The sequence below is a fragment of the Pezoporus occidentalis genome, unplaced genomic scaffold (assembly GCF_034315485.1).
Source record: "Pezoporus occidentalis ecotype Australia unplaced genomic scaffold, CSIRO_AGI_Poc_V1 ctg22, whole genome shotgun sequence".
NCBI classification, from domain to species: Eukaryota; Metazoa; Chordata; class Aves; order Psittaciformes; family Psittacidae; genus Pezoporus; species Pezoporus occidentalis.
In genome coordinates, this window is record NW_026914072.1 from 1,688,011 (window position 1) to 1,976,368 (window position 288,358).

The 288,358-nt window shown below is 41.3% G+C and overlaps 2 protein-coding genes and 1 long non-coding RNA gene across 11 annotated transcripts; all 3 read left to right on the top strand.

Annotated features, from left to right (window-relative positions):
* Positions 1-5,072: 5,072 nt before the first annotated feature.
* TEAD1 (TEA domain transcription factor 1) lies at positions 5,073-170,150 on the top strand. Of its 9 annotated transcripts, XM_062620189.1 has the most exons (14): positions 5,073-5,367; positions 6,017-6,160; positions 60,873-61,126; positions 121,634-121,698; positions 124,486-124,548; positions 124,637-124,699; positions 134,389-134,523; positions 134,715-134,761; positions 135,677-135,738; positions 137,763-137,887; positions 148,473-148,646; positions 161,981-162,121; positions 163,154-163,306; positions 164,267-170,150. In XM_062620189.1, exons 3-14 carry the CDS (start codon positions 60,979-60,981, stop codon positions 164,378-164,380), a joined length of 1,290 nt encoding a protein of 429 aa, XP_062476173.1. In that variant the 5' UTR covers positions 5,073-5,367; positions 6,017-6,160; positions 60,873-60,978; the 3' UTR covers positions 164,381-170,150. The 9 variants fall into 9 exon arrangements, with proteins under 9 accessions (XP_062476173.1, XP_062476180.1, XP_062476177.1 ...); XM_062620196.1 differs by lacking the exon at positions 134,389-134,523; XM_062620193.1 differs by lacking the exon at positions 124,637-124,699 and having other exon boundaries at positions 5,074-5,367.
* A 26,464-nt stretch (positions 170,151-196,614) lies between these two features.
* On the top strand, positions 196,615-202,523 carry LOC134164508 (uncharacterized). The gene is made up of 3 exons (XR_009965172.1): positions 196,615-197,079; positions 201,937-202,048; positions 202,198-202,523. It is a non-coding gene; the product is annotated as an uncharacterized LOC134164508 (long non-coding RNA).
* Positions 202,524-213,807: 11,284 nt separating this feature from the next.
* Positions 213,808-215,395, top strand: RASSF10 (Ras association domain family member 10). The gene has a single exon (XM_062620173.1). The coding sequence runs from the start codon at positions 214,006-214,008 to the stop codon at positions 215,356-215,358; it is 1,353 nt and encodes a 450-aa protein (XP_062476157.1). The 5' UTR covers positions 213,808-214,005; the 3' UTR covers positions 215,359-215,395.
* Positions 215,396-288,358: the final 72,963 nt, after the last annotated feature.

Below are 288,358 nucleotides of genomic sequence, written 5' to 3' on the forward strand. Positions count from 1 at the left end.
CTGAAGCAACCCTTTAACTGTACTTAGGTAGTTAAGGTAAACATTAAGGCGTCTGTTGTTGTTGTTATTACTATTATTATTACTGCTTCTAGATAAGTATTGAGATTTACCAAAATAAGTACCCACCTAAAAACCACTGAAATAAAAAAAAAAACAAACAGGCACTTAGGTTCTGAAGAGAATTAAAAATGCCCACATCTAACTTCAAGCACCTGAATACTGTTAGTAATCTGGGCCAAAGTGAAGGGAGGGATCAAAATATGCCATTTGCTTATTAAGTGGACTGATAAGTGCTCAGAAACCTGAAATTTTGATGAATCAAGGAAAAGAGATTCTTAGGGAATTTGCATAGGAATTTTTTTCTCCTTTTTAACCCCAGCAGAAAATGATGGTAACACACCAGAATTTGTAGTGCAAAATATAGAAATATTTTAAGAATAAAATAATATTTTAAGAATAAAAGCCCAGCCACCCAAGTGGTTTCCACAGCAATTTGTTTCAGTGAGTGGTGCTAAGAATTATGGCTATCAGTAGAAGGAATAGGCTGCTGTGCTTATATTGTTTGCCCTAAAGCAGAACAAGAGCCACACCATTTTGATATTAGTGATTTCATCAGTGGGAGAAATACACAGCCCTGGACTCTGCTCTTGTAATTTTAAAAAGCTCTCTGTTCACCTTTAGAAATAAGCAACCAGAATTGTCTGAAATTATATATTTCCCCTCTGTGTACTATTTTAACTCAGCTGGGCTCTGAGGGCATGGTTTATGCCCTGGCTTCCTCTCGACTCAATTATTGTAATTCATTATTAAACTGTTATTTGTTTTCATTCTTTACACTATCTGCTGCTTTACGAAGCTCAGTAGCTACATTTATAATATGGAGAGCTCTGTTCCATTACATTACAGCTTCCCTGTAGTCTTTTTGTTGGCATGTTCAACAACACATTGATTTGGGTATTTAATTCTTCGCACACTATAGATTAACCCTAATTTGTGCACTGCTTTCAAGCGTTTCCTGAGATTAGCAGTTTTCCTAACCTGAACTGCAATCCAAATACAAAGTTTCAAAATTTTTTGATATTTGTAACCAGAACTCTCTATCCCAGTGCTGTTGAGCTTTGAGGTTCATTCCAAGTCCAAAGTGGGCTCTGGATCTGGAATTTATGAAGTCCACCTTGTCTTCATCTGACATGACTCTCTAGGCAGATGCGAGTTTATTTATTTCTAGAGTAAACTAGAAATTCTGTTAACCCTGTATCTTTGGGTACTGTTTCATCTCTTGGGGACTTAAAAGCTTGACTGGTTTTGGGTGGCTGGGATGAAATGTGTAAGTTATGTGCCTTGTACCTGGTATCGCTAGTGGCAAAGGGAACTACAGCTCTTCTGTTAGTCTCCCTAATGCCCCTGCTATCAGTGGTTTCATTAATGAAGACAAAAGTGGTTCCTATGTGTAAAACACAATCCAGCCTCCATCTTACATTTAAGTATGCTCATACTTGCCTCCACCACAGTCTCAATAGGACTTGCACTCAATATTTCACTGACAAATGCAAGACCTGATAGTACTACAGACCTTTATTTTATAATTGTATATTCTTCTGTTTGATCTTTCTATCCTTCCTTACCTTACTCCTTTCATTGTTAAGCTAATTTCCTTTCCTCACTGCCATCTCCTGTTTCTACTATCTCCTATTTTTCTTCTCAGTGTCCCTTGCTCTCCCAACTAGTTTCTATTCAGCTGTTCTTTCTGCTTCATCAGTTCTTTTTGGTTTTGAGGTTTTCCTTTCTCCATTTGTATCCCTATTCTTTAACTTTCTTTTTATTTTTCCTGCCTTCCTTCTAGAGTCGCAAATATTTTTTCTCACTTGCCCTTCTCCCCTCTTCTATGCCTCTTCTCTTCCCGCAGTCTCTCTCTCCCTGAAATCTTTTTACTGGTGTCCTTCTTGAATCTCATTCTTTCTCTTTCTTAATCTATTTTCCCATATTCCCCAGTTCTATGACTTCTTTCTAGCTGACATAAACATTTGTCCCCAGGAACACACCCCTGTCTGGGCTTGTCCCAATGTCCCTTTGTTTTCTTCAGCTTTTGTAATTCTCAGCATACCTGTGTGTCTGAAGGAGCCATTCATCAATAAACACATGGCAGGCAGTTCGTCAGAGAAAGTTCTCCATGTGTGAGTGTGCTTTCAATGTACCTTCCTTCTTCATCCACAGGGCCTCCAAAGAAGCCTACCCTTGTGTGAAGGCAGTGTCTGGACTAACAGGCTGAATGATACTGATGTTGTCTTTCCCCACCCTCACCTTCTGTCAGAAAGCACAGACCATCCTTTTCCCCAGTATACTTTTTTTTTTTCCTGTCAGCAATTCACTGGGATTCCAGGTATGTATTTTTTGAAGTGACTGCCAATATGGTACAGTATGATATGACATGACATGACAACCTTCAAGACATAGGAGCCGAGAGATAAGAATGATCAATACTCGACAGAGCTTCCCTACCTCAGTGTTCAGAAGCTATTGGTTTTATCTGGAGCTTGCTGGCACACAGACCTGTGCTCAGCAAGTGCCACGATTTAGTCACCATACTAGTCTGCTGTTCATCTTGGCCTCAGTTTTGATGGATTAATTGGTATAGTTGCCTGTGAGCAACAATATCTCATCAAGGCTCAGCCTTAAGTTGGAAAATGTGGATTGTAGATGAACTTTTACATTGTGCTAATGGAAGACCTCCAGTCTTCCCCAAGCATTTGTTTTGGAGACTTCAGTGCCCCTGAAGGAGACTAACATACAAAGTTTTAGAACCTGAGAAATAACCAGATTTTTTTGAGCTTTCCCTGCTGCTCACAGTTAACAGCAAAATGTGCAGACATCAGTTAAATTTTTCTTCTTGAAACAGTTCTGAATGGCAAAAGAGCTACTGAAGTGACTATCTGGAATATGGGCGAACAGCTGCTCGTTTGAGTTTGATTTGTGTTTATCCACAACCACAGGTGTAGAATCAACCCTCTTTTTTATTTTTCCACTAGGAAAGCATAATCCTGCTATTTTTTCATCACTTTCACTTGTGAAGTTTTTTGAACTCTATTTATCCGTTGTCCCAAAATTTGCTATTCTGCCTCCATGTGTATAGAGCTATGATATGTCTTGGGCCCTGTGCAGGCACAGAAGTTAGAGTCAGTACTTTTGGTACTTTCTCTGCAAGAAAAAAATGACATTCGTTTAAAGACATTTTACATGTCTGTGTGTGTGCAGTGAACCATAGCGGAGTGAGTTTAAGTTTAGTGACTAAAAAAATCTATGGTATAGGTATTAGGGTGCAATGTTTTTCCCCATTTTTCTGTTCCAGCTTTGGAAGAGGGTTGGTGAACTTTGGGTACACTCAGGAGACTATGGCTTTTGTATAGGCATCTGTGAAGTGACTGAATTTTATGAATTGTGCAGGCACTTAGACACTTATAAGACAATATTAGTAGAGCTATTTGGAAGGGAGGAGGGGAAGAGAAAAGAAATTCTCTGTATGTGTGAGGGGGTTCCTTTTAGCGTACTTTGGGGAAGAAATTTTTTAGCCGGAGTAGAATGGTGTAAGGAAAATATATCCTAAAATATGTTCATTTTTGCATTCTCCCAATCCTTTGACCAACACCTGCTCAAATTTTGCCTTCATTTGATGTTATTACTTGTTGCATGCCATTTCTATAGGGCTGGGCTTTAGTAATTTCAGCCAGTATCATCTGTGTGACCAGAGGGAACATTGCATCTTCTGCCTGCGCTGCCTGTCCCACACACTCTGCATGGTCCCTAAAGGTAAAAAACAGATGTGGCCTCTGCAAACTGCAGTGTGAGCTCTAAGTGACTTGTTTTCAGGAGGCTCCTGGTTTGGTCACTGGCTAAAATGGTGGCTGTTACCAGCATGGCTGTCTAACAGGACTGGTAGTGGGAAAGCACCAGGGCAAGAATGTTTTTAGTATTCACAGAGAGACATGCTGAGCATTTTAATGTCATACACAAGGAATATACATGGCATTTATTGTAGTTCCACCAGCGTGTCATGAACTTTCATGGGATGAGAGCATGTTAATGCTGCCTGGTGGCACCAACATATGGTTCTTCTGAGGTTGTAATGTGATTTTTCCTGACAACTCAAAAAGTGGTAGCCCTGCTGGGCAGACTTTCGAAGGTGGATAGAAATGTGTGTTTGCACATCAAAATAGGCAATTTATTTCACAAACAGGCACCAAGGTGTCCAGTTATCCATTTTGCTTATGCAAATACAAATTTTCACCAGCACAACAGCTGTGCCTACCCTGTGACTATTTCCATAAGGTAGCAGATTGTTAACAGAGGAGACATGCCTTATGATAATGCTTGGGGAGCATTTCTGGGGGATGGGTCGTGCCAGTACAAGAAGGGTAAAGATAGTATAATGGCACTTAGGCTCACAACTGGAGTGGTGCAAAACTTCCACTGTCAAATCTGAAGCTGAGGCCAATTTTGTGAGAAAGCTTGTGACCTGGATTCAAGATGAAGACACCGGACCCCTAGGACATGCTGTGGCCATGTGGATTTGGGGTGCGATGTATTCAAACCTTTCCCACTCACCCTTTGTTCTGGGACTCTGTTGGGCCCCAGGGTGCTACGGGCACCCTTCTGGGCAGGGATCTGCATTTCCTAGGGACCGTCAGGGTTTGCGTGCACAGGGAGGGTTCTGTGGTGCACCCAAGGGCTGGACGTGTGTGAATGAGCGGGGCTTCACGGGGTAGCCTGCCCACCCACCAGGGTCCAGAGCCCAGCTACCTCCTCTGGCCCACCGCAGACCCCCATTGCAACCCCATATTTTGGAACTCCGCTGCAGACCCTGATGCAGATCCCTTTTGCCCCGAGCGCTGCAAGCCTGTGCTCGGGAGCTGCAGCCCCGTTCGGGACCCCACTGCTCAGCACGGCTAGCGCCCCTTCCCTCTCCCCTCCCGCGGGCTCCCCTATGAGGTCAGCGCAGCGCGGAGGCCCCGCCCGCGGCCCCGCCCGCCCGCGGCCGCAGGGGGCGGCGGGCCGCGCTCCGCCCCGCGGCCGCCCCGCTCCCGCGTTCATTTCATTCCTCCCCTCATTCCGCGCATTCCTCGCATCGCTGGCGCCGCGCAGCCCGGCCGGGAGCCCGGCCCGCCCCGCCGCCGGCCGGGCAGCAACTCATCCTCCGAGGGCTCCGTCCGCCGGCCCGCGGCAACCTACCGCCGCGGTATAAATAGCCAAAGCGGCGGATTAAAAATAGGCGCGGGGCCATAAATAGCCGGGGCGGCCCGGGGGCGGCGGGCGAAGTTTGCCGTTGTGAGCGCGGCGCGCTGGCGGTGCGCGGAGGGGGGCCGCGGCGCGGAGGTAAGAGGGGGCCGCGGGCGCGCACGCTGTGCCGTGCCGTGCCGTGCCTTGCCGTGCTGGCCGCCGGCGCTTTGTGCGGCGGGGCGGGGGGTCGGTCCCGGCCGGGGTCGGCCCCGGGGGGGGGGGCCGGCGCCCCCGCAGGTGGCGGGGCAGGCGGGAGAGGGGCCGCAATAAGGGGGAGAAGTTGTTTCCCGCGGAGTTTGTGCCGCTGCGGGGCCGCGGCCGGAGCTGCAACAGGCGGCTGCTGCCCGCCCCGCGCCGCTCCGCTCCGCTCCCCCTCGCCGCTGCTCGCACTTAGTTGCCTGAGTCACCGCTCTGCGGCCGGGCGCGCACACACACGCACACACACACACACACTCACTCTCTCAGGCGCGCACACGCACACACGCATTCAAGCGTGCACCGATCCTTGGCATTTTTCACATATTTTTTCCACGAGAAAGAAGTTGGGAGCAGCCCCAGGCTCGGCGCAGCCACTCGCAGCTCTCAGGAGCCGTCCCCCGGCGGTGCGCGCTGCCGAGCGGCCCGGCCTGGCGCGGAGCTCCGCTCGGTGCGCTGCCCCGAGGTCTGCTTTTCTTCCCCCCCTTCGTTTTCCTCTAAAAGATGAAAGAAGGAATATCCTTTTTCGCTGCTGCTTGTCCTTCTCCAGAGCTGCTGCTGCCGCCGCCGCTGCTGGTTAATTGCACATTCAAGTGGAAAATTTTCGGGAGTCAGCAGAAACATTGTATCCAAAAAAGACAAAGTCGCAGTTACAACACCACCGAGGAGATTGTCTCTGGAAAACTTCCTTTCGGTAGGAACCGCAGGGTTTGGGGTTATTTTAATTATGTATCGGTAACGTTTTGGAAAGATCTAGTCTACAGATGTCCCCAGTGCTGATGCGGAGGGCCGGTGGCAGCCTTTGTTCGCAGAAGGAGCGTTTTCAAAGGAAGTACACTTCTAAGGGGGAGGGAAAAAGTTATACAGTACGGCTTTTGTAACAGAATTAAAACAAAGCGGCCCCCTCAAAGCAGCTAAACAGAAACCACGAGGTTTCCGAAATAAAGCGGGGGGGGGGGGAAGGGGGGGAATCTCAATTTTTACCGAGTAACCAAGTTTGCGCTCCTACCTCGCTTGAACGTAATCCTAGTCGTGATTTTTCTCCTCTTGAGATCTGTTTTAGTTTGAATGGTGTTACAGTATAAAAATATTTATGAAACAATGAAATACCAGCCACCCACGTTTCTCTGGAGAGTTGTGAACTTATTAGGAACAAGTGCCTGCCTTTGATAGGAAGAAATGAAAAGTGACCTCCAGAAGTGCTGCAGAGTTAGGAGCAGTTCTGTTCTATGCTTGCTGCATGTAAATGGCTCCCAGTATTTTTTAACTGTTGCTGAGCATCATCTGGAAAAGAAAGGCCAAGAAACATCAGATTGGACTGGCATTTTCTGTCCTAAAATAGTATATGTAAGAAACATAAGCTGAAATGGCAGAGCCTCTGGGGAAAAAAAAAAAGTACCTATACAGCTGTATTCCTGTTTAACAGAAGCATATTTGCTTTCCCTTAGTGCTAATAAAGTTTAGAAATACAGTATTGCCAGTTAGCAGTTTTACAGCGGTATCTAACCTAGATAACAGCAACGTTTTGGGCTGCATGGTTAAAATACTGTTTTCTCTAGCTGAATGTTCCGTTTTTATGCAGTACACCTAATTTGGAAATCTCTGTGGGAATGCCTCTTGCAGGAAAATTCATGTAAATAACTAAGTGCTACCTGCAATTGAATATGAAAACAAAAATGATTATAATGACATTAGGGCTTAATTTAAAATTATGTAGGATTCTTCTTCTAAACCTATATTGGGACTGCATGTCTGTAATGTGTGTTGTATTCTGTCTCTATAAATAGTTGGGGAATACCATTACAGGGATATTAGATTGTACTGATGGTAAGATGGTGCTATTAAAAATGACACAGACCTGTATATTAATTACTTCTGGGGGAGGGAGGGAAGCTTGCATGTTTGTTTGTATATATGTATATTTATACACACATATGCATACTTTATTTGGGAAAAGAAATATAGGAATCAATGTAATGAATGTTCTTAAAACACAGAACTGCAGATTTTTATATTTGGCTCGCATTTTGAACTTGCAAGTTTTTTTAAATCAACTTTTTGAAATTATTTTCATTCAGGGTAAACTTTTTTGAGTTACAATTATTTTTCACCTTCATGGTAACGCATCCTTTTGTACTGCACTGGTTTTTAATTAGGTCATAAAGTATTTTCTATGCCAATAGGGATAATTCTACATTTTATTTGCTGCAGGTTTCTATCAGCTGACCAAGTAGAAATTTTGGGTGCAAAAGACTTATTTCCATTTTTCCTCTCCATAATCTAGAAGTACCTTTGGAAAGAAAATACTTTATTGCTAAACATGTTACATGTATTTTGAGCATCAATTTTACATATGCTACTTTGGTGAAGTAAATATTATTAGCCTTTGCACCCAGGAGAGTGTAACAACAGCTCTTGAGATTCAAATTACAGTTTTATGTTCTGTACAGTTTTAATGCTGAGTGGGGTGTCCATGAGTGATGAAGCAGAGGGAAAACTCTGATTTGACCAGAGTCCTAGTAAAGACAGCATCCACACAGAGGAGTCTTAATTAAACACCTAAAAAAGAACAACAGAAACTTAATTATGAACTAGACCCACCGCGAGTTTCCAGCTGAGAAATGATAGTGTATTGTGATGTATGGAGATGTGTGAGCATATGTGTAACATGTTTGGTATAATTTGTAACTAGTGTTTTGTTGTTGTTGCTGGATGGTGTAGTGGTTTAGGATATTGTTAAAGTGGTTTTTAGGCTTTGTTTGTCCATGCCTGAAAAAGTTAAGGTCAGTGAAGTCACACGCAGCGGAAAAAAGATTTCTTCCTTCTTTCTTTTTAAGCTACCCTTGTAGATCATATTGTAAGCAAATTTTCAGGACATAGTATAGGCAAAAGGGTAATAATGACTTCTGGAGCTACAGAAAAATCCTTGTGTCTTCCACCTGAAAAAAAAAAAACAAAACAAAAAGGGAAAGATAAAAATATGCAATTATGTATTATGATATAACTGTTAGTTTTCAATCTATCAAGTAGGATCGTTACACCTGTTGGAACAATTTCCCTAGAAGTAATCCGATTTCATTGGAAAGTGCCTAAGATTGTTTCCAAAACACAAAGATTCTGTGTACAGTTCTGAATGTGTGTGTTTGGGAGAAGGTTAGCTTCAAACATTATGTTTAGGATACATGGTTTCTGACTGTATATTCACATGCATATGTCACTTTTTATTTGGTATTTCTTCATGACATTAATATTAATGATACATCCTTCAAAAGATGGTTCAAAAATTGCCTTTCTGAAATTATTCATTTAAGAAGAAAAAGTTTGCTAGATCCAGTTCTTAGTCAGGTTAAAGTGCCTGGGATGACTCATAGGAATAAGCATTTACGGGATCAAATACTAAGATATTTACAGCATATGCTTTATGTACATGGTTAGTATGATATTTGGTGTCTAAAGAAGGACATGGGCGCTATTCTGTGTCTTTGATTAAAAAGAATAACAGATTTGACACACATGCTCTTAAATTTCTTTTTTTTTTTTTTTTTTTTTCTTGGGATTTACATTCTGCTTTGCTTGTGACCTGTCTAAAACTTGCAGGCAGATTTCTGTCAAAAGTTGGTCACTAATTCCATTTGTGCAGGTGAGGTGAGGGCTGACTTAAAAATCTGGTCTAAATTCAGGTTAATTCCATTGACTTAATATGGCCTGTTGCTGTATTGCATTGGCTGTAATGAGGATGCAAACCAGCCCTTTAAAAAGGATTTCGAAGTCCCCAGTTCATCAGAAACCTACTTTTGCATGAGAGGTATAGTAGTTGCTTATTTCTGGGATTTGAGATTTAATTACTGTTTTGTCGCCATGCTGCACTTTGTCATTAATGCTTGCCTCAAGTAGGAATGTTTTATATTCCTGAACTACAGTAATTCACTCTTAAAAAAAAAAATAAAATACTTTAAGTGAGTCCCCACAAAATTTTAGAACCTGCAAGAGGTAAATCATCTCCCTTGAAAGAAACGGCTGTGAGAGGGTTTGTGGCAGTTTAAGCAAGTAGTGTACAATTTAAATTGTATCCTGTGATGTATGAAAGCATTAATGGCATTATTTATTGTAAAGCCAACCAACTCTAAGCCACACTGAAGACACATTTTTAGAAGAAAAATCTCTGCAATAAATTCCCACTTTATGACCATATCTTGCTTTCTGTTCTTGCACAAAAGTTCTTTTGACTTTTACAAGTGGAACAAGGATGGAATAATATTTCCTGGAATAATTTTGTGTTTGGTTTTAATGATTGCTCATTTCCAAAACATAAGAGAGTGGAAAGTTGAAGACTTCAATCCTTTGAGGCGCAAACTTCAAATCTGCTCCTTCGATTTGTCATATAAAATTCAGATAGGACTTTTCTGATTTAATAACCCTATTCTGATACCCTGAACCTTTCTTGTTTTTCTATGAAGTCCTGATCTCGCTGCAGTCACTGTGAGCTTTATCTTACTATTGGTAAAGCCCAAATTTCTCTCTGTGTTGATGCAGATTCAGCAACTTTTGTGCTCTATCAGGTTATTAAAGTTCCACCAGAATTACATTGATTTTAAAATACAGGGATTGAAGGAGTAGAGGAAAGAGAAAGAAAGCAATGAGCCTAGGTCAGATCTGGCTTCTAACAACTAATTTGAGATACTCTACACAGGAAGTCTGTGAATGACTTGGCATAACCCATCATGTACTATATGCCCTTATTGGTTAGATGATTTTTTGTACATATGTGAAGAGCGTGATGAAAATCCGCAGAGTATGTAAAGGCTTTATAGATGCTTCTCTGGCTGGTGCAGGGCTGCAACCCCATTTCCTAGTCCCTCCAGCTTGTGCCTGGGTTTTTCAGAGCCAGCCCGTTTTAGTTTGGCTGCTGTCCAGTTGAAGGTATCACCTACAACTTTTTGTTAATTGTCTGCTAGTCATTGTTTACTGGAGCAACGTGATTATTCCCTCTGCATTCTGGTGTACCTTTCCAAATAGCCATCTTAGCTTTCCAGCTGTTACTTGCTCTTCAGTAAACTTTCAAATCGGAGTTTGTCTGTGTGGCAGCAGAAGCATATGAGCACAAAACCCAAGTTTATTTGCTAGCAGGTCAGAAGGTAGACTGTGAAATCTCAGTGTGCTGGAAGGAAAATTTAGGATTATGTGTAAAACTATTAAAATGCTGTTGACTGGGAATCTAAAACAATGACGAGTGCTGTTGTTTTTACAGATACATGAACTGAAAACTGCTGCTAATGATGGGAAATGTTAATTATGTGAGAACATATTGAACTTATATTCTCCGGCATGAACTTTTTTAAATGCATCAACTGTGCTGCCTTTTATGCACACAGCTTTCTAATTATCATAATTCAGTTCAGCTCTGGCTTTTGGAAAGAGTTCAAGTGCAATCTCAACTTAACATGAAAGGAGGTATTTGGTTGGTTTCTTTTTTTTTACTGAGAATGTTCAAGAACAATTTGAAAAGATAATCTAAAAATGCTACATACTTAGCTAAGTCAGAAAATAAATATGTTCCTGTAACTGCCTATCAAAGCAGAACAGATTATTAGAACAGCAAATTATCTGTTTTTCTTAGTATGTCTTTCACACTACTAGAGAACACCACTAAAAGCACATTTCCGTAATTGAATACCGCAGACCATAATATATATTGGTTGATGGTAGTTTTTATTTTGTCAATTTTTTAAATGATTGAGTGGATTACCGTGTTGTTATTAACAGATTTTTCCTCAAATACTAAGTAAGTGGCAAAGATTTCATTTTCTTAAATTAAAAGACAATTTTTTATTTTTTTTAAGTATTAACCGACTGTGTCTATAACAAGTTAAAGTCTCGTAGCAAATCTTCCTTATCAGTCAGTATTCACACCTTGTCTTCATGAAGCTTGAGGCAGTTGTAAATATGAGGTTTTTCTAAAGCATTCAAACTTTTTTCCTTTTTTTTTTCTTTTTTTTTTTTTAATAAGGAAGAAATAAACTTCATTTAACTTGCACTCGAATTATCCTTTCACAGAGGTTTGGTTTTGTTTTTTTTTTTTTGCATGTGATCAAATGGTTGGTTTCTCCCCCCCCCCCCCCCCATTTTACCCAGCTTCTAGCTGAAAAAGAAGTTTTTTTCTTTTTCATACTTGTCTTTTCCTTTACTACAGTACATGCTACGTTTCTGAAATGCAAAGAAAGCCCCAGTGAAACAAAATGACTTCATTTGAGCTGGCACTTAAAAGCAGAATTCACTTCCATAGTGCTGAAATAAAAGAAGCCAAGTGTTTTAAATAGCCACTCCCCTAGGCCAGAATGTTTTTAGAAAAGCTCATTGTCTACATTTGAGCTGTAGCAGTATGCCTGCCTCTGTTAAATCTCCTGATCCAGACAGCTCGATTTCTAAAGTTGACATCTGGTTTACTCTTTGTTCACCTGTTTAAAAAAAAAAAAACAAAACAAAAGCAAATAGGCAAGTGTGCCATTGCCCTAGAGCTCTGCAAGAAATGAAAATGCTCTTGACAGTTTGTCAAATAGTGCTTCCAGTCTAAGGCTGCAGTAGCCTATTGTTATGCGAGCAACAGGCAACAGAAGTTGTGGCACCATATGGCTAGTATATGCTTCAGATAAGCTATCTGTTAATTTAGCTTATCAGTAGTGTTTTGATATGCTTCATGTTTGAATCACCAACCAGTATGGCTTTGGGTATTTTTGGTGCCAAATTATTCCTTAACGTTATAGACATCACAGTTATTCCCTTGGTGGAATCTCTTGCCATTCATTCACCTCACGGTGCTGTGAACAATGGTTTTTATTTTTGGAATTAGCTGGCTTTTTTTTCTTTCCATGGTTGTCTTTCTGTTGGGAGATTATAATTCAGGAATGACATTTTGGTTTTGAGGGGAGAACATGTCAGAACAGACTTTGGAAGGAAAGGTAAATTCATAGAGGTTTAGTGGATTAAAGCCTCTGTTACGTGTATCTCAATTAAAAAATATGCAGTGTTCGGAGACATTAATTAATGGGAGAAAGGAAATTTTATTCATATTTACTCTACCACCATCATGAGCACACGCTTCTTTGTCCTCAAGCTGGTTTACAGTTCAAAATAAAAGGAAAAACTGTGAACAGGTGCTTTTTCAGCATCTGATTTTACCTTTCTTCTTTAAAAAAAAATTACCTTTAAAATAAATTGTGTCCCAATATCTGCTCTCATCTGATCTTTGAAGATTATTTTATTTCTTCTTTCTCCACAATCAACTGAAAGCCTTGTAGAAGACTTGAAGTTTCAATGGAACTTCCTTCATCTTTCCCCTCTACTGGCCTTTCTTGGGCTGTAATTGTTTTGTTGCAGGAAAAGTATCAAACTATAGATACAGGCTTCCATTCAATGCTGAAGTGATATCCTTAGGGTTGGATCTGTCTCTGTTGCTCTCTGACCTTACAGCACATTCCTCTGTGTCTTTTGCCCTGGAGGCTCTGTCTTACTGTTCCTTACAGGGAACTGCATCTGTCTCTAGTTGCCCCGACCCTCCTTATTCCTTGGGTATGCACTTACTTGCTCTTGGGCACTGCTTGATCACGCTTTTTGTTTCCCACCTCTTGCTATCCACCTTGCCAGGTGCTCCTTATCCTCTCTCTTCTGCTGCTCAGGGATGTGTTCTTGCTGTTGGGTCCCTTTGCCCATCCCAGTCACCACACTGCTTCCGTTTCTTTCTTGCACTGGGTTTTGGAAAGAAAGAACTGCTTGTACTTGTACGATGGCTTTCATGTCCAGGATCCTTAATGACCAATAAAAGGACCAGATTCCTGGTCAAAGAAATTTACAATCACCTTCTAAATTTGTTTGCTGGTGCCACTTTTATAGTAATGAAAGGTCAAAGAGAAGAAAACTTTTCTCCTGTCCCTTTGGAACAGAGTAATATGACAGTCTGGAACAGTGGCCATTCTTTAACACCCCACTGATGTCCATGCAGATGAACTGCATGGAAAGATGCAGGAGCTGGCAGAGCACCTCGAGGACACCCAGGTGAGTATTGAAGTGAGGGGTGAGGCTTCCACCTTGCCTCTGTGCCCAAGCCAACATAGGCACCTGCATCAAAAAACAAAGGTTTTCTGCTCTTGGCTTGTCATCTAGGGCTGCTAACAGAGGCTTTTAGTTTCTCTGCAGGGACATGAAATGCTAGCATCTGTCCACTTAGAGCTGTTTGAGTGTCACCTTAATTTTGAAATCTGCTTTAAATTCAGATTTAGTGTTCAGGTCCTTGATGTGGCTCATGCAGTTGGACGATAATAGCATTTTTTTGTCTCCTGGCTCATTGCAAATTAGACCTGTGATCTCTCATTCTGGTGTGACTAGGGGGAAGGTAAGAGAAGAGGCTGGGAAAGGAGAATATTGAGGCTTCCAGTTCTCTGTGAGGCATGTGTACATCTTCTTTATAAGTAATTTCTTACAGCTTAACTGTGAGATGCAACTTCTAGTCCACTATTATGTCTAGTTATCACCATAATGAGTATGGTTGTCTTTGGACCAATGGGCCCATTAAAACATGACAAATGTATGCTTACTACACTAAGATGCAGCTTTCATATGGTCATGGGTTTTTTTTTTTTTTTGTGTTTTTTTTTTTTTTTTGGTGGGGGGGTGGTGTTTGAAGGTTAAACTTCAGAGCCTGTGAATTTTTAGTTGATTTGGTATCAGCTCAACTTATGTTTCATTGGTTCCAGTCATTGTTTTGGGATAGAAAATCCATAGCTCCATATAATGTGCATTTTGTTTTTGAAATTGGCTGTTATTTATGCATAGCAATTTATTGCTCTGCTTCTTGGCATATTTACTATATGCTTACTGACCAGCTGGAGATAAGCAGTTGAAGGGGGCACATTTGAAAGACAGTTTTAAAATACGCGGCTTCCTGTTCTAGTTCGCTTTAGAGTCTAGCTTTAGTAATATTCTTTGTTGGTGAAACAATGGTCCATAAGTAACTTTATCTTCCAAAATCTCTGAAAACAATACAGAGAAGTGTAAGGGGTAGTAGAATTATCATAGTTCTTGGTTGCTTGGAAAATTAACTAATATTTGGGCCCCTGAGATTTTGGAAACAAATTAAAGAACCCTTTCTGAGGTAGCAGGAGCAGGCTGTTTTTAATGGGCCTTCTGTATTAAGGAAAGTACAGTATTGTAGGTTATTTATTTCTGGGCATGCAGTGCAGGGTGAAGAGCCTGCAATTCAGCTAGCAGTGCTTCTGTGCCCTGAGGTAAACTCTATTTCACAAAGGGAATTTTGATTATGGTCTACTGCTCTGTAGCATAGTGGAGGCTTCAAGAGGCAAGTGGTAAATGCTACCAAAGAAAAGCTGGATTGGAGCCACTGACGTCATCTAAGTAAATCTCTTGTAGGACTATAGCCATAAAATGACTGCCAGCCACTGAGCGCACTTTGGCCTTTTCTTGTCAACTGTTTTAACTGCTGGGTTTTTTTTTCATTCTTTTTTTTTTTCCCCTTTCTCCAAGCAACATGCATTTTGTTTTCTCTTTTTCGTGCTTGTTGTGAACATGGTGAAATATAGAAATGCTAGCATCCTCCTCTCTCCCCACCACACTGTGCATAGCATGTGAGTAGCTGCAGCTTGCAGTTCAAAAATTAAAAAGTAAACCAGTACTTTTCCATACATGAGCCTAGCAGAATTAAGCTTCCACCACAAGCTACTTTTTAGGTGCAAGAGCCTTGGCAGTTCAAGTTACAGCATACTGATGAGATCTGTGTTGTGGGCAAAAAGCATTTTGATGCACTGGAGGGCATGCTTCCCTCTGGAAGAGCTAAACGCATAAAAATGGCTGGGTTTGAATTCTGAATTAGCACAAAATACATGTGCTTGTGTTAAAATCCAGGGTTAGTTCTTGCTTTAAGATTGATCTCTGCAGCTCCAGTCACTCCTGAAACAAAACTTTACTGTTCTTTCAAACACCCAAATCTATTGTTACCAGCTGTTTTTTGTTTTTTACATGACACTTTTAATGCACAGCTAAAGAAACCATATGCGTTAACAATAGGATTCTCTAGAATTCATTGATTAATATGTACCAGTACATATGTGTGTACTTAAGAGCACACCTAAAAATGTAATTGATATCCCACCTGTCCTCCACTTGAATTTCAGCTGTATCATGATTGCAACAGAAGTACTCAGGTTTTGACGGTGGATTTTGAATTCATTGTCAACATTGTCTCAAAATGAATTTCCAGGAAGTCTAACATGCTATTTTTTTAAAAACAGACTGCTCTGTACAACACATTTACAATTATTAGCCAGTGTCCCATGACAATATTTGTTTACTTGATCTATGTACTTTTTTACTTTGAAAATTAAGCATCACTGGTTTTGAAGTTTGAGTCTTATGATCAGAAATATATTAAAACCAGTATCTTATCCATGAATCATTAGATGAGTCAGTTCCTGAAACCACTACAAGCCTCACAGTTCTTGGCTACAACTGAAAGCAGGAAATCCAGGCTTCAATAACTTCCTTTCCCAGTATTGGCTATAGCAGTGTTAGTGGTTAGTATATGCTGCTTTTGTAAGCAATAGGAAGATGTATGTCTGAGGAACAAAGGCACTCAAGTCAATTTGCTGAAACTGTTTATAATTTGTGGTCTTGATCTGAATGTCAGGATATATTGCCATATACTACATTCTGTGCTGCAGTACATTTTCCAGCAGTGATATTCAGAATATAAAATAGAGGGGACGCATTAGGGCACAGTTCTTGGACAAAACCCACCTAATCAGTTTACCAGAAAATATGAAGATATTTTAGTGGTAACATCCAACTCTTGAAGAGGAATAGGAATAAGAACTGAAAACAAAGGAGTAAAATTGAAGTGTTTATTTAGCAGTTACTTTGTTTTATGCTTGTGCAACAAACTATTTTTATTCTGCTTCAGTGCTCCAAAAGGGCTTGAAAAAAAATCCAACCCAAACTTGGAACTTGTAAAATAAAAACACATGATTTGTTTTTCAGTCTCCTTTTTTTGTAGTGAAAACTGTTTGCCTCCTCATAATCAAGGACACATTGATTGTCTCTGTGTCAGTGGAGCATTGTTGGCTGCAGAATCTATCTCTTTAAGTGTGGAGTGCCTGTACACCATGACATCTGTGCAAGGGGATGCAGTATTTACACTTTTGAGCTAACTGGGCCAGATTCAGGTTTGGTACAATGTTGATCTTAATGTGTTTAAGCCTGGAAATTATTCAACACTTTGTATTTTCCTTAAATATTATGAAAGATAGTTTGTTATCTTGTACGTATTATTTGGTTAATTTAAGTCTCTAATTAATTAGCAGCACATAAAAGCCAAACCTACCTTCTTTAATTATTCTTTTTGTTCTTCCCTCCAAAAAATCGTTTGTTCATAACAAACTGGGGAGAACACAAGTATTGAGAGTAATAAATCAGATACTGTGTTAAAAAGCTACCTTTGACAGCATTGGGTAAACTGTATATGCAGTATTGATTAAAAACAGAGAGCTCTTAATTTAAACAGGCAGAATGGTGATTGCGCATTAGGCAACATCTTTTATATTGGATAATGTGTGAATTGCTTTAATAAAGCAAGCTACAAGTTGGATTCTTAGTTGGTGCAGTTCAGTGTTGGTAAATCGACCTCAGTGTAATGGCCATTTAGAGTTTTGGAGCCAAATGGCTGACACATGTCATCGCGTACTGGTGTTCAGTGTGGTGCTGCTTGAGTCTTGTGTTTGTCAGGCAGTGACACTGACACAAGACTCTCACAAGGTGAGATCCTTTGCACGTGGAGACCCATATCCATAATAGGCTTTTCCCACCTCCTCTCTCTGTCTACGTAGCTCTGTGCCCATGGGAAAGACCTAGAGAGGGTCAATCCTTTGCTCAGACAAGGACATTAGAGCTTTTGAAGGACTGTTTGAGTTATGGGGGAGGTTGTCCTTGAGGAAGAGACTCTTCTCTCCTAATTGACATGTTTGCATCAGCACAATTTTCATGGGCACTCTTATGATGCCCATGCCAACTGCTTTTTTTCCCCCACAGTGGGGCTGGTAGCATCGATTCAGGGACAGGCCACTTGGTGTGTTTTGTCATAATGGAGGTGTGCCTGAGGTGCCCAGTCTGTTGCTGGGACTTTTGGCATAGCAGCAAGCACCCAAGCGAGCTGCTTTGTAGACTGGGGAGGGATTGAGATTTGTCTTAGAATATTCAGTGGGATGCTTATTGAACCATGAAGGTGCAGATAGCATTCAGAAAAATGTAAACAGAGCAATTGCAATTCTCACAGCGCCAGCACCTCTGGTACGGGAAGTTTGTATTGCTCTCAGGTTTTGATACTATGTTTCTGCAAGTTCCTACTGTTCTGCTTCTGGAGGCAAGTGTATCAGGCAGGGGAGCTCAGAGCAGTCCGGCAGAGATCTGTGCCGTCCAGCTTGTGCCGTGCAGAGCATCATGTGAGCAGAGTGGCTTGGACTTAGCAGAGCATAGCTATATAAACACCTAGACTGTTTTGGAGGCAAGCTGGCTTGTCTCAGCCTACCTTCTCTGTCACATTTAAAGAAAAAGCAGCAGCCTTTGAAAGAAGGGCTAGATGCTTACATCCAGGAAGGAGGCTCCTGGCGAGGCATGGATCACTTCTTTCTTTCTTTCTCTTGCATAGTTTTAGTGGTGCTTTATGCAAAGATGCTGTGCTGAGCATCAGCTGTTTGTAGGAGAATCAGCCTCACTCAGGTGTGTCCCCTCTGCTGTTGGAACCAGATGCTGATGCTTTAGGGATTTCAGTGTTCAGCATCACACCACCTATTGTGGATTTAACTCACTGCATTGTAATTAACTTCTTGTAATAACAATAATGATAATAATTTACTTACTGAAATAACAAGGATGTTCTCTATGCTGCTTCTGCATGCTGCTTTTGGGACAGAAATATTTCTTCTTGTTTTCTGTTTAAGGGAAAACTTAAGCACTTTAGCAGTGAATTTCCACAGGATCAAAGTGTATGTAAAAGGCATTGTTCATGTTTATGACCATATGAAGTGCAATTTTCTATTAATTAATGTTAAACAACTGTTTAAGAACAAACAAAAGAAACCTTAAAGTGGAATAAGCATCTGAAAATTTAGAAGCCAGTTGTAGTTGTGCTTGATTTCATTTGTTTCACTTGCAAAGAAATGTAAATGATTTAATAACGTTTTCCTAGTTGAATAGTCCTGAATATGGGAACTGTAATGCATAAGATCTGGAGATACATTTTGATCAAGTTTATACACTTTAAATGTGTATGAACTGAACATCTTTGTATTACTCTTGATCAGAGAGATGTCCTGTTGCTCTAATGTGGATTTTGGTTTGGGATTAGAGGCCTGGGGCTTTGAATTGCTTGATGTCTGTAGACCTAGTCATCAGTGGCTAGTGATTGATTCATTAATTAAAATCAATTTAAATGGATTTGTAAGCCTCATGTAACAGATTATCTTATTAGCAGCATGAGAAAGGCACTGTGATCTGCAAGGAATGTGTCGCTTTAGACAAAATATAGCACAATCTTTATGGGAGAATTTAATGAATTGCTGTTGCTGTAAGTGATCTGTGCAAATGAAAGAACCTTGCTTAAATCCTGTGTTTAACAGACCCTTCTTGTCAAACATGGTTTTTTATTATTTTTTTTTTTTTGTGAGCCTCCTCCAAAAGACTTGAATTCAGTCTTGTTGTGTGCATGTATGCATGTGCGTGTGTTTGTGTACGTATTCATGGTCACAGAGACACATTAAGTATTGTTGAGCTTCTGATATATTCTGATTTTGGAGACTGTTATTTTTTTCTTTAACATTTGCTTTACCCCATCTAAAAATATCTGCAACAAGGAAAATAATTTTATAAATTACTGGGAACAAAATGAAAGAAAGAACATCTAATGCTGTTTAATCCATGCTCCGCCTGCTCAGCAGTACTGTCTGGAGGAGAGGCTTTGGACAGCTGGAGGGGGCCACGCAGGCAGAGGGGAGTTCTGGCAGAAGTGAAAGTGGTGAAGAGATGGCAATAAAAGCTTTCCTGGCTGGGAGAGGGGAGGCTTGCCTGTCATCTTTACATTTGTTTTGTGACTTCTTTTTACGTCGGAACGTAAAGGTAGTCATTCCAGGCATCTATGTATGTTATTAAGCTCTGTGATCAGGCCTCAAGAACATCTAAGCCAAGGTGTCAACAAAATCAATGGGAATTTTGCATTTAGTTTCCAGCAGAACAGGGTTGTTACCTCCAAATCGCAGCCTTGCCCACAACTTTTCAGTAACCTCAGTAATGTGTGTGCTCTCTATTCTGATTTGTAACCCATGCTTCCACAGGAAATGAGATTTTAAATTTTGCATGCTATGTTGTAGCATCACTTTACATATTTCTTCCCTAGTTTGTGCTCTCTGTGCATTTGTGATTAGGGAGCAAAGTGAATTATAAGATCCTTTTTTCATGACAGTGAAGCTAGTTTCACTTCATGTTCCCTCTGCTGTATTGTAGAAATAGAAAAATCTATGAAAACAGGCAGTAGTAAATGGTTGATATCAACTAGAAAATTTTAGCAATCATAAAATAACCCCACAAACCAAAGCCACTACTATCATACAGCTCTGAATTGCCTCAGATATTATCCATTCAATGTGTAGGCAATTCTTCACAGCAGAGCATTGTTGATGAGTTTTGTTTGTCAGATAATCTTAACATCATTGGCAGTATAGGTTACAAATCTTTAACCAAAAATGTTTGAAAATTGATTGAATTGGTAAACCCAATTGTAATGGAGTTCTGGTGAAATTAAATGCATTGCCTGAGCCATGCGGAATTTGCTATGGTAAAAAGCTTTCTCATTGCTTGTAGAACATTGAACAAGATGTCTGGAAAATGCAGTGCTTTAAAGTAAGTGTAATACCTTACTCATTTCAGTTGCAAGAAAGCTTGGTGGTGACCTCCAGTTTACTCCCTAGTTATCTCTTGATAGTCTTTGTGTGTTGTCTTTGGAGGATGGGTGATTCACCTCACCATGCATGTGGGTAGATTGCCAGCCTGCTGCCTACTAATGCCTCCAAGAAATTTGAAGAACAACTCACAAGTGCACAAGGACAGTGCAAACTATCAAAACAGCAGCTTTTGGGGCTCCTCAATGCACATGTACACGGTCCGAGAAGCCGATGCTACTTACTGCATCAGTCCCTTCTCTGAGTCTGCAGCTGGTGCAGATGTATTAGTTTGGAGGTTCGTGGCTCTGTCCTGCTAGGTCACTTGAGTCTGAGAACTTGGAAGCCAGCATTACAGTCTTGGGCATGACAAGTTATTTCATTTCATTTCAGCCTGTGAATCCAAGGAGAAAGTGCCCTGACTTACATTAGCTTTTATTAGCATGCCAATTTGAAATCAGAGTAGTCATGCAATAATTACTTTGTGAACCCTTTGGTTTGGAAAGGAGCAAGGAGACTTATACATAGAAGAAATGTGCTCAGTGGTAGCATTTTCTTAGAAATGAGAGGAAAATAAAGCAGATGTGGTAGTTTTGGCTGGAATAGAGTTAATTGCTTCATAGTAACTGGCATGTGCTATGTTTTGGATTTGCCAGCTGGGGTTAAACCACGACAGCAGGACATAAGCAGGATGTAGCCCCCTCAAAGTGGCAAACCTGCAGAGAGGTATAAAATGTAGGCCATGACTACTAGTCCTCTCTTCTAGTACTGAATAGTATATGGAAGTGTAGTCCTTTCCTTCAGCTGCTTCATTTTACACATTCAGTTCTTCAGATGTAGAACCACATTTTCAATTAATTGACCTTCTTCAGTTTATTTCTACCATAGGTTTCTGGCTGAAAGGAAAAGGACATCGGTGAATAGCTTGTAAATAGCATACTGCATAACCCTGCCATTATGATGACTTCAGGGAATATTTTCCATTCCACGTTTGTCTATAATGTGAATCTTAGTAACATTTGTCTTGTATTAAGGCTGCAAAGTAATTTTGTATACATGTTGCAAACCTTGCGAAATGTTTTTTTGTCCTTGCAAATTATAAATAGTTCAGTTGGCTCAACTATCCCTTTTGTAAGCACGTGTTTTTTTTTTTTTTTATAATAACACATAGTTATGGGGCAGTGTTGTGCGAAATGCAATTGAGTTGTACAGTAATGAGATTTCCATGGTGTTCTATGAAGGTCAATGGTATGCAATTAATTGCTGGACTGGTGATGGGTGCTGGGTAGGAAGTGTTGCTGCGCAGACACTAAATATAATAATTAAGCTCAGGAGTTAGTATTAAAAGCATGGAAGATACATGACTCTGTCATTAACGCAGAATTTGTGCTGATATTTGTTTTAACAATACTATGGTAGATGTAGGCTCATGCCTTAAAGGTATGCTTGCAATTTATAGTTTGCATCTTCAAAGAAAGTGTCTGTTCCCAAGCTTGGAGTATGAGGTCCAAATTAAGAGGACTGGGTACTTAATCTGTTGCTAAACTTTGGCGCTTGGTAAGTCGGTCTTACCAAAGAAAGTTTCTAGTTCTTGCTATGTTCAGAGGAAAGCTGTGTGCCTTTGAAGGCTTTCAGAGGGGGATCCTGGCCATCACCCTCTGTGGCTAAATAGAGGTGGATGGCATCTCCCTTGTCTGAACAGGGAAAAGTAGGAGTTTACTCAGGCGGGGATAAAGTGTCATTAGGTATGGAAATTTGGGTGTGGATTTGAGCATGTCTTTCAAATGCCTAGGTTATCTCTGCCTGGTTTACACTGTAACTGCCCTTTCATGGCCTAATGGAAGTATTGCTGGACAATGTAGGGAAAATTTTGCAGAATGAGGAAAAAAATGTATTTGAAAGCTGCCTAATTTAACTGCACCTGCAAACTCTTTGGTTTTTCAGGCTCAGCAAGGTATTTCTGGTTTTTACTGAAGAGTCCTTAGAAAAATTGTAAGAAACAGTCAAAATGTTAATGTTTATTTTCTTCCTTTTTACAACACAGTCCCGATCCCATTGTGTTTAATTCTGCTGCTGTGCCGTGAGGCTGACTTAGACAACTGGAAAGTGTTTAAAAAATACTGTGTGGTAGATTCCAGTGCGTGAAACTCTTGTAGCACACTTGTTATGGTGTGATGCAAACAAGACATAATTGCGAGGAGCACAGACTGACTATTCTGCTGGAATAGGCCAGATTGAACACAAAATGTCATAACTGTGAAGACTGGGGTGAAATCTTGGCTCCAAAAAAGTCTGTTAGAAATCAGTGGAGTCTTCTCCACTTACATTTACATCTTTATTCACAGAATCTTTTACTCACTGGAAAACAGAGGAAAGAATTAAAGGAAAATTCAGATTAAAATTTGTCAGTTCATTGTCTGTCCCCAGTTTTAATCAAATAGATTTACTTGAACTCATAGCCCTCTTTAGACACACTGCGGAAGATGAGAATTGCTCTTGTTTCTCCTCTGATTTTAATGGAGGATCAGTTAATATAAAAAGGACAGTTTTCCTTGGCTTAGTCCATCTTTGTAAAAGCCATGACTTGGAAATAGGAGAATGGCTCCCCATGGAATCCTGCTGCCGCTGAAGGCACTGAAATGTGTTGTGAATCCCTTCGGCTAAGTGCTGTGGGAAATCATGAATTAATGTTTCAACATAAGGTGCAGAAATGTTCATAGATACTTCAGTGGAACAAGAACTTTTTAAAGTGATGTTTTCAAGGATCTACCATTCCCCTTGTGGGCTAAACCTCAGTGTATAAAATTGCTGTAGATTTAAAATAAATAGAAAGCTTAAAAATATTTTGCAATGTATGTACATCACATATACAAATTCTCACCAACCCACGTTTGAAGTCATTGGATTAGAGCTTTTCTAATCTGGTGATTTTAACGTGCCTGGGGATTTTTTTTTACTGCTTCTGGGAAGAAAGGTGATCATATGATTAAGGCATAAGTCAGGGGGCAGAGATTTGCATTTGGTTTCTGGGGCAGAGTTGAGTGAGGAGGCTGGGAGAAGTATTCATTGCTCAGATTTCTAGTGTAGGGGCAGATGTGAAAAAAAAATTCAAAGAAAAATCTATTCAATGCATAGGTTGTGTGAGTTAATATTTGCAAAGTCTTTTTATATACCTATGTGGAAAGTGCTGTCAGTGTAAGTGATTGTCTCTGAGACAGTGATTTCCCTACTTCTTTGCTTTACACAATTTTCCGTAATTGGCTTGGAGTGGTGCGATTGAGTGTAATTAAGTCTCATAATTAATTAATATGTGAAAGCCTACGCAAAAGCAGAATAAGTATTTCACATTTCATGATTTGTTCTCTTCTGTAAAATTAGAGTAATAATACCTTGTTACTTAATGCTGTAAGCAATAATTAGGTAATAGTTATAAAGTGCTTTATTATGAAAATGTATGTAAAGAACCATTTTTAAGTGGGGAAACTAATGCATAGGTCTCAGTCTTTGCAGAAAAGCTGATTCTCCTCTGAAGTAACATGCTGAAACTGGTGTATCCCAGGACCAGAAGAAATACTGAGTCAGTATTTAAGTCTGCTCGCAGAATGATCACAGCTTTTTGAAATACTCTTGCTGAGGACTTGTCTTTTTTCTTTTCGTCTTAATTAATAGTTTAAAAATCCTTAGTTACAGGTGTAATAACAGTGATTTTTGACTTCCCATTACACTAACAGCCATTAAACAGGCGAAACAATCACACATAATTTAGGACATAAAATCTCTGAGTTTATTTTGTGATGAACTATTAATAAACTGCTTTCATCACATGCAGCAATTCCAGATCTGTGAGGGTAAGGCAAGTTACAGAGCCCCCTTAATCCCTTTCTGAAAATGACCTGCCAGCAGCTTTTCTTTCTTTTCATTTGTAAAATTGAGTACAGGTATTGACCTGGGCGTTCACTCCACTGATTAAATACCAAGTGTAAACCAAGGGCTGGCTGCAAATGTCTGTCCAGCAGCCTGTGTGGAGGAAAAATCACATGTGCTGCCTGTTTGGCAGATGCATCCACAGGTGAACAAAATGAGGAATGAGTCAAAACCAGCTGCCCTGATGACAGCAAAGGTCAATAGGTCTCTCCTGGCTTGTATATTTCTGGGAATAATGCTTGGGCTAGGGATGGGCCATCAAAAATCTTGTTCTGACTGCTCCCTGGAAAGGCACTGAAAGCCATGAATCTTGGCCGGAGTAGTCAGAGCTGAAGCTTTTCAGTGAAACCACAAATGATATGGCCAATAAGCCAAGAAAAGGCAAGCAGTTCAAAGCCATGCCTAGACCATACTTTTATCAGCTCTTTGACTTTACTGTACCAGCTCTGCAAAACTGAAGAAGTGCAGGGAACAGCCCCAGAGAAGGAGCGATGAACCTTAAGTAATTAGCCTTCCAACTACACAGCAAACAGTATTTGTGCCTGGCAGGAGTCCAGGGCATCAATACTATGGGTGAGGATCTGGTGGATGATGCTTGCTTTAAGCAGTCAGTGGCAGCCTTGCCCGAGTGGCTCTTGGAGCTGCTCCCTCACAGATCACTCATGGAACTGGTCAGACAGTGGTGAAGCGGTTCACTTTGTAACTCCCAGAACTCTGGTGGTATCCTGAGTTAAGTGAAGTGGTGATACATTAGCCTACTGCTAACATCAAAACGGAACCTCCAGAACAGACTTACTACGGGGAATGTAGGAAGGCTATTTTAGCATATGTCTTCTGTAAATGTAGCACTACTGATATTTAACTGGTTTAGATGTAAGTTTTGGAAATGCATAATCTTGCATGATAAAGTTTGGCAGAGAAATGCAGTGTTCTCTTTTATTGTTAGCTACATCCTTTTCCTGTGAGAGCTTATGAGAATGTTTTCATACTTAACATGTTTCCTTTCTTCACTACAGTTCATCTGCCAATCTGACCCTCCCAAGAAAAGTAAGCTGGCTGTAATCATCAAATAGATGAGGGGAGTGTCATCAGGAAAAGAACAGGCAAATACAAGGTCTAACCCTTTCTGCAGAACTCGGTTTGGCTCTGTAATGCAGAAGGTGAGAGTCAAAGGCGACCTGTGTATCTCCACACCACTGTAACAGACATCAGAAAAATACACTGTCCCTTTTGTAAACTTCTTGAGAGAACTTCAGAGCAAACTGTTGTTTACAATGAAGCAGTGGCAGCTGCTGCATAGCTAAGTCTGCAGTTGAATTGCCATAGTATATGAGCCTCTTGCTGTGCCCCTCATAAAACTACCCTGAAAGAAAAGTCATATTTATCTCAAAAGTGGCAGGCTTGGCATGATGCCCTGGTAACTTTTTTTAGCCAACCTGAAATGAAACTAGCTCACCCTAACTCTGCTAGATTTGAGTTCACCTAACCTCCTTCTGAGGGAGGCTGAAAGAAAGGAGTGGGGAGAGAGGATTACGTACAGTTTTTTATGTTTCCCTGGCACATTTCCACTATCCCACATGAAAGATCTTTTTAAAATCACACTGAAGTTTGAAATATATTAAATAATTAAATTAAGATTGTACACATTCAATTTTGGCTTTGCTGAGTTCAATGCACGAATCAAATAACTACTGGAGACGTAAGAAAAACAAATGCTTGGCACTTTTCCCTACAAGGCTGAATGTGAGTCAGTATCGAAGAAGGCTTCTCAATGGAAAATGAGAAAATAATCTTAATAAAAAATTCAAATTATTCAGATGAGCTGCTTGTAAATTACATACATAAATATAGTAGTTGCCACAATGAGAAACTTCTCTAACACATTTTGGCAGACATTAACTTGAAAATAAAGACTGAAAGATAATTACTGTTATTATTCTTATTACTACTACTACTGTCGTTTTGTTTTGCGCTGCATTAGCATTAAGAGGCTATGAACACCCAAAATCCAGTGTTCCAGACTCTGCTCTACTGTAAAGACATACTCCCAGCTCGGGAAAGCTTAGTTTTTAAATGCACCAGACCACGCACAAGAGAAGGTCTCAGGCAAGGGAAGCTAGGGGTCTTGCTCAAGCCCCACAGGAGCTTACAGCAAGACCAGGGCTTAATCCTGATCTGCTAAATTCCAGTCCAGCCTTCTAACCAAAAGCTGCATCCCTCATGTAAGCCTTTCGAATTCTCCTAAGGGGGTGTGGCTTTGCATTTCTTCAATATCTAGATAAGGTATTGACATATTCTTAGGAAGGTTGTCCTGCAATCCAGATAAATAGATTTTTCAGGTCATGAGACATTAGGATGCTTCATGATTTTTTTTGAATCTCCTACGTCCCTCCTTTTTATCATAATAACGTCCACCGGTTTAATTTTTATTTCCTTTTCTGAGAGGCTACACCCCCTCTCACAACTTGTCACACATCATGCAGTGTGGAGGTGCAGCATCCAGAACCAAAAGAGGAAATGTGCTGATTTTGGCAGTTGACCAAAATTACCTCATTTCTTTGCTATTGGAAGTTTGTGCACTTTTCTGGCAGGCAGCACAGCTGAAAATATGATTGCCTAGTTCCTAGCATGTCTTCATTGAAGAAAATGCTTGCCAGGTACTTAAATGCTTTATACACGTCCCTTCTAGTAGCAGAACATTCCTGATAGACACAGGCAGCTGGACAGCCTGGTCAGAGGGAAGCAAGTATGGGACGATTGGATTTAGAGAGCAGAGGAAACGGGACAAGCTTTGCAGATGAGGTCTGGAGCTTTTAGGACTCCACAGGTGCATGTGAGAGAGGAGTAGTGACCTCACAGATGGGGCTCGGGTTCTATCGCTCTGCTCACCAGGCTGTAGAATGTTTCCTGCCTCCTCACAGTGCGTGGTCTGGCGTCCTAGCGGTTGGGCTTCTGGTGAGCCACCACCCAACATGAAATTGCGAGGAATCTTCTTTTGTCAGAGCATGGCTGCCTCCCTCTCCCTAAATGAAGCCTAAGATCGTGGAAACTTCTGGTGAGTGATGCAGGTGTGTCGCTAAATAAGATTATTGTAGCTTTATGTTTGTGCTTTGGCTTGCCCAGAGGCTCTGATGGGAACAGAGCCTGCCAGTGCAAAAGGACAAAGCAGCCTGATAGGCTGATTCAAAGGTGGCCTGCAAGAAAAATCGGAGTTATTCAGAATTTTAATTGAAGAGTCAGGTGAAAATTAAGTCTTTACTCTTTAAGTTTAAAAAAAAATAAAAAATCCTGGAAGTGGTTAATTATTCCAGGAAGAGAAAGTAATAAAAATATGCATAGAAAAGTAGCTATCCAGATTTGAATGGTGATTATGTGATTGTATCAGAGGTACAGATGTTTGTGTATGTTGTAGTCTCCTAGAAATATGTAAGCTTCCCAGAAGAACCTGCCTGCAAATCACCAAAATCTCCTTTTACTGCTTTCCACCTTTCTTGAAAATGTTTTGGGTGTGTCTTTTGCATCAGAAGGGGATGATACTGGTGTTTGAAGGTTTGGCCTTGGAGAATGTAAGGGCTGCAGAAATAATGTGGCGAAGGAGTTGAGCAACAGCAAATGACCTATTTGCCTTCACTTGGTTAATCACTTCTGTAACAGTCTTCTTTAGCCCAGCATGACTGACTCTCTTCTTTTGGTTTATTTTGTGAGGATACAACTTTTGGCAACTCACTAACTATTTTGATTATTTTTGGAGACTGAAAATAAAGTGACAAAAGCAAATCTGCAGCAGACCTGCAGATATATTGATGGACCAGTAACTTGTATGGAGCTCTTTATGGGTAGACTTCCAGAATCTAGTTAAAATACGTGAGAACTCCTGCATCACATTGAACAAGTCGTCTATAGTTGTCTGTAATTATATCAGGCTCTTTCTGGTGAAGACACTGCAATAAGACATTGTTGCTTTTGGGATGTGAAACTTTGGCATGATATTTGTTCCACTGTAGACCCATTTTTGAATTCCAATAACAGCTTCTTAAAGATTGGTTAGATTAGATGTTAGCTGTTTGATTATACAATCTTAGATGTAATTGTAAACAGATAAAAACCTCAGCCAGCATTTGAAATAACAATTAAAAAAGCCCTGCTCAAAACTGCTTTCAGATTAACTGCTAGTGACCGTGGATTTGTAAACTATATAGAAGCACCATATTTAAATAAGTAATTTCTCATATTGCATGCACCACATGATATAGCTATGTGATGTTTTTAAAAGAAAAAAATCAGATTATCTTTGGCTGTATTACCAGATGGTGTGTAATGGGCAACAGTATTACAGATTATGAGACATGACTTTCACTCCTAGGTAACCTGACTGACAAAACCTTTGTGCCTTATAAAAACAAGATACTCAGGGACTGAGTAGATGGCAGAATTGTGTTTTCCTACCCACAAAAAATCCCCGTTGACCAGGAAACAAGTTCATACGTGTAGTCAGAGGCAGAAGCATGCAATCAAATGAAAGTATTTCTACCTTGCTCTTATTACTGTTTGCATTTTTCAAACATTAAAAACAAAACTGTTGTACGGAAGGCACTCTCCCTGCTAATGTAGTTAAATTTCATTGTTGTAACTTGAACCTTGCTGATGCTGATCGTGTAAGTATACGCTAGAAATAAACCTGAAAAAAACCCTGTGATCTTAAAATGGAAGGCTAAGCTGTAAGCGGTTTGGAAAAGTCTCTGGTTACCTAGGTGTATTGGTGTAATTTTTGATTTGGTAGAAGCCCTTGCAAGGAAGGCATGAGCCCGAATCTGTATGCTGGGAACAGGGAAACAGAGTGGAAGGGCTGGGCCCGCCGGTGGTTCCTCCTCCTTCTCTGGGTCCACTCACAAAGTAGCCAGGTGCTCATTTGGAGTCAGGAGACTGCCAGTTTGAAATAGCAGTGTGCTGGATTTCAGTATCTGACACAGCCAGTTCCCTGGCAGCAACAGGAAAGGCAGGCTTGGGCCTTTGTTTTCTGACAGCCAAGGAACAGGCATAGTTTGGAAATGCGTGGAAATTTGAATTCTGAAAAGACACATTTGGTCACCAGAGAAGAGCTGCCTGCTTGGAACACTGGCAGCACTGTGCCTTTAAACAGATGCATTCACATTAAAGGGAGACATGTAAATAATGCAAAGGGGTAAACTAGCTTGAGTTATGTGTGGTTTTAGCTGAGTGACTCTTACTGCCTTTTATGGAAATCTCTCATCTAAAGTCCTTCACAATTATCCCCAAGGGCAAGTATTAACCCCATAAAAGAAAGAATATCTACAGTTACACATCAGGCATTGCGTATCTGTGTGATGGCTGTGGTTGACTTTGGCCAAAGATGGTGCTTTATTAGTGCCGACGCTGGCAGATGTATAACGGGAAGCTGGGCTGGCTTCCTTTACTTATGAAAGAGGAAAAGTCTTCAGGCAGAGTGATGAACCCATATTGCTAAGTAAGCATTTTGCAATTATGACGTGCTGTTCATAAAGAAATACATTTAAAAAAGGACCTATTGTGGCCTCAGCTTGGAAGGCCGTGAGCCTGGCTGTGCTCTAGCGAAATGAAGAGCACTCAGCAAGGCTCCTATGCATTCCACTGTGGAGTTGGGGCAAAGTCTGTTCTCAGGTCAGTGAAAGCAAAGTTGCAGTCCCAGGGCTCTGTCAACTGCCATCGCTACTGTGACGATAACATCACCGCCAACCTCCACATCCCTCTGGCTGGAGGGGGGCAGAAGTGGGAGCTCTGATGCCCCCACTGTGTCTGGCAGGGTTTGGTTTGTGCATTGGCAGGGCTTTCAGTGCTTACAGTAGGCGACAGTTAATACAGCAGGCTTGTGAGTAAGTTGTTGATTGATTGAAGTACTGTATAGAGCTATGAGTTAGCACTGCATTATCTGATGTGTGGCTGCTGTTCTGCCGCGGGCTGGCTGCCCATAGCCAGAGCTGCCAAACCTTCCTTGGATTTATTAATCAGGTGATGTCACGAGTCCAGACCAGTATGTCTGCACTGGTCTTGGTGCCTGTCAAAACTGATCTCTGGAAAAAAACAAAACCATGTGCAATGGGAGTAGTGAGCCACAGTCTGATTAAGGTGCATGTCTGCGTCTTTGGTCACGCCGCTGTACCTCGAGGAGAAATGCTGGCCTCTGCAAATGGAGTTCAGAGCTTGGTTGGGAGGCACTGAGGCTCTGTCTGCATGTGTAATACCACATAACAGCTACTAACATCAGATAGCAGCAGTGCGCTTACCTGAGGTAGGAAGAGAAGAACATTGTCTGTGGTTGAAGATACAAAGTGAAACTTAAGGAGAGACAAAGCTGGAAGGAAGCCCTGGCTGACAGCCAGAACATCGCAGCCCTTGCATTTGGGGAGGGATCTGAACAACAGCTTGACCAAAACACAGAGGGTAAAATTCTTTGTACAGGGATCACTGAGGCTTCGGACAGCTGGGAGCTGCTGGCCTTTGGGTGTCAATGGTACTGCTTAGCTTCCAGAGGACTCCTCTGAAATCAGTGCTTTGATTTTCTCTCTGGCATTTCTCAGCTCGGGGGTTGGAGGCTAGAAAGGTAGAGTAGCAGTAACACAGACTGCAGATCATTTCAAACCCTTGTATTTTATGTTAACTCACTCTCTGTTCTCATTAACTAAGAAGTTGCTGTCTATGATAGATTGAGCCAATATCTGTCTTCCATCCTTTTTTTTTTTTTTCTACTTTTGCTACAGCTTCATTTTTTTTCAGGAGGTAAAAACAGAAATATGTAATTAGAAAAGAAATTCTTTGAACTTATAAAATACAGGTTGCTTAAATTATGCAGTTAAAGGATAAAGAAAATCACAGAGCAATTTTAACAAATTGCCCTTAACTGGATTGCACAAACAAACCTCTCATAAGAAATCTTAGAAAGGTGTGTTTGAGGGTGTAATCTTAGCTTGTGGCTAAGTAGAGTTAAACTTGTTTTTCAAGTTGGTTGTGTATAACTTTCTCATGCTAAAGATTGTGAGCATTCCAGAAGGAAAACAGTTCATCTGTAGCAGGGGTTTGATGGGAAATTTTATTTCCAGTAATTCTGGCCTCTGGTCCCTGTACAGTACTTTATACAGTGACTTTCCTTTTAATCTGTATTCTCACTGGCGGTGTTGTAAAATGCACATGTGTATTATTTATATGAAATAGTCTTGATATTTGCAAGTAGTACAGTTTTTGAATGATCCTGAATATGCCAGGCCAGACACAGTGCACTTACACTTCCAAATATATGTGCCTTTCTTGTCAGATGCAAAAAGCTTGTAAATTTTGCATGTATGAAATAGCGTCATACTATCATACCCCAAATTCCCTGTTTGGTAAACATCAGTACCCAACTCTTTGTTTCCAAAAACCTATGCAGTTTCTGAATAGTTCTTTAGGATGGCAAATGGGTTTACTCCAACATTTATTCTTTTTTTTTCCCGGCATGGTATTTATACAGTGGATGCAAACTAATGTGGGTAGAATTACTATGTATGCATGTAAGAAAGCATGCTACCTGCAAAAGCTTTCCATACGACAGCCAAACTTATATACATAAGAGAACTGTTGATGCTTTATTACAGTTTAATTTGTTAATGAAAGAAGATGGACTGAGCTCCTACTACACCTCTTTGGATGTTTGAGGCTAGGCACAATTAATTTATTTGTACTGTCTGTGTAGGCGTATGCCAGCTAATGTACTGTAAGAGCTTTTATCTTTATATTCATAATGAAGAGGGGCAGGTTTTTGGCAACTAGACAAGGATTTTCTGATGACTCATCCTCTCTGGATTGTAATACACTTTCTTGTAAAATCAAAAAAAGAAAAGTAGTTCCTATTAGAAGTGGGCTCAACCAGAGCAGTTTGTCCTTCACAATCAAGCTGCAAAGCAGAAAATATAAAGGCTTACCCGCTTTCAATTATTTTAATTTTAATTGGACCTCTGCTGAAAAATAAATCTTGTTACTCGAGTGGATGTTCTCATATAAGGTATTAAAGGGCTCTTGCAGTAAATATGCTGTAGGTTGCATTGTCAAGTACTTTAGTTTGTGCTCCATTGTCATTATACTGGTATTTAGATCACCTTGGCAATACATTGGACTTTTAGTTAAGTTGGAGTAGATAGATCTCCTTCAACACAAAGTTGTACTGTTTGGCTTCTGCTATTCACCTTGCTACTATTCAGGAAGAAATGTGGAGTCCAGGATTTGGTAGAAACTGGAACGGGGTTTGGGTGTGAGTATCTGAGTGGAGAGCTAAATCTATTTCAGTAAAATATCTAGTATTGCTTTCTACTTAAATGACATAGTAGTTAATGCCAGTATCAGGTAAACAGGGAGTATGCTTCATGTTCCTGCTAATGGGGGAAAAGTATGAACATGGACTGTTCTACAGACTGATTAAAAGACCAGTAAGAATAAGTAGAATGCATGAGTAATCTATTTTGTTTAGCTTTGAGGAGAAAAATCTTGCTTTTAATGAAAAATTATCATCATTATTTTATCTCAGAGTACCTGTGCATGTTTTTATGCATGCACGCCTCCTGTGAGCACTTCCTCCTGCTCATGTGTTTGCTTTCTCTCTGTGGGACAAACCAGAAAGCTTGGGCAGCAGAGGGATATCTATTAATGAACTTCCTCAGTCTTTCTTTGTGCTCTGTCACAATGCTTTTCCTGAATGACTTCTTGGGTGATGAAGCTACTGCTTCCTCTTAGTAAGGCAATGTTTATGCAATCCAGAGTGGATTAATTTAAATCCCTGATTTTAATCACAATTTAAATCAACAAGCAGAGCACTTTGATTTAAATAATTAAGTGTAACTGTGTTTTGCATTTTTGCTTTCCAGTTACTTTTCTAAGCAAATGCTCAGTTTTATTGGTCAATATCATTTACTAACCAGAGCTGTTTGTTGTACACAATTGGGTTTCTCTAAATACATGTGTACTGCTTATGTAGATTTACTCGTGTTCTAAATTTTTACATTCCTCTTATACTTGAAAGTAGTGAATCACATTTCTTAATAGATATAATAGATCTTTTTAAACTCACGATTCATGTAGCAAAATGTTATAGCTTAAATTCAATTAAAATACACAGAAGTGACATTTCAAGACTGCTTTAGTGGTTTAACTGATGTTCTGGCATACAAGACAAAAAAAATATATTGGAACATGTGCTTTTAAACCGATCGGTTATGCAAACTAATTGTCTGCAGCTAGTGCTTTGTGCCAGTTGTTTCTGGACACAGAGTACTTCAAGGTTTTTTGAACTACTTAAGTAATCTATCATTGTGCATCTTAATTTTATTCATAAATGGAAAGAGGAAAACAAAATTTCTTACTTTCTGGATTCCCAATCATTTTCCTAACTTACAATGAACTAATGATAAACCAAACTAGCTGAAAATTAAGAAAACTGTTGCTGTAACTTGCAGGAAAAAATAGTGTTAAAAAAACCCAGGGTAATGTTTAAACAAATTGTTTTAGATGCCTAAACAGTGAAAGTTATCCATTCAGTGGTTTATCTTTCTCCAGAAAAATTATCAGCCTGAATAATAACATACATACAGCTTCAATATAACATAAAATCATGTGAACTATTTTGAAAAAAAGTTTAGAATTATGATCATAATTTAATGGTTTCTTTAGAGAGACAAAAAAGGCACTTCATAGAAGGATCTGTATTTTAAGCCTATATATTTCAACTTCTTTTTAATAGAGGCTTTTATGTTCCTGCTTGGAATACTCCTGTCACTTAAAAATTAAGATTCCTGTTGTACATATCTTCACATCTATCTAACTTTGATGAGACTTTTGCTGACTGTGACAGTCAATCTTACTTTAATATTTTGCTCATTAGAAGCATCATGGTCTGTGTTCTTAAATTAGCACCAGGGAGTTGTGTGTGGAGTCATAGAACAAAACGTTAAAAAATTACATTTTCTTAGCCACTATATTGGAATACATGAATTAGTGGGTCATAGCTACCACATAGATGTTAACTCCATTCACAAAATGAGAAGGGTGATTTAAGGGTTTGACAGAAAGTATTTAAATTGCAAATTTAGATTCATTTTGCTCTAGATGAGAGAACAACAACCAAATCTAGCTAATATGCACTCCAACATATTATTTAAATGTTCCCTTCCACTGATTATTTGTAAGAGGACTGTTAAGATGACAAGTGTGTAATATGGTACGTGGGAATTGCAGTCAGGGAAGTTTGCAGAGGTGTGATCTTGCTCAGTTTAAGATGTCTGAATTTCCTTCCATTTCTTTCCTAATTGTAGATTTTTCTCCTCTGATGGTGTAGCTAGGAAGTGGGAGGTTGATTAAATTTAATTCTGATTTACCTGGGTTCAGTCATATTATCTCTTAAAATGTGTCTCTAAAGGTTAACAGTCCGTTGGCATTTTCATCTTTGCTCTCCTACTCTGAAGAGCTTCGTGGCTTGAATGTCTAAGAAGTCAAAGATAGCTGGTTGTATTTTTCCATACCTGCAAAGTGATATATCTGGATTCACATCTGCTCCTGGAAAATTTTTAAGGCTTAATGTTTAATTTCCATATGCTTAAAAGGGAAAGTTGTTAAATCCCAAGGGTTTCATTTCACTTTGCCTCCAGGCAATTTAGCAGTCAAAGGGAAGGTCTAAAGTGCTGCACAACCCAGTTTTGTGTTTAGCTTCCTGCCCCACGCAGTGTGGAATAAAAACTCAAAACAAAAGGGAGCGTTGTGGGTGTGTGTGGTGCCTTTGTGGTGAGGTTGAGGGGGACTGTGATGGTTGCATGTGGGGATGCTGATGCTGCCTACACTGGCTCTGCCTGAGCGCCTGCAAGGTCCCTGCTGTGGCTCTGCCTGGGGTTTGCCGGACAAAGTCTCTTTCTGTTACTCTCTCCCACAGTCAAGGGTTAGGCCTCGGTAGTCCCACAAACTGTGAACTTCCAGTAAGTAAAATTAACCATTGAAACACTACCTGGGATTTGAAACCCCAGTATCCTTGTCAGAGGCAACCTGGGGCTTCACCCTGCAGTGGACTGTGCCTCCCAGTTTGCGAGTTTTGCAGAAATAGCAGATATCTGTAACATATTTTGAATAGATTCGTACCTGTAAGGAGGTTTTCTTCTGCCTGAAAAGGTAGATGAATTGAGTTTGGGAGGCATTTTTTTCTCTCCCAGATGAGAGGACCTGCTTTCTTTCATGGTGATTTTTTAATCTTTTTTTTTAAGTAGAAGTCCAGTCTTCTGTAAGAAGACAAAATATTTCTGGAATGCAACACCTGTGCAAAGAAGATGAATTGCCATGTGCCAGAATCGTTCAGTAAAGGCTGCGTTGTGTGGGTAACTTGACAACAGTTTTGCAGCAAACCATAAACATCTGCAAAACATTTGAAAATCTGGCCCTGAGTTGGGGCTGCTTGAATTCCATGGCATTTGTAATAATTTACTGTTCCATATCATGTAATTATTTGTGTGAACCTTAAGACTAATTTTCTTGGCAAGAGTAGAAAAAGATCTATTTTATTAAAGATACAAGAATGACTGATATTCTTTACTGGTACAACTCCAGGATTCATGAGTTTATCTTTTACTTCTGGAATGCATTTACTTGTCCCTATACATTTAACTGCGCAGCATGGTTAGAAATGGGAAGGGGGCAGCAAGTCCGGTCCAAACTGTAGACATATGCTGCTTTTTTTTTCCTATGGGGAAGCACTGAGAGGATTGAAGTCATTGAGCTAGCTTTGTTCAGCCGAGCTGAACTCTGAAAAAACACACCATGTGTGCTTTTAGTGAACTCTGGGCCTAATCCTAAATCTTTTGAGTTCAGTGACAGGTTAGAGTGTCCAAGAAGTGAATCATCGGCTGTAGCTAGCCGCAGCTATGACGCTGCGCGGGGCATTGTCTGCCTCAGCCCACTCGTGTGAATAAGGTACAGTCTCATGCAGGAGTTTCATCCCAGGCAGGCTCAGCAATCCAACAGTGCAAAAAGACCAAAAGAACTGACGCTTTTTTTCTCAGGAGAGCACACGGATAGGTGGTTTCGTTGCACAGTTCTTGCTCCAGCTTCCCAAAATGCCCAGCATCTATGATCGTTGCCAGATTTCTAAAGACTTCAGCTTCCTGGAAGGCACCTAAATAAGGGTCAGATTTTGAAAAGAGCTTAGCACACAGCCTGCCCAGCTTTTCAGAAAATCTGGCACTGATGTCAGTGCTGAGCCGCTGTGGAGATGCTGGGAAGAATGCTGCCTTCCCACGTGCTGCAGCGGGATAGTGCTGTTCGCTTTACAGGATTCGCAAAAACATTGTTAAAGAGAACAAATAGTAACAGGGAAAAGAAACCCCCCAAGTCTGTTTTAACAGATCCTGGGAGGGGAGAGCCTTTTCCCTTTTTAAAGATTCAGTTCAGGAATTGTCAAAAGAAGTAAACAAAGCAACATCATTTAAAAGCTTTTGGAACAATAGTCTCTTCCACTTCCCTCCCTCATTGTAGAGCCCTGGGCCCAGCTTTTGTTTATTTTGTACTGCCAGCCTCATGGTGCCTGATTGGTCGGTGTCTGATTTCATTCCTATGGGTGATGTCAAAAGCTGACCCAGAAGTTCTCGGCAAGTTTGCTTTTAGCTTTTAGTTGTTTTTGTGCATGTATCCGTGTGCACAAGAGTACTTTTCAGTCCTAGGAGGATTCTGTTACAGGCTGAATATTATTCAGCTGCAAAAGTAATAAGGAGTAATATCTGTGTCAGGAACTGCAGTGCTTGTTTTCTACAAACACTAGGAACAGCAAGCAATTCAAGCACTGTGAAGTTATGGAAGCTGTAATCAATGTTAACTGTATTTCTAGTATTATCATAAGGCACAACGGGAAATGAAAAATTGTAAAAAAAATAATAACCTAACTGAAAATTGAGGAGATTAGTTAGAAAAGCTGATTTCAAATTCATATGTAACGCTACTACCTATTTTCTTTTTATAGAGCTGTAATTCTAATCATCAGTTAATATAATTTTTATTGGTTGTCAAACTGACAATTTAAATATCAGGTTCTCAGAGGTGTGCATACAACTGACAACAACATTCGGTGATTCTTTCTATAGTCAAATAAGCAGTGTTTAAGGGTTGTTTTTTTGTGTGTGTGTGTGCTCTGTCTGCAAGTACTCCTATCTTTGTTTTCCATTTCTCTGGTCTTAACACTTGGGTATTTTTCCTTCAGCAGCCTCTGACCCTCTCCTGTGTTTCTTTTTGTTAGATAAGTAAAAGATGAGCATTACTTTATAAGGACATAGTTTTGTACCCTTGTCCTCTATTAGAGTACAGTCAAGTTGCTTGTATAAACATGAAGAGTTTTGCTTACTTTTCAATTTATTCAGATGCCAGTGTAAGGTTCTCAAGTCGTGCCACATCTCCATCCCCTTGCTTCTAGGGAACTCTGTTGTACAACGTCTTACACATGTTAGTGGGAGTGTGTTAACTAGTTCCATAGGGAGACTTAATACTGGTGCTGCGTATTACACAAGAAGGCGTGTTTAACCTCTCCCATTATAGAAAATACTATGTTACAGTCTGGAAGAACGGTGTAAAATACCTTCTCTGCTTCTCTCTTCCTATATATGTATATGGTTTTGGCAAAGGTTTGTTGCTGTGTCAGATTTCACAGCAAAATACTGTTGATCAGAATTTATTTAAAGGAAATGAAACATTCCCCCAGCTCTGCAACTCTGCATCCAGCAAAACATCCCTTGCTTTCCTGCCCATGGCTTTTTTTTGAATTGCTGAAGCAAACAGAATTCTTGCTCTGTGTCTCCTAGGAAGCAGGACACTTAGAGAAATTTGGATGCTTCAGAAATAGCGTAGTATAATGAGGAAATGCAAGGCTGAAGTGCTTTGCACCTAAGGATAACTCATTACCCAGATTCAAACGTGTTATTTCAATGCCTGTAGCTTCTGTTTGTGTTCATGAAGGATGCCGTTCATTTAGGGAAGTCTGTACAGAGCCCACCAAAGTGTCCAAGAGCTGAGACTCCAGAAGCTGGCCAGTGGATCTTGTTGTGCATTTGTTTGGTCTCCTTTCCCCTGGTTGGAAGCAGCTTGTGTACAGGGCCTCGGGCTGGCCTTACTGCTCACCCTGGTGCCGGCCCAGCCCTACTTTGCCTCCCAGGAGCTCTGCTGTTTTATGAGCAGCTACTTTGAGAGACGGCCTCCCTCATCTCCTTCAGCCAAAAGCAAGCACTACAGTACAAGTGACATAAGCCTTACAAAGAATTTGTTAGCTGATGGTGCCCCCAGCTCTGGTGGAAATGTTAAGAGGAAAAATAACTTTATCTGCATTCTGGATCTGTTTTAAATACTGTGCTTTTTATGATTTCCATATGATTCTTGGGGATTTTAACATCAAAAGACCCAGATTATCCTAATTGGTGTAGGAGTTTGGAAAGGTTTTCTTCATGCTGGACTTAAATAGGGTTCCTGCTTGGCTGCTTCTGCACTGGCTTAGTCCTTTAGTGACATGAAAGCCAGCTGCAGTTAAGCAGATTCCCCCTTTTTTTGTTTAATAAACTGAAATAACTACACTGTTCAGTATTAAAATGCAGAAACATCATGCATTTTTAAAGCTTCCAGAAATAGCCTACAATGCATTGCAGAAATTAGTGAAGCCATACCCATAATGAAAAACATTTGGTAATGGACTCTGGATTAGTTAGCAGGCTGATTTACTGCCTGTCCTGTGTTTTCCCCCCTCTCCATAAACTGGTATCACTTACAGACAGGAATAGCGAGGAGTTTTCAGAAACTTTTTTGAGGAGAGAGGAAACCCCCCAAATTTAAAAGCACAGTAAATAGCTTTGTACAGTTTTGCTCCCAATGATTACTTTCCCTGTTTAGCAGAAAACCACCCTTTTTATCTTGGGGGTAGTTTTCCTACAGAGAAAGATCATGCCTGGGTCGCTGCTCCTGTACAATGGGTGTATCTTCACCGCACAGATGGCTTGGCTCAGGACTGGTACCTGCTCTGCGCTCAGCCACCACCTGGTGCTGGGAGCATTTCCGCTGCAGATCCCTGCCAGCCCCTCGTCCTCATTCTGGGGTTGAGTGCCAGGCTCTGGAGGTGAACCCTGTCCTGTGGGATTTGCTGTGATGACAAAGCATTCCCTGCCTTGGGGCAGAATGGAATAGCCAGAGAAGAGTCCATACCTGCTGCATCTCTCCGTATTTCTGCTCCATGGCTTTGCACCTTGAACAACATCTGTATACTTCTCTACGAAATGGATTAGAAATCTTCCCTCCTCTGATATGAGGACTTTATGTCTGGGCATAAATGCCCACTTGAGAGGTCATAATTCTTATTTACTTCCTAGGAAATTATTGGGTAAATGCTTGAGGTAAAAGTAAGCTCTGCTGTTTCAGCAGTTGCTAAGAGTCTAAGATACAGATTTTTCCCTTTACCCCTTTTTTACACTCTACCATATGTGTTGAAGGCAGTTTGAGTCAACTACATTTAGCTTGCTCGCTACAAGCAACATCCTCTTGAAAAACTGGGTACCAGAACTTGTTTTGGGGCAGAAAACATTGCTTTGCTCCCAGTTCATTTCTTTGTGGTTTTGATAAAATTGCAAGCAAAAAAACTGGGGGGGGGGGGGGGGCAAGGGAGAGAAAGAAGATGGGGGAGTCAAGATGGGCATCTGTGCACATAGGTTAGATTTGCAGCATTTATATAACTACCTGTTTTGTTGTGCTGTAGCTTCTAAGCTATCTCTGTAAAACATTTACTTGTTTGGCTTTAATCACACCTTTCACTAAATGTTTGCTTTGCGCATGAAACAAAGCCATCCTTAAGACTGTAATGAAACCATTAGTTAGTGTTTATTTAGGAAAAAGCAACGCCAAAAATAAGTTGAACACTGAAACATCAATCAAGAATGAAAATAATAGCAGAGTTTCTAATGTGGAGATCTCAGTGAAAATCTTAAATAGAATTTACAACTTTCTCTGCAGGTTTTGGCTTCTGTGACCACAGGTCTGAGGTCACAGCAGTCTCCTGATGTGTCTAACAAGAGACAGTTTTTATTATCTGCATACTGTTCCTTTTATTTTTCATTTCCATCCTGTGTGGTATGTAGTTACTATTCCTACAGTTATTTACTTGCATATTTGAAACTTGCTTTTTCCTTCCCCTCCTTCGCAGGAAAGTAAATCATTAAAAGGAAAAGAGTAGGAGATAGAAATAGGTAATTTGTATAGCAGAAAAAATACATATAACCTAAAATAAAATAGAATCTTACAGTCCTTTATGCAACAACCATCTTCAAGAAGGGAAAAAAAGTGGGGTGGAAAAGCAATTGGAATTTACGTGAAACTCTCAGTGGGCTCATAGACACAGATAAAGATTCAGTGCTTAATGCCTGGAAACAACATTTCCTAATTTTTGCCTGAAGAATAGTTGTTTGCAGAACTTGAAACATTAAAATTGTGGGAGAAAGACACTAAAAAGATGAGAAAGGAGAAGGCACAGATATTCTGATTTTGGCATGTTTTTTTTTTCAGGAAAAATTTCCATTTAGTAGCAAGGTATTGTGTGCACAGTTCCAAGTCCCTGTGAAAGAAATCTCGAAAGTTGTACTGTGAGACAGAAAAGACTGACACAATTTCAGAAGTCTTAGTGAGTTCATAAAGCATGCCTGGGAAAGTCCCTCATGCAAATCCTTCATAATCACATCTGTCCAATTGTAAAAGCAAACTCCCTGAAAATCAGAGCAACTTTCTGGAATAGGATGTAGAAAGTAAATGTTCTGTGTTCCACAGTGAGTCTGAAGTCACTGACAAGATCTAACACTTTCTTCACTTTGCAGTATTAAGCTCATATTTTCCAGCTGTGCATGAATATGTTTATGTATTTGTTTTTCCTCTGTTCCTTCATATTCCTGTGAAATCAGTCCACACATTAAGGAAAACCTGTAGGGTTGCCAACTCTGTGTGACTCGATAGCTGTTTCCTGGGCTAAGTGGAGGTGTGGTGTGTCCAATAGGAAGGCCATTCATGAGGGCTATTGTGTGTGTCCTGGGCTGCTTTTCAAAAGTGTTGTATCGTCTGTTGAATTCACACTGAAATCAGTACGAATCATACGGGATTGACTCTCCCTGACCCACAATGCCTAGTGACAGACATTTCATGTCCAAATTCTTCCACTGTTGCACAGTTCATGCTGTTATCCCTGACTTGCTGCTGATAGCCCTTTAGAGGTTTCATTACCTGGGTGAGAAAAGAGAGGAGGCCAGGCATATGATACTGCAAGCAAAGGGGCCCTACCCTACTTGGAATATACTGAAAGCCAGAGGGGAAGGTTTCTTGCCAGCTCCTAAAAAGATATAGTGGAGGGTGCAGTGTAACAAGAAGCCACTTGTGGCTTCCTTAATCTGTATCACTAGGTCCCACTGCAGCTCTGCTTTATGGTTTTGGTGAGAAATCCCTTTTAGCTCACAGCTGCTAAAGTGAACTTACACTGCCTCCGGATCAGTCCTGGTGATGAGCTGGACCGCCATGAGCTGGGTTGCGTTACAGCAGAAGCAGGAGCCTCCCAGAAAATCTAGATCACAAATACGATGCGGAAGATAGAAAACATGCTTCTTGTCTTTGACATTTCACCCTCTTTTTTGGTGCCGACATGCTGTGCAGCGAACTCTGGTGTCACCAACACCCACGGTGTTGGAAATCATTTAAAGAATGGAATAGAAGATTCAAGGATGGCTTGAGGATTTTTTCAAAATTTACCGTAAACTGACTGTAGTAAAGCCTCAAGCCATTCTCAGATCTTCTGTTTCCTGCATCAGTTGTCTAACCCTGATGTTACCAGGGACCCATAATTCAAATTATAATTCCATCTTTCAAGGATATAAACTTTTTCTCTACAAAGTACCTGGGAAGGAATACATAATCTGGGCATTCAGCTGTTGTCCCCTCAGATTCCCTCTTTAGGTGATCCACGGTAGTTTCTCTGAGGAAGGATTGTCAGGGTACTCTGAGATACTGAGAGTTTCTGCAGGCCTTGTACATCATTTGTGTGTCTGGTTGGCACAAAAGCCCTTCTATAGAGTGCAGGAAGCTGGAGTGCTTCAGTGTGTGAGAGCACTGGGCTTGCCTATGTCTACAGTGCTGGAAGCAGGGCGCATGTAGACAGGGACTTCTGCAGTGATCTGCAAATCTTTCTATGTGAACCTTAATGTATTTGAGAGCATTAGAGAGTGAAATCCAGAAGGAATTTGATTTTTGCAGTATCCGTAGCTGGCATAGATGTGTTCCAGCTGTACTTCTGGAGAAAGAGATCTCTCCTGGCAACATGTGACATACAGTGCTCCTATTGCGTAGGGAAGGGTCAGAGTAGCCTTAGGTGTCTTAGCTGTGGAAAATGGGCAAAGGTAGCCTGGGAGGCCTTGGAAATGAGGGAGCCATAAAGACCTTTGCTCATGTCCGAGTTGTTTGTAAATTTACTAGCAGGGACAGAATGAATCTTAAGCCCAGGACTCTTAGATGATGTAGTCATCCCCACAGTGTGGTGAAATAAATAACCCTTCTTCTACATGGACATGGCTGGTAATCAGTAGCTTGCAAGGTACTTCTGTCTTCCTACAACAGCTGCATGCACTTGTGGGAATCTGAACTTTATATACCCATTTTCTGTCAAATCCAGGAAGTGACACTTGTGATTTTCTACCTCCTCTTGGCAAATTCAGTTCGTATGCTTGAGGGGTGGTGAGTCCCTTGTGATACTGGCTGGCTTCAGTGGAACATGTGGTGCTTGGCACCTCCTCCATTGTGGGTTAGTGGTTGTTTGTGAACAAAGGTGAGCATGACGGTCTGTGCAGAGGCCCTCCCAGGGCCCCAGGAGAGGGGCTCAGCAAGGCTCCAGTCCTACAGGACACTCTGCAAAGCTGAAGTCCAAATCTTCTTGTAAAGCAGCAGTTCCTGGTGAATGACCAGTAGAGTCCTCAGGTGGACAAACTTTATCAGTTATAGCTTCAAAATCCCCTTTTTTTTTTTGTGGAGGTCTATGACTTCCATGACCTCCCAGCTAGATTAATATGAAGTTACATAAGCAGCTAATTTATGGTGGACTTAAGAATGACACCTAAAAATGGAAGGAAGTGCAAAATGCTATCAGATGCTGTTGATGGGCTTACATATTAAGGCCTTGGGTGAGTAGACATGGACTTAAATACATGCTTACATGTAAGCGTGAGTATGACTGTATTGAACAAGGCTAAATTTCCCATTTGCTTCCTGCAGAATCTCCATACAGGAGGTTGCCTGTAAAGCCCTGAATCTTCTGGAATCTGGTTATATATCTTGGAACTGGCCACTGTCACTGCAGTGTATTAGATTGACTAGGATGTGCCTGTAGCGTAGCCTGTGGTATGCGATTTAATGTGTAATTGTCTCTATCTGGTTAAAAGTTGTTACCTGAGTTAAATTTTCTAATGAAAACCAGATGAGCTTTATTTTTTTTTTTTTTGCTTATCCTCCATCTGCTGTCATTTATAATTAGACTGCAAATTCCTCAGAGCAAGAACTTGCTGTCCTTCTGTGCCAAGCATACTGGGGTCTTGATATTAGTCGAGTTGCCATTAATAATAAATAGAGAGTAAAAGGAGAATGTGTAAATGCATTCAAACATGTAGTGACACTTTTAAGTGTAATTGTTATCACTGCAGATCTCTGTGTGGTTGGCAGCTGGGCAGTGCTGGAAGCGCAGAGTCCCTGTAATTGAATTTTTCACATTTTACTGGGCTATTGGAACCTGCCTTTGATGAGTAGTGCCTAGAGTAAAGAAAGGCCCAGGGACAGGGCTACTCGGAAGGAAAGACAAGTCAGATAATGTATCTTCAGCTCCCTTTCCCAGAGACTGGGGAATGCCCAAGCTCATTATATTAGGAAAAGTCCCAAGGTTAGGTAACTTTTCCGTAGTTAATACACAAACACAGGGCTTTGCCTTTTTGAATCCCTGTGTAACGCTGTGGACAGGAAGCTCTCTAAAGGACGGGGCACAGGGCTGAACAAGCCCACAGAGTTCAGTCGTGCCCTGTGCCTGTACCCAGGTCTCCTTTACATCTGTATGGCTGTGGAGAGGTCTTACAGGGGAAGGAGCTGAAAGTAGGCTCCCTCACGTTCCTTCATTATTTTACCTATTAATTTTGTCAACCCTCAGTGTTCTCTGCTTTCTTTTGATTTGGTTTTCATGATTTGTTTGGGTTGGTTTGTATTTTGGACCATATTTGTGCTACTGAGGATTTCTGGTGCTAGTTTTGACAGCAGCAATACTGATTTTGAGAGAAGAATATTTGGTGCTTGTGACTGTATATAACTCATGCAATTACTACTTATGGTGGTTAGTGCTGTAAATACTGGAGGTGGATACATTCTGGAGACTGTGGGAAAGTTATGGGTGTGCTGTAGCGACTACTGATGGTGTAATCTAATGATTCCTAATGATCCCTATGATCATTAGGAATAGAATCATGAGACCTAATGGTTCTCTAAAAAATGAGAATTCTTTAACTTTTCTAAATTTGAACACCTTAACTTCAGGGATTTTTTGGTGTCTCATTCCCATCCCAGGCAGATTGTTCCCTTAAGTATTGGGAATACTGGGCATCGTATTCTGCCGTAAGAGTTCTTTAATTTCACATACACAGAAAAACTGTGTTTTGCTTTGGATCAGCTGCAGGAAGAGGTGGGGTGAGAGTAAGAATTATTTGGTAGGCACAGCTGTGAAAGAGAAATAAATCAAGGTGACAGAAAGGTGCGCTAGAGAGTGAAAAAATAGTGAAGAGGTTTTTTTACTGTAAATCCATGTGGATAGTAAACCCAACTATCAAATTGCAGCTGCAGTGTCAGAAAATTTGAATTACATTCCATTTTAAAAAGAAAAGTGTAATAGTAAAACAGTGTGTAATGCAAATTATTCCATGCATAGCAGAAATAAAACAACTTTTGAACTCTGCCTACAAATGTATTCAGTGTTAATATAACATTTTTGTTGTTCTAACATCTCATACACTTATCTGCTATCATATCTATCTGCAGTACAGTGACACTGAGCCAGGAAATGCAGTTCAAAAAATAGTTCAGATGTGAAAAGTGAACGTCCTTGGCTCTAAGTCATAATGTTTCTCTACTAAGAGCCAAGCTTATTTCTATTGTAACGTTAATCAGCATTTTTTTTATTCATACTTTAAAATAAAATTTAAAAAATGTCATTTGAGGAAACCAACTGCTAGTCTGAGGAAGAAAGCCAAAATACTTTCTTTCTCTGGGTCATTTCCTGGCTCATTCCCTTTCTGGGTCATTCTTTTTTGCCTGAATCACTCTCCTCCATTTAATAATAATAACAAAAATATTCAAATGAAATACATTTGCCTAGGATTTCCAAGGATTTAACTGGTAGTAAGTAGGAAATGGCCTGCTTGGTTTTGAAGGCACTGGATCGGAGCCTGACTGAAGTTCTCAGCGAATATGATATGGCAAACAGTAAAGCACAGGAAAGTTTAAAGAATCGTATTAGCAAGCCAGTTGCTAAGTAGGAGAAGAATCAAGAGCACTCTAATCCTTTTACTGAAGTGCTAGATATGCTAGAAACACCACTAGATAGTTCAAGATTGATAGCCAGATCTCCCAGAGACTTGCCATTTTGACATTTGCTTGTTGTCCAAGTCCAGAAATTGCTCTAGCTTAAAGAGAATTCTCCCCTTCAAGGTCTGGGCAGCCTGGAACATTGAATTTAAGAAGTTCAGGGTTTTAATGGTGTTTTATGGTGGTGAATTAAATTGTGAAATTTGAAGTCTCAGTTTTCAACATGAAGCCACCCTTAGCCTCTAACACGTTGGAGAAGCCATGCTACAAGTGTTCAGTTTTCACTACAACAAAAGCATCCACTAAGTTAAAGGAACTTTTGTGTATAGACAGCATTATGAAAAACCAGAGATAATTTTGAAGAGCCAATGTAACTTAACATAATTTAAAAGTATAAAGAATTGATTGTTTGTCTTTTTCTGAGCTTGACAAAACATTTTTGCATAGAACTGTGTGCATGCATGAGCATTAACGATTCTTCTTTATCTATAATAAGATTGCATCTGTATCAAACAGATTTTGGTACTAACTTTCAGGTACTTAATAACGCTTGTGTTAGAAGCACTGTATTTATACCAGACTGTGCAACTATCAACTGGTTTTAGTGAGGTATTCTTGACCACTATGGGCAGAGACAATTTTCTTTTGTCACTGAAGGTATTGTAGCATTTTATTGCATAGTCTTCTTCCCCTGGGGAAGCAGTAAAATTTAATATGTTTTTATAGTACTACAAAAATAACTTCTGAAGACCCCAATTACGATGGTAAAACTATATTGAAAACATAGAGAAACAGCTGCCTGTCTCCATCAGAGACCTTGCAGTCCAAATAACAGCATTGTTCTGGGAAGGTGCTTCTGCCCATGTTGGTCAGAGAACAGAGGTGAATGCTGCTTTGCTTGAGCAATTTCAGGAGCATCATGTGCAATGTGTGGCAGACACAACCACTTCAGGTCTTCTTGACCCCAATCAGTTGGAGAAAGCATAGAGTATGATTAGTTACAGTAAGCAGTTTACATCTCCCTGGTGACAGCACCAGTTTTCCAGCTTAGATGTGACCATAGATCCCCTGCGAGCACCTCAGCTGGTTGCTACCCTTCTCTCTATGAAGCAGCAGGTGCTGAGGGGGGAGAGCTCTGTGTGCTCTGGCCACAGAAGCCTGACCAGGCACGTGGCCTTCATGAGTGAGTGACAGAGCAGCCCTGGGCTTGCAGCACACAGATGTCTGAGGGCACAGTGGCAGCTCTGGCTCTAGAAAAAGCAGAGAACGTGACCCAAGTGTTGAAACTCAAACAAGCTTTGCCAAGGGTAGGCTGTGCTTTTGTGTCCCTCCTGCCAAACAGAGGAGTACTGGTGGGGAGGGAGTGTGAGGTTCTGAGTGAAGAGCAGTAAAGGGGCAACACATGTCCATGTGTTTTCTTTCTGTTTCTCTGATATACTCTGTGGGCTTCTGTCTTTGCTTTGGACAGACTCCTTTCTGCAAGTCTTTCTGTTTGTGCTCATTTCCCACCCTGTCTTCCACATGTGGCAGGGACAGATGTTACTCCCAGGCATGAGCAAGCAGACAGCAGTGAAAATCCCCAAACCAGAGTGAGATGAGTCCAACACTTTGTTTCCAACACTCCTTTTCCAAGTAACAGCTCCAGTTGCAGTGCGGTAGAAGGGTGACTCAGGTTAGGAAAATGGCAAGGGTTTGCAGGGGTTAGGCATGGACAGCCAGGCAGCTCAGGAAGATCCTGGTGTTATGGTCTCTGCCTCACCAGAAGGCAGCACACCTGTATTGGAGTAGCTGGTGAAAGGCACTTGGGCCTACTGATGGAGCTGGAAATAAGAAGCGAGGCCTTGGATAGGCAAGCCATTCTTCAGGCAGACTGAGAGGCAGGTGATGATTGCCACGAAACTGTGAACAGCGAGTGCATTGGAGGAAGGGCTGCTGTGGCAGAAATGACAGTGTGCTGTGAAAACAGTATTTCTGTTAAATTCATGAGTTTTAAAGTCCAGTAGAATGATGGGGATTAGTTCCTAAGCTTGTACTTTTTGTTTGGGTTTTTATGTATGTTTTGCTTTCTGCTGCCTGGACCTCGCCATCTCTTCTTTAACTCCGTCGGTGTCCAGTGAATTCACAATTCTAATGGTTGCCAGCAAAGTTATTTTTGTGGAAAATTGACACCTCCTGAAGCAGCATTAAAATACAGTGAACAAGGAGTTGAAATAGACTTGAAACCTAAGTCAGAGCTTAAGACAGAAATTGCTTCCTCAACAGGTGATAACTACAAGAGAAGTGCAGAATAACTACGTAACTATTATACTGAGTTTTGAAAATGCTACAGCTAGTCATTGTGGCTTTTACTTATGTTTAGCAATTAAAGATTGCCACAGTTTGGGATTGTTTCAGTACCTCAGCAGGAGAGTGTTTTCTACTCCCTTGTAGAAGGTGTAAGTCCTGCAGCATAAAAGCATCCTTCCTTCTCAGGAGACTCTTATTTAAGATGTCAGAAATAAATTTTCCATTATGGAAAAAATGCATGCTATAGATCTGTTGCTATCTGTATGAGACAGTCATACTGACTAAGTAAAGATGATGCCAATGCATTCACCACCTCTGTAAGGATAGGTGTCGAGGCAAATGTTGAGATGGAAGAAAGAAGTTGGTGTGTAGAAGTGCTGTGTTAATAATGCTCATTTCCTTACATAGGAGGCTTCCTTTGTGCTACATAAACAACTCAGAATTTAATTTGGCAGGTAATTTGTCCATAACACTACTACTAGCAGTTGGAAATCAAAATGAGTTAAACTAGTTTTATTTGACGGCTACTGCACTTACAAACAGAATTATTGCTTTGTTTTTTCTCTATACACAAAAACACAAGGTTGGGTTTCCAGGGTTGGCTTGCGATGAAGACAAGCCACTAGACATGTTGTGACTGGTCGACATGCACCCCAAGTGCTATCTGATCTCACATGCTGGTTTCTGAAATGTCTTTCTGTTTAGAGTCAGAGAGAACAAGGTCAGAGACCTGGAATTAAGTCCAGCCCTGCAAAGGGCTGTGGTGCTGTGTTTTCACCCCTTCCTTTTTTTTTTCTTGCAATTCTACATCCTATCAGCAGAAAACCACAGCCTTTCCCAGAATGAGCCTCCCAGTATTATCACTTCTCTGTTTCCAGGCTCCTCCAGGGCTGATAGGCAGGGCCTTTTTCCAGCCAAAACAATTGCTAATGGAGATGTGAGGAGCTCCATTAAACTTGGAGTGATTATTCATATGTATAAAATGGTTCTGTGTTGGCAGAATCAGAGCCCAGGGCGGTAGCTCAAGTAGTAAAACCAAAGCAGAATAAAACTGTTTTCTCCAGATTTTGCCTGGTACAAAATCAGCACATTTGGGTAAGCACAAGGCATTCACAACTTTCTGTAGCAGCTGTAGAGGGATAGAGCTTATGGATGATGTTTGGCAAAGTTTCTTAACTTGCAAAATTAATTTTAGTTAAAATTTAGCTCTTTCAACAAACGTTTGAGAAAGTACCTGTGTATGTGTTTGCACTTAGGCAAAGGAGTGTTTGTATAACATCTGCAAAGCAGAGAACAAGTGGGCTTGAGGAATAAAAGGTGCTAGTGCTGGATTCCAAGGGTGGCTTTGGCCAACTGAATTTAGTAGTTGTTAGTCCCAAACTGGCCTTTATCCTGCTTCATAAAAGAAGGGTCCTTCTTCAGCTTGGAATAGGGAAAGGGTTAATCTTGTGGCTATTTCTTGTTTAAACAAATGCACCTGAGTAAATGAAAGAAACTTTTACTTTACTGTGCCTTTTTCGTACCTTTTTAACAGAATACTTAAATTATTATATAAAATATTTTTTATATAGGTGAAAGTTTTATGTTACATATGAACCAGTCAGACGTTGGACCACCCTTCAAATAGCCTTGGTTTTCCCTTTCCTGACCAAACTTACATAAAGTTGTACAAGCAGGTGGTTTTCTATCCCTTTTCCCGTCTCACTGAGAGCTGTTAGAGTGAACACTCATTTTTTTGCAGCCATTATGGAAAAAAACCCTTCATCCTGAAAACAAGTTAATAAAAAAAGCGGGGGGGGGGGGGGGTGGGGGAAATCTAGTGTTGGCGTAGAAAGCCGGTTAGTCATATGCAGGGAATAGAAAAAGAGAGCTATGAATGTGAAGGGTTGGATCTGATTTCACAAATGTCTCTCTGACATGGGAACTCCAATAAAACCGAGGAGGCTTAAGGAATGGGGGGGGAACAAATGGTTTCAGAGCTAGATCTAGACATAATGACTTGCTGTCAGGACCGTCATATGTGTGAGCAATGTGTCATATGTGGTCCCAGCAGGAAGCTAGTAACACAGCAGAGATCAAGGGCGTACTAAGTTCCAATATTTGTAATACTTGGTATTAATAGTTCTAGTTTGGCTTTTGGGGTACAAAATAAGTAGTCGTGCTCAGTGACGCTGTGGGAAGGCAGTTACAACAAACTACAAAGAAAAGATCCTGTTTGCACATATGAAAACTGCACATTGACTGCATTTACATCATTCACATACTTCCAGGTAGATGGGTCTGAAACAGTGGCAAAACCACCATTGCATGCATAAGATGCTTAATTACGAAGGTATTCAGGGTATTTGTGTCTGTATCCAGATCTGGGTGCCAAAGTTATGTGTATGCAGGGGTAGGGAGAGATCAACACCACTGGAGCTGAAGGAGGGCCAGCATCTGTTTCCTTTGGGCTTTTATACTGTAATTCAAAATTTGTGGAGTAATGGGGGAAGGCACTAAGCCTCTGTGCAGACTGAGCCCCCCTACCTTACCCTTCACTGGCTGACTGAACTTAAGGCGTTCAAAGAGTAGACGGTTGTTGCATGTAAGCAAGAAGTGTATCTATTTTTGTGTCACTTTTTCCAGTTTCATATATAAAAAAACCCCAAACTGTATGCTAGTTTTGTTTCTCTGTTTACATGTGTTGGCAACAGAATAAATTATAGTGAACTGCCAAACACAAGCTCCAATAAACATGCCCCAAGCAAAGCAGTGGCTGCAGACCTTACCCTGAGGGTCTATACCATGGCTTCTACTTTGAGTCTTGGGGCTGGGGAGTGTTTCTTGGAGAGCTGCATTGTAGTAGTTTGGAGGCTGGTGTTTTCAGTGCCAAAGAATTGTCATCTGGCCAGTCCAAGCCACTTCACTTGCCATAGAAGCAGAGCCACTTTGGTCACAGACCATTCTAAAAGCTGAATGGTTGGTGAATGGGTGAAATATCAATAATCCCTACTTCACAATATAGCAGCTCTTGCCATAGAACAGTCACAGCTGGAATGCAGCTGGGGTAAGCACGTTACAGCGTTACACTGGTAATAAATGTTGGCGTTGCCATTCGCAAGACATCCCTGTTGGGTGACAGTAGGTGCACGATCAGCTCCTGCTGTAGAGCACAGCAGCTGGGTTGTTGCACAGTCACCTCCTGCAGTTGCAGGAAGAATGGCTTTTCCATCTGAGAGGTGGTAAATATTTTATCCTTTGCTTTGCTTCATGTTAGTAATTAGCAAAAGCAAGTCAGACATGATGCTCGCTATTCTTCATTCCGCTGAGTGCCAAGTCATATTTAGAATAATCTTTGTTGGTTACCTCCACAATGCAGTATTTGAACTGGGTTAAATCCCAGGAACACTCTTATAACGGAAACCAACTGGGAGTAAATGAATGCTAGCACCTAGGATGAATGTGACTGCTTCGATATCACATGAGGAAGGAATTGTTTGTCAAACAGCTGTGACCGTAATGAGAGAGAGATTCATAATGGGTATGTTAAGATTTACCTACCCAGTGGTAACTTGGTAATCAGTGCAGAGCATGGACCATAAGTAATGTGTAGCCCCTTTCAAAGCACTGCACGCTGGATTGCTGGGCACTAGCTAGATTTTGTGGATGGTTTGAAGCTGTAGCTGCTTGCAGAAGGTGTCCTCATGAGCCAGCACAAAGCTGACAGTCTGTGAGTATGGTGTAGTCACAGTCAGAATATGGTTGTTTCCCCACTGAGAAGATGAACATTTTATTAGTTGTATGAAATTTAAATTAATGGAAAAGAAAATTGGGTTGGAGTCACTGACTCAGCATCCTTAACAATTATTATATACCATCAAAAGCAGCTTTTGGGGAAAAAAGAAAATGAATGAGGCCCTCAGAGTTGTACGAAATACACTTTTCAGTTGTACAAAGAATATGCTCTTTGCAAAGGGAAGAATTATCATGTATTAACATCAGCCCACTCTTTGCTGAGTAATCTCTTTCTATAAGCAAAAAATGAGCAATTCAGGGAGAATGCACTGTTTCTTTCTAGAAATAGTTCTTATCCTCATTTCATATTTAGGCCTATATGCAGCATACTCTTGCAGATCTAAGTCATTCTTTGTTCAATAAGTTTGTGAAAAATACATATATAAAACTTCAGATGAGCAGGGTACAGTGTGATTTATATTTGAAGGAACATATCACTTTACTGATGTTAAGTTACATGTTTTTGGTATTTTGCACACTAGCATGGCACTGTCTTCCTGCTACTTTTATGAATACCCTGAGTGTGGTAGTTGAGGGGAAATAACTAACGTCTGAATTTACTCACTGCATAATTCGCTCCAGAAAAAAACCCATGTGCTCCTTTCACACATCTCTGTAGATGTAGATGAACTGACCATGTTGTTTCCTCCACAGACCCCCAAAACAAATCTGAAGTAGGTAGCTGGCAGTTAGTAGGTAGGTTGAATGCCAAGTAAGAAAAGATAACTAAAATCCTAGGAAAACAGAGCTAGTTTATATGAATTACAGAAAGTACATGGAAGCATCATTACATGTAATCATCTGATTGCCAAAAAAGCAGAGCATCAGAATTTCTCCCTGAAGTGTTCCTACAGTGAGAGAAAAACTTTTTATTTCATTTCAATGGCAGCAGTGAATTGCTGAATTAGTCTGCGAGTTTTAAAGGAATACTTTACCCTAGAAATAGGCTGCTTCTCTCTCCTGGTGCTTTTTCTTCTTAGAGGCAATAATTGCTGATAAGTAGATCTTGTAACAAAACTACAATATAAAGTCATTTTAAGCTATGATTTTGCCATTGGATGCTCTGTAAATGATTTACATTTTTATTATTTGCACTGTGTTATATACTTACCTCCTAGAACTAAATTATATATATAAAATGGCTCTGGAAGGTATCAGAAGAACTGACTACCCTGGATTTGGAGAAGGCTGAGGTTCTTAATGACTTCTTTACCTCAGTCTTCACTGGCAAATGCTCTGACCACACCACCCAAGTCTTGGATTGCAGATGCAGACACTGTCAGAATGAAGACCTTGGACCCACTGTAGGAGAGGATCTGGTCTGAGGTGGCCTTAAGAACCTGAACGTGCACAAGTCCATGGGTCCTGATGAGATCCATCTGCGGGTCCTGAAGGAGCTGGCGAATGAAGTTGCTAAGCCGCTGTCCATCATATTTGAAAAATCATGGCAGTCAGGTGAAGTTCCCGACGACTGAAAAAGGGAAATATAACCCCCATGTTCAAGAAGGGGAAAATGGATGATCCAGGGAATTACAGACCAGTCAGTCTCACCTCTGTGCCTGGCAACATCTTGGAGCAGATTCCCCTGGAAGGCATGCTAAGGCACATGAAAATCAACAAGGTGCTTGGTGACAGCCAGCATGGCTTCACTAAGGGGAAATCCTGCCTGACCAATTTGGTGGCCTTCTATGATGGGGCTACAGAACTGATGGACAGGGGTAGAGCAGTTGTGCAACCTGGACTTGTGCAAAGCCTTCGACACTGTCCCACACAACATCCTTGTGACAGGGACGGTGGGATTGAGTGTGCCCTCAATAAGTTTGCCGATGACACCAAGCTGTGTGGTTCGGTTGATACGCTGGAGGGAAGGAATGCCATCCAGGGGGACCCTGACACGCTTGTGAGGTGGGCTGATGCCAACCTGATGTGGTTTAACCATGACAAGTGCAAGGTCCTACACCTGGGTGGTAGCAATCCCAGGCACAGCTCCAGGTTGGGCAGAGAAGAGATTCAGAGCAGCCCTGAGGAGAAGGACTTGGGGGTGTTGGTTGATGAGAAAATGAACATGAGCCGGCTTCAGTGTGCACTTGCAGCCCAGAAAGCCAACCGTATCCTGGGCTGTATCAAAAGGAGTGTGACCAGCAGGTCAAAGGAGGTGATCCTGCCCCTTTACTCTGCTCTCATGAGACCTCACTTGGAGTATTGTGTGCAGTTCTGGTGTCCTCAACATAAAAAGGACATGGAACTGTTGGAACAAGTCCAGAGGAGGGCCACGAGGATGATCAGGGGACTGGAGCACCTCCCATATGAAGACAGGCTGAGGAAGTTGGGGCTGTTCAGCCTGGAGAAGAGAAGGCTGCGTGGAGACCTCATAGCAGCCTTCCAGTATCTGAAGGGGGCCTATAGGGATGCTGGGGATGGACTCTTCATTAGGGACTGTAGCGACCGGACAAGGGGTAACGGGTTAAAACTTAAACAGGGGAAGTTTAGAATGGATATAAGGAGGAAATTCTTTCCTGTTAGGATGGCGAGGCACTGGAATTGGTTGCCCAGGGAGGTTGTGAATGCTCCATCCCTGGTGGTGTTGAAGGCCAGGCTGGCCAGAGCCTTGGGTGACATGGTTTAGTGTGAGGTGTCCATGCCCATGGCAGAGGAGGTTGGAACTAGATGATCTTAAGGTCCTTTCCAACCCTAACTACTCTATGATTCTATGAATATATATATATAGTATTTTCTGGAAATCATTGCCATTTTAATGCCTCAAAGAATCAGAAATATCCATACACCTACACATCACAGCAACAAAATCACAAAACAAAAAAAAAAGACACCCCCCGCCCCCCCCCAAAAAAAAAACAAAACAACACACAACCAAAAGAGAGTACTAATTTGTTCTTAAGTAAAATAATATTTTTTTTTTTTAATGCTTGAATGTATTACTTGACTTGCATGGACACTGAACAGAAACTTTTACTGGCAAAGTAGATGCATAAAATCCTAATAGAAGTCAAGCTTCTGACTAATTCCGTATTTACATCAATCAATGCAGAAAGAGCTTGAGAAATATAGATGTGATATGCGGGGTTGGGCAGTCTGAAAGATATCTAGGAGGAGAATGGGGTGGCTGGGGATGAGGCAGCTTCATCTCCCAAAACTCCCATGGAGAGTACCAGCAGGAGAAGGAGCCCTCTTCTCCCCAGTTTGCTGGTTTGCCTCTCCCTCCCCATCCTACCTGCCTTGACGGGCTCCTTCACAGGTGGCTTTTGCTATTGATGTTTATGCAGCAGACTGCCCCACAGCTATGCAAGGAAACAATGCAGAGTGAAGGATGTAAGTCCACAGGTGGCAGGAAGCCTGGTTTCCCCTGGATTTCTGCCCTGCAGCTGACAAAGCTGTCTGGTCACTAGGACCTCTGTGAAGTCTCTTGGGTATCTGGGTTCCTCCATGCCTAGTCAAGGATGTGCTCTCACTGCAGGTTTACTGTCTTTTGGGGCTTTTTACATTCTGTCTTGATTGCTGAGTCTCATGGTATCATCTAGGTCATTCCTCTACCTCAATAGGGCTAAGCATAGCTGCATCATACCTGAGAAATGTTGGTGTCACCTGTCCTTAACAACCTATCTTCCCCAGCAGGTTCTTTAGTACCCCAGGCTGATTGCTTCTGATGTGTGACTGTTGGTAGCGCCAGAATGGTCTTCCAAATGCCCAACCTATGGTTTTCTTGCTGCAGCTGAGGCTCTTTGCTTCTTGCCCTATCCTTGGTAGAAACAGCCAAGAACTGCTTCTCTGCTTTGCTCTTACCTTTTCCTTGTTTGAAAGTGGTTATCTTCTCACATCAGTCTTCTTCAAATTTAAACAAACCTAATTCCTTTCCTGGTAGGTCATGTTTTCTAGATCTGATAACTTTCTTCGCCTGGATTCTCTCCAGAGCCTTAGTGCTTCAGCTGTGGATTTGCACTGTTGAACAAAGCAGAAGGAAAATCCCGTGGTCCTGTAACTTTTCAAACCTTGAAAGAAAATCTGCCATCTGCAAATTTAGAATTAGTTGGGTTTGCTCATCTGCCCATTATCATCTTGATGTTCATAAAAAACTGGTTGGATTCTTGGTCACATTTGTTTTTTATATAACTGAAGGTAAGATGAAGTTGTTCATGAACTAAAAATAAAATGTTCTTAAAACTTCAGCACATGAAATTTTCACATCAAGAATCAAGATTTTTCCAAAAAGCCTGCTTCAGAAATTTTGGGCTGTTTGTAAGAATTATTTGGCAGCCTTCTGCAGCCATTCATAGCCAGAAGGTCAGCGTGGATACTAACATTGGTGCTTTATCACCTGCAAATTCTTGCAGATGCCACTGCAGATTATCTCAAAAATACTGCACTTGTTCCCCTTCAAGAAGATGCAGTTTAGAAGTCTGGGGACTTCTAAAATATTTTTTCTCAGACATGTGTCGGAATCAAGTCATGTTTTAGTCTTTCTTGTATTCCTGCACCACTACCTGCAGAGCATTAATCCTTCTGCAGTGGTTATGCGATACCTCAGTGAAGGCACCATTCAGCAGCTGTACACTGAAATTCAAGAAAGTAAATTAACTGAACAAACAGAGAAAACAGTTTAACTTTTTGCAAGGTGCTGTAAAATAGGATTCAGCTCTGATGAGCTTTGGAAGACACAGTTTCCAAGTTAATTCATTGTGCAAGTATTGAAGGATGCGAAGCATATCAAGGCCTTAAATCTGCACTTGTCCTGCACTTCTATGAAGAGCTATTGATCTTGGTAGTTGGTCTGTGAGAGCAGCTTTCTGGGCAAGTCCAGGTTTGCACTGCTCATAAAATGAAGGCATAAGAGAATGTTTTATGCAAGCAAAGAAATCATTCACTTGATAAGATGTTGCAGACTACCATTTGGTTTTAGTTGCATTCATTGGTGTGATCAGCTCTGACAATAGTTATCCTTTATGTGAGTTTTTAAAATAACTTTTGAAGTTACTCTGCCTGAGTGAACATAATGAAAATAAGTTGTATCTTGTACTTCATGAAGCTGTATTGAATGGATTGGCAATAAAACATATTTAGAAAATCCAGTATTGTCATAGAATCATAGAATCACCATTGCTAAATGTAACATTGCGTTATTTGAGGGGGGAACGTACCTCTGTTGTACACAGAAAAATTGTCTTAACTACAGGAGAAAACCAGATATACCTACAACTGGTTTAACTGGAGAGAGTAGAAAGCAGCTGGAAGAAAGATGCATTCATGCTTGTAACCAGAAGAGCTTTATGCACGGGGGAAGGTGTCTTCAACTATGTGAGAGGGGACTGGTGTTAAAAGGGAAACTGAAGAGAGTCCTAAACTGCAGCAGTGTGCTTTAAGCAATCTTAGAAACTACAAAAAGGATAGCAAAAATCTGGGTTTTGTGCTGTGTTTGTTTTTGTTTTGGTTTGGTTTTGGTGGGGTATTTCTGGGTGGCATAAAAGTGTTTTAATTTTGTTAACAGAAAGTACAAGCACAAATTGTTTCTCTAAAAGTTAATGTGATAAAAAGCAAATACAGAACTCTTCAACTTGATCTGTTGATCTTAAGAACTGTGTGCAAGCTCTGCTTTTGGGGAAGATGGGGGGGGGGGGTGTTAATTGCTTCCAGGAGATTAACTCTTCCTCCACTGAAAGTCGGGTATTGTAAGATTTGGAGTTCACATATGTCAGGAAGGCTTGCTTTGCAAAACGTTTTTATCAGTTTAAGTTGGACTGTAAGTTCACATTTTTCACCTGAGTTGCATAGCTCATTGGAAATGTGCAACAAAGCTCATCTGTTGACAGCTTATATTAGTTTTAATAATCACATTGAACTCCAGCGTAACAGGTCTGAAATTTTTCATCACTGTTGGGTCCATAGAATTCAAATGGAGGAGGAGGTGGAATTGCCTTTTGATATATAGAGCTGAGCTGGAAGTGATTAACCGAGTAGCTCATTATTTTCCTGAAATAAGAGGGAGACATTTAGTGGTTGTAATACAAGGTTTTTTGGTCCTCTAGCTTGTTCTGCAGTGTCAGCATTCACCAAAATGGAAATCGCTAAAAGCAACCTTTAGTATGAGAGGTTTGGTTTTTTTTCTAGCAGGTTGCTCCCTGCCCCTGTTGTACAGATATTCTGGAAGCAGCACTTGGTTGTCTTATAGAGGCTGGAATGGTAGCTACTAATGCCTCAAGATGGTATCCAAGTGGGTAAAAAGGAATGGGAAGGGAGATAACACATTAGTGAAAATTCACCAGTAAACACAATGCAAGATGTAACATGAATATCAAGTAACATTAATTACTTTAGAGCCTCTCTGTTTTCCTTGTGTGCATTTTAATTATTATTTCAGCATAATGTAATAACAGGGGCTGGTTTATAAGATGATAATAAGACTCGAGGCTATGACTGTGGCAGATTTTGTAAGCAGAGGGTGGTTGGGCTGAACGAAAGATGCCCATGGCTGTGCTGTGCACTGTGTGCCATTGTGCCTGGGATCAGGGAGGGGAAGGATTTCCTCCCTGAGTCACCTTTGAAGAACTGACCCAGTAAGCAGTCCCACTTGGTGCTGTCTTTGGTGAAATGCTAAACTGTGGGTTTTGGTCATGTGAGGCCAATAAAATCTCCAGTAGCCACTGCACTGTGGCAGTAAAACTGAAACCCCCCTAATTATCCCAGTCAACATTCAATTGCCTCTCATTTACCTAAAATTCCCCCTGTATGTGAAGGCTTAAGTGCACATGATTGTTTCTGTCAGTATTGCTGTGTTTATGTTTTGGCTTCAAATCTTGAAAGGGTTGAACCAACCCTTCAGCCTTCTGAGAATTATGAAGCATGGTGTTTCACTGTTTTACAAAGGTTTACATTTCCCTTTTTGTGATGAGACTTAAAAAAATGTTGTACGTTTTGGATTTCCCAGAAAATAAGTGGTGTGTTTGGCTAGACTTCCCACGCACTTATCAATTGTGTGTGGTTCCCTGTGAATCCATCTGCTCCTTCATTATCAGTTATTAAAAGGCATTCAAGACTCTGATTAGCCTTGAGATTACTGGTGGGTATGCACTAACATTTTCATAAATTGTACTGAAATATTCAAACCAATGCAAAATTAAGAAATGTTTCTGTAGAAACAGACATGTGAGCGAGGAAAACAAAGGTTTGGGGAGTTTATTTTGCAGGTACCAATTCCTCTGAGCTCCTGTGAGAGCCTGGGGAAGTGGAAATACCCCATACCTTGCCTATCAGACTGGTAACGTTGGTTAGTGAGTCTGAGAGACTACTCCCCGTTTCCTCAGTTCCAGGCCTGTTTTCTTTCGCAAGGCATTGTAGCCTCTGAGGGACCGGACTGTCAGGTTTTGGCTATCTCTAGTGATTGGTTGGTTGGTTAGTTCTGGTGAGGGCTGCTGGAAATATTTCTTCTTTCAGGGACTTCTCTAGCCCAAAGGTTTTTCATCAGAGCTGCCACTGCCTGTGCTGTACAGCACCCCCTTTCTCCTCTGTGGGGTGAAAGCCATTCTGCCACTTCTCACCTGTTATTTTATGACATACTGAGACCCCACTGAGAGGCGTATCGGTGTAAGGATGGAGATGGGCAGAAGGGGAAGAGCCTTTAATCTACTTTCATCTCCCCCAGCAGAATGAAAATGTTATAGGTTAGGGTTTTCTGAGTATTTAGCTAACTAACTGGATTTTTAAGTGCATGTGCAGCTCATGCATGCATGTTTGAACACTCCCATCCGCTTAGATCAGTTAAAGTCACCAAACTTCTTCATTTTTCAAAATAAAACTGCATTATGCCTAGACATGTTGAGCCAAATCTGTTCCTGGTGTTATTTCGCTTGCTTCCCAAAGAATTACACCAGAGGTGAATTTGGTCTGGTATAGCAGCTTTTTTGCCTGGAGCAAGTCTTTATAGCAGAGTTGTATTTCTCTCAAAAATATAAAAGGAACACTGACAGATCTGCAGCTCTGGTGGTGTGAGCAGGTGCAGCTATATTAAATTATTTCTTATTAAATTGATTCAGCAACTTGAAGCTTGTAATTTTTGTTCTGCTATGGTTCTGTGACAGAGACTTTTAAAAACAGGCAAAGTATTTATCTTTTCTTGTAATTCCTTTCCCTGGTATTAAAATCTTGAAGATTTCTGTTAGTATGTAGCCCAGATTCTGACTGTATTATTTATTTGGGTAAGATCTGAAACTTACAGCCTGTTCCAGTTAATCACATTGAGCTGTGTCATCGCTAGTGTAATTCCATTTGCTCCACTGATATCCGGATGAATGTGAACAATAGTTTTTGCTTTTGTTTTTAGGTTTAAGTGGTTTTAGGCTCTGGTGGTCGCTGCAGCATAAACTGGTGTGCTTCCTTTCCAGCCAGTGGAAGTATGCTGATTTCTCTCCGCCTGAGGATCTGGCTCGTTATTTTAAGGGTGCCAGTCTTCAGCTGGATGAAATGTGCCACGTGCTGCAGTTTGTCCCAGTATTAAGACCCACCTTGACTGTGAAAAACAACCTGATGCTCTGCACACAGCAAATGTGGTAGAGTTCCCCTTCAGACAACTTATCTTTCCATCTCTGCTGATTTGAGGTAGAATGGTTATTAATTTTTTACTTTTCCTGAGTGCTTCCCATGCTTGTGTAATTGCTGTTACTGCTCAGCTGCTGTTAAGTTAGCATCAGAAGTAGACAGAAATGCTTGCCTGAAGTTCCATTTCTTTAATGCCTTTTTGGGTTGTTTGTTTGTTTTTTTGTTTTGCAGGTTTATATCCTTTAAGACTCCAGGCTTAGGCTTGGAGACCCCAGCCATCACCATTGAGCCCAGCAGCTGGAGCGGCAGCGAGAGTCCTGCCGAAGATATTGAAAGAATGAGTGATTCTGCAGATAAACCTATTGACAATGATGCAGAAGGTGTCTGGAGCCCTGACATTGAACAGAGCTTTCAGGAGGCTCTAGCTATCTATCCACCATGTGGGAGGAGGAAAATCATCTTATCAGATGAAGGCAAAATGTATGGTAAGTGGTACCCATTTAGCTGTTGGAAATTATTGTCCCAGTGAGAACTGCAAAGCCCAGATTGTTTTTACACAAAATCCCTGGCTCTGATTTGGTATTTTTGGAGTAAATCTTGAAGGAAATTTGTGAAGTTGAGGGAGCTTAAGTGGGGTTGGTGCTTTGTTCAGGACTGTCCAAACCAGTCCTTTCACCATGGGCACTAGGAAGCAATATTGGTGTAGAATTGGGTCTTTAATGAATGCTATGATGTGGCTGAATAGGAATGTTTAAAGGAAGCTTTTAAGCGTGTCACTCCTCAAGCATTAGAAAAAGTAAGCATTTTTCTTTATTTTTCAATAATGGTGAAGAAGGGGAAACAGGGAAACAGAGTCTGCGTGGTCATGTGGCAGAACAGGCAATATTAAACTGCAAAGTGATGAAGTTCTTGTTTTCAAAAGCCTCTTGATGAACGAGGCAAGTTAGGGGTGCTTTGTGCCTTTTTTTTTCCTTCCTCTTCCCTCTGTGCAAACTGCTATAAATCAGATGACGTGCTGACAGCATTCCGTAAATACAGGCTGCGCGGAGGGATACTGACATCTGCACGCACCAGCTCTCCAGCTTTCGCCTGAGCCCTCTCGCTCCTTTTCCAAACTTTTCTTTGTGGGCGGCAGAGCCCTTGCTCCGGTTCCTCATTCCAGGGGGTCTGGCGGCCTTGCCCCTACCTGTCCGGGCAGTCCGAGGCAGAGGGGCCCGGGGTGCGCAGCTCCGAGCAGATGGTGCTGCAGCTGCCGCCAGCTGTGCCCCCGCGCCCCGCAGAGGTCATGGAAACGGGGACACTGCTGCTGCGGCTGCCCCGGCCTCCTCGCGCAGCTGCCATGTGGCCCTGGCCGCGGCCACACCAACCGGCGTGTCTGCAACAAGAGAGTTTTGATGAAGCATCTCAGCTGCCCCTGGCAGAACGTTTCTGGGCCCCGGCTTCCTGCCTGGTGTTTGCTTGCGTTTTTCCCCCTCTTATTTCTCCCCACCCCTCCCCTGCTCTCCCTGCACAGGGGAATATAACTTCTCTTGTCCTCTCCTTCCCGCCCGTTTCCTCCTTTTTGATTGCATTCCGGTGTTGTTATTTTCCTTTGGAAAGGGGAGATGATTTGCTTAATTAGAAGGTTGTGCTCTTTCTAGGAGGACATAAGCATGTATATGCAAACAAGCTCATTGTGTATTTCTGCTCAAAAGCTCTACTTAGGCTTGAGCAGCCTCATCAGCCAAAATAAGGGTGGCTGCATTTTTTAAAATCAGGATCCCTACAACCACGGTAATCACCCCTGAAATCTGATTTTTTAGTGTTTTGAACCATCCTTTGTGCCATTGCATAAATTAAATAAATTAACATATTTATCCATTTATTTTGACAAACACTGATTTAATTTAATGATTCTCTAATCCTGAATGTTAACATTTGTTAAATTATATATGTATAAATCTATTTATGCATATCTAATTGCCTACTAATACTGCTAGTTAGTAATACATAAGTATATATGCCCATCTAAATCAAATATTGCTTATTTGCAATCATAAAAAGAGGTATGTGTGTTTGATGCTGAAAACTTGACTCAGGGCATTGCCCTTTTTAGGAAGAAAAAGATTTGTTAAGAAGTGCAGGGTACTGTAAGAGCAGAATTTACATCCTGACTTTGCAGTGGATGAACTCATGTTTTCATTCTTCAAGCTGAGTAACTGCTTTGTAGTGTCTGAGGATTTATTGAAACCATGCTAGGTTTCTGAGGACTTTCTAATAGAGTCTTATGGCCCTGAGAGCATAATTGTTCTCCAAGGATTTTGAAATCAAAACAGTGTAAGTGTTTTAGATTCTGTGTGGCATAATGAAAATAATTTAATGCCTTTTAGTGGCATACCAAGTTTATTTCACTTACAAGAGAGACGTTGCAGTATCTCTAAGCTTTCATAGTGTTGGCGATATTGTAATATGTTAGTAATTCATGAACCATGTAAGACAAAAGGTCAAGAGAGCACCGTTTCATTTTCTGACTGAAATTACCTTTAGATACAGGCAGTAGAACAAATATGATCTTTACGGAGACAAATGTAATGATCACTCTGTGTGGATTAAGTTAAGCAATTGTAGTTTTTTCTCTTTGGAGGGAGACTTTGAAAAGAGCAGAGATTTTGCTTGAAGAAATATTTTAAGTCTCTGCCTTTGGTTTAATGAGAGCTTTGTGACATTCATGTAAGCAGAAGCCAGAGTTTCTTCACTTCTCTTTCTGGTGGCCTAAAGCTGTCCTTAAAAGTGTTGTTTCTCAGAGGCCTGTGTACAGGCTTCTAGTCAGTCAGCTTGGGGGGACCTGGAGGAGGACCAGGGGGCTTGTAATCTTGGGGACATGTAGGGTGGGTAGCTGAGGGGTGTCTGCCCATGGTGCCACCTGGGCAGCAGCAGTGTGGCCCCCTGGCAGGGAGGCCCCAGTGGTACCGAGGGACATCTGTGACCTCCTTGGGCAGCCTGTACTGCTTCAGCTGTTCCTCTACAGCTGTGATCTTGGGGAAGGAGGGTAGGGAAGGGAAGGGGAGGGGAGGGCATTTTCCTCTCCTCTTGCTTTCCCAAAGAAGTAATTTACAGCACCAGAGGACTGGGAGAACAAAAGACTTTCAATCCTGCCCCACAGAAGAGGGTTGCAAGGGCCTTGTGACTGGGGAGGGGGAAGGGGATGTGTGACTTTTTCGGCCCTGGGGCATCCTTGGGCAGTAAGGACAATGTCATGACCTGTGCAAGACCAGGAGCATTTCAGGCTGCTGCTGACCCTGCCACCAGTACAGGGTCATGGCTCCTTGAAGAAACCCTCAGAAAACAAAATAAAAACTTAATGCAACTCTTGTTTTTGATTTTATAGGCAGTGATTGGGTAAGAAGCAAAGATGCTTGTTTTGGTTCAGAGGGGCAAATTCCAGGAAATACAGTTTGGAATTTTTTGAGAAAAAGGGAGCACGCTGTAAGGCCAAGGGATCAGTGATAAGCTTTCTTCAAGAAAGTGCTCTTCATAACTCCTTTTCCCCCTTCCTCTGTGTGTGTGTGTGCTTGTGTGGTTCTGATGGTCTTACAGTTTTGATTTTACTGCTAGTACAGTGTTAGCTTGTAGCAAAGAAAATAAGGTGAGGAGGGAATAAATATGAAAGCTTGAAAGAGGATAGAGGAATACGACTATAAATAGATGCTCACTCTGTGGAAGCTCACACTCCTTTTTTTGTAGCCCACAGAGGAAAGAACTCTTAGACGCATTTTCATTTGTCTTGCAAGGTATTTGTAAGAATTATTTTCATCTGTATTGCTTCAAAAGAAGTATTTATAAAATATAAATATCATCCCAAAGTACAAAGTGGGACACCCTATAATTTGCCTCCCCTCTGGCATCAATTCTGATGAATTTCTATGTCCTGTTTTACCCAGCGCATAGTAAAACTGTAGCCCATTAGAGGCCACTGGCTGTCCTGTATTTGTACTTTGTTCCATTGTTGGTCTTCTGCTGCTGACAGTTTAGTTACTTGTAAGCAATTCCTGTGAACTCACTTACTGGCAGGATATTTGCCTGTGCTTGTCTTAGGGAGAGTGTTTTGGAAAAGATTACAAGAATGAAAGCTGCTGTGAAATGCAGCCCTACTTTTATCCCTGGTGTAACGCTGAAGTCACCGGAGTTACCACGGGAATGGATTTGGCCTGTGTGCATGTTTGTGTTTGAATCTTCTTCTCTTCTCTCTTCTCTCTTCTCTTCTCTTCTCTTCTCTTCTCTTCTCTTCTCTTCTCTTCTCTTCTCTTCTCTTCTCTTCTCTTCTCTTCTCTTCTCTTCTCTTCTTCTTCTCTTCTCTTCTCTTCTCTTCTCTTCTCTTCTCTTCTTCTCTTCTCTTCTCTTCTCTTCTCTTCTCTTCTCTTCTCTTCTCTCTCTTCTCTTCTCTCTCTCTTCTCTTCTCTTCTCTCTCTTCTCTTCTCTTCTCTCTTCTCTCTCTTCTCTCTCTCTCTCTCCTCTCCTCTCCTCTCCTCTCTCTCCTCTCCTCTCCTCTCCTCTCCTCTCCTCTCCTCCTCTCCTCTCCTCTCCTCTCCTCTCCTCTCCTCTCCTCTCCTCTCCTCTCCTCTCCTCTCCTCTCCTCTCCTCTCCTCTCCTCTCCTCTCCTCTCCTCTCCTCTCCTCTCCTCTCCTCTCCTCTCCTCTCTCTCTTTTTCCCCAAAATTTAGCTATAGCAGGGCATAGCTTTAGTGCCAGCTCTGGAGAGAATGTCACAGTAACTGAAGTTGGTAGCAAGTGTAGTAACGCCTGTAGACATGTTGCTATCAGTGTTAACTTCGCCTAAAGGTAGCAAAGGTGGCTTTTGCCTTTAAGGCAAGGAAGGAGTTTGATCTTCATTTTTGAGACCAGATTTTTTAAACAGCTCTTCCATTATGAATGAAATTAGTCACTGTGATTTGCATTGGGGGTATTCATCACTGCAACAAAACAACTTAAGAGTATATTAATGATTATGTGTAGAGGAAGTTTTGCAGAGTGTTTGGTTGTTTTACAGAGAAGAATGAGCACTAATTAACGTGAGAAGGTGCATAGCAGCCTTTCAAAACTGTTGTATATGTTTAATAGGTCATGCATAAAATCTCTTGGCCTGCATTGCCATGACAATAAAGGGAAAATGATACTTTCATTAAAATTTCTGCTCAGATGATAGAATTTTTGCCTGATGAGTAATAACAGTCTTCATTTCCAAAACACTTTGTATAAATTGAGTATGAAAATTGAGCTTTGAAGTAGTACATTTGCAAAGAAATTCTATTCTGTAGGCTTGTGTGATTCTGTAGCTAACTGCCATTACTGGGTGTCTTTCTGAGTTTCTGTTAGGAAAGTTCAAGGTGACTGGCTTTATAAACAATGCAGCAACATGTTACAAATTATTTTTACTATTGCTTTTAATTTTAAAAGTTCCATGCAAGTTACTGCCTCTATAAAGACATCACTACCTTATAAAGTTTTCACAGTATTAAATATATTTGAATGCAAATAAGGTATTTGGAGTGATGAAATACCAGATGTGGAGTATCAGGTTGCATGTTTATTCCTCTGTTATTGCAATCATTGTGCAAAGATACGCTCTTGTATTTTTTTCTTTTTTGTTTTTGGTCTCAAAGCAACATACACAAAGTGCACTGGAGATAGGACTCCTATTATGAAAGTTAGCATTTGGGTTTCTTAGACTGTAAACAAATCTGTCTAGAAACATTCTTGCAATTCTGTGATTGCTCACTGTATTACATCATTGCACAGCGCATGCATGAAGGCAGGCTGCAAACCTGTGCTGAGCAATCAGTTAAAAGTAAAGAAAATGAAGGTCCAAAGATACTTAAATTTCTCAAATTATGACCAAATCTGCCTATAAAGCATTTCTGCAATCTGGTGATGTTCATGTTGCATCGGCATGCTGTCCATATAAGAAAGCAATCTGGCTTTGTGAGCTGAGCAATAGACACTGCTGTCATTAGGAATTAAGGGTATTGGGCTTACTTGTTTTTGAGGATTTCTGAAATGTGGGGGAACAGGGTTTAATCTTTCTGTTTGTGCTTTCAAGGGTAAATCATCAGTGGTTTGGGTAAAGTGGCAGAATCCTTAGGAAATAGAGAATTTCAGTCCCTTTCCCCCACCAACCCCTGCCATAAGCTGCCATCCTCAAGAGAAAATCTATGTGAGACTGTAAGAGTTGAGCATGATAAGGGTATCAGCTCCTACCAGGGGAGCAGGCAAAAGAGAGCAGGCTGTGGGAAGCACCACATCTGAATGAGTGAGTAATGTTGTGCAAGGTCATACATGGCACAGTGATCAAGTACTCCATTTGGCTGTGTTGGGTCAGGAAAATGATGCATTCCAAAGGAAATGAAAAGTTGTACGAGAAGGTTTTGCTGAAAAATTATGCATTAAAGAGAGCAGGACATCCACTGCAAGTGCTTTTTAGCTCTCTGGCTTTTGTCCTCTCTACTCAGTATGTTCTCTTTGGTCATCCATATAAAGAAGAACTCACAGAAAGTTGTTAGTAGCTTGTTTGTGGGAAACAGTGTCAAGTAAACTGTATGGCTGCTGCCCAAGTTTCCCAGCATTTAGTAGGTATCCTTGTGTGGAGGACTAGCAACATTAGAGCTACTAGCAACTTCACTTCTTGTCTGGAACAAAGTGGAAGCTACAAGGGCAGGTTCAGATCAGGCATTTGCTGCTTAAGAGTAATTTAATGGCTAGTTCTATTCAAGTGGCTATACTTACCAGAGTAAGAGGATGTTTTTCCTTTATGACATTGCTCCTTTAGTAAAACTCTTCTTTAGGAATGACGCATGTTAGCATGAGAGCACTGAAGTGATGCAACCTCGCTAGAACATCCAGGATACGTTTCTGTGATTGTCTACTATGATTTATATTAGCTTATTTTTCCTCCAGCAATGATTTCACAAGATGAGCTTGTGATCCTGTAATTGCAGAAGGCATAGTTTTGCAGCCTTAAGAAATAGAGTTTTTGTGCTAGGAGGTAGTTAAAACAGCCTTGATCAAGCTGATGTAGTGTGTTAGCTGGTTGCACAGTACTGAGAGATGAAGATAACTGAAAATACTGCATGTAGATGGCATGAAAGAAAATGTACTTTTTAATTTGATCTCATTCCTTGCAGAACTGGGATCCCTCCTACCAGCATATTAGGGTGAACATCTTTTATTTAGTTCAGACAACCTGGGAGCAAGTTGAGTTTGACAAGTAAGGCCTTTGTGTTCTTGGGGGTTATGATACGCTGTTAGGTTTGGATTCTTCTTCATGAGATCAGTATGAGACTATGGTAAAACTGTCTTCTTTCTTAGCAGCTGAATTATCTCACACCATAGCAGTAGGCCATTGACCCACATCCCTAGTAAAGTGTTTATGTGTGGATGTGGAAGGTGAGTTATGTTAGGCACCCCTGTTCTGGGCAACCTTATGGAAGCAGAAGCCTTAAGAAAACATAGAAACTGTTGTTCTCATAAAGAGAGAGAGACTTGGACAGTGCAGAGAGCATGGCCAGTAACAGAAAAAAGTTGATCAAAAATTGACCCCTTAACTACCAGCTGCACAACTAACCATCACCACACTCAGCACCCTCACTATGGCTTGCATCGGCATCCAAGAGCTGCTGGAATCAGAGACTCCTAGCCCAGCTGTTCAAGCCAGGCAGAGCTGGGGCGAGTGAGAGGAGTGGTGAAAGCCAGGCATCTGAACCATGCCGGGAGGGAAACTTCATCCTGATGTTGCCCCTCTCCCCTGGTGGATTTGCTCTAGTGTGGGTGTGATCACAAATAACACTAAGGGAACAAGGAGCAATGGCAGCACAAAAAACTTCTTACACCACCTTTGGTTTTCTGGAGGCATGCAGTCTCCTGAGAAACAGGTTTATATTCCACCCCACAACTCACAGAAGTGAGCCCAGGCTAACTGTTGGAGAGTAAATGCTGTGGTGGTTGTGACATAAGTCTTGCACAATTCCCTGAGGGCCATGCTATTCAAAACTAATATGCATCTTAACTGTGTCTTACAGGGATTTCCTCACAGATGGATGCAGGATTTTTTTTCTTTGTGATGCCCTTGAGAAGTTGTAGTCATACCATTGTATGAATATTTTCCTATCCTACAAACAATTTAATGTGGGACATTTGGTTTGGAACATCAGAGAGAAACACTTCAGTGTCTGGGTTTCCAGATGATTTTAGTCTGACTGTATAGGACACTAATGGATTAAGAGTTTACAGACTTTCAGTAGAAATAGTGGTTTAGCTCATACAAAAAGGCTCCTCTGAAGCTTTTGTTCTAAGTCAACACAAAAATTTTTACATTGGATGATAAAAAGACATGTTTTTGTAAGCAAAAATACTAAGAATTGGGGAAGGAGAAGAGATATGAGATAATGTGCTAATTCAATCTCATAAATGCCCTTTTAAATACAGGGAGGTAGCATGGCTTGTTAGACCTATTGTAAAAGGGACTACAATGCATCCCAAATTCACGAGGAAACTGAAAACCTGAGGAAGCATTGCATACCATGGGAGTTGCTAGGATGTCAGTCAAGCATCATTACAATTTTACCTACAAAGGACTCAGACAAGCACTGTTAATAGAAACTGTGGTTTTCAGCCACTTGGATTCAGTATCAGTCTTAACCTCAGACTAGCAGGGATCCTATTGTCTTAGACACTGGGAAAAAGAAAATGTTAACCCAAATGGTTCAAAGTCCAGGTGCTCAGGGACAGCAGGCTTACTGTTGTTTATGGGTATCACTGACAACTGTAGATACGTAGTACAATAATTTTCCATAAAGTAGTCTTTGAATCATATTAACAGGTGCCTTCATGTGATCTGGTAGCTTTAGCATTGAATTTTTTGAACAAGAATTGCATTTTAATTTGTTTAGTTCTTCCTTGGATACACTGTCAGCCATAAGCATTTTAGGACAATTACTGGTGAAGTAAGTGCTTAGTAATATCTAAATACATATATGCGTGCACATACATGTACAAATATGTGTGTGTGAATACAATGTGTTCCCTTCTGGCCAATTAAAATGTATTTAAGAGATCACAATGAGGAGGTCTACACACACCAAACTGGCTGCTTCTTAGCTGGGACCTTCCTTTTTTGCTTTAGCAAGTGAATGCAATGTACTGTGAGAGCTGTCTGCAAAGAAATACTATTATTTGTATTTAAAGAAGTTATTAGGTACAGAAGCATATATTGCCTGTTACGTACATGGTGTATTTTTAGCTATAGAAGGTCTAATCACGAGAGGCTGTGAAAGTGCTGAGAAGAATTGCAGTAGGGGATAGCATATGGAGGAGCCACCAGCAGAATTTTCCATCCTGCAAGGTAGTGAAAAAAGACTACCGGAGCTATATAGCCAGAGGAGCGTCATTAACAGGTGGGACAGTTCAGAAAAACCTTTGCTTGGCTTGGCTTGGCCTGAATGTCCCAAAGGCTGTTCATCTCAGTCCCCATTTGGTAGCAGTTGTCCCAGGTTAGAGCCTCCCACTGACCTTTGCAAGAGTGGCATGCACAGAGCTGGTGGAGATGGCATGGACTCTGGCATAACAGATCAGCAAAGTGCAAAATAACAGGAAAGATGCATTAAAACTGGAAATACTGAGTGAAGATAAAAATGAGGTAGAGTAGCCATACACACTTCAATTAAGATTGTGAGACAGGAAGTTTCAAAAGCTGCCTTTACTCAAATGAAGAAGTCTAGAGAAATTAAAATAAGTTGTCTGATGTCGCCAAGAGTTTTATATCAGAGCTGGGAATTGAGCCCTCTTCCCTCCAGTGCCATCTAGGTTTTAATGCTGAAGGGGCCCCTTTTGCACTTTGTCCAGTGACCCTTGGGGAGCTTAGGGCTACTGTGGGAAAACCACGCTTCCTGCTCCACATCCTGTGTGCTGGGACAGCAGGCCACGTCTTCCAAACAGTTCAATCTCTGCATGTGACCACAGGATACCCAGGACAACCTCTAATAAGGGGGTTGGCTAAATGCCATTTTTTTATTATTAGATATTTGTTTAATATAATAGTTCCTTGAAACAAGAAAAGGTCTTTGAGGTACAGTATACCGTGTACAAATAATGGGTAGCTATAAGGAGTCTAACATTTCTGTGGAGAAGAGAGAAAGTGGATGGGGAAGTAAGGCAATATTTAGCCCCATGCTGATGCTCCATGAGAAGATGTGGTCTTTCTACAGAGTAATACAAATGCTGGTGAAAATAAGATGATTTAATTTGTTCATAACATCGTTATTCAAGGAACAAAAAAGTATGTAGTCTTATCTGAAGACATAATCTAAGAGGTCTTTACTCTGTGCCAAGCTAAAATTCTGCTATTTAATTACCGATTTAGAAAATATCTTGGGCTCAATTTCCTCCTCTGTTACACTTATAAATCTAATGGAGTTGTTTAAGATTTATGGCAGTGTAACTGAAAGCAGAATTAAGTCCTTTATGTTTAAAACTTAGTTTGCCACAAAAGTAATAATTTCTATTTTCTAGGCAAGAGTTTAAGAATCTTGCAGACCTCTGTTTCTGGAAAAGAAATATGAACTACAGTAGTGTGGGTGAGTGATTAATACTGGAGGGGACGTCTAGGGGCAATCTGAATTGGCTGGTGTGGAAAATCCGTGTGCAGTTCAGATTTAGGATCTGTTTGCAGATGCCTCATAATTTAAAATGTCAAAAAAACCCCAAACCTTAGGCCTTCATGTAGTAAATTAGTACCCTGCTTATTCGGTGTCCAACAAGCTTTGCTGAAGTAATACCCTCATATGGGGTGTGAACTCATCCCATTCCCTTTAGTGAGGACTTAACTTCAAAATTGATTGTGACCTTGTAAATCCTAACAGTATCTAAATCATTAAAAAATAAAAAAATCCTGGTTTTATTTAAATCATATATTTCATGACTTAAAGGGAAAGATGTTGCCTTATTTATCCAGACCTAAAGAGGTCTTGCGTTAGCACAGATGTATTTTATCTCTAATGGAAAGGGCTTTCTGTTGTGCAACCCGTTCTTTATTGGTTTTCTCAGCTTTCACTTAGGAGAAGAGGTCAACTTTTGAAGTCTGGGGCTGAAGCTTGAGTTAGGATCTGCCTGTTCACTGAACAGAGGTGCCTGGGCAGCTCTCGTCCACCAGTGAGGCTCATCAGGTCTCAGTGACTGCCCTGCCCGTGGGTTTGCAGGGGCTGCTGTGCACACAGGTAGTTTCGCTAGAAATGCATAGGGACTCCATAAGCTGGAACTATGCTGCTCTGCAGTTTTCATCACTTCTGACAAGTTTGCGTTGTTGTTTTTTTTTTTTTCTCTAGGGTACTAACAGTGCATTATAAAAATAGTAAAGAATCATAATATATAGCTATCCCCCCAGAAAAGACTTTAAAATAATGTAATTCAATGTCTGTTCAGAATAGACCATTTTAATGTAAATACAGCATTTAGGTCCAAGGTATATTTCTAAGAACTATGTTTAGGAAGGAATTGAAGAATTAATTATTCTAAGCTTTCCAAGCAGTGCAAGCTAAAAATTTTTAAGATGCAAGAGAGAATAATAATTAGGTACATTGTACTGTCTTAGAAGTGATTTTTCCAATGGCTTTTTTATTAGCTGTGTGTGATGGGTTGACCCTGGCTGGAGGCCAGGTGCCCACCAAAGCTATTCTATCATTCTCCCTCCTCAGCTGGACAGGGGAGGGAAAATGTAACAACTTGCGGGTTGAGATAAGGACAGGGAGAGATCATTCATCAATTACCATCATGGGTAAAACAGACTTGACTTGGAGAAATTACTTTGATATATTACCAATGAAATTGGAGTGGGATAATGAGAAATAAAGCCAAGTCTTATGCATCTTTCCCCCCACCCTTCCCTTCTTTCCAGGCTTAACTTGACTCCCTATCCCATCAGCAGCACAAGGGGATGGGGAGTGGGAGTTGCAGTCAGTTCATCACACATTCTCTGCTGTTCCTTCCTCCTCACACTCTTCCCCTGTTCCACCATGGGGTCCTTCCCATAGGCGACAGTCCTCCACAAACTTCTTCAACATAAGTCCTTCCCACAGGCTTCAGTGCTTCAGGAAGAGACTACTCCAGCATGGGTCCCCCACAGGGTCACAAGTCCTGCCAGCAAACCTGTCTAATGTGGGCACCTCTATCCATGGGGCCACAGGTCCTTCTGGGAGTTTCACACAGGGTCACAGCCTCCTTTGGGCATCCCCCTGTGTGGGGTCCTCCATGGGCTGCAGGTGGATATCTGCTCCACTGTGGATCTCCATGGGCAGCAAGGGCACAGCCAGCCTCACCATAGTCTTCACCACAGGCTGCAGGAGAATCTCTGCTATGGCACTTGGTGCACCTCCTCTCCTCCTTCTGCACTGACCTTGGTGTCTGCAGGGCTGTTTCTCTCTCATGTTCTCACTCCTTTTTCTGTCTGCTCCCACACAGTAACTTTATCCCCATTTTAAATATGTTATCCCAGGGGTGCTACCACTGTTGCTGATGGGCTCAGCTTTGGCCAATGGTGGGTCCACCTTGGAGTGGGCTGGCATTGGCTCTATCTAACACAGAAGAAGGTTCTAGAAGCTTCTCACAGAAACTACCTCTGTAGCCCACCCCCCACCAAAACCTTGCCATGCAAACTCCATACACTGTGAAAGCAGTGACTCTGAATGAACATTTTGATAATTAATACATTGATTCATGATACCTGTGACTTCTAAGTATGGATTTTTTCTGTTTTTAAAATACTGTTAGATCATTAATTACCTAAAAATTAGCTGAAATTTAAAGGAATAAACCACCCTGTTGTTATTTCTTGAGGTATTCTGCAACCTAAGCAAAGGCTCAGGTATTCCAGATATGATAGATGTGCAGATTGCTAAGACGTTATGCATTGCTCACTCTAAGATACAGAGTCCTGTCTGCCCTTAAACCCTTTGTTCTCTTGGCTGAATGCAGTTAATTAGCAACCGTCTCCATAGCAACTGCCTCATAGTCCAAAAACATTGTCTCGTTTTTGCAGTTTAGCTTATCACACTGTTTACCTGAAGGGCTTTTCACTGCGTTGAGTCTCATTTGAGTTGGCTACATGCCTGCTCACGGAAGTGAATTGTCAAGATAGAAAAACACCATGGCAGCCAGATGCTGAACAGGGCCCTGTGTGTGAAAGCAAAAAACATTAAAAAAGTTCTGTGGAAACAAAAGTTGAAGTTTGCAGTGATTTACATCCAGTTTTAAGGCATGTGACTTGCCAGGAATACTGTGCATTTTAAAATACTGCTTTACTTCTGAGCCTTTTTTTACAGCATCTTGCAGCCTAACCTCTTGTGGTGTTCCCTTGCCTGTAACACGCTTTCAAGCCTGTGGGCCTTGCTGGCACAGACCTTCAACCAGGTCCATGAGGGAACTCGCCTTCCTCCAAAGCTGGGCTGTTTCACACACTTCCAGCTTGTTTGTTAAGAGGACGTTGCTGTACACTCATCAGCTGTGTTGAGCACTGAACTATTTTTTTTCCTTTACATTAGCCTCATTTCAAGGGAAATCTGTGAGTGTTGGTTCCATATGATGAATTGATTGGGAAAGGAAGGAGAAGAGGTATTGTGGTCATATTATCAAAGTATGCTGGAGATTTAAGCTTATTTATATTAGCCATTAGAGTGGTGTTAAAATAGCTGCCACGTACTTCTATGACTCAGACAGTTACAATAGGCATGTATTTGTACTAATGCGACTATGTCAGTATAGGATGACATTTTAAATCTCGTTTGAAGCTTATACAGAGGTGTGTCCGCATATGCACACACCTTTACAGAGGCTTACTTGAAGGTGTGAGTGTGTCATTGAAATCACAGTGAAATACTACTACTGCCTTGAGCTGACATTATAGTTTGGCCTGAAACCAGGGCACTCCTGGCACGAAAGGTTATGTGAGAAGTAACATTTTCTTGCTTGTTGGACATTTTGCTTATATTGCTTGGTTTGTTGGGGTTTTGTTTTGCTTTATTTTTTCTAGAAGGCAGTAAAATGGATGAGAGGCTTATTTAGAGTAAGGTAATTTCGGTTTATCCTAGGCAGACTAGATGCCTGACTAGAGCTAGTTGTTCTGCCATTCTGGTACTCCCTGGCCTCTCTTCCCTTTTCCAGTGACAGTTTCGGCTGCAAAGGTAATTCTCCTTTTTAGCCCCAGATGGCATGTGGGGCTGCTGCATCTTGATAAAAAGGCTTCATTCAATATATGATATGTCTGAAATGGTCTTTCCATAGATTTGTGAAGATGTCTTGGGCTATTTCAGGGTAAAAAGCAGGATGTGTGCAAACCTTGCCAGTACTGCTGGTGTACTCTATTACTCCTATATAGAGCTTCTGGTTGATAGAAGGTTATTCTCTGTTCATGTTAATGTCTTGCTCAAACTATTCCTCATTCACTATCATTATTAGTGCTATTTGAATTATAGCGGTGCTGAAAGTCTGCAGGCAGGATAAAGGTTCCATTGTGGTAGGTCTTGTGCACACAAGATGGATGAGACAATCTCTGCTCTGGCTGTTTACAGTCTGTTTTAAGACCAGTAGCATAAGTGGGTTTATCTCATGAATACCAGAGAGGGGAAGAAAATGCTACAAATGATAGGAAATCCATGGTTACACCGAGCAACTGTTCATTTAGGTATCTCCCAGACATGCAATGTTTGTTACGTTTGTAACTGTAGAGTGGAAGGTAAATGAAATGCTTTCATTTTTCTTGGGAGCAGTTGCTGCTGTGTACCTTCACAGCCAGCATCATGGTTATAGGGTCCTGTGAGGAAGCTGGAGGGCTCTGGGTGTGAAGAGGCAACTGGGTAGAGCAACTTGTAGAAGTGCTGCACCAAGGAATAGGCAGGGCTGGCAAACGAGCACTGCTGAAGGGGGAAGCAATTCAATGTGATAAATAGCCTCACCCTTCAGTCTATCATGGGGCATTACACAGGCTTGTTTCCCATGCTATACAATTTATAGTGAGTGACTGAAACAACAGATGCTTGAAGGCAATCCCCCAGGAATTCCAAGTGTGTAAGATTCTTTGCCTACATTCGCTCATCTTACACAAACTCACCTTGGAGGAAAACTACAAAAGTGTCCAGACTGTTGGGATATTGTCCAGGTTTTAAAAAAGGTGTTTAGCATTGTCAGCACCTTTGAATCTATAGCCCAGTTCTCCTGAAACCAGACTTGCTAGTTACCTGTAGGGGTCCAGAAATGGAAAACCCTAATGGCCTGAAAATGCCTGTTCGAACTTGATGTTATTTAATTAGTTTAAAGTAGTGCCTGGCAGATGGCGAAACAGTGGAAAGGACCCACCTTTTTTAAAATCATGGGCCACATCCTCAGCCTGTATAAATTGGCAAAGCTCCACTGAAATAGGTGTTCAGCTTCTGACAATTAGCAGGATTGAGAAAAACTTGTGAAAACAGGAAAAAACATTTTTGGGCCACAGAAAGCATCAGTAATGTTCAGGTGCAGAAATTGTTTTTAACAGTTTTTTAAAGACTGATCCGTTTCCAAAGTAACTGTATCCTTTACAGTCTTGTTTTTGTTGATGTACAATTCGAAGAAAGAATTCATCTTGCTTTTCCAGAGCTGCATTAAGTCTGCAGAGCTTGCAGCAGTGAAGCATACTATATGCTGGTTTTTGCAAGTCATTCACTTATGAAAGTAAGACATCAATAATTCATTCTGGTAAAGCCAGTCTCTACGGTTGTGTAAATCCACCTATTATGTGATAACATTAACCAACCTTAACTAAGTTTTTTATAAAGAGAGAGAGCTTTGATTGAAAGTTGTGACCTCACCTCAGTCTTTTCCAGGGAAAATTCTTGCTCAGATGAAAGCTCCCATATGTTTAAAAGCTGTTGCATTCTTACATTTTAATGTTTCCCATTAATTGTTTGGGTTTTTTTTATTTTTAATTGGAAACATGAAAACAAAGCCTGAACAACAAAGCTGACTGCTCACTTATCCCTCTGCATGGTGTCAACCTGACAGACTCATTAATCTATAAAAATACCAGATTGGAATTGGAAGTGAATTGAACTTGCTGAAAGCAGTGCAATGTTTACAATCTGTTTTCAGACTGGCTTTTTTTCTACCTGCTCAGTTTTCCTTGAATTAAACCATCTATGTAATTTAAGGAGGTACTGTAGGTTAACTCCATACTACACTATATGTGTAAGGCTTCAGAGTTCACTGGCTGAAAGCTGCAGATTAACTGCAGAAATAAAAGCAGTTGCAAGTAAAGCTAACTTTAAATACAGCTGTAAGAGGGATCTGGGGTATTATTTCAGGTTGCTAAACTTGGGCCATGCTAACAGTTGGGAAGTCACATTTCTAGTCCGGGTGGTGAGCTATGCATGGGCAGCCTGTCTCCACTCCCACCCACTGGGGAATGGGGTGATTTAGCCAGTAGGTGAAGGAGGAGAAAATGAGACAGAAATGGTGCCTGGTGATGTGGGACAGTCAGCCATCATGGTGTGGGTGCAGGCAGGCCAGGCTGCTCCCTTATCTGCCACAGGTGGGTGGTTGCCTTTTTAATTTTTTATATTGATTTATGATTTATTTTATTATTCCACATAATCACATGACATTTTGTGAATTCTTCGCATTCCATAAATTAATAATATCATTTACTATCTGTTGCGATTTATGCTATTTATGATGCCACCACCTGCAGCTGCCAGGAGCCCTGGTCCCACCACAGGTACATAGGCACCCCATCCCAGTGGCTGGGCCGAGGTGCTTCCTCCCAATTCCTGGCAGGAACAGGGGCTTGCTGTGCTGCCATAGTGACTCATGCTCCAGCTATTGCTGCAGTTTCTGTCCCCTCCCACCTCATGGACCACGTCTGCCCTTGGGAAGTTATTTTCTCAGCAGAAGACAAGCACAAGACGTACTGTGGCCAGTCTGCTCATCAGGAGGTGGTGGCAAGTGCCCTAACTCCTGGCAAATGGTTGGAGTGGGTGGCTGGGGGTGGTAGCTTTCCAGCCTGCACCAGTGTTTGATTCCAGTATAACCAGGTAATGGGCAGGACCAAGGGGGAAAGACAGAACACCCCTCTCTGCTCACCTGCTAGTGGCAGAAGTTTTCCTGAGCAGAGTGTGGCTCCGTGCCTCTAGTGAGCTAAGCTGACCCAGGTTTCTTCTGTCTTTGCCATCAAGGAAGATTCACATATCCTCTATTAATAAATTACAAACTTTAGTAATGACTTAAGAGGACTATTTAGTGGCTGTAGGGCTCTGCTTTTTATGAAACCATTAAAAATAATGTCTTTTGCTTATGTATCCTGTGAATTAGGGAAGGTTTAATGAGAGTCTAAGAGTTGGCATGTGTGGAAGCTAGGAGACAGGTACATGACATTTTTCTGGTAAGAGTAATATGACAGGTTGGCCTATAGTATGCCTGTTACTGAAACATCTAAATTACCTGAAAATTCATGGTTAAATGAGTGGAATTGCATGCTCTGTGTAGTTCCAGGTCTCATTATTTTTGCAGCACTGGACTTCATAACATGCAGTGCAAAATACAATTGTCAAATTGCTTTGTGAGAATTGGAAGTTGTACTGGACAATCGAATGAATTGGTGGGCTGGCTACCACAGGCAAAACTTGATTTCTAAGCTTGTGTAGATTAAACTATAAAAGATAACCTAAGGTCACAGATATAAAGCTAGCAAGAGCTTTCTTTGAAGAAAATTGTCTTGCAGGTTGTTAAGAAGAATGATTCTAAAATACAGAACAAAATTCTCTGGACAAAAATGTGATACCAAGTTCCACAGAAAAACCCAAATTCACCCACGCAACTCCAATGGAGTTTCTTCAGCACAGATGAGGTGAGACTGGCCTGATCTCATCTGGGAAATTGCATCATGAAAAATCTGGCCCATAGCCACGGCAGTCAGGAAAGTGCTGACAAGGATTTTTTTTGCATTTATTCTTACTGTACTGTTTTGGGATGTTACAGGCCAAGATTTCACATTGCACTGAAAAGTGGCAGGGTAGTTACTTTACTTCACACATTGAATATAAGTAGAAGACCAGTCTCAGAACTAATTGTGTGGCCATGGAAGGTTAAATGAGGTTGTATGTTATTTTTACTGGCACTTCCTCCAAACCAGGGTTGTGAATATGAGGGTGCTGTATGCACGAGAAACCCAGCCCACTCTGCACGACTTGCTCAGTGATACTGTTGTCTGGGAATCTGCTGCTCTGCCAGGGGTCCCTTCAAGTGGCTGGGGCTGAACACGTGTGCCATGCAGAGCTTAGTCTGAATACCCCTGGAGAACACATGCAACATCAGTAACTTGTTGAAAACGAGGCTCAAACTTTTTTTGCCAAATGAATAATTGTTTAGTATACGAGTTAAAAATTCTGTTCAGGGATGTGATATACTACTTTAAATATAAAGCCATTATGCCTAATAAGTTGGGGGGTGTGAGGATGTGTGTGTTTCTGTCTATATGTGCCTGACCACTTTGTGTGTGTTTTAACCTAATGGGTTTCATAGGGAGCTCTGGGAGAAATCAGCAAGGAAGAGGCTTGAGTCTGGCGAGTTTATTTTACAGCATTGCCCTCTTGATTCATAATCTAAGATACCAAGACTGTGGTGGTGGCTGAAGTGGAGTGGTGTGGTGAGTAAAAAGCATATCCCCAGGTCTGTGAGTGTAGTGAGCCTGGGACAAGCAGGGCTGGTATTTGAAGGGAGAAATAAAAGCCCAGGGAGAAAAACAGCTTTTGTCTATGTTCTGGTGCCTCACTTAAAGGGAAATGCAAACCTGTATGTAGAAACGGAGTAAGGCTGTATATCATTTAGTACAAGTCCAGATGAAACTTGTAATACTGGTATCAGTTTAAGTACTGGAGTTCTCCACAGCATGAGCAACTTCGCAGATTTCTGATTCATCAGTGGGATTTTAGGCTTCGTGGTGGTTTTCTGAAAGGGCATTCAAAGAGAGGATTTTGCTCCTTCAGAGCAACACTGTCCTCTTCAGCTTCCTGGCATACCCATGGCAGGAGGGAGATCACCTCTTTCCAGAGCAGGGCATCAATGCTGGGCAGCTTGGTACATGAGCTCCTGCAGGAAGGTAACACAAGGGCCTGCAGAAAGTCCTGCAGTAGCTTATGTGTCACATCTCCTACTTATAACCAGTAGGAGTAGTCAGGGCAAAGGTTTGCAGATTTTGGATGGCAGGGCTTTAACAGAAGCAGTCAGAGCAGGTTGAACAGGAATGACTGCTTTGTCAGGTGTGGAACGTAAGAACAAACTGAAAAAAATCTGCTGTAGAAATAAAGAAATGGGAACAGAGGAGGAAATTTCAGAAACTGAGGTGAATTTGGAGTTTGGCCATGTTTCTGTGCTCTGAGTGGAAGACGGGGAATGAAGTGGCCAAGCAAGAAGCTTTTGGAGCTTAAGCAATGGAAATTTGGTGTTAGGATTGTTTACTAAACAGACAGAGAGAGATGTCCCTAACACACAAAGTTGCTAGGAAAAGAAACATAAGTGTATTGTAAGCAGTAAAGTCCTTCATATACAAAACCGTAAGATATAATAAAAATTTTTTTTTTGCACTTTAACACTTTAAGTCACAATGAATATTTGTGATAATTGCCAGATTGAGACCCAAAAGGCAAAATACACAAAACTGGTTACTTAAATCTAGACCTATAAATCCATAAACAGGCAAGAGCTAAAAAGGACCTACCTTTCAGAGATGCTCACAGCGAGTTGCTCTGCCACCTCAGTAACCAGAGCTTTACAAATAACTGCTACAGGGTTGTAGCTGAGGGCACTTCACATACCAAAAGCAAGCCAGAAAACTTCCAAGCAACTAATGCTAGACATGTTCTTGCATACTTTACTGAAGTGCAGTCTGTCAAAATTAAACACTGTTGGTGAACCGAGCTCCTGGTTTCACTGACATCTGTGGACTTTGAAGGAGGTTTCTTGTGTATGCTTGGTGTGTACCTGATGGATAACAAAATGTGGGGTTTGTTTTTGTAGATGAGATTAGTGGAAACTCATCAATGTCTTCAGTGAGACATGAACTTCTCCAACACCTCCTGACCCCACTTAATGCAAAAACTTCTCTTGACTTCTGAGCCTGTAATGGGTTGTCCTCATAGCAAAGCTTCTGAAAACTTACAGGATATTCTTTACTCTCATTTCTATTAAGGTAGCATGTAAGAAACACCAAGTAGAAAGCTTGAGAGTTTAGCATCAAAGTCTATTCAGCTGAATCATCTTTCAAATGGCAGCAGTGCAGCAGAAGCATCAGAAGCCCAGACCGCTGGCCTTGTTCAGGCCAGACTCCCCTTTCATGGGAGCTGCAGAAGGACTGACAGGAACAAGGGAATTCTTGCTTGTCTTGTGAAAGGAGAGCAAGCAACTTTATTAGAGCCACAGTGTTTGTTTTACAGATAATAGGTTTATATAATTACTTTGTTGCACAGGTGCTTTTTTTTTCCCCAAATCCCTCAACTGTGGTTTCTATAATTATGATTCTGAAGTTCAGTCAAGTTACTTTTGAATAGCTGCTCCCAAAGAAAATAAGTCTATTGCTGCTAGTGATGTTGACGAGGTAAAGTGTTCTGTCACTTCGCACATTTTTATTAAGCAATGGGGTGAAAGGCAGCGTAACTTGAAAGCCCTGTCATATCTTTGATAAATGCTTTCTAACATAGCTGCGTTTTGCCCAGTTATGACAGAACCCATTAGAATGACATATATTTCAGCTGTCATCAGTTTGGATCTGCATATGCTTCAGGAGAAAGAAACGTTTCCTCTCCTGCAGGAAAAGACCTGTGCTGCAGGAGGGGAAGACCCTTCGCTACAGGCTTTGGGTGGTGGGCCACACAGAACATACCCCAACAGGACTTTTTGCCTTGTTTTTGGGTGTGGACTTTTTTGTGCTATAGTTGTGGCGGAAGTAGGAGGCAATTCGTGCAGCTGGCTCTGCCAATTAGACCTGCTGCAGTGTATTTATGCGTTTATTTATTCACTTTATCTAGCACAGCAAGGTTCAGCTCTTGGATTTGAAATGGAGGGCACTACTCAATATAAATAATAATCAGATAGGTATGTACCAGGTTTCTTAACGCTAGCATTCAGTTTAATGCAGCGTTTTTAAAGAATAATTTCCACAGCTGCTCTACCAAGGAGAATTTATGTACCAGGTTTCTTTTGGCAAACAGAGAAGCTGACTGAATTTAAATATAGGCATTATTTGAAAGTACAGTGCCAGCTGCAAGACCCTATATTGCGTTTACTATTGTGTAAAAATTATAATGGTAGTTAAAAGGGCATTATTTTCTTCTCAAAATATTAATTTCAAAATTCTTAATAATGTCTTCTTGTCACTTTTGGGGGAAGACAGACAGAAACCCCACTGTTTCTCCCCTGTGTAGTCAGTTTCTTATGGTAAAGAGCTTTTCACATAAGAAGAAATAAATGCAGATACACTTACAAATAAAACTAGGGCAAGTTTAAAGTCTAAAACTAATTATTATCTGAAAACGGATTTAATAAATGAGAATGGTTGGTTAAAGAAGAAAATGGATATTACCCCTTTAATTATACAAAAAAAAATTACAATGTGAAATGCCATCATAAGTAGAGTTGACAGTACATTTAGCTCTGGATCAAACCTCACATTGCTTGAAGTAAAGCAGAAATATTACTCTGACTAATTTTGCATTGTAATTATTTAATGCTCATAATGAAGCCTTGTCCTTAGGGTTTTATGCTTTAGCTGTTTCTTACCCACGCCTTGTAGTTATTAAGTACAGACAAAGCTGCCATTTTTTCAAATGGCATAATGTATTATCAGTGTGTGTCAATGAAAAACATCAAAAATAGACATTTTCTGGTAATACATTAACTGTATGAACTATGGAACAGTTTCTCCATGTTTGGAAGTTTCTTAAAGCAGTGCATCAGCCATAAATAGATTTCTTTAAGTACCAGTGTCTTGTCATTTAAAAATTTGATATAACTTCATTTTTCGAGAAGAAGAATTGCCCTATTTGTGTTCTGTCCTTCCAGCTAATTCCAAGCTTGCTCTTCTCATATCTAGTACACTCATTTATTTCATCCTATTACCCAGCAAGCACTTTGGAACCATTGCCTTATTTTTTTAGAACTACTGAAAATGTGTATATTTTGCATTTTGGTACAAAAAAGTTTGCTTGATGCTGTGATGTTTGGTTTTAGACAGCTTTTACAAGTCTGTAATGGAGGTCTTAATACAGTATTGAAACTGAATTTTGGATGATTGGAGTGGTTTTTAATGGGAACACTGTAGGATTAGACCTAAACACTGTGTATGTTGGTGATCATGTAACAGGAGTAAATAGCAAGATTGGCCACAATAAATTTGTGGAGGTTCAGAAGTCGTAGTGCTCAAATTAGACATTGATGGTACAAGTAGTACTTTGTGCCCTACCTGGGAGCCTGAACATTTTATGGCCAAGGTAATTTTGGTGTGAATAACTTCATTTGAAGGCAAGGTGGGAATCTTTCCTTCTGAAGGGTGGGAGAAGCCACGTGGGAGTTATCTAGGAATAATGCAGGGAAAATTATGTGCCCATGTGAAATAACGTCACGGGCTGTTTCTTGCCCTTGGGTGGTAAGTCCTTGCCCTTGGAAAAGAGCCAGATGCTCACATTGTGTAAATCAGTGTGATTCTCACTGGCATGCATGGGCGCATGCTCTTTTACACCACGTGAGGATGTGAGATCTTTTTTTTTCTCAGGTTTCTTCTAGTTGTGTTTCTTGACATATACCTAGATATCATCTAAGTGCCGACACTGTCAAATATTGTATTGAATATCAAAAGGCTGCTCTGTCTCAGATGGCAACTGTGAGACTGAACGAGAGTAGTGTGAAGCTGTCCTTAGGCTGTTGCAAGCCCCGTGTGTGGGTGCAATTTATACATGCAGAACAAATACTTATGACCTTTTCTGTACTACTTTCTTGTAATTATGAAAGTTAGAAAGTTGAGCACTATGTTTGGCCAATATTTAGTAACTGAATTATAGCTGATAAAGCAGAAGAAGCACTACTTTGAGAGAAATAGTCTTGCTGCAAATGTATGTAAGGTAGCACTAATATGCAAAAAAAACCCAGTATGTAGCCTGTCAGTGACACATTCATTTTTGTAGCATTCGTATTAAAACTAGCTCAGTAAACTGGGCTGAAAGAGGAAAATCCACAGAAGTTATTTAAAACAGCAGTTCTGGGGACATGTGTGTTGCATGGCTTTTTTTATGTTGACAAAAGAAATCCATCCGTAGGTCTCTTCCCTGGGAGTTACCCATCTGCATGTTCTGTTTGAAATGTTTCTGTGTACTCATTTTTAATGTATTATTGCCACAAAGGTGAGTTCTTGATTTTAACTATTCGATTTTTGCATGAGATTAGCTATCGTTAGCTAATTATAAGGGCCCTTTGCTACTTTTCTGTGCAAGAAACTCCTAATAGGAATGGTTGCTCTGACACATTGTCATTAATCTCTTAATAATGAGAATTTTCCATTTTATGCTTAGATATAAGCTCTTTGGGGAAAGGATCATCTCTTTGCTCTGTATTTGTACAGTGCTTAGTACAGTGGGGTTTTGGTCTGTGGTGGGGCCCCATGGTCCCTCTGTCATGCACGTACCGCTCCTATAAATAATTGTGTTTGATGTGGAGTGGGATGAGAGGAATTCTTTGTGTGAGGAAGGTAGCTCATTAAAGCCTGAGCAGACACCTGAAATGATGGATTTTTGACTTCTTGAGAGCATTGGGCTTTTCTCCGCATGGAACAACAGGGCAGGGCAGAGCCTCATGCCCTGCGAGCACAGCCCCCGTGGGAGAGCGTGCAGAGCCCCAGCCAGCACTGTGACACCGCTGTGCTCTTTCGCAGGCTCGCAGGAGCCTGACGCCAACCAGCAGCCCTGGGAGTGGGATTATTTTCATGGCCGGGCGGGTGCTGGTTGACTCTCCCCTCCTCAGCATGCCAGGCAAGTTCATAACATTGACGCAGATTTTTCTGGCTGGCGGATGCCTGCCCAGAAAGGTGATCTCTGCACTAGGCAGCTGTTCACCAGTACCCCCCAACACCCCGACATGCTCTTCAGTGCTGCTGGGCAGAGACCCACTCACACAGCAATGTGCTGGGAAGCTGAGAATGGTGTTGCCTCCCACAGCCCCAGGAACTTGAAGATGCCTATGAAAGAGCAGCCAGCCTGGTGCACTGCAGCGAGGTAGAGCCCCATTTCTGAGTCCAGGAAGACACATGCTTTGAAAGGAGCTGGTTGTCTTATACAGAGCAGTGACTTTGGCTCAGCCTGGCAACACAGTCAGTTTGGTAGGCACGAGAGGGTCTGAGGGCACCCATGGAAATGGGGAGAGTTGACAGTCAGGGTTAGGTAGCCATTAACACCCAGCATTATGTCATGTTTGTGCTACTGCACGCAGCACAGGTTGCTGTTAGAGAAGAACTTAAAAGTTCTGAAAATTGGGGGAAAAAAAAAAAAAAGGAAAAAAAAACAAATCCCCCAAACCACAAAGAAAGCTCCCAACAGTTGGGCTCATTTGCAGTCACGGAGAAAGATGAATTTGCTTTAAATTAGTCAAAGATTAAAAGTGCTGATAATGGAAAAAATCTTACCTATGGCACTTTCAGTTAACTGAGAAAAGTTCAGCCAGCAATTAAACTGCTGAGGGAGGAGAGCATAGATTGCGTTTCAAAGGAAAATTCAAGCAACGCATTAACGATTATTAATGTGTGTTATTGTTAAAATAATCATATTTATTATGGTCTAGCCTAGGGAGAACCAGCAAAAATGGAAGCCTTGTTCCAGAGGCTGTAGAAACATGCACACAGTAGGTGGTCCCTGGCCTGAAGAGCCTGGAGTCTAAATAGTTGTAGATGGAGTGGATAAAGCACCAGCCTGGTTAAGGAAAGAACAGCAAGAAGCACTGTTGGTTTGCATCTGGTTTGGAAGGGCCTGGATAATATCTCTTGCCCAGTTCTCCTTCCAGTGTTTGCTATAGATATTTGAGGGCTTCTGTATGGTCCTCATTTAAAAACAAACACCCAGATGTGAAGAATAGAGAGTTATTGACTTATTGCTGGCATGCTCATAGATATCGTGGAGGCTGAGGGTGGGAGACAGGATAACATGATTGCCATTGCAGTGTGAGCCACAGGGTTAGTTCCCCACTTATTTGCCTTAATAACAGAAGAGATAACCCACTTGCAGAGATATAAACATTACCCATTATTAAAAGTAGCAGTTATTTGCCACTCATATTTTTGTATTCTGCCTATTTTAATCAGCTCATTCTGCTTAGATGCTCATGTCCATGAGTGCTTACTGTAGTAAACGGTTACAAATTTCATCAGTAAGGGATACCAGTTTCCTAGGTGGAATAATACATGCATGGTTTTGAAAAGCAACCAGGCAAGGCAAAGCCAAGCCAAACTGGTATTAGGGCAGTGGCAGGAGGGCTGGAACTAGGTGATCTTTAAGGTCATTTCCAACCCAAACCTTTCTATGATGATTCCTTGTCCATCTGTCCATGCCTGCCATTACAAGCAGCTGTTTTTTCCTTGTCTTACAAATTGATGTTTCTGAGTATGTATTCCCCCTGTGCTTTTTGTTATGCAATCACGATCAGTGACCCTTAGTACAGAATAAGTTTGGTGGAAGGTCCTTCAAAAAGCTTGGGCTAGAGATGTATCCCTGTGACTGTTCCAGGCTTGTGTACCCTAGGAGAGGTTTGCTAGTACAGCTGCTGCTGAGCCCTCCACAGGCAACACAGGTTGTTCTGGCAAAATAGGGCACTTGCCACGGCCTGATGCTTGTTCTTTAGACAGGAGGTATCCACTGTAGGGCTTTTCTTGTTTGTTTGTTTGTTTGTTTTGGTGGATAGTTATGGCTTCACTAGATCAAATTTTGTGTTCATAATTTAGTTATGCGAAGTTGAGGTTTCTCCCTCCTCTCCCCCCACAGCCGCTTCCCCAGCCTCACTTGGTCTGCTGGCAGGGCTTCATGGTGCTGGCCTAGGCACCTAGGAGCCAAGATACATGTCAGCATGGCACAAAAAATATATAATATTTATAAGGAGGGAGCTCCTTGCTCCAGGGTGTGTTCCTGTGGCAGCTCAGTTCCAGCAGACTGTTTCAGATGCTTTGTAAGCATGAGGCTAAGTAAGGAGCTAGTGATGGTGGCCATGCAGCAGAAGTGTAGCAGGAAGGTCTGGTCAGTCCTGCCTGAGGAATCAACACCAGTCACATATAGTCAGAGAGCTGTGGCTTAGGAAATGCTGTTCTTTGTTTTGCTTTGGTGATGAGGAGCTGCCTTTACCTGCAGAAAGGCACAGCTGTGCTGGCTGCGGAAATATAGGAGGCCCTTCCACCCTCCCCACCTGATGACAAGGGGAGGAAAAACAGCCCTGCAAGCAGCTCCTCCCTTCTGCTTTGTGCTTCGATTGCACTATAGATAGCAGAGGCCTCTTATCCTGCCTCTGTCTTCTTTGACTTACAATTCAGCCAGCTCCAATTATTAAAAAATAAACAAGCTTGTAACTGCTTAGGAGCTTGAAGTCCCCTAAATGACAGGGAAATAGCCCCCGAACACCACTGAAATAGTCTCTTCTATGTCCACCTATCCTGGCAGCAGATACAAATCATCATTAGTGGGTCACTATGACACAGATCCCTTAATGTAAGTGCTATGTTACATTAACAAGCAAGTCAACAATAATATTAGCAATAAATGAGAAATTAAGTTCCTAGCCATTCATCCCTCTGGGTTTCCCAGTGTGTCTCTTGTGTTTTTCTTGTTTTGATCCTAAGCATTTTGAAACAAGAAATGTTTGTGTTTTGTGTCTTGAGGTGTGATCCCAGCCCATTAAAATGGATGACAGTACCGCTGTTGACTTCAGTTAGCAATTATTGTAAGAAAGAGCACATGGTGTGATTCAGAAATTAGTAAGAACTATATATACTGATTTTATGGAGGAGATGTAAAACTGCAGTTTCTTGCGGAACAGATTTTAATTCAAACTGGTTTTTCTTCAACATTTTTTCCAGCAAAGCAGCTTAAAAAACTTTTTGCATCAAACTGGAATACTTTTACTTTTCTAGACCAAGACTGGTAGCGAGGGAGTTACTACTGCTGTGCAATAATAAAAGATGATGTTTTGTACGCACTAAGAAAACTCTAAATGTGTTTCAAAGAAGAACTGGAGGTTTTGGCTGCTAATTTTAATGGAAAATGTGGCTATGCCCTCAAATGGCTTGACAGCAAAATATTTAAATTGTTTTGCCTATACTTTCTGTTGATATATATGGACTGGAGGATTGTTTTGTTTGCTTTTTCAGATTACAGCAGTAGCTTATTTCCAGTATGTGCTGGAAAATTGCTTATTGGACTCTCCTCATCAGAAATCACAGATTATGGGATATTATCTGTAGTGCTTTTATGATGAAGACTATTAAAGACTGAACTGAAACCACAACCTCATTCCTTTTAGAATTAATGCTCAGAGTAAACCTGTCTCGTTCCTGAAAGGTTAGTCTCAGTGCACTAATTCCGTGTTTCTGCCTTGCAAAACGTATTCACTGAATTGCACTGGTGGCCTGAGCGTTTCTAATTTTACTGCCTCTACATCCAAAGTGAATCTGTAGTACCTTGCAGCTACAGCTGGTACAGATTGCAGGTAATCAATTATGGAACATTAAGTATGGCAAATATAACAAGGCAAGGAAGGGGGAAACTCTATACTGAACTCTCTCCTGGTACATGCCTATAATTAAACCTGCATAAATCTTCCTGAAGGGGATTTGAGGTCCTCAGCTGGGCTCAGATGTGCTGATGGAGAAGGCTGGGCTCAGATGTGCTGATGGAGAATCGAAGCACTACTGGAGCATAGGCTGGGTGCTCCTGCTCTCTGCACCTCTGGGGTTTGGCTTACTGGGAGCAAGTGGGGTCCACTCTCACCCTCTTGATCATATGTCCAGGAGCTCATGAGGATGGTTCTGTCCCCCCTGTCCCCAAAGACAATTCTGATGGTGGTGCACCTTCACCCATTTTCTCTTCTTGTGCCTCTGAGAGAGACAGAACAGAATAGCTCCATAGGAGTGATGCCATAGAATTTAATATGTGAAGTTAGGTAAATGGGAAGGGGGCAAGGGAGAGAGAGAGATAGCAGGAATTGGTTTTAATTACAACCAGGTCAATAAAACTGGATCTGTAGGTGCAAAATGGCACTGCAGAATGAAAACAAGTCATATGTGCACATCAATATGGGGGGACACCACCTCTTTCAGACTTAACTGCTGTACTGTAGAGCTGGAAGGAAGCAGATACTCTTTAATACGGATCCAGTGGTAATCTTTGGGAAATGCAGGTCCTTCTTCAGTACTGTGAAGATACAAGGGAAGATCAGATACTTATTTTGATAGTAAGAATGTACAGCTATGTAAGAGGAAATAAACTTTTTATAAAGAAATTAAATATTCTTCATGTTACAGCTGGGAATAAGCTGTGGGCAATTTATTCTGCCATGTTTTGAACCTTTTTTGGAACATCTAAATCTTGTAACTGGCAGAAACAGAGAATTAAACTATGTAAGCTACTGATCAAGGCAGAATAGTTCTTATGTTTCCAAGGGACTATGTGATATCAAATGCTAAAAATATTACTATATTCCTCCACTGTAGTTTTGAGAATAATGTTTGGATTGTTCCTTTTGCCAGACTTTCTCTGAGTATAAATTACTTCTTTGCAGCTTCCTTAGATCTACTGACAAGTCTTAAATAATATGAAATAAATATTTATAATCTTCAGATATATAGATTTTAAGTATCAGATTTAGTCTCTACAGCCCTTTTCCCAAGGAGCTGTTATCCCATGTATTTTTCCGCAGCATATGGACTCAGTCATTTTCTTTTCCACAGCTCCAGCATATACCTCTGAGTATCATGCTAACTTTTCAATGAGTTGAATTCATTGCCATTACTAAGATACTGGTAACTCTGTGTCTTTTAGGTTTTAGCATTGCTGTTGCAGTGAGATCAGCATAGCATTTTTGCTGGAGGTCAGAGCTTGCTAAGTAGTGTGGAAATTTATGAATTGCTGGAATTGTGATGTCAGTAATAAATGCAAGCTAATGTGAAATCTATATTCTCTAAATCAGAATTTTTCCAGTTCATGATCTACTGAGTTAGGCAGGGCTTGTTAGAAGCAATAAAATGGTTAAATCCATAGGAACATATTAGGAAAGCTAAGGCCCAGTTAGAATTAAAATTGGCTAGGGATGTTAAAGATAACAGGAAGGGATTCTGTAGGTACATGGCAAATAAAAGACAGACTAGGGACAACGTGGGCCCTCTCCAGAAGCTGTCAGAACTGGCTACCCCTCATTTGGAGAAGGCTGAGGTTCCTAATGACTTCTTTGCTTCAGTCTTCACTGGCAAAGGCTCTGACCACACCACCCAAGTCTTGGATTGCAGATGCAGGGACTGTCAGAATGAAGACCTTGGACCCACTGTAGGAGAGGATCTGGTCTGAGGTGGCCTTAAGAACCTGAACGTGCACAAGTCCATGGGTCCTGATGAGATCCACCCGTGGGTCCTGAAGGAGCTGGCGAATGAAGTTGCTAAGCCGCTGTCCATCATATTTGAGAAATCATGGCAGTCAGGTGAAGTTCCCGATGACTGAAAAAGGGAAATATAACCCTCATGTTCAAGAAGAGGAAAATGGATGAGCCAGGGCATTACAGACCAGTCAGTCTCACCTCTGTGCCTGGCAAAATCTTGGAGCAGATTCTCCTGGAAGGCATGCTAAGGCACATGAAAAACAACAAGGTGTTTGGTGACAGCCAGTATGGCTTCACTAAGGGGAAATCCTGCCTGACCAATTTGGTGGCCTTCTATGATGGGGCTACAGAACTGATGGACAGGGGTAGAGCAGCTGATGTCATCTACCTGGACTTGTGCAAAGCCTTCGACACTGTCCCACATGACATCCTTGTGACAGGGACGGTGGGATTGAGTGTGCCCTCAGCAAGTTTGCCGATGACACCAAGCTCTGTGGTTCGGTTGATACGCTGGAGGGAAGGAATGCCATCCAGAGGGACCTTGACACGCTTGTGAGGTGGGCTGATGCCAGCCTCATGAGGTTTAACCATGCCAAGTGCAAGGTCCTACACCTGGGTCGGAGCAATCCCAGGCACAGCTACAGGTTGGGCAGAGAAGAGATTCAGAGCAGCCCTGCAGAGAAGGACTTGGGGGTGTTGGTTGGTGAGAAAATGAACATGAACCGGCTTCAGTGTGTGCTCGCAGCCCAGAAAGCCAACCGTATCCTGGGCTGCATCAAAAGGATCGTGACCAGCAGGTCGAAGGAGGTGATCCTGTCCCTCTACTCTGCTCTCATGAGACCTCACCTGGAGTATTGTGTGCAGTTCTGGTGTCCTCAACATAAAAAGGACATGGAACTGTTGGAACAAGTCCAGAGAAGGGCCACGAGGATGATCAGGGGACTGGAGCACCTCCCGTATGAAGATAGGCTGAGAAAGTTGGGGCTGCTCAGCCTGGAGAAGAGAAGGCTGCTTGGAGACCTCATAGCAGCCTTCCAGTATCTGAAGGGGGCCTATAGGGATGCTGGGGAGGGACTCTTCATTAGGGACTGTAGTGATAGGACAAGGGGTAATGGGTTAAAACTTAAATAGGGGAAGTTTGGATTGGATATATGGAAGAAGTTCTTTACTGTGAGGGTGGTGAGGCACTAGAATGGGTTGCCCAGGGAGGCTGTGAATGCTCCATCCCTGGTGGTGTTGAAGGCCAGGTTGGCCAGAGCTGTGGGTGACATGGTTTAGTGTGAGGTGTCCCTGCCCCCCAAACCAGGGGGTTTGGAACTGGGTGATCTTAAGATCCTTTCCAACCCTAACTATTCTATGATTCTATATTGACTGTCTTTTGTCCAGTGATTCCATTTTCATGGGTGATCCTTTGCAACAGCAGCCTTAAGCCTTCCATTATGGGCATCTTATGCAGTTTATCACTCAGGTTTGTAATATTTTGTTTCAGTGCAATTGCTGATCCACTCTGGCCTTGCTTAAGTTTACTGACCATTCCTTACAGCTGTTCCAAGTTTTCAATGAGTCATAAAGAATTGCACTTAGCTTAGCTACTGTGAGAAAATAGTTGATGTTTGTTAGTATTTGACCTAAAAACACAGGCAGAAATCTCTCACAGGGTTTTGGCCATATTTTTTGTGCTGTGTCTGGGGGTTCATAGGTAGGTCAGCTGTGATCCCTGTGGTGCTTGGGTTTTCTGTATTAAGACACATCCTCACAAGAAAGTGTTAATCTTGAATGCCTCGGGTCCAAAACAGTGAACCCCACTCGAGCACACACGTGTGAATTTATAGCATGGCAAATGAGCATCAGATCATATAAAAGTGGTTTTGAATATATACAGAAAATTCCTGAGCAGTTAGTTGTACCGTAGAGGGCAGTTTGAGTCAAACTTGTTTTGTCCCCTTAACTCCCATTTGGCTGTGTGCTAAAGCACTGAACAGCAGCGTTACTCAGCATGTGGTCTGTGGATGTCTGGAGGTCCTTAAAGCATGAAAAGTTATTGTGAGAGGACTACAGGTTTCAAAAACTGAAACAATCGAGTCTGTGCTAGTGTTCCCATACTTGCAAGTAAGCAAAAAATGTGAGGAACTAGAAGTGGCAAGTGATTATTTGAATTCTTCTTTTAGCCTTAAATTTTATTACGTGCTAGAATTGAAGATCTCTGTGGCAGCGCTGCATGGAGCACTCCAGGATTTCCTTTTTTTTTTTTTTTTTTTTTTTTTTTGAGAAGTTTGGCTTTTCCATGGTGCTGCAGGATTAGGGAAGTTTGCTGTGTCTGGCACCCAGGACAGCCTTGTAGGCTGTGTACTTCAGATCCTCTTAGAAAGGAAAGCAGCAAGCCTGGATGAGATTCAAAGAGGTAACAAGGAGAATCGAAGAATTTTCCTATGAACAGCTTCAGCACAATCAGTGATGCTGTGGATGATACCTCTTCAGTCCAGAAGAGGTGACTCTAGGAGGGTAGGGTCGAAGTCTGTAAAATAGAGTTGCACAGAGAAGGTGAATGAGGAACAGCTGCTCACTGCTTCTTCCACAGCAGTTTAATATTTAGGTGAGAGGGTCAAAGCAAACAAACGACAGTAACTCTCGATACAAGATCTAGTTCAGCTATGAAACTCTGAAAGATACAGTGGAAGCTAAACGCTTATGTGAAGTCAGAAAACAAACAGGCGGAACAAAAATCTCATATCCGGAGGTTCTGCTTCTGGCTCAGGACACTGCTGAGCTTCTACGTATTTGAATTTAGGGAAATTTTCTTGAGCTGTCCCCACATTCACCCTTCTTTACTTAAAGGTGAGACGCTGGCCTCACTGGGCTTTGATCAGGCCTGACACCCCATCCTGTGCATCTGGGATAGTATTGTTCTTCAGCGTCTCCTTGCTGTTCTGCTCCTGATTGTCTACCTGCTTGTCTTTCCTTGGGATCCTCATGCTTCTCAGTGCTTTTATCCCAGCCGAGACTTTATCTCTTTGTTGGATATTAGAGAGGGTGATGCCGGGGCAAATTCCCAGTCCTTGGAGGTTGTGGAGTGTTTTAGAGGAAATCAGTTTTTTTCATAGAGAAGCATCACACTGTATAGATGTCAATAGGGCTCTGGCAGCATTTGAATTGCTTTGATTTGCCTGCCCCTATGTGTGCCAAAATTTATTTAAAAAGAAGAAAATACTGGTTACTTTATCTGGCACAGCTGTCAGGCTATTCTTACCTCTGCTGTGCCTTTCGCCTGCCCATTACATCTACCTGTTGTCTCTGATTTTCTGTGCTAAGCCAGCTCTTTGAGAAAGTGTGCTTTAAACAGTCAGCACCATGGAACTGAGACCCCAACGTAACTGAAAGTATTGCAAATAATATTATAGCTATGTAATTCAAATGCTATAATAATTCCTTTTAAGAGTGCTTTTTTTGTAAACCTGAGAGTATGCTGTGATTAGGGCAGTTCATTTTGTAACTGCTATGTCATCAGGAGCTTTTAAGTTGATGTTTACAATAGAAGGAAACACAACCATGAAACAAACCAGCAATTATTGCATATGCTAATTTTTGCCTTCTATTTACAGTAGACTGACTGCAGTATTGATCTTAGCATTTGCAAACCATTTGTTTTGGGGCTTGGTTTTGCCTTTTTTGCCCAGAGTACCCTCGATACCATTCGTATGAATGACAGTCTGTGCAAGCAAAGCTGAATTACCAGAGGCTTGTGAAGAGAGATGCCATATATTGCAAGGTCTGATGGCTTGTTCCCTAGCTGAAGCACTGAAAATGTGATTGTCTTGTAGTATTTTTCATTATACTAACCACTGCACAGTCACAAGGAGGAGGTGGTCTCAATCTGAAAGAACTCATGATTGCATAAAAAAGAAAGGGTTGATATTGCAGAAAAGATTAAGGGAAGCCAGAAGGTTTTGATGATCCAGAGTCACAACACATAAGCCATCTTCCTGTTGTGAGGGGCTTGTTATTCAGTAGAGATCCTGCAGAGCTGGGCTGACACTATAGCCTCCCCACCTCAGCAGTGGAAGTAGAACGAATGGTGGGAAAGTAATTTTGCTGAAGCAAGTATCTGAAGAAAGACTTTATTTCAGTCTCTGCTGCAGGTCTGTTAGAGTAAGCACAGTACGGTCTGGGGCAGGACTGCTTAGGAGCTATTTTGAGATGTCACCTGTTTCTATACGTAGAACATATAGAAACAGGTCTTACTCCCATGAATTAATAAAGAGGCTTTTGACAACTGGCCTGCTGCATTCCTGGGGCAAGAAAGGTTGATGGGGCCTGTCAAAAAAGGTATTGCTGCCTCCTCAGAAGGGTGATTGCTGCTCAGGAGAGGTTCAGCAAGATAAAACCAGCCTTAGCAAATCAGAGATCTGCAGAGAATGTCTCTACAAATGCAGTCATAAAATTTGCTGTAAGGTAGTGCTTGGAAAACATGCTTGTCTGGTTTATCTTACTTCTCACCTGATGTTGTCTCTCACAGCAGCTGAGAGGTGGTAAAATTTCATCTGTCTTGAAAATTAGAATGCTGTTTGCTGTGACTTGCAATTGATCCAATTAGCTAAGTACCTTTAGGATTTATAATTAAATTTGAAAAGCTGTGTTCTTCAGCAAATGATATTGCACCTATAATTATGGATTTTCCCCCCACCCCCAGGAATTTAACTTATGCAAAGTTTAGCTGAAGCAAAAAAGTCACCTTTTCAGAATAAACGTGAAATCTGCATGAGTCCAAAGTGATTGGACATATTTCTATGAATAAATCTAGGGAGGCAACTTCATTGGTTTAGGCAGCCTTAAGATTGATTTCACTGATTTACTCTGATCTAATATGAAAATGGTTTTATTATGTGAAGCCTAAATCATGCAGGCTTTCCACATCTGTCTTGCAGAACATCATCAACATGATGCAGCAATTCAACATCTTCGGTCAATAATTCGTAACACAGATTTTTTAACTCTGACACTGCCTTGTGAATGTAAGAAGTATTAACCAGCATTTGTATACTAAGTGCCTTTGTTCAGTGTATCTGCTTGGAAAAAAACGTGCAGGGTTCAGAATCAGTTATGCAGGAACATGAGTAACTTCTCAGCTGATTTTTCTTTAAGCAGAATTTAGGATGCACTAGGTTCCATTTTAACATTGCATGCTAGATTGAAATTGTGAATAAACAGATGCATGTTTATGATTATTCTAATGAAACATATGGCATAAAATGATCACAAAGTTATTGTGTTTAGTTTCACATTGTTATTTAGTTGTAATGGTTTTCCTGGTTCTGGTGTCTTTTGGGGATTAATGATGAGTCAGGATTATTGTGGCTCTCTGTTTTGGCTAACAGCAGCTCCACATCCAAGCAAAACGTTAACAGGGTAAAACGCTGTTCTCTCCTTCACAGCACTGTTGGAGAAAAACTGTAGTTGAATAAAGAATGTAGAGAGTTGTGATTCTGCTCTTCAAAGCATGTAATTTTGGAAAGAAAATATTTACATATTTTTGAGTTTATTTTTTACATGGCGGAAATATACTGCTAACACAATGGAAACTATAGTGATATAGTAAGTATGAGAAACAATAGGTTATGTGTAGTAAGAGACTTGGGAATCTTGCCTTTGTTTTCTTTTCAAACGTTCTTCGGTTGTTAATATGGAGATGTATTTGCTGGTTATTGTGATGAGAGGAGCTGCTCTCCCAGCTCACCTGAGGAGTGAGGGGTGATCACCTCATTCCCTCTAATGAGCATTTGAGGACACATCTGCCACGCTCTGGCCTTGAAGAGAAATCCTGTTTCCTGCCTTTTCTGTCCCCTAGACTTGTTATCCTATAAATACTCTACTAAGATGCTGTAGCAAGTTCAAGATGGATCCTCTTGATATGGATCATGTTGGTATCAGAGGAGCTGAAAAGGTGCTGGTCAGTAGGGCTGGCTGACAAGTAAGGAAAAGTCTCCTTATGGGTGTTCTGAGTCATTGCAAAGTTAGAGAGTCATGAAAAGGGGGATGGGAGGAGAGTCAGACCTTAGGTATGTTAAAGATCTTTAAATACCAAAGACAAGTTCAGGACAAGAGCATTTGTAGCAGATCAGATTTGAGTTCTTGTATCAAGTGCATGGCTGACTATGGGTGGTTATCTTTTGTTAGCGTAGGGCTTTGAGCTTGAGCAAGGAGGTGCGGAAAGCAAAAGCACAGGGTCACTCTGTGAGCAAACAGTCACCAAGTCCTTTGAATTCAGTGAACTTAAACCAGTGTGAAATCAGATGCAACATCTAAATATTTCTCCTGTGATATGATCCTGAAGCCTTGCCTTTATTCAACAAAAAATAAAAAAAAAAATAAAAATCTGAGTTTAATTGTGTGCAAGAATTTGACTGAATTGAATCATGGCATTGCTGGTGACTTCAGGAGAAGACACTCATTTGTGGGGCAGGGACACTGAGACCCTGAGGTGAAATCTTGTCGTGAAGTTCATGGGGACACCTGGCCAGATATTACTTGGTATCTGGTACTTGTTGGTTTTGTCAGAAAGCAGAGAGGATGACTTGTTATCACCTTTCTGATTTGCTCAATTTATCTAGCCAAGACCTGGAAAATAATTTCTAGCTTGAGCAAAATCACAGCTCCTGTTTACCTGGTAGAGAACTTCTGGTTTCCCACTAACTTGTTCTTGAAGTGACTATAAGCTGTGTGTCTAAAATCTGTGGAATCTGATAAATATTTTAGAACTGATTCTCCTCACACAGGCCCCAGTTTTACATCAGTTTGACTTTGTTGCCCTGTTTTGTGAAATTACTCCATATTTAAACCAGCACTGATATGAGAAGTTCAGTGACTGTGTGGAAAGTTGCTAGAATTATTTTCCTGCTGTATAGTTTTCCCTAGATTTTCAAAACTTTCAATGCAGTTTTTCATATAGAAAATAAGTATATATTCTATATATTTTTATATCATTATTTCTGGAGGAAAAAAAATAACATTTCAAAGATATCATGAGCCTTGTGGGTTTAGACTTATTTAACACCCAGTTTTATATAGCTCATTCTCAATTAATAGCTAGTTCTGTTACATTTGAGATACAAGGGCAGTGATTGAATTCAGAGTTTGCAGAATGGGCTCTGACATCAAATTTCTCCCCTTCATCATTAGTGGAATTGATTGATGCCTTTGCTTAGCAGAAAGATTGTCAAATGAATACAAAAACAGCACGTTTCTTTCTCTGCTGAAACGCTGCTCATGCCATTTTGCTTTTTGGCATACAGTTCAAAAGAATGTAAATGTTAGGGCCCTCACTTAGGCTGAGTACAGCAGAGGTATTCTCCATGTGTTTCTGTGGCAGATGACCCTCCTCTTACACTGCTGGGAGCTTTCATATAGATCCAGTGTCAGAGGGAGTTTCCCTCAGCCTGGTGAGTTTTACTGGATCAGAACCGGAAAGTCTGAAATAAATTATGCTGTAAAAGAAACCGAATGGCGGTGTTAAGAGGTATATCAGTTTCAGTCTGAAAAGATTGAGTCTCTTTTCTCTGGTTTCTGCCCCGCTGTGGAAACCCCAACTCAAAGATTGTTACAGAGGAAGCTAAATACAGTTTCTAGGTGGGATAAAAATGCCGCTTTCTGAAGGTGAAAGTCTGTTGCTGTGCATAGGGACAAGAGGTGTTCTGGCAGGTGTGTGAGCTGGTGGCAGAGAATGAACCAACCCTGCTTCCATACTGTCTTGGTAGTTCCATAGATAGCAGAGAAAAATGTTAACAGTAGCTGAACTTAAAGCTGGTTTGCTATTTTGCTGCCAACATATCCTACTGTTGGACACACTTGTACTGAAATTATGCATTCTTGGTCCTGTGGCGTCTGGCTGGAACAATCGCAGCGCTTGTTCTGTGATCAGCGCGTTGTCAGACAGCAGAGTCTTTTAATGCAGTCAGCTGAGCTGTATGTCCACGCTGTTCTTTGTGCACTTTATTTTATAGTTGCGCGTACAGAAGATGATTGAATCAATTAGCTCCTTGTCTTGAGAACAGGGCACGGCTTTCCAGAAGAGCTGCAAGGGTGTGTCTGAGAGTGAGGCAAGCTGGAGATTTCTCTTGGGCAGTGAGTGGGCTGGTTTCAAGTTTCTCTGTATTTATTGTCTCCTATTTGCTGAACCTCTGTTTCAAATGAAACAGAATTGCGCTTGTTTGCTGTGCTTCTTAAAGGTGTAGGTTCTTCGAGCTACCAGTCCAACACAAGGAAGTACATGTACGCTGTATCCTCGATAAAGAGAGCTAATGGTTTTCACCTGAGGGTGTCTACTACAGGGAGCCAAAAGCTGACGTTGTTACTGATACACAGTGCATAGATAGAGGGGTTAGGCAAGAAAAAAGCTGTATTGGCTGTGTATCTTGGAGTAAAGGGCTTATCTTCCCTGTGTTATTCTTCAAAGAATAACTATATCATTACTATAATGAGTTCTTTCTCTTTCTCTCTCTTTTTTTTTTTTTTTGTAATTAATAGGGGCCAATTTAGCAGAAAGTACTGCACTGTTTCATTCCCAGAGTTTTATTGTACTCTTACACAGTATAAGCACATCTGTCTACTTTGGACCTGATGTGCTGTGGTGTGGAGCACCCCTTGTATTGTTTTAAATGTACATTGAGTGAAAGGTCTTGACAAAGTCATTGTGCAAATCAGACAAGCTGCAGTTAGACACTGATAATAGAAATAGGGAAGTCCACTTTAATGATTATTTTATTTACTACTTCATTTGGCTCGGCACCCTCTTTTTCCCACAAAAAGGCTGAGAAGGAAGAAATATCTCCTATTTCATCTGCAGTGTCTTAACGTAAAACTTTTAAAGGGTTTGCAGTTTCTTGAAGTTCAAGCGCTTTTTGTTATTTTGGCCTGTGGAGGCTGCAACTATTTTTTAAAAACAGCATCTAGAGGGGTGTTGCTAACAACTTTCTGTAGCAGTGAATTCACAGATTGACTGTATGCTAAACAAGAAATCATTTCCCTGCTCTGGTGCTAAGAATGCTCTGAGATCCTTTGCATGCAAGGCACTCCAGTCATATGAACCAGTTTTCCAGTACTGTAATAATTGTTATCTTCACAACAAAAGAACAGCTAACAAAGAATATTTCTGTACCTGGCAACTGTAAAATAGGAGCTTCATTTACCTCTTCAATTGTCTGTGCCCATAAAATGAAGTCTAAAGAGTGAAGGCTATACAAAGAATTCCTATACTAACCAAGCATATAGCAAAGTGTATCTACGTTTGACGCATAGGTGCTTTCTTTAGGCATTGTGTTTGAAAATTGTGTTTTGGTGTGTTTCTTCTTTTTAATTAACCATTAGGGCTTCTTTTTTTTTTTTTTCTTTAATAAAAATTGCATTAGTTTTGTAACATGGAAAATGGCTTGGGTTTTTGATCTGTTTGAAATAATGGGCTTATAGAGTTGAGTGTGCATCATGGAAATAGCTTTCTCTGTCATCAGCTGCTTTTTCCCAGATGCAATAATGTTACTTGCTGGTTTTCTGCTTCCAATTCACAGGATTTGGTAGTGCCCTTTCTAGGGTGTCATTTTAAGGCTATGTTTCCCTAACTAAGATTTAAGTGTACTCTCCAAACCCTGTGTATCAGAGTAACTGGAGACGACGTCTTGAAAAACAATAATAAGATGCAAAGGTGCGTTTGATACCTTTGTGTTAAAACTAAAGAATGTGATGCCAGTGCTTTAGGTGCTGCTATAGGCATCTTTAAACCCAGCAGTGATAAATGAAATCAATTTGCAAGGCCACTTTTTCCTTTTTTGTTTAATTGATAAAGGATTACTTAATGATCCTAAGGTTCTTCCATATGAAACAGAATAAATGTGAAGTTGTACCAAAGATGTCAAGCTGCATTCCTGGTGAGACTTACCTGAAGCAATCAAGGTTTCTTCTGCTTCTTGCACTAATCATTAATAAGTATGCTGTTGTCACAGCTCGAAAACTTTCCTATTGACACTTCAATCATTTTTAAAGATCTTGAATGTTCAGCATGTATTAAAGTAACCTTTTGCACTCTATTAAAATTTAAGAACTGCTAGATTTTTAGTGAATGCCCAAGCAACTGGATCATGAAAGCATTACCTTGTGCCAAGGGCATGATGCAGAGCACTGATTCCTTTTTAACAAATAATAAGAAGTTTGACTTTTCATTTACACATTCTGCCAATTGCTAACAAGTTTCCATCTTGTTCGAACACTGGATTGATCCTAAGAAATTGAAAATATTGATTTAACCCTCTGCCTGATTTGTGCTGTGGGCACCTGCTAGTACAGTCTTAGCACATTACAATTGCTTGGCCGTAATTCCTCAGGGGACCACTAATAACTACCACATTTGTCTTTTCATCTTCTGAAATTATGCTAGCAGTTGTCCAAGTCAATTGTGATTCATTTGATACTGCTCTCCTTCAAGACATATTGCAACCAAATAGACTTGCTCACCAGTAATATATCTGATGACATAGTTAGTTCTAGTTAATTGACAGAATGATTCAGGCTTTTATGGATGGCATTAATTGGTCCCTGGTGTCCATGCAATAATTGACCAGACAGTGTAGGGTACATTAGCTTCTCATCCAGTCAGAACAGTGGTAAGATGAGGTAAATGTGGTACAAATGATAAAATGGCTATATTTTAAATCAAACATTTATAAACTATAGAAGTGGGAGATTGTGGCATCAAGAGGGTCTGAATAATGGGAATACATAAATGTCCACATTCAAGGGTTGAGTTTTCCTTTTTTTTTTTTTTCCCCCACCCAATTAACAGATGTGGTAAGTCACATTTAGATGCCTTAATGGACTCTGTTTGAATCGTGGTTTAATGTGTAAAGTGAAGTAGATAGATGGAAGGGCTGCTTGTGGTGTTTCAGCTTCTGTGTGTTTATAGGGTAAAATGTTAAGCCTGGTGTTAAGTGTTAGGAGGAAGTTAAAGGTGGGACAGCTGCTTGCATTTACAGTAGGTCCTTATTTTATTTTTCCCTCAAAGAAAAGGAGATGACTTGTGGAAGTATTTGGCATGTCCCAGTGTATAAGAAATGCAGAGTCTATGCTCAAATAAAGAGTGCGATTTGTTAGAAGAAGTGAGATGAACAAGAAGAGTGACATCAATACAACACTAACTAGCCACAGACATTCTTGAAGAGAAATCCAGTTATTTGTCACCTTGTTCTTTCCTTATCTCTGTAAGAAAACCAGAAAGACAAGCAAGGAGTGCCTTCTGGGTGTGGCTACTAAACTCTTCACATTTAGAGAAATGTAAATGAAAAAAGTCATAGAAACACAGAATATCTGGAGTTGGAAGGGACCCATAAGGATCTTGGAGTCCAACTCCCTGCTCCTTACTAAACCTTACTATACTGCTACTGTAGTTACCAAATACTGGTAACGTAGGGTTTTTTAAGTTTGAGCAGGTTCAGGGATATTTGTGTTGCAGGCCTGTTGTGTGGTTTATAGTGTGCCTATCACTGGGTACTCTGTTATAGATGTAGATTTTTAGGTCATACTGAAAGAAAATTGCCCAATTTAGTTTTTAGTGTCTCAACATGGAACATTTCTTTGGAGCTTTTTTTAAATCTTGAAGATATTTTCTTACTTAATATTTAAACTTCTGCTTTGTAAAGGTTATTCCTCTGTGTATATTCTCACATATCAGCTCAAAAAAAATCCCGCTTCTCTTCTGTGTTCATGCAACTCAGATGTCCTTTCTGCTTCTCTTCTGTCTTGATGCGACTCAGATGTCATCCTTCATGCTGCAGACTGCAGCACTCTTGACTGTGCCCACAAAGCAGCCCCCAGCTCAGTGTGCTGCTCTCTCCACCTGTGTTTAACAGCTTCTTTCACTCCCACTGCAGTGGGTATGTCCTACTTTGTGCTAACTTCATGAGTACAGTGTCGTGCTAGAGCTGGCCTGCTAACCTCTCCACATACAGTACTCACAGCCCTCTAGCTTACAGCCTTCTGAAGCACACGAGAAGCACTTTTACAGTGATTTGTAGGAAATTAGTCTGTCAATAACAGGTTGTGCTTGTTTGGGAATAGTCTCTACCCCTAACACAGAGGTTGCTGTATTAATAATGCCAGCCATCATCAGCTTTGATCACTTTATTCACTTGTTACACGCCTTTTCACTACTCTATCCTTTTTGCTTAAATCTGTCTAAATTGTTAAGTTGTCACAACATAGATCATGCATTCCTTCAGTGTCTAGCTCTCAGAGGGTACTGCCAAGAGCAAACAATAAAATCAGTCATTGCCCTGCTTTAATTTTTATGAATTGTTGAATGTCCTGAGCTCCCACTGATTTCAGTCTGCTAGTGGAAATTGAGGGCATTCAGAGACTGCTGGGAGACTCAGACTTTACACCATATTCACTCTGATTGCAATGTCTCCACTTTGTTGTAACTTTTTCACAAATCAATCTTTCCAATCTACTAGTAATTTACTGCTCTCTCAGATGCCTTCAGCATGCTGGTATTTTTTTATTTTTTATTTAACTGAAACCTGCATTTGTGTTTCAGGTTGAGCAGGTTGATAAAGGAAAAATGGGAAAGAAAGTCTTCTGGAACTTTTCTGTTCCTATCAACTGAACTACATTCAAATGAGACTTTTCCTAGGTGAGGTAGTGTAGTTTCTTTGTTGTGTGTTGTATGCTTATACTTGAGGCCCATTCCTACATAGGTATTTCTACCTTATCAGATGCAAGCATGTACCATCCTTTGGTTTAGAGGAATCTTCTTGGGAATACAAGAAGACCTGTATTTCCATAGGTCGTTTTAAGATTATGATCTTTCAAAATACCAGTTTTGTGCAGAGGATGTTATTTCTGGGTAGGGAACACTGCTTAGGTCAAACTTAATGTAATCTGTTATTGGATGTATTGGATTTTATGTTGTAGAAAGCAATGCTGAACTTTCAGGTGAACGATTTCTACTCAGGCCAATATTGAATGCTAAATGGTTTTACTTCCCACATTTTAGGAAAAGAAAAGAGATTTATATGAAAGAAAGTAGAACTTTTAAAAGTGTATTTTATTTTATGACAGCAGTTTAAAATCCCCTGTGTTTAAAATCAAGCTCTTCGTTATATAGAAACACCTTAAGATGCCACTGACAACAACCTTAATGAAACCTTTCAAATTCCAAGGAACACGATTGACCTTGAGGGGGTTTAAGCACAGGGATTAAGTTTGCCTAATTTGTATAAATTGCACTGGGTTTAAGATTCTCAAATTAGAATGAATTATATAGTTGCCATAACTTGGTGAAATTTACTTATCCCTAAAGCCAGACAAATATTTATTTAACGTTATAAGATCAACAGTTTTACTATCTCAGCCTCTTCACCCATAAACATTTTGGCATTGTAAAATATTAATAATTTCTACTTAATCCTAAACTGTCTTAAGACAAGTTTAGTAAGAGATATGTGTTGAGTATGTGAACCATCAACTACATACAAAAAAAAACCAAACAAAACAACAGATGTAGGAACTGGGATTGTAATTGTTATTTTTGTTCACTATTGTCTCTGCCATAAAGAGCTTTATTCCAAATTTCCGTTATCTTCCCTACTCAAGCACACCCATGAAACTAGAAGTTCAGAAGATAAAATCTTTTTGAAGGGGAAAACACCTTGATCGCTTTAGTCTCTTGGTCTTTTCCTGTGATCTTTACTGCCTGCTACCAGGATAGAGGATTAAGATGGCCGAGATGAGTTTTCTCTAACCATAGTTTGCAATTATGTTGCAAGCAGCTGAACTTCAAATTTGAATACAGTGAAACAAAACTCTCGAACTTTTCTTTCTTCCACATCTCCAAAACAGTCCACAAATGTCTGTCTGTCAATTCTCCCATCGCTTCTGCAAATTCTTTGCTCAGTGTTAACCAAAATGGAGGGTGATGCTCTTTAGGAAGCATAATCGAAGTTCCTTGAAAAACAAGGAGAGTGGGTAGGTGGGAGAGAGCATCTTGCTGGGGAAAGGCTGAGCATAGTCCCTGGGAGGTGAGGCACTGGTTCATTATTGGGACCCAGAGCCATAGGAAACCAAGGCTCCTTGATTCTGCTGCTCTCAGAAGTACATACCTGCTCAGACCTAATGTTGGCAGCAATGCAAGGACAACTCTTAATTTAAGAGCCATCACTGGCAGGATGGACTATGGGCAGAAGATGACAGTTGGCAGCTCTTCAGCAAAAGCAGAGACTCAGGTGAGAGATCTTAATCCTGCCAAAGCATGGTCCCATCCCTCCCCTGTGCATTGTGTGCACATACACCACCAAGGACCTGCCTAGTAGGCGTAGATGAGTCTGACTGCATTCTCTCTTGTGCAAATACCTGAATATTTACACCTGTCTTTTGGTAGACAGGCAGGAACCTTTAGAGGTCTTGCTCACGAAGGTACAGAAAGAAGATGAACTGAGGTCTGATTTCTGTGGAGATGCACTTTCTCAGATGCACGAGTCAAAGAATTTCCAGTGCTCAGAAGATCAGCAAACAATTCAGGCACGAAAGTTTGTGAACTAAGTTTTAGAGCTTAGCTACACTCTTGAAAGACTTACACACATAGAAAGGTCTGATATCTTCACTTTTTTTTTGTAATCTGGAGAATAAAAAAGAGCCCTTTGTCCAGGTAAGAATGGGCAAACAAAAGCCTGCTCTAAGGGCAGATGCTGCAATAGAAAATAAACATTAGGATGGAAAGATCTGAGTTACTGAATTTTAAAAACTTGTGCAAATTGGCTTACATTCTAATTGAAGTCTTTAATTAATCTAGTGGAAATGGAAAGATGAAGAAGCAGCCAAGGTTATAGTTTTCAAAACACTGTAATGACACTTGTTTTCAATAGATTTGGCTTTTAACAAGACTGGAGTATCAAGCACTGACAGGTGTGGTAGGCACCATGTATGAGTTTCTTCAGCTAGAAGTGAGTTTGCAAAGACTCAGGCAGTTCAGTTTCAGTCATGACACTACAGCAAGGCCCTGTATAGATTTGGAAAGGGGTTTGTCCGTATTGACTTAAGTTTATGGAAATAATTGCATTGGCTGTTTTCTGTTTCATCAAACATGTGCACTATGCACTTGAGTCTTCAGGTCTTTGCAGCAGTGGCTCTGGGGAAGTATTAATGTGAAGCATGAGAGTTTCTGAGGGACCATTTTTGTTACTCGCCTCTATGTTTCTTTCAGAAATGCTGCACCGTACCTGCAGGCCACATGTCTGATGTGATTAAGAGAACACAGTTTCAGGGATTTGCTTTAATGCTTTTAAGAGTGTCCTTTTGATATCTGAAGCTTATGTTGTATATACTTCTCTTCGGGATGACAATTAGAAAGATCTGAAGACATGGAAACCATTACTTCAGATAATGGACAAAAGCTGATGTGATAAAACTGGCATACAATAATTTTGGTTGGCATTGTTACAGTGCTCTCCTCAGCCTTCATTCTGCTAAGTATACCTCAGAAACGGGTGCCACTTTGTGCCTGTGGTCCTGTAGAAGTGCGGAAGTTCTCCATCTGGAGTGAGGGATGCCAGCATGTCCCCATTTCCTTAATTGATTTTCTGTTTCATTCTGGATTCTGAGCAAAACTGTTTTTCTTCCTCCCACTCAGGATCTTGTTTCTGGTGTGCTTCTAGATGTGAGCTGGAAGGGACAGCTCTGCTTTGGATTCAACATCTCCCATTTAGTTTTCATATTCAAAAAAGGATTCAAGTTAACACCATTTAACAAGACACGTACTTTGAGGCTGTGGCTTTCACTGTAAATAAAAAAAAATAAATGATGGGGACTATAGAGCATCCTGATGGTTCCACCTCTTTTAGCACCACTGTGCTGGACCTTTGCATAAATTCTGTGTTTCCCTTTTTTTTTACAACAAATGCAGTTGGGAACAGAAGTTCACTTGTAAGATTTTCTAGCTTTAATTCTCCTATTGAGAGTTGGAAAAAGTCATTAACTTCAAGGCATTCTTTTGCACCTGTTCCCACTTGAAATCCTCATGCCTGTGTGTACAGCAATCCGAGACGCCATAGGAGAGATAGTTCTGCTTCAGGCTTTCAGAAGCTGTCCTGAAAGTGGCCTTTTGCCTTTGAATGTCCTTCTGGCATGGGGTTGTCATCTCTGCAAACCCACTGCTAGATGTGGGGCTGGTCTCCTGTGCAGGAAGCTGTCTGCTGCTCACTGATGTCCATACAGCAGGACAGGTACCTCAGCTGTCTGCTGGTGGGGCAAGTTGTATTTACAGGTACAGGAGGAACTTGAACGTGGTTTTCCTTTTACCTTCTGTGTTCCTTTTAAATCTCTGTTTTCACATTCATATCTATTCCAAGAAATATTGTAGCAGCAATTCTTCCACTCCTCTGGTTGACTTTCAACAAGTGAAATGTTACTGTTTGGTAGAGCTGGGTTTTCTCATTGACATGGTGCAGTGTGCAGTAGGGGTGCAGCCTGAAGTATTGCTGTTGACATCAGTATGATCAGTGTTGGGCCCCTGGGGAATGCTGCAGCTCAGTCTCCCATCTGGCTTAGAAATCAAGGAAAAGAAAGGAAAAAAACCAAATGTCTTAAGTCCAGGCAAAGGGCCACATGTGTTTTAATGATAGATATTTTTTAAAGCTTGTTTGTGTTTGGGTGATAATGTACTTTAGTATAGTAGGGGAAATGAGAAACTTCACACATGGCATCTGGAAAACCTTGTGGCTCACTACCCTCCTTGACAGCAATAATGTGGCTATAAATTTCCCCCAACAGAAAACATGTAACTGCATTAGCCATACCAGGAATAACCTTTAATTTTGTTTTAAATGAATGTGTTGTTTTAAGTCTCAGCTTTTTAATAGCTTCATATAAACATTTGTGAGCCTCTGAGGTAAGTAAGTATATTTTTACTTCTTGTTCTTATGTCACAGAATCATAGAATCATTTAGATTGGAAAAGATCCTTAAGATCATTGAGTCCAACTGTTAACCTAAGGCTAACAATTCCACTACTTCTTATGGAAAATCAGCCTATGGCTCAATTTAGTGTCTGGAGGGCTGAGTACTGATACATTCATATTCATCTCACAGAAGATGAAAGGAATGTCTCTCTTTCAAGCACTCTGTATAAATCTCTGCAGCACTAACTTAATCTCTTTGTGCATATGTTACAGTGGTGCCTGATATCATGGAATTTCTTTGGAGGACCCAATGACCATTTCTGTATGCCTTTTAATAGCAAAAACCTAGCGTGTGCTAAAATGTTGATAGTGGTGTGATTGCCAGGTTGAGGATGGATTTGCCAGTTGACTCAGTGAAAATACCTTCATGATCAATACATATGCTATTAAAAGATGACAATATCACAGAGTGCTTGGAGGTTTGTAAAACTTAAGAAATTTGGTGCCAGGTGGACTTGGCAGAAGTTAGGTACAGTATAGTACTCTGTACACTGCCTGTGTTTTGGCAAAGCACGAGATGACTGTTTCTGTGCTTGCATAGGCAGAAACTTGTGGATTAGGAAGGGGGATGCTGATTGCATTGCCACTCATCTGAAATACCCTTTTGCCAAGGATCTCATCTGAATTCATACCAGTTGTCAGAAGGCTGAAACCAGCTATACAGTATTTAACACTTCAAAGCCCTTTTTCATTATTTGGTCTCAGTTGCGGGCCGGTGAGGCTCAGGACCACTCCCTCACTCAACACTGCAGTTCTCTATGTGTCAAGATGCATCCAGCCGGCCACTGGCCAAGTTAGAAATAAGACGCAGGAGTCTTGCTCAGGGTTTTGTCTATTAGGAAGTAACACCAGCAAAATAACCTTCCCATGGCATGTGACAGCCTGTTCATTAGGGTAGAGTCTGAGATGGATTGGGCAGAAGGGCAGTGATCTTTCAAGCTGATCCAGTGTGGGATGGAAGGTTATCCTGGAAACAACCGAGGAAGAGGAAGGATTGGTGTTACTTGCCCTTACTGTTTAAGAAGAGAGGATGGGGAGAGAGGTGAGAGGAGAGAGGTGGAAGGGGAGAGAATGCATCGAAAGAGGGGAGAGAAAAGTGCTTAAAGAGCCGTCATTCAAAGAAAAAAGAAATCATTTTAAGCACCAGAGACTACAGATTACCATATCAGCAGGTTAGACTGAACAGTTGATAAATTCAACTAGGAGCTTGGTAGGAGAAATCACAAAGTGACATAAATGAATGTTGAAAGCAATTCCAGATCTCTGTGTATTTAAACTTTCCTTCTTTGTTACATGAACTTGCCATACTCACAGCTCCTGCCAGTGTACCCGTCAAGGGTCTAGTGATGTTAGCTGGGGGGACTGTGCTGGAACATCTTCCCCCTGTCCTTGTCCTAATGCCAGCCCTGGGCCCACGGCACCCAGCAAGGTGTGCTGGAGCTGTGAAGCAAAGTCCTTCTGCTCCTCATGAAATGTCCATTGTTGCTGTCAGAACTAGAAGGCACTGTGGCTATTCAGTATAACTGTGCTGCATGGACACAGGCAGAGGGAAAGCACGTCAGGTACAAAGTGGAACTGATCTTTCACACACCTTTTTCTCACAGTTTTTAGAGAACTAGCCTCTATAACGAGCAAAAACTGAAGGGAGTTTAGGGGACTCAACAAGGAAACACAGGAGAGCTGCAGCTTGGAAGCCCAGCCTCCTCTTCCAGTCCCATGTCAACAGTGCTCAGCCACAAAACAACCCAACTGTAAAGTTTCTCTCCTACTGCATCAGGCCCAAATAAAGTGGGATTAAGAATTGCACATGAAATTGTGTCTGCACTCCATTACTCGTTTATCCAAAGCAAACAAAGAGAAGGTTTCCAAAGGTACGCTTTTTGCATAAATGTTAAGTAAAGTGAAGGCATGAGCTGGGAAGCAAAAGAAGGTATTGATTTACTCTAGAAACAAATAAGTGGTAAAAAGATTATAAATAACTAATTTTTCTTTTGGTTCTATGGCATGTCCTACCCCTTAAAAATTATTTTTAAAAGAGCCCTCCCATCATCCAGAGCAACTAATTTAGGTAAAATAGTTTATAACAAGAATTACAAATATTAGGACTCTGATGCATTTGGTGGATATGTGAAGCAAAATTTTCTTATGATTCTCTAAGACAATTCTGCAGATTTTTAAGGGCACAAATGGATGTTTTCAAGGATAACAAAATCAGCAACATTTTATTTACACTGCTTGGGAGGTACCATGGACTGCTGGAGTAGTTGGAGACTGCAGAGCCTGGGGCAGAGGGGCAGGGAAGAGTCAAACAGGCATTTTTCACTCTGATGAATAGGTTATGAGGAACACTTCCAAATTTTAACAAAATATCTTATGGTGCAGTATTACTTGGTTACTCAGCTCTTCATTGCTGTCTCTTGTAGCTAAGCTTCAAAATAAGCAGTGGTATCTTCTGTTCTTTATCAGCCTGTTGTGTTCTCATATCTGAGTTCAGGATGACATTTCAGGTTTCTTTTTCTCCTCATGGGCTGTTGTCCTTCACAAGTGCAGGGGTATTGTTCTCCACTTTAGCTGGGACATTGGAGACCCATATGGGGCCAGCAGGGGGGCAGGAACGGGTAACTGATCTGAACAGGTTCATGTCACATCTGGGAGTATGGACAAGTCTTTCTTTGGGTTGAAAAAAAAAAAAAAAACAGTGAAGAGTCCCAATTTTCAGCATGCTGTGAAACTGGGTTTGCAAGAAATGACTTCTCCTGTAGCTCAAGTGTGTTGTGGGTCTCTCTTGTGGGTTCGTAAATGGAGCAAAATACTTATTGTACTGTAGCTAGAATGACATTGTTAGCTATAAAATCTCCACAAAATGTTACTTTGTGCTTGTGAAATAACTTGGAAACCAAGGTTAGTGTTGGATGTATCCCAAGCTCTCTCATATGCTGGTCAAACGTTTCTCCACTTGGCCCATCTGCTGTCAGAAGCTGTCATCTAACACAAACCAAGTCCAAATACCCTGGACATAATGCAAATTTAAATACCTCTTTGCACCTGCTGTGAAAATAAAGCATCTTAACTGCATGGGACACAGACACCAAATAATTCATAAGCTAAATAAACAGTTTTTGCAAAGAGCTGTATGAAATGCCAGTGCAGGGTCTGTGGAGCTGAAAATGAAAGCAGCTGACGGGGTCCTCCCTCGCCTGCAGATGAATGCAATGCTCCCTCCCTGGGAGCTGTATGGTGGGACCCCATCCCTGGCTGCTGGCTCTGACATCCACCTGTTTTAAACAGCCTCTGGATCTGTCCAGAGGCCCCATCACTGAGCGAGAGAAGTGACCTGCTCTCTTAAAATCTCATTATAGTAAATGCTGAGCTGAGAAATCATGTCACAGCTTTTCCAGTTTGTAATGTCATCAGTGGAAGAAATTTACCTCCCCAGTGCCTCAGCTTTGCTTTCTATTAATGTTGCTATAGGGCATAGTGGAATATATCACCAGTCTGACTGCAGTCCACCCTTCAAACAAGCGAGGAGTTAAAAAACATTTGGCAGCACACACAGGTGTTTTAAAACGTGCTGGATTTCCTGGAGGTTGCTTGCTGTCTGCAAATTGGATGTGTGAGCCTTGCAAAGAGGGCAACCTCCATTACTTCTACAATTCCTGTTTGACAGACAAATCTTGGTTGCTCTCTGCAGGAGTGGGGGGAGATCATCCATGGATGGTTCTGGAGTTTCTACATCTGTTTGCCTACTTGTGTGCACATACGGATTTCTTTCAAAGTTATATTTTATAAACAATATTCTGTAAGGCGAGTCTTTCATTATGTTACTTTGTGCAGCCATTTCTGAGTCTTTTAAGTACAATCACTGTATGCAATATGAATCTAGTCAAAAGAAGCTTGCAGTATTTCAAGCACCTGCCTTTTACAGTTCCTGAGTCACAAGCTTGTACTCAGAACCTCTACATCTACACCCAATTTAAAGCAATTTTTGGGGCTTTTTGATCATCTTTTTCTGAACTCAGAACACTTTCTGGGGCATATGCAGCTTAGAAACAGGTAATACATACAGTCTAAAATGCCTAGAACATTGTAGTTTTGTACTGTTTTAATATTAAACATGGAGGAAAAAGGATACTGTTGTAGTGATAATTGAAGTGGATGCCTTAAGGAATAAACAACAGAACGCAAGTTAGTATCCAGAATTTCTCCTCTGCAAATAAGCGTTACTTAAACAATCGTAATTCCTTTAAAAATGAACTTCATTTTTCCTAAGAGAACAAACAGAACTGAAGCCACCTACTGAGAAATTCTATTTTGCTAATTTTTATCTATTCTAATGCAAATAGTGGTTTTAATCCCCTTAACTCATCCATCATGCATGGCAGGTCAGCCAGCCCATTGTCTGTGTATTTGAAGGATTCCTGTCCAAATCAGACTTCATCAGTAACACTGGGCAAGAGTCTTCTCCTTTCTGAACTGCTCATGTTGCTGAAAAATTGCAACTACCTTGGAAAACAACACAGCAATTACATATGCACGTGGAAGGCACACGGGGATCTTCACAGATAGGTTACTGAGAGTTCCGCTCCTAGCAGGGGGAAAAAAGAAGAATGTCAGATTAAGGACATCTAGGTATTTGTATAATCTATTAAACATCTGTAGCTGATCCAGAGAGATGGCAAAGGTCAAGTTTGGGGATTTTTTTTTTTTCCCTATGGGGATTTCTTTGTCTACTCTGAAGCCTAAAAATTGCTGTTTGTTTTGAAATGCATTTTTGGTTGCAGTAAAACACAGTTTAGAGTAAGTAGAAAAGAATACGATTACATGGCAGCAAAAAAAAATCCATATTTTTGTAACATTTAGATTTTAATTAAATTGAGCTTAAAGTAAATTGTAAAACCTTCTTTTGTTGAGACAACTGATACTGACAAAATATTAATTAATGAATATTCAGTGAGATCTCTGGATCACTTCTCTCTCTTTGAAATACGTTCTGCCTGTGTTTTTAAAAACTCAGAAGAAAATTAGTAAACATTGCTTATGTGGAATACTTCCCAGTATGAAGACCTGCCAAACACAACCCAATGCATTGCATTAGTGTCAATGAAGACTTTTGAACCAGATGTGTCTATGGGTCTTTTTTGTTGCTCTCTTTAAAAGTGAAGCAGGGATAAAACTGAAAGATTAAGACTTCACATGAGGAGAATATCTTTCCGTGCTATTATTCGGTCATTTCCCTTTTGCTGTGTAAATTAAATTGTGGTATTACTTCAATCTGGGATCATTTTATTGTTGTTGTTTTTAATACAACACACAAAACATTCTTTTCTTTGGAAGTATCATTATGATATAACTTCAATGAGTCATTGTAATTGTTTCCTTATTAGCATCCAAAGGGATTATTTCAGTTATTTTGTTTCTTGGATCTCTTCTCTGTCCTCTTGGGCAACCCAGTTACAGTATACTTTGCAGGCAGTTAATTTGTGTATAATAATACTTAAGTGGCTTATTGTAATCTTGTATGTGTGTCTGAATACACACACACACACACACACACACACACACACACACACACACACACCACTAGGGCAGTGCTTACAAACCATTTTAGGAACCCTCCAGTCTTTGTCTCTTCCTGGACCTGTCTTGGAATGGCCACTTTTGTGCATGTTTCCTACCCAAATTTAGAGGCAGAGCCTTAGCTCTGGAAAGATTTGATGCAGAGTCAAGCAACAAGCTCCCTAAGACACTCTGGTGTATTTTTTTGCCCCCTTCCCTTTCCCTGGGGAGCTGTGTGGGGACCTGTGCCCTTGGCTGTGGGTGAGCTAGGTGGCCCTGGCCCTCTGACAAGCGTCCATGCAGAGAGATGGGAATCCTGTGCTCGATGCAGGTTTGAGGCTGATTATTTTCATTACAGATCAAGTGAAAAGCAGCTCCCGTTCTCTTCCATGGGGCTGGAGGACTTATCTGCTGCCTTATATTTCCATTATTAAAGGCTGGCTAAAATGGAGTGCTTCCACACATTTGCAGATTTGGACTAGGGAATAGTAAATTCCCTAGGTAGGCTCTCCCCTCTTTACTTTAAGGCATTACATATATTCCTGCTTAAAGAGATTAAAAAAAAAAAAGAAGAAAAAAGTGGAGGGGGATCAAGGGATTGTTTGCACTGGCTCACTTGGCAATTAAAAATACGTAAGTGAAAGAATTGCCATGATCTTGCCCAAAGGGCTACAATAAATAACATCCTGCATAACTAGTGCATAAAGTGTGCTCTATGGTTTTGAATGAAATTACTGTATTTGTTTTTAGGGTTGTTGGTTGGGCTTGGTTTTGTTTCTGGGTTTGTTGAGGGTTTTTTTCAGGATTGTAACAGTGGGAATACAAATGGATTTATGTTTCTGTAATTGCGGTAAACATATTTTAAAAATCACTATTTGATTAACTGTAAATATTACCAGTTCAGAGGTTAAATGCTGTTGCTGAAGTCATTCAGGGAAATCCAGAAGAAGTGTAAATACGGTAGAAAAAGCTAAACAATACGGCAAAGGAATATTTGCTGACTTAAGAGTGCAGGATCAACACCAATATTTTTCCAGTGATGCTAAACCTCTTGTAACTGCTAAATTGGATTTGTAGTTGAATGAAGTATCAGCTGCTGTTGGACAAGCCCATAAAGGCTGGACGGCTGGCCTTTTGTAGGCAGGGCTTAAAGGACGATTGATATGTTTTAGCACTTTTGGGATTATTGTGATTAGGAGGAAGCCATTCTGAATGATAGAGAAAAGGGTGTAAAAAACACAGTCCACAGCTGGTAAGCAGCATGTGTTTGCTATAAGGAGAGGTCACGACTAGTTGATCCTGCTGGTTCTGGCGTTGATTGACAGTCAAGAAAACTTGATATTATGAAGCAGACCCTTCTCTCCCCCCCCCCCCCCCCCCCTCTTTTTTTTCTTAAGGAAATGATGCCTTTGTTGTGTAAAGCCAAAGTACTTTCAAAACCTGGAACACTCACCGGTTGCAAGCTAAATAAATGTTCAGAGACACAGCTGCAAATTTGGAGTTGTTAAAATATCATCTAGAAATTAGTATTCAACCCATATCTGTGCGAACACTAAATAGGAGTTGCAGAATTAGCTCTGGTGTTTCTGTGTTTGCCTTTTTCGTATGTGTTAGTCTTAACTAAAAGCGCTCTTTGTTATATAGTAGAAAAATATGTGCTGAGTATGTGGAGATTTTGAGTTTGCTGAACTTGTTAACTATTATACCTCTGGTACCTGTATGATATTTGGCGAGGAATAATATGTGTAAAAAACATTTTACCATCTGGAAAACAGTTTAACAATTTTATTTCTATTAAACACCTGCCCCAGCAAACATGTAGGCTACTGCATCTTATCTCCGCTACCCACTTGGAAACCTAGAGCTTCCTTTTTTCCCCCCCTTTTTCTTTTGTAAGCAGCCATCCAAAAGCTCGCAAATGCACATTTAAATAGTTGGATCTCTGACTCTTTTTTAGTGGGGCTGTACCTCTTTCAAAATTTGAGTTTAGCATACCACACAGGAAAGAACACAAGCTTGCCAACTCCCGCTGAGCGTTTTTTCAAGCCTGTGAAAAGAATGAATTATTCAGCAGTAAGCATGCTTACAGCTGGCCATTTGGGAGCTTTGATGTGCGAATCAGGCGGTTGCATGAATGCCCTTATTGTCATGTTATGTGTACACAGTGTGTGAATTATTGAAAATAGTGAGGCCTGAGCCTCATCTGGTAGAGATTACAGTGCAGGCATGCTGGGTGAAGGTCTGTAATTGAAAATCCCCAGATGCTGTTTATTTGGCCTCTGTCACGTGGCCTTCTGCAGAAAGCTTGTCTGAACAAAATGCTGCCCGCCTGGGAAGCGCCGCCCAGCCCCCTCGGCAGCCCTCGCAAGCCCAGTGTGCGCACGACTTAAACACCTGCCCATAATATTTTTAAAAGCTTAAATTAGATTTGCCTATAACGTTTAAATAGAGGATGCCTTACTTAGGGGTTTAAACTGCTTAGCCAGTTGTTGACTTGCAGAGCTCTTTTATCTACAAGAGGCTTTTTTGTTAGCCAATTTAGCTGTAAAGCAGCTTCGGAAACCGGCACTGGCAAATTTTAGGCGAACTCTCCCAAAGCCGGATATTCTGCTGGCAAAGCGCAGCAGAAGAGCACCAGGGCTGAGCGCTGCAGCACAGCAGCCCTTCCTCTGCAGACCGCGAGCCCAGCTGCCCAAGGGCCCCATGGCCACCTTCTGATGGACGAAAGTGTTCAAACCAAGCATGTCCCTGCAGACGATGGCCGCATGCGGACCCTGCAATGTCGGGTGGGATCTGGATCCGGCCCATGCTCAGCAGTGAGACAACGGGCTCAGTGCCACTCACAGGAGCTGTCTTGGGAGAGCCTGAGGTGCAGCGAGCTCATCAGCAGGCTCCTCACCAAGCAAAATTCCCCTTAGCTCTCCAAATTTGGCCCCTGGGCACACGTGCAACACTTTGCAATCACCAGGCTGTTGTAGCACCTTCAAGCAGAGGCAGCCAAGGATGGAGTTTACCATAACCAGCTGAAAAGCTTTGCCATGAGCAGGAGGTAAATAGTTTGGTGCTGGTCTGTCCCTAGGCTTTGCACTCAAGAGGCAAAATACCTGTGTCGAGCCAGAGTCTCTTAGAACTTGGGGGAATTCACAGTAAGCCACTATCTGAAAAGAGTGAACTTTTCTACTTGATCATTACTTGAATTATTTTGCGGAGTATGAAAACTTTTAAAAATCAGCTCTCCATTTTCAAATTGCTAACCAGCTTGGTTTCCCACACTCGCCTATTTTTATCACATTTAGACAGTGCCTATTACTAGGAGCTGGGAGGGCAGGGGTTTAAGTTGTGTCATTAATGTTCTAAATAAAGACACCCACCTGCCATGCAGCCAGTGGCTCCACAGGCTTGCGATGCACAGGCTTGCTGCCCTGTTGCCAGTGGGGACTGGGTTTGAGCAGCAATGCCTGTGGCTGAGACCAAGGGAAAGGGATCTGGCATGGCTGGGGATATGTCCACAGCTCATGTATGTCTTGGTAGAGCTGCCTGTGGTGGCCTGGTGGCTCCTGTGCAGAGGTGATGGTGCCATTTGTGGCATGTGAAGGGGTTGCCAGTTATGGCCTCCTCACTCAGGAGGTGATTTTCATACTGGGGGCCTTGCCTGTGCTGGGCAAGTGGGGCCAAACCCACCCTCAGCAGCAGCAGTGGCACCTGAGATCCTGTTGCAGACCTTCGTGGGGGCTGATGCTTGGATGCCTTAGGCTGTTTTTGGAAATAGCATTAGCGGGGGAGGCCTCCATGCACAAGGCCCCTCTGTAAGAGCAACAACTGCCTTCCCTGAGGAGAAGCGGGTGGGAGCAGCCTCTCTGCAGCTTTGCAGCTGCTTCTACTTATTTTGAACAAGGGCAGAAATGTCAGCCCTCCACGCTGCCTGCGAGGTGTCCAGGATCACCACACACCCCCTTGTTTAGGGTGATACTCCTCAAGGATATGGCAGTATTTTGGGAAGGTGAGGAAGCCTGTATCCCGTTGCTTGGCAGAAGCAGGGCTGCCCTTGGGGCCCAGTCAGATGTTTCCTAGCTGAACCCCCATTTTACTTTCTGCCACGATTAAAGATGTTCAAGGCCAGGTTGGACAAGGCCTTGGGTGATATGATTTAGTGTAAGGTGTCCCTGCCCACGGCAGGCGGGTTGGAACTAGATGATCTTAAGGTCCTTTCCAACCCTAACGATTCTATGATTCTATGTTCTGTTGTGTACAGTGCCTCTATGTCAGCACCAGTGGATGGAGAACTAGAGTTTGCAATTGCACTGGCAGTAAAGAAGAGCATGACAGATAGAAGGATTTAAAAGGGAAAAAAAACCAAACAGCAAAACACATAAACCCCCTCCAGCAAGCAAACAAAACACACAAGAAGAAGCCTATATAAAATATTTGTTGTGGTCCTCTCCAGATCTTTTCAAAACCCTTGGAAAATATTCTTGTGACGTGAAGATGTTTTATCTGATTGTGCCCTTCCCCATGCCTCTCTTTGGTACCTGAATTGAAACATTCAAAGTAGAGACTGTTGTAGTGGATGACAAGAAGGAGCTGAACATTATAGTTCATAAACCTGACCTCTTCTGCCAGGCAATTTCCCAGAGATATATGACAGGGAGGGAGAGAGAGGGAGGATGTGTATGGAAAGTATTTCCATAGCTGAGCTCTTCTTAGAGAAAAACAGATCCATTTATTAATGAGTGTTTTTTACCCTAAGGTTTCTAAAGGGCAATTAAAGAAGTTCCTTGAGCTTCATTTTGTATAAAGCTTTTCTCATTCCCAAGAACAGGAAAGGGTGTTTTAGCCTTTTTTTCTCTAAAATCTTCTCTGGGCCATAGCTGATTGGGAGATAAGATCTTTTCTGCTAGTATCTGTTGAGGTTGGTAAAGAAGAGCACCAGTTTCGGTAGATAACGGAAAGGCTGTAAACTTGTAGTCAGGGACATCTAGCTTGTATGTTAGGCAGTGCTTGTTTTTTGTGTTTATGGCTTTTGGTAGTCCAAAACCAGGATTTATTTCTTTTCAGATCACTGTGTCTGGGCAGAAGGTATCTAGTGAGCTTCATGAGACTACAGTATCTCCTGCTCTCGTTAAACCTGCTGCAAGTTTCTTTGCTGTGTTGAAAACTTGGCTGTAAGGAAAACATAAGGTTGTTGTCTCGGCCACTTTGCATGGTTTCTTATAGAGTTCCTCCTCCTTCTAGGTAAAGTCAGACTATTCCACCCTCTTGACTCTTCTCCAGGAAGGCTTCAGATAGACCTCACCTTAAGGGGAAGCGATCACTTTGCAAAACCACAATCTTGTTAGTCATACCCCTGCCAGGCTAGACAGTGACTAAAGAGCCCCACCTTGGTTTGAGCCAGAGCACTTCATGGGTGGACTGGGGCTCAACTAGAGATAGCACTTGGCCGGTATTTTGAATAATACAGTCTAGACTTTCAGTGCTTGATGTTCTTTATAAAGCTACTTTTCTTGTCAAGTGCCTACCAGGGAATCTGAGCTTTCCTTCAAAAATAGGTTTTTAGCTCTCATGACTGGGAAGAAAACTGTAGAACCTCAGCTACAGCTGAGGGATGCATGGGACTGGCTTAATTGGCAAGGGATGGCTGGAGTGACCTGTGCTTGACCATGTATCTGAAATATCTTCAGTGTAGACAGAGGGATGAGAGATGGAAACACATCTTTTACATTACCTTGTAGAGCAACTGGCTCCTAATGAAGACAGCCTGGCAATGCTTTTTGCACCAGAAAACCTACTCTGGGTGTTTAATGTATGCACATACTTTGAGATATGCAAAGAAGGAGGGGGGACATTCCCTAATTAAACCAAAATGTGCTTTCAGAAATAGGAAAATGTTCATACCAATTACTGTATTGAAGACAGCAGGAATATGGTTATCTATGAATCTGACCAGATCTCAGAGGCTTGCTGTTGCAGGCTAACGCCCCTTTGGGCTCCATGTTGGCAGGTGGTAAAATTCATCTTCCTGATTTTCTTTTAGTTTTTGTGCACCTCCACTTTCTGCTAGCCCGGTATTCATTAGGGGGACACTGCAGAAGCATAGAAAATATCAAACAAGAAGGTTTTGTAAAACTCTTGTGCAAACCACATTTAGTATCACGTACTTCATTGTATACCTTTCCTTTCCCTTCTCATTGCTGTGGCCTCAGGCTTCCAACCTCTCCTTGGTTCCTTTTCCCAAACTGTATAATGTTTTTCCACTGTAGAACTTTTCCATCTACTATAAATGAAGAGTAGAGCAGCTCTGTTTCTGTCCATGCCCAACACCTGCAAGTGAAGCTGCCATCCTGGCACTGTGAGGTAGCTGCTGTTGCTGCAGAAGGTGATAGAGGGTGTTGTGGTTTAAGCCCAGCCAGTAACTCAGAACCACGCAGCTGCTCACTCACTTCTCCCCCGCTCCCCCCTCCTTCCTTCCCCTGCTCCTGGAGGGATGGGGAGTAGAGTTGAAAGAATGTAACTCCCATGGGTTGAGATAAGAACAGTCCAGTAACTAAGGTATAACACAAACCACTGCTGCTACCACCGATAGCAATAATGATAAGGGAAATAACAAGGGAAGAGAATACAATCACTCACCACCTGCCAACCAATACCCAGCCCAACCCGAACAGCGATCTAGCCTTTCTAGGTAACTGCCCCCAGTTTATATAGTGGGCATGATGTGCTGTGGTATGGAATACCTCTTTGGTCAGTTTGGGTCAGGTGTCCTGTCTCTGCTTCCTCCTGGCTTCCCCTCCTCCCTGGCAGAGCATGAGACTCAGGAAGTCCTTGGTCAGAGTAAACATTACTGAGCAGCAACTAAAAACATTGGTGTTATCAGTGCTGTTCCCAGGCTGAAAGTCAAAAACACAGCACTGCACCAGCTACTAAGAAGGAGAAAAATGACTGCTACTGCTGAACCCAGGACAGGGACAGCCACCACAATGAAAACAATATCTCCATATTTGAAGTGAACAGTTGGATTATGAGAAAGAATATGAAAATAGCGAGATGCAGAAATCGAGTATTCCCTAGTTTCACCCCATGAACACAAGGCTTTTGTATTTATGGGGTGAATGCAAATTGCAATGGGCACGACAGGCTGCAGAACTTCTGTCCAGCCAAAAGACAAGGTCTTTGCGTGAAATTAGGTAATAACTAGCTGCTCCTCTGTTTGTGTATGGAAATCCCCCTTTGTGTGCAGAAATGTTGCTTGTTTGCATAAGTGCTCACACAAAATGTACCTCTCAAAGTTTTTCCTGGAGAGACCTGCTGAAGAGTTACAAACCTCACATTCCCATTATTGTGACATGTTGTGGGAAACCTGGCGCACAGTCCAGACCGAAACAGGGAATCTGAGAAAGCATGTTGATATTTCATATTCTAGTACTGTTTTAGCAAACAATCCACCTAAGAGACAGGAGCCATGAGACATTTGATAAAAAGGGTATAAAATAAGTCCCAAAGGGAGAGACAGAAGAAAAGAGGAAAATGAAGGTCTAGTTTGACTAACTGTGTTCAGTCTTCCAGTCAAGAAAATGCTGTTTAGACATAGGCAGGCTACTTCAAAACTTACCTGTCTCTCCCCCACAACATCAGACTGAAAGAGTTTGAGTCCCTGGCTGATATAATAACTTTCTGCATTCCACAGCTATGTACTCATCCATTTTAAAATAACCTGGTGGGTGACAAGTTATTTTCTTAACCTCCCCATTTTCAGCTTGCTGCTAAATCAGTTTTCTCATTTTCTACACACAGGCTGCTTATCCCCTGTACTGAATGCAAGTAATTCAATAACTTAGTACTTGTTGAACAAGTATATTTAAGTTATTACAGCTTATGGAGAAGTAACATAATATGAAGTGAAAATAAACAGGGTACCACATAAAACTATGTCATCTTCCATGTCAGCAATATTTAGGAAGGAAATTATTTGGAAAGAAAACATTAGTTTGTATTAGGTAGCATAATGTGTGACTGAAGAAGAGTCAAATAGCTGCTTTAGAAACTTGGAAATACTATACATTTCCAAGAGAAATAGAGCTCTGAATAACAAACCACAGTGTTGATCAGCCCCACTGCAGCAGGAACTTAGGCACACCGCAGGGTGACCACTCTTATGCGTAGAGTTTAAGGGTGTGATTGATAACCTGCTGAACTGAGGCAGTGATTTCTGTCAGTGGAGGAGGCAGAGGGCTTCCCAACAGTAAGGGCAGATTTTGCTGTCCTCCTCATAGAATTAAAACTTGGAGAAAAGCTGACGCAAAACCATAGCATCTGGGTGATTGGCGCTTTGGCTGAAGTGGCACACAACCTTCTTATGAGCAGCTGCTTCTCCCACCAGGGGTCCAGGTGGGCAAGGAAGGCAAACACCACCCCATGCAGTCGGGAGCAAAGCCACAGAAGCTCAGACCTTGTATGAGCTCCAGCATGGGGAGTTCTCCAGCAAGTGACCATCCTGGGCGCCAGCACTGGCCAAGGAGGTTTCCCTGTGCCTGCAAACAGCTGCAGGATTTCATCAGGAAAACACCGAACCCATAGTCCTCTACATAGTTTGTGTGGCACATACAATGTCTGTTAAGGAGAGGGAAAAGAGATACTGGTGAAAAATGAGAAATATTGAAAAAACAGTTTGCAATGGAAAAGTGGAGTAGGTGTGAGAAAACATAAGCCTCATATGCATGGAGCTCATGTTTAAATGTGGTGTTTTGATGGTGTTTATCTATGTGAAGCTGCTTGTCCCTTATCATTAATTTTCTTTGTTTCAGGTAGGAATGAATTGATAGCCAGATACATCAAACTTAGAACAGGGAAGACACGGACCAGGAAGCAGGTAAAATAACCCAGTGGGGAAGTATGCATGTCAGTGAATGACAAAACATGGCATTTTTGGCTGCAGTGGCTGTCTGTGCTTCAGCTCTGATGAGATGATGTATTGACTTCACTGTTCAGATTAAATACATGTTGTTTAGAAAATATTTAAAACTGTGGCTTCTTTATGTTGCACATCATTTCAGTGGCAATTTGAGGATGAATTTTTTTACTAACCTATGTATACATGAAGCTATTATCCCCTGTATTTGGGGGAAAAAGTGACAGAAATTGAAGCAGAAGCATGAAGCATTGTGCCTTATTTCTTCATAAGGACAATTGCAGAATATCATGGTTATTTTAAGATGGTGAATAACGTAACTTATAAAAGTCCAGATAATTTGCCTATATAATAGAGGTTATGATCCCTGGATATGAGAGGTAAATAAATAAATAGCTATCAGGACTGATCATAATCATGCTCTCAGTTCATGGGCAGTATTTGCTACGGGATGAAAAAATAACACAAAAAAATCCCCTAAGAGCCTTCAGGCACCTGGTCTGTGACCACCATAAGATTTCATTCATCAAAGAGTCGGAATAAACCTCTAACCAGTCATAAGGGTTTTTTTGAGATGATTACTACATGACCATTAACTTATACAACTAAATCCTTCATAATATCCATGGTGATCAGCAGCCTCACAGAAGGCACACACTCCGTGTAGTTCACGCAGTGGTTACTAAACCTTTGCACTGTTTAAAATGCTTCGCAAATCACAGAGTCCCATTGCTTTCTCTAACGTCAGGTGCAAAATTCCCCTTCACCCCATCCATGTACGTGACAAAGGGGAAGGCAGAAGCTCATACACTTGCATGCTCCGTGCATTTTGTAGTACAGGAAAAGGTGATGCTGAGTCGGCATGCACAAAGGTGGCCAGCTGCCAGCGCTTGGATTTAAAGCACTTTGAACTGGGTGATATTTTGCCGTGGGTGGTATCCTTTGTCAGTCAGGAAGAAAACAGATGTACAAGGGATGAAAAAATTATGAGAAAGGAAAGAAACTGCAGCAAGTGGAGAAGGAACAAATGAAAGATTGGCAAAGAAATCTGAAGCAAAAGACAAATTCCCAAGTTCTGCCCTGCTATGCCCATGCGAGCTCCAAGAGTCAGGAGTTACACTGGGATATTAAAGTTGCATCATGAGTCAAACTGCAGACCTTGGGGCTAGATTCTTGGCCAGCATGTGTTGGTAGAGCTGTGGTGAATCCAAGGAGGCTGTGGTGTCTTACATATGTTCTGCCTCCATACTTGTACAACCCTCCATAGCGATTCATAAATCACTTTAGATCAAGCGTTTAGAAAAGTTTGATCGTCATTACTTTTGAGTTTCAACTGAGCAATTTAATGTTACTATTGTGCTTCTTTGTATAACCTTTACCACCACTAATATCCTACTGAAAGCAAAACAAATGAACGAGTGTGAAAACTTCATCTACATGCTTGACTACAAAATTGCTTAGCAAGCAATAGTATAACTGAATTACTGCAAACCATTTCCTGTGTTGCTTCCTGAAGAAGTCTGAAGGTGGCCTTCAGGGGCTGTGTTCATTTATGCATTACTGTTTGTTTCCCTACTAAAATACAGGCTTTTTGTTACTATTGTCATGGAATAGTCTTCTAGAGGGAGGAAATCAAGCTTTGTTTCTCCTTTTCTTTTGCTTTGTTCTTTCCCAGACAGGACCTATAACTAACTTAGGAAAAATATGCAACATCTGATATGGTATGCCTTGGGTCAAACAGGAGTAAGAGATTTCTCTTTAGCAGTTGTTACCATAACTGCAGGTTTTAAACTTTCACGCACAGGGCTGTAGGATGCTGAGTGCTGCCGGGCAATGCTTGCAGCAGCATCATTAAAACCTCATCATCAACAGAATGGATTTCAGTATGTGCCTGAGTAATCAGAAATGTGAATTTGGGTCCAGACCCTTAGCTGCACAGACAACATGAGGCAATGGCCAATAACTGGTCTTGTGCAGGACTGGGTTTACACAGGTTTGTTACCAAAATGTAATGACAATGAGCCAAACCTGGACATCATTCAAGTTGATGTCAGTTACTGGTCCCCACTTACGTGTGTGTTTTGTGGGCAGACTTGATGCTGGGATTACTAAGGAAGCCAGCACGGGTTCAGGGACCTATGTTGTGTCAGTATTTTATCATTTGTACCAGAATTTAAAGCATTTCAAGTGGGGGCAAAATACAGCCTGAGGCTCCTCATTGGAGCTGCAGAACACGATAAATAATGAATAAAACTTCTTGGTGCCAAGTTATGTCTCAAGCCTAGTGGCAAATGGTCAGAGAGGGCATCTGCATCCCCTGCAGATGCGGTAGAAATCCTGTGAGCTCCCCGCATGAGATCGCAGAGCCTGACCACAGAGGGGATTGGTACCAAAGCACGTGGGCTGTGTCCAACTGTGAACTGTGTCTTCTGTCTCGTAGCTGAATGCACAACCTGGTGGAGTATACCTTTGTTTTTTTTTACTCTTTTTTTCCTCTTAATCAAGTCACTGCAGTGATGACCTGTATTGTTAAGCCTCAGTGCTAAGAGATTGGTATCTGGCTGGGAATGTGGTATCTTTAACAGCAGAGCTTACTGAAGATGCAAATAACTTCCTCCCTTCAGAAAAGTTTTGTGGGTTGTTTTTGTTTTGGTTTTTTTTTTTAAGTAGACGTTTTAAATTTGATTTGCTTTTTGTTTTTCTTTTGTTTGTTGTTTTTTTTCCCCCCTATAAACCTGAACAATGTAGGTGTCTAGTCACATACAGGTCTTAGCAAGAAAGAAAGTTCGAGAAATTCAAGCCGCCATTAAGGTACGTTTGGCTTGCCCAGTTGTAGGGGGCTTTTCATCTCCATGGTTACAGGCTTTTCCTTTGTTTCCTCCCTTCCCCTACCCTGCAGGTGTCTAGTCACATTCAGGTTCTTGCCAGAAGGAAATCTCGTGATTTTCATTCCAAGCTGAAGGTATGCGCTTTTCTGCTTTTGGGCTTGTGGTTGCTATGCCTGTCCCTTCCTCCTCCCCGCGGTGATGGGTGAGCGCCTGGTGCTGCTGTGCCTGTAACCTCGTTTTCCTGCATGTGGTAGCTGTCTGCGTCTCTTTGTGTTTAATCTCCAGTTTCTGCACTAGCATCCACATTAAAAACATTGTTTTAACACTGTCCAAATGCAAAGTGCACTACTCTTTGTAACAGCTCGGCACCTAAACCTGATTTTTAACCTATTAGTCTATTTCATTTATATTTTTAACAGTTGAGTGCTAGAAGTGTATTTAAATACATGGGGGTTTTATACAGTCGTGTAGGCACTTTTTCTTTTTTGCTTTTTCCAGAGGGGGAATTGGGGTAATTGTTTTCCATTCCCAAATGTTTTTTGTCTGTGCTTTTGAAATGCCATCAAGACTACTTAAAATAGATTGCTTATTCCAAGTGCCAGAGAGCACAGCTCATCAAGATTGCTCAAACTGTAAGGTGTTTCTAGAGTATAATCTAGTATCACCTCCAGTTACATGCTATTTACAAGATTCCCTGAAATTATTTTTTTTTTTAAGTAAAATATTGGCATTTAATCTTTGAAGAGCCTTAGTCAGAGTCCTGTTCAGGGAATATTAAGTATGTTTGCTTAATCTGACATGATGAATTGTACATGTCCCTGTTTTCCCTGCTTTCCGGAAAGAAAAATATATTCTAAGGCTAAAAAGAAACTCTTGGAAATGCTTAATAGGGGTTTCTTGGATTGCTTTTTTCAAGATTTCCAGCAGAGATTCTGGGACCTTTTTTGTTTTGTTTTCACATTATTTCAAAGTGGAAGAGGGGGTTTTGCAGATTTTGCTGTTGACTTTTTCCCCTTTTTAATAACAAGCAAAGGAACTTGTAAATCTTTTACTTCCCTCCCTTTTTCTTTTTTGTTGATTTCCCCACACTCCTCCCCCCGAGATGAGAACAAGTCACGTTTTTGTTCTAGCTTAAAAGCAAAATGTTTCAGAAAGTAATTTCACAATACTAAGCGGTGAGCACTGCAGATGCTTACCAGGATCCTGGAACTGCAGCATATAAATAACAGCCTGGCTTTGTAACAGGCCTCCTTGACAGAAGCACTGGGTTTTTCATCCGCAGTGGGCAGCATGCTGGCAAGCTTGTATGGCTGTTGGTGGCTGGCTTTTTAGCTGCACTGGCTGAGCAGTTGGGGTTCATAAAGAACAACTAAGACAACTTAAACGTACTGCTTTTTAACCGAGGGTGCAATAATACAGAGATATGTGGCATTTTAAGCTTAAGTTGTCAATTCTTGATGCCTAAAATTAAGTAAGTAAATAGGTGGTCTTGCTTTCAGAGATGCTCGGCACCAGCAGCTCTCAGAGAGTTTTATAGGACTGGTGAGCGCTCAAGGCTATGTAAATCAGGAAGCCAACTTTAATACCAAAAACCAGGCCTAAGAGCCTAACAGAAGTATTGGAGTTACAGTTCTAAAATATTTTCCTTTCTGGATGTCCAAAAGAGCTTAAAATATGAAGACACTTACAAAGCAAAAAAAAATTATTTTTAAATACTGCTCCTGCTATCTGATTTTTGTTGAAGCTTTCCAAAGAAAAAAGAAGTTAGCTAAACCCTAATAGTATTGGAGACCCCTAGCCAAAATGCCATTTGCAGTAAATAGAGATCCAGATGGATTTTTTTCATTTTAAGGAGTCACCTCAAGAAGGAAAGCTCTATTAGGGCAACACAACACCTTGTTAGGGCTTCAGACCTTGCTTCCTTTTCACACCTGTCAGCGGGGAGCTGCTGTTTTGGTGCAATGAATTGATTGCTTCAGGAAGAGTCTCCCATCTCCACAACCCTCGTACTCTGCAGGGGCATTTGATTTGACTCTACAACTACACGGTGAGCATGGAGTACACACTGGCGACAAGGTTTGCCAGCCGCTGGCCTTGCCACCTTCCAGGCATCGCTGATGGCAACAAATGTCCCAGCCCTTCCCCAACTTGTCTTGCTGGCCAGCTGCCAGGTACTCATGCTGACTCCAAGACTTAGCTCCCCAGGAACCCTGTCACAGCCCTGGTGACTCCTCCATGGACCCCAGCCTGAGGGGTGACCAGAAAGGGCAGGGGAGCCAGGCTTTCCCCATCCATCTCCCTCTTCCTTTTCTTGCCATTCTTAATGAAAGAGGTGCAATGGCATGACATCTGCCCTCCTGCACAGGACCCTTCCAGAGAAGTTGCAGCATCCCACAGACCTTGTTATCCCCACACAGAAGAGATGAAACTTTGATGCAAGAAGGTGCTGTAAGGGAGCTGCCTTTATGAGAAAGAGAGCCCTTGCTTTTCCTGCTGGGGAGCTGCAGTGTTACTCCCTGGAAGTGGGAAAAGCTGCTTAATTTGGACCCGAGATGGAACATCATTCCTCCAGACATTTTATTAGTGCTCTTGCCTGGTTTTCTTATTATTTCTGTGTTTAAACATCTGTATGGGCCAGTGTCCTTTGAAAACTGTCTGAGAGGGATATCACTGGTGTGAAAGGAAGACAAGGTGAAAATATCTATGACTGCTGACTGTTTCAGTGGGGGTCATTTTGGCAGCAGCCTGGACTCCCCCATCAGCCTCCTCAGGAAGATGATACAGCCTCATTTTTCTGGAGCTGGTGCAGTCCGTGCTTCCTCTTGAAGGATGACCAATACGAAGATACCCAAGGGAAGCACTGCTTCCAACCCAGGCCAATCTCATCCTTTTAACAATGAGCTGACACTTGCAATTACTCTCTAAAAGCTGTGATTGGTGGCATACAGGGGAGCAGTTGCTACTTAAAAAAACCCATGCATCTGATGTCCAGTTCCCTACCTACAGTGTGAGTTGCAAGCATTCTGTGGATTAATGAAGAGATCCTTCATGCCACTTCACAGCTGTATGTTCAGTCAGCTTGACCTGAGGACATCTCCCATGTTTCTTTCTCTTTGCCACCAGACATCCTCCCTGCGCACCTCCCATGCATTCCTGAGGCCAGGTATTGCAGAGAAGCTGATTGCTCCTTGTGTGCCAGTGGTGCTTTAGCTGAGCTAATCACAGGCAGGGTCTTGAGGATAGCAGGGGTATGGCATGGAGGCTCCTGTCCCCCAGCTGACATCTGTTGCTAGTGGTTTTCTTCATAATGCTTTTTCGTACCGATCTTTTGGGATGTGGCCAATCTGTCCTGTTGACAGATCCTTAGTTCCTGGTCTCTTAGTTTGAGGAAGAGTATAACAGTAACTCTTGTTTCCCAAGTATCTGCTGAGTTTATTTGATACCAAGAGATCTTTCTGTCTTGCCTTGGTCTGAATCCTGCTCATGGCAAGGGGAGTACTTGGGTGAATCTTCTTGTGTTTTCTTTGCAAAACCCAGATGGATGGAAGGATTTCAGAGCTATCTACACACATAGCATTAGATAGAATATTACTGAAGCTTACCCAGTAGATTGAAGTCTCACCTGCATGCCATAGAGTCTGCATGGTCCAACAAAGTCTGTTTTCTTTGATGCCTGCAGTCACTCTGGATGAACGGATCCGTAGCCTGCAAGAAAGTGAAGATTTGCCTGTAAATGCTATTGCAACATTTCAAGACCACCAGTAGAGAATGTCCCACAAGCCCTTCCAGGGATGTTGTACTTTCTATTTTTTTTTTTCTTATTTCAGGAAAATAAACTTGTTTTAGGGATTTTAATCTGATTTTCTGAAGTTGTTAAAATCTTCCTGAAGTTAGAGGAATTTCATCTTATGAAAATGGAGAAGCTGAGATAAAGCTGTCCTTGGAGACAGATCTGAAAGGCAGCTCCTCTTCATGACATTTCCTTTCATGCAGAGGCTGGAAGAAGCAAAGCAGAATTTTTACACTCTAATGTGTTTCTGTGTCAAATACACCAGTCCATAGTGTTAGGTTGCAACATTTCCCATCTTTGCACTGTCAGGGAGCCAAAGTCACCTCTGTCCATTCAGGAGAAAAGATGGATTGGAAGCTGAGCATAAATAGAGAGTAAAGGTCTTCACAGCAGGGTGTACATCTATCTTAGACTTTCATTTCAGATATTTTTTCATAGTGCAAGATTAATTAGACACAGACAAAAAGAAACATTAAAATACCTACAGTTCATATGTATTGCATGTTTTAAAATCCATTATTCTACATTCTGCATTGAGGGATAAAAAGAAAATATTGTCAATTATAAAATGCTAAAGATAGCTCTATACTTTTTAAATGAACAATGATAAAAGCCTTGAAATATTCCCTTTGATGTGAATGGAGTCTTCAGCATTTTGAAATACAATAAGATGGATTAATTGCTACTCATTAGGCAGCAAGTTGGGACAGCTTTGAATGCACATTCTCTTCTTGGCATTAGCTATTGCCTGGCTGAAATAGCCAGCTTTTGTATTTACTCCTGTCTTCTCTAATAATAAGCAAATTGGAGATCAGGGCTAGAAACACTGAAGTGCTCTCTATCTTTTGTCCAGAACAATTGTATATTGTCGTGATTTGTTTATCTTTTTTGAGCTACAGCTAATTATTGCAAAGTTTATTTGAATCAATACGAGATCTGAGCAGAAATAACATCTGCAAAATTGCTTATTAGGAACCTGGTTTATGTGTTAGTGTTACTGTAATATCCATTTTGTAAGCAAATTGTTGTTTCTTCTCTTATGTCTTTTTCTTATTATTTTATTTTTCCTTACAAGAAAAGTTTTGTATTTTAAATATTAGTACAGGTTTTAGGGTTTCTTGAATTAATACTGTGTTCTGTTTTGCTTACTTTTCCTCATACTCTGATTTTTTTTCTCCCAAAGCCATAGATAACATGGTATTCAAAGCCCCATTTATCATTCTAGGACAATAGTTTTTATTTTTTGCTGTAGAACTTGTTTGAACTGATTGAATTATTCATCTGTTTATGTTGGATTAAAAGAAAGTCAAGCACAAATCCTTTTGTGCTTGTCATGTAGAACTCTTGCTTCATGTGGGGCTTTTATAGATATTAATAATTGGATGATACTGGGGAATTGTGATTATCTAATATAGCTATGTATTTTGCATTCCAAAACTAATGGGTGAAAAGTAAACCTCAAGGGCCTGATTCATTAAAAGTTATATAGTCTCCTTGCATTAGATTCTTAGCACTTCCACTTTTCAAAAACGAAGTGCTTGCAACTGCAGCCAGAAGCAGTTGGCTAAACCATGAGGCAGATCCTGATCTCCATTACAGTGGTGGCATTTTAGGGGTTTAGTGGAACTAGACCAGATTTCCACTCATTATACTCTAAATCCACTTTGGTAATGTTCATTACTAATTATGTACCACAGTACAGAAGGACTGCTGCCTTCCCTTCCCCTTCTAAAAGAGAAGGCAGCAGCCTAAGAGTGCAGTCTGTTACTTAGCTGCAGTGTCATTCCTGGGCAGCAGCAATCCCTTCAGACCTCATAAATAAAGTAGCGTCAAGCCAGGCCAGGGCCAGATAGGACCTATCCAAGGAATACCTTAAGCTCCAGCAGCATTTAGTGATTCAGTAGGAGATAGTGTCCCCCCACGCCTCTGCCGAACCTCAGCATGGGACTGTGCATCACCCTGGGCCAAACTCTTATTTTGCAGACAGCAGCGTAAACCTCATTGACCCAAAAGTATTTATTCCAGCTTGACACAGCAGCACAAGTGAGAGCGAAACCAAACCCTTTTGTCTTGGACAAGATAGGAAACCAAAGTCTTAAATATTTGCAGTCATTAAAAATCCCACAACGTTCCTGTTTAGAGTAGGGGTGTTAACCCATTTGTCCTGGCAAAATTCCAACCTGGGTAATTACCGTAATCTGCCTGTTTAAATTACCCCTGCCGTTTTAATTGGATATATGACTTCTCTAGCTGCCTAAACTGTGATGTAATACCATTGTGTGTTATTAATCAGTTACCAAGTTTCATCCCAGAAGCAGCTGTATTGCAGTGATAGGTAGAAAGACTCATTCCCTCCTGGTTACAAGCGTTCTCCGTTACAGCATAAAAAACCTCCAACATATACTTGGGTTTTTAAGTGGCAGACAAGCTAGTATTTCAGTTTAAATAAACAGCTTTAAAATGTGGTTTTCCCATTTGTTTTTGAAGACTATGAAGTCTGCCTGGTTATACAAGCACAGGCCACCACCTTGCAGCTCTCCAAAATGTTCCTGCAGCAAAAGGTACTCTTTTGGCAGTGGAAGTCAGGGCCTCTTATGTATTTGTATTTGATTTTGAATTGCATTTCTTTCATGTTTGAATGTGAAGATGCAGTTACTTTGAGAAAAACTGATCTTCCAACCATGGAGAGGTTCCTAAGTCTACAAAAGGTGAAACTTCCTGTTGATGTGTGTTGGCCTGAGGCTGTTGATGTCCAGTGGAGCTGGTAGATTGCCACCATTGAGAAACTTTGTAGGAGTTGTTGAAATTCCTCAAGACTAGCCCTGCTGGAAGGGCTGTATTTCTGAGCTGGCATCCCAAACACTTTTGCTTTCTCTATATCCTCCTGCTAATGTAATTGGTCAAAGTGGATGAGATGAATAGCCACTGCAAAATGCAGAACGTTCTAGGGTGAAAGCAGCAGTCGGCAAGAAGGAAGGCATATCCCTTCTCATGTCATGAAGCAGAAGATGTTTTCTCCCTCCAAAAATCCCTGTCCCTTTTCCTAAAATTCTGGCTCATCAGGCTCAGTGCCAATGGCAGCTGAGGGCTCCACAAGACAGTCTCAGTGTCCTTCCTTCTGTGAACACAACGGGTCTTCTTGAAGGAAGTGTAAGTTTTGGAAAATTTTTCCATAGTTCATTTCTCCTTAGTTCATCAGGGATTTACCTGCCCTAACTGTTGTCATGGTGTGCTCAGGCTCCTGTTCTAGTCCTTGGACAGGGATAACATTACAGAAAGTAACACACTCCAGTTGGTTTTGATGCCTGGCAAGCAAGAAATACATTGTCTCCTCCTCCAGTAGGTGCTTACTGCACTAACAATAGCAGGGGGTTAGCCGGCTGCCTTAGATTGGAGACTTCAGATGCCTGAAGTGAGGCAAGACGAACTATGCCATAGACATCATTTACGCTGGGCTCATGCAGCTCCCAGGTGTGGGCTTTTATATCCCCAACAAAGCTTTTATTTTCCTGTTCTTCTTTAGTTTAGATCCACCTAATAGCAGCCATTATATCAGCAGAACAGTATGAGTCTGGGAACGTGGCAGGAGCACAGGAGCTGGGCTTTCCTTTGGTGGCACTGGCGTGGCTGGTGGCAGCCAGGAGGCAGTGCAGGAGGGGAGGCTGTAGTGCCACAACAGCTCTGGAGAAAGAAGGTAGTATGAATGCAGCACTCAGTTTTGGAGATTACTAGGGCCCAAAGGCACACGTCTCTTGAATCATACATTTCAAACACAGGGTATTGATCCCCTTTATGTTCGGTTTTGTTATGATTCAGTCAACTGCAGGTGAGACTTTCATGGTTTGGCATTTCCAAGCCAGCTCCCCTAAAAAAAGAAAGGGGGAAGAGGAACAAAAGTCCTCTAGTGTTGCTTAAGGACAACTTGTGTTCATGTTTTCATGGTGGATGGTCCTTCTCACTATGCAGGAGAGCAGAGGTGTTGGCTTTCTGGATAGCTGTGTGAATGTCAGGACGCTGCCACTTTTTCACACCCACCAAAGCATTTTATAGCCCAGTGATCTGCAGGCACCCAAAGGCAGCCAGTATAACGTGCCGTGCACAAACCTCCCAAATACACCTGGGGCAGTGGTAGGTGCCTGTAGCTGGCAGAGACAGAGCTGACTTCCAGCTCTTACCCAGTGAACTGCTTGTGTTTATATGGGAAAGCTACAAGTTGGAGAAACCAAGTTTTGTTCGTGCACTGATGGGTAATGTGTCCCCCTGCCCGCTGCACAGCCACAGGGCAGAAGCTGCTCTGTCGGTGCACTGTCAGCTGTAGCGAGGCAGTCCCCATGAGGCAGGTCATAAAGCAGTGCCCGGTGCTGCTGTGCTGGAGGCAGCGCGAGTGAGTCCGCAGGTGTTAATGCTTCTGCAGGCAGTGGGTTGCACTTCAGGCTCACATCCTGTGCAGTGCAGAGGGGGACTGTGCTGGAGCAGCTACTCCCCTGCTCCACCTGCCGCTCTCCCAGGCTGCATCCCACAGGGGCTCCTTGCAACGGCTTAGGGAAACAAGCTCAGCAAAAACCCCCTTCACCCGCTCTCTGCAGCTGTCACACAAGGAGGTGGTGTTATTTCTCCCCAGTGTTGTTAGGGGTTTCTAATCCTTTTTATTTGTTTTCCTTTTAATGAATCAGTCCCTAGGTGAAAATAATGCATTTGTTTAAAGCTAATATCAGATGTTGAGCAAAACGCTCTTCCTTTTGTCTCTTGCTATTTTGTTCATATTTTGCTAAGAGTCTGCTCTTCTACACAAGCATTTTAATAAACTGTTTGTTGTTGTATCCAGGTAACAAGCATGGTAAGTATTTTAACTAAACCAAGTATTATGTACCTTAGCTGTGCTTGGCAGAATTTTTGGCTAGCTTTTCCTATACTTTTAGCCTGTGCTGTTTCTAAAGGAGCTATTCAAAGGAAGAAACTGCTCACCTATAGTACTACTATAAACAAGCTTTAGAGGGAGCATATGTGCAAAGTCATATACCATATATAAGAGCATGCATCTCTTGCCAGCATGCTTGCTACTTTGCTTGAAAAATAAAAAAAATAAAAAATAAAACTCCCAAACAAAATCCTTGCCTAATACTGCTTGTGTTCCTTCATTCTAAGCCACATACTTAAATATTAGCACTTATTAATACGGTGTTTCTGGTTGAGGAGCCCCACTTTACCAGATAGTAACAGTCTCTTGTTTACTTATTTTACCTGACCTAAGATATCCACTTAGTTAACACTGTTGCATTAAGAGGCTTTCCTTTTCTATTCTGTGATCATACATATTTGGCAGTGGCTAGGACTCCAAGCGCTGCTCTAAAACAAGTAATCAATAACAACCCATCTTTTCCTAAACTTGTTTCTGTATTCTTGGAAACAGAAGTTTCATGGCTGATTGTTTTCTTTGGGAACACTGTAAATTAGTAAAATTCCACAATTGGAAGTTTAAAATATTAATTACATTTTTGTGATCTATCTTTTAAAATACTTGTTGTAAAACAGAATCCAAAATGTTTCTAAACCTGTAAGCACAAAGAAAGATCTGTCATTGCAAGTCAGTCGCAGTTCTGTGTTCTCATTTTACAGTGTAATACAAAAGGCAAACTTCTCTTAGATCTAAACGACAGGGCGCCAGTCTCGGTGCTCCCTGTCCTGCAGGCAGAGCCTTACCAGCATTCTGTGTTTAGTCCAGCCTGATTTAAAATCAGCAGAATTTGCCCAGATAAACAAGTGGTCAATAGTTTGCTCTCCCAGAGCTTCCTGCTTGTTGGCAGAGCAGACTGTGAGAATTCAGGTCCACCATGCATGTCTGAGAGGAGGTTTTGCCTTGAGGTAGTTTGAGTGTTAGCCTCTGTGCTGTATTTTTTTTTCCTGCATGGTTTGCTATTTTTGCATTTTCTGTGTGGCTTTTTAAGTTTTTAGTTATGTGCTTGTAGCTGCAGTTATTTAACATCATTTGTTGTGCCAAATGTTTTAAGACTCCATGTAATTGTCATATTAAAGGATCAGACAGCAAAGGACAAAGCACTCCAGCACATGGCAGCAATGTCATCAGCTCAGATAGTCTCAGCTACTGCTATTCACAACAAGCTGGGCCTGCCAGGAATTCCCCGTCCTACATTTCCTGGGGCACCTGGGGTAAGTTGTTAGCTGAGTCCCAAAAACTCCCTGTATTCTCTAACAATGTGCAGTAGAAAATTAAGGCTGAATGAATGGATTAATACTTTTCACTTGTGTTTGCAAAAGGAATCATGCTTTTTCAGAAATATCCAAAGTCTTTCAACAAAGAAAACAATTGTGGGTCTGTTTGTTTGTTTTTCCTCTTCCAGTTTTGGCCGGGTATGATTCAAACAGGGCAGCCTGGATCCTCACAAGAGTAAGTCTGAAAATTAAAATATCCTTCTATTTGCAGCATGGGGCTGGCTTGTGCACTTCGCTGCCAGGGGATATCAGTGAGGCAAGAGCTAGCAATTTTTTCCAAAGAGGAGGAAAAGATAGTTGTAGGGAAAGGAAGAACCCTTACAGTGATATGAACTCACATTCAGAAAGTTAGAAGGGATCCTAGATTTCAAAGCTGAAGCTGAATACCTAATGAGCACGCTTCTTTTTCTTCCATTCCATGCTGACATGTGATGATAATACCAGGGAAGCAGTTTTTTAGGTTTTGTCTGTGGATAAGTTTCCGGCACATATACTTCCACCCTTTTTTAAATGTATAAGCAATACTGGAGGCAGAGGGGCACATGCTTTTCTGCAGGGCAGGAGATGACTGTATGAGGCCCATTAGTGGGATTACTACCCTTTGGCATCATGGTAGCAGCACCATGTGGAGAAGGAAGCCTTTGCCACTCTGTCAGGTGTTATGTTTTCTGCCTTGAGGTGATCTCTGGAGCAGTGTTTCCCAGCCTTATTTTTCAGCTTCTCATCACATTATTCCTTTGAAGCCCATGGGAGTCTTTGTGCCCCTGTAGTTTAATGTCCTCTGGATTTATTAGGAGTCAAAACAATCATCATCCATGTCTGCTGCACACTTGCAACGGGTGGGTCAGGTTTCCTGCTGCGTGACTCAGTGCAGATGAACTCGTCGCTTTAAGATGTTGGGTGTAATTCTCCCCCTCCTCTCTCTCTCTTACCTTTTTACTCTCTGTCTGTTAAATAAGCTATGCAAGGAATTGATATATATGTTTGTGGGTAAAGGTCATTAATCATGTATTTTCTTATACAATGTGACTCTAATGGAGTTTACTGTGAATGGCATGGTGTATGATTTTTGTGTAACTCTTTATTCCAGCGTAAAGCCATTCGTTCAGCAGGCCTATCCTATACAGCCATCAGTCACAGCTCCCATTTCAGGTAATTCTTCCATTTATACTCTCCTTTAAAAAGACTTGATTGTGTACTGAATGCAATGTATTAATTTTTCCACTAATCCACATCTAACATTCCCTGTAGCCAGACCAAACACCAGTTCCAGTGTCCTATTAGCTGGTTATATCTGGGGGAAAATCACTGGGTTTTGGGTTTTGTTTTTTTTGTTTGGGGTTGGTTTTTTTTCTTTACATTTTGATAGGAAACACTAATACATATGCAAGGAGTTGTGATACATGGTCTTCAGTCAGCATTGTATGTGATAGGTAAATTGTATATGATAGGTAAATGCGTTGTGAAAAATGAGTAATAGGATGCATCTTTCTTTTTTTAATAACTAAATTTCATTTCCATCTGTAATGAAAATAACCCTTAATTTATTTTAAACTGAGGCTAAAAACTCTTCCAAAACTATATATGTTTAGACTTAAGTGTAAAACAACTTTTTGTATTTGGTCGTTGATAACTCTTCCCCCTCCTGAATGTTCTACTCTGTCTGGTATGACTTTGATAAGTACCTAATTCTGACTTCCATTGCTCAAATTGATCAAGCTCTTCCCATGGCTACTCCTTTTCCCAAGTTGGCTTCATGGCTAATTTCAGAACAGATCATTATTTCTTTGCAGACGATAACTAATTTTATGTCTCCCTTGCCAAATGACACCATGCTTCTGGCTCCTTGAACTGCAGTTTTCTGACTCTTACCCAGTGTTTTTATGATTTTCTAACTTGCTGCCATTTAATCTTTAAAACTAAGGCTATCTTTCTGCATCCTTGACTATTTCCTTTTTCCTGATGCTCCTAATTTATAACATTGATTTCTAAGGCAGACATTTTGAATAATCTTCTTTTACTCTTCCCTGTTGCCTCTCAGGATAGGATTATTAGTATTTCTAAATCAGTCAACACTTATGCATGAGCTTTTGCTTCATTTGAAGTTCTGTTCATGTCTAACCAGTCATGTTTGTAATTCCCTATTTTATACAAGCCTCACATCTTCATTGCCTGCATTTGAGGTTTGTGGTCAGGTACCATACCCTTATTGCAGGATATGGACACACATTATTTGTGACTTCTCCCTTGTTCTCAGCCTAGTTTGAGATTAACTTTGTTTTCTAACCTTTGGTGCCTCTCCCCTGCCATCCCTTGCGCCCACATCATTCATCCTTGCACCCGCATCAAACCCGCATCAGTTTTGCCTATGAGCTGCTGCTTTTCCCTTCTTCCTTTACTGTTTTGTTTCCTTCTCATCTAATTTTCCATGATAAGGAGCAAGAGATAGCACTTATTCCTTCTCTTGAGGTGAATGGAGATGGTGGTTAACAGCCCTTCTCTCTCTAGATCATGTCATTCTCTCTTTATTATCAATTTAAAACCTTCTTTTTCTTTTTAGGATATGATTCAGCTCTCTACAGTAATTATTTATTATTATCTGTAATAATGCTCCCTAAGAGCTCCAAAAGAAGTCAAAGACCCAATGTGCCAATACATAGTAAGAGACAGTCCCTATCTTGGAAACCTTATACTCTAAATAGAAGGGAATTGAGAGTGACAGAAGAAATAAGCAAAAAGAGAGGTGATTTACTTGTAACATGTGGCACATTAGGAGCCAGAGATGGAAGCCACTTCTCTTTACTCCCAAGGCAGCAACATCTCCTGTGAGTCTTGCTGCCAGTTTCCAAGGAAGGGTCAGCTGTAAGTCTACATGAAGTCTATATAAATCTTTATAATCTACTATATAATTCAAACAAAAATTTTGCAGTAGTTTTCAAGAAAACAAAGAAATAGATCTTTTACTTGCACCATTATTAGTTTGCTGGGTTGAGACCTCTTTTTCCACATTTTGTTCTGTGTTTTTCCAATTTTAACTCGTTCTGAATTCATTACTTGCTAAAATTAATATAAACATCCATAAATATAAACATGCAGAATTCCTGATTATATTTAATTCAGAAAATATAAACTGAGGAATTATCAAGTTCTTCATGAAAATGGTTCCTCTATTTTAGGATTTGAGCCTACGTCAGCTCCAGCTCCCTCAGTCCCTGCATGGCAGGGCCGATCAATTGGTACGACCAAGCTCAGGCTGGTGGAATTTTCGGCTTTCCTTGAACAGCAGAGGGATCCTGAATCAGTAAGTGGTGTCCGTGTGTCTGCTCATCTTCAGCTTTTCTCTACTGCTCCCCACCCTCTGAGGATGCTTTCCAGGGTTAAGCCAGATGGAATACTTTACTAACATCTTTTAGTTGAGGTTACCTATCTAAATGTTCAATCATTCAGTCTCCCTTGATCTTTCATTGTGTCTTAGTGTCCACTCCAAGGTCAGGATTTTATTATTTTTTTTATTTTTAGTAAGTTTTTGGTTTTGTTTCTATTTTCAGTCTGCATACTGTAGCTGCAAGGATAGTTTATGAAGTTGGTTGTAATTTACTCCAGTGAGCTTTGGACCTTCATATTAATCATTATATATTTGCCCAGAACATTTGTTAGTAGCACTGTTTCTACTCCATTGCAAATAAATCAAAAGAGCTTCTTTTGGCTCAAAGCTGAGAATTTTTACTGAGGTAATTTCTGAAAAGCAAATACTGTCATGAATGGAGATATTAATGGGCCATTCTTATTCAGATTCCTGGTAAAATGCAGTAGCTTGGAGCAGAGAGTGGCGATCACTTGTTCTTTATAATTCAGCTCTGGAAACCATAGCATTTATGGGCTCTGGCCAGGGGTGTTATCCAGGGAGTGTTTACTCTGTATAATGGAGGTTGGAGACATAGCCCAGAAACCTTACAACAGAGGTTGCATTCTGCTGGCAGAGAAACATCCCAGTGAAAACATACACTATTTCAGCTATTCATATACTAAGTATGTGGCAGTGTGTTGGTTTGCTAAATGTCACGTTTTGCCAGGTTGAATTAACTTTGAGGGAGGAAATATTTGGCAGCAGGTACAGTTATCTCAGCACTAACCTGGCTATTAGATTTTGCAGGGTTTCCCTGGAATCCCTTTGCTTTCCTCTGACCCTGATTCCCAGGCTTTCCAGCACTCATGGCTCTAGCGGGCTAAAGCTTCATCTTAAGTGTCCTCCAGACTAATCCACAGCTGGAATGCCTTCTCCAGCCCCAGCCCTGAGTTCATCCAGACAGTGGTTTGTATTTCCAACACAGAAACACAACATCCAGGGTTTCTCATCGGGCAGCTGCATCAATACACAACTTTTGGAGTCCTTGGCTTGCTGATCCAGTGTAATGTGTCCTGCTGATTTATGGGCTCTGCCATATCCAGATTGCTGCACACCAGGATGTTATGTGTATGCCTTGAGGTTACCGGGAAAACAGGATGTGGCCATGTAAAGCTCAGTGTTACTGTGCTGCTTTATGAATGAAATGGCATGTGAGTGTATTTTGATTTTCTGTTTTGTTAGTATGCCACCTAATTATCCTTGTTCAATAGGATTTTATAACACAAAACTATTTGCAAAACCCATGGGCTTATATGGTGCAGAGCCTTTGTGTATCTGCATGGCTTTGCATAAAAGAGAGTGAATGAGTTCAGCAACTAAGTAACTTCTATGCTTTTTCCTCTAAGAAAAGTCTCCCAAGAACGCGGGTAACAGACAACATGTGGTTGCCTGTCACACTGCGGGTGCCTGACATGAAACCAGCTGAGTGATGTGAATACATTTGCAACGTGACTGACAGAACAAAACTGAGAAGATGCGGCTTTGGCAGGATGCAGAGCTGCGGGTCCCGCTCTGCCGTGGTGGCAGGGCTTGGAGCCAGTTGCGCTCACACACGGCGTGTGGGCTCACAGCCTGAGGACGTGTTGGGGCTCTCATTTTTCAGGCAGGTGCAGGCTCTGGGGAATGCAACGCATCCACTTGCAGAGGAAGAGTGGAGGCCTGAACAGAAACACAGCTACTCAGGGCTGCCCCATAAAATACTGTCAGGACTCTTTCAGAGCAAACTAATATTATTTGGAATTCCTGAGGGTGCAGTGAGGCCCACCAGAGCTTGTCCCAGCTTGCAAGCATACTGCTGAGAAACCAGCCTTTTAGATACAGAGCATTTATGCAGGAGGTTTACTAGAGAAGCAAGAGCATCAAACTACCCAGACTTGTTTTTTAGAACAAGTTACTCATGTGCTATAACATTGCAAAAATGAGACACAAAGAAAAGTCAGTTCCCAGTCATGTGTTCATCCCAAATTAGATTGCTTTTTACACCCATGCTGCAAGTGCCATTGGGCAGCGCTGTGCGAGGGCTGTGCAGAGGCAGCCTGTATGCACCAGGCAGGTGCTGTGGGGAGCTGAGGAATGAGCCCCCATGGGCAGCGTGTCACCACCACTGCCCAGGAACGGGGAGTCAGGAGAAGGGGAAGCATTGCTTAGATCTAAGTAAGTAAATTTGATGATTTGGATCTTAAAGCAAGGGTGTAGAACAGTACGAAAAGTCCTCCTTGGTGAGGGCCAATCCCCAGCCTCATTTAGCGCTGTTGAAAATGTGAATTCTGCCCGTAGTTTTGTACACCTTTGTGTTGCTGCAATGTCTTTGTTGCAGATATGGCTTGTGCACGTAGAAAGGATAGAGTTCTATTACTTTTTAAATAACAAAATCAGCAAGCCAGGCAAGATAACATGTTTTGCACAGTGTGCACATGAAGTTACGTAGGCCTGTGATGTGATTGCAGTGTCTCCTGTATGCCAGGATAGGTATGTGCTGCTATGCAAGAGCCATGTAAGAGTTCTCAAGTATCTTCTGAAAAGAGATAGTTACATGTTCATGACACCTCTGACTTTTTACATAAAATGACATAAAGTATTATTTTGATCAAAGGTTTTTCCAACATTTTATTTAAAGAAAGATGACTCTTCCTCCCTCTTGCCCAGCCCTAAACCAAGCCAGAAAGCCTCATAGCAGTGGGGCAAATAGACCAATACCACCTTAAAATGCAACCTGGAGGTTTGCTGAGAAAGGCTTCTTTGACATGGCACCTGGGGCCAGGACTTGATGATCCTGGGAGGCCTCTTGAAGTCTGTATTCCTGTACAGCAATTAGAAATTTAGGTCTGCCTGCCCATGGTAACTCACAGCACCTTCAATGGGGCTGTGCACGGGCACAAAGGTGAATCCACAGGGAATTATTCACTGTTAAACATTTCTCGGGTTCTTCCAATGGCAGTTGGTTTGTAAAAGTACAAAAGCCACTCCGTGTCAGGCAGTTATGTTAATTCAGAGTGGGCATTCTAGTGAGTCGGAAATGTGCTCCTTAGAGCCCTTGTGGAGGGCTATTGACTTCTTTCCCCTGTCTAACCACAAACTTGTTCTCTTTACAAAAGAAAAAATTATAGCAAGGAAACAGTAAGCAGCCCGTACTGTGACTGAATGGCAGGAGATAGACCGGGAGACAAGATGGCACAGTTGCAAAACCTTGGAATACTGACTCTGCCGTTAAGGATGGATCAAATTGCTTCTCCTTTTACATGAAAATCAATTCAGTTTTCAAATGTCAAGCTGCATTTTCCTTTTGTGGCATTTTGTGGTCAAGTACAATTCCTAAATGGTGCAGAGAAGCTGTACACGTAGGTGCAAGCACCATCATTTCAGTTACCTTTTTGCTTACCCTATATGCCTATACTGTTGCTTTCAAGACAGGTTTTCCTTAATGAAGGCTTTCCAGTTTTACTGCAGTGGTTCTGTGAAAGCTCAGGACAAATGCTTAAACCAAGTAATCCCGTGTTCCCTAACAAATATAAACTGAGTATGCAAGCAGATGAGAAGGGATCTAGGCAATTGATTGTTACACAAGTAGCTATAAAATGCGAAGACTCTAACTCTGAAATGATGATAATTCCAGTTGTTTTATTGTATAGATGTTCAAGCTGCCTTTTCGATCAGGAAAAAACCCTGCACCACCCAACAAAAACAGCCATTTCTTCTCTTCCTCTTCGAGGTTTCTCACTCTTGCTGCCACATCCATTTTAAGTGCAAGCACTTCAGACAGCTTTTGTCTAAAATATCTGTATAGGGCTATAAAGACCATGTCTGATGGGCATTTTCAGTATTAATCCACCTATCTAAAGCATCAGATTGTGTTAGGTCCAGATTTCAAAATGTATTTTAGAAAGTGGTGAAGAAATAAAATATTCTTTATGTTTTAATTCAGGTTTTATTGTTGTTGTAAAAGGGCTTTGCGAGCCCAGGGAGAATTGTGCCTGAGAACCAGAAAGTGAAAGCAATTGCTCAAGGGCCATAAAACCAGGCTGCTGTCATTAGCCAAATGCAGTAAAATTCACCAAAGTTAATCAAACCACCTAAGTGATGAAAAATAGATGAGATCCTTTCAAAAGAAGCCCTCCATCTTTGAACAGTATCCATTGTTACAAACATCTTTTATCCTTTCTGTATTCCCTGTTAACAGTATAAAAAGCAGTTCAGCATTTTGGTCGTAAGGAAGCCTTCAGTTTAGCATCTTAGTAATGTGAAAGGACGAGGAAGCAAACCCACATTAGGATGAACATCTTGGAGTGGCAAACTGTCTGAATGCAAGGGTCATTTATTTTGCAGTGCTGAAGAGCAACTGGCCCTGGGAAGCGAATGTCCTCCTCTGTGAAGTGTTCATACTCAGGTGTCTGTAGTTACAGGTGCCAAGAAACGACTTCAAGGGGGTCCAGTACTGACACAGGCTCCAATCTTGGAATCGCAGCAGAGCTCTTGCCCAGCCACGTTCCTGGGGAACCCCATGGAGATGTGGCAGGAGGCCCCAGCCCAGATGTGGGGTCCAGGGCTTAGGTCCCAGGGTGAAAATATGGGCAGAGAGACTGAGACGAGTTTATTCCTTGAAGTTGGCCCATGTTGAGTGCTGATGTTGTGGGGAAAGACTTCTGGGGCCTCACTGCTCTTGCTGCTGCCTTCGCAGATGGTCTCTCCCTTTCTTCAAACCCCACCGTTGCTGCTTGAAGTCTCTCAGCAAAATTGAAAGTGCTGATTTTACATAACTGAAGGAGAGCGCTGGTGCCAGCAGCAATGAGGCCAGTACCGCAGCCCTGCCTATGTCCCAGCCTGTGCGCTCACACAGCCCAAGCACTGGAAGCAACCAGGGTAGGGGCAGGTTCCTCACCAGGGAGATGTGAAAACAAGGAGGAGGGAAGGAGCAAGCGTGTGAGGCTGTGGGGTTGCTGGTGCAGAGCCTGGGTGCACAGCCCCTGCAATGAGCCCAGGAGAGGTAAAATCAGGGGGTCACCACAGTGGGGGGCCAGCTACCTCCCACAGCCTTGCACTGTGCCATGTCCATAGGGAGGAGGAGCTGGGAGGTGTGTGGGTTGGGCTGGCACTGGCTGAGTGGGTGCTATGACTGTTCATCTCCCCTTCCCTGCCTGTGTACTGAACCCTTGTGTTCACCCCAGTGACTTTACACCTGGCAGTGCCACTGCCCCACATTGTCCATCTTGTTCCATTGCAGCCTCCCTGCTACACCCACCCTAGAACTGTTCAGCTGGGCTGCAAAGTCAAGCTCTCCAAAGTTGGGAGCTGTCCTCTACAATGCAGCAGTTAATTACATGCTCCCATTTATTTGTTTCTGCTTCATTCAGTGTAGATGGCCCTTCTTTGATAAGCAACGATTCAGTAGTTTGTTTTCTTCTGGTGTTGAAATGCGTGGCCCTGTGCCCTGCTCACTCTGCACTCTGTAACCTCTCCTCCAAACAGAATTTGTAATTCCCCCATTTGCATTTCACAGATGTATTAGTGCAGTCATTTTTTAGATGAAGGAGCATTATTACTCACATTTGACAAACCAAGAAGTTCAGGTGCAAAAGAATGAATGGGCCACTGATTTTGAGGGTCCCCTTTGATTTGTCATGAGCCTGATTTTGCAGAATACTTAGCATTATTGAGGACTTCCTATATTCAGGCATAATTTTCCCATCTGAGCACTCAGCAATTCTGGAATTGGGACTGCAGGGTCTCAAATCAGACAGGCCAGAACTGAAGGATTCCTCTTCACTGTTACAGGAAAGCTGATGAAAATGTTGTGCGAGCACCTTGCTCAACCAGCAAGTCCCAGCTTCATACTGGGACTCCTGTAGCATTAGCTGGGAAGTGTTGGGCAACATTAATTTGTCAGGGCTGAGAACTGCCCTCATTCATCACCTACCTCCCTGTTTCTGCAACCATAACATAGCCAAAGATCTTTTACTTCACATTCCTGATTCATTTCCTGAGCAGACCCAGGCAGGAGTCTGAATGGATGGAGATCCTCAAAAGAGTGGGCTGACCTTGCAGTTGTATCTTAGCATACAAGCACAGAAAGTTCAATTAACATTTCACATGAAAACATTAAAAATCTCACTGGCAGAAGTTGCTACAGGCTCCAGTTATAGCTTTGAAATGTTACAAATATAACTTCCAGTCTGGTTTAGTGGCAGATGACAGCAACAGGAATGGAATATTCACTTACCAGTGTTGTGGTAGAAATAGGAGAAATTGTTGTCAGACCAAGTGATTTTCTTGCATCAGCAGGAAATTAAAGACCTCCAGATTTACCAGATAGAGCGAGACAGCAGAGCTGAGGCTGGCCACAGGTCAGAGCCACACGCAGGCTGATGATACAGCAGTGATTGTTTGCAATCAGCCCACCCCACCTGGCTCCTGTTTCCCTCCAAAAGTGCAGTAGCTGCGCAGGCAGCAGTACCTACTTAAAAGATGGGTTGGACTGCTCTGTGGAGGTACAGATGGAATCACTGCCCAGTGCCAGGCACTTGAGCAGTGTGAAAGGGTTGGCTTCACATCTGCACTTTAGCCACCTCTGTTTAATAAAGAACTTGGTCCTATACAGGCTTGTCAAGGCTTGGTGTTAGCTCTACAAGCATGGGGAAGCACAGGAATGTGCAAAGGGAGCTGTAGCAATTCACAAACCTGCATTTCATGCACTGGAAAGGCTGTTGCCTTAGAATGTAAGTGCAAAATTGATGAGGAACTGTTACAAATACATATTCTGGCTGATAAAACAAATGTAGGTGGTTTGCCTTTGTTCTGCACCAGCTTAAATGCTTGCATCCCCTGCCATTGGCAATTTGTCTTGGTTCTTTTAAATTCCTAAATGGATTATAATTTTTTCTTGTGGTATTATTTGACAACAGTCATATTTCATGGCTTTACTGCATTCTTTGCATAGTTAGAATTTCTTTAAGGAAAGGAGCTCAGTAAGAGGTGGCCATCTCCAGGGCATGTCGTGTAATGCAGATGCTGAAGGCAGCTGAAAATGTTCTTTGTATTTTTCTGCAGTTTTTATCCTCAGGAAATACAGGATTTGACCTGTGATGGTTTGCAGCACCTAAAGCACATTAATACCCCAATGCCAGATGCAAATCCTTTAAATGCTGTCGTGTGAGTAAATTCCTCAGCACCTAATATACTTCAGTGGCTCTGGAATACTCAGTCTAAAATAACAGTGAATTCACAATATAATGAGGATTTTTTTAAGCTTTCAGGCACTAATTGGCTCAAAAATATGAGCATAAAACTTAGCTTCTTTGCTTTTATCTGTGCATTAATTCCTGTCATGGAATATGTTTGTATAAAACCAGTAGGGATCATTTCTGTATCGATTTACCCTGCTCTGAATATTAGATTATCATTTGTTAGTTCATAGAAATATGCCACATCTAATTAGGTTAGTAATGATTGTACTTAGCATAGGAATTGCAGCAACATAAGGAGAAAATAATCACACACTGCAGTATCAAAATAAACATTTCTGTCCTAAGAATGTTGTCAGGTGATGTCATACCATCTGTCCTGCTGTACCCGCTCGGAAATTTTGCTCCAGCAGCATCTGGTGCTTTGGCGAGCTTCACAGACAACTGTCGTAGCTTTACAGCTGCCTTTAACTTTGTTTTTACATTTAAACAGCATTAAGACTTCATGCTTCATGTTCCTATAAATGTGTTTGCTTTTACCAAAGTTCGGGATACTGAGTAATTTGTGTGTTTTCCTGGTTTGCAGAAAAGGTACATGAATTGTCTTGGGAATTTGCAGCGGCCAGATAGAGCTCTCCCTTTCTCCTTCACTCCCCAGCCACCTTTGGGAATGGGAGAGAAGCACCCTTCTGGGGAGGATACTTCCCAGGGTGCCAGAGAACATGAGCCCTCAGTTCTGTTCCTATAGAAATGTGGCTATTTTAACAACCTGGAACAACTCAGCAGAGAAGGCTGAGAGGAAACAATCCCAAATTAAATAATAACCTGGTCACTAATGGTTGGAATGTTTTTTCAAGCCCTTACTCTGAATGAGAGGCTTTGGGGCATCTTACATCCCTGGGGAGAGCACAGCTAGGCACTCCTAGGCAGGTTAGAAAGGTGCTGTGCGGGGGGGGTGGGGTGGTGGGTAATTTTTCAGAGGAGACTGAAGTGCTTATCTCTACTGGGGAATTCTCATCATTCTCCTTGAAAAATGGAGGTGTTTGCCTGCTCTCAGATAGGCTTCTGTCCATAGCCAAGTTCAGTGACCTGGTCTGTGCCCTGTCCTCCTGCACTTTGCCCCTGATTGTTAAGGAGAGTGACAGGAGCAGGTTTCTGAACTCCCTTTCTTGTGTTCCTGGCAGTTCCAGCTATAGGGGACCCTGATATATTTTACTAAGTTTTTCAGTTGTCAGTAAGAGACATAAGAAATGTTCAGCATGACTTCTAGCTCTTTACTCATAGTACTGCCAGCTGAATATGTGACAACAGGGTCCAGAACCCAAAAGCTGGAGCCGTGGTGCTTCCTCATATCACTTTTGCCACTACTGGGTAAAGTAACATGTTAAATCTGACCACAGACACTGTTATGGTAGGAGCTCATGGTTGCAACCAGTACTATTTCCTAATGGTGTCTAAGTGATCAGTGTGCTGCAAGCTAAAGCAGTGCTGGGTGAGGGCTAGCTGGCACACAGTCATGGGCACACTCCTGTATGCATGCATTCAGCTTGTCACTGCCCATTTATTTCTCTGCCATGCCTGTTTTCCTCTTCAAGGCAAAAACAGCTTCTTTGGATCATTTCTGCCCCTTTTGGGCTCTACCTGCACTAACTAAAGGCTGGGCAAGTTTTCCACTTATGCACAGGAGCAGCTTGGCTGGTACTCTTGTTGAAGAGGGCTACAAGGAAAATCTGTGGAACTGGCGCTGTCAGACTTGGGACTGGCTTGTGCAAACACCTTAGTAAAGTGTTACACTTCCCTTTTTCCTTCCACAGAATTAAAACAGAAATACAACCCTGTAAAAAAAGCACAGACTAGATCTCATTTTTGGCCCATACACAGATGAGTGATCTCTGATTCTAAATTCTGATTTCACTGTACTGGATGATTTTTAAATAGATTTCAGTTTTAATTTCCTAAGTGCAGAAATCTAGCCAGACCATTTCCTTTTCCCCAGAGTTTTGGACATCTGCTGGGGAAGACTCTGCTTACACCAAAAGAAGGCTTTGAGTGGTTGTCCAATTAATTTAGATTTGTCATTTCAATTTGTTCATTCAGCAGGTATATTGTAAACAAAACAGCTTAAATGAGGTCTGCTTGGGGCTTTTAAATATTTTATCTGTGCTTAGCTGTTGGGAATTGCCCCTTTATACAGCATCTGTTCAATATGACAGGGTTTTCTAGTGTTCAGTGACTATGTATCAGCTTTCCTTTAATTAAGTTAGCAAAATGTTTTGTGATCTGCATGGTTAAAAACACCAGTGTTCAATCCTGGCACTCTTGAGCTCCTTCACTCTGCTCACCTGACACTGTGAGCTGCTGACTGACTGCCGGAGGGTCTTTGGGGTTCGTCCTTCTGCTTCCGTTTCAGGTGCTGAGAGGTGCTCTCCTCTTGGAGAAACGGCAGCCCCTAAAAGTGCGTGTTGGGTTCAGCGAGGAGCTGCTGTGGATTGCACCAGGCCACGGATTTCCCCCAGGCAGGGAAGGGGTTGCTGAGGCGATTGCTGTGATTATAATGAGGTGTGATGGGATGAAGTTAGGAAATAGGAAATTGAAGCTGAATGTGTTTTGGCAGAGATGGTCATCCATGGAGCTAGCTCCCGAGGGAAGTGGTAAAAGTTTGGCTCTTTAATATTACATGGGTCAAAATACTGGAGAACACATAATGAGGACGACTTCTACATTAACGGCAACACAGGGTAGCTGACATTCTTGTTATTGTCATTCTGCAGTTAAAGGAAAATCCCTTCCATTTCTATTAGTTAAGTGGCATTAGCCTATGCTATAGTTTGAGGCTGGGCTTTTTTAATCGACAAACAGGAGGTGTGTATGTGTGGGCTCTGTGGCACTAGCAGAAATTCAGGCTCTGAGGAGATGGGACATTAAAAGGCATGGTTTAAAGAAGGAGAAAGAGGCTTTTCTGGTGAGCATATTCATCTTCTTATGCTTTGCAAAGGGCTCTTTATCACCATGCTGCCACTGGGTCTTTCTGCGTGCGCTACTCTCTTGAAGATGACCATGTTTTCTGGTTTTGCAGTGGAGACATGGGTTTTTGATGTTGATTCTTGTTCACAAGGGGCTAGGACACAGTCACTAAAGCTGCTCATGGAAATCATACTGCAGAAAAATCATAGTCCCAGGAGTAATGTCTGAGTCATTTAATCCCTCAAAGCACGCTACCCTCCACAGGAGCACAGACAGACCCATGCCAAAATCAACCTCTGTTCTTTTTGTACAGCACTGATTTTCCTGTTTCTTTCTTGCAGTACAATAAACACCTCTTCGTACACATTGGACACGCTAACCATTCTTACAGCGACCCGTTGCTTGAGTCAGTGGACATTCGTCAGATTTATGACAAATTCCCTGAGAAGAAGGGCGGTCTGAAGGAACTGTTTGGGAAGGGGCCCCAAAATGCTTTCTTCCTCGTAAAATTCTGGGTGAGTAACACATGACATGGAGAACCTGTCTCATTGCTAAGGCCTGTGTTAGCACCCTTCAGGGTGCCTGTGGAAATTTCTTTGGTTGTCATTTAAAAGTGCAAAGCTGTATATCATTCAGGTAGAACACTGGCCCAGAGCCACTCTTGTTGACAGCTCCACAAGAAGTCTGTGTTGCAGACAGCATGCAAAGGCAGATGCGTGCCTCAGCTGTGCTTGACGCAGCTGCTGGGCAGGAGCAAACAGGTACTGAGCGCCCTGGGCTGGAAATGGGGAACTGCCATCTAGTGGTCCAAGGAAAATGGGAAAGCTGCAGGAATTGAGACTGCTTTTTGGTGAATCAGATGTTAAATCCTTGCCAAATGCAGATAATACAAGCATCAGTCCTGCAATCAGTCCACGCTTATGCAGATAAGACTAAGCAGGATTTGATCTGAGTGAGCACCAGGACAACTGTGAGCCTGGAAGGGTTCCAGGATATTTCTTAAACAGTTTCTGGTTGCTAGAGCACACCTGCTTTACCGTTGCCTTTCTGTTAGTCAGCCGTGGGACTCTGCTCCAAATGTATCTGTTCATATCAGTTGTGAGTTAGAGTAAAAAAAGAAATTGAATGGAAGGCTGAGATGTTGTATATTGATCCAGTCGTGCTAAATTTCATTGACACATCAGATTCTTCTTATTATATGTACAAAATCTCATGTTAGTGATGATAAAGGTTCATCCAAAAGGTTCATCACATCTCCAGACTGGACCTTGTACTTATGTTAAAGCTTTTTCCAGTTGGAGTATTTTTGGTGGTATGCTCCTTTTCATAGCAACAGTTATCATCTAAGTATTTTAAATTTGTCTTTGAAAACCTGGGCATATTTAGGTTTAATTACAGGGTGGACAGGTCAAGGCTGAAACCAGGAAAGGTTGGTCTGGAGTCACTGCTTATGGTCAGGTTTCTTTGTGTTTATTGCTTTCAGTTAACGTTTCTCTGTGACCTGAAATACCCTCCACCTTGTACGTAGCCCAGACTTCATATTTGCCAAGAGTTTCTGTGGCTCCAGATTTTTTGGAACTGGGAACTGGGAATGAGGAGGGCTCTGTTTTCCCAAATATGGGTGTAGAAGGAGCTGTGCTGGACTGCGGAAGAAATCCTCTGAGAAAATCATGGGGCTTAAAACTGTGCATAGGAGCTGTAGACCAAGCATTTGAGGGCTGGCTGAGGAAGGGGGGCAGAAACAGAAGGTAGCGCAAAACTGAAGCTGAAATATAGCAGGTACCAGGAGCATGGTAAAAGCAGGTGAGCGTGTAGAGTCAGAAAGCAGGAGGAAGAGGGAGCATTTGGGATGAGGAGTCTGCAGGGATACATAGGGGTGGAAGCATGCAGCAGAAACAGGTATGAGAGGTGGGAACAGGACAAGCGTGAGGGCAGAAGAAACCTGTCTACAGAGGAATAGACTTTGGAGGACTAAATACATGCAAAACTTGGGCTTGAACTGAGGACCATCATTTCACCAATCCTCGTTGTGTAATAAATGTTTGCTAAACCCATGGGCAAAAATAAGTGTCACTTGTCTGTTCTCAGTTCCCACAGACAGTGATAAGCCTCACTTTATATTAGACATGGAAGCAGCAGAGATCTGCAGTACAGATGTGTACTGATGTTGTATAGTCTGCTTTTTCTCAATGTGGAAACTGATTTTCAGGCATGCTGAATGCTCAAAGATGTATCTAAAGACAGCAGGGATCTTCTTTGGATCGTTAAGGTCCATGTTGTACTCATGACTTTGAAAATTCATGCACAGCGTTCTCTGCTTGACCTCCTACAAGCAGTGCGCACCTTTAACACTCTTGCCTCAGTTCCACCTCTGTAATATGGGGGTGATACCATCCCTTCAGCTGAGGTGATCACTGACAAAAACACTTACAGCCGTTTATAAAAATCAAGGTAATGCCATGAAGAAAACCTTTATAAAATTAGTAATTCTCTGTTCAGCACAGGTTTTGAGTAGCATGCAAGGGAACAGGGACTGGGCCACGCTGCATAATAAGTATTTTATAGATGCTCAGAGGGTGAGTGTGCAGTCGTGTAGCTAAAGACTCTATCATGATGCAGTTCAGCAGTCAGGTTGGGAGGCAACTTCAACATTTCCTAACCTCACAGTGCCTTCCAATATAATGGTCTTTTAATTCTGTGTTGTATTAACTTAGAGACTAAAATCCATACAGTGCTAACATCCTTCTGAGTTACACATTAAAAATGTGGTGAGAATGTCTTCCTGATATATGACCTTAAAATAGGCCAGTGGATTTTCTCTTTCATTGAGTGAGCAAAGGGAAGGTGCCAGGGGCAGTGTTTGGGTGTCACAATGAATGCCCTTTTAGGAATAAACTTCACACCAGTGCTCCCCGTCTAGAAATACATATAGGAAAATCAGAGGAAGGTTGTGTAATGAGTCATGATAATGAGATCCTAAGCTGTCAGCTCACTGTCCTTCATTTCTTTTACCCCGATAGGGTATTTTTTTAGAAAAAAGGGTGTTGTTCCCATATTTATGGGGAGTGTTGAGAAACTATTCTAAACAGCCACCTATTTCCAGTGTAAAGCTGACAAAGGTTGCTGACAGTGGTGTTGACCCTATCAGCAACGTCAAGTTTATTAATATGGAAATAGATTTTTTTGTATTCTTGTCTTTTTGAATTAAGTATCTACTTCTGAGTCAGAATCCATCTCTCCTTATGATCCGCTACCTCCTCCTACTCTGAAAGTTCAATTTTTCCCATGTTCTGTTCATGTGGTGTGGTTGTTGCTTACTCACAACACCCTCTCTCACCCTTTATTTAACCATTTCCCCTTTCCCATCCTTTCTGTTGTTTTCTCCCTTCATTATCATTTAACCTTCTATAGTTTGCTCAGTGCTGTAAGCTAGTGCATCTCAGCATCAGTGTCCAGTGACAGCCTCCCATTTTGGTAAGGGAGTAAACAGGAGTAAAAGAAGAACATGAATTTGTGTCACATAAATTAAGTACAGGTGAGCAAGCACTGTAAAGAGAATTTACAAAAGAAAACCAGGGACTATGAGTGAAAGAAGTCAAGGGAAACCAGAGAAGGAAAGAAGGCAGGTGTTGCAGCATGTGTACGTTTGAAAGCAAAGGTGAGGATTTGGTGCCAGCAGGGCTGTAAGCCTGTAAATGGATATTAAGAGAAGTCAGAATGTTGCTGGAGGCAGCATGAAGGTTTTTTTTTTGTTTAGACATTAAGTCTAGTGTGGAAAGGAAAGATGGGAAACAATAAGACCAGAGACAAGCACTTGCATTGAGTTAACTAAGGCAGAAAGTGGCTTAGCTCTGGTAGCTGGAGAGTAGTCCTCTTGTTCTTTCCCCTTTAGCTCTGCTTGAGGCTTCTCAGCAGCATGCTTTTTCCTGTGATGAAGGTAATAAGGTTTGATTAAAAAAAAGTAAGAGGGAAAGGTCTGAGATCTTGCAATAAAACATTTGGCAATTGTAGAGTTGACTTTGCAAAGCATCACAGGTATGGAGTACAAAGCAAAGCATTGCTTTGGTTTGCAGAGGTTTATTGTTTCAGACAGATTGTATCTCTTGTGAAACGCAGCCTGGTACTAGGAATGGGTGAGCTTCTGGCCTCAGTCCTGGTGACACATCTGGACGTCACAATTTTGGGCCTCTTCCTACCTAACAGGGCAGGAGTTATAAAAGAAGAGAATTCTCCTTTTACAGCACCTCACCCAACTAACCCCACAGCCCTGCAAAGTAATTTCTGGTCCTTGTCTTGCACCTTGAATGCAGTGACTCTTCTGTTTATCCTGCGTAGTCACTGGGAACCAGAGTTTTCAAGGAAATCACCCCAGAGACAGGCTTTCACTGTAATAGACAGAAGGAGCTTTACTTGGTATGTTGTGCACTCAGTACAGTGAGTAAATAAGGAACAACGTACTAACGATATGGCACAGGAAATTTGTGTGACAGTGATATGAAACCAGAGATTACAGGGGTATAAAATGAGAACAGAAATAAATGTTCTTGAATGCAAAAGGTATTTCCTAGAACACTGACATGGAACTCAGACAAGGCTGCAGAGTATCTGCAGATGAAGCCTTTCCCTGGGCGCAGGCTGAGTGCACAGTCCTGCTCCTGTTACCTTTGTAGCTACCAAAATAAGCCCAATCTATGTAAAACATTTGGGTACGATTCATGCCATCTAATCTTAATCTTAGTAAAGTCAACATGCCTGTTGGTTAGTTTGTACTTTAAACTGTTTTTGTGACTTCAGAAATGCCCTAAAGTTTTCTGGTCCTTGAAGTTCTGATTAGCCTATCTAAAAGCTAAAGCAGCACATGTTGCCTCTTTTGGTTTCTTATATTGATTGAAGTTCTACCCATATCGATATCTAATGCAGTCTCCACTGATTGCTCACTACTATTCTTAACTTTTCTATTACTAAATAATACACTTAGGCCTCCTGAAAGACTTCAAACTAAATGATAGATTGCATCTCCAGCTTTACCTCTTAAACATTATTGCTGGCCTTGCCTTTTGGAATCACAGTGCTGATTGCCCAGCACTCTGCCTTCCCTGGCTCTCTGCTTTCTCTTGCAGGAGGTTTATGGCATGTCTGTCCCACTCACCCCACCTCCCTTCTGAATCCAGTATTTCTTAGCCACATCCCCAACAAGCGCCTTCATTTTGACCCTGCTGGTATGATCACATACATCTCCATTGACTCCAGCAAGGGAATTGCCCTAGGAAGGCATGACTCTCTGTCTACCTTTGGTCCCTGCTAGCTTTGGCAGCTCTGTAACTTGCCCTTGTTTAGCTCTAGTTCATCCAGCAAACACTTTTCACTATTAGGAGCACCTGCACCTTTAACATCAGTTCAGCAGTGTGTATCTGCCCACTGCAAATTATTCTGAGTTAGCTAGCTATTTCTCTCTCATGTTTTGCCTCAATCCCCAATTGCAAATTCCGAGGCAGGGACTCTCTTTTTGCATAACATTTCAATGTAACTCACAGTATCGAACAGTGGGTCTGTTACACAGTATCACAGTATGCTAGAGATTGGAAGGGACCTCCAAAGATCATCTAGTCCAATCCCCCTGCCGGAGCAGGAACACCTAGATAATGTTACACAGGAATGTGTCCAGGCGGGTTTTGAATGTCTCCAGGGAAGGAGACTCCATAACCTCCCTGGGCAGCCTGTTCCAGTGTTCCGTCACCCTCACTGAGAAGAAGTTTCTTCTCAAGTTTAAGTGGACCCTCTTGTGTTCCAGTTTGTACCCATTACCCCTTGTCCTATCTTTGTTTGCCACTGAGTAGAGCCTGGCTCCATCCTCCTGACACTCCCCCTTTATATATTTATAGACACTTATAAGGTCACCCCTCAGTCTCCTCTTCTCCAAACTATAGAGACCCAGCTCCCTCAGTCTTTCCTCATAAGGGAGATGCTCCACTCCCTTAATCATCTTCATTGCCCTGCGCTGGACTCTCTCCAGCAGCTCCCTGTCCTTCTTGAACTGAGGGGCCCAGAACTGGGCACAATAATCCAGATGGGGCCTCACCAGGGCAGAGTAGAGGGGAAGGAGGACCTCTCTCGACCTACTAACCACCCCCCTTCTAATACACCCCAGGATGCCATTGGCCTTCTTAGCCACAAGGGCACAGTGTTGGCTCATGGTCATCCTGTTGTCCACTAGGACCCCCAGGTCCCTCTCCCCTACACTGCTCTCTAACAGGTCGCTTCCCAACCTATACTGGAACCTGGGGTTGTTCCTGCCCAGATGCAGGACTCTACACTTCCCCTTGTTATATTTCATTAAGTTATTCCCTGCCCACCACTCCAGCCTGTCCAGGTCTCGCTGGATGGCAGCACAGCCTTCTGGCGTGTCAGCCACTCCTCCCAGCTTAGTGTCATCAGCAAACTTGCTGATAGTACACTCAATTCCCTCATCCAAATCATTGATGAATATATTAAATAATACTGGTCCCAGTACTGACCCTTGAGGCACTCCACTAGTTACAGGCCTCCAACTAGACTCAGCCCCATAGACTACAACTCTCTGGCTTCTCTCCTTCAGCCAGTTCACAGTCCACCTCACTACCTGATCATCCAGTCCACACTTCCTCAATTTAGCTGTGAGGATGCTGTGGGAGACTGTGTCAAATGCTTTGCTGAAGTCAAGGTAGACCACATCCACCGCTCTGCCATCATCCATCCACCGTGTTATTTCCTCATAAAAGGCTAAGAGATTGGTCAAACATGATTTCCCCTTGGTGAAGCCATGCTGACTGCCCCTCATAACCCTCTTATCCTTGATATGCCTTAAGATGGCACCAAGGACAAGGTGTTCCATCACTTTCCCAGGGATGGAGGTGAGGCTGACCGGTCTATAGTTACCCGGGTCCTCCTTCTTGCCCTTTTTGAAGACTGGAGTGACATTTGCTTTCCTCCAGTCCTCAGGCACCTCTCCCGTTTCCCAAGACTTGGTAAAGATGATGGAGAGTGGTCTAGCAATGACTTCCGCCAGTTCCCTCAGCACCCGCGGGTGCATCCCATCTGGACCCATGGATTTATGGATGTCCAGATTGCTCAACTGATCTCTAACCCATTCCTCATCGACTAAGGCAAACCGCTCCGTCGACCTGACTTCATCTAAGGTCTCAGGGGTACAGGGCTCTTCAGGACTGCCTGCAGCAGAGTAGACAGAGACAAATAAGGCATTCAGTAACTCCGCCATCTCTGTATCTTCTGTCACCAGGGCACCCATCCCGTTCATCAGTGGGCCTACGTTGCCTCTGGTGTTAGTTTTGTCTGCCGTGTATTTGAAAAAGCTCTTTTTGCTGTCCTTGACCCTTCTCGCCAGGTTTAATTCTAAGGAAGCCTTAGTCCTCCTAGCTGCCTTCCTACATCCTCTAGCAGCAGCCTTGCATTCCTCCCAAGTGGCCAGCCCCTCCTTCCATGACCTGTAAACTCTCCTCTTCCACTTGAGCATACCCAGCAATTCCCTGTTCTTCCATTAGGATTCTTAGTGTTAGTGTAAGCCCACCTTGCAATAATGTGGCCCATGGATTTTGTGTCTCTGACGCTGCCAAACACTCTGTGCCAACCTGAACGCTGACTTCTGCAGCTACAGGAACAGATAAAGGAGGAGGGGTATTTTGTAAGTAGTGACACAGGAAAAAAAACAGCTCACACAAATTAGCAGTGGGCTGTCAGGCTGTCTACAAAGCTGATCCGCTGGCTTAATTTTAAATGTCTGTAGTAGCTGCAACTATTTTTCAAAATGAGGAAAGCTTAGTCAGAGCTCAGTGCAACTCTGAAATAAAGACCCAAACTCATCTGAAGATTCATGGATGATATTAATTGATGTTTAAAATGAATGCCTCTATTTGCAGGAATCTGCAATGCAAACTAGGAGTTCCAGAAAGTAATGCATATTATAATTAGGGCAAGCTTTTAAAGATGCTTTGAAGTCTTAAACATTTTTTGAAATTCAAATGTGGGATGGAAATAAAGGAATCTACACAATAAAGGGGCATTAAATTATGTCCCCCAAAATTTCACTGTTTTATAGATGTAAATATATGCCATAATTAGTGGTAAGTAACATGAGGACGATAGTTAAGTTTATTCCTATTCTTATTCAAAACAGCTGTGGCATGAAAAATAATGCTCTTTCTCTTTGTGATACACTGGAACAAGCAATTTACCCATGTAATCGGTGTTCAGAAATGGCTTGCGCCTGTGGCCTCCTCCCACCCCCTCCTGAATTTATCCCCATGTGCCTCCAGCCGTCTTAAAAGGTACAGAGGAGAGTCTTTGTGCCCTTTGTGGCTATGGCCACAATTGTGGCTACTGCCTTTTTTCATTTCTGTCTATTTTTACATGTAATTTATATTGCATAATCTAGAATGTTGGATTTCCCTCCGCACACACAGACACACACGCACACTCGCCAGCTTTGACTGGCAAATGATCTGCAACTCACAAATGGGATCTGTAATGTGAACGGTTCTACGGCCAGCATGCAAATGTATGCAAAACAAATTAGATATGGAAGAAAGTCGACATCCATTTTCTTTTCCCCATCGCAACCCTCTCGGTGCAGGGAGCTCATGTGGTGCCTGTGGAGGAGCCCTTCACAAATTGATGCAGGGGCATTAGTGCTAGAGGCTGGATAATGAGTGGAAGGGCCCAGCAGCTGGGAAGCCAGAGCAGCTTGGCCTGCCCATCACAAGCACAACCATGTGGCAGACCTGGATGCGATTCCTGAGCTGCAGCGTAACGCGCGGCGAAACGTGCCAGCGACCCAGATGCTCCCGCTGGAAAAACTTGCTTCACATTTGGAATCTCTGCTCTTTGATCGCTCTTTGGAGAGGAGGGGGAAGGGAAGCATGATGTGGTCATATGAGTAACACACCTCTCTGCAGTCAGCAGTTGTTAAAGCCCATGTATTGTTAATAAGTGACCTTCTGTGCTTAATGTTAACTACTGAATGCCAGCATAGATTGCTCTGGCCCTCCCCAAATCCCACTGTTTCCAGTAGGTGCTGTTTTCCTTCTACTCAGCAGGAAGGATTTAGACTCGACTCAGCAATTTTTGCTGGAGTTGCTTTTTTGTAAGCCAAAGCTGTTATTATTGCACAAGTGCTCTACCCTCTGCCCCCCACCTTTAACACAGAGCCTGAGAGCTCTTCCAAAGACAATGTGAAGATCTTGGTTTAATTATTTATTTTTACTCTATTTTGGTTGCAGCTGGATCTGTTTTGGTGCTTGCTCTGGCAGAGACTTCTCCAAGCAGCATGTCAAACACTGGGTGCTCTTAATATTTGATATTTTCAGTGCTATCCATTGACAAGCTATGCTTTATTAATGAGTTAATCATGCTCTTTCACAACCACTGTGGATAGGGTGCCAGAAAGCTGAGTGCTTCTCCCACCTCCAAATGCATTCAGTTAATATAAATTTCAGCTCTTAGAAAGAGAGCAAAATTAGAGTTTTACTCTTGAAAGAATAAAAAAATAAATTCCAATTGTGGTTTTAAGTTCTTGGGGTTCTTTCCCTAAATTACATAGATCTTGTATTTTTAAATTCAATGAGTAAATGGACTCCTGTTCATCACATGTGATCGTGCCATTTTTGAAGTGCCATAATATTTGAAATCATGCAAATATATTTGGAATTCATAAGTTTATTTGTCTGTATGTGCTACAGCAGTGCTCACCAACCCTAAATCCTGGAGCCATGGGTCAGAGCGTAGTTGCATGTGAAGGTGTACAAAAGGGAAAGCTGGTTTAGAGCCCAGGAAGACACTCTGTTCAGATCCGAGTCTGAACTGCAAGAGAACAGATACAGAGAAAGTACCGAGGAAATAATGAGACAAAGGTTGTTGAAGCATGGGAGGCTGCCAACAGCACTGCAGAATCTTGACTGTTGTCACATTTTGCACAGGGTTCATTGGAAAAGAAAATTGTAAGGAAAGGGTTAATTGAGGTTAATAAGATAAATCACTATATTGCAGTTTCACTAGTATTACATTTATCTAGTCTTGCTACTTCTGTATTATTATAGGCACTGAACCTCACTAAGTAACATGGCTCTCTGGACAATAAGCCTACTTGAACTAGTGCGTGCCTGTTAGTTATATATTTAGCTTGGTTAAGAAAAAGACCCCAAGTAATTGCGATTCCACCACATCTGAAAATTCTGCCAATATTTCATTGCCATCAGGGTTACCTGCTTCTGCCTTGTTTCTCATTTAGCTTTAGCACAGCTTTAACTTTCTGTCTTCTAATGTCCTTTTCTGCAAGATCTAATCTATCAGAAGACTTCTTCCCCATGTAGCAACTTGTAGGCTATGACAAAGTCGTGGAAAAACTTCCCTTGGAAAAAGTAAGTAGATGGAGTTTCATTAGTCATTCACTACAAAGGATGTTTTCCAGACCTGAACTCATTCTTGTAACTCCTTTCTGAACACTTTCCAATTTTCCAATATCCTTTCAAAAATGTAGACACAAAAACTGGAATCAGTACTGTAGTAAGAAGCCTGCTAAATCTGAATGCTGGGGTAACGCATCACCTTATTCCTGCTCAAAGCTACATCTACAATTCCTGTAGCCAGAGCAATGACCGTTTTTAGCACAGCCTTTTTTAGCCTCATAACCTTGGGTGGAGGGAAGAAACTGAATTTTAGTTGTGACCCACTTTGGTCGGTTCAAGGAATGCAATTCTGCTTTCAGGTGTATGTGTTCAGACAACCCCCTTGCTGTGTGAGCCATGACAATATAGTTAGCAAGTCCCACACCATCGTGTTTTAACCCAAGTTTTGTGTTTTACCAGCAGTGAAAGTTTTTCCTCCTTTTCTAAAGCAATTCAGCATGGAACAAAGCTTTCAACACCTGGTTCAGAATGCTCCCTTTTAGCAACTATAGGCACTCCTCCCCAGTGTTCTTGTACTCAGCCTCTAGTGAAAATTTTGAACCCAGACTGAAGAGAAAGATTTGTTTTAGTATGTGAGAACAGACAAAATTCTTTCAGCATTGAAAGAGGCTTTGGTGAAGCCTTCATTTAAGAGTATTTGATGTTGCTAGCTCTTAGGATTTTTATGTTGGTGTTATGCTTTTTGGAGGAGTCTGAAAGCTTCAGCTCTCAGCAGTCAGTAATTCGTTTTACATGAAAACTGTTGTTTTCAAGGAAGGACAGAGTTTTCTTCTTAAACACCTTTGTTATGTGCTACACTCAAAATAAGCAAAGTGCAAATAAAGACAATTCACATCTAGATTATTATCATGGGACTTTTACAACAATGCCATGATTGCATAAAAGTAAATCATGACATTTGCGTTATAATTTCAAGTGTTCCTCATTCATACATCAGTGCCCCAGCCTGTGATTTTTGTGTACACGGGACTCCTGGTGATTTCAGCGCACAAGTTGGAAGATGTGGGAGTGATCAACAGGGTGCCAGATGGCCACATGTGTTACTTTTCAGGTTAAATGTCAGCATGTAAATACAACAATTGGGTTTCTTTCAGTGGGTTTCAAAATCAGAAGGCAGCGGATAAGAAGTTATTCCTTTTCTTAACTCTATAGTTGTTATTGAAGCTTGAAATGTAAGGTGTGTGCGGCTGCCTCTGGCAACATGAAATTGTGAGGTGTGTTTTAGTTACCATTTCTTAAATATTTTGCCTGTATCTGAAAGGAAAACAAAGGAAGAAAATGTGTTCCTAGTAAAACTGTATTTGTTTGAGCAGCAGGAATAACCACTTGTAAAGATGGTATTATTATTGTTTATTGTTGTTGGTTTTGTAGTTGCTGTTATTAACAGGGCAATTGTTTTATAAGAAATCCCCATTTTTCAGGCACTCCGGAGGAGCTGCTGTGGCATGGCTGATGGCTGCTACAGTTTGTCATGTTTAGATGTTTGTCATGTTTCAATTGCAAACCAGCTGTGCTGGCAAATTGCTTATTTACAATTAGCTCAGAACAATTTCTTACAGCTCCCTGTGAACACGCTGCTTTAGATGTACATTAAACATTAACTACTGACCACATGCAAAACGTGCAAGAAACAAGGTGTAACAGCGATAGGATTTCTTTCTGTTATGCAAAATACATGACTATAGGGCTGTTTGTTTGTGTTACTGTGTGTAAACCTCAGGAGACTTCTCCACTGATTAATTTACCAAAGCCAGCCTGAAGTAATCTTAGACCTGTGTCTTCTGTGTACCACAAACTCGCTCAGTCTGTGCTATTATCAGCATATTGCCTCAGAATATTGTACCACAAATAAGGACTGTAGACACTAAGTAGAATTAATGAGTTGTTGCCTAGTTAAAAATTAAATAGCAGTTACAAATGACCTGAGCTATAGTGAAGGCAGGATTATAAATGTTCCACACTAAGTAGCAAAAAGTCATAGACTCACGAAATGGTTTGGATTGGAAGGGACCTTAAAGCTCATCCTGTTTCAACCCCTTGCCACAGGCAGGGACAACTTCCACTATACCAGGTTACTCAAAGCCTTGTGCAACCTGGCCTTGAACACTGCCAGGGATGGGGCATACATAAAATTGGGTTTATAAAAAGTCTCAAGGCAGACACAAAGGTATCTGTCAAAGTTTTTATGTTTTGTGTAATTTTTATAGTAGCAATAAAACCAATCGGAGCTAGACTTGCAAGTGAAACAGCTGCCAAAGAGCATTTCCCTGCTAAAATGCTCATCTCGGAGTAAGATAAAAATTCAGGCACTTCTTAGATGTTACGCTGCAGTAGCTGATCAGCTATTTCCACATAAAATGAAAACCCTGCCCACTTTCTCCCTGGGCACCAATGATGTCAGCAGAGCTAATGCCTGAATCAACAAATCCAGCTGTGGATCTCCCTAGACTCTCCCTGTATCCATACTAGTGCTCTTTTAAGTTGAGGGCTTTTGAAAATGGATTCATGATTACAAAGAGCACAGTGGCAGAACAGCTTCAGTGCTGCTGCTGCAGGCCCAGGAGGCTGGGATCAGCATGTGACCTGTGCTGCTGCTTTGCAGCCAAATTAGTCATGCTGTGCACAGGACTTGGATTTGGATATAAATAATTAAAGGTAGCACTGTTCCTCACTTGATCCTGCAAGCCTCCGTCTCTGTTGCGAGATATCAGAGGCAGCTGTATAGCTGTTCAGGCTGCAGAGAAACACTGAAAGAAATGAAATACTTGCAGCAATATTTTATTGGCGCAGAGGCACGGCTCACTGTGCACACAGCTCCTGTGGAGCCTGAGTTGCATCATACAGCTCCCTGAAGTCAAGTATTTTGCTGAATCAGGGCGATATCATTTGACAGAGTCTTATCAGAGATCAATTCCCATGTTGTGCAGCTGCTTCCCTTTGCTGTGAGGATTTCATTGCTTTAAGAAAGGCAAAGGAGAAAGTGAGAGCTGTGTCCCCTCAGGAGCAGGATGGCTGGTTCAGCTGAGCCGGCAGGGCAGGTTTCCTCCAGAGGAGTTGGCTCTGGAGCCAGGTCCTCGCGGGCAATCATTCCCTTTGCTCCAGGGACTTCATCAGCTCTCTGCCAGAGAAGAACATCACCTGTAGCCCAGAGAAATACGGGGTTGTCTTTTGTTGTTTAAAGTTTGATGAAATTGTTACTTCCCTCGGGTTTCTGCTGCAACAATTAGGCAGGCACTTTCCTGACAGACTCTTTCCACTGTCATTGTTGCCACTGTAACACTCCCCCCTCTCTCCCTTATTTCTGAACAGTGAGCTGGTTGGTTACAGCTTATGCTACTGACACTGCCAAGTGAAAAGTAAGTTCTTCAACATCTATTATTCTTTCCCAACAGGCTGACTTAAACTGCAACATTCAAGATGATACAGGAGCATTTTACGGCGTCACTAGTCAGTACGAGAGCTCAGAAAACATGACAATCACCTGTTCCACCAAAGTCTGCTCATTCGGAAAGCAAGTAGTAGAAAAAGTAGAGGTGGGTGTTGTGATGTGTGGGATGATTCTCTGTTTCCATTTCATTCCACTGAGGCTTTTCTCTCTCTTTGCCTTTACTTTGGTTTTATCTGGATTTTATTTTCTTCCTCTAATCCTTCCTGAAAGAGTATTTTCCTTCCAGGCAGTGTTTGGGTTCATTTTAAGCACCGTGTGAATGGTGACACTACAGTTACCTGTACAGAACTGTATGGCATGGTCAGGTGGCTTACTGTATAACGGTACTGCAGCTGTCTAACTTGCCTTCTCTGTACTAAGCCTCACACCCCCATCTGTTACCTCCAATACAGTTTCTGCACAGGAATTTTAGCCTACAGCTGCAGGTCAAGCCTTTGGAGATGCCCTGGTTTATGCCCTTCTTATGCTAAATATATTTTCTGTGCATGGTGACCATATGTTTTCCACCATTTCCCTTATTCCAAGAGTAAAGAAGGCTCCAAATCCCCACAAGCCACAGAGTAGCTCACTGAGCAATTGGGCAGCAGCAGTCCAAGAGCCACAGCCTTCCCCTCCTTCAGTCCCTTGTGAGTCCCTGCAATCTAAATCAGGGACTCGGCTTTCTTCCAACTGTTGTCTTGCATCTTTTTGTAATGCATAAGTCACCTATTACATCATGCAATAACATAGCTATGTGTGTATATTTATGCATAAACATATAAGCTTATTTATTTTTGCTGTTCCCTTTGGAGACAGTTGCCTTGAAACTGCTATAAAATCATCTTAACATAAAGATTTCTGCCCAGTTCATTTTTACTTGACTTGGACTTAACCTCTCTGTAAGACTCAGCTGTTCAGTTTTTAATTTACAGGTTAGAGAACAAGTAGTGATACCATAACTTTACATAATTAAGGGCCCTTGATTTTTTAGAGGGAGTTAGCAAGCAGGTGCATGTGTGTCTGAGAGCCACTTTCTCATTTTCTCTGTCTAGACAAAGAAAGAAAAAACCCCAGATTTAGCATTTACTTTTTTGCTATTTTTGAATTATCATAGTCTAAACACTATTTTTTTCTTTAGACTGAATATGCAAGGTTTGAGAATGGCCGATTCGTGTACAGAATAAATCGCTCTCCAATGTGTGAATACATGATCAACTTCATACACAAGCTGAAGCATTTACCAGAGAAATACATGATGAACAGCGTGTTGGAAAATTTCACAATTTTATTGGTATGGACTCACTTTTTGGTTTTCCATCTCTAAAATTCTTTCAGGCTTTGCAAGGCTTGCTTAACTTGTAATATTTAGAACCAGTTTCCAAATCCCTTAGTCGTGTTGCTTACTAAACAAATCATCCCATTGAGTTCAGAGTAGTACTCTGGGAACGGTGAGCTATAGACACTGAGGATGAAAAGCTAAGCTGGCTGAGAACATGCACATCTTTGTTACTTTCAAAACAACTCAGCTTACTGCTCACTTTTTCTCATACCAGCCTCTATTTGGTGTTTGTAGAGAGACTGAGGCAGTGCCCTTGAACCAGCCCATTCATCTGGTGTCTTCTCACTGTCAGTTTAAAACTGCAAATGTCACTGGTGTTAATTAGTTCTTGGGCCAGGAAGGCATGCAGTAATGGCTACACCCAACAGGTAATCTAAAGCATGAAGAAAAGGCCACATGGTGGCCTTTAAGCCAGTTTCATCCAGCTACCCAGCTAGTTTTCACTGTGGCTTTGTGGTGGCATCTCAGCCATGTACTTGGAGCCATGCGCTGCTGCTGCCACCACAGGATTCAGGAAGGACTGAGGGTTGGTGGCACAGGAATAGCTAGGACAATGAGCACAGTGTCATGCGCTGGCCGATCAGCTGCCTTTGGCAAGCAAACACAAGGTGACAAGGGCATGCTGGTTTCTGTCTGCTGAAGTGGGGCTCAGGTGGAGGAAGGCTGAGCCAAGGCCACTTGGTGGTGGCTCATGGCCAAGCAGCCAGGATGGGGTGAGTGTCAGTGCCCTCTGCCAGGAACACCAGCACACAACCATGGAGATTGGTTTAAATTGCCAAAGAGAGCACAAGAGGACACATTTAAAACAGGCACATCTAAAGATTGTCTAAATTAAGCCACTCATCTCTTGTTTTGGCCTTGGTGTTTCCAAGTTTCTAATATATGATTTACCTCTTCCTTCCCCTCAAACAGGTTGTAACAAACAGGGATACACAAGAAACCCTGCTCTGCATGGCTTGTGTATTTGAAGTGTCAAACAGCGAACATGGAGCACAGCATCATATCTACAGGCTTGTAAAGGACTGAGCAGTTATTTATATATACACTTCATTTCACTTCTTTATCAAAACACAGACTGTAAACCTCAACACTAAGTGGCAGTGCCTCTGGCCCAACTTTCACCCACATTTTTCTAAAGCCTGTTTTCGTGAAGTCATTTTTAATGTGTTCATATATAATTGTAGCTGTGAAATTCTAGTACAGTTGTAAAAATTATTTCTAAAACTAAGTGTTCTTCAAATTTGTAACCACAGTTCCTTGGGAAGACTGTATTTAAGAACCTACCGCCTCTGTCTGTGGAGGCCTATTTTTAATTCTGATTGATAGAAAAATGTATGACAGAGCATTTGCCATGGGGAAAAACTGACAGCGCATGTAAGAATTTCTTTTGGTTTTTTTTCCAACATGAAATACTTGTTTTACAATGCAAGTGAAACTGAAATGGATCTTTAGCTATAACTGTAAATGAGTACACAAAGTTAATAATCTTTATAGAATTATCTTTGTAACTAATTAGGGTGGAAGATATGGACGAATGTAATTCACTAAATTATTTTGTAAACTGAAACATTTTTCTGTTTGAAACCAAATGAAAACTATAGCCTTAAGAAATGCCTGATAGAAACAAACCGGTCCTAAAATTAGGCAAATTTTGTATTTTTTTCTCAATGCTAAAACTAATCTTCTAATCCATTAAACTTTCAAACAGGTATTGCAGAGAAAGAAACGTCATCCCTTATCCCTAACATATCTAGTGTATTTTAAAAGAATATAAAGTTGTATTGTACTAATATGAAAATTTGATTATTTAATGAAAAAGATGGTTCATTTTGCAATAAGTAGGTAAATACTGAAGATTTAGACTTGCATTATATGTAGTCTTGTGTGTGTGGTTATATTTTATATGGACGACAATGTTTTCTAATAAGTTGAGCAAAAAACTTGCAACTCTGAAATTAACAGGAACGGAAATTGACATTGCGACAGCATCATGTAGTTTGTAAATGGAAAGCAAAACACTTATGTGTTTGAAAGAAGAGTATGTTCATCTCTGAAAGGATCAACAGCTTTAATATCTATGAGACGCTAGAAAAATCACAACCAACATCAGGCAAAGAAGACTGGAAAGTGGAGAGATTTCTTCTCCTTTTCCTCTTCGTCATGGTGCTCTTACACCTCTCCCAGTTGTCTCTCCAGTTCTGACTGGTGAAGACCTTTTATGAAACAAACAAACATACACATACGTACCACAGGGGGTCTGATGTCCTTTTGCATCCAGATGTGGTAATATTCATTCTTCTAATTGATGTATTCAGGGAAGACTCCAGGAAGTGAAGTACAGCTGGAGGTATTTTAATACTGTGAGGATTTGAACCATGGATGTCGGTGTGAGTGATTGTCTGAGGTATGCACACGTGAGAGAACTAGTCTCATTCCTCCTGGCTACACCAGAGAGTGTTGCTCAGTGTCTTTTCTGCTGCTGCACACCCAGCACTGCCCGTCAGTTCCCCAGGCAGTAGTTGATTCAGCAGGTGCTGGGCCAGCAGCAGGTTCTCACACAAAACATTGTCTGAAAGGCTGAGGACTGCCCGGCCAAGCACAAGCCACCTTAAAGATCAGTCCTGAGCTATCGGAAGAGTGTGTTCTTAGGAAGGTCTTTTGCAGTCCTGAATCAAAGTTAATATTTAGCAGGCCCCTTCTCCCTACCCTTCACCAGTATGTGCCCATGCACATTTAAGTCTAGAATTTACTCCCAGGCACAGTGCTGTAGTCTTCAAAAAGCCAGTCTATTTTTTATTATTATTATATTTCTGCATAGTGCTTTCTGTTACAATTGCCCTTAGTCAAATTATCTAGACTTAGAATATAGCAGGCTCAATAGTCAGATCATGTTCATACTTAACTCTGGTGAGGACCCTGGTTAGAGGACGATACAACCATCCCTAAGGAGAAGGGTGCCTGCTTAAATTCCTTAGCCTGCCACTGATCCCGCTCTCAACGGTGGATCTCTGCTGTGATGTCCAGCTGTTACCTGCTTGTGGATATTAGGGCTGATGATCTTTCAGTTTATATTCCATGAACTGAACAGAGAAATACGTCCATGGTAAGGTCTCTTTTAACACTCATTTTGAACACTAACAATCACATCAGGAAAAGCACTGCATTGTAACAGCCTAACGGTAGCCCTTTATTCTAAGCACTTGGTGTTACAAGTCAAAAACTACTTTTTTTCTTGTTTGTTTTATTTTGTTCTAAAGTTGTCTTTTATTTAGCGTTTGAATTATGGGTTTGGTGATCTTTTATTTTTTTTTATAAGAAGCAAACTTTTTGAGGCATATAAGATATGTAAGTCAATCTGCAAAACCAGGTACAGGTTTTTTAATAGGAGCTGGCACACTACATATGCCATAACATAGGGTATAAAGTCACACTGTTTATTGGTGTTCACATATGTAATATTAGGGAACCTACTTCCATTGTCTTTTCTTTACACTTCTGTAAATGATCCATACCCTGTATATGTTAATTCTTAAAAGCCTTAATCCTTCAACTGTTCAGTGTGGGGTGTGTAGTCCAACAGGCTGCCTGTAAACTGTGAGCTCTTTTGTAAGCTGGAAGTACTTATCTTGTTACTGTTACTTTTTTGTAGGAACCTTTTAATTGAGAGCTGCCAAAGCATTACAATATGCAGTGCCTTAGCATTATATTAGAAGTACCTTCAGCCTCTTAACGTAAATCCTATATATTGTTTTATTAATTGGTTCCATTTAAAAAAAGAAAGAAAATCTGTATTTTTTCCCACAGAAATGCTCTTTGACTGCTTGGTCTAAACCAACCTTCTGTACAAGTCAGTCCCATCACTACACAGTTAAATGCCTATACCAAAAGGAAAGGTTACAGATTCTTAGTTCTCCGTGCAAAATGAATTGTATTAATAAATGCTGCCTTTTTAAATTTCATGACCAAATAACTAATTGTGACTCTTCTGCACTCTAGCATGAAAGTGCCTTTGGTTTGAAATTCCAGCTTAGAAAAGTGCTGCCATAATAATGACAATTTGTAGAGAGACCAAAAATATTTAGTTATCACCGTAATGCCTTTGGTTTATTGGAATAAGTTGAATCTACAGGCCTCCATTCACAAAAGAGCACCATTTCTAGCAAAGTATTTTTGCTAATGATCAACCTGCTGAAGAATAACCTACTGTTTGCCATTTCTGACAGCATTGCAAACCAGCAACTGATTTGTCTGTGATACAAAAGTGAAAATGCTTCAATTTATATTCTTTTCATCCAGTTGTGCATCTGCATAATGAGAGATCCATACACTGCAGAATTTCAGACAGTGGACAAATGTGACTTTATTGTTCTCCTGTAATAATATTTTGGTATCTGTGAAGATTTTTTTGTTTAGACAGAAGATTTTGTTTACAAAGTTGTGCATGCTGAAAGTCAGATGCATAAAACAAAATGGAAACGGAGAACAGAGAACAGCTAGGGTAAATGCAATTGTGTGTTTCTAAGCATTGAGATGTTGAGTGTGAGCGTTGGGGATGAACGTGCTGTTACAGAAACTCTGGCCAGCACGTTTCAAAACACAGGGTTGTTTTGTTTTCGTCTTCTCCCAGATGATGTCTTGGAAAAAATAATTAGCTCCTCTTAATACTCATACCTTAATATTTCATACCTTCTGTGAACGGGGGCCATACTGTACAGCGCAACTAAAGGTGATGGGAAGAGGAGCAAGATTTAAGAAAACAATGTTAGAAAGAACAAATATCAGCAAAACCAAAAGCTGTCAGAAGGATTATGTAGTTGTGAATACAATTTTAACTTGATTTTTAAAGTATTTGATGAAAACTAAGATTAACTTTTTATATATAGAAATATTGTGACACTGTGTGGTAAATATTGTGATAATTCAAGTTCCCCATCTCTAAAATATTATTTTTATTATTCCTTCAAGGTCTAAATCTCACTTACCTCTATAAGACAAGTAATCCTGTTGAAGTCAATGAGACTGAGGTAGGTCAAAGACACTTTTGCCCCACAAGTAAAGCAGATGTATTACCAAACATTTCAGCTGTGGTAGTCAGTATTTGTGATAAACCACACTTCTGCCTCGTTAAAATATTAAAATAAACATAACGGTACCATTTTGTGCTGTTAAAAATTACTACTAACAAATGTAGTTTTACTTACTTGAATTCCAAAAGGATTTTATTTAGGTACTGCACCACTATTTTGAAGGAATTGCAGATCTAATGCCTGTTTCTCACTTTCCCTTTCACTGCAGCTACAGCTCATTAAGTAGGTCTGGCAGTAGCTTCCTCTCTTGCGACCTCCACAGGTTTCAACTGTGGAGCTATTTGAAATAATGAAGGGTGTACGTTAATGTTGAATGTAAGTAACTGTCCAGTTCAAGGCAGATACAGCATTTGACGTACTAATCTAGATCTATTTATTTCTCCACTGCAAGTCCTAGGGCGTACTTGTGTTCTGTAGCAGTTCCCCTAACACTTTTCCTGGATCACTCGCTCAGTCATACTGAGAAACCTTTTGTCAACCCTTTACTTGACCCATGCTGATACACGTACCCAGTCCCACAGCAGATGTGTATGACAGAGTCCAGTTTTGTACTTTTCTCAGGATGATCTCTTTTCCCCCTCTCATCTTTCATAACGAGACATTTAGCCCCCTGAAAAAGATTGAGGCTGGATAAGTCAAAGTACAAGAAACACTCTGGACATTGCCATCTTTTTAACTTTTCAGGTCATTCTTGCTGAGATCATGTAATTAGTTTTAGTGTGTAAATTAAATCTTAAATGCACTCAGTTGACTAAAAGGAGATGGATCCCTGTTACCTCCTTACAGAATATGTGGTTTTGGTTTTGTTTTGTTTTGTTTTTATGGGCCTCCTATTCAGGCTCATGACTGCAGACAAAAAATACAATATGTGCCTGAAAAAAAAAAAAAAAGACAAAAGAATTTTATAACATTGAAAACCTGAATAGCCTTTAATTCTTCAGTACATTTTATGTAAAACAGGTTGGGGTTTTGTTTTGTTTTGGGGTTTTTTTGCCATGTGCATTTGTTCACATTTGTAAATGACTTAATGGAATTCTCACTTTATGTTTATTTGTGTAATGTGTATAAAATGGGTTTGTGACTTAAGCATATTCATATATGGTCAGTGGTTACTTTAATATTGTACTGCTGCTGGTAACTTTTGATGTAGAACTTGCCTTTTGACGATAAAGTACCTCTAGGTTAGACAGTGAGGGAAGGCTCTTTGAAAAAAGTGAATGTTCTCCAATGTTTTCTTAACATATTTGCAGAAGCTTTCAAAAGGAGTTTCAGTCAAACCTCTTGGCAGTACAGTATTCTTGTATTTGTTATTGTCTGTGTGTAGGTACTGGTACCTTTTTTTGTTTAAAATGTTTTAAGTGTTGGCTTTAAAGTGACTTTATCTTTAGTATGATAGTAATATGAAAATTATAGGTTTTGTGTGCAGAGAATTTTTTTATAAAGTGCTTTGTAAAAAAAAAAATGTATTCTAGCTTTCGCGGTACATATGTGTGATAACTTTAATATCCATGACAGTTAAGTGCAATTATTTCATCACTCTAAAAATGCTATTTTTGTGTCGGTTACTGCAGGTGTTTTCATGTCTTTGCAAAGTGACACATTTTGATGCCTTCTTGATAAAGTGGTAGAATTTTTGTAGCTTTCTAGAAACTTTGTATTCATACAGTATCGATTGAAAATAAAGAAAATGAAAGTGTTTTGTGCATTTAGCTTAATCTCTCATATCAATCACTTTCTTAATGTGGGGTACACCTTCCATAGGCAATAGCTGTGTATCTCCCCTTTAGGGGCATGGGACACCCAGCGGGGTTTAGGGAGGACACTCAAGACTGGCGCATCTGGAAGCTGTGTTCAGCAATGAGTCCGTATGTGTTCTGGCATTTCATCAGCAGGAAAGGTGACTGCCTCCAGCTTGTGTGTCTTCCTAAAGAAACAGTGGTGGATTTTTTTTAAACATTAATTTCTTCCAGAAGGACACTGAGCTCTGTGGGAACTGAGGTCCTAAAAATGTGACATTTTTCAAGGGACTGATCTCTTGTTTTTCTCAAACCACTTGCCCCCAAGCTAGCAGCTGTACCTGCTATGATGAGAAGATGAAATGGGATCAACTTGCCTGACACATTCATGAAGTGAAACCACCTAGCTAGGGAAAAAAGAAAAAAGGAGAGGGGAATAAGAGGGATATTCTGGATCAAGTGAAGTCAATGGGAACAGGACCAGGACTTGGCAGAGAAAGAAAAAATAAAAGTACATCTGGCTCCTCTTCTGCTTCAAAAGGAGAGCGGTGGCTTTTGAATAAACCACACACCCCTCCCACACACCCCAATGCTCCTTTTGGGTGGCAGATGTTCCGCTGCCATTTTTTAAATGCCAGCAGAGCATCCCCCATGTGCAAGATGAATGAGGTGAGAACAACACACAGATTTGGTCTGTTTTGACCCTGTTTTTTCTTCTTTGTTCCCCATTAATTATTCAGCTCCAGCCCTTTGAAGTGGGTTAGCTGTTTCAGAAGTAACCTGATTCTTAATTAAGGTTCTGCTTCTTAATTAATTTAGGTTAAAAACTTTCCACCTTTGGGAAGAATGTCGTGCAGCATTTCAGGTTGGGTGTCCCCACATAACGCCATACCTTTACTTTATGAACAAACTGCCTTCAGCAGAAGCCACGGCCTCTCCCTGGCTCAACACAGGCTGGTTTACAGGGGCAGGGAACAAAGCAGCCAGCCCAGTGAGTCCATGACACTTTCTGAAGTGTAGAATGATGAGCTCTATGTAGACCATGGACTTTTTTATTTCAAGAGACAGCCTATTTGACGCTACAAATACAGAACACAGTGCTCACAAACCCAAGAGTAAAAGGAGGGTGCAGAGCTAAGCAGCATGTTAGCAGATGTCTACAGTCCTGTTCCCCCCCAGCTCTAGCTGTTCATCCCAACCCTGACCTTTCACAGCCTTACTATTATTGTCTGGGGCCCTGGGAGCAGAAGCAGCTCAACGATCTGTTACATCAAACAGCACTAACTTAGCAATGTTCTTAAAAACTCGCCTACCTTGTAGAGAGGTGTAACAATTAACTGGGTAATGGTTGGAAATCTCTATATGATTGCTGTTGGTTTGTGAGAGCTAGAGCTCTGCTGGCAACACTAGAAACTTGGGGAAGGTGGGAAGGGCAAGAGAGAGTGGGTAGAGTGACAGTACTAGGAGTGGAAGGAAGAGGGAAACTAGAAACCCAGAGTGCAAGTGACTGTGAAAAACTTAGTAGCAGGGTATCGCTTTCCAAAGAAAATCAAAAGCTGACAACAGGAGAAAATAGGAAGGAAGAAAGAAAGAAAAGGATCATTTGAAGCCCCCCCCAACACCACCACCAAGTCCATCAGAAGAAGCGGGGAGGACTAAGACTGAGAAAAAAGTTACAACAAATCAGACATTCACCTTCTAGGTCAGTGAACAGAGTTGTCTTCCCCACCCCTCACCCCCATGTTGCTTCTTATTAGCCCTTTCCAGTTTGGGGACTTCTTATGCTCTTTAAACTTAAGGGAAGAGGCTTCTTTCTTGGGCCTCACTGCAGAGAACTAATAAAGCCCAAAATACCTCAGCAGGAAGGCACCCTGTAGCGTCCCTGGTAGATGAAGAGCTATCAGTTTGGTTTCAGTTGGAAAACAGTGAGCAAGACGGACAGCGTTGAGCATAAGCTGTAGTCACAAGAGTATCTGAAACAACCAGCTGAGCAAAGACACTTGAGTGCAAGTGACCAGTCTCAGGTTATCCAGCACTGGTCATTTCTCAAGGTACCTTCCTTCCGTATGTGTGTGGTTTTGGGGGTGTGTGCAGAGTCCATTATATGTTTAGGTTGATGGATTTCAAAAACATTGATTTCCTTGCCCCTCACTCTATCCTAGAGGTGAGAGTGTAAGCAGGTAACTCTGATACTATTAAATTGGAGCAGAAAACAAACAAAAAAGTTATTTTTTTTTTCTCATAAGTCTGTTTATACATATCTTTATTAACTGTTGGAGATGTCCACACAGAGGGAGCAGTTTTGGAGCCTTAGGCATTACAACTTTTCCCCAACTCTGGTAAAGTCAGTGTCCCATTGAGGATGGTGGGTGGGGGCACCAGGGCAAATGACGCAGGAGCCATGATTTATGTACATGTCCCTTTTCCTTCCTCTTATGCAGTGCAAAGAGGGATTAGCTCATTACTCATACTTCTCTTGCAATGCACTTCAGAGCTTTGCTTTGCTTTCTGGACCTCCAGCAAACACATGGCAGCAGCTTTCAGACTTGCTCTCTGTTTGAGCAGGGCTCTGAACTGCATGTGCAGCTGACTTTGCCAGTGGATTAACAAACTACAAGCTTTTTCTGCCCCAAGCATGTAGGTTTATAAGCCATATTTAAAGAACCTTGTCTTTTTATTTATTTTTTTTATTTGCAGAGCCCAAAGAGTAGGTTTGTTTTCCAGACTTTTAAAAATTCCTTTCTGCTAAGATCATATGTTCTCTTTACAGTGTTATCAGGGAATTTATTTTTTCCAAGATACTTGTCGTTTCTCATCCTTTCACCTGTGAGCATTATACTTGGCAAAATGCATTCAGGTTACAACCGTTCCCTTCAGTACACTACGAGAACACTTCCTTTTTGTTGCAGCTCTACATTACTTGAAGGGGATGGAGGGGAAAATACCTCCGTCCTTGTGATGTTTGGCCTTCCCATTAGTTTTAAACTGAACCCAAATATGACAAACTCATCCCATTCAACCACATCCCACACATACTACACCATTCGCCAGCACAGAGAATGTGATGGCTTCGTTGTAAAATAGATGTATTGGTTTTACTATGACTATATTGTATTTTTAATAAGGTTTAATCTTAAGTTTTATCATCAGAACACCATGATGGGTACAAACTCGACACTGTAGTTCACCTCCAGAGGTTACAGCAATAATGTGGGAGACAAGCACTAGTCTCAGCAGGGTTTGTGCTCCCCTATCTCCTCCAATGATCTCCTGTTTTAAGGGAGGCGGTGGTGAGTAATGTTTGGGAGGTGCCCCAAGACTCTCCAGTGATAGGCTTTGGATAAGCGCGAAGGAGCAAGTAGACGTGGTGCAGCAACAAGCAACTTCCAAACCTTTTGGCTCCAAACCTTTTGGCTTTCCTGCCCTCTTTCACCTATCTCCTAGCCAGCAAAAAACCCACAATGTTAAGTGGGCAGGGAACTAACAAACACATAAGTGGGGAGTCTCGAGGCCCCCATTTTTGCGGAATTTTTCTCCGACTGCTCTCTTCTCTGAAAGGCTGTCACTTGAGCCTAGGATCACCAGGCTACACTTCACTATGTGTGACGCACTACAGGACATGCAGGGCACTCAGACACAACTATGGCATCAGCTTGGCTTTTTTCCCCATGCAAATAAAACATCTTCCCATTAAGAATGTTGATGCTAGAAGTGCCACAAAGGTAACAGCCACTCCAAGAGAGCAAGTCTAAGGGCTCAAGAGCCACTGAGAGGAGACAAAGAGGGCAGCCATGGGTGGTCTGGCAGGCTGTCTCCATGCATCCTGCTCCAGGCCAGTGTGGTTCCTCAGCCTGGGAGAGGTGAGAAGCCTCTACCCCTGCAAACTGTAGAACCAAGGGAATAGGTACAAGCACAGTGGAGAAATTTAGCTTGACAATACCTGAACACTAATGGAAGTGTTAACCATGGGCATTAGCCACGATATGAAGACGAAACTGATGAAGTAGGAGGTAGGATGAAGGTTATTTCAGAGAACTGCAGAGGAGAAGGCTTTTCCAATACCTCTGGTTGACACATTAAAGAGCAGAGGCAAAAGTCAGTGTTAATCAACTGGAGGCAGCTGGAAAAGTATCAAAGAAAAAGGAATGAACCCAGAGAACCAGACTGAAGAAAGCATACAGAGACCTCATTAATATGAATTAATATGAATATGGCAAATAACCTTGTAGGGAACCACTGAGAGAAGAAGTGGAGAAAACTTCAGACAACCCCTGAAACACTGGAAGAACAAGTGTAGAGCTCTGTGTGTTCAGGTGGCTGGATAGTTGCATGTGACCATTGTCAGCATCAGAAGCTACTGCACAAATGAGGCTTTCTCAGGTGGGCCTGTGGGTTGCATGGGAAGGCTGTGGATGCAGCAGCAGATATTTAGAGATAAGAGCGAGCTGAGAGGGGGTGTAGAGTTCAAGATAAGGGCTGCCCACAGGCTCCTTGCAAGGGAAGCAGATGGGAGGTCAAAAGGAGAAAGAAGGTAAAAGCCATGGAGATAGAGCTGCTCAGTGTGGTCTGTTAGCTCCATAAACCAGATCTTCCCTACTAGAAGAGTGTGTGGTGGTAAGAGGCAGCTTGGTATGCTTGTGTCTGCAAAACAGGGGGATGAGGGAAGCAATGACACTAACAGCTCTCCAAACACATACTCATGGCTGAAAAAAACAACGCGTCATCTGGAGCTTGTTTTCAGATGCCTGTTGACAAGACAGACAAGTATCTATGTGTAAGAGATGGTCACGATTGCAAACAAGATCTATGGACACTGATACCTTCACAATATAATTTAGAAATCTGTGCAGAGTGGATGGTTTGTTACCCTCACAGTCCCCAAACAACAGGCTTGTAATCATGTAATGGGGGTGTCCAGTTTCTTTAACAAACAGCAAGAGAGGAATTCTGTATAATATTTAAGCTTTCTGTTCAAAGGTTAGACACAAAGATGCTGTTCAGCCATTAGAAAAGTACCCGATGAGAAGCAGGGACTCTGAGCTCACAGTATGTGCTGCCCAGCTCTGCTGAAAACTAGGAAACAGCCTTGGTGCTGAGAGTGTGCACAGCCCCACATCATATACGAAATGCCAGGAACACAGAAACGCCATAGTAAGAGGCAGAAGAGTAGAAACTTCTCTGCCAGCAAGTGGATAAAAAAGTCTGACCAAGATATAACCCAAAATGTCTTTAAAAGAAACATCCATTCTCACTCCCTTTCATTTCAAAATTGCATCAATGAACTGGATTTAAGCCTACACATGATAACGAAGCTGGTTTTTTTGTGCTTATACGAAGTATTGCTTCTGAACATCTGACTAAGTCCCTCAGCCTGGAAGGCTCATGCATGTTTCAAATGTTCTCCTTGAACCCTTCGCCAAAGCGGCACAAATCTCTGTAGATGCCAAGAGAAGGATACGGCCCTAAGACAATAGCTAGTTTGTGAAGGATTCTGGCACTTGCTGCTGCACTGCACTTTAATGTAGAGCATGGGGCAGCAGTGAGTCTCATCAGGCTTTGCTGTAGTTATTTCATGACTGCAGTATGTCTCTATCTGTTTACCTGCAAGTACTAGGTATAACCAGGTTAGATAAGACCATTACCACGGTACATAACCTTTGGACTTTGGCTCGAGGCTTCTACTTTCCCTTCTGGAGAAAGCACATCGTATTTCACTGTCTATTTTATTTCTTTCTCCTTTATTACAGTTGTGCTTAGTACCCACCACAGATTGATTTTCCTGGAGGCACAAACAAGCAGATAGAATCTAGAGGATGCTTAAATACAGGGAAACATTGTAAATGGCCTTTGAATTAATAAATATATATAAAGATAAATAAGCATAGAGATATATAGGACATACAGGTAGTACAGACAAATCATGACCCCTCTGTCTAGTGTGCTCTGTTTATGTGTGCACTCAATGTCACGGTATCCTGGAAAGCAACAGGCCTTCATTTTTCTGGATGTACTCGTGATCCCAGCAGGGAAACAGGAAATATTCTGCCATCTCAAGTAAGTGAAAGATATATCCCTAGATAATATATTGTACCTAATATAGATTTTACCCTAAAAGAATACCTAAAAGCAACGGGCTACCTTCCCGACTGGCGGAATTTAAGCTGACAGAATATGTACTTCCACTGTAGCCCCTACTAATTAGCACAAGAGAAAAGAGCTAACAATTTAAAGAGGCTCATGATCTGAAGGCAGAGAGGGCCACTGTTGTTTTCTAGGAGAAACTTCTCAACTTTCTTTCGCTGCTGCCATATTCCTGCCAGCCAGTGACCTTCCTTTGATCTGCTGTAGATCTTGAAGGTCATCTCCCTCCTGCTTTCTGTGTCTGTGTTCAGAAAGAACAACTACAGCATTCATTGTGAGTAACTATGAATAGCAAATACTTCTGAGTCTTCTTTGGAGATGGGCTGATCCCTCCCTGCTTAACAGAAGCCTGAGTGGGACCCTCAGCACAAGGTGAGCAGGACTTGGTATGGCATTTGATTTTTCTCAGTCTTCTCTAGCACACAGTCTGAATCCATAACATAGGAATTTATCCATTAATGTGAATTAGGCATCAAGGTTGGAAAGATTTGATCCACCTGAACAACTACTACAAAAAAAATACCTGTTTGTCCTCCTCCCCTTTCTCACTATGATCTAGTTCAGCAACACAGTTTGGTACCTGGGCATAGCTTGTATCTACTACCTCTGTCTGTATGTATTTTTAGGAACTACTATTTCTCTATTTCTTCACATCACTGCCAACACAGTAAGCCATATATTCTCTTGGCTTGGATCTGAGTTCTCTATCGCCTGGCCTACGTCACATGGCACATGCAACAAAAGAGGCCCTCCTGGAGACTAACTCTGGAGTAGTACAAACAGAAATTTAAAGCACCAATTTACTTCCAGCCTTGCTTCCAGCCACTCTTGAAGGTAGGTCACTGGAGGAGACTGACTTGGACTTCAGTCAGTCAGACTATCCTTGTATTCCTCTGAAGAAGAGCAAGCCCAAACACTGCAGATACTGTCCTTCCAAGAGATGCTCAGTGGCTTTGCCAGTCCAGGAATACAGTTGCACCGTGATACATTGGCATGAGATGGTTTAAAGGCTGAGTGAGCCATCTCAATTGAATTACACAGTTCAAGGGAAACCAAGACTACTGAGCATGTAGAAACCATCTAACTCTTCACAGAAAGTTATTACTCAAAAGGCTTTTTTGTGCTTACCAAATAATCTGATCTCTGGTTACTGCAAAATGGTTTTCCTTCTCTCTTTGAACTGAATTTCAATTTGTCCTTGCGTGAAGAACATAATGAAGGACATGCCTACGGCAAGTGCTGTTGGGAGTACTGTCCTTTATTCCTACAGCCATTTCCAGGAAATGGAAAGCTGCAATATAAAGCACCTCAGGCTTTATCACAGACTCCCTCTTCCTTGTCACTTTTTGCTCAGGGTTTGACATTTGGCTAGACAGGATTTAGCACAAGTACAACCCTGCAGTACAACTCTCACCTTCTCTTAGCCAGGCAGGTGAGAGTTGTGCCTCACTGGAAGGCAGACATGATAGGGCTTGTAACCTGTAGGCAGCACACAGCATTTTAGGAGAACTGTGAGGCGCAAATCCAAAGATCAACTCCTTCATCTCTAAAATGTGTGCCTTTGAACAGGCAAAGATAAACACCAAAGACACTGATCCCACTGCTGATGTCAATGCTGTAGAAACACAGCTACCCAAGTTATACCACAAAAGCTGATGGGGATTTGTACTCCTGTTCAAAAATCCCACCCTCGGGGAAGTGGGACATTTGAAAGTGATTATCAGGCTTGCAGCTCATTCTTGGTGGCTGGTGACTCACCCTGGGCATTTCTTGTGCAGCCTGAACACAGCCTTACAAGGGAAATATAAAGTGGGATTTTTGTCTCTTTCTGAAGGGCTGTCCAGGAAGGACCCCTCATGTTACACACCTTTCAAACTACTGACCCTTTAGATGCAAAAAGCTTTCCAGGTCCAGTGGTATAAGGCCACTCAGGACAGGATGCAAGCAGCGTGGGGCAGCTTGCATAAGGGGCCAGGCTCTCATTAGCATCTCTTAGTCATGCCTGTGAGACTTCTCTGCCGCTCCACCCTGAGGCCCAGGCAGGCATCACTATTTTTCCAGTTCTGCCTTTACTGAATAACTCAGCTAATAGCATCAGATGAAGTAGTGATTTTCTGATGTTTGGCCAAGCTGTTAATATTGTCATTCTAGCACATTTTAACAAGTACAGACAGGTCTGGGCATTAGTCATATTTTTATAGGCAGGTTTTTTTGCTTTGTCTCTTTCTTTCTTTTCTGTCTTATCCATTTAGCCCTCAGTGGAAAAAGATGTGTGAATGTTATAAAATTGCATTTCTAAATCAGCATTTTTTTCTGACTGTGTATAAGTTGTACATCAAAAGACACTGCAAAGAGTGCCAACTCTCTGCATTCAGAAAGGCTATAATAAGGAATTATAGTCTGGGAAATAAGCACCTACTCTTAGGGTATCCCTGAACTAAAACTGTCCCTCCTGAATTAAAACTATTCCCCCAGCCCTACCTTAGGTTCCATGTATATATGCATTATTCTACACAGTACAATCTCCAAATGGATGTAGTGGTTTTGGTAGTACACCTGAAAGCACATGCTGTTCAATACTTTATCACACCCTAGCATCATCAATTGTATCCTGGAGAAAGCCTTTATAGCCTCTGAAAACTTCAGAAGCACGTGCTTGTTTTTGTGAGCCTCCTCTGAGCAGAAGTTCAGCCTGCAATTCTCAGCAAGGTTTGTTTCAGGGACGTTCACTGAAAGCCTAGACTTGAGTTAAAGAGTGGTACATAAAGAATTTCTGAAGAAATTCTTGGGTTGAGCCCTGTTTCTTAGCAAAGTATTGGGCCACTACTCTACCTTGCCTGTAGCAGCTGTTTGCAAAGTGCTTCAAGTAACACCAGAAAGTACCCCATTTCTTCCCTCTGTGCAAGTCAGGCTGATTTGCAGTCTGGGATGTACTTGTTACGCATGAAGCAAACACAAAAAAAATCGTCAAGGAATGGGAATGATTAGTTACGGATGACAGAGCTGTGAAGCTTGTTACCAGCACCCGTCACTCCTGCTCTGTGACTGATTCTTATCGAGCAGCCCAGACATGGTACAGGGCTGTACAGCTCTGAGACAGCAGCTGAGCAGAGCACATCCCTGCCACAGCCTGTCTGCTCCTTTGTGGCCCAACAGGCTGCAGCAAACGTGACAGCAGGGCTTGCACTCGGCAGAGCAACAGATTGCAAAGCATCCGGCAACACCGGGCCACGCTCATGTGGCAAAATGTGCTACGCTACCAAGAGGCAAGCTGCCTGCTGCACCATGGCAAGGCAGATTGCATAGCATTAGCACCGGTGACAACAGGGCACTCATTGTGTGGGACAACAAGTCACACAGAGAACGTGCAAATGTGATTGGTTGGGCCCACTTAACATATGCACAGCAGAGTGACATATGGCAACTGGTGACTTTCCTGCCACAGATGCTGAAAGGCTTTGTTTTGTACAGCGCGCAGGGCAGAGCCAGTCCAGCATTCCCCCTCTGCTGGGGAACAGTCTGAGTGCCAGCAGCGCTCTTCCCCCACCTCCAGGCGCACAGGAATCCTGGTGCCTGGAGTGCTTCTAGCTGTGCTGAGCAGACTTGCTGTTACTGAAACCCTATCCACCAGCCAAAGCCTGGGGCATGCTGAGAAATAGGTTTAATTTAAAAACAGAATGAAGGTAGACCCCCATTTCAACTGCTCGTGCCATTTGCATTTGGGTTTCCATTCACATATATGTATTATTGCAGCCTGAAACAAATTGATTCTAAAACTGTTTACTTTTTCATTAGTGCCTTTGTTTTCAATAGTTTTTCTCTATTAATGATATAAACAGAAAACTAGATTATGATAAATAGTGAAAAAAATTTCTTTTTTCAACTCTGTTAAGCAAAAGTTTAAATGAAGGTTAAACAGGACAAAGCAAAATTATGGTTTTGCTCTGGCCATGGGACTGAGACAAAATAGAAAAGAGGGTCTGTCATGGAGGAAAAATATGTGTATGAAATCCTCGCAGGGGTTGTAGCTGTGCTCACCTGAGCAGAGCCGTAAGACAAGCACAGTCTGGTAAATACATCACTAGACTAGGGCTAAGAAACAAAGATCTGCCCTTGTCTGCTACTGACCACCCATGTGACCACTGGCAAATGACTTCAAGTCAACATGCCTCAGAAATAAAGACATGATGCTCATCCCAGTGCACTGCTTTGCAATTGCCTGCTGCAGAGCAGAAGATGAGGTAGGAGCTGACCTTACAGCACTGAATCATTTCACATGGGCCACAAAAAACTCATCAACAACAACTCATCAACAGTAACAAACAGTAACAGCATCTGTCAAGCTGAGGGCACAGGGGTCAAAATCTTTGCATTTTATTCCCTACTGCTGGCATTATTAGTCTTTGCTCAGTTGTCATTTTATGTGTTTCCATGGTGAAGAGGAATCCAAATCCACACAGATTTAAAACACTTTGTATACAGACACGCAGTCAGGGGCCAAGCAACAAAAGCCAGATAAAAACTAACCGCAACCTCCTGCCATGAGATGAGAGTTGATACAGACTGTCCTCCCCAGACTTCTGCTTGACCAGACCGTGAGATGCAGAACCAGACTAGGGTACGGAGTTGGCATCCACTGCCACCTCCCATAAGAGAACAGCTTGAGTGCTGCCCAGATGAGAGCAGTTTTCTTTGCTTTATGCTCCTTTTGTTTTTTAAGAACTAATGAAGGAAATGTGCTGCTTCAAACTGGGGCTGTGGAGTAACCATACTCTCAGTCAAGACCACACACTGCTATTACCATGTTGCAGGAGCAAGCAGAAAAGTGACAACCATGAATCTCTAATCAGGAAAGACTATCCTTGAAGACATCCTGGAAGCACATGGACATCATCAACATATGGCTTCACCTGTCAGCAAAACATGATTAGGGTGTCCTTTCAATGAAAATGTTGTAACCTGATGGAAATTACCTGACCAATCCATAAATGGTGGGAGGGCTACAGGAAGTTAATTACTAACCTGAATCAAATTGTATAAATATGTGAAATTAGGAAAGGAAAAGGAGGAAAGACTCCATCATAACTTCTGGGATCAGTCAACAGACTGAACCTGTCTTCTCCCCCATAGGGGTGCCTATTGGGTAAGAACTTTATATTATGCACACTCATGACTAACTCATGCTAGCTGTTATTAGTGATTATACTCTGGTTGTGTATCACTTTAAGCTTGGTTTTGTAGACAGTATCTTACCACTGGAAATCTCTGAACCTTATCCTGTCACAAACTTGTGTTTTGTATACTAAAAGACTTCAACTGAAGTCCATTTTGTGTGAGTCTCTGGGTACTTGAATATTTGAAATAAGGGATTTGACTTGGTGAGAGTCTTGGTGCAGGTCCCTGAATAGGTTAGACAAATGATTCAGTGGGCTGTCCAGTAGGGTCCCCATAATGGGAGACAGATAAGCTGGTCATGCACAAGGGTCTCACCTTTCCTGGGACACTGGCAGGCTGGTCAAATATAAAGGGTCTGAGGAAACCTCCCTTTTAATGTGACAGTGTTGGGGTGCAGGACAAGTATGGACAAGAAGGTGCAAGCACAATTCTTAGACATAAAGCATTGATCAGGTCTGAGATCAGGACTGGATCTAGCTGCACCCAGCCACTCTAATATCTGAGGAACAGCTGGAAAGCAAGGGTGTCTTTTCTGAACCTTGTGACTCAACGGCAGGGTCTCCCTAACACATCCTGTCCACTGGCTTAAGGTGACCATCTGTTCTGAGACAAGTGCTGAGAGCACTTTGAGGGTAACCCTTTACAACTGCAAAACTCTGTTGCACACACACTGCCCAAAGATCACCAGAAGGCTGAGCTATGCTGGCTCTATGATCCTCAAATGAATCTGTCACTGTGGTCCTCAGTGGACCCCTGAGTTGCTGTACTTGTATGCAAAAATATGAGCACATGCGCTATGTCTGAATAGTTCTGACTGCACCATATTTACTTTACCAGCACTGACCATCTGAGCAGCAACTGTCCAACACCTTCAAAGCTGCATCAGACCCTCCAGACCCATACTGTGGCTTTGGTACACGCTTCTGCAGGGCTCAGCACCTCTAGCTGCCTGGTTTATCACTTAAAACTACCATTTCACCCACTTTGTTGTAACAAAATCCCAGACAGACAGCATCAATCTTCAAAATTGGCCTAGAAAACAGTCACGGTGGAGAACAACTCAAAGTATACTCACGGAAAACTCGATTTTCAGTAGTCCTATCTGTGTGGCATTGAAAACAACCTGAAGGGATCACACCAACCGACCGAGAAACGGCATACGGACCAAGTTTTACCTTGAGACTAGCTCCCTCTGCAGTCTGTCAACATCCAGAACATGGACGTCTCCTTAGACAAACATTTGTTTAACTGCTACTCACAACTGGAAAAACTTTGTGGGAATGAACGGAGTCAGACTGGGAAATCTGTGATCCCCATCCATCACGTTATCAGCTTGTCTCATGCTTTCTGATGTCATAGGGATGGTCTATAATTACTCAGGTGATTCAGGCTGAAAGCAGTCGGACTTTCAGTTTAAAATTAAGTCACTGGAAGAAATACCACATCAAAAGCTTCTGATAAGGTGGTAAACAAAGAGGTAATTTCTGAATTTCCGGGAATAACGGAGAGCAGAATCTGGCTTTAACAAACAAACTCTATGCAGCACTTTCCAATTGTTCCCTCCAGCAAGTAAGAGCCATTCCCGGTAGGCACTGCTCCAGCACAGTGACGGGAGCGGTAAGCGCGGCTGCCCCACCGCAGTGTGGGAAGGGGAGCGGAGCCACTGCAGCCGCGCAGCCCCTACACTCCATGGCCCTGGTCTGGCTGCTGGGGGCTCCCTGCGGGCTCCCACACTGCTTCAGGGGCCAACAGGTACCAGACCCAGCAAACAGCCCGGGGATCCTGCAGCAAGATCACTGTTTGTGAGGCTGGGCGGCGCGCTGCATTGCCTGCCCCACGTCGCTCCTTGATACAGAACCCTTTCTCAGGGTCTACAAAGGAGCTGCCTGGAAATGCTTTGATTGCAGTCGGACGCTTCTCTAATAAACACGTTCTTGTTGACATACACAGTGAGCGTGAAGCACGAATTAAGCCAGGGAAATTCCACAATTCACATTATACAGAAAACCAGAACAGATTAACACAGTGGGTCCTACAGGGTTTAAACCTGTTAGCAGGTTAATAGCTTCTCTATCTCACCTCATGAGAGAAAAAAACATCTCTGTGTAGCTGAAAGACCTGTTTTAAATGCTCACTATCTTTATTATACAAGATACCGTACCTGCTGGCCATCTTCCTCAATTCTCATCTGCCTGGCACCTGGTATAAATTACACTGCTACAAGAGGCAGTTAAGCTCCTGACAAGTGTGGTTGTGCTTCATCTGCCATGTCAACAGGTAGGAGGCATCTCCTTGTCACTTTTCTGCCCCAAAAGTCAGTGCATCCAGTAGCATCATTACTGTGGAGCATAAGCTGCAGCCCATATATCATGGGGTTAGCGCAAGCCATTTGCCGAGCCAGGGAGACCAGAAAGCACCATGAAAGAACATTGTGCTGCTAAATCTGTGATGCATCAGTGTGTAAATGGAGCTCAAAGCTGCAGGCATTGCCAAGGCAGACTACCACAGTTTCACAAAAAACAGATGAATGCAGTATTATCAGCTTCAGCCAGCCAGAAACCACGTCACACCCCCAAAAATTATGTGATAGAATTTTTAAAAAGAACAATTTCAAGGAAAATTTTGCTTTTACCTTTTGGTGTTTCCAATCTGCTGTACTCGACAGAATGGAAAACATCCTTTTTTATATTTATAATCGTAAGACCTCTACACATCTCACACAATGCCCCAGGTCTGGCTCTTAGGCCAGTGCTCAATATTGAGCCATATCATAGAACTGTGGGTATTGTCAGCATAATAAAGCATACATTTACAGAGACAAATAACCCCATGCAGGCAGACGCATATAACCCCCTTTCTTCACTGGACAGCAGTCAGTTTATTGGTGAGTGCCTCTTCCAAGCTCTAGACCCAGTGCTGAGAGCCAGAGCAAGCATCAGCCCACAGCAATAGCCAAAGTATAGTATGTCAGTGCAATACAGCTAGCGCATTTAAAAGGAAAGAGCACATTTACTTGACTATGTGAAGAGTTCAGGGCTCATATATGTGTACAATGTAGAGGATTTGTGCCTGGCTATTCAACAGCCACTCCTGGAGGCTGGAAGGGCATCATTATATATAGAAACCTTTAGCTAGCTAAGAGTCAGAGAAAAACCTGAGTAATTGTTCTGAATGTTCAGAACACAGTCCACCTAGTGATGAAGCTGCATCGTGCCTCCCACAAAAGGGAAAATTACCTGGTAGCATGAATTGCTTGTCTGCTGTAGAAAAATCAAATCCAAACTGGTATAATACAAAGACTAGTCCTGGACATGTCATCTCTTTATCTGCTGGTAGCTATCAGTATTGTAAATTGGCTTAAGCAAGCACACCTCATTCACTCACATAGATCTTCTCTCTTCTGTGTTTCACCTATAGATACATTTACAAAAGCTCTGTGAAAACACATCTTTTCAGTACCTCCCACTGGAGTAAAAGCTCATTAACAACACTGTGACAGTAACAGTTTGGACAGACTGCCTCTTCCAGGCACAGAGGAAGGCTGATAAAAGGATAAGGGAAGCCATTTTCAGGGGTAACCACTGGCTGGAGACCAAGATGAACTTGGCCACCAAGCTGCAAACTGGTACAAGCAAACTCAAAGTAGCCTGTCCAAAACCTGCAAATGGACACTTATGAGATTCCAGTATAGGTTTCCTATGTTGCAACCACTTGTCAAAAGACGCCATTCTCCTATGGTCCACCCCCAAAAGGACACCTGGAAGGAGGCCTGACTATCTGGAGAAATGGCTCATGATGTTACCTGACATCGAAAAGCAAAGCAAACAGCCTGACAAAATATTAGCCTGCTATGATGCTAATTCCCATTTGTTTTCCATTTTGTCTCTTGTGAAGCTGTATATGAGCCTGTGAAAACTTAGGAATAAGACTTCAAGTTTGTCTCCTCCAGGCGGGCCATCCCTAGCTACAGGTGGCCAGCTGGGAATTCTCAGCCACCCGGCTTCACCACTTGCTTTGCTCCAGGGACAAACCCATCTGCTGGCTTCAGCGGCCAGCCTTCTCCTGCCATAACTGCTTCATCTCTAGCATGCAGTAAACACGCACCTGGGCTGGCAATGCGTTTGTGAATCTTCAGGCTGTGCCACCATGCAGCTCTGCCATATGGCAGGAAGCACCTAACTGACAGTTGTGGATATGGTGCGAAACAGCAATTAAACTTCTTGGACCTCCAACACTGAGTATGTATGGGGCCGAGATGTTGGGTAGTCCAAACAGCTTAATTGCATATGTTTCACAATAATGACTATCCGCAGTCATTATTAACAGCCTTGGCCTCTCCTGCTGACTAACAACAACGGGAAAACACCTGCAATGTTCCTAGCACTCACTTCCAGCTTCCTGTGCCTACTTCTGCTCTCATTTTTCTTTTCCCCAGCTACCATCATTCTATGCACACAAAATAGGAGATTAATACATCACAAGCCTAAGCGCATTGTGGTCCAGACTAGAAGGTGTTGCTAGAACCTTAAACAGCATGTTTGTAGGCAATTTAAATACGGAAAGCCACAATATCACATTACAAAAAAGTAATCTAACACTTTATGGGTTTGCAAGATTTCCATGGAATTACGGTATTATCTCAGATAAGGCTCTTTGCCATGCAGATGGCAGAATTCAAACCACCTCATACTAAAAGGTTGGTTTTCAAAGAAAGCATTCTGTTTACGATGTGCTTCAAGTGAATTGTGGACTTGTGTCCCTCCCTGTTCACAGGTGAGCATATGATTCAGATCTGTTAGCAGGGATCTGAACCTCTTGATACTTTGGAGTGCATCTGTGAAATAAGAAAAGAATAAGATCTGGAAGGTGCAGTGATCAACATTTTCAGGTCCCTTGTTATTTTCCTTGTTTCCCTCTTAGTCACTATCCCAGCCTCATTCTCTGAAGTTTATGTATCCTCTATTGCTTGTAAAACTTTTGAAGGGATCCTTCTATTCTGCAAAGTTTATCTTCATGCAGACAGAGCAGCAGACCACCTTCAACAGAGTATGCATGCTTATTCTTCTAAGCGTATCAGTAATTATTTTGCTGTTTTAATGGAGATAGATTAAAAGAAAATCGTTAGTTCTAGTCTTTGTATCACAGTTCCACTGTTCTCAAGAGTGGTTAAATCAGACATGAATACAAATATCCAAATAATCTTACATTTAATTTCAGTTTCAGATGTGTTTTGATTTGGAGCTTTTATGTGCTTCAGAATAAAATTGAACTGCCAACTGAAAAATACTCTAAAACAGAACAGAAGACTAAACAATCCCTAAATAAACTTAGTAAGTAAATCCTAAGTGTATTTTTAGGAACTGTTCAGCTGCTTGTATCCATGCCCTCCAACGCAGGACAACCAAGTATGATAACAAGGATTTTTCCCCCTATGATCAGACATAAGAATGCACTACAAAACAGGCAAAAGATTCAGCAAGTATGACTTCAGACTGCTACCTGAGACACAAATTTGTATTTTCAAATGAGTTATGTTTCCTGCCAGGTCCTACTGAATCAAAATAGAGCTGACAGAGTAGAGCAGCGGTAAATGGAAAAGACAATCAGCACTTGAATGAAAAATGAAAAAGAGCTTCAAGAAAAAAGAGAAGGAACAGTAGGGCATCAATCTCTTGCATTTCCCCAGGGCTTCTTTGCATCTCCTTATTTTATTGACACTATCATCTCTTTCTGTATTCTTCAAGCTCAGCAGTGGTGCTAGGCAGGTTCAGCAGTAATGTCAATGCAGTGAACTAAACTAAGCAGTTCTAGCAGAATTGGCCTGGGGCCACTGATTTCAATGGGAGCTGCTAGGTGCTCAGCATGACTGACAGTTAGGCTCTTTGTGGATCAAAAAACGGAATACTTCTGTTCCATCTGGCATTTTTCATGATCCCCACTGTGGCCAATATTGTAGTCACAACACCTCAGTTTTTAAAAATCACCCTTCAGCTAAAGGCATGAAAATTTTACAAGCACTTGAACAGGTAAAACTGTAGCAACAACCAAATTCTTGCATATTACAATTGTTTCGTAACTGGATAGAAACTCCTTAAAAAGACCTCCTTTTTCAGGGAGTAAATACCACAATTGCTTTTTGAGGTACTCCATTCTTAGACCCCTAAATCACTGGTAGCTAGAAAATGTAGCAAAGAAGGCAACAGACACAGCTTGATAGATGGGAAAACTGAAGAGTGATAGAAACAGCAGGAAACAATGATAAAAGAAGCTAAGTTGAAGGAAATTAAGTTGTAGACTAGAAACATAAGAATTGCTCGACTTCACAGCAAGATACAACCCAGCATCCTGTCTCAACTGTGAATGGCAGATGGAAGTATAAGAGAATGGAAGCAGCTTTTTCCCTGACAAACTCTTTCAGCTTCCAGAGATACACGGGGTAATAATTTCCAGAACCAGAGACAGTAACATTTGTGTTTAACAGCTTTTGGTGGAGGTTACTTCTGTGAATGGGTCTAGTCTGAATCCAGGTAAACTTTCGGCATTGACAATGTCTTCTGGCAGTACAGCTCACAGGGCACCCACATCGTGTTTGAAGTCTCTTTTTCTTAAGATTTGCCACCTATTTCTTGAACTATGAGAAATGGTAAATGATGCTTTCCCAGTCACATCCTCCCCTCCAGGCATGATTCTATTGTTCTATCTCATCCCCACTCGCTTGTTTTTTTCTAAGCTAAAACCCCCATGTCATAATCAACACAGTAGGTGGCCCGTATCTTTCACTACCCTACCTGCCCTTCTGTTTTCTAGCTCTACTGTTTTAATTTGGAGGTGTAATCATGTTAATGACACAGCAGTAAAGGTAAGGAAACTGGATTTATTTCTGCAAATTCTTTTTAATGAACCTGAAAGTAAATGGTAAAAGATTTAGCAAATTTCCTCACTTTCATGTTTCTAGAAGCATTTTTAGAAGCATGATGACCTCCTCTCCATAACTCATACAAAATGAGAACACCTTAGTATAAGCATCATGTCTCATGAATGTATAAACAAAGCATGGACATTAACATAGAAATTATCTTACTGTATGAGCTGTCTTGTTGCATTTGAGTATTGTACAATGCAGTGAGCACTGTGGACTGCTCATTGCACAAACTCTGTACTTTTATATGTGTGAAGTCAGCCTTTTTATTAGCTCTGAATCATTTGAGGCAAGCAACAAGCCCTGTCAAGGTACTTCTGTGGTTTTTTTTTAAAAAAAGGACAAATTGAAGGTATTTCTAAGTTACGAGGAAAACACTGAAAATTCAGAAATAGACAAAAATGGGAAGAGTCTGGAAAATAGAAAATGGTCTCCAGATGGGAAACAGGGGAGGGCCAAAAGTCTTGAAGACATTTTATTTTAATCCCAATTCCCTAAACATTGGATGTTGTTTATAACACAAAATTGCTTGTATTGTTTGTATGTTACTGCTTGATTTCTAAAGCGATGAAACAAGCTGTGGAAGCCACAGCAGGGTTCCTTTTTAAACATTAAATCAATGCACTACATCTGTTGAAATCCTGGAGAGCCCAAGGCAGCAATGCCAAATTCCAGAGTCTGTACTCAGCAGGAGCCGCGTGGTAAACGTCTGCATTTGGGTTCAAAGTCTGGCTTATTAGCTGTCATCCTCTGAAAACTCTTTGGAGGCTCCTCAGTCGAAGCGCTAGAACTGAGAGTTCTCCCCTCCCACCTCCAGCAACATTTCTGATACAAGAGAGGCCATGAAAAGCCTTGAACCACACATATGGGGACAGTGAGGGGAACTCAGCTGAGCTCGGTGGTTACTTGAGGACTTGATGAAGGCACCATCCCAAGAGGTTGCTTTGATGTTTTTTTTCAGAGAAAAGTGTTCCACCTTTTTCTCTGTGCTGAAAGATGGTAAGTTCTCTGAGCTGACCAACACATACTTACACAGAAAACTTCAATGGAGTTAAGAAGACACAAAAAGCTCCCAACACCTACATACAGATATGCCTAATGTTAGAAACAACAAGTTAAGATTACTTCACTAAGCTCTCCAAATGCCTGAGGTCTGTCCTCCCACTGTCTATGCACACAGGAATCAATCAAATTTGGAACAGAAACCCTACTAAAATACCATCAAAAGCCTGTACAACACTATATTCAGTCCTGTGTGTCTCTGGGGCTGCTCCTGTTACTGCTCACTCAGACCTCTCCAGAAACAGACTAAAGCATATTGATTTCATGTCTGCTTAGTTGCAACTAAATCTTTGGATTTCGGCCTTGTGGTAAAATACTGTGTCCCCTCTGCAACTGTGTGTGGGAGCACATAAAGAGCAGGGTTAAAAGGACATTCTTGCTTTCTAACCCTGAGACACTGCAGGTTTTCAGTGGGCAATATCCTCTGACGTGCTGCAGCCTGCCTATCCACCTCAGAGTCTTTGTTTCTTTGTTTCATGCAAGAAACAATTCCTGCTTGTTGAGTGGGGGTGTTGAAAGAATGTGTAAGCTAGTCATTACTCTGTTCCTGAAATTAATAGTAAAAAACGTGTCAGAAGGAGTTCTGATTAGTGACTCTGATGGAGTGCTATTTTTCTCTGAGGTGGTGACAATGACCCTCAACAGCATGAAGCAGTGAGCATGATATGTCTACTCCTGTACTCTGGACAGTTTAAAATGACTGTATGATTTCCTGGACATCTCATATGATACTGCATTTTCTTACTCTAATGTGAAATCCTGAATCTGACTTTCAAGTGTCAAACTGAACAGAGTTTTTTCTTTTTCATAGCAACCGCCTGCTTCTCTAGATGTCCAGTTTCCTGCCATGCCAGGCACGTGGCTAAGAGGCCACTGCAAACACACATATACGGAGGGCTAAAGCACAAAGACTGGTTAGATGAGGTCTGCCTTGGGATTCTGGGTCGTCTGAACAGCCCCGCACAGGTGACCTGTTCATGAGTGATTCGCCTACCTGGGACTGTACAGGCGCTTAATCCAGAGCTTCCAAAACCTTTACAGTCAGCATGCCTGAGGTGTTACAGAGAAAAATTAATACTAGGTGTTGGAAAATCACTTTTACTGGTTGAGTTCAAGTGTTGCAAACAGGAGACTTCATTCTAAAAGAAGCAGTGGAATTGGAAATGACTTGGGGTGTGATGGACAGTTAGTTAAATACAAACTGTTAGGGTGGAGCAAAAGAGTGAATGAGATGCCTGGACACTGAAATGGAGGAACCTTGCCTAGCAGTACATTATTACTACATTTAGCACAGCAACTATATGGTACCTAGTTCCAGTGCTAAGAAGTGAAGAAAGATAGCCAGTACACTGAAGAGAAGACAGTGGAGAGCTGTGAGAATGATAAAAAGAGATAAGAAAAAATGCTTTAGCTTCTCATGTGAAAATAGCAAGAAATAGAGATTTAATGATGAGAAGCAAAACCCTACAATATTCACACTAGAAATATGTTACATTTTTCAAAAGAAAGTATAAACCTTTGGAGAAGCATACCAAGATTTATCATAGATTTTACCTCATTACAAATTTTAAATTCAAAATTGTTTGCATTTTCCAGAAGAGATGCTCTACTTCAAATAAGTTAAGATACTGAAGTATGATGTTCTGCTTAAATGTCAAGCTAAAATCTATGGTTAGAATTGTTTCTGGGTCTGGTCTACAAACAAAGCATTTTTCATAACTTTGGTTGGGTTTGAACCCTCTTTTCCTAATTGCACTATGTTTTTCAGATGTGAACAAATTGAATCTCCAAATTTACAGCTGAAACCATTTAGATTTTGCTTAAAAAAAAAAAAAAAAGAAAGAAAGAAGTAACTCCATCAGGTTGTCAAGAGAAGGGGAAGAAAGATGATTTGCCCAGATAATCTGGAATGTCAACTGACTGCTGCACCTCAGGAGAGCACAGCTGGAGCACAACTGCCACTGCTGAGTTTGACTCCTTTCTAGCGGGAAAAGCCACACTCCACTACTGGGTTTTGCAACAAGACTTACATGAAGACCAGCTAACCACCACTCACTGCTGTCCTGAGGATACGAATATCACCCTGCTGTCAAACACCTGGTCTAGTGGAAGGTGTCCCTGCCTGTGGCAGGGGATTGGAACTAGATGAGCTTTGAGGTCCCTTCCAGTCCAAACCAGTCTCTGATTCACTTACCAGACTGGCATCACATGGCAGGCAAGTGGGGAGGCTGTCTTATTTATTTCAGTCTTGACACTGAGTTACCTTTGGCCTCACATGGTACAGGTGATAACCATAATGTAGCAGCGAGCTGCTCACATTTTAGACAACCAAATGCTTCCTCATGTACAGGAAGTGTCATGCAAGAATATCAGTACTGGGCTTGAAATCGGGATTTTCAAAGGATATTTAGGCAGAACTGGTTAAGAATGTTTTATTCTGAGACAAATGTTGGCACCATGAAAAAGTTAGCTTGTTCGACCTTGGTGAGAAGAAATAAAAAAGAATTCTGAAATATTCCAGTTAGGAAACATTTCCATCCCATCTCATAGCAATAGGACTCCCTTCCCTACCCTGCACTACCCAGGTGCTTGCTCACACACAGAAGCAGTTCCATCATAGGCGTCCCTAGCTATGGCATACTGTTGTTGATGTCATCTGACAGAGAAAGTAGGAAATAGGAATCCCCAACTCCAGCTCCGATAAGTTGTAATGTCTGAAAAAACACATTGGAAATATTTTTCCTTTAGGTTAGTTCTTTCATGACAAAACTGACTTCTTTGTTTTTTTTTTTTTTTTAAGAAAGGGAAGTTATTGTTCTGCAAGTTTAACCTACCAATGACAAATTTCTACTTAGAAAAGGGAATTCTACATTGATGTGCAGTAGAATCAATTCAGCCACCATGAAACTGCATCTGTCCCTGAAGACACAACCTGAGCCATTCACTTGCATGGAATTATGATCACCTATATGAAGGCAGAATTTGGTTCTCAAGTTAACATTTCACTGGATTAGGATTTTTAAATGTAAAATAAAGCTTAACTTAATTCCACTTTCTATAGTGTAATTTACTCAGTGTGATCAAATACATGTTGAATAATAAAAATACACACACACTGCATATTCATTTCTTAGTATCCTGCTACGTTCTGCATGATGGTATTGTTGTTTAGTGTGATGTCTGTATTTAATGTGAGCCTGTAAACAAGCACTGCACTAAGACCAAAGATGCCCAGCTGTTACCTGGAGGCTGCACCCACAGTCAGTTGTCCTCCTGCTGCTCATAATGCTGCTCGCTATTATCTGAATTGAAATCAAAGATGGAACTGCTTTGAAATGGGAAGCTCTGCCTTTATAATACCTAATGCAGGCAACTGAAGATATGATGCACATATTTCGTACCGGAATATTGGATATGGGGATAGAATATAATCAAAGTCTTCCCAAAGCAAATACCCTAATAAATCAAATTACTCAATCTAACAGAAGACAGACTTTTACAAGATGCTTCCATGTATTTTCTTGACTCATATGGTTTTTTAACATTTGAAAGTACACACATTCTTAATGGCAGCTACAGCTTCCAAAAACTCATACTGAAATCTATTACTGCTTTGTCATTAAAGAGAGAGAATCAGCTCTCAAGGGCTGTGTCATCTTTATCTAGAGACACCAAGCCCAGGAAATTTATACTCAGTCTTGTAACCTTTGTGCCTTGGATAAAAAGGTGGGTGGCTTTTTTTGGCAGAGCAGATTGGTAAACCTGTGACACAAGTATTTTGACTGTTTAGTCACTCCAGCTCCAATTCTAGTGAAGGGTCTAGAGGTCGGTCTGCGGGTCTTGTTGGGTGGAGAGAAGAAGGGGTTGGGAATAGGAAAAAAAAGTAGATTGCTTACCAGTAATAGGAATTAATTAGTTAATGTTTATAAAGTGCTTTGAGATGAAAAGCGGTACACAAACCTAAATACTATTAAATAATTGAAGCTCTCCAAGTGGGGGGATCATGGAATAACAGCAGGGATTTTTGTTGTCTCTGTGTCTATTAAGCTTGTTTTGCATATATCTGACCATTCGTGAAACAGACATGAAAAACATCCAACAGAGTAACCAGGAAAACCAGTGAATCAGAACTGCTGATAAGATTGTAGGCACAACAGCATGGGGACTCTGCCTCAAGTACAAAGCTCTTTCAGGTCAAATATACTGTAAAACACATAGGAAATAAACACTCATGCACCAGGGGATGAAATTCTGACGTCACATTAATGTAGGTTCCTAAATATTCCACCAGCCCTGAAGTACTCACTGGAATATTCACTAAAGAAATTACTGGCACTGCAGTATGTGCCGCAGAGGAATCATGGAATCATAGAATAGTTAGGGCTGGAAAGGACCTAAAAATCATCTAGTTCCACCCCCCCTGCCATGGGCAGGGACACCTCACACTGAACCATGTCACCCAAGGTTCTGTCCACCCTGGCCTTGAACACCACCAGGGATGGAGCATTCACAACCTCCCTGGGCAACCCATTCCAGTTCCTCACCACCCTCACAGTAAAGAACTTCTTCCTTATATCCAATCTAAACTTCCCCTACTTAAGTTTTAACCCGTTACCCCTAATCCTATCACTACAGTCCCTAATGAAGAGTCCCTTCCCAGTAAGTACAATAAATAATAAAGCAAGTACACTACCAGCACTCCTCACAATTACTTCAGGCACCTGTAAAATACCAACAATACCTAGAACCAAAATTTACAAATCATCTAGCAAAGACTGCAGCTCTGAGCCATAACAGCGTACACTTGTTGCACAAACTTCTCTTCTACTGGACTGCAAATTTAGTTGATGCAAAGAGCACAACAGGCTTTTGCTTTAGGGATTTTATTAAGGCATTTGCTTCAGCAGCTCCCTGTCATACTCAAACTGACTCAGACATAAGCAGTCCCAGGATGGAAAATTGGCAGAAGGTATATAAACAAAGGGTAACAATCTGCAACAAAGCATTAGAGGAGGTGAGAGCCTAATGGAGCACCACAGGGACTGATAGAACCTGTCTCATTTAGACAACCTAAATAAAATTAATAGAAGTACAAAGCAGTAAACAGGCCAGTTAAATGAAGGGGCACTCCCTAACCATGTTGAGTACTACACCTAAATAGTGACCACAAAATCTGCTCAGTTCTATGTTTCTCCACAACAACATATGAAATATGAGAAGTAACTTTTATTTGGCAGTGAGTCTACTAGCAAGTGTAACATACTGCCACAAAATAAGACGGATTTAGAGGTAGTCTTTCTGCCTGAAGGAAATAATACACAACATAAATAATGAATGTGAGAGAAAAACATCAGCATCTGGGAGAGGGCACTAGAGCACAACACAGTAAGACACTTGATACGTCTTTGCAGGTCTTAATACATGTTGTTTTCTGAGTTAAGAACCTAAGGAGGGGTATTTGGAAATTTGCATTAGATTTGAAGAAGGAGTAAGGAATGACGGGAAACCTTACCTGATCCATAACAAAAGAAAGATTTTGCTAATGCTTCTCCATTCAACATTTCTAAAGCATCCTAAGAGCACTTTGCTATACCCAGCTTTAAAAAAAAGATATACAGTATAAGGAAGAAATCTTAAAACTTCCTTTGAATCCTATTACATAGGACTCCCCAGGGACACTGAACTTCGAGCTACATAAAAATAATTGCCCCTCTGCTAGATATCAGACAGGCTAAGAAGTATGAATAACAGTGTTCCTTGACATTCTGATGTTAGAGCTGTTGATTACTACTGAAGCTAAAGCCCATCTCTGGTCTTAACAAGCTACTACAGTGTATTTTTAATGCCTATAGAATCATTTAGGTTGGAACAGACCTTTAAGATCATTGAGTCTAACTGTTAACCTAACACTGCACCTAAACCGTGCCCCACACCAGCAGTATAACCAGCAGGTCGAAGGAGGTGATCCTGCCCCTCTGCTCTCCTGAGACCTCACCTGGAGTATTGTGTGCAGTTCTGGTGTCCTCAACATAAAAAGGACACGGAACTGTTGGAACAAGTCCAGAGGAGGGGCACAAGGATGATCAGGGGACTGGAGCACCTCCCGTATGAAGATAGGCTGAGGAAGTTGGGGCTGTTCAGCCTGGAGAAGAGAAGGCTGTGTGGAGACCTCATAGCAGCCTTCCAGTATCTGAAGGAGGCCTATAAGGATGCTGGGGAGGGACTCTTCATTAGAGACTGTAGTGACAGGACAAGGGGTAACGGGTTCAATCTTAAACGGGGGAAGTTCCGGTTAAATACAAGGAAGAAGCTCTTTACTGTGAGGGTGGTGAGGCACTGGAACAGGTTGGCCAAATAAGTGATAAATGCATCATCCCTGGCAGTGTTCGAAGCCAGGCTGGACAGGGCTTGGAGCAACCTGGTATAATGTGAGGTGTCCCTGCCCGTGGCAGGGGATTGGAACTAGATGACTGGGGTCCTTTCCAACCCAAACCATTCTGTGAATCTATGATTTTAACGAGGAGATGGACTGCTGGCTGTCCGAGTGAAAGCGAGAGGCATGCAGAAGCCCTGGCGAAGTTCAAGGCTCGTTCCTTCGCACTTGAGCTGCCACGGGCTTCCCGGCTGTAGCCCGGGTCCTGGCCAGCGCAAAACCCGCGCCGATCTGCGGCCGCACCGGCCCTCAGGCAGGCACAACCGCGCCCCTCCCAACAGCTCCCGGCCGCCGCCGCGCCGGCAGGGGGCGGCAGAGACCGCGGAGAGGCCCTCGGCTCGTCACCAGCACGGCTGCGCGCAGACAGGCGCTGGAAGACACCGGGAGGGGTCCCGCACTGCCACCGGCAGGGACGGGTTAAGCCACTCGGCACTCGCTGGAGTCAGCGAGGTGACAGATTGCTGTCGTGACAGACCCTTGTCGGAGACGGGAGGGCGAGTACAGACCAGAGGTACAGCGGGTGCGAGTCCCGCAGTCAGCACAGAGCCAGGGCACTGCGGCTCTCCGGGCCCGCTGGCAGCCGCCGGCAGGTGGGTCGGTGACCGCATAGAGACTGACAAGTAGCTGCAGGCCGAACACACAAAATGGAAACATAGAGCCGTGGTACTGCGTGCTCCCGCCCGTCTACAGCCGGCACTGCTGAGGAGCTCAACAGTGCCGACAGGACGGTGACCACATAGCTTTGTGAAGCACCACGTCGCATGTCTCCTGGGAAGACAGTTCCCACACGCCTCTTCAAGGAATACGTTTCACCAAGTTAGCAAAGGCACTCACAAGTCCCTTCTGGGTAGTGGTGTTAACCGTGGCTGGAGAACAGCAGCAACCAGAGCTGGTGCCTACTGCTGTGGGGAGGAGGCACGCTAATGCCACTCAGACAGTGTGGTGCGAGGAGCCTGCCCCAGGCCGGGCTGGGAGACAACCAGGAAATCAGTGGGAGTAAGGTATATTTAGAGCCATCCCAGTATATGCAATTCAAAACATTTAATATACTTTGAAACACAGGCCTCAGAACTGATGTATTAACTGCATAATAGCAGGAGGATTATGGATCGGACCCAACACTACCAGACTCCCACTGATTGCACTGAGCTTTGGAGCAGACTTGGCGAGAGGTCGGTATCACCTGTAAGTCATGGAGGGCCATCGTTCTCTCAGGCGCCATGTGAACTTGTTTTGACATCTGAAATGGAACAGACCATGGCCTATTTTTAACCCATACTAAGCCACTGAGGAATTAAAAAAAAAAGGCAACAGAAGGTTCATTGGTGTATCACAAAAGGAGCTGAACAATGCAGAGCAATCACAGGATCATAGAATGGTTTGTGTTGGAAGGGACCTTAAAGCTCATCCAGCCCCAACCCCCTGCCATGGGCAGGGAAAACTTCCACTAGACCAGGTTGCTCCAAACCCTGTCCAATCTGGCCTTGAACACTGCCAGGGATGGGGCAGCCACAGCTTCTCTGGGAAACCTGTGCCAGTGCCTCACCACCCTCACAGGGAAGAACTTCTCCCTAATATCTCATCTCAATCTGCCCTCTGTCAGGTTAAAGCCATTCCCCCTTGTCCTGTCACTACAGACCCTTGTCAAAAGCCCCTCTTCAGCTTTTTTGTCAGCCCCTTTAGGCACTGGAAGCTGCTCTAAGCTCTCCTCAGAGCCTTCTCTTCTCCAGGCTGAACAACCCCAGCTCTCTTAGCCTGTCTTCATAAGGTAAGGTGGGATGAAGGTACCAAGTCAAATAGAGTGGAATGAAGAAACAGGGAAATCCTTCCTCCTAATACCTGTTAGGAAGGAGATCCTATTACTTCACTGTGGGCCTAAATCTTAGCGCAACCAGTGTGAGCATCTGTTCAAATTAGGAGCTCTAATGATGGAAAAGACTCACAGAAAAAATTACTTCTACACCAAGCAGGTTGGTAACAGAGGTACTGATAGAATATGAAATAAGAAAATCAGCAGTCGGCTTTTCTTTCCAGTAGGGAGGACTGGTAAATTACATTTTCACATTTTGTCAAAGATGTATTTGTGCAAATCCAAATGGGAAGGTCAAGTAAGTCATGCAAGAGTAGTTAAACAGTGCATGCATTCAGCAAAAGATCATAATACGAATTCCCAAGGAGTAGTGTTAGCAATATTCTTTTCTCCCAATATTTTTCCTTGTCCTGTGTGGACCCTTCATTTTTCTCTTTGTTGTGGTTTAACCAGAACACTCTTACAATTACTCCAAAACCACAGCAACAGTGTCACATTGTGCTGAGCAGACAGCAAACTGTTCGTTCCCTGAATGGCCATCTCTTTCACACACACAACTCCTCTAAGCTCTGTCACATTGCTGTAGGTGCAGCCAAATCTCTGACCTCAGCCTCTCCTGCTGTATCATGAGACAAGCCTGGAGCAGAGCACGCTGCTGAGTACAGACAGGTAAGCGAAGCAGAGGGAATTTCTCAGAACAGAAGAATAAAGGCAGAGAACAGTAAACACACTCTGTACCCCACTTGATCACCATTGCTCCTTGCTACTGAACCTCTACAGAGGTTTTCACCAACTTAAGGAAATCAAAGAGGACTTCAAATTACAGAGCTTTAAGAATGACCATATTCCTACAGACTTACACTACAGGGAACAAATGAGATCCTAAGTACCAAGTATCAGTAAAGTGTTAGCTAAAAGGTATGACTACCTAAAATGTTCTCAGGCACTTGATCTCCAAAAATGCACTAAATTAGCACAGAAAAACAGGCTTTCAAATACAAAATTGCAGTTATTAGGTCTACAAATAAGTCAGCTGAAGACACTGGCCCTTGCGACTGCAAAGACAGAGTAGCAGTCACCGCAGAAAAGGTGGTTTTGCTCAATTACTCCTGATGAGAAGTAGCAATAAATGAAAACAAATAATGACATGTTTTATTCCAGTGGTCTACTGGTGGGCCATACTTTTTATGGATACAAATAAGGCTGCTCCATGACCACCCCATCACATACACTCTACTCTCCACCACTTACGAGTGTTGCTCCCTGTGCACTACCTTCCCCCATTTTCTTACTTCTTACTTTATGATACTTACCAAGGTCTTTATGCTCCTCACTTCACCTAATATTCCAAGCCAGGAATCTTTCCTCCCAAAATTCATACTGCCCACTTTGTTCTTTCCTCTCCCAAATAACCTGGCCCACTCCTGGGAACCAATACAGGCTGGGGGTTGACCTGCTGGACAGTAGTGAAGGGGAAAGAGGCCTGGGGGTCCTGGTGGATAGGAGGTTGACTATGAGCCAGCAATGTGCCCTTGTGGCCAAGAAGGCCAATGGCATCCTGGGGTGCATTAGAAAGGGTGTGGTTAGTAGGTCAAGAGAGGTTCTCCTCCCCCCTCTACTCTGCCTTGGTGAGGCCGCATCTGGAATATTGTGTCCAGTTCTGGGCCCCACAGTTCAAGAAGGACAGGGAATTGCTTGAAAGAGTCCAGCACAGAGCCACAGAGATGATTAAGGGAATGGAATATCTCTCTTATGAGGAGAGGCTCAGGGAGCTGGGACTCTTTAGCTTGGAGAAGAGGAGACTGAGGGGTGACCTCATCAATGTTTACCAATATGTAAAGGGTGAGTGTCAGGATGATGGAGCTAGGTTTTTTTCAGTGATGTCCAGTGATAGGACAAGGGGCAATGGGTGTAAACTGGAGCATAGGAGGTTCCATGTCAACATCAGGAAAAATTCCTTTACTGTGAGAGTGACAGATCACTGGAACAGGTTGCCCAGGGGGGGTGTGGAGTCTCCTACGTTGGAGATATTCAAGGCCCGCCTGGACAAGTTCCTGTGTGATGTACTCTAGGTTACCCTGCTCTTGCAGGGGGGTTGGACTAGATGATCTTTTGAGGTCCCTTCCAACCCTTAGGATTCTGTGATTCTGTGAAATGCAGATCCTAGTGTTGTCTTGGACACTGCAGACCATAGGAGCTGTGAACTGTTGTTACACGTAGGCACAAATCGGTGCATGTCAGCTGCTCTTCAGGAGGTGGCTAACCTTTCTGTGAAAGAGGTATAGCCTTGGGTTTGCCACAACAGACCATGTGGCACAGCTGGTCTTACAGTTTATCATAGCTGCAATTTTGCCTGTTTTCAGTTTATATAAGATGATGAAGAAACCTCATTTCTTAGCACAACTGAAACTGTAAGAAGCAACATCATACGTGCGTACTTGTGATACACTTTTCACCTTCTGACTACAGCCTATCAAAACTATCTGTGGGACTTACTCCAGCATTCTCCAGCCCACTGGGAAATGGGAACATGCACCAGACCAAACACATGGTTACAAGATCGTCTCTTTGGCAGGAAAATACTGCAATCATGGGCAGGATCTCTTAAAGAATTCTCCCTTCAAATATTGGGGATCTTCTCTCTCAACAAGTGAAACACTGGTCAAGGGGAAATGATTGAGGAAGTTCCTGGGTTTGGATTTGCTTTTAGCCTCCACTATGTCCTTCAATCATTTGGAGATAGTCATTAGATCGGCATCAACTTTCCAGTTCCTGCATTCTGTAAATCAGCCAGAACTCCCCTTGACCTTGGTGGGAGGTTTGCATGATTAAAGCCAGCAGAAGAGAGACAGGAATGAAAAATCACATACAGGAGCCTTACTCTTCTTTTTTTAAGAAAAAAAAGTATTTCTAGTGATGAGAAATCTTTTCTACTCCTAAGGGCAAACTTTGAAAGTGAAATAACTGTTACACGCGTATATCCTATTATTTGTTAACAGGTTTCACACAAATAACTTGCTCAAGTCACTTTGAAACATTTCCTTTAATATACGAACACAGGAGATAGATTAAAAGCATGCAAGCCTCCTACTGAATGCCAGAGGCTCTGGAACACTGAACTTAGCACTGTGTAAAATTATCTCTCTTCAAAAGAATTTTCTACTGAACAGATTGAAAAGGAAAAGGGAGGCAGGAGCCAAATAATGCTAGAGAGAATTCAAGTCAATTCCATTACACATTCATATTGATCCTGTTCATACCACTCTCCACTCATCAAACAAACTCAGGTTTCAAACACAGCCAGCCACACCTGGCTATGAAAGATGCTCCAGTGTTGTGGAAATGGGCCACTAAAGGGCAATAGGTGCCAAAGGAGCAGCTGCGGGAGTCACTGCCTCAACGCTCATGGCCTGCACCAGCTCCTTAGGGCCTGTAGTGGTGCAGCAAGGACAGTGGTGGGAAAGGTGACAGCACCTCCAGCTTCAGGGCACAAAGCTGACCCCCTCTGTTACCTGGGCTAGAGCTGCTAGCCCAACACCCCTCAACTCAGGCAAGTCCACCACCAAAAAGATGGCTTTCAAAGGCACAAGTGAGACTTAGATATGAAGAGCCGGTGCATTTTTCAAACTTGCCTGGTTTATTCCTACATCCTTGCTCCCTCTGTAAGAAGCGTAGTTGTTCTCTTCTCCCAGAACACCTTTAGCTAGTCTCACTCCTACAGGGTATACCTCTCTAACTATGCAGTAACCAGCCTGACAAGACCTTGGCCCCGGCTGTGACCTTTCTAGAGTTGTATTTACCTGAAGGCCTCCAACCCACCATTTGGAAACCATAATTAGCCCTACAAATAAAGAAAACTGTGTATAACAGAAAGTTTGAGGAAATTACTCAACAAATTCTGCACTTGGTTTCATTTAAATCCTTGGATTAAGTTTTCACACAAATCCACTCTCATTAAAGATAGTGACAGCTTTGTAGGTATCTAGATGTTCCTATCATACTGATCATTGTGTTATACCAGGGCACAGAGCTGCAGGTAGGCTCCACTTCTCAGGATTTAGTCTGATGTATTTTAAGAACCTCACTGTCAAACACTCTGATACAGGATTTCGGCTTCCTTTCAACTTTTAGCCAAAAGGCTTCATATCACTAACTTGGACTGCAGAATGAGTAAGCATGTATTCTAATAAGGGAAAGATGAGACCTGAATTTCTCCTAGGCTATGAAGATTGGAGGATTGTGCCATATTGCTCTGAGCATCTCCAGCTATCCTTGAAGCCTGTGGCAGCAACCCAAGATTTCTTTGGATCAAGCCTTCACTCATTCAGAAGGTAATTCTCCTGGGATTTTCAATACTGTCAGAGCCTTCCCTTCTTGTTCTTTCTCTTTTTTTTATTTCTTAAAAACCAAATCACAGCAATGAGTTCATTTTCTTTTCTTTTTTTTTTAATTGATTTGTTTGCTTTGTTATTTTATAGAGCACCTTTCATAGTCCACAGTAGGAGTGGTTCAGTGGAGCTAGAACATGCATAGCAGTTGCCAAGAAGCATGTTAGGAGACTGGATACCCAAAGCAGAGAGCTATAAGCAGTAAGCAACCTGACAAGTCTGAGGCTGTCTATGAGTAGCACATTGAATACTGACAAGCAAAAACAGACTTCAAGCTGTCAGGAGTGCTAAAACTCTAGGATGGAGAAGAGTCACTTAACTTTTAATGTTCAAAGGTTGTTTTTCCTTCCTCATTTCTATGTTAAGAAACACTGCCAAAAACAGTGACTGATGCTGGTACAAGTAGGACAGAAATGAAACGGAGGAATAAAAGACTGAAAAGAATGGAAGACTTGTCATAAAAATGTGGGATTTAAAATCTTTCTTTCTTTCTTTCAGGTTTTTCTTTCAGTTCAAATAGTACCAGTTTACACAGTGCTTTCTACTTAAAAACAAGTAGCTGACAGTCTTAGAGTTAAAAGTGCATTTTATCATGATAAATGAAATCAAGTTAAGTTTCCTTGCTAAAACAAAGTACACAGGATTCAAAGGTTGCCATGAATTACTACAACAACAAACTGTAAATAATGCTTCAAAACTTCAAAAAGTTGTCTGGACCAAATCTTAGGCTGACGTAAGTCATCATAGCTTTAAGACATTAATTATCTTTAAGCTACTAAAAATCTGATTTATGGTAAATATTCCTAGTAGAAGTAACAGACTTTATAAGTTTGCTGCATATAAAAGCCAAATTAACTATATTTATTATTACATGTACTAATTAGTGATACATAAGTCTCAAGCACTCCCTACATGTAAAATATATATGCTCCATTACAACAGCAGCCTTTTCAGTTGGTAAATATTAAATCATTAAAAAATTATGACTCTTCAGTCATTAATGGCTGGTCAACAGGAAACACTATAAACATGGCCTGCTGGTGTTATTTTTTCCAACTGAATAGTCAGCTTTTGACAACTGACTTTACGAGCACGCAGTGCAAATGCATGCAAGGCATCCAGAGTGATCAACTGCCGGCAGAATCTACACCCACCTCAAAAGCCCCATGAGACTCCCTAAGAACCGTTTATAAAGCAAAGGACAAGACTGGAGGCTTTTTACAATAACAAGAGAATTACAATGCAGCGGCCCACTGCAGCACAAGGAGCTGAAGATGGATAGACTATCATTCTTTCCTGAATGACAAGTAAATGAGGCAGATACAATCTCACTTTTACTACAGCTGTCAATTTGTAAGGTAACCTGAAAAATCTCTTGTGCGAAAAGCACAGCATTATTCAGAAGGGCAGGCACATTAACAATGTCTTTCCACTTGTTGTATGTGATACCTGCACAGTTTTGCAAGGATTTAGGCCTTCTAAAAACTTGGTTGCCACTACACAGACACAGGCTCTAGATATGGTCCCCCATTTCTGCCAGGATCATTCACTGTTTTAACAATGCTGTGTCAAGTTTTGTTTTTATCAGCCATGCTGTCACTTCCTTTAAAACAAAACTCCAGAAACTGACATATCCAACTGATTTTCTTGACATCGCCTGAATTTTTCTTTTCTTATTTTCCTTGCACTGCACTTGCTGTCATTTTTCCGTTGCTTTCACTATGATTTAATACTTACGGCTTAGCTAGGGATCACACTAACTTACTAAGCAGAAGGAAAAGATAAAGCAAAAACTTTTTTTCCTCTTTTTTTTTTTTTTTAAATAGTGTAACAAGCACTGAACAATTCAGGTGTCTGCTACAATGTCATTTTTCAAGTCATTTTTCAGACCTCTGCTGGGCCATACTGAGGGAAAGCAAGCATGTCCTTAGATCACACCACCTTCCTGGGACTCTCAGGAAACCCGTGTTTCAAAGAATAACACACCCTCTTTCCCTACTGCATACACCCAACTACAGGGCTTTTTCCTTATTACTTTAACCTAGCTTCCTTTCTCACATTGTGTACTACCACTCAATTTTTTTCCACCAGCTTAAAAGTTGCATCTCATTTTATTTTATGTCCACGGAACCCATCCAGGACATATCTGCTCAAGGGAAAGAACAGCATAATTGAAATCATCTTGTTTTCTAAAGACTTCTGGCCTCTGGACCTAATCCAGTTGCTACAGTTAATATCAGAATAGGGTCAGAGGCCACATGAATATTCACAGTCTATATCTAGCTTCATATTCTCTTTAGTCCTTTGCAGTATTTTTTGTTGAAATCATTTGTAAAGCATCCTTATTTATTCATCTATGAATTTTATTTATTCACTTGAACTACTCACAAAGGCTTGGATCAAGTTAGGCTAATATTATGGTGGTTTGCCAAAAATATGAGACAAATGTTTAGAAATGGGTCAAAAGATGCAAATGTCTTGAAGTAATAATACAAAAGTTCAGAAGAAAGGCTTTGGGAATGGTTACTGCAAAAGATCACAACCAGACAGAATGAGGCTGGAGAATATAATAATCTCACAGTCAGTAAGGAGGATTTCATTATACATGAAAAGGAGATTACACTTCTTACATGTGGATTCATAACTACATATTTAAACATTTATCTAAATACAATATATGCTATAAAGGCTGAAATCATAGAACAGTTAGGGTTGGAAAGGACCTTAAGATCATCAAGTTCCAACCCCCCTCCCATGGGCAGGGACACCTCACACTAAATCATATCACCCAAGGCCTCGTCCAACCTGGTCTTGAACACCACCAGGGGTGGAGCATTCACAGCTTCCCTGGGCAACCCATTCCAGTGCCTCACCACCCTAACAGGAAAGAATTTCCTCCTTATATCCAATCTAAACTTCCCCTGAATATAATCCTTTACATTTAATCTTAGTAGAAAAGCAAATCTTTCAGAAGCAAATACTTGAAATAATAAAAGGTGGCATTCTAACAGGCAGTCCAATGATTCTGTGATATTCCAACAAATACTTAGTTGAGAAAAACTACCAATTTCAACAATCCACTCTTAATCTTCCTATGCTTCCACAATTATAACTTTTCCTTGAACAACATGCAATATTGCACATCTTATTGCCAGTGACAGATTGTCTGTATCTAGAGTTTCCAGTATGCATGCATCAGGCTTCAAAAAAATAGTCAGGCTCAGAAAACGTAGTACAGGAAAAACTCGGAGCATATAAAAGCTTGACATATGTGGATAATTGATATCAGACAGAATGCAATGGCCAAAAGCAGCACAGGCTGTTGCCAGAAGGCACATGGCAGCTTCACTACCGCTGCAGCATCACTCCACATTGAAAAGACAAGTATAGTAGATTCAAGGGAAATAGCAGGCAAGGTGGCAAGTTTTCCAGAACCAGATTTACTATCAACTATTGATCCTACAAACAGAACAGGTAAAAAGTTCTGTTCTTGCTTTTAAGTGCATTTCTAGGACAGACCTCAAAATCAAGTAATTTCATGGTAATACTGAAAATACTTAAAATTCTATTCATTCAACACTAAGAATTTCTTTGTTCTCGTTCTAATCTGTCAAACTATCTTACTGCAATAATGCATTTTGATTTTATCATGTCTCTTTTCAGGGTGGCTTCTGACACTTTTTAGAAAGCTCCCTGTAAATGCATTTCATTGGAGAAAAGGATATCACTACATCTAAACACAAAAGACATCTATACACAATATACAGACAGTGTCTATATTTGCACACAAAACTTTTGATTCTTACAAATTTCTGAGTGAATGTGATTGTAGGGTGGTAGAATGAGAATACAACTTCATAGTCACAGGCAGGAATACAGGTCACTAACTGTTCTCCAGCTCAGATCATTTATAATTAAATTCAACACCTCTCTTTGTACCTGCAAGAACTGCCTTACAGAAACGTAGTGCATACAGTATACCTGTGAGCACATGCAAGTCAGACATGCTTGCCAAAATCAAATGCCAATGTTAATCTTTTTCTTCATGGCAGTTACATTGAGGAACCACATCACTCACATTGCCAGCATGAAAACAGATGTTTTCTTCATGCCTATCGGCACTCTAGGGCCAACCTCACACTGAAACCTGTCCAGAGTTTTGTCACTGATCCCAACAGAGAGCAGCTCCTTTCTTGGCCTTCACAGGAAAAACTACAGGAGAAGTTTTCAGTAACCATCACCCCCATTGAGATTAGAAAGTCAAAGCTCAAGTCTCTTCCATACATAGAAAAGTGATGTGAAAAACAGGTCATCTGAGTGTCTATATAGGAAACTCTGTGTCATGTGATACTGAAATCACAGTGCTCACTTGCGCAGAAAGAAGGTATATACCAATGCATAATCACAAATTTGTGTGTGTGTGTAAACAGCAAGAATATTTTAGCCCTAAAGTAGATAAAAGACTTTCTGATAAATCTTAATATGATAATGACTAACCTAGTACATCTGTTTTGGGCTTAATGGTCAAAACTGAAGAAACAATCACTGTGAGAGCCTCAGACATTTTCTCAAGGGGTAAGAGAACTGTTTAATATAAAAGCAAATAAGATGTAAGTGCTAAATAATTAAAATTGTTCCATTTGCACTAAGGAAAATAGATTACAGAATCACAGAATGGTTTGGATTGGAAGGGACCTTAAAGCTCATCCAGTTCCAACCCCCTGCCATGGGCAGGGACACCTCCCACTAGACCAGGTTGCTCCAAGCCCCGTCCAACCTGGCCTTGAGCACTGCCAGGGATGGGGCAACCACAGCTTCTCTGGGCAACCTGTGCCAGGGCCTCACCACCCACGGGGCAAGAATTTCTTCCTAATATCTCATCTCAGTCTCCCCTCTGTCAGTTTAAAGCCATTTCCCCTTGTCCTGTCCCTTGCAGGATTTCTTGTAGGCCCCTTTTAGGTACTAGAAGCCACAGAGGATCTCTCTGGAACCTTCTCTTCTGTGAATAGGAAGACTCATCAAAAAACTACCTGTGCTCCAGAGTACCTTATCACTGCTCATGTGCCTCTGTAATCCTTCTGGACACTCCTCAATCAGCTCCCGGCTGTCACTGATGCCCATATGAAAAAACACGAGCTGGCTTCAGTGTGTGCTCACAGCCCAGAAAGCCAGCCATTTCCTGGGCTGCATCAAAAGGAGCGTGACCAGCAGGTTGAAAGAGGTGATCCTGCCTCTCTACTCTGCTCTCGTGAGACCTCACCTGGAGTATTGTGTGCAGTTCTGGTGTCCTCAGCATAAAAAGGACATGGAACTGTTGGAACAAGTCCAGAGGAGGGCCACGAGGATGATCAGGGGACTGGAGCACCTCCCGTATGAAGACAGGCTGAGAAAGTTGGGGCTGTTCAGCCTGGAGAAGAGAAGGCTGCTTGGAGACCTCGTAGCAGCCTTCCAGTATCTGAAGGGGGCCTATAAAGATGCTGGGGAGGGACTCTTCACTAGGGACTGTAGTGACAGGACAAGGGGTAAGGGGTTAAAACTTAAATAGGGGAATTTTAGATTGGATATAAGGAAGAAATTCTTTACTGTGAGGGTGGTGAGGCACTGGAATGGGTTGCCCAGGGAAGTTGTGAATGCTGCATCCCTGGCAGTGTTCAAGGCCAGGTTGGCCAGAGCCTTGGGTGACATAGTTTAGTGTGAGGTGTCCCTGCCCATGGCAGGGGGCTGGAACTATATGATCTTAAGGTCCTTTCCAACCCTAACTATTCTATGATTCTATAATAGTCAATGCAGTGTGTGAGGCTTGGTTGTCTCTCAGTGACATCCCTGATATGAGACCCCTGTAAGAAGCACAACTCTGAGGAATGGAACGCCACTATAAATAATTCTTCATTCTCTTTATGATTAATGAAGACTAAGTATTCAACCTAAAAGTAAGGTATTGGAGTAGTACTAAGCCATTTTCAAATGTGTTTAATATTTTTTGAGAAGGAAGGTTATAGTCATAATTTGAGCATGCTAGGGCATCTCCACTGACGTACTCAGAATCAAAGATTTCTGTATCCATTATGCATATTATATGGAAATATTTTTTTCTATTCTGTTCAATTGTTTCTGTTCTTTTTCATTTATACTAAATAGCATTCAGTAAGAAAGGAAAAGGGAGAGGGATTCTTTGCCATCCTAACAGTCCGAGGCACACAATAAACAAACAAAACCATGTTGTTAAAAGCTCAGTTCAAGACAAGAAATTCTGAATCAGTATTCTTAGTACTGGTCTCTTCTGTGCCCCTACCCTGCTGCTAGATGTTAGCTAAGCCTTCAAGGTAGGGATAGTCTCTTCCAATGCGTTTACATTACATCTAGCAAATCAAGACTTCCATGCTGTTCTGTAATATAAATATATGTCATCATAATTTTCTTTAATGGTAGTCTATACACATGCCTGCATCTTCAAAGCACTGCAGACAGATTTACCCATGCAGCCCACACTGATTTCACTGGAAGACAGTTTCCTCCTGGCATACCTGTTTGCAAGTTTGGGGGTGTGCACATTAAAACAGAAGTTGGATTAAGCCGTCAAAGCAGTATAACCCAGCACTGGGACCTCTTATTCAAACAGATCATACCACAGTCCTCCCAAATGGGTCACACAAGCATGCAAGTATCACCAGCGATGTGAAGCAAAGAATTATTCCGGATTTCATGTCAATGGGTTGTGTTTGTGGCATTTAGAAGCAAGAGAGTACAAATCAAATGCAAGGTACTGAAGGAAGCAGATCAAGAGTTCACAGAGCTTATAGTTTATAGAATCACAGAATGGTTTGTGTTGAACTAGCTCATCCAGTTCCAACCCCCTGCCATGGGCAGAGACACCTCCCACTAGACCAGGTTGCTCCAAGCCCTGTCCAACCTGGCCTTGAACACTGCCAGGGATAGGGCAGCCACAACTTCTCTGGGCAACCTGTGCCAGTGCCTCACCACCCTCACAGGGAAGAACTTCTCCCTAAGAGCTCATCTCAATCTCCCCTCTGTCAGTTTAAAGCCATTCCCCCTTGTCCTGTCCCTACAGGCCCTTGTCAAAGTCCCTCTCCAGCTTTCTCATGAGCCCTTTTAGACACTGGAAGCTGCTCTAAGCTTTCCACACAGCCTTCTCTTCTCCAAGCTGAACAACCCCAACTCTCTCAGCCTGTCTTCATAGGGGAGGTGCTCCAGCCCTCTGATCATCTTCATGGCCCTCCAGAAGCAGGTCAAGAGTTCATTACTCTTCTTATAAGTCATCTTCATCAAAAGTTCCAGTTCCTTCAGTGGTTTCAACAGAAAACGTGAAAGTAAGATATTTTCTATCATGTCTAAAGCTGTTCAGATACAAACTGAACAATTTTCTTCCAAATGAAAGTCTAAGCCTACGAACTGTTTTGACTAATGTCTGATTACTCTTGCTAACAGAGAGGTAGTATTTTCAAGTGCTTAATTCTATGCATGTGAACTAGGAATGATTTGGTTATTCACAACTTGATTTGGTTATTCAGCATTATACTTTCAAGAAAAACCAGGTACCAAAAAAAAAAAAAAAGCAAAGCACCCATGAGGGTATGACCTGTGAGCTCAAGTAGCCCTTTCACCATTCATGTATTTGTAAAGGGAATCAAACATTCAGATGTCTGCAATCTTACCAAGTTGTCCTAGGACTTCACCATGTTTGTTGAGGCAAAATGTTAGTTAGCAACGAGTGACCAGCAGCTAAACCTCACAAAATAAGATTAACAGGAACAGAGGAAGAGGGAAGAGGAGCGGGGAAAGCGGTGTTGCTGTTCAGCATCACAACAAAGAAGAACTTCTCCAGACAGTGATGGCTCAATAGATTACCAGTTGCAGCCTGCCTTTACTCATCTCACTGAGAGGTATTCTTTTGAACTGTAACCTCAGGAAAAATAAATAAATTGTCCTGAGAGTGATCTCAAAAGTAAAAATAACTTCACTGTGGAAAAAAAAGGGAAAATACCCTGAATCTAAATCCCTATGCCTTCTCCATTTAAGTGCTTTTGAAAGAAATTAATTCTGTGTCTCAAATACTGTTTTCCAAGATACCTTCCACTTTCCTGCTATGTGAATTATAGAAGCAGGAAACACATTTTAGGGTGTTGCTTTTGGTTTAGATTCAAAGTATTCAAGGTAAAGTCTTGCTTCATTTTATTTACTAAAAATATCAGGGCTGCAATTTCATTCTGGTAGCTTAGCTCAACCCCCCTCCCCCCAAAAAGAACTGCAACCAACCAACACCACCAAAAAGACAGACCTCTCACTATCCAATCCTATAATGGGAAATGCTGTTCTTATATTTATTTGCACCCATCAATGAAAAGGAAGTAACAGAAAGAACTTCATGTGAAATGACCGAATACAGCTGATTTCCCATCACTCAGCCTCGTAAGTTTTCTGCAGTGGGTAGAAATAAGCTGGTGTATACCTGGGCTTGGACTTTCCTACACAGCCTAAAACATCAAGCTCATAAATCTTTTGAGGGTTAGGTGGCTGCAAAGGGTATCACCAACTTTGAGGTTTTGCAATTAATAAAACAAACCAAAGAAATATATGTCATGCAGTAATGTTCTGGATAGCATTCTGTCAAGTAAGTTTGTGCTTCAGAAACAGAGCATGGTGACAGCTGTGCATTGATACAGCAGTACAGAAATAGCCTCTGGATTACAGGAGATAGTGTTTATTACATTTTAAGATTTAAATTGTACTATATGCTTGTTCCAGAAACTACAGACGACCTCATGTAACACTGCTCTGTGGGGAAGGGAGTGAAGAGAGGAACAGCTGTCCTTTCCTCCAATTTGATACTTCAGTGACAGCCTCTCTGCACATCACTGTTGAAGCCTGCAGGTTTGCAGGCATAGTCAAATGAAGGACAAGATTTGACTTCACGAGGAAGATGATGTCAGAAACAGCCTGTATGCCACTGCCTCCTATTGCCTCACCAGACATATAGGATATATTGTCTGCTGAGTTTGCACTTTCATTTTATCACTGTCTGTAGTTGTTGAATTAATGCATACTTCCTCATCTACCTGTCTCATGGAATAATTAAAAGAAGGAGAGAAGGAGAGGAAGGAGGCAGATCACCAGGCAGTCAAGTTCAGTGACTAATGGCACCAGTGAAGAAATCTGATTTCCTTCATGACACTGCTATTGCCTTACTATATAACTTCAGGCAAAGCACTCGACTCCTTTATGCCATGGTATTCTTATCTGTAAAAATTAGGCAACATCACTACCTTTCTCTGTAGGATGCTTTAAGATCCCTGGAGAAAAGGCAAAGGGTTGTCTTTACTCAGTTACCTTTAGAGATTCAGCATGGCAAGGCCCAAACTTTGCTTCAGACAGGTGCTAATGTGCTTAAGCTCTCAAATTTTTAAAGCTTTGTTGGCAGTTTCCTGTGTGCAGACAGCCTGAAACAAAATTCCTGAAGGTTAAACCTGAGATCTAACAATACAAATTTCTAATGCCAGCTTTTTAACCACAGATTATATACATACTCATCTGATAGGCTTATCCTATCAAAGCCAAGTGTTTGTCTCCTTAATCTTATTTTTACTCCCTCCAACCAAACCGCCAACATCTCCATTCTGTCTCTGGCAATCCTGCCTTGGGGGCTCCACTGGGGCGGCAGAGCCAGTTTTCCATGCACAGAGATGTGGTCAAGGAAAGATGGCATGATCACCTTCCAATTTCATTGCACAAAGCCAGGCTTGGATGCTGGATAGATACAGGCAGTCAGACAAGTTGGAGCAGCTTGACCTGTGGGGAGCATAAGATGTGTCTTCACATCACACCCTGCTCTTCCTTTATTGTTCTTTGCCAGAACAAAGTAGGTACAGACATTCTCATAGGAAATACATGTAAAATGAGATCAAAACTAAGTGGGAATGGCAAGGAACCACCAGGAAAGGAGTCAGACAATTTCTCAGTGCCTCAGTAACCCTTCAGCTGCACCTGATTCTGCAGAAGACAAGCAATGGTCTTTCTTTCCAATTTTCTGCCAGCCTGATGAGAGCAGTAAGTGTTTTTTTACTCTCCTGGAGTTTTTTAAAATCTTGAGCCTTTCAAAGGCAAAGCTGAATCATATGGTCCCATTCCATGTCCCATTCCTTTTCACCACCCTATCATTCTGGGTAGAAGAAGCTGTTGGGTTTATCCAGAGTCCTTACCAACCCCTTTGATAAGGCCATTTTGTTCTCTTACAGGACTGCCATTGCTGAGCCCACCTTCCTCTGCCCTGGAGGGAACAATGCTTTATAGGCATAACTGACACACTGAACAAAAAGCCTGTGCACCTCAGGAATAGCTGTTTCCATCAGCAAACACTTCCCCCAATGCAAAGAAAGCATAATGATCTACCACACATCACGAGAGTAACATGACTTGCCCTGGAAGTGGCAGTGACAGACCTGACCACTGGACAGGGCTACACAGCTCTAACATAAGGTGGCTGCGGTCAAGAAGCAAAGCTCAGCCTGTCACACCCCCCCCTCCCCCCCCCCCCCAACTCCTGCATGCCTGTACTGCAACATGCAGTGGCCACCTCGGTTTGAAACCGTTTAACCTGCAGCAGCACAGGAAAGGGACACAGCAACAGGCACATGGTCCACATGATCTTCACCTCCAGGAATGCAGCATTCGGTGGTCCCCAGCCCACTTCCTCATAGGACAGGTGGCTGAATGGCAGAAACCACTATCGTAATCAGCTGCCTTACGCAGTCAGAGCACAAGAAACATGGGAGAAGCTAGCACAGCAGCTGCCCACACTGAGCCTCTGCACTTTAGGGGAGAACACGAGGCTGCAATTGTTCACTTACTATTTTGTGTGCCCTGACTTCGCTGTTTCCAACAGCAAAATTATAGTTGGGCCACAACTCTCTTCTGTCCCACTGGCCAGAACACAATCCTTATTCACACAAAAATCCTCTCCGCCTAGCATACCAGTTTTATTGGCTCTAAACCACCCCCATTCTCCCCCAAGGGACAGGATCAGCTGTCAGGTTTTAGAGTTTACCCCCTTTACCCATTATTACTTTTTAGCCATGTAGAAACGCATGGGTCCGTAAACCATGTTGTACAATCGCACCATGAAAATCTGTGCCACAACCCTGTGCTTTATTACCACTTTTTACATCTCATTTTAATCCACACTCGGAAAGCGATCCTGTTCCCATCAAAGTATGCAGCAAGCTCCCATTAAAATCTGGCTCAGCTAGTATTTTAATAACACTTAGACATTCCAGTCCTTTGCATATTTCATCTGGGAAGCGCTCTACAAACATGAATTTCCTAATTACAGGCGGATGATTTACTAAAACTGGAAATTCCTCACTAGCTCTGGCTTTCACTTTGAAGCTCCAGGATTCGCTCCTGTCCCTCGGCGGTTTGGAAGGTCCCTCGACGCCGCTCCTTCGCGGCAGAGGCAGGGCAGAGAAGAAGACGCACAGACGACGGCGAACCCGCCTTGAAGTTTCCGCGCCGACCGATTCCGTCGCGCACTGCCGGGGCGGCGCTGCCCGAAGTCCGGGATCGCCGCCGGGGCGGGAGCCCACGTGGTAGGAGAGGAAAACCCGGCGGCGGCGGGACGCGGCAGAGCGCGGGCAGGAGCCTCGCTCCGCGCCGGGCCGAGCCGAGCCGAGCCGGTCCTCCCCCCGGCGGCCCGCCGCACCGGGCAGGAAGGGGTGGAGCGGCCGGCGGAGCGCACGGGAGGGGAGCTGCGGGCGGGGAGACATCCCGGCCATGCTGAAGCCGGGCGGGAGGGCGGCTCCGCGCCTCCCGTGAGCGCGCCCCATGGAGCGGCTGCCCGGCCAACCCTGAGCCGGTGGCCCCGGCCGCTCGGCCCCCCGCCGCCCCCGATGGAGTCCGAGGAGCGGAAGATCTCCGTGTGGATCTGCCAGGAGGAGAAGCTGATCTCCGGGCTCTCCCGGCGGACCACCTGCTCGGACGTGGTGCGGGTGCTTCTGGAGGACAGCCACCACCGGCGGCAGCGGCCGGCGCTGCCCGAGCCCGGCGGCGGGATGCTGTCGGGGCCGCCGCACTCCTACTGCATCGTGGAGAAGTGGCGCGGCTTCGAGCGGATCCTGCCCAACAAGACGAAGATCCTGCGGCTCTGGGTGGCGTGGGGGGACGAGCAGGAGAACGTGCGCTTCGTGCTGGTGCGCAGCGAGGCCTCGCTGCCCAACGCGGGACCGCGCAGTGCCGAGGCGCGGGTGGTGCTCAGCAAGGAGCGCCCCGGCCACGGCCTGGGGGCGGCCCGTGCCAGCCTGGCGCTCACGCAGGAGCGACAGCGGCGAGTGGTGAGGAAAGCCTTCCGCAAGCTGGCCAAGATCAACAAGAAGCGGCAGCAGCCGCTGGCCCGGGAGGCCTCGTCGGCAGAGAGGATGGAGACGCTGGTGCACCTGGTGCTGTCGCAGGACCACACCATCCGGCAGCAGATCCAGCGCCTCCGCGAGCTGGACCGTGAGATCGACAGGTATGAGGCCAAGATCCACCTGGACCGCATGAAGCGGCACGGCGTCAACTACGTGCAGGATACTTACCTGGTGGGGGCCGGCGGCGGGGAGCCGGAGCCGGGCGGGGCGGCACAGCCCGCCGCCGGCCGCCCCGAGGAGGACTACGCCAGGAAGTGCGAGGAGGTGCTGCAGCTGCAGGAGCAGCGGGCGCATCAGGAGGAGCTGCTGGAGCACCTGGCCGCCGAGATCCAGGAGGAGCTCAACGAGCGCTGGATGAAGCGGCGGCGGGAGGAGCTGGAGCTGGCGGCGGGTCCCGGCTTGGACGACACGGACTGCGACACCACGGAGCTGAGCGGCGGCGGCGGCGAGGGCGAGCTGCACCTCGAGCACGAGCGGGTGAAGACCCAGCTGAGCACCAGCCTCTACATCGGCCTCAAGCTGAGCACGGACCTGGAGGCCGTCAAAACCGACCTGGATTACACGCAGCGCGCATGGGAGGACAAGGAGCGGGAGCTGCAGCGTTTGCTGGAGACGCTGGGCACCCTCGACGTTGCGGAGGCGCCGGCGGAGCCGCGCGGGGCCGCGGGCGGAGGGCGGCCAGCGGCGGGGAGCAGCGGCACCGCGGCCGGATGGGTTGAGCAGGCGCGGGCGCTGCGCAAGGACAGAGCCGACAACGGCGAGGACTCGGACACGGGGCTGAGCTCCATGCACAGCCAGGACTCCGACTCGCTACCCGTCTGCGAGTCCCTCGTCTAGCGTCCGCCGGCCCGGAGGGGCAGGAGGTGGTGTGAGACGCGGGCCGGCAGCGCGGTGCGGAGGGGTGGGGGGGGGTGGGGGCGAGATAACGCCCGGTGCAGGAGGCACTCACATGAGGAAACCTCTCAATTGTAGCTCTTGAGTTTAAACTTGTTCTAACTAGTCATCCGCGGGCAGCGCTTAGGCTGGCTCGCCAGTACTTTCATCTAAGGAAGAGAATCTCACAGCGTGTTTGTGTTTCATTCACGGCTGGGAATTGCTCCCTCCTTAAGTCTTGCCGCCTCCTTTACCCCCGAAGGCTTTGCCCTGGGCTTTTTAATCCTGCGGTGCCCACCCCCGTCTCCCCACTGTAGTTTAGGCTACTCCTGGTAAACTCTCTGTAAGTAAAACGCTCCGCAGGGTAAATCAGTTCTCCTGATGGGTTACATTCGCCTGGTGGGTTACATTGGCTGTCATAAACAAACACACCCGGCTCCTTTACCGACAAAAAGTCATTGAGACTAAAGCTGCTCATCATGTAAACACTGTGGAGGAAAAGCAGTATTAAAACTACTGACACCGGGATCTCCCAGGGCACAAGCCTGTGGAAGGTACTGCAATTCCTTTTGGCAACAAAAAGGGGTGACGAATCACTTTTTTGAAAAAAGAACAAAATGCAGACTAGCATGTTGTATTTGCTCTGCGTAGTGCTTTTTCTTATGCATAGATAAGAGTGCTTTGTTGAAAGGCAGACTAAGAAATCTATTAGTACCAATGTTCTTTTGACAGTCATTGAAAGCAATTAGCAGCGCCTCTACGTATACAGCCTTCAACTACCTTTTTTCACCGGGCTAGCTGATACTTGGCTAAGCTTGGTTGTAGATAAAGTACGGAATCAGCTTGAGCTACCGTTTTTAATAATACAGTTCACATCAGGCTAAGAGATACAACGATAAAGGTGTGACTCAAGCTCTACCTGCACTACAGCTTAATCTTTTCAGTTATTCCAGTAAAAAAAAAACAACAAAACCAGCATCAGCTGTAACATGCATTTCACTTAACTGCCAAATCTTCCTCTTCAGTTTAACTCTTACCAAAACCATATGACCTGCTCTTACAATAAGAGACGCAAAGGATTCTTGTACTCCAGAATAATTGCAGAAACATTTTAAGCAGTGAGAGACCAGAGAATGTTGAGTCAGGCCTGACTGACAGCATGAGCTTTGAAACTTCTGAGATTATTTATGTAAGGCTATTTATGAAAGTTTTCATTTAATGCTAAAGAAAAAAAAAAAAGGGGGTACACCAATAGACCAGTTGTTAATTTCTGATAAAACCTTTGCAGCTTCCTCACCCAAAGACCGGGTTCCACTCTTCTGCAGTGTTCTTGCTGGTGGGAATTCTGTTGGACACCAGAAGACTAGACTGGTCTTCAACTGGTCAGTTTGAAAGCAGTTGGGGAAATACTGTCTGTGGGTTTGTTGAGGCTGAACAATTCCCTATAGGCTATCATTCTTGATAAATGTTATTCCACTGAATGGGTCTCAGTTATAACAAACTGTGGTTTATTTTGAACACTGTATAGTTTTTCATATTTTAGTTGACCTTGAAAAATATTTAAGAACCTATTTTTAGAGCTAATAAAACTCTTAATAAGTGTTCCCAACTGAGTGTGATTAAAAAATTACATATATCAGGTCTGGGATTGTTGTGTTATCATGTGGTGTCATTCACCCTTTTGCAAAGCCAGCAGAGGGATACACCAAGTCAGACCTCTCCAGTCTGCCTCCTGACAGCACTGTCCCCTCGCTTTCTGGTATGAGGGGTTCCCTCAGGTACAACTAACGTTCTTCAGATCTAGTTGCTGCAGGGGTAGAGTAGTGCCATTTAGAAATGTTGGCACATATCCAGAGTGAGCAATTTCACCCCACTATGCAATTAAACATACTTAGGTGGAAGTAGAGCTGAAGAATAAGTTAAGGGTTTCAGGAGTCACGTTGATGCCCTATATTGTATTAGCCAGTGCAGATGTAATGGGTGGGTGATGCAAGTATCTTGATAGCTTCTCCAGTGATTGATGCAAGCAATAAACCTGAAATTGCTTTACGTAAGCTCTCCCATTAGCCACACCAAGCAAATAAAAAGTAAGCACATTATAGAAATAAGCTGCAACAGGCCATACATCATTATACTACTGATAGAGGCGTCAGGTATCTTGTGAAGCATGAGGTGAAGGAAGCCAGAAGATTCGAAGTTGCAAAGGGAAGTCTACCTACTCATCCTCAGCTAGGCAAAGCCTTAGAACCAGGGCAAAGCCATTTCTGCTTGTAGTGCACTGTGCAATACCTGCCCTTGGCGTCTCACAACCCCAGATCTTAGGCAGTAGATCATGACCCTGCTGAGCTGCTGGTCCCTGTCCCTTGAGGCCAGGAGTAAGAACACTGCAGGTGGTACTACAGTTTCAAGGTTTTGGTGGGAGCTGCAGTGACTTCCCACAAGGACATATTTAAATGTTTTCCTATAGTGTGAAGGTGAAATTGGGTATATTTATTTTATATTTAAACAGTTACAAATGCAATTGCAAGGGGCTTAGGTTTTGTTCCTGCATGCAAACTGAAGTCAAACGTTTTCACAAATCCCCCTCTCTCAAACCGTTATTAAAACTTTAGTATGCAAGAGGAAATCACTGTTTGCATTGGGCAGGTACTTCTCCCTTCCCATCTGCTTTTGGACTTGTATATCCTCGCTTAGATAACAGATAAGCCACAGGATGCTTGGCTTTGACAGGGAATTTGAGGTTTTGCCAAGCACATAGCCAAGGGTTAGGAAAGTCCATTCAGAATCACAGGTAGAAGGGCAGGATTTTTATCTCCTTTCTGCTTCTGAGAGAATGGAAGAGGGAGAGAGCACGTCAGAAGTCTACCTTCTGGCACCACTACCTTTGGAGGTCAAAGCTCCAACCTACACCTGCTTTTTTTATTTTATACCATTCTATCTTCCAAAGTTAAGTCCAGTCTAATCTTTCATTCTAAGACCAGACAAGCAGATACAGATTGCCATGGATTAAGTAAGAAACTACCAGCATTTTGAACTATTTAAGATAAATCTGTGCATAGTACCACATTGCCCCATTTATTCAACACCCTACCTGCTTCTGAAAAGAACCATCAATGACTGAGGCCACCAGGCCCTTCTCAGAGAAAGAAATCAAAGGGAGTTTTGTCTGGGAAAAATAAGCAGAGTAGAATCAGGCCTTAGTTTCAGGCACCCTTTTAAACAAGCATTATCAAGCAATACTGCACAAGTCCTACTCGTTTGCTACCCTTGGCCACAATTTTTCTGACCCTATATGGCACTTTCTTTTGTGCCTGTAAAGAGTTTGTGGGACCAGACAGTGAATCATATCAGAAAAAATTGATGAGCTTTAATTAAGCAAGTCCCTGATGTGGCTCAACGTAGTCACATAAATGCTTCTGCCAATGGCAAGGTACAGTGCCAAAAGTGACACATTGAAGGCACTTGGAAAGGTGGAACTGCTTTTTTCAGCAATGGGCACTGTCTTATGCTGACTTGCATGTTTGCAAAAGCTTTGTTCAGACTGTACATATCCCCCCACTCACAGTCTAAAGAGAAGGTTTCTGATGGAAGACCAGACCTGGAGCTGAAGGTTCACTGACATCAATTACACTCACCTACATGAAACCCAACATGAGTCAAGTAGTCCAGCTTTTAGCTTTGACCTTGTTTCAGATACCCACTATCAAGCAATATTACCAGAATGAGGACTGGCAAGTTTGATATATTTGTAGTCCTTAACACATGTAAGAGATCTGCCAGTTTGAATAAGCACTTTGTATGGCTATCATTTGATGCTTTATAATGGGGAGGGAAGAGGAGAGGCAAATACATTTACCATAATGAACATCACTGACATGCAAAATGAATGACCTATTATTTATTACCATTTATTCTAAAGCACCACGTAGCCAGCCAAATCAGAGCCTGGTCAATATACAGGGACACATCCTTTTCCAAAGACCCCAGTCTTGGTTTCACACAAGACAGAGTTGAAGGGTGGAAGCAAGTAAGTGGGTGCAAATGAAGGAAAACACATCATCAAGCTTTATTATTGACTGTTTGCAGGAAACATCTTCCAAGTTTGCTTTAAAAACAGTCTGTGTGCCTATGTTGGGAGAGACTTAGACCTCTCCCTGTCCCAAATTCTACACTACTTTTTTAATCCCCCTTTCATTTGCACTGAGCTGGGACTGCAGCTCAATACATGAAAAGAGCAGCGCAGGCCTTGAAATAAAATAACAGGTCTGGTGAGTTATGCTAGTTACCAAGTTGAAATACAAGCCATTGGGGACTGTTGGAAGCAGTTATCCTTTGAAGTCACTTGATATTACTGCTCCTGAGCTGGCATACAAAGTTTAAAGGAGTGAGCATCACAAAGTGCAGGGAGCCTACATAGATGTTACTTGTTTTATACAAACTCACATTGCTGAATTAACTGGAGTCTTAACAAAAAGGGACAATTTAATAATTTCCAAGCAAAATTGGGCTCTGTATGCAAATTAGCCAAATATCTTCAAGCAGAATGGTCAAATAGAATTTTAAAAAACACTTTGCATAATTGAATACATCACTTGTGTAAATGCATCAGAGCAGAACCTTCCATGCACGGTGGATTGTCACACCCTTTCACATGCTGAATAACACTAGTGAGTAAGCCACTGATTTCTTAAGAGTGTACAGTACTAACTCTACCAGGGCATTAGAATATACCCTTAACATATAACTCCTGCAGGCTTCGCACACTACCTATGTACCAGTTTATTTGGAAAGCCTTATTAAAATCTCCTTCCTTCAGTTCTGAAAGTGTGTCAGGAACCCATTGATGTTCCATGAAAAAATAGTTTTGCTTCCAATAACGTTTTTCCTCTTTCCTGTCAACCTGCTCTTCCCCTGCTCATCAGCATCTGATCTGGATTTCATTAATAGTCTCACTCAAAATGGTGGGACTCCACAGATTCAGGATTAGGATCTTACTTCGTAAGAAACCTGAAGAAAAAAATGTTTCTTTCTTGGCTTTGGCAGAAACTCATTATTTGCGTAGTATGTGGCAATCTCAGCACTGTTTGTAGTTCTTTATATAGTAACATGTCATAAGGATTAAGGACACACACTCACCAGCTGTTCTATGCCACTGTTGCTCAATGCCCTTGCCTGCTCCCCACTTTCTTTTTTACCTTTTTTTTTTCTTTAAATGTTTTCCAGTTACCTTCTGAATTTTCCCCTTCTCCTAATTGGAGGCAAGTACTTCTCACACAATGGGGGAGTGCAGCTCCTCAGATGGTATTTGGGGGAGTTGGGGAACATTACTGTGGAGCATTCAGGTAGGGAGATACAGTTTCCATACCTTGTTTGAAGAATAACTTGAGTAATGAGTGGTATCTTATTTCCCTCGGAGTGTAAGTTTTGCTGAACTATTTACTGTGTGATTGTACCCCGTCTGGCAGAAGGAGGCCCAATCTACTCAAAGCCTTCTAGGTACTGTTATAATGAAAACATTAAATAAGTTCACTCTTCTGTGCCTCAGTGCTTCCCTTTTCTGAAGGATTTCAAATAATCTTTGCCATTTAATAGTTCCGTGAAACCACTGCAGAGTGATCTCAGAACACAATCCTGTGAAGTCAGTCTTGGGATTTTATAGGGTTTACTGGGAAAAAAAAAACAAACCACCACAAACTGAAAAATAATCTGTGACTCATAGAAAGAGCTCTTATATATCTGAAACACACTATCATTGGCTTACTAGCTTTGCACTTCACATGGCTTAATTATATGATTATTTAGACTATTGTCTCTGAAAGGAATACTTTTCATCAGTCAAATTATGCTCATAAGCAGGTCTTTGGAAACTGTGTTAAAAGCCTTTAGGAAAAATATTTAAACCATTTCAATTTAGTGTAATCCCCTTGTTTTAATCTCTTACAGACTTTCCTTTTTTTTTTTACATGTAGTCAGGCTATTAGTTTATGCATTTAATTATCAGTGTAGCCTAATAATCTGAATCTTCACTTGATAGACATACCTTAAGAATGGACAAAAAACTACTTTGGAAATTGAGAGACATGGATCACCTTTTGAAAACGTTGCTGCTTGTTCTTTGTACTGCTAGCATAGAAGCAAATGATATGCTTTCAACCGCAAATTTCTAGTGTTTTTTATGTTTCCCTTTTTTTTTTCACAGCTGTTCTTCACTTTCTCGCAGTAAGATCTTCCATAATTCTGGGCAATTTTCCTGTTCAGAGTGACCGGCTGACTCATGAATCACCAGTAGGTTAAGAGCTTAAAACCAGGATTGTCAGTTTTTATAATCCTGTCCCCACACATTTTCTGTCTCTCCTACTTCCCCTGCTCCATCTCAAAAAATATTACCCTGACCAGGTAGTAGAGGGTCAGGCACTCAAATTTTGCCATCCTTCAAAAGAAGATAGCACACAGCTCCAGGTGTCCTGTATCTGTAACACACAGAACAGTACATAACAGCTGTGCACCGTCCGCAGAAGTGAGCTGATTAGAAAGGTCTTTTCTAGGCTAATATATGAGGAGGCCAATTTGAAGCCAGTATATTGTATATTAGTTATACTTGGTTCTGACAGGGGCAACTAATGATCTCCAGCAGGTGATTGCAGTATGAAATAGAATAACCCTATCTTGTGATTATTTTGGATTAATTTTTACGTGTTTACTGACTTCAGGGTGTGGGCTTTAAAAACAGTATCTCCCACTCCCTACTTACCAGCTAGGTAAGGTAAGAAAACAGCATTCTGTCTTAGAGGAGGTTGTAAACTAGTCAGGGTAGTAACAAGCAAGGACCTTGCTGCTTTCTTTTCTGACAGGGAAGGAAAACTTTCCTGCCTCTGAACTGCCTAAATGAAGCAGGGATGGACAGGGACAAGAGCGTAGTAGGCATGAAACCGTGTCAGAAGAGAATGGAACCAAGCCCGAGAAACACAGACATAAGAGGAGGTAGCTGAAGGGAGCAAACAAGAAAGGACAAAAACAAGCAAGAAGCTGGAACAACAGGAAAGTAGCAGACAGCATGAACCAACTCTTGCATTGTAATAACTGAGAGAACTCTGAGTCTGTGATAACAACTGTGTATCTTGGTCTTAGTGGAACAGTTTGAAGCACATCTAACAGCAGCCTGGGAGGGAGAGGAATCCATGCCATAGTAGTATCTTCACAGCTTATCAAGACTTCACAGCGTATCAAGTCAGGTGAACATGGGAGGAAAAAACAGCCCCCAACAAACAAAAACCAAACAAAACGAAGGATCGACAAATATCTTGTGATTTCCCTCAGGTTGTGTTAACTCGGCTGTAAAGGCAACTGACTGCAGAATTTGCAATAGGCTAGCTTGCTGAGAATTTGAGGACGAAATGTCATTCTCACATAGTGTTTTCTCCTTCATTTTTATACTTGGTGGGTATGGAGGAATTAATGTTTTCCTAGATGATACATATTTTATATTAGTTAAACTTTATCTGCAACAGATTCCTGGAACACAAGCCAGCTTGCAAAGCATGTGCAATGGCATTTCTAAGTATGTTTTGTAAACTGATTTGTGCAAAAAACAAGGCACCTGAGACAGATGTAAATTTCAGTTGTTTAAAGTCTCTCATCATGTGTCACTGAAGTGATCTACATGTAGATCACTTAATCTAGTTAATAAACACAATTAACATGTTTTGAGAGTATTAACTGCACCTGTACTTATACTACTTTCTGCATTTCATCTTTATAACCACCTCCATAATCACCAACTCCCATGGCTTTAGTACACCTAAAGGAATAGTTTACCTTTATAGAACATATATTTCATTATTAACTTCTCTTTCATTGTCACTCCCTCCAATGTTTTTCCCCACAGAATTTCCAAGCTTTTTTCTCTTCCTCAAGTCATTAGCAATTTGGCTTCATCTTTGCAAATAAGAAGGGTGAGAGATACCTGCCTGTTCAGAAGTCATCTGCTATACACTTTCAGCTCCAGGCTTCTAACTGGTAAGTCACAGTCTTTCCATGTGAGTTGCTTTCACACCAGTATTCTGGCATTTCTTTCATTTATAAAACTGAAGATTGGACTTCTTCAATCAGAAAAAGTTCATAGCTGGGTAACCACACAACCATCTTATGCAAAAGGGCACAAGCTCCACTGTCTTGCCCAGGATATCAGAATCTGCTTGTAAAAGGATACAAGTTAAAAACCTTGAAGATGTACCCAGTTAACCCATGGATTGATCTGTATGTTTTTAGCTAGAGCTAAATACTGACATTCTTATTACAGGACAAGGGGTAACGTGTTCAAACTTAAACAGGGAGTTCAGGTTACATTTCAGGAAGAAGTTCTTTACTATGAGGGTGGTGAGGCACTGGAATGTGTTGCCCAAAGAAGTGGTAAATGCTCCATTCCTGTCAGTGTACAAAAGGCCAGGTTGGACAGAGCCTTGGGTGACATGGCTTAGTGTGACATGGTCTAGTGTGTGGCAGGGGGGTTGGAACTAGATGATCTTAAGGTCCTTTCCAACTCTAACTATGTAATTCTATTAGCATTTGCATAGCAATAGTGCCACACAAGATAGAAAGCTGTTATACTATGTATTTTTAAAAGACACAGGACAAGGCAGCACTGGCTCTGATCACAATACACAAAGTCAGACTTCAATTGAGATGACAGGTATAGGAGCCGCAGTGACTTAGCATAGCAGGTTAGTAACAAAGATGGGAACAGAAGCCAACTCTCTTGATGCCCAATCCATTTTCCTCTCTGCTAGACCCAAGCTTCCAGCCTGTGATGTGGTACAGACAACAGATTAGGTATAAATTCATCTCCATCTCTTACTGCCACAGAAGCCGTATACCAGGTTAACGTGTGGAGACTTATTCAAGCTATTAAAGAAATACAGGAGGCAATTTCAGGTGAAGAGGAGTATCAGAACCAGTATTAGTAGCTATGACACCTAAGACAAGATTACTTCTTTCAGACTGACTATTGCCAGTACAGTCATTTTAACTGAACGCAGTTATGAGGTTTTCATCTTTATTTAAAAAAGCCAAACCCATAAACAGACTAAGTTACTGAAGAGCACTGCTATGGGGATCTGTATGACATGAGGCTTCATTAAACAAACATTCAATGCTAAGAAAGATTGCATCTTTCACTAGGTCTCAAAAGGAGCAACTCCAGACATTTTGATCTGTCTAGATGAAAGCCCTAGTTATTATCTAATACAAGCGAACATCATGGCTGGTTCTGTTGTCTAGGAATACACCATGATTAGTGCTTTACAGATTCCAAACAGTTTGGTCCCTCACCAAAAGCCTGTATATGGGAAGGCAGCCACAATACATAGTATGTAATTAACTTGAGAAATTTCCATTTTTATTCAAAATGCTGATGAACAAAATATCAAACAAGAGTGGAAAGTACCAAACCTAGTGTCTCAGTCCGCAAGTATTTTAGATATTGAATTATGAGCTTTAATAAGAGCAGGCCCTGAATAGTTTGTTACTAGATGGAAAAAATGCAAATAATAGAAGTCATGGGAAAATGGTGCGGTTGGAACTTGCTCTCAACATTTCAGATGGCATTATATGTATTCAGTATATGACATGCATATGCTCTTTTCCTACTGCTTTGTATTTCAGATTGTATCATCTCCTCCTGTGGCAGTCTGAGACACTAGCTAAAGCAGACTGGAGTCTTGCAAAATCCTTCTTAAAAATTAACTGCAAATACAGTAAGTGTACTTTAATGTTGATTAACTGAACATGATCATTCATATAAATATGCATATTAATAATGATGCAGTCAATTATTGAGCAAAATAACTAAAACCCTGCTCAATCATGAGAAGATGACTTAATGAAAGGTCTTACTTCTATCCTTTGCTTTAAAGTTGACAGATAGTCAAGACTGGAAGTAAAGAAATTCTTTGCATGTTAACACTTCAAGCGGAACAAAGAGGCTTCAGAAGTATCTCACAGTTCCCAACAAATTCTTCCAATAGTGTACGTTATCCTTGCAAAAATTCGGAACTCATGTTCATAATCTACTCAGTTAAACACAAGATGACTAAGGTTGATTTAAGTTTTCTTCCCGATCCCATATTTAAAGCAGGAATATAATTTAGACATCAGCAGATAAAAAGTATGCCAATGAAGGACATGTACAAATTCAAATTACTAAGGAGAAAAATTAAGTTAATTTCAGTGTGGAATGTTTGTAAGCAGTGTGTAATCAGTCTTCAGTTTAAATGACTCTTAATTAAATAATCTATTATTATGTTCACTGGCAAATCGAGCCTAAACATGTACAATGCAAAAGCTAAAAGATCCAACTACATTCAGCATCCAAATATAAAAAGCTTTTAGTACATTAACATTGGCCAAAACTATTTTTTTTTCTTTTTAAATCCTTTGTGGTATGAAATGCAGCTGAACAATCCATTAACGTGTTTCACTAGGAGCAATAAAGGTCAAAGTCCAGCCAAAGGTACAGATGTTGAAATTTCCATGACATTCATGAGTGTCACATATTCACATCTGAGTGCGGTCTATCCATAAACAAATGAAAGCCTGCAATGAGACATTCTCCAATGCTGTTTGAGAAGTCTGTTGCTTGCTTGTCACTTGGGCACACCCATGCCTAATTTTCTTTTCAGCAAATAGCATTATCCTCTGTACCCCCCCCCCCCCCACTCTGAAGCAATTACTCATTAAAAAAGAATAACAGAACAGTAGTCCCCAAATGACTGCATTCAACCATCTTTCTTGATGCTAAGCAAACATCCATTGGGAGTATCATGCCCAAGCTTGGCCCTGTTTCTGAAAAAGGATTAGCACAAGCCAACCAGTCTGTCAGGACTGACAGACATCAACTTGAAATCAAACATCATCTCCACCCCAAAGTACGCCTGTAGGGCTTCCTTTGCAAAATTTGCTGAGGGGAGAGAGGGTGTGGAGAAGACACTGAGAGCCACCTCTTGAATTAGGAACCCAAGGCCCGCTTTCAGAAGATGTACAGGTTTTTAAGTGGCTTTGATTTCCAGTGAGACCTGTCCTCCAAAAGGTTGTTGCTTTTGAAAATCACATGAAACCAATAAATAATAAATAAATAAATAAATCACTTAGACTCCTTCAAAAATTGTAGCCCTGATACATAATTCAAAAAGTATGCCTCTGATACTTAAAGTTGTAAATTAGTAAGAAGGGAAGCATATTGGTTTAGACTAGGAGAAAGCTTCTGCACTGAGAATTTTTGCAATTTCGTGTTGTAACCTGTCTAGAGTTAGCTGGTGACTTTTTGGCAATTCGGAATAATTGCGTCCAGCTCTCATTAAAATACAGACTGAGGACAAACAGAAATATTTAGGATCTTTCCTAAGCCCAACATTTGTAGGTCATGGTAATAGATAGGTAGGAAGTGAATTAAGTCAGCACTGTTCCACTGAACTGCTTTTTAAAAGCTCACGTTCGTAAGCCTGTAGTATTCTTCTTGCTGAGCATACACATCTCAGTGTCAGATCTGAGCAAGCCCAGAGTAGCTGAGCAAGATAATCACAAAGATTTATTGTGAAAGCCTAGATTTCCACAAATCCAAATGTGTGCCTTAGCTGATGCTCAGCTGATGTAAAATTTGCAGAAAGGAAAAAGAAAACAACCCAATTGTCACAGTTCCTAACCTCTTTCTAAGAGGCGCTCCCACATCCAATTTACTTCCACAGAGTGAAACCCAAGTCAAGCACTGCCACTACTGAAGACATAAGCTTAGCTATACTACTCCACCAGGTTGCTAAGAGTATGAGACACATCCAAAGTAGCTGGAAGAAGCAGCACTGCATGTGAACACTCAATCCCTGGTTCCCTAGCTTTAGAATCCTATCAGTGCCTTTGCTCAAAGTAAAAACCTCGGCACTGCAATCTTGCTTTCAGGATTGCAAGGGGTTTAACCTACTGTAATTAACATTTCAGAATATCAGTGCTAGTAACAGAATTGCTTCAGCAGTGTAAGTAGATCCATCCATCTTGAACAAGGGAGATCGCTAACAGATCCCCATGCAGGCCCCCTTCACTGACGGTAGAGGGGCAGAGCGAGCAAGCAGGGGGCTGCCACACAAGTTCATATGCTCCTGAAACTCACAGATCCGCTGCTTGTGGACTCAAGAACACAGATTCAACAGGCTAATACAGGTTGTTGTTCTGTTGTCCAGCCCAGTCTTTTCCTACAGGCATGAACTAATCAAGTATAGTTTCACCAAATTAAAAATAATCCATCACTAAACTATAATACAAGCTAGACCAAACTCATATTAGGTTCAGACTTAAAATACTGTCTGAGAGTGTGAACAATTACTATGTATTTATTATTTTGTTCTATAAGCCTAACCAGCAAAAGAGCTAGAACCCATAACTCCATCAACTTCATGCCTGTGAGGAAAAAATACACCCACACAAAGCGTGAACATGAACAGTAACCTGACTTTGGAGAATCATGCCCTGTAGTGTGCCATTTTTTCCTCTGTTACTGTTCTTGTCCAGAATTTACTACACTAAAAGTGGGAAGGAGAGATGCATGTGTTGATCCTTATGATATGCTACACTGATAGTTTTGAGATGTTTATGGAACAAAACTGAATGAAAACTGATGTTCATAGAAAGCCTTAATCTTTTATTAATTAATCTTATGCTGGTAAAGCAATCTAGAAGAAGAAGTCTACTTATACACAAGTGTAAAGGCATTGATATAATTCTCCCTTTTTATTTTTTCCCCTGTCATTTGGCAAAGGGAAGAGAAGAATTTTAGTCATTACTGTTGGGTGGACTTCTAGCCAAAACTGATTTCTAGAAGCATTAGAAAAACCCCTCTTAGACCAGGAAATATTTCACAGAAGAAAAAACTGCTAAAAGTCTATGTTAGCAAGTTAAGAGAGGCAAACCATATCACCACATATTCATACACAAAAATATAGTCAGTTTTATATACACACAAAATTCACACATCCTCATCTTCAGCATGAGCAGACAACATTTATAGCCTGGAAACAAACATTCAGTAGGTGTCCAGACTAGCCTTTCTAAACAGCAAACAATTAACTCAAGGTGAAACTATACTGCAGACATGCCCGAATCCAGGCTGTGTTTCATTCCCTCTGGCTGAGAGGAGAATTGAGGTTGAGTGTAGAAATATCGTTCTGGGAAGCAAGCAGAAGCCCTATTGCTCTGAAGAAAAGCCATGAGGGAAGAAACATGTTTGAATAGCAGCAAAGCAAGAAGTAGCCAACAGCTGACTCTGGCCTTCTCTGTTCTCTTCCTATGAAACTGCATGACAGCATTCAAGAAATACAGAGAAGGAGCAATACAGAGTGGGATTTGCAGCAGCAGTTTTAACATGTTTAAAAATACTCCTTCCTTATTAGGTACCTCAACAGCTTGAAAAAGGTCCCAGCTTTTCTGACCAAGAGAGGTGCTGCTAACTAGCTTCCAACACAGCTTGCCAAAGGACTTTGCCACATCCCTTCCCTGCACGGAGCAGCCCAACAGGCCAACCATTTCACAAGTATGGTACAGTGACAGTTACCCTCTTCCTCCTCTTGTTTCAGTAGGAAAGCCAAAGCAAGACATAGAGGAGCTGCAGCATCTTGGCAAGGGTCCTTATTAAGCAAGCAAAATATATTAATCTTTTATATAAATCATCCACCATGTTGCAGGCAATTTTGACATGTTTGAGAAGTCATAAGAATCGCTACAAGATACAATCTATACTTAACAACTCAATTCGCTCATCCAATACCCATGCCAGCAGTGATAATATCTGCTGTCTTCACACGGCTGCATCTTCTCTACATGACTGCATTCATCTGCAGGCTCCCTCCCTGCTACATGTATTCTGTTCTATGATTCTCTTTCTCCCTCTTCTCCCTGCTTTTTCAGACCTTAGTACAATGCACCAACCCACTCAGTTCACCTGTAGCTCAAACTCTGCCGGGTGCCACTGATGGCGGGGCTCTGGGAACAGGGGAGAAGGAGGCAGGCAGCCAGCCCACTCCTGGGGGAAGGTGAGCAGTAGGAGGAGGAACTCCTTTGACCAAAACACTGGATTTCTTCAGGAGTTCAAGGCCTTGGAACAGCACAGTGCAAACCACATTGCTATACTTCTCCTGTAGACACTCTCTGCCTATGGAGATTCCATATTTCCATAAATGTGTATATTAATTATTCATTCAGAAGCTTTTTAGCAACTCTTTGTTGCTGTTAAGTCAGGAACAGAACTCTGTAACTGAGCAATTTGCCAGGCACTTAATTGAGCCACAAACCTGGAGCAGTGCTGTCTGCAACTTCGTCTCACAACTTCAATTCCTACAAGGATTGAGAAAGAAACCACAGGAAACTACAAAGATGATGTATTATGTCTTGGTGAGCATTTCTCAGATACACCACCTTGGGAAAGGCAAGGCTTAAAAGTATGATTGAATATTTTACTGATTCCAGATGTTCAGGTTAATACAGTAGCCAAAAAAATTTTCCTCCTGTATTGTAAAATTATGAACCTTTCTTTCACATGATGATACAAAGGTGGTGGCTCTTAAAAAAAGTCATGAAGGTCCACCTCGGTAGTAAAGTGCTGTTACTGGCACTACTAGTAATCTCTAGGATACATTCGAGGTAGACTTTATGGTCCATAGAACCAGTCTATAATTCTAACTCAATTTGATTTCAACACAGTAGCCCAAAACTAATATTTGTGTAGCTTAAAGAAAAGTGGCTGGTGGCTCAGTATATCCTGGACTCTGGAACTGGCTTCCTTCCTTCACCTTGAATTCCTATCTTTGGGGCATGCTATTTTACAGCCATGGAAAAGCAGAGACTTGAAAAAAAAACAGGTGGACATGCAATCCACTTGTATGAGTTACAACCTTTTCACAGTAGTCCAGCTGAATGTATTTTTAGCAAGTCAAGAAATTGCTACATCCCTTTTTCCCCACTCGAGAGTATCAATACATTCATCTCTAAGGAAAAAGTAAGGAGAAGCCTCTCCCTTCCCTACAGTTTTCTATGAAAACAAGCCCTGCCTTTCCCCTCCCTGACCATGCAGAGGGAATCAGTCTTTGGCCATTAGATGAGAGATACGTGACAATAAGTTTGCATACCAGGTACTTGAGTCGCTCTAACACTTTGTTCTGATCTCTGAACACACTTTGATCTTATGATCAAAATACATTTTCATATTTGAACATTTGCATGCATGCTACACACATATGAGCTTTAGACATGAAAACAGGCTGCGCTTACAGGACTATGCAAAACATCACTGTGTTTTATGCAGTAGCTTCCAGGAGTTGAGAGAAACAACAGCAAGAAGAGCTCAAGAAGGCATAACGACTCCTTTTATTAAGCAATTTATTGTCTTACTCTGTGCTCCCACAACCTTGGGGAAAACACTGGGATACGTGTTCATAAGCCCCATACTGAATTAGATGCAACTTGTATGAAAAATGCAGCTTTTGCCAGTACAAATCAGACAAAGTATTTTACAATTAACTTCTAACAAGATGACTGTCAAGGAAGAAAAACCCTGTCTTTAACTATGTATTTGCTTTGTATATTTAATTCTTTCAATATGAACAAAAATACAACTTTTCCAGGGTATTAAGGTTAGATGTCCAAACCACTTGCCAGAGAATATCCTCTTTATTGCTTTTATTTCATAAAAACCTGCAATTTGAAATCTCTTACGACATAGGAAAGTTCAGATAAATTACTATTTGTATAGCACTCTTAGATCTCCAGATGAAAAGCTTAATAAGTGCACAGTATCAGCCAGAACATCTGTTACATGATGTATAAATACCAAGTCAAATGTCATGGTCTTGCAAATTGTACTGGCATAAATTTTCAGCCAGTGTCCCATCCAAAGCATTCGGTATTATGACCTACATTAACTTTTGATCAGAAAAAAGTCCTACATGCCTTCTCTTTCTCATACTGGCATTAATTAGCCTTAGATTGTAGGGTTCCACTTGAAAAAAAAGAAACAGAGTAATCAAAGCCACATCCATATATGTATAAATACACTAAAAGTCAAAAGCATAGATGCTTCCCAACAAGCGTTTAATCTTTTGAAACATCAGGGGGAGGTGGAGTAGTGGTGGTCCGTTTGTTTCACATCTTTTTCAATGCAAAAAAGATGCTTGAAGGACCCCTTCCAATATTTTGCTGCTACTAACAGGGCTTTTTACCCAACATGTGTGTGCCTAGCTGCCATGATACATCTCCTGGCACCTTGCATGCTCAGGCTAACTTTAACCGCCATTACAGCAGGATACGGTTAGCCTACAACATGGAACACATGCACGAGGCAGTTTCTGGTACTTGATGAAAGGTATGGGAGAAGAAAAAGGTCAGGATGCTTTTGTGAGGGCCTTGTGTGGGCACAACTTCAGGAAGAAGGGTGATTACTGCCACCCAAGAGCATCCCACAGCACAAGGATTAAGGAGCTCTAAAAGGAGGTAGGAGCAATAGGTTTGGATCCCCCTAGGCAAAGGAGGGACCCAAACCTGGGTAACCTGCTTTCTGGATGAGACTTCAAAGCTGGGACTACTCCTTCTCTCCCACTCACACACCCTGAGGTGTGGTTTTACACACACCCCTCACACAGTGCTTCTTAATGGCTTTCTCGAGGGTTGTGCACACTGGCTGATAAGCATGGTGGCTTCTTTCACTGAACTCCAGGCCCCCTCACATACTCCACTCCATGTGAGAAGCTGCTCCCTGGACTCTGCAACTCACCCCATCGGCCCTTTTCTTTGTGCCTCACTTCTCCTTTATTAGAAGAAAACAGCACTAACTCTATGAGGTTTTCTGAAGCTAAAATACCTTAAAAACTAAACTGCTTTCAGAGCATGAAAACAGATAATATTTGTAAGACTGACAGATTGAAAGACACAAGTGCCCCCCAAATGCCTCATGTGCCAACTTTGAACCACACGGGCTTTGACAGAGGTGCCAGAAGAGGTTTGCCCTCGTGCTAAAGAAGTCTTGGAGCTCCCATCCTCAGAGGGGAGTCCATAGAGGTAATTGCATTCAGTCTTATATGAGTCTTGTAGGGGGAAAAGAAAAGCATCTCTCAGGGTACTTAGAGGTTGCTGGGAGCACCTCTGAGGGCATGGAATTGCACAGACTGATTATTCCCTGTGCCAATAAGCTTTGCTGAATGTAAAATTAAGACAGCTAATTGGTACAAGTTCAGGGTTACATTAGCCATAATCTATTTAAGTGGTATGACAGCAATGAGGAAGCCCACAAACTGCTCAGAACAAGAAAGTGTTCCGCTTAAAATAGAAAAAGCTTTCATTTGAAAATACTGCACCTCTTCTCTCCAACTTGTGAAAAATTCTGGTGAAAGATTAAGTGCCACTAATGGATTCAGTGCTTATCTTCTAGCTCTGCGTAAGAGCTATAGTAATATACGTATTTTGATTTTGGTTTGAAGCTTTTAAAGACTTCACTAGAACTTCACTTTTAGTTTAGTAAGACCATGAAATCTACATAGCTGCTTTAATATTTACTGGTAATAATCTGTTCCCACTGAAATCAATTGCAAAAATATCCGGTTTTAGAGCACAGGTTGAGTATACCATAAGAATATAAAAACATTTAAAACCCCCCACATTTTGAAAAAGATAAATCTCATTCTCAGTATAACCCAATTTCTTGTAGTAGCTTCAGTGCTTTTCTTTTCAAGGATTTGTATTCTGGAAATTAGAATGGGGGGGTTGTACTTTTTTTTAATGCCTATAAACAAATACATTAACAGGCTCAAAAGATTTATTAGTTAGTCTCAGAATGACATGGTCAGAAGATGAACTCTCTGGCAAGCTTCTTTCTTGCTATACTTAAAAGATTAGCAACGAAAGAGAAAACAGAAAATCTGAATTGCAGGAGCTTAGTGTGTTCCACCAGTTAACAAAAGAAAGAGGATGAAACCCTTCGCTCCCACCTAGGGAACAGATATTTCAATTGTTCCTCTCTTTCGTGACTGTCCACAACTTGTCTGAATACCTTTCATTTGGAAATGGTCAGGAACTGTAATCTTACCATCTGACATGGCAGAAGGACAAGATGATTCTGAATAGAGCAGTGGAAAGGATTTTTAAAACAGACAACCATCCTTTCAATTACTACAATAGAACAGGTACAGAGTCACAGAAATGTCTTGCAGGGGACACTAAGTTGTTATTCAATACCTAGAACAACCTACAATAAAGGAGCAGTATAATGAAGATCAACTTCCAGTAGTAAGCATTCAAAAGCAGAGCAGTTCAGGCCTGCTTGAAAAAACTACTTCTATCAGCTGCTCTGGTAAAGAAGGGAAAGAGCAGTTTTGGTAGGAGGCTTGCCAGACTGGTCAAGGAGGCTTTAAACTAGATGTGTTGGGGGAGGGGGGCATCATTCCATCCCAACACACCCAGTCAGTTGCCAGCACCTATAATAAATGCTTGGAGCAATGTAGAGATATCCCAGCCGCTCCAGCCAATGAGCCGGCTTCAGTTGGAGCTCGGCTCAGATGCCTCTATACAAATGCCCGTAGCATGGGGAACAAACAAGAGGAATTAGAGATGTGGGCACGTCTACGGGGGTATAACAGGCATCACAGAAACATGGTGGGATGGCTCCTATGACTGGAGTGTTGGAATGGAAGGTTACAGGCTCTTTAGGAAAGACAGGCCTGGCAGGCGGGGAGGGGGAGTTGCCCTTTATGTTAGGGATAGGCTGGAGAGTATGCAACTCTGTCTGGGGACAGGTGAGCAGTCCACAGAGAGTTTGTGGATCAGGGTTAAAGGGAATATAGCTATGGGAGACATTACTGTGGGGATCTGTTACAGACCACCTGATCAAGGAGAACCTGCGGATGAAGCACTCCATAGACAGATAGGAAAAGCCTCACGCTCGCAGGCCCTTGTTCTCATGGGTGACTTCAACCACCCTGACATCTGTTGGAAGGACAGTACGGCCCAGCACAAGCAATCCAGGAGATTCCTCAATTATGTAGAAGACAACTTCCTTCTGCAAGTAATAGAGGAGCCGACAAGGAGAGGTGCCGTGCTTGACCTCGTGCTCACCAACAGGGAAGGGCTCGTTGGAAATGTGATGCTCCAGGGCAGCCTTGGATGCAGCGATCATGAGATGGTCAAATTTGAGATCCTCAGGACAGTGAGAAGAGCGTGCAGCAAGCACACTGCCCTGGACTTCAAGAGAGCAGACTTTGGCCTCTTCAGGAACCTGCTTAGTAAGGTTCCATGGGATACAGCCCTAGAGGGCAGGGGGGCCCAAGACTGTTGGTTGATATTCAAGGATCACCTGCTGCAAGCTCAGGAGTGTTGCATCCCAACCAGAAGGACGTGCAGCAGGAGGGCCAGGAGACCTCCTTGAATGGATAAGGAGCTCCTGAGGAAAATTCAATTGAAAAAAGAGGCTTATAAAAAGTGGAAGCAAGGACAGGTGGCATGGGAAGAGTACAGGGATGTTGTCCGGGAAGCTAGGGACCAAGTTAGCAAAGCTAAGGCTCAGTTAGAATTAAACTTGGCTAGAGGTACTAAAGATAACAGGAAGGGATTCTACAGGTACATAGCAAATAAAAAACAGACTAGGGAGAATGTAGGCCCCTCAGGAAGCTCTCAGGAGAACTGGCTACACAGGATTTGAAGAAGGCTGAGGTTCTGAATGACTTCTTTGCTTCGGTCTTCACTGCCAAAGGCTCTGACCACACCACCCAAGTCTTGGAAGGCAGATGCAGGGACTGTGAGAATGAAGACCTTGGGCCCACTGTAGGAGAGGATCTGGTTCGAGACCATCTTAAAAATCTGAACGTGCACAAGTCCATGGGTCCTGATGAGATCCATCTGCGGGTCCTGAAGGAGCTGGTGAATGAAGTTGCAAAGCCGCTGTCCATCATATTTGAAAAATCATGGCAGTCAGGTGAAGTTCCCGATGACTGGAAAAAGGGAAATATAACCCCCATTTTCAAGAAGGGGAAAATGGATGAGCCGGGGAATTACAGACCAGTCAGTCTCACCTCTGTGCCTGGCAAAATCTTGGAGCAGATTCCCCTGGAAGGCATGCTAAGGCACATGAAAATCAACAAGGTGCTTGGTGACAGCCAGCATGGCTTCACTAAGGGGAAATCCTGCCTGACCAATTTGGTGGCCTTCTGTGATGGGGCTACAGAACTGATGGACAGGGGTAGAGCAGTTGATGTCATCTACCTGGACTTGTGCAAAGCCTTCGACACTGTCCCACACGACATCCTTGTCTCTAAATTGGAGAGACATCAATTTGATGGATGGACCACTCGGTGGATAAAGACCTGGCTGGATGGCCGCACACAAAGAGTTGTGGTCAATGGCTCAATGTCCAGCTGGAGACCAGTAACGAGCGGTGTCCCTCAGGGATGAAACTTCTTCTCAGTGAGGGTGACAAAACACTGGAACAGGCTGCCCAGGGAGGTTGTGGAGTCTCCTTCCCTGGAGACATTCAAAACTCGCCTGGACATATTCCTGTGTAACATTATGTAGGTGTTCCTGCTCCGGCAGGGGGATTGTACTAGATGATCTTTCGAGGTCCCTTCCAATCTCTAGCATACTGTGATACTGTGTGATACTGTGTGTTGGGACTGGTCTTGTTCAACATCTCTGTCGCTGACATGGACAGTGGGATTGAGTGCACCCTCAGCAAGTTTGCCGATGACACCAAGCTGTGTGGTTCGGTTAATGCACTGAAGGGAAGGAATGCCATCCAGAGGGACCTTGACATGCTTGTGAGGTGGGCTGATGCCAACCTCATGAAGTTTAACCATGCCAAGTGCAAGGTCCTACACCTGGGTCGGAGCAATCCCAGGCACAGCTACAGGTTGGGCAGAGAAGAGATTCAGAGCAGCCCTGCGGAGAAGGACTTGGGGGTGTTGGTTGATGGGAAAATGAACATGAGCCGGCTTCAGTGTGTGCTCGCAGCCCAGAAAGCCAACCGTATCCTGGGCTGCATCAAAAGGAGCATGACCAGCAGGTCGAAGGAGGTGATCCTGCCCCTCTACTCTGCTCTCGTGAGATCTCACTTGGAGTACTGTGTACACTTCTGGTGTCCTCAGCATAAAAAGGACACGGAACAGTTGGAACAAGCCCAGAGGAGGGGCACGAGGATGATCAGGGGACTGGAGCATCTCCCATATTAAGACAGGCTGAGAAAGTTGGGGCTGTTTAACCTGGAGAAGAGAAGGCTGCGTGGAGACCTCATATCAGCCTTCCAGTATCTGAAGGGGGCCTATAGGGATGCCGGAGAGGGACTCTGCATTAGGGACTGTAGTGACAGGACAAGGGGTAATGGGTTAAAACTTAAACAGGGGAAGTTTAGATTGGATATAAGAAGGAAATTCTTTCCTGTTAGGGTGGTGAGGCACTGGAATGGGTTGCCCAGGGAGGTTGTGAATGCTCCATCCCTGGCAGTGTTCAAGGCCAGGTTGGACGAGGCCTTGGGTGATATATATGATTTAGTGTAGGGTGTCCCTGCCCACAGCAGGGGGTTGGAACTAGATGATCTTAAGGTCCTTTCCAACCCTAACGATTCTATGATTCTAAGAAATCTGAAGCATTAACAGACTATTTCCCCCAGCTCCATTTTTAAAGCTTATGCAACTAGGAGCATGAAATAAGTCTCATCTAGAAATCAATATTTTGTCATAGCATGCTTGATTTTATCTTGTTTTCAAACTGCTTTGATTAATTGTATCATTGACTGTTAATTAAAGTGTTTTAGATATTACACATCCGGATTTAATGTAACTACTCTTCTAAAGCAGAGCAAACGGTATGTGAGGGTTTCCAAAATATAAAGCAAATCTTTCAAAACACTCCTGTAAATGGCAATCCCCCTTGCAGAAGGGGAGAATTCACATTCATGTACAGATGCACAGCAGCCTGTGTACATACAGACACCCATGCTCCCGTTGCACAACTCCTTGTTTTTCCAAGTCTTGCTGTATAAACACCATGTAACAAAAATGTTAGAGGAAAAGGTGCAGGATATCCTGAAGGATAAGCTCTCCTCTGTACCTGAAGGATGTATTTATTTGCATTTACATCCTTGTCACAAAAATGCTTATTTGCAATGCTTCAGAAATCAGTGACACAAGCACAGTGATGTGCAGTATTTTAAGCCCATTCACATCAGATCATGTTCAGACAGTACCTCCTGCATATAATTGTATTTTTCATCTATTTAAGATACTTGCAGGCAAAAGACAGACCTTGGAAGAAGCAGAAGAGGATGCAAGAAGCTAATGGAATCCAATCACAAGACAGTTTCTTGAATGAGCTGGGAACTATCAACAGGGAGAGCAGAATGAAGAACAGAGATGAGTGTCTGCTGAGATAATTTAAGACCAGCAGGCAGTGTCCCAGATTCCTTACTGGATCCAATAGGTTTTCCCTCATTACTCAGTCCTTCTAGTTATAGAAAACAACACAAATTTCTCCTTTGTACTGAATAAACCCCTTCACACCCAGGAACTGGATATCTTCCCACAAAATCATTTCCAGATCAGTTAATAAACCTTTCTTCCTCAATGTTTATATCTGCAGCAATAGCAGGTATGTGAAATTAGTGTTCTCCTAATTAAAGCACTCTATATAAAGATAAAACAAAAATCACTACAAACAGAAAATGAGCTTCACTATAATAATTCATACTTTCTTCTAGAAAAATACTGTAAGCAAGCTGGTCTGGTACAGTGTTCAAAGTATTTGACTCTTTCCCTCCAGTGACACAAGTCCCCAACAATTTAAAGTGGGGATCAGGAAGAGAAAGTTTCATAGTTCAAGGAAAAACAGACATTTTTTTGGTACACTCTCAGGAAAAAAAAAAAAAAAAAGATGCGACTTCCAAGGTGTGTTACCTGTCTGTCCCCAAAAGAAACAAATGAAAACGGCAGCTGGCCAGGCCCAGGGAAACATTCCCCAAAAGCATCCCTAAATTGCAGCACAAGACTCCTGAAGTCTCCCAAGATTAATTCATGTAGCACTGCATAGTCTCTCCCCACAGCATGCCCAGAGCACCAGGAAAGCATTCAACCTTATACACTTCAACTGCAACACTTTAATGCTTCAGCATTCAGCAGAAAGCCAAAACCATCTTTTAATCCTGAGTGTAAGGAAAATGGATATACAGGAATTAATGCCTATAACACTAATATAAAAAAAAAAAAAGTGATAACATTTTGGCCTAGAATTTCTGCAGATTCTGGAAATAAACAGGTGTCAAATGGCTGTAACCAATGAAAGAAATGGGGAAAAACAAAAGGAATGAATAAGAGAGAGAATGCCAAGATACGTGCAAAAGAAACAAAAAGCCTGTTACATGCAAAGCATGAATGCAAATTCTGGAACATTCATCTGGCTAATTTTGCCTAGTCTGTTAAAAATACCCTATTTGAAAAACAAAACAAAAACCAGCTTGACAAAGTGTCATGGTTTTTTGGTTTAAGAACTTTTACACTAAAATGGATCTATAAGAAATTTCTTGTTAAAAAAATTATTGGGGTACAAACCAGCTATTTTTAACCATTTTGGCATAGGAAAATGTACAATGTTACAGTCCAATGAAAGAGGTCTTTGTAAGACCACAGTATGTATATTGTTCTTCTGCTGCCCTAATTATTATAAAAGATCCACTTTACATGGAGTACCTCTAAGCATACCAGGAACGTGACACCAGTGACTTAATGGCAGTAAGAATCGCATAGATAAAGTCTGCTTTAGGTATTCTGTTATAACAAACTCCGAAATTCTTGGCTGATGCTAAATGGAAATAGTGATGGAGATGTCACAGTTAGAGATGTCAGGAGAGTCATGACTATGTGAAACGAAGTAGGAAGTCATTTAAATAGGTCATGACTCATTTTAATTGCTGCGAGGTATTTCCACAGACTGGTCCCAGGCATTTTCTTAAATACTCAAAGAATTAATTTGAATGTTAACAATTGTAAAGTAGACTGAAAAAGCTTTCGTTTATTTATCAGCTCCTGAGGAAAATAGTGATAATATCCAGAAAAAGCTTATTTTTATATTTTAATCGTTCTGACTCTGTGTGAAATAAACGGTGTGGAGGTTCTGGAGGAGCATGGAAAAATGCAATAAGCAAGAACAAGAAACGTGCAAACACCTCAGGAACTGAAAATGAGATGAGAAAGATTGTTTTCATTGCTATTGTTCTGATATTTTTCTTCAACATTTGCTACATTAGGTGTTCTTTTATGTATCACTCAAATACAAATGGCAACGGGTGTAATCTAGAAGTCAAAAGCATCCTATACAACTGGTAACAAGAACAAGCCCGGAAGTGTCTGGTTTCAGTGAAGTATGAATAGGCTCTGGATGCTACTGCTGAATGATTTGTGTTATTAGATGATTCTGGTATTGTAATATTGCTCAACAGAGCATTAAATGGCACACATGACTAGAGATATATCAAAAGCTTATCATGAAACACGAAACTGAATTTTAGACACAACAAACTAACTTGTACATTATTTTTACACATTAAAGAAGCTTCTTTAATGTATGTAAGAGAAGCTAGGAGATAAGCCTGGTGTTTGCAGCAACTTCACTACCAGGTTAAAAGTGCGTTAGCATAATAAATGGCATTTTAAATGCAATACTTGCTAAAATTGGTATATTTGTTGGTGGCACCGAAACTATAAATTGATGACAATTTACTGCAGTAAGTGAACCATTGTTTAGCAGTTGTGTACAAGGCATGGACATACAAACATGAGTGAAAGCCCTCCACTGTCACGCTAGCCATGCCTAACTGAAGAGAATGAATGGCACGCTTGTTTTAGACCAGTAAGGATTTAACAAGCAGTTCATGCTACTGTTTATTGACTCCACCTAAGGAAGGTCACAACATGTCACAATTGATCATCCATAAGCAAGCATTAGTTAAAAACAAAACAACATACTTCAGACTCTAATCAATCTTTCTGTGGCAGAATGCTACATTCTCTTCACCTATCCAGGTAACTAGATGGTGAGTTCCACATTATACAATCTGGGGAATCAAGCACCAAAGGGAAGTTGTTGCACATCTTTGTATGCAGATCAATAATAAACTGGCACAGTGATTTTGTCAGTTATAGCAAAGAGTTACTGGCAGTAGCCTCCTCTTGGAAGAGATGGAAGAAAGTCTCTTCCACAAATACTTCAGACAGAAAAAGTACGAACTAATGATGAGATAAACCAGTGTTATTGTACTTTTCTTCATGTAATCTATGGAAGAAAATGTTTGAAGATTAATAAGCCAGTGTGAAGGCCAGTCATTTTAAATGACATGTTAGAATGAAGATAAACCGGTAAAATCTCATGCAGGTCTTTTAAGCCTTTCATGTCTTACACAGTTTTCTTGTAATATTGCAAAGAGCAGCTACACAACATTCTACCTATGGCTCTACAGAAGGTAAGAAACTACAGCCTGTTCACTGAAGGAAGATTTAGGGGGAATTAACTTCAGAGGAACAGAATTTTAATAGAAAGAGTGATCTGTTTGCTTGTCTGCTTCCCCACAGCGTACCTCTTTGCAACACCATTAACCCAACACCATTAACCTGTGAAGGATAATGCTTCCTTGTGAAGGCAGAACAGTGGCAGAGACAGCATCATCTGGTCCCCTGCTTCACAGAGGAAAAGGCTGACATGAACCACAAAGCCAGAAGGAAGAAAAGGAGTCAATTTCCGATTTATTGCTCTGTACCTACGTGATACTTGTTACTTCACACCAATACCATTCATATTTCAGAATTTATGTATGTAATATTACAGTATGTAATATCCATAATGTTATGCGGATATACTGCTCCAAGGCACTTTGCAGTATGTTTTGGGTCCTGTTCACAGATGAACATCAAATGCATTCCTGCCCAAAGGTCACTACAACAACTGCTGATTCTTCTCAGTTCCTCTCAGCACAACATCACAGCAGATGATGCTGTTACAGATGATTTTTGTTACTGGAAACAGCAGGACAGGGAGGCATGTAGCATTATTCTTGAGAGTTCTTTGCCCAGGATTTCAAGCTGCAGTGACTGCAGAAGAAACAGATGCCCTTTACCTTGTGAGGAGACAGTGACTGCCTGAAACCCAGCTGAAGAACTGGAAGAGACCAAAAATGGGTTTCCTTTGGTGACCCCTCCCCCTCAGATGCATGTATTTACAATAAATTCTAAGAAGCTACAAGAAAAAAACACTCTGAAGGCAGTATGTAGGAGTGAAGCTGGGTTAGCTTTTATCATTCTAACAGTACACGAATGCCATGGTGGTGATGAACTAACAACCTATTTGAAGAGGTTGCTTTTAAGATACAGTCTCTATTTGACACTCCTTGTATGAAGAACACCACCCAGCTAACAAGCTCCGCACCTTCCTACAAAGGAGAAACAAGAAATGCAGTTACATTTGCTTGCTAGGTCCTGCCTGGATTGCCATAACTATGCCACTTTTTCCTGATAAACAACCATGTCTTGGTGTTACATTGCACTTGTACTGTCAGGCAATGAACACCAGTGCCAAGCCAAGCTTTACAGTGGGATATTGACCCTAGTTTCTAAAAAGGCCAGATCTGAAATTACAGTATTAGCCAAAGTTAAAAAACAACAACAAACAAAACCAAAACCAAAAGTGAACTCTTAAAATTGGCTCATACCTCTTGGAAGGTGAAGGATATATAATTTATTTCATCTGACTGCAACAGAAGAAGTGTCAAATTTACAAAATTTTCCAGGTCATACGGTGTTTTCACAGAGGTTGCATATCCGGTGTCCTATCAAATACAACTCACAGCATAAGGATTTCTGGTTTTAATTCAAAGAGGTGAAGAATGAGAATGCTTTGGACAGTGAGGACTTCTCTACTTAGGTAGAGAGAGATGGGATTTTCACAGACACATTCCATAATTAGTGTTCATGTAAACCACACACATTATATCCAGTTATGGTTACATGCTTTCTTCTTCTTTAGACCTAAGGCCAGGGTATGATCTCCCATTCCGAGTTAAACACCACCCCAAACCCAATTATATCTTCACTAGAATTAACTCAAAGCACTTAATCAAAACAACCGCTACCTATATTACATTCATTTCTTTTTTCATGAAAAAGTTCTCTAAATAAATTATTGTGATATGGCTTAGTGGTGGACTTGGCAGTCCTGGGGTATTGGTTGGACTTGATGATCTTAAAGGTCTTTCCCAACCTAGCTGATTCTATGATTTGCACTTGGAGAAGTATAATTAATAACATTAAATATCAAAGACCTCACTTTCTGGAAAGATATTTAAATAGATGAACTATTTGGAGAAAAGACAACAAATCAGTCCACATAAACTTCATATGCAAGTATGAGTATTAGTTTTTTTTGTTTGTTTGTTTGTTTTTATAGCAGTGCTTTAAACTCTGGTCAAAATTCTATAGTCCTTATGCAAACAAAACTGCCTCCAAAATCTTCTACTGGAAACACAGGGCTGGACAGAGATGTATTTTCCACAAATCAAAACGAATGCAAGGATTGTTCTGTGATGCGAGAAAGAGAACAAAGTGAAGTTGGTAACTCTTTCCTGAAACAAATAGCAATTATTTTCCAAGACCCAGAAGCAAGCAGGGTAATGAAAATTATGCTTCTATTCTTCTTACACAGAATGTTATTCCACAAGTAGAATCAAATCAGAACTTAACTATAATAAGATTCTCAATATTTTCTAATATCATTAACATCGGCTAGTTGAAATGAAAATATCTAAAACTCCTCCATTGTCCATACTATCATTGCTTACTTTTGTACTTCCTTCAGCTGAGACAAGCATTTTCATTTTGCTGCTACCCTCAAATAAACCAAAGCTACACAGTGTTAGCTTTTGTTGAGATACTCTACAGACACCAAAACTTTTCTGCCTTCATTAAAAACTTGTGAAAAAATACTATCAACACTAAGGTTGGGGGAGAGAATAAGCAAACACTCACTCCCCCAGTATGCAAAATACCTTTAATTCTAAAGCACAGAATATGCTTTTAAGAGATGCAGATAACATTTGTATCTATTTTTTTAAATGTAATTAAAATAGGAATAAAATATGTATATTAATATTTTAATATTTATAATATCCATTAATATTGATATTAATATATTAATAAAATTAGAAATTTAAAAAATAAGCAATGCCAAAGTCTAGTTTACAACAGGTAGTGTCCAACACACTCATATGTGCGCACATCTATCTGCAGAGAGGAGGGCAATCAGTTTTCCACACTGACATTTCTGGCCTTTTACCTATCCATCCTCTGGAGTGCTGGGACTTCCAGGTCTCTCTCAGAGGGTGGCAGCCCAGCCAGTGCTTCCTGAGTGCAGGAACAATGGCAGGAGGGGATGGCTTTGTTTGCCTGTCCCTGAAAAGTTGTGAAGCTAAAAAAGATCATTAGAGATGCACTGAGGTGGCTTTCACACATTCTTTTGCCTTTTATTTCCTTAAAAGTCATGTAATAAGATAACAAAGCCTGCATACTCACCCCCTTCTGCCCCACTGCTTCTAGGGGCAGAAGCCTAAGCGACATTATTTTGTAAGTGGCCACCTAATATCTAAATGGAGGGTACAGAGCAATATCCCACTGTGTACCCAGCTGCAAAACCTTCTTGTTATTCTGAATCAGGGTTAAAGTGTCACACACTTCTGCTTTGACATGTTTTAAGACCACAAGAGTCAGTACTTGATAATCCCTCTTCAGTTTACTTCTTTCAATATACATTCAACTAAAAGCAAGCTTTGAGCAAACATCATTTATTACCCCATCTTTACTATTTGTGGCTCCTTAGGAATCAAGGCATTGAAAGAATTCCTATCCATAAACATGCAATGATGGCTAGGTAAGTTACAGTTCTGTGCAAGTGGCATCCTCCAACCTTATGCTCAAATCATTAAGAAAACGAGCTCAGTTGTAATACATGAGCCATAAAAAAATGCCCACAGCCATTCAGGAGAAAAATACAGGCTTTGCTCTTAGTCTCCAACTGCTCAGACCTACAATCTTCAAAAGCAATGGAGGAAGAAGGAGCTTGCATTTAAAACTAGATCTGTTGAAGCAATTAAGCTTTAGAGTTCAACCACAATATATTATTGCTTTTTTCCCTTTCAAGAGTGATCTTCACAGCCATCCAAGTCAATCCAGTCAGACTTAAAGGACTGATAGCTCTTCATAGCCTCCAACAGAGCAACGTCAACCTCTCAGACTTAAGGGCATCTGCATCAGCTGCTGCTATATATCCAAGTATTTCTGAGACACTTAAATGCTACCACATATCACTTCATAATCTGGATTTCCAAGCAGTTATTTAAAAGAAAAGTTAGTTTGATTCAGTCATCCTGCAAGCCTGGATTTAACAGCAAAAATCAGAATAATGCCACCAATTTATTCCTTTTTCATAAAATTAAAATTCATAGAATCATAGGATAGTTAGGGTTGGAAAGGACCTTAAGATCATCAAGTTCCAACCCCCTGCCATGGGCAGGGACACCTCACACTAAACCATGTCACCCAAGGCTCTGTCCAACCTGGCCTTGAACACCGCCAGGGATGGAGCATTCACAACTTCCCTGGGCAACCCATTCCAGTGCCTCACCACCCTCACAGTAAAGAACTTCTTCCTTATATCCAATCAGAACTTCCCCTGTTTAAGTTTCAACCCGTTACCGCATGTCCTGTCACTACAGTCCCTTATGAAGAGTCCCTCCCCAGCATCCCTATAGGCCCCCTTTAGATACTGGAAGGCTGCTCTGAGGTCTCCACGCAGCCTTCTCTTCTCCAGGCTGAACAGCCCCAACTTCCTCAGCCTGTCTTCATACGGGAGGTGCTCCAGTCCCCGATCATCCTCGTGGCCCTCCTCTGGACTTGTTCCAACAGTTCCATGTCCTTTTTATGTTGAGGACACCAGAACTGTACACAAAACTCCAAGTGAGTTCCCAGGAGAGCAGAGTAGAGGGGCAGGATCATCTCTTTTGATCTGCAAATTACACTGTAAAGATATGTGTAAAAGCCTAGTTTTAGCTGGATGGAAAACAACAGTTGCTTAATTTCTTCTAAAATAGAAGGAAAATAGAAAGAAGCTAGGATCTTCATCAATTTTTCCCTCAAGTCCTCTAGCAGCTTATTTACTCACGGCAATACAGTTCAACATCATCAATTTAACACATCATTGACACAAGGAAAGAATGTTAGGAAAACTGATTGAAATTTCATTTTAAGATCCAAATATCCAGCTCCTGATAAGAAGGTCAGTGAATCAAACCTATTTTGTCTCTTGGAGGCAAAACACTCTTCTTGAGGGTTATGAAACATCTCCCACAGCTTCTAGTTGAAGCATACTCAAGTCATTTAAACCATACAGTGCTGTAAGAGGGATCCCTGTGTAAGGTGGAAATACAAAAGTTGAAAGCAGAAGGATTTCACCTAACATCCGAGCACTTGACATCCAACAGCCTTTGAAGTGTCAGATGCTATGGAAGCACAGCGAACAAAGACATACAGACAATAATCTGCAGTTCTTCAGGCTGCTTCAAAATACTATACAACTAAAGCAGCAGTGTGGCTGAAAAAGTGCAGTTTGCTATTTCCTTTTTTCTATTCCTGCTCCCCCCCGCCCCGAACTCTTACATCCCTTACAGATTTCAGTATTCCTGCCTTGGTCCCAACTGCTCCATTGCTGAAGTCTGCACTGCATTCTATGAGAACATTATGCTTCTCAAAGCACAGAGCATTACCCCAGAAACCTTAGGGAACTATAAGGCCTTGCCACTTGTATCTGGAAAACATTTTGTTCCTTTCAAGTAGGAAAGTTGCAACTACGTTAGCTTTTTACTTACTGCACTAATGATGTTTGATATCAGATGTGAGGAAACATCTCACATCTTTAGTATTCCCTGTTTTCATTCCTAGCTATACAAGTCAGAAGACCTGAGGTCTGCTAAATGCCTTTTTACAACGTTTAAAGGGGCCATATTTATATACAAGCATTACGTCTGGAATATATTCACACAGAAAGATACTAGTAATTTATGTGGGTTTCAGCTTGGCCTTCCATTCCTTGAAAACAAGTGCTGACAAAGACATGACTGAATGAGAACCATCACTATTAGGACCACAGCAGGCACATATTAGGACCCAAGGTCATCAAGCCCTACAGAGATAATTAGACCTAGGATCAAAGACCCTCAAGTTACAGCCATGCTGATTCTGTGTGAGCACAGAATGAAATAAAAGATGAAACCCCCCAAGACACACTACTTAACAGAATACGCGTGCCTGCTGGGATCCAAACACAGGAGGAGGAATGGCTATAGGGCTGACCACAGGGTCCAGTGCCTGGGGACAGGCAGACGCAGCAGTTACCACAGCATTGTCCTTCTGTGACACCACCACAAGCTGTACCTGAAGGGCTCGTTGTTACTGACAGTTGAGGAGGCTGTGTAAAGCTCAGCTGTTGATTCAACATGTGAGAGCTTGCAGTTCTATTTCTTGGATTTCCTGCCTGCCCCTTCCTCCTTTCCCCCTCCCTGGTCTTACGAACTACCAACTTTCATACTCAAAACTTGCTTAGTAGCTACAGTACCTAATAGCCTAAGCACGCCATTTGAAACAAGAGTCACACCTCAGAGTAAGCACACATGAGATTCTTCTTATAAAAATTCCATCTTTCAAATATGGGGCATATGTTTTGCAGCGGAGGCTGCAGCAATCAGACCTTTCATTAAAGCCTGCAAACATTTCATTTTCTTTCAGACAGGGTTTTTCAAAATCATACACTTTTCCAGATATACTTCACCATCACAGTTGAAGCAAAATATCGTTGGCAAGAAGGGCAATGTTTGAAATCTGGGGATGTCAACACCATAGAGCATCAAATAAAACACCTGAGGGCTCCAAGAAAACTAAAATACCTTTCCACTTAGTAGAAAACTAGTCCCCATCCCGTTCCCCATCCCCCCCACTCCATTAATTAACAGTGTGTAAGTTATTTACATGTAAACAGTTGTAGCAAGAACAACTTCAGCTTCAGGCAACACAGGAAGATTCGACTGGCAGCACTGGTCATGAGAGGAAAGGGAAGGGTGGAGCATCAGTGCCCCTTCACATGGAGGCAGAGAGGGCTGTACATGCTGCCCCAGCAAGGGCTTCTCCATAAATCACCACTTTAGAGGCATTCAGCACAAAATCCATTACAGCAAGCAGTGGAATATACATATGCAAGAATACTTTTTGTGAGCAAAACTAACTTGTGACACGCTAGAGAGAAAGACATTACTGTGTCAAAAGAGAATTGGAGTTATCTCGGGAAAGGAAGGAAGGCAGCCTACGAGTAGCTGTAGTGTTTAACCTACCAATGTACTGCAGAAGGGCAGAATTAATGCAATGTGTTACATTATCAGGTATGTAATAGATTAAGAGTTTAAGAAAGTTTGCTGTAAGTAAATAATCAACTACTGGTTTTCTGCCCTTCAAAACAAAGTCATTATTATCATGGTTATGTATTCTCTGAACAAGAGCACCACTGCAGTCTTTGCTTTGTCAAGAAGTAAAGTAAGCTCCAACCCACATATTTATCCACTGTGCAACAATATAATCTTACAGATTATTTTCTAAACAATATTCAGTATTTGTCTTACATAAATAATTGTATGGATGATAATCTGCTACAGGTGCTGACATGCCTATTCACTCACTGCAGCCTGTTCCATAGTCCAACTAAAAAGCAGCAATGAAACCTACCACCATATCACAAGCTAGCATCTCTTGCTTGCAACTGTGGTGGCCTCTAAGACATGATAATTCGATGACAGAATCTGATTCCCACACACTTAATAAAGTTCAGGATGAAATGACTTTGAAAGGTTGCTTTTTACCACTGCTCCAGAGAACAGTATTAGTCACTAGATAAGGACAGAATCAGCCTTCATTTATGGTTTAAATTTTGCTTTTAAATGAAGGATTAAATTTCTTCATGCTTGAAGACAAAAATCACATACAGAAGGCAATATTAACACTGTTGTCTGAGCTGTAAGAGTCACAGCTTTCTTCCTCTGCCCCAGTTTGCTCAGGGACTGGGGGAAGCACATACCAATGGGTCTGATGCAGTTATGCAAGACCTAGAGAAACACTTTCTTTATTCATCCTTTTACCTGTGCTCATCAGCCTTACTTAGAAAGGCATCAGCCTGTTTGCACAAGTTCAGTCCTGCCACTTTTTACAGCAAGCTCAAAGTCTGAAAGGGGAGGTAAGGGAAATCAAATTGAGGATACTATTTTTCATCTATTTTATACTACCAGTTCTGCAGGTTATTCAACTAAAGTAGGGGCAAGTTCTATGGTGGGTGCTTTTATCTGACCACTGGAATTTTCAAAATCTTGAAATAAACTGGATGTATTACTGTGATGAATTGTGAAAGGTTAAAATGCATACGTTACAGAGATGATCCTGACAGAAAATGTTGCATTTTTAGCCTAAAGAACAGTTGTAAAACATACATCAGAGAAACTACAGATGGCAAAACCATGACTAATAAAATGGTCCGAAAAACAAAAGTTTCTTGTTTAATTTCTATGAGGGACCAAACCCCCTTGTAAAATATATTTACTTAAAATGAATCATTTTCAGACATTGTTTGGGTAGCTACACAGTCAAATTGAAGATTTTGTAAGATGTAAGGTTTTTTGGGTTTGTTTTTTTTTGGGGGGGGGCAGAAAAAAGGGGAATTGTGTTGGCTTTTTATTTCTTTGGCTTTTTTTTTTTTTTTAACAGGCATCAAATCAAGGCTAGTGGTTTTAAAACCAGAAGAGAAGCACTGGGAGCCTAGCCTTCAATTTTGGTTATAGACTAAATGCTGTACATGGCCATGAGCAAACCACCTAAATTGTCTACCTCAGTTTCCCTGTATTTAAGAGAGAAATAATGATAACATTTCTAAATGATACTGCAAGAATCACTTAGTGAAGCTTAATTTAGATGATGAATTCATCCAGAACCACTGAATGAAGCATAATTAATAGTTAAGTAACTTCTTGATACTTGAAAATGCCTTTGCTAGCAGGAAATATTGTTATTTTAATGGTTAATGATATTTTCTCTGGGGCAGTTTGGTAAGAACTATTTGACCAAACTAACTAGTGCTTGTTGAAAAGTCACCATTATCTCTGCAATGTAGACTTTGTGGTGTGTTACCTCAGTGGCTAAGCTGCAGAATGGTGCACTCTGGAACAGATATTCTAGTGTGATTTAGTATTGTGTTCGAATTGCACCTGCCTGGAATCTCAAGTTAGCTTTTAATACAGAAAGATACTAACAACTGTATAAAATAAAGCTCCCAGGAAACAAAAACACATCTCCCCGCTCCCCTACTCAGTTTTGGCTAGGTGCCTTCATGGGGGTGGAAGGGTGGGGATAAAAAATAATGCTAGTTAAAATACAAAGTAGAGAAAAGGAGCTTTGTTTGTGTCATAGAAAACTATTTCGGAATATTCCTCACCCACCACCAGTGCCAACTTTTGCAGGGGAAAAACATGCTGTAATGAAAGCATCAATGTCAGAGCTCTAAGTAGGGGAAAAGCAAGCCCACCAGAAATGCAGAATAAATGCTGTAACAGAGGTCCCAACACCAGAGATTTTGCTTCACAGCTCAGCCAAGCCCCACCTCTCATAAAGGATGTTCTTACAACAGTCATTAGCAGCACACAATCCTCTCTCAGTATAAGGTAATGTCCTCAGGGGGGTAAACTATTACTTCACCAACACAGCTATGACTTTTGTGGCTTCAGACTTGCTTATTCTCAAAACCGTTTCTTTTATCCACCTCCTCACTGCTGCTCTCCACTTACATATTCATAAAGATGTGCTTATTCACTTGTCCAAAGTTTTGCTTGGATAGCTATAAAACCCATGACCAGAACCATAACAATTTGTGTAATAAAATGATAATAATAAAGAATAAGTAAAATACTTGCTTTGAGAGTTACATTCCCTGATTTAGAAGTTCTCGCTGACCAAACAAAAAAAAAGATAGAAGTAACTGAAATGTACATGTCAACTTTCATTGGTTTTGTTTTTTTTTTCCCCATTAGAAATGAACTGCATAGGAAATGACATTCGGTTCCTGTGTTTTGCACCCTTTAATATGCCTCAATAAACTACAAAAGGTTTCTTCACTGATTTTCCCCTGCTTAGCTTTCAATATGGAAATTGAGGCTACCACTGCACTGTACCAAGCGTAAGTGCAGGATCCCATGGCTCCGGCACAGCTTTACAGTGTCCTGTAATCTTGTGGGAGAACATACTAAATTCAGTCACAACCAAGAGTAGTGGCCCCACAGGAGCGTCCCCTTCTACTGTGTGATCCCAAACTTCAGAGAGGCATTGGAGGGAAACGACAGCTATGATAGATCCTACTACCATCACCATTTATACATGCCAGAGATTTCAGGAACCATTATAGCCTACAAAAAGTGAGCACCTCCACAGCATCGATCTAACATACTACATCCACGACTAAAGAAGGGGGAGGTAAGTTTGGAGGTGCCTTTATCTACCCATTTTGGGACAACTACAGGAAAGTCTTTCAATTCTGAACTGGGAAGGAATATTTAGCCTATCTGTGAATTTAATTTGTTTTTGCTAACATCCAGGGAACACAGCTAACGACAGCTTGGATCAAAAGGCAGCTTTGTTCATAGTATGGTTGTTTGCTCAGTTCTACCAAAGTTGCAGCAGTGACAAAGATGATGAAATTTGACATTTTAAATATGTATTGGATACTATAAAAGTAAAAGGGATAAGAGGAACAGAACAACAGAAATCCCACTTAAAAAATCTTCATGTCTTATAATGAGAAAGGGAAACAATCCAGTGGTATAGAAATATTTTGCAAATTTAACTTAAGCATGATTTAAGGATTAGGTTTTGCTTTACCTCTTGCTGAAGAGCTGTACACCAGTTGCATTTTCACTTTCGCTAGTTAGGCATGTCCTGCCTCACATAGCAGTCTATTACAGTTTCAGTTAGCTAAATTAAAGCTGAACACACTGCTACAAGTATTTAATTTTATATCTCAACCAAAACTTTTAATTAATCATTTAAACCCTGGAAGTGGTGTCATTCTGAGCTTCTTAACAATGGACATAATGCAATGAAATATTACCTTGTGTAACCTGAATGAAAGCAGTCCAAAGGCCTTCGTTCAGGTCATCCCTATGCACTTTTTTAAAAGAACTCAATATGTACCAGCATACTTGCAGGTAATTATTAGGGGATAAGCAGTTCTTTGAAACAATGACTATAAAATAATCTATAATTCCTAGCCTGGATTATACAGAAGATTGGGAGAATACAGTAGACCCAATGACAGGGTGGCTGATGTAACTCCACCTGAAAATCTGACAAACAACTAGAGAACAATTTTTGACTTTTTGTTAAACACTCTTTCTTAGTAGTTGCCTTTCACTGGTACAAGACAGATTTTTAGAGATACAGTTGTGATATCCAACCAGATTTTCACATTTTGTCCCTGTATTCTTTCTCTACAAAGATCTGTGCTTGAGTTTCTTGGTTGACCTTAAAGATACCATGTGACAATATCTCAAAAGCTACCCATTGTTTAAGTAGCTCTTTGAAATTACATACCTTTCCCAGGATGATCCAGGAGGTGCGAAATTACCAACTTTAGACTTGATTTTGGTTCACTTCCAACTTCTCCCAAACAAACATCACGCCCTAGCAATGCTGTGATTGTCAATGGACTGCAGCCATGGAGGAGCCCCTTAGCAAGTTCTTAGATGTAACAGAAATTATAAATGAACATGGTGTACCATAATGAACCCGGCTGTGTATTAAATACATCTAGCTTGTAAAATGAAGTCAGTAAATTTATATGCTGTCCAAGGCATGTAGTTATTCCATTCCCAAAAGATTCTCAGGCAATGTTACTATCAAAAATCAAAACATCAGTGTCTTCTGGCAATGTGCACAGAACTCTCACTTTACATCCCACTAGAATGACAAACCTCCATGCTAAGCGTGCACAATGGATAATAGAAGAACCCAAAAGCAGGGGGATCATGTGTGTAAATGAATGATATACAGAATCACAGAAAACAGGGCTGAAAGGTTAGATTTCAATTGGGCTGCCTCCGCCCTTTCTTTTCAGGTGCAGTCAACTCACGCCTAACTAATGAAAAGCTCCAGAAGCTCCGCAACCTGGCAATCATTCCAGTACCACACTACTCATAAGTTAACAAAACCTTTCCTAATGGTTAACCTGCTATTGGTTTAGCCACTTAAGGCTAATAACAGAAACCAGCAGTTTAGATGAAACTGTAAAACCATTTAATGGAGTGGAGGATTACTTGACATCTGATACAAATGATACATGTAATTAAATATTCCTACCTGTAATATTTTTTAAAAATCATGTTGACCACTATTTGCATCACCATCTACCAGAAGCCTTACCAATTTTTAATGCATTTTTTCCAACAGAATGACCATCTAACTTCCCAAGTGCACAATTTGACACTTTCTTGATTAATTTCATTATATTTTCTCAATATGATTTTACTACATAATTTTCAAAGCTATTCCCATTTTTCAAATTGGTTGTAGTGTCACCTGCCAATGCTGTATGCAGCCTTTCTATTTTAATATCCCTATTAGCAAGGAAAACATGGAATTATATTAAACCCAAAAATGCAAATCCTGCATAAATGCCATTAAAACAACTTTCTAATTTGATAGAGAATCACTGGCAGCAATTTCTTTAATATGCTTTACCAGCCAACTAGTATATGCATTGCAGAATCATCTCATCAAGTCCATTTAACAAATGGGATACTGCTTCATAAGCATGAAAGATGGCATGAAAAACCTTACATGGCAGTGGCCAGGTCTTTATTATCCGCACCACCTGCTACATTTTCCCAGAGAAAGTCAAGTTTTGGACAAGTCTGTCTGGAAAGTTACAGGTCTCCTACTTTCCTATGACTACTGTCAGATGTTTTGAAGAACTGATATTCATCTAACTCATTTAGACTAGACAATGCAAAAGACCCTGCTGTTGTCAGGGCAACAAGAGAAAAATGAAAGGCTCACCTTTTTCAACACTTGCTTTTTCTGACATCCCCGCTCTCATCATCTTGTTGTCCTGGTCTGGAACTCCTGAGTGGCAACAGAATGACTGCCGTGGAAAAGACAAAACAAAACAGAAAACAGAACAATTCATTCTTGCAAACAGATCTGTATTTTATAGCAACCTACTGCCTGCAGCATCTCATTATCTTGCCCATGGTTTGTCAGTCCATCTTTGTTTTACGTTCCTCAAGGCAAAACAGGGTACATTTTAGCCTGTGTTTACTCACAATAATATACTGTGCCTCCTATAGTGACTGGACCACTAATTGAAGCTGTAGTTCTTTTTATCACATCGTGTGCAAGCCCTCTAAATCCAAATTGCTATCAATTGCTATACATGATGCAAACAGATATCAGAAATGGTAGCCCATACGAAAGCTAGACTTCCCATGAATTAAAAACTTTAATGATTTAGAGTCCAATTCTATAAGACAACCAGCACTTTTTCTCCTTAACTAGCAGACAAAAGGAGAGTACATGTTTTACGACTAGTTTGTAATACTCTGTATCAACAACCCTTTCCCCATGCACACAATATTTGTATTTAGCAAAGACCACATAAATCTAATCCTCTCTCTGCCAAGGGCCTTTAACTTCATCTTATTTTAGGCAAAGTAATAGCTAAATGACCATTTGGTTAAATGTATTTTTTTCCATTTCAGCAGAATAATCCATGAAGGAAAAAAAAAAACCACGAAACAACCAAAAAGCAAACAAACAACAAAAGAAGAGCTCTGACAGATTTTGGTCTTTGGAGATTGCCCCTCCACCTCCCTCCCCATCCTAATTTTCCTAGTAGGCTTGCTGCATTGCATTAAAACTACTCTCTCTTAAATTAGCCTCAAGTTTTATTCATCTCTTCAGCAATGATTTGAGGGGCAGAGAGTCAGTCTTGCAAGTCAAATCTCTGAATCAAAGCCTCAAAAGAACATTTCCTGCATGTCACCATCAGTGATTCATTGTTCTGTCAGTCCATGCTGCTTCTGACAAACACATTTGTTTGTTAGTGCTCCCAAGCCGATGAGCAGAAAGATAGAAAATTATTACAAATAATTAGCAAATATTCTGCCTAATCTGCTCTTGCAGTCATGCCACACCTTAAAAACCTTGTGACATCAGTGACATCATCAGATTTAGACTTTCTTTGTAATAAACCAACTGTGAACTGAGAAAAATATACTCGATATTAACCTAAATATGTTTTTACTAATACACTGTACAGATGCGTGACTTAGTATTTGAGTTTTTAAAAACTGAAAATTAACCACTACTCTGGCCTTTAAAAGCCAAAACCACCTAAATCTTGACACAGCAAGAGAATGCAGTACCTGGCACTGCATAGCTATGCTGGGATATTAGCAAAATTAGTCTAGGTGTATAATTATGTGTATTATTTAAACTCCCAGAGCATCTTTTCTCCACGAATCTCAAGCAAATCAAGTGTTTGCTGATTAAGGTTCTTGGTAGATTCCAAAACCTGCATTTTAACTAGTGCAAATGGGCAAAATTAACAGCACAGGTTTTGTAGTTTGCCCGGTCTGCCCAGAATCATACAGTTATGGCAGAGCTGGTGTGGAGTCAGAGTTCCTGTCATACTTGTATTCTCCTGTTCTAACCACAAGACCACACACCCACATCACCCCATAAACCTGCTGCACTCAGAGCAAAGAAACATGTCTTTAATGAAAACATTTTCAGAATAAGCTTACACCTCCTCTATACAATTAATACCACAGCTCAGAACAACTGCAAAACTCCACCAATGTTTTGCTTTCAGATTTATAGTCATCACTAGGATTTTTAACTTCTTTGCATCACTGTTAAAGATGTAATAATTGAAAACTGACATTTCCACCTAGATTTTTCATCAACAACTATATGAACATGCAATCGATGACAGAGGCATCAAAGCAAGTGAGGTGGGGCTGGGAGATTCCTCAGTTTAGTTCTTACACAAGTTATTTCATACATTTCTGATTTCAGCATTTCTCCTACAGTGATTTTAAATTTACTTTACTTAAAATATCCATGCCTTATACTTGTATGGATGTTTTACAAGCAGTAATAAAGACCAAAAACCTCCCAAAACATTTTAAAATGAAATAAACATTATAAAATGAAATAAACATGCATGGAGCCCTAGGGAGTAGCCAGAAAATACATGGAGCTGGCAACATCCATTATTTCAGACCCTAAGGTAGGTCACTTCACCATTTGGGGTTTTTTAATGAAGTGGAAACAGTATTTATACAAAGACTGTGCAGTTAAGATATTACAAAAGGTTAGTCCATCAGTGAGCCTGAAATCCTGTTACGTATGGCTTGATGAAATTGAAAATTATTACAGTCCTAGGTAACCTATAGGGTCATTTTCCCACTCCTATAAAAGGCCTCTCCTAGACATAATTTAAATCCAACTTAAGACATCAAAACAAGATTTAAGTTGGATTTTAACAATGAATAAACCTTATATAGGTCTTTTAAACCATGATGAATTTAATCTGTAACTCCTAGTATCACATCAGGACAAGCCCTCCACCATTTTTCTATACTTGCCCTGGAAGTACAGAATACAAAATGCACACTGAGTGAACACATCTGTTATTTTCACAGCTGTTACTTCAGTCACTATTCAGACAACTAGGCAATCTGGTTATTTCCAGGCTACTCCTGCACCTTCTTCAAATAAAAGAAAAAAGCCCAAAAGCACCAGGAACCCAGCCTCAAACTGCAGCCCCCTACCAGAACAAGCTATAAGACCAATAAGTATTCTAAAGTCAATACATCCAATCCCTAATATAATTTATACCTCTTAGAATTGGGTTTGTGTCCAAAAGAAGGTGGGAGCACTCACAGTGTTACAGTTTTTGTGTTCGTTCACTCAAGCCTATACTTCTGGTATCTATTAATTATTGTCTTTAAAGTAAAGGCTACCAGGGACCAATAAAAATCCTGTTGGGTGAGATGTGTACACAGCCAGTAGTAAGTACATTCAATTGTAATAGGGTTTTAATTAATTGAACAATGAAACATGGTCATTAAATGAGTTTCTATCTTTAGGTAACACTTATAGGAAAAAGCACACAGGTGGTCTTCCTCCTTGTTTTGCTGTTTGTACATTAGAGAGCAAAGTGCAGGAAGGCAGATACAACTGACAGTAATTTCCATCTCATGGTGACTCCGGAAATGAGGAGCCCAACTCTTACATAATGAATTGAGAATAAATTTAACTTGTCTGTGTAATCTGGTCTTAGGTATTCTTGCATTGACTGAGAATCAGCTTTGTTTTTAATTTAACTACCCACCCTGCCTATATGATAAATCTTACATAAACAAACCTGGACAGTAGGATTAGAGGATAAACATAACTAATGCTCAGCTCCAGAGACTGTGAGGAATGAGGGGAAAAAAGCTCAAAAAACCCCCAAAAGATGTAACATGCACACACATAGCCTTTAATTTTCTAACCTGTCTAAAATTTATCATTTTTTTTTTAATAAAAATTGACCTGTCTCTAAATACACTTCAGCTGATTTTAAACTTCTTGGGTTTTGTTTGGGATTTTTGTTTGGGTTCATGTTTTGTTGTTTTGTTTGGTTGCTTTTTTTCATTATTACTTAAAGGTGGGGTGGTGTTTTTTTTTTTTTTGTGGTGTTTGGTTTTTTTCCTCCAAAATATAGCTGTGCAGAAGGAGAATAACAGTAAATGAATTGCTATGAGAATTCATGATTCTGTAGCTTCTGCATTTTAGGCTGTCAGCAGGGAAAATCAGTCTGATGTTTGCTGAGCACATGAAAAGACCAATTTCATTGCAAGGCACTAGGAAAACATATATATACTATTTTATATCATTCCAATATATAGGATATTTCAGATTGCATTACAGCAGTCAATTTGGGAAAATCAGTATTTGAGAATGGTGAACAGAAGTAGTGAGAAATGGTAAACCCAGAAAAGTATATAGAGGAAGAATATTATGTGAGCAACACATAAATCTTGATTGCTTTAAAGCCATTGAGATTGGAATAATTATGGAAAAAAATTATCTTTCTTAACATGTTAGTAATTCATACATCTCCCTAAAAAATGAAGTAACCGAAATATCAGAAAGGCTTTCCATATAAGTTATCTATAAATCTGAATAGAAATTATTGACTTTAGTTTATACTTTACTATCAATAGCATTTGCAATTCATTGTGTTTGACTGTTATATTGATTATCTTATTACCAAAATTTGTGTTCGTTAATGCCGATGGGAGATGCTTTAATCACTGAAGTTCCATTTGAATCTCCTTTCAAGCCCCTAACTTGATCCTTCTTCTCAAAGTAGTATAAGTAAGTTAAGGAAAGCACTTATATTACAGGACTAACAAGTTTCATAGGGGAAATGAAATAATTCATTTTCTTCTTTCCAAAGTAGAATAATTTACCCCAATGCCCCAAAGATAGGGTAAATTTTCTCATTTACCAATCTATGGCTCCAGTATTTTCCCATACACTGACAAACACCAGAAAGTATGAGCTGAATGTCTATACAGATAATTATCATTTGAGAAGAGCTTTTTTTTTTCCCTAAGAAACTACCTACACTATTTGTGACTTCAAGGCAAAGAAAACCAACGGTGAAGCAACCTAATCTTAAAAATATATAGAGTCAATTAAAATATTTCCTTATATGAGAAATAGAAAAACATTTCTGGGAACAAGCCAAAGCCCCAGCATGAAAAACATCACAGGGATTTTCCAATCAGGATGATACCAGCTTCCACAGATTGCCTTCCAGTATTTCACAAAAGAAAATCTGCAAATCCAAATGATTTTTTTTGTTGTTCCCTAAACTCCTACAGTAAGTTTTGGAATATCAAGTGACTTCTTATTGTCTAAAAGAAAATTAATACATATTCCAGAGCTGGTCTGATACATTAACTCTGGAAAAGCATGAAAAAAAAAGTTGCAGAAATAGCCCTTTCAGAGCTATAAAAACTGTCTTTTTTTCTCTCTCTGCTCAAGTGAGAGTATCCAAGTTTGCTAGTACAAGACTGAAATAGAATTATCATATAGAACAACACTCTTTTCTACTTTCTGTTAACTACTTTTCACCTCCTCAAAACGCAAGGTTTTGGAAGGGTTCAATAAACACAGGTGTCTTTGTTTAAATTCACTTTGCTTCTAGAAATCAGATTACGTGATTAATTTTAACATCAACAGATAGAAGTGCTTTTGTCTGTGGGATACAAACAATAAGATAGTACAAGTACTGATTTATCTTGCTGTTATATTTATTTTTAAGGGTAGATGATATAGCCAGCGATTTAATCCTTCTATAACTTTTTTGCATCCTCATCCTGAAAGAAAACACTTATTTTTCTCTAACAAAAGCATTATGAAATAAATACCTAACTTGTGTAGCATGAAGCTGTTGAGATTTGTCTCACATGACTAGGTACAATAATGCTTCTGTGTACCTCACATTTTTTCCCCCTGTACTTTTAAGGGCTTTATTTTTTGTCCTGGCCTTCAAGGTAATGCTGAACCACCCGGAGCACTTTAGTGAATATGTTCTTTGAAGAGCTGGGCTTTTTCCTGTGGTTCTTGTTACATATAGTTCAAGTAACAAGAAAAAAAAGAATCCCTCCAGGAGATCGCCTTGCATGGATTCTTATACAGTATATTACTTAAAAGTGCAAGAACCCATACTGATTTCAGCTTAGCAAGGGCTAATGAGACAGTATGCACTGAAATTCCTATATATTGTACAGAGACAAGGTTATTGACCTGAAACTAGATTTCTGAAGGAATTCTATATCTACAGTTCAGCACAATTGCAGGTACACATTGCACAGTTCAACCTAAACTGGTTGAAATTTAAGCAGGGTAACATGCTTTAATTGTACTCATCTAAATGATAAGGGTAATTCCTTTTTTTATTCAATAGGCACTGAGCACACTTTAAGTTGTTCCTCCTTTTCCCAACCGCCCGCCTTATACAAAACATGCAAGATAAGCAGGAACAAACAGTGAGACTAGATGTGAGAAACGAAGCTACTGTCTTAAATCAGAAAACAGTAACCTGGTACTTTCCGTCCACAGCTGGCTTCAAAAAACCTATTCAACAACCCATGAAGAGGAAGGACTTGTACTTACAGAAAAGTCAAAGCTACTTTGCTACTTAATGACACTCACTGAACTCTCCTTTCAGAATGTATATTTCTGAAAGAAAGAATACCATAAAATTTCAGATGTTCTCTCACTGTTAGTTCACTATATAAAGCCAAAACCAGGTAAATCAGGCTGTTAATACCTTTCAATAGATTTAGAAATCTATTGTAAACATTATTTCTTACACCTTTTTTGCTCCCTCAAAATCTAATAAATACAAAATTTAACTTTTTTTTTTTTTTAAAGAAGACTTTTCATATCCAAATTCTCTATACTGCAGGGTTGTAATAGGAATTATTAAATCATTTCAGCTTTGTGACTGTGGATGAAGGAGTATCATCTTCTGAGATCCTGGAAAGTAAGGCCTAATATTCTGCTGTAAGGCTGATGTGGACATTTGTGTGTGATGCGATAAGTGGACAGACACTTCACAGAATAGGTCACAGCAGCAACCGATATTTTGCTCAAAATGAAACTAAGATCATTGAGCTGGAAAAAATAAATCTTACTGGAGGATGAAATTAAATAGTTCTTAAAAAATCGCCACCAAACAAAAACAAATATCTACAAGAAAATATGTATCACCTCCAACAAATCCTAAAAAGATGCAGTAATAAGAAGTTTCCTCAAAACACCTACAATCAAAATGAACTGAAGAACAGCTCTAGCCAACAGTTACAAAGTGAAGCCATCTCCCCATCAGTGTTCATTTACATATCCTGTGTGGTTGGGAGCACATCTGAAACCTGGAATTTTTATTAAATTCTAGACATTTTTACCCCAATAGTCAAGGGAATAAAGCATATGTTTTCTTTTCTACTCTAATGACCCTTTAAGCCACATGAAGATACTGAGTAAGTGTTTGTAGGAGAAAGAAGAAAGAACAATAAATAACTTTAATTAAATTCATTTAGTCACAAGTGTGAAATTATCTCAGTATTCCATTTCTCACAGACAACTCTCATATATGTACAAACAGCCCCAGAACTGAGGACAAGCTAAAACATCTACTTTCCCTCTTCTAATTTTCTCTCCCTTTAACAACTTTTCAGACGAGGTCTCCATACATTTACACAACATCCACCTGGATCTGCTCTCCTTCCAACATGTTTCTACTGGTAAAGCTTTCAGAGGCGAGCAACTTTGTCAAGTCCAGAAAGGAGCTGGAAGTCTCTTTTAAAAGGTCTTAACTCTATTAAGGTCTTGACCTGTATTACTTGTGTAACCTCTGCTGTGCACACAAATGGGCCTGGTATCACCATATGCATAAAAACCACCATAAAAATCAACATTCTTTGCAAAAAGACAGCAGTGAGGCTCTAATAACCATCTCTCTCAGCATTTGGCTTGTAAACAACAACCAGTTCAAATGCAAAACTAGCACTGGCACATTTCTGAAGACAGCATGCTCCAAGCTTATGAGAAATACAGAGCAAATTAAGGATGAGATCAAACCCAAAAATACTTCCAGAGAGAAATGAATCATTGAAAAACCTCATATTAGGAAGAAAAATAGAGCAACATTCATGAGAGCAAGTAACTAAGGGAAGTTTTAATAGTGTTAACTTCTGTAGCAAGAAATGCTAACCCCCATTGGGACAGGCCGCTAAGTAACTTATGTTGAAGCACCAAAAAGATATTTGTCTAAAGAAAAGAAAGAATTAAAAAAAAACCCCACAAACAAAGGAGAAAGAAAAAAAAAAAGGAAGAGGAGAGAATGAGTATGATGACCAAGAAGAATATTATGAAATCTACTATTAAAAATAATCAAATTTGGTTTCTGTACTCCCTTCAGTATACTTCCTTGATATTTAATAGCAAATGGTAGCAGCAGTGTTTTCCTGTTTTATTATAGGAGTGGATGATTTTTCAGTTTTCAGTTCCTCATAGACCTAACATTGAGTATACACACATAAACAGATTCATTTCCTGAAAAGTTTTTAAAAAAGCAGGCTAATCAAAAAGAACCTGCATAACTACAGGGGAAACTACAGGCAATGACAGAAAATTGTCACTGGTTATTCGGTCCATAACCAAACCGGATATTAAAACAGTCAGCCCAAACCAATTATCCCTTTTATTGAGATATCCTGCAACAAAGTCTATGAAATAACATGACATGGAGATACCCTTACTACTGGCAATACTGTGTGATGCCACCTATAGACCAAGGGAGGTTGTATTTCATCATACTGGTATTGACTGCATGCTCTGGTTAACAAGGTACAAGGCTTCTCACCCCAACAGCAGAATTCCTCTGCTTAGCACTGAAAAGACAAAAGAACTGTTCCCACACACTGGTTGTGTCACTCTGGGCTGAACTGCAAGCTCACTCGGCCCTTCTGCTCACTCACTCAGTTCCTACAGCTCTCAGCTATGTTATTTATGCAATGTAATGTCAGCTGTGAAGTAATCACTGCCTCTGAGGAAGCAGAAAGGTCAGTAACTCATTTCACATAAACCTCTGAGCAACACATAAACAGAATCATCTCTGCAGCAGAAGTATGCCTGAATGAGAATATGGGATCAAGGCCAGCCTGGTCTTCTGGCAGGAATGGTAAAAGGAAAGGGAACTGAAAGGAACAATGAACCAACTGAAGAAGTACATGGATGGGAAGGGTTGGCACTAAGTAAAGCTTTTGGGATGGCTCTATACACAGACCCCTGCACAGCTGGCTTTCCAAGGTCCTGGCGCAGGCAAAGCCACAGGACCACAACATTTGCTATGGCAAAAGTTTCCTTCTCTCCACAGCTGTTTGCGTAAGCAGAAGCCGTTTCACACCATCAGCACATTAAGATACCACAAACGAAAACTAGATAAGAGGTGCCCTGATCTCCTGCACTAATTTTCTGGTCCTTGTGACTTGAAAGGTATACTCGATATCCTTAAAGCAAATTTTAGAACTTTTAATGCAATTATTTTGCAGGAAATAGACTCTCTGATAATAATAATCCCTTATTTTCTGGGAACTCTACATTAACAACACTTCAATAGTATGTGCAATTAGAAAAAGAGGAGTGACAAGTGAAAAGAAGAGTTGGAAAAGCTAGAATTGGGCAGAAGGAGTTGAAGAAAAGACATTAAGAACAAAGAAACACAGAGGAAACAAAGTAATGAAAAAAAGAAAAAATACACAGTTCAAAGGACAGTATAATTAGAAAATGCATTGTGGTACTAGCACCCCCAGCTAGTCTGTGAAAATGAAACCTGTATGTGCTCATGTCATTGCAACAAGAAGATTGACATCTCTAAGCTACTAAAGCAAAATGTCATTATTCTCCTTTTCTTCCAAGTTTTGATCAGTCTCCACCACTCAAATAGATTTCTGCAACAGCATTTTACATACTGTTTATAAAAAAATTGTTTGTGGAGTTCAGTATGTAAATAAACTACATTGATATGTTAGTAAGCTATTAAAACTGGTTTTGTTACTTATAATAGCAATGTGCTTACTGGGTTTAAATGTGCTTATTTTCAGCCATTCAGGACTGTAAGGCATGAAGCAGGTAGGATTGACAAGTACATATACGTTCATAGATACATACACTGAGACACACACATATATATATGCATGCATATAATCCCTGCTTAAAAACAGTGTCCTGAGAGATAGATAGATAGATTAGTTACTTTTTCCTGGAATTCTTACAACAGCCAAAATGCTTCATGTCAAGTAGAGAATCTACCTGTATGCTAGTGGGTCATCCTAAGAAAGGTGTTGAAGGGGTTAAAAGTGTTATCACCAACTCCATACAAGAGCTAGCCCTTGAAACCAAAGGCAAGTACCTTTTCCTCACAAGGCACATAAACCACTATTTTCTGTCAACAAATACAACCATGAGCCCAATCACATACAGAGCTTTCACCGTTCAAACTGGTACATGAAATAAAACTCATTACACAGGAACAGAATAGAAGAAGTAGGAGTTTACACAGGACTTGACAAAACATTTATAATCAGATGCCCACCAACTACTAAGAATTTACCTTTAAAACTTTCCCTTCACTGTGTCCAAACAACCCCCCCAAAAAAAACCCAAAACAACCCACCCTCAAAATCTACCAAACCAAACCAAGCCCCATAAACCCTGTTCTTTTTAAGTAGTACTAGCGTAATTTACTACATTAGTGTGACACTGCTCTGTAGTCAGTAGGTAACAACTACTAAACAAGGTAACAGATGTACACAAAATCTATGCACGAAGCAAGACTAAGTACAGTGACTAAAACCTGTGAGCTGTGTAATTAAAATATTGACAGAGACCTGAACCCCACTGTCACTTTTTCTTTTCCCATATCACTCTTCCTCAAAGAAGACATTTCTTCTAACCATCAAAGAGCTTTCGGTGTTAAGACTTTAGCTGTCATTTAAAAAGTTAAGCCTTTTCAACTTACTTCATAATGTCAGTGGTATTCTAACATAAACATGAAATGCAATGAATGGTAAGTGTAATCTTTTCACAAAACCCGCAAACTAATCCTTGTTCCTACAGTTGTTTTACTGCCAAATAAAAAACATTTACTAAGAGTGCAAATGAATTATCTGAGAGGTCCCGGCTGAACTTAATACTGAAATTCCAGTTATCATACATCCAGTTATTTAAAAAAAAACAACAATCAGACACCTGGGTTTTCAGCCTCAAAACTTCATTTGAAAAGTGTAAGACCTCTTCCTGTCTTAACAGATCACCTTAAAAACTACCATTTTATGTTATTGAAATGTTTATATTATCAAAAAGGTAAAATAATTCTACTGTTATATACAATGAATATACTTGGTTTTGGCAAATACACAAGAAATACACTTCATTTTCAGACATCTCTTTCAAGGTTAGTTTATTCGACATAGATTGTGCTGCAAAGGCAGTTAAAGAGAAAAATTGTTGGAAATCCATCACTACTACCTCTAAGACCTCTTCAATGAGCTAGCCTTAAGTACTTCATGTGAAAACTTCCTGACTCACCAGGTTTTCAGTACCTGGTTCTAAAATCCAAAATATAGCAATTTCTTGCTATACACTTACCTTTTGAGTCCAAAATACGTCATTCATTTTATTATTCCCAAAAGGTATCAAACTTGGCACTTGACCATATTAGAGTGGAAATTTCCTGACGTACTAGATTATATCAACATGATTTGCCATTGAGCAATAATTCTTTGCATGCAAACATCTGGATAGGCTCCAATGAAAGCTGTGTAAAACTCTAAACTACAAACTTTTTGATCTTGCAGAATGATGTGGAATGTTTGACTCCTGGCCTAGGCCTCCCTCCTCAGCCTGCACATTGCAACCAGTTTTCCTGCTGCACCTCATCCTTATGATTATTGTTGTAAAGAAAAAAAAAACACAAAGAAAAGCTTTTATTAAAATCTGCTTGTCTACAAAAATAATAATTAAAAAAAAAAAACCAAACTAACCAACAAACAAACAAAACCACACCACCAAAAAGCCCACCAGGAATACTACTTTAAGTTTCCTTGGCCATAGTCCTAACTGTATGGCAAATCCACAGCTGTTGAACTTATCCTAGTACACTCTCCAGCTGAACCCATGTTTCCAGTCTGAATTTTAAACACTTTTTTTTTTCTTTACGGCTGAAAATCAGTATTCTCTAATCAGCAGATGGTAGTAGACAAGATACTCAATTTTTCAAGTCTGCAGACACTCTGGGAAAGTGAATGGGTTCAGTCATCTGAGAGGAGTGCCCAGTGGTGCAATCTAAGATAACTTCAGTGCCAATGTGCAAAAATGCTCACAATAAAGTTTAGCTAATAATCTAGTTTATACCACAATCTCAATTTCACACCTTTTTTTAGATGCCAGAACATCATGACAACTTATTATGTGCAAAATATGAAAATTAAAACATTTAAAACTCTGTAAATGTGGGAACATCCTCAAGAAAAACATTTTTAGATAATCTAGATTTATTGCGTTGAGTGAATTTATCCAACTATATGAAGAAGTTCTTCCCTGTGAGGGTGGTGAGGCCCTGGCACAGGTTGCCCAGAGAAGCTGTGGCTGCCCCATCCCTGGCAGTGTTCAAGACCAGGTTGGATGGGGCTTTGTGCAACCTGGTCTAGTGGAAGGTGTCTCCGCCCATGGCAGGGGCTTGGAACAGCATGAGCTTTAAGGTCCTTTCCAACCCAAATCAGTCTATCGTTTTATTTACCGTTGCATCTTCTCATTAAGATCCTTCATATAAAACTGATGCATAGTTGGCTTCATCTGAAGTCCTGAAAATCTGCAATTCCTTCCTTGTGAACTGAGGATTGGCTCACTGGGAAGTCTTTCTACAGCAACTTCTAAATGATTATGTTAACTTAATGGACATTGAATTACAGCAATATCAAAGCTGAGCTGAGGCACATTCTGCTACACCTGAAACTGTCTCGCATTAGCACAGATAAAACTTAATTTTGCAACCTAAACTAGGGGCGGCAACACAATTCAGTGTTGCACTACCAGCAATTGGAAGCATAGTGAGCACAGGCAGTGTCACACAAGGAATGGGGGGATGTTGTGAAATTAAGTGAAAGGACACTCGTAAGACTTTTGGAGATCTGTGGGAAAGAGAGATGGAAATAGTAACTGAACACTTCTTGTACATGAGAGTGAGGACAGATACAACTGAAGATCCTCATATGTATACGGGTGGGGAAGGCATCTGGGTGAAAGTCAAAGGCTCCTAACAAAGAGGATCAGAAGAAGAGCTGGGATGTTGGTATAAGTAGTGTCAGACAAGGAGGGAAGAAAATGTCTTCCTCTAGCCCAACATTTCTTGGGATACTCTCATAATTAAATGGGGGGGGGGGATAAAAGACTGAATACAACTATTAGATGCTTGCCCCCAATATATTCACTTTCTTATACCTCTTAAATGTATATATTAATCAGTTAGATGTTAAATATCAGATTCTTTAATACTCAAAATAATGGATATTTGCAGTAATAACTACAGAAAGGATGAACATTTATCACAACTAATTCTTAAAAATTCCTGAAGTATAAGTTTAAACTCTGTTGTTTTTTTTTTTAGTCCTCATGTTCATTCATGAGGAAGCCCAAAGCCTTCCCAAGAAGAAAGCTAAAACCCCACAAAGTCCATTCTTTCTTTAACTGGGAACTTCCTAATATAAAATACATACTACCTTTTCCCTAATACATACATACATACAAATTGTATTTTCTTCTAGAAAAACCAAGTGAGCAGTATTCCACACTAGCATTCATCTAGCCCTTGCTGTACCCTCACAGAGCTATGCAAACACTCCTGGCAGTGCCAAACACTGAAATGGCTGTGTTGACAGATGGTATGTCTGGCAGTTTACATGTCCCCAGGTCTGGCAGGCAAAAATATCTAATGAAGAACAGCATTTTGTGTTTTGGGAATATTTTTGTTATGGATTTCCAGGGACTGGGGAGTTTCTGGAGGGTTGTTTGTTGTGTTTGGTGTTTTTTCTGTTTTAAGCCTACCTGTATGTATTGAAGCGTAAGCTCTAAATTGCTCGCTTCACTCTCCTCTCCTCCCTTTTTTAGTATGTCTCTAGAGGCAACATGCCAAAAGAGAACGATTGTTAACTGTGCAACAGTGTCATGCCTTAACATGCTTCTCAGTATTTTACAGTTTAACTAATAGTCCTCTAGCTTGTATTCTAAAATCAGCCTTTCCTGTGCTAAACCAAAAAGGAAGAAAGAAAAAAATGGTACTTTTGAAAATTTTCTTTAGCTTTAAAATATGAACTCGTTTTTAACATCTGCTCAGGATTTTTAAGAGATTCTGCTTTAGCAGGACATATAAATACTGTTCTAAGCACTTTACTTACATCATCATGTAGGGCAAAATTTATAAAAATACTCTGATCCTACTACTGAGTGAACAGTCATAGGAGGCAATAAAGAAAAATAACTAACTTCCTTGTCACTTGAGTTTAAAAGGAAGAAGAGCTTTTCTGAACACAACTCAATGAGAATCTAAGCAGCAACACTTCATGTGTTATTATGGCCAGGTTCAGAATTAAATATTCCAGAATTCTATCCACGATCATCTTCTCTATTAATTTGTGTTTCTTGCATTAAAATGAACATAATTTCCCTGCAGAGAATCTAACATCTTTCTAGGGGAAACTTCAATATTTTCTTTAAGGATGGATTATTTAAGAGAAGATCTCTTATAGTACTATGTCACTTTAGTTCTGCTCACTTAGTTTATATTAATTTCCTAGGCTCTCTCCAGTGTTCCTTCACAGGACATCAAGCAAGCTGTTCAGGCAAAGAATGCCAAACAAAAGTCAGTTTTCCTGCATTGCAGCCTCGCAGGTCTCCAAGACTGGAAAGCTCCCAAAACTGGCAGAAGACACTGCTTACCTGGGCCCTGATAATTGGATGAAGGGACTTGCCAGCTAACTGATGACAAGTGAAACTGTTGTGTCCCCCTCTTAGTGAAACTTGGTAATAGTACAGGTTGGCCAGAGATGTTTATGCAGCTTAGCAGAAAGACCTGATTTTGCTAAAATGCTAATGCAATAGTCCTCAAGATATCAAAATTTTCTAACTCCCCCTTGCCAAGATTTATATACTGTGATTATTCTGTTCATGTCACACTGTCATTGCAGAAGGAATTTAATAAGTAACAAGACCATCAAACTAAAAACACAGAAAGCTTTACCTTTTCCAGAAAACTCCAAGAAAAAGCCCAAACCAAAAAAAAAAAAAAAGTTTTAGTTACCTACAAGTTTTGCTTGTAGACCTGAATACAAGGCTTCTTTGGGGTTTACAGGCATCATGTCATGATTTCACCAACACGGACTGTTCCCGGTGATGTCAATGTCTTTGTAAGTGCTTATTAAGCAGTTTTTATCAATGGATTAAGAAATTGCTCAGCTGCCAAGAAGAGCAAAATAAATTTTAGATCAAAGCATATAATCAGACATAACAGGTGACTAAGTACCATCTGTCAGCATATTGTTCTATGACACAGAAGGGGTAGGTATAGAAAAACAGTGCAGAGATGATACACCTCCCCCTTTTTTTTGAGTAATATGATCAACTAGTGTTAGACTCCGACTACATGCCAGGTAAATTAAACCAGGCAGTGGCTAATGCACAATACAGCCCAAGTTTTGCAGAATTCTCTTTTAAAAGACTTACATTCATGAATTGACATTGTTTTTCTCATTACATGCTGATCCTGACTTTTTCTGAAATCTCCTGCTTTTGGCTTGTGCTAAATGAATGTTTATTCCACCCTAAAGTCATTCAGTTTGAATGCCAGGTTGCTCTCCTTTGCTTAAATTAGTGAGAGAAGAGCACTTTACTACGTTTTCCAAAATAAATAACATGAAAAAGAAGTGCAGAATTTCAGGCTTAAGTAGGTGATAGAGATATACCACTCAACACACTGATAGTTGACAAAGAAAAAAAAATATCCTAGAGTTGTGTAAAATCTTCAGTCTTACAGATTTGAGAAGAAAATGTCTTTAAAATGAGAAACAGCAATAACTAAGAATTTACATCTTGCCAGAAGCATGAACTGTTGGCTCATTCTCTTACAGCAGATTTTTCCTATGACATGATTTTCAGTGATAAACTTTACTTAAACTTCAAACCGCACCATCAGCTCTCTGGACTGGGCAAGACTCCAATGCAATTCCATCTCTGAAAGCCCTCAACCTTATCCCAAAGCAGAGCACAGTGCTTGTTTAGCTCCAAACATATGTTGACTTACCAGCCTCATCCTAAGCCAAGCGCCATCCTGACCCTGCAGCTGGAGCAGGACTCCACTGGAAACACTGTTCAGAAGACCTTGCCTCCCTAGTCCTAAAGCTAGACTGAAACACAGAAAGGTGAGTCCAGCTGCAAAAATACACTGAGCAGCAGACCTATCTTGAGCTCAGCCCATATCCTAACCTCCCTTACCTGAGCAGTACTGCAAAGGAATTCTGGCTCTGAAGACTCACTTCTCTAAACCTCCCTTACATGTGAAATTCCTAAATTCAATATGGTTTGCATTCATTTCCATTACATTCCACTACAACCTCACATTAGGATACTGAAATAGATTAATTTCTTCTGCAGTAACTAGATTGGTTGTGTTCTACACCTTTAAGCATTACATTCTAACACTTGATCTATATGTGCAACTCACACATGCTACATGCATCAGCTCCTCCTTTCCTGTGCTCTGCTTCACAGACAGAGGTAGCTGCATCCTAACCCTATGCAGCAGACTTGACATATTTTAAGCAGAAACACCTCAAAAAATGAGGGGACTACATTATAAAGCATGTCATGGCATGTATCTAAATGTAAGTCTAGGCTCAGGCAAGAGTAACAAAAATCCTGTTAACTTCACCCAAGAACACACTCAATGAGAGAGATGCTCAAACAAGAAAATTTAAGTCAAATTTTAAAACAGCAAAATATTAAGATCCAAGTGACAATCTACAAAAATTAAAGTGTAACAAGAAAAAGCAGTATCAAGGGTTGCTAAGCCACTGTCCATCATATCTGAAAAACCATGGCAGTCAGGTGAAATTCCCAAAGCCTGGAAAAAGGGAAATATAACCCCCATTGTCAAGAAAGGGAAAATGGATGAGCCAGGGAATTACAGACCAGTCAGTCTCACCTCTGGGCCTGGCAAAATCTTGGAGCAGATTCTCCTGGAAGGCATGCTAAGGCACATGAAAAACAACAAGGTGCTTGGTGACAGCCAGCATGGCTTCACTAAGGGGAAATCCTGCCTGACCAATTTGGTGGCCTTCTGTGATGGGGCTACAGAACTGATGGACAGGGGTAGAGCAGTTGATGTCATCTGCCTGGACTTGTGCAAAGCGTTTGACACTGCCCCACATAATATCCTTGTCTCTAAATTGGGGAGACATCAATTTGATGGATGGACCACTCGGTGGATAAAGACCTGGCTGGATGGCTGCACACAGAGAGTTGTGGTCAATGGCTCAATGTCCAGCTGGAGACCAGTAACGGGTGGTGTCCCTCAGGGATCGGTCTCAGGAGCGGTCTTGTTCAACATCTTCGTCGCTGACATGGACAGTGGGATTGAGTGTGCCCTCAGCAAGTTTGCCAATGACACCAAGCTCTGTGGTTCAGTTGATATGCTGGAGGGAGGGAATGCCATCCAGAGGGACCTTGACACACTTGTGAGGTGGGCTGATGCCAACCTCATGAGGTTTAACCATGCCAAGTGCAAGGTCCTACACCTGGGTCAGAGCAGTCCCAGACGCAGCTACAGGTTGGGCAGAGAAGAGATTCAGAGCAGCCCTGCGGAGAAAGACTTGGGGGTGTTGGTGGGTGAGAAAATGAACATGAGCCAGCTTCAGTGTGTGCTCACAGCCCAGAAAGCCAACCGCATCCTGGGCTGCATCAAAAGGAGCCGTGACCAGCAGGTCAAAGGAGGTGATCCTGCCCCTCTACTCTGCTCTTGTGAGACCTCACCTGGAGTATTGTGCGCAGTTCTGGTGTCCTCAACATAAAAAGGGCATGGAACTGTTGAAACAAGTCCAGAGGAGGGCCATGAGGGTGATCAGGGGACTGGAGCACCTCCCATATGAAGACAGGCTGAGAAAGTTGGGACTCTTCAGCCTGGAGAAGAGAAGGCTGCGTGGAGACCTCATAGCAGCCTTCCAGTACCTGAAGGGGGCCTATAAGGATGCTGGGGAGGAACTCTTCATTAGGGACTGTAGTGACAGGACAAGGGGTAACGGGTTAAAACTTAAACAGGGGAAGTTCAGATTGGATATAAGGAAGAAGTTCTTTACTGTAAGGGTGGTCACGCACTAGAATGTGTTCACCAGGGAGGTTGTGAATGCTCCATCCCTGGTGGTGTTCAAGGCCAGGCTGGCCAGAGCCTTGGGTGACATGGTTTAGTGTGAGGTGTCCCTGCCCATGGGAGTGGGTTGGAACTAGATGATCTTAAGGTCCTTTCCAGCCCTAACTATTCTATGATTCTATATTTTACAGTACGACCCTATGTTCTTCCAGGATCTTGTTTAGCCTAAGCTCTTGGTTACCTAGCTCCATCGACAGGATTTTTCTGTACTAGCTACCCTCTCTGTCTTTTTGTGCAAGACAAATCTCTTCCTCACCCTCCTCTCCCACTTGACATTCAAAGCCAGCATCTGGTTTTGTTATTTTATTTGGAACACAGCTTGATGATACACTTTAATTGGAAGTGGTTGCAGTGATTGCAACTTCATCTCCATTCCCATCTCCCACACCCTTCCACATTATTTGAAGACAAACACCTTCCCCACTCTCCTTCCAACATACTGAAGTTGTCAGTGCCTAATGTAATAATGCTCCATGATTGCCTGATAAAGAGATGGTTAAAACATTTTCAACTCTATTGCAGTACTTTTGTCACACAGATTGAGAAGTACTCAGAAACATACTATCATGCCCCCTAGTCTGAGATCACCCAGTAAGTCTTAATAAAACAGCGTATGGACACATTGGCTCAAGTACTTTCTCTAAACTACCTTTCCTCAATTTTCTATTGTCATTTGAGGCTTTTGGCATTACAGACAACAGTGACAATTTTCATCAAAGAGCATACAGGAGTTTCACAAAAGGATGATGTTCATGTCAGAAAAGGCACCTGAAGTTTGTGTGGGAAGACAAAGATGGAAAGAATTTCAGTCTGCAGGGGAAAGCTGTCAAAGGATTTAGTTTCCTCTGCTTACAAGATGGCCATTTCTTAATAGCTTCACTTTCTGCTTTTGTGGGGAGGGAGGAGGACAGTGAAAAGAATTAAGACAGCAGTAGGTGTTTCATTGATTTAAGACAGAAACTAATCATGAATCACTCAAAGAGTCTCTTGCAAACACTGGCAAGGACTGAGAACAGAATATTCCCATTAAAATGCAAAGTCATAACATGAAGACTGAGGGAAGCTTCCTGCTCAAAACATGAAAAATCTCACTGCAGTTTTCAAAGCTCAGAACAGTCAAATGAAAATCTATCATATTTTCCATGTGAGTGGTCGCTTACTCTGGCAGGACAAGGGGCACTGGATTTAAACTTGAACAGGGGAAGTTCAGGTTAGATATAAGGAAGAAACTCTTTACTGTGAGGGTGGAACAGACTGCCCAAAGAAGTGGTAAATGCTTCATCCCTGGCAGTGTTCAAGGCTGGGCTGGACAGAGCCTTTGGCAACACGGCCTAGCGTGAGGTGTCCGTGCCCATGGCAGGGGATTGGAATTAATGATCTTAAGGTCCTTTCCAACCCAAACCATTCTGTAATTCTACATTTCCAGAAAAATTAAAATCTTCATGAAATGGCATGATGTTTACTAACACCCTCACAGGTTAGTTTCCAAGGTTCACTCTATAACAAGCAGGATATTCTGCTCATTCTAGATACTCTACCAAAAGTTCCAAACGTGTTTAAAAAAAAAACACAAAAACAAAAACACCCCCCCCCCAAAAGAAAATTAAAAAAAAAAAACAACTCTCACCCAAACCCAGCCCTTTTTTTTCCAGATAAAATAGAAAAACATTGTAAAATTACCAAAAGTATTTTAAGTTTTTAAAATTTACTGTTGGTTCTACTTAGAAATTTTGATTATCAAAAGCTGGAAAACTCAGACTCCTGGCTCTGGCACTAAACATAGCATGTCAAGTAATTTATATTTCTTACAGTCTACACTAATCTAAGACAATCTGTGTTGATGTGGGAGTCACGGACAATGCAGAGACGATCAATGTGATCAAGAGATTGCCAAATTTATTACAAAGCCTTAACTCCTTATATACTATTTCTTACATGCACTTACAGTGATTTGGCATATTATGATTGGATATATGTCTTGAAGACCCTTAGTGACTAACATATAATTGGTTAAACACAGGTGTGAGAACTTGACCTCGAAAGCTTGCCAACAGTCCACAGTTCTCATTAACTCAGTGAATTCCAGCTTCTTCTTGTCTTGCTTGCTTAAGCTTCTTCAGGCCTCTCATGGCCTTGCTGTATCTTTCAGGATTATTCAGAGTTTATGTACCAATTATGCATTCTCCCGTGAGAACACTGTCTCCACAGATCTGTGATATTTTTCACTCCGTATTCACTCAGGCTACTAATCTACTAGTAAAGATTAAGATCTAAAAGTCCAGACTGCAAAGTCAAAAAGTAGATTTCATATCCATAAATTAACTCCCACTCTTACAAATCAGCTATCTACCCCATTCATGAGCACTTTAAACTGGTCCCTCCTCAGGCATGGAGGATATTTTAAACTTCAAAGTTAATCCTCTCTTGATCTGGATTAATTGCTGTAGGAGTTTGCAAGTCTTTGTGTACTTTTGGCCAGCTGTTAAGACCAAACAGTTTATTTATTTCTTAAAATTAAAAATGCATCCCTGTCATAAATTAACCCTTTCCCTACTAAAATACATATATCGGCTCTGAGTTTTCACTACTGCATTATAGTCTACATTTTGGTTGTATGCTTCATATTAAGGGAATAAGTAGATGCTGGCATACAATCATGGTACAGGACTCACTACATCAAATTAGCTGTAGAATGAGGTTTATGTGTTTGCAAACTAGGAATTTCAAATGAAAAGAGGCCTTACTAACAAGTGACATAAGTGTCAAATCTAAGAAACAGTTGTACTGAAACTGAAACTCTGAATAAAGTTAGGATCTCTAACTTGCCTATCTTCCCTTGGATTAACATTGCAACATAAAAGAACTCAGAACTTCAGTAGTTTTCATGATTATTTGGGGCTACTAATATCTCAAGAGGCCTCATTTGCCCAGTTTATGAAAAGCTAAACGTGTCTGACTAGCCTACAGCCTCAGGGGGCAAAAACACATCTTCCCTTGGCTCCAGACAACTCCTGATGCTGAAAACATCTTTGCCCATTAGGTTGTCCCTCACCATTCCCCAGGGGCGGATTGGGGGATTTTTTTAAGGGGGACAGTGCTGCTTTCTCCCATCCTCCAATCAGTATAAGCTACTTAATAAAAAAAAGCAGCATTGAACCCCTCAAATTAAGTTCGATGAATTTAAAAGATATTGTGGTTCTCTTCCATCACACTGAGGTTACTTCTGGGTAACAGAAGTCTCACTAATGTTAGATGAAAGCCAACTTGTTTAATCAATAACTGCACTTTGTTCAAATATTTTTGAAAATACTATCTATATGATAAGACATCCCTAGCAGTGTTCAAGGCCAAGTTGGATGGGGCTTGGAGTAACCTGGTCTAGTGGAATTTGCGCCTGCCCACAGTAGAGGGGTTGGAATTATGTGGTCTTTAAGGTCCCTTCCAAACCAAACTATTCCATGATTCTGTGATTTTATATTTATGGGCATCTAATCTTACACAAAGGACTAAAAAATTATCCCAGTTAAATGTCAACTTTAAGTGGACAGTAGGATGAACAACATAAGAATATCGGGAGAGACTTCTGCAAAGAATTAGCTCTTCCATCACCATGCAATTGGTAAATCACTCCCTTATAACTACTGAGACTTCAGTAATTTTGGCTATATAGCCTTTCCCTCTATTATAGTCTTGTGTAATTTATTCTACTTGGCCAAGAACATTTAAGAACTTTCACTGTCAGTTCATCTTCCCTATGTTTTGTTGGACAAGAGTATTTCATCTGCCTATCTATTTAGGCAGTGTTTCACTACCTGCAGTATCCCAGCTGCATGCCAAATGCATATATAACTGAAATTAATCACTGTTTGATATTATAGCATTTTAATTGAATCGTAAGTGTGCACATTGATGCAAACATTTGCAAAGCAAACCAAAACCAGCTACAAACAAAATTTCAGAGAACTGGTCTGTTCCATTCGAATCAAAGAGAAGTCACTAGCTACAAAAAACTCCTTCACACAAAAGCAGAAACTATTGATGAAGATCAGATATCCTTGCTATAACCTTAATTTTCTGGAGGCATTGTGGGCATTCCTCTTGATTTCACAAGCAATACACTTGTACCAGATGCAAACCGCAAGAGAATCTGCAGTTTCCAAGCTAGTTAAGTAAAGATATGCAAGTGCTCTTGTGACCATTTCCCCCAGCTTTTCATTTCATGAGAACATGCCTGTTTTACAACATGGAGTGATCAACAGCAAGGTAAGAAAGTAAAGCAAGTATAAATCCGTGACTGACTTTTTAAATGAAAACTCCTGCAGACACTATAACTTGCTGGTAAATAGGTTTGCCTGGACAAAATGTGTTAACAATAGGGGAATTTTTATTTTAAAAAATGAAATCTACCATCTGTTAGAGTCATGCCTTACTATGCTTTAAATTCTTAATAATACTTTATCAGTAACTAATAAAGTGGAGATGGCAATCTTCTTAACGAGCTCCACCTGTGTGATTTCTCAGCAGGAACTTCCTCAGACTTAGAGTAGCCAAAATAAGATTTTTAGAAATTCATGATCCAAAACTGTAAATTACCTTCTTTCCATACCAAGATTCAGCCTAGATGTTTGCACATTTCTGTTTTGATGATAATACACCTTGTTCATTTTTCTATCACTCATATCTTCCAATCTGAACTGAAAAGCAGACAAATTTGCTATATATTACAATTAAAAATTAAGGTTATGCTACTCTCTGCTGCCTCAGACCTTTGATTTTATCTGTCAGTATCTCAGAAGCTTTATAGGCATCCTTTCTCTTTTTTTTTCCTCCTCTCTTTCAATAACAGCCATTAACAAAAGCCAAACAATATAATTGCAAAGCAAAGCCACCTGATTTTTTTAAATGAAAAATATCCCAGACAGCATACAGAATAATTACAAGGCACTTACAGGGCTTTCTGTGATGTAAATATAACCTCATAAAACCATAAAGCACTTTAAAAAACCCAAAACAATTATAGAAAATAATAATCTCCAAATGCCAACATTTGAAACAAATATTAATATCTGTCGTATTTTCAGAGCTTGTATTGCATACTACTACTTACTCCTAAATCAGATAGTTTCTTTGCAAGATTTGCTTACCTGGATGGTACAGTGCCTACAGCTACCATGTCATGGAACTGTTTCTTTAAACAAGAAATATGCAAGATCTCACACCACCTTTTTGATCTTGCAAATGTCAGACTTCAGGGCTGTTCGTTGTATCATGCTACAATTATAATTTATTTGAGGTTTTCATATTACTTATCAGGTATACAACAGAAAACCAATCATAATTATGTTCTCGGCAATACTATCTAGATATTGTGTTGCTCTAACTACTGCTTTCATTGTCTGTAAAACCGCAATTCTTCCAAAAATTTGTAACATCATTTGCCAGCTTCCTTAACTGGAAAAAAACAAACATACTGGCTCCAAGTGCTTCTAACTCCTACTACCATTAAAGCCAGTAAACATTCTAACTGTGTCGGCATGGCCTTAACTTTGCCAAGAAATGAACACTGCTTCAACAATAACTATAAAAATACAAAAATGAAGTTTTAAGCAAATTTCTTCTAAGCCAAAAAGAAGAATTTAACAAAGTCAGTACAGTTTGTTATTTAGCCTGCAAGTTGAGTTTCATGTTTTCCTATTTCAGAATACTTTAACTTTCCATTATGATTTAGCCCTATAGTGAATACCAGCCCATAAATCAGAAGACTCAGTCCAAAAATAAGCACAATATAAGAACAGTGTATCCTGTGCTCTTGGCAGCATTGACCCCGAGGATACTCTTTCAGTGCAGTTACCCAAGGCTCCTATTTGGCTGCTGCCCTTTCTCACCCACAAATTAAAAAAAAATTTCCTTTTATATTTAAAAGGACTGTAAACCTAAGGCTAAACATCGCTGTTACTTGACCTCCCACATAATTTTCCCAATGAACTTACAAGGAGACAAACTTTCCCCACAATTCATTGCAAAAAACCCCACAAGGTAACTTTGATATTCCCCCCCCCCCCCCCCCAAAAAAAAAAAAAAAAAAAGAAAAAAAGAAGAGAGATATATTTCCAGAAGAACCAATGATACACACAGGATCACACTGAAAACACAGTAATTCAATTACAACTCTGCAATGTGATGATGAAGATAGAGGACTGGCAGTTACTTCTACAAGGCACAGCTCCACCTTCCTCCCTGGAGGTGGAGGAGCCAGCTCACAGCACCCTGGTGTCTCCCATACCTTTGGGAGACCATACCACTGCCTTAAGCTGAAGCTCTCCGCTCCTTCCCTCCCTCCCAGAGCTCCACAGCTTGCACTTGTCAGAGGGTAATTATTGCACTAGTTCAACTTATGAGGCAGCTTCAGAAACAGGTGGAGAACTGATAGGAAAGCAAAAAGCAATGAATTTGTGGGAATAAGCAACAAACTTTTAATCTGCACTCGCCACCAAAATACCCTGAACCCAGACTTATGGCAAGCTGTACCCCAAATCAAGCCTGCACTGCAAACATACTGTCAGACAGTGACTGTAGGAGTAACACAAAATCCCTCTCATCAATTTTGCAAGCTTTTAACTATTTTTTAGTTTAAAATTCAAGACAAAGCACCAATGAGAAATCAGAAGGAACAAGTTCATAAAATGAATGGCAGAAAAGTCTTCATAAGGGAAAGCTTCCTGCAGCTTTGAGAGCGGACTGAGGCATATTGCTCCCCTCTGGCAGCAGTAAAGGGAAAGGGCTAGGTTCAAGTCCTGTGATCTGGAATCTGTACTTTCTTTTATACATAATGGGCCTGATTCCTTTACTCTTATTCACACTGAACACTACTACTATTTTTCCAGAGGTTGTTCATAAACCAAGGACAGAGGAATTAAAGACTCAATAGATCGCCGAGATGCAAAAGCTGTCTTTCAAAATGTGAACTGCCTACGAGTTGATAAATTCAAGCACAAGGATTTTTCCCTTAAAGACAGTCCAGACAATAGTTTTGGTAAATATTAATTATATCTTTCATGTGGAAGTGAACTCTGAAAGCTAAACAGCAATTTAAACATAAAAATTAAGTATTTCACCCCAGATAAGATCTTACTAGAAGGGGGTTGGTTGACTTCTCACTACAATTTTTTTCTCTTTAACTAAGCCAGCCAAAACCCTCTTACTGTTTCCACTGAGCATTTTATAAAAATAAAACAGTCTGTTATCAGCATAGTAATGATTCCAAAACAAATCACACCACTAATCATCCTCCTTATGCCAGGAAAACTTCCTGCTGTAGACATACAATTAATGAGATCAGAAGTTCTACCCAAGATGCAGTGAAAGGTGTTTCATGTATGGTTATTCTGTGCAGTGCAGCACGGGCACGTACCCCCAGGGCAGTGGCAAACAAGGTAGTGCTAAAAGTAGAAGCATCTGCCTTAACATGGTGCTCTGCTCCAAATAATTAGCCCTGCTGAAACCATCTCCCTTCTACAGAAGGTCCACCAGGAAACACATTTCAGAAAGGGGTATGAACAAGGGAATTAACAGGGTTTAAAACCTCTGCTATGAAATGGGTCCCATATACACAGCAGGGTTGGGGGTGAGATGGGTGGTGTAAATGAAGAGAGATCTTATTTTCCTTTATATCTTGTTAAGGATTTTTTACTTCATAGTAAAATAAGATATAATTTACAACATAGAATATGTTCTAAAAATGTAAGTGACTGGTTTTGGGTTGTTTGGTTTGTGAGTTTTTTTAGGTATTTTTTTCTTTAATAATGTCAATCTTAGACTAGTATTCAGCACTACACCTTTTGAGAATTCACAGATTTCTGGAGAGTGTCTGAGGAGATTTTATTTTGTTCACCAAGTAATCCCAAACTGTAAAAACTATGCTGTTTCTCCAAAGTAGGTTTGTTCTCTAGCACTTCTAAAGAAGTAATTGTTCAGGCTCTTCAGTTCCAGTCAAGGAACAAATCATATAGAATCCAAAATAAACACACATTCTAAAAGCTAAGTACACACACTAACTTCTCAACATACCTTGCAAGCACCCTAACAATTCTTACTTTCTACTGTTGGCAGCAAACAAACTTAGCTCTCTGCATGGCTGTTGTAACTTGCTCTGTAATTATGTTCCAAAACCAGAAACATGGTAATGACATTGAATAGGTAATTAGTAACTATTATAACAGTATACAAACTAGGGCGTAGTCAAGGTGCTAGCATCTGTCTAAGCCACCTGGAGGGATTTGGCTTCCTAACAAAGCATGAAGGATGGTGGTGCCTCTGTAAAAGTTTTTATAATATCACTCGGACGGGCTATCAAAGGGTAAACCAAACCAGAATTTCATGTTAAATCCTATCACATGAAAAATGTGAAGTAGGAGAAAAATTTGATAACTTTACTGCCCCTTAAAATAAAAAAATTAAAAAAAAACCCCACCAAACATCAAAATCCTCACACAGCAAAACATAACACAGTCCGTTATGGATGGAGTTTCAAGGAAAACAGGTTTGGGGGCTTGGTTTTTCAAATGTCAGGTATTGGAGTTACTCTGTAGACTTCTCCAGTTTCAAGTGGCATGGGAAGATGAGGTACATACAGTATTTGTGTGTGTCCGAGGGAATACACAAAGCTTTGTTTTTCTGTGAAACAGCAGCCAGCCCAGACCCAGAGCCACCACCTTTTTTTCACTCCCTGTTACCAGCAACTGCTGCAAGAACAGGAATTACATTTTCCTTCTTGCTACAGGTGTTCTTAGCCCTCCCTACCATATAATACTTGATGCCAGAACTATCAAAGGCAGCTATTGAGGGTTTAACGTATCCTAAAAATAAGAAAATGTATTGATACTACTGCCAAAACTACAGCTACTGTAAATCTGCTGTGGATGTTAAATAGTTAGTGAATATCTTTTACACTAGGTTTCCTGATAAAAATGGAATGTAGTTAGTGACAGTAAAGTTATCAGCTGTGGAAAAGCAAATAAGACAGGTTTAGTTACCTGCAGGATTAGGCACTGAAGGAAAACAGCCTTTGCTATATAAGAATTTAAAACACAGGTGAAAAATAGATGCAAAAAATTCTCTTCTAAGTTGATAATATAAATCAACAATACTCCCAGGTACAGATTATGTACTTATTAAATGTGATACATAGAAAAGAGGCAGAGAGCACTGTCAGTTTAACAAGAAAACTTCAGCAATGCTGAGACAGAAACTGGTCCAGCCTGCCTCCTTCTCATCATAGGTATGCCTAATTCTATCAGAACAAATTGATTGCTTCTGAAGATCAGTCTGCATGAGGTACTACAATGCTGGAAAACCACTTTAGCTGCTTGCGGCACCAATTACAGAATCTTAGTTACCTTACTTACTATGGAGAGAGTTTTACAGAAATATCTTAAATTAGAATTTCAGGAAAAAAAAAGTGATTCTCAGAATGATACTAACAATAATTTCCAGTTCACTCTTCTTCATGTAAGTTCCTTCCTTAGTCCAGCTAAGAGAAAAACAAGCAACACAAACTAGGTTTGGGTGTGCAGTAAGGTAAAGGGATAGTCTGACTTGAGAAGCTAGCATAATGCTTTTATTCTGTGCCAAATCCTTAAGGGCCTCTTTAAAATTCATCAACAAAAAGCTACAAAAAGAAGGGTGACATGAGTTCAAACTGGAAACCCCTTTCTCTGCTATCTCCACAGTTATTTTCTTCTCTCTGCCAAATAGGTTATCATTCAAGGCAACCACACAGCATTAGATGCACTGTAACATCACAGCAAGAAGCAAGTGTGCATTTGCTTCTCGGACAAATCCTTTGGTCTCTTTCATTTGGGTTACAGAGCCTAATGAGCTACAAAGAGATAGCATCAGTGGAAGATGACAAATCTCAAAGCCTTGAACTGCAGTCTAAAAACTAACTAATGTAAAGCAATTCTCTGGTCTCTGCAAATTCTGTGGGAAAGCCTTGCTGTTTGAGGGAAGAGGGACTGTGAAAATGGTTACTGGAGAGTCTGCAAGGAAGTGAGTGACCCAAGTTTTGTTTTGTTCTCTGCTAGCTTATAGAGCTCAGGGATGCTGACTGACCATAAAAGCAGGTGGAGGATCACAGTCAACTTTGTTGTTAATTATGATAGGAACTAAAGGATAAGCAGGAATATCATCAAGATCCCCTTCTTCCCTTGTCATAAGTGCAGTTTACTTTATTCGGAAGTTCCAAAGATGCAGCTGAATTTTTCCACAAGAGCATTATTTCATTTCATAGATAGATTTTCATCACAGCATGTTTTAAATAAAGACATGCAGCCTTTTTTTGCCTCCAGAAAATGACAAAGAGGTACAAAATGATTCTGATTATACAAAGTAAGAAGTCAGTAGTCCACACAGCTTACGAGATTTTCCTAGGGTTGCACAAAACACCATCAGGGACAGGATCATCCCATGAGTCCTATTGCTGTTTCCTGCCCTATCTGCAGTGTTTGCTGCCTACAATATTAATGAGAAATGTCAGTTATGAAACACATTATCTTCTTTGGCAGATGGCAGATGTACAGGGATCCTTCTCTAACCAGCTGCGATGTAAACAGTGGGTCTACTTGAAATACCTTCAACATAATTTCAAATGGGCATTATGCTTCTTCAACAGTGCAGAAATGTTTGCAGAAATAACAATACTTGATTTCTGAGCACCCTGACAGGTACAGAATGAGATGTGTTGATAGGCTGTTGATATGCAAGACTTGCAGATATTTCCCAAAGTCACGGTAGTTGGGATCCCATATGGCACAGACTATGTTAAACACAAAAGCTTTTGCCAAAATACGCTGATGTAATGGAATGCCAGCAGCTGAGCTATATCACCTAGTACAAACCTGTGAGAAAAATAAACTGTGATACTGTTTTTTTTCCTAACTAGTTTCAGGCCACGGTGTGATGATTTCTGCTAGAAAAAGAAATCCATGCCAGTTCAGCTAATTGTCAGAACCTCCTCATATATTAAGACTGTAACACCAGTTTTTATATTATTTCCCATGTTTCAGAGCCATGACGCATGGAAAGCAAATGATTTAGCATACACTAAGGATAACATGCTTAGACAGTGACAAGTAATGTCACGAGGAAACAAGCTCTTTTTCCTTTAATGTGGCTCTGAGTAAAGCCCAGCAGATTTTTCTCTCCTCTTCTTCAACAGGAAAGTTTCTTACTTGCTGCTGCCCACACACTTAAGGAGTGGAATTACCAGGAGTGGAGAGATTCAGAAGACTAAAGGCCCCTGTTGGTATTGACTCATGCTGTGTATACAAAAAGCATCTGCTAGGGAATACCTGTGCCCCTGCTCTGCCTTTCTCCTGCCCCCTTCTTTTGTAAGGTCCTTCCCACCCCTACTCATTTTCTGCAAGGAATATTTTAAATTGGAAAATTTGTCATTCTTAATTAAACTAATAAGACTAAGATGGAAATGTAGTCAGAGAAGTGTTTCTATGAAAATAGTACATTCCCACCATAAACTTCTACTCTCACACATGTAGCCTATCTATTTACATAGCTCCTTTGTCTCATGTATCATTAACAGAACCGTTAGTTAGTATCCCAAGTCTGCAAGCGGTTGTGAAGCAATTTCTGTGGCTGGTACCTACATTCTGCCTGATGTATCACAGCTTTGACTCCAAGTAACCAGAACAAGCTTGCAGAGCTGGTAGTTAAACTTTCACATGAAAATTGTAATCTGAAATCAACATGCCGTGTTGACAGAGGGCCTTTAAAAAAAGTTGCTTTTCTAAAATAGAATCTGGACTATCACACATTTACAAAATGAAAAGGAATGGTTCACTGGGAACTTATCCTAGAACAAGGCCATGAGTCACAAAAGTACTGCAAAACATATATGCATACAAGTAAGCAACAGTTAAATCAGTTAACTGCTGTTTTTATTGCACAGGCTTCATAAAAATAATCATATCCAGGAGCACAAACTGAGGGTTTTTTTTGGTAGATGTTCATAGAACTACGCTATCTCTTCTGAAGTATTTAAAACTTGGGGTAAACTTACGATGAGAATTAAAAATTCTGCCTTAACATTTAGAGGAACATATAGCAGTTTTACTGGTTACACATGCTTTTTCAGAATGTCAAGAATGCATAGCAACATCTATTCTGTAATCTATACATCTGCTTTTTAAAAGGTAATTGATTCCTGTCTTGGAAAACATTTACAGACTGTAAAGTATATGACAGAAGTTACTAAACATCAGGGCAGATGTGTCCTTCTCAATTCGTAGGACTGCAGACCAGGTCTCACTTGTTTTTCTGTGTCTAACACACAGTCCCACAGTTGAACACTGCATGATATAAATACATGCTTTAGTGTAATACAAAGCATACAACTTCTCCTGTCCACATCAGCAGATGATTTATTGCTGACTGAAAGGAAACACCATCCAAGTCATACTGATGTTCCATGAATAATGCGCTTCCCAAAAATAATGTTTCATATTCATTTCAGATTTTTCACCTTTTAACTCAATAATTTAAGATTAGGCACAAGTCAATATGATTACCAAAAAGAAGGAAAGAAAAAGGGCAGTTGGATATGGCATATTGACCAGAAATAATTTATAGAGGAAAGAAATAAAGGAGATTAGTTGGCAATGGATAAGGACCTAGGAGCAAGAATATTCCTGATAGTAGAAAGGCGGATGGACAGATGGAAGACAGGTGGACTTAGAGACAGATGAAAAGTTAAGACAGAAAGAAGGGAGCAGGAGAGGGATCAGTGAGGCATGGAAGCAGAAAAACAAGTGAAAAAGTGAGAAAATCAGGGCAGCTTTGTGACTCAAGCCAAGAGTGGGAGTATGGCAAATAGACAAGAAAGGAACCTATAAGCTGGCACAGAAGCAGTGCATTAATACGAAGCAGGAGCTGTACAGGATTCAAGGCTGAGAAGCAACCTAGAGCTGAAGGCCCAGCAGGTCAGTTCGTCAAAAAGCCACTGTCAGCAGTTAACACTAGTCAGCAGAAAAGGCTGAGCAACAGAAAAAATGTCAGAGGCTGATAGCATGGAGGTGGTAAAGGATTTAGGAAAAAGCTAGTGAGCGTGCAGTAGAGGTACTGAGTAGAGGTACTTAGTAGAGGTACTGAGACCCTAGAGAAGCAATGCTTCACTAAACCAGGGGTGAAGAGAAACTTCAATGCATAATGAGGAGATCCTCTGTGCTGATGGACCAAATGCAAAAGCACAGCTAGAGTCCATAGACAAAGGCAAAAAATTGAAATGAAGACAAATGGCACTTAGAGCCATGTGAGATAAGATACAACCTTTTTTAATTAAGCATGGGCATTCTCTTTTCCTGAGACTGACAAACACCAATGTAATAGCTAATCTCGGCCCTCTTATACATCATCTGGTCAGTCTTGTGAAGTGAATCTATGTTATCACATTACTCCATTTAAGGTTAAACAGAGAAAATGAAACATTCAGTAAAATAAAATGACCTTAAGTATTGGTCTGTCTTATTATTACAGGTTCTAGTGTTTAATAATAAAACATGAGCAGAGTAGCTATGTACTTAAGGGTAGAACCACAGTACCAATCACAGAAATATTTCACAAGGAATTTGAAATTAATACAGGCATTTCCTCAAAGCAACATGTATATTCATAAACATGCATGTGTCTGCTTTGTCACTTTGCTTCTCTAGCAGCTACAAACAGAAGCATAGTTCAAAAATTCACTTTTCTGGCATGCAAACAAAAGTTTATGTTTTAACATGTAGAATTCCAACTTTCAGAAAAGAAATTTATGATTGATCTGAAAATACATGCACAAGATATAATCTGTATTAAATCAGCTATGCTTATATTAGAAAGATTTACCTGAACAATTTAATTAAAATGCTGATTTATATGGAATTTCCCCAAAAATCAGTAAATAGGAATGAGAAACATCCAAAGTAGTAGCTCCTGTTCACTTAGACTTCTGAGATCATTGCACTAAGGCAGCACAGAGGGGAATGGTTACTCTCTATGTGAAATTTAATTTTTCCTATGTAACATATGGTAGAACATACCTTTGGCTTTATGCTTTCTGTGTCTACCTGTATTTCAGATGGGCTTCTATTTATATTACAAAAGCATCCAGGTCCATCTAACTATTTGTATATTTGTCAGCTTAAAAAAATGCAGACCAGGACTGTCTCTTTCTCCATGATTAGGAAGGAGTCTTACTACCCCACCTGAGCATCATATAGTACAGTAGGCGAACCAGCATGCTACCTAAATAAAGTTGTTTAAAGATAAAAGCAGTCAGAAATCTTTCTAGTATTTTCTCAGCTTCAAAATAAATACTGCCTGGTGATCTCACATTTCCGCTTGTCCTTGCTCCATCAGGGAAGGCAAACCAGGCACCGAGAGTGATAACATAGCAGGGAGGGCAGCAACCTCACTGACATGGTGTACAGTCCCCCACTGCGCAAACAAGAACAGCAAAGCAGATCCAGTGGTGGTAACAGAACTGGGCAAGAGTACAGACTGAAAGACAAGTGTGTAGCAATGAGGCAGGTGCTCATTCATTCAAGCCAGGAAGCCAAGGCCCTCAGTTTAAATGCAGCTCCTAGGTCAGTGGGCAGAGGCGTAAGGTTGGAGACCTTCTCACAGCTCCTTCTCACAACTGGACTGTTTCCCAGCAGTCTGATGAAAGGTCACACCAGCTGACTTCAAACACAGGCATCTAGATACTTGGGATGGTGAAAAGAGGTTGCAGAAGAAAATTACAAAGATGGATTCTTACTGGCTGTTTAGGGCAGTCAGAGCCTGTCAGAGCTCTGATAGTGTTCAACTGAATAAGCGCTCTTAGAGTGTAACTTGAGGGTTATGAAAACTTGGAAGGGCTATGCCCCACATCTGAAGAGTTGTATATCCAGCGCTGATGAAGCAGCAGTCTTGGGGGCAGAAACAGAAAGCCACTCAAAAAATAAAACCTAGGTTTCATTTACCCTGGGGCCCAAATACCAAACTACTGCACTTGTAACTCTTCAGTCCTGCACTCAGTAACATAATCAAGAATGATGCCCCATCTCTGTACATAAATAGCAGTTTGTACCACGTGTGCCCAAGAGAAGCATTTTCTCCCTCAGGCATGTTTTACTCCTCTTTTTTTGCTTATGAATGTAACACTTTGTACATAATCTTCAAAGCTTCTCAAAAACTTCAACTCTAAAAAAATCACAGCACAGTATTATTCCCATTCCACCAATCAGGAAGCTGAACAGGAAAGTCCACGGATTCTATGTTTGCATGCATCAGAAAAAAAAAAAAACCCTGATCCTGGTCTTTTGATTAAGTTCTAAATCACTTCAGAATCTATATAGATCAAACTTCTCAAAAGTGTAAAAAGAAAGGATATAGCATGAAATTCATAATCATTGTCAGTTATGTCACAGAATGTCATCAGGGAACTTCCACTTCCAGTGCTAGTTTTAATAAAACTGCAATTAGATATTTAGTTTCATTAAAAATTTGTTTAACGTTATCTTTAAAACTTCTTAGAGGAATTCACTGGGAAGTCATTGATATAGCCCCGAGCAGGATTCAAATTACTGCATGTACATTTTTTCAGTTATTCTGCAAGCAGAATGCTATCCTGGACAGCCTTCAATGTCTTTCAGGTCCTTACTACAGCACTGAATATTGGCACAGTGCATTTAATTGTGTTTTAGCTTTTCTTCCATCATGGCAAGCTGTTAGTCTTTGCTAACACCAACTTCTAGGGCTGGGCATAGTGATAGCTAGGGCATAATGTTGTTTGGAACCGAATTAAGGTGCACATAACATTCATATAAGGATTTTCCTGCTAGTTCTTTGACATGATTGCAGCTTTTCCCCAAATGAGACTTGTAAATCACTGATATTCATATAGAATCAATAGCTTCTAAAATAGGTACATCTCTCAAATATTTATTACAGTATAAAAATATTGTCTCTTTGCAATGGCTTAGTATGTAAAATTGAGGATGAAATCATACTCTCTTCTCTCTTAAAATATTTCACCTTGGCAGAAGTGTCTTGAACAGATAAGGGATGTTAAACAGGGAATTAATCTCTAATTCCAGAAAAACAGTGTTAGAGCAAAATTAAATACAGTATTGGACAAAAAGATCATCAAATATCACAACAAAAAACTTCAAAGTTTAAAACTATTCTTTGTGTTGAAGATTTCAGTTGTTAAAAGGTATTTTCAGGATTTAATGATCTAATGATTCAGCCAGCACACTAGGTTGGACTTTAAGACACTATGATTACTTGCTTTGGAAATGAAAAATAGTCTTCATAGTGGGACAAATAAAGAAAAATGAAAAAGAAATCACTATGCAGAATTGTGAGACTTATCAAAACTAAAAACCCTAAGTATGTGAAAAGAAATAAGGAGGCGAGAGGTAAGGAGGATGAAAAGTTTTGAATATATATATATATATATGAAGCTTTTGAATATACATACTCTCACTTGATTTACATTGAGAGAAATTACCATATTTGATTTCATAAAATCATTCAATCACAAAATGTTTTGGGTTGGAAGGAACTTTAAAGCTTATCTGGTTCCAACCATCTGCCATGGGCAGGGACACCTTCCACTAGACCAGGTTGCTCAAAGCCCCATCCAGACTTG

What these genes read in the sequence shown, in the direction of transcription:
- TEAD1 (XM_062620189.1), top strand. Translation starts at nt 60,979, where the DNA reads ATGAGTGATTCTGCAGATAAACCTATTGACAATGATGCAGAAGGTGTC. An exon ending in AGATGAAGGCAAAATGTATG is followed by an intron (nt 61,127 to 121,633) that starts GTAAGTGGTACC and finishes TCTTTGTTTCAG; the next exon opens with GTAGGAATGAATTGATAGCC. An exon ending in TCTTCCTCGTAAAATTCTGG is followed by an intron (nt 148,647 to 161,980) that starts GTGAGTAACACA and finishes CTTTCCCAACAG; the next exon opens with GCTGACTTAAACTGCAACAT.
- RASSF10 (XM_062620173.1), top strand. Translation starts at nt 214,006, where the DNA reads ATGGAGTCCGAGGAGCGGAAGATCTCCGTGTGGATCTGCCAGGAGGAG.